The 248243-nt window shown below is 43.0% G+C and overlaps 28 protein-coding genes and 1 pseudogene across 42 annotated transcripts in view; 17 read left to right on the top strand and 12 right to left on the bottom strand.

Moving 5' to 3' along the window:
- Positions 1–6897: 6897 nt before the first annotated feature.
- LOC135235733 (mitochondrial uncoupling protein 2-like) lies at positions 6898–8398 on the bottom strand (annotated as a pseudogene).
- A 1508-nt stretch (positions 8399–9906) lies between these two features.
- Positions 9907–17443, bottom strand: LOC135236474 (dicarboxylate carrier SLC25A8-like). Its single transcript, XM_064302899.1, has 7 exons — positions 17291–17443; positions 16542–17010; positions 15980–16187; positions 15083–15280; positions 14753–14854; positions 10608–10788; positions 9907–10394 (listed from the first exon to the last, which is right to left on the bottom strand). The coding sequence occupies exons 2-7, from the start codon at positions 16665–16667 to the stop codon at positions 10280–10282; spliced, it is 930 nt and encodes a 309-aa protein (XP_064158969.1). The 5' UTR covers positions 16668–17010; positions 17291–17443; the 3' UTR covers positions 9907–10279.
- Positions 17444–19868: 2425 nt separating this feature from the next.
- c2cd3 (C2 domain containing 3 centriole elongation regulator) lies at positions 19869–48485 on the bottom strand. The gene is made up of 32 exons (XM_064301517.1): positions 48250–48485; positions 47279–47548; positions 47008–47165; positions 46423–46637; positions 45272–45468; positions 44664–44799; positions 44293–44445; positions 43870–44011; positions 43243–43376; positions 42475–42684; positions 42209–42321; positions 41974–42092; positions 41228–41359; positions 40136–40681; positions 39549–39733; positions 38674–38917; positions 38111–38294; positions 37542–37726; positions 36289–36482; positions 35027–35301; positions 34276–34356; positions 33438–34055; positions 31925–32263; positions 31328–31469; positions 30609–30673; positions 30252–30457; positions 29100–29233; positions 28371–28526; positions 27693–27883; positions 26401–27247; positions 25483–25591; positions 19869–20260 (listed from the first exon to the last, which is right to left on the bottom strand). The coding sequence occupies exons 1-32, from the start codon at positions 48299–48301 to the stop codon at positions 20117–20119; spliced, it is 6876 nt and encodes a 2291-aa protein (XP_064157587.1). The 5' UTR covers positions 48302–48485; the 3' UTR covers positions 19869–20116.
- A 1222-nt stretch (positions 48486–49707) lies between these two features.
- On the top strand, positions 49708–59664 carry ppme1 (protein phosphatase methylesterase 1). Its single transcript, XM_064302898.1, has 14 exons — positions 49708–49976; positions 51021–51115; positions 52437–52528; positions 53493–53550; positions 54504–54555; positions 55022–55176; positions 55452–55542; positions 55814–55879; positions 55977–56106; positions 56310–56439; positions 56696–56740; positions 57326–57390; positions 57826–57893; positions 58794–59664. Exons 1-14 carry the CDS (start codon positions 49891–49893, stop codon positions 58810–58812), a joined length of 1152 nt encoding a protein of 383 aa, XP_064158968.1. The 5' UTR covers positions 49708–49890; the 3' UTR covers positions 58813–59664.
- Positions 59665–63785: 4121 nt separating this feature from the next.
- On the bottom strand, positions 63786–78723 carry p4ha3 (prolyl 4-hydroxylase, alpha polypeptide III). The gene is made up of 13 exons (XM_064302896.1): positions 78119–78723; positions 77176–77330; positions 76605–76828; positions 73737–73886; positions 73374–73425; positions 72791–72954; positions 71927–72103; positions 69161–69225; positions 68041–68200; positions 67555–67617; positions 67180–67248; positions 65867–65963; positions 63786–63951 (listed from the first exon to the last, which is right to left on the bottom strand). The coding sequence occupies exons 1-13, from the start codon at positions 78328–78330 to the stop codon at positions 63881–63883; spliced, it is 1659 nt and encodes a 552-aa protein (XP_064158966.1). The 5' UTR covers positions 78331–78723; the 3' UTR covers positions 63786–63880.
- Positions 78724–81770: 3047 nt separating this feature from the next.
- Positions 81771–83800, bottom strand: LOC135235731 (odorant receptor 131-2-like). Its single transcript, XM_064301516.1, has one exon. The coding sequence runs from the start codon at positions 83798–83800 to the stop codon at positions 82844–82846; it is 957 nt and encodes a 318-aa protein (XP_064157586.1). The 3' UTR covers positions 81771–82843.
- A 4150-nt stretch (positions 83801–87950) lies between these two features.
- On the bottom strand, positions 87951–92865 carry LOC135236898 (odorant receptor 131-2-like). Its single transcript, XM_064303486.1, has 2 exons — positions 92820–92865; positions 87951–89391 (listed from the first exon to the last, which is right to left on the bottom strand). Exons 1-2 carry the CDS (start codon positions 92827–92829, stop codon positions 88433–88435), a joined length of 969 nt encoding a protein of 322 aa, XP_064159556.1. The 5' UTR covers positions 92830–92865; the 3' UTR covers positions 87951–88432.
- A 1069-nt stretch (positions 92866–93934) lies between these two features.
- Positions 93935–95463, bottom strand: LOC135236377 (odorant receptor 131-2-like). Its single transcript, XM_064302691.1, has one exon. The coding sequence runs from the start codon at positions 95461–95463 to the stop codon at positions 94510–94512; it is 954 nt and encodes a 317-aa protein (XP_064158761.1). The 3' UTR covers positions 93935–94509.
- A 3318-nt stretch (positions 95464–98781) lies between these two features.
- On the bottom strand, positions 98782–100202 carry LOC135236136 (odorant receptor 131-2-like). Its single transcript, XM_064302339.1, has one exon. The coding sequence runs from the start codon at positions 100200–100202 to the stop codon at positions 99246–99248; it is 957 nt and encodes a 318-aa protein (XP_064158409.1). The 3' UTR covers positions 98782–99245.
- Positions 100203–104625: 4423 nt separating this feature from the next.
- Positions 104626–106289, bottom strand: LOC135236609 (odorant receptor 131-2-like). The gene has a single exon (XM_064303075.1). It carries the CDS (start codon positions 106287–106289, stop codon positions 105336–105338), a length of 954 nt encoding a protein of 317 aa, XP_064159145.1. The 3' UTR covers positions 104626–105335.
- Positions 106290–114468: 8179 nt separating this feature from the next.
- On the bottom strand, positions 114469–116125 carry LOC135236295 (odorant receptor 131-2-like). Its single transcript, XM_064302564.1, has one exon. The coding sequence runs from the start codon at positions 115585–115587 to the stop codon at positions 114634–114636; it is 954 nt and encodes a 317-aa protein (XP_064158634.1). The 5' UTR covers positions 115588–116125; the 3' UTR covers positions 114469–114633.
- A 7036-nt stretch (positions 116126–123161) lies between these two features.
- Positions 123162–129632, bottom strand: LOC135235730 (odorant receptor 131-2-like). The gene is made up of 2 exons (XM_064301515.1): positions 128868–129632; positions 123162–123269 (listed from the first exon to the last, which is right to left on the bottom strand). The coding sequence occupies exons 1-2, from the start codon at positions 129630–129632 to the stop codon at positions 123162–123164; spliced, it is 873 nt and encodes a 290-aa protein (XP_064157585.1).
- On the top strand, positions 124781–148389 carry LOC135236457 (odorant receptor 131-2-like). Of its 3 annotated transcripts, none has more exons than XM_064302858.1 (2): positions 124781–125068; positions 147160–148389. In XM_064302858.1, the coding sequence occupies exon 2, from the start codon at positions 147171–147173 to the stop codon at positions 148104–148106; it is 936 nt and encodes a 311-aa protein (XP_064158928.1). In that variant the 5' UTR covers positions 124781–125068; positions 147160–147170; the 3' UTR covers positions 148107–148389. The 3 variants fall into 3 exon arrangements, with proteins under 3 accessions (XP_064158928.1, XP_064158927.1, XP_064158929.1); XM_064302857.1 differs by having other exon boundaries at positions 124789–125011; XM_064302859.1 differs by lacking the exon at positions 124781–125068 and adding an exon at positions 146755–146774.
- On the bottom strand, positions 135661–137588 carry LOC135236185 (odorant receptor 131-2-like). The gene has a single exon (XM_064302416.1). It carries the CDS (start codon positions 137123–137125, stop codon positions 136139–136141), a length of 987 nt encoding a protein of 328 aa, XP_064158486.1. The 5' UTR covers positions 137126–137588; the 3' UTR covers positions 135661–136138.
- A 183-nt stretch (positions 148390–148572) lies between the features above and the next one.
- LOC135236458 (odorant receptor 131-2-like) lies at positions 148573–160038 on the top strand. Of its 2 annotated transcripts, none has more exons than XM_064302861.1 (2): positions 148573–148811; positions 156784–160038. In XM_064302861.1, exon 2 carries the CDS (start codon positions 156805–156807, stop codon positions 157738–157740), a length of 936 nt encoding a protein of 311 aa, XP_064158931.1. In that variant the 5' UTR covers positions 148573–148811; positions 156784–156804; the 3' UTR covers positions 157741–160038. The 2 variants fall into 2 exon arrangements, with proteins under 2 accessions (XP_064158931.1, XP_064158930.1); XM_064302860.1 differs by lacking the exon at positions 148573–148811 and adding an exon at positions 154789–156400.
- On the top strand, positions 149094–166422 carry LOC135236459 (odorant receptor 131-2-like). Of its 4 annotated transcripts, none has more exons than XM_064302865.1 (2): positions 149094–149182; positions 164652–166422. In XM_064302865.1, the coding sequence occupies exon 2, from the start codon at positions 164663–164665 to the stop codon at positions 165578–165580; it is 918 nt and encodes a 305-aa protein (XP_064158935.1). In that variant the 5' UTR covers positions 149094–149182; positions 164652–164662; the 3' UTR covers positions 165581–166422. The 4 variants fall into 4 exon arrangements, with proteins under 4 accessions (XP_064158935.1, XP_064158932.1, XP_064158933.1 ...); XM_064302862.1 differs by lacking the exon at positions 149094–149182 and adding an exon at positions 156813–156943; XM_064302863.1 differs by lacking the exon at positions 149094–149182 and adding an exon at positions 156856–156943 and having other exon boundaries at positions 164632–166422.
- A 4699-nt stretch (positions 166423–171121) lies between these two features.
- LOC135236374 (odorant receptor 131-2-like) lies at positions 171122–172807 on the top strand. Its single transcript, XM_064302688.1, has one exon. It carries the CDS (start codon positions 171224–171226, stop codon positions 172145–172147), a length of 924 nt encoding a protein of 307 aa, XP_064158758.1. The 5' UTR covers positions 171122–171223; the 3' UTR covers positions 172148–172807.
- A 7237-nt stretch (positions 172808–180044) lies between these two features.
- On the top strand, positions 180045–181661 carry LOC135236477 (odorant receptor 131-2-like). Its single transcript, XM_064302901.1, has one exon. It carries the CDS (start codon positions 180052–180054, stop codon positions 180964–180966), a length of 915 nt encoding a protein of 304 aa, XP_064158971.1. The 5' UTR covers positions 180045–180051; the 3' UTR covers positions 180967–181661.
- Positions 181662–185228: 3567 nt separating this feature from the next.
- On the top strand, positions 185229–186976 carry LOC135236560 (odorant receptor 131-2-like). Its single transcript, XM_064303013.1, has 2 exons — positions 185229–185257; positions 185747–186976. The coding sequence occupies exon 2, from the start codon at positions 185758–185760 to the stop codon at positions 186673–186675; it is 918 nt and encodes a 305-aa protein (XP_064159083.1). The 5' UTR covers positions 185229–185257; positions 185747–185757; the 3' UTR covers positions 186676–186976.
- Positions 186977–189542: 2566 nt separating this feature from the next.
- On the top strand, positions 189543–191333 carry LOC135236657 (odorant receptor 131-2-like). The gene has a single exon (XM_064303143.1). It carries the CDS (start codon positions 189591–189593, stop codon positions 190446–190448), a length of 858 nt encoding a protein of 285 aa, XP_064159213.1. The 5' UTR covers positions 189543–189590; the 3' UTR covers positions 190449–191333.
- Positions 191334–194962: 3629 nt separating this feature from the next.
- Positions 194963–195880, top strand: LOC135235728 (odorant receptor 131-2-like). The gene has a single exon (XM_064301514.1). The coding sequence runs from the start codon at positions 194963–194965 to the stop codon at positions 195878–195880; it is 918 nt and encodes a 305-aa protein (XP_064157584.1).
- Positions 195881–198958: 3078 nt separating this feature from the next.
- LOC135236479 (odorant receptor 131-2-like) lies at positions 198959–200701 on the top strand. The gene has a single exon (XM_064302902.1). It carries the CDS (start codon positions 198968–198970, stop codon positions 199883–199885), a length of 918 nt encoding a protein of 305 aa, XP_064158972.1. The 5' UTR covers positions 198959–198967; the 3' UTR covers positions 199886–200701.
- Positions 200702–204958: 4257 nt separating this feature from the next.
- Positions 204959–206967, top strand: LOC135236568 (odorant receptor 131-2-like). Its single transcript, XM_064303020.1, has one exon. It carries the CDS (start codon positions 204966–204968, stop codon positions 205881–205883), a length of 918 nt encoding a protein of 305 aa, XP_064159090.1. The 5' UTR covers positions 204959–204965; the 3' UTR covers positions 205884–206967.
- A 2186-nt stretch (positions 206968–209153) lies between these two features.
- On the top strand, positions 209154–211204 carry LOC135236593 (odorant receptor 131-2-like). Its single transcript, XM_064303060.1, has one exon. It carries the CDS (start codon positions 209211–209213, stop codon positions 210063–210065), a length of 855 nt encoding a protein of 284 aa, XP_064159130.1. The 5' UTR covers positions 209154–209210; the 3' UTR covers positions 210066–211204.
- Positions 211205–215457: 4253 nt separating this feature from the next.
- On the top strand, positions 215458–228313 carry LOC135236801 (odorant receptor 131-2-like). Its single transcript, XM_064303332.1, has 2 exons — positions 215458–216932; positions 228171–228313. The coding sequence occupies exon 1, from the start codon at positions 215465–215467 to the stop codon at positions 216413–216415; it is 951 nt and encodes a 316-aa protein (XP_064159402.1). The 5' UTR covers positions 215458–215464; the 3' UTR covers positions 216416–216932; positions 228171–228313.
- On the top strand, positions 218921–226037 carry LOC135235727 (uncharacterized). Its single transcript, XM_064301513.1, has 2 exons — positions 218921–220674; positions 224505–226037. The coding sequence occupies exons 1-2, from the start codon at positions 219741–219743 to the stop codon at positions 225440–225442; spliced, it is 1872 nt and encodes a 623-aa protein (XP_064157583.1). The 5' UTR covers positions 218921–219740; the 3' UTR covers positions 225443–226037.
- Positions 228314–230802: 2489 nt separating the features above from the next.
- Positions 230803–233453, top strand: LOC135236444 (odorant receptor 131-2-like). Of its 4 annotated transcripts, none has more exons than XM_064302836.1 (2): positions 230803–231081; positions 231974–233453. In XM_064302836.1, exon 2 carries the CDS (start codon positions 231985–231987, stop codon positions 232918–232920), a length of 936 nt encoding a protein of 311 aa, XP_064158906.1. In that variant the 5' UTR covers positions 230803–231081; positions 231974–231984; the 3' UTR covers positions 232921–233453. The 4 variants fall into 4 exon arrangements, with proteins under 4 accessions (XP_064158906.1, XP_064158907.1, XP_064158905.1 ...); XM_064302837.1 differs by having other exon boundaries at positions 230803–231087; XM_064302835.1 differs by having other exon boundaries at positions 230803–231587.
- On the top strand, positions 231989–240481 carry LOC135236443 (odorant receptor 131-2-like). Of its 2 annotated transcripts, none has more exons than XM_064302832.1 (2): positions 231989–232123; positions 239125–240481. In XM_064302832.1, exon 2 carries the CDS (start codon positions 239136–239138, stop codon positions 240084–240086), a length of 951 nt encoding a protein of 316 aa, XP_064158902.1. In that variant the 5' UTR covers positions 231989–232123; positions 239125–239135; the 3' UTR covers positions 240087–240481. The 2 variants fall into 2 exon arrangements, with proteins under 2 accessions (XP_064158902.1, XP_064158903.1); XM_064302833.1 differs by lacking the exon at positions 231989–232123 and adding an exon at positions 238053–238477.
- Positions 240482–243590: 3109 nt separating this feature from the next.
- Positions 243591–248243, top strand: part of diabloa (diablo, IAP-binding mitochondrial protein a) — a 6183-nt gene continuing 1530 nt past the window's right edge. The window contains exons 1-5 of one of the 5 annotated variants that reach the window (XM_064302838.1): positions 243594–243996; positions 244870–244999; positions 245571–245696; positions 246074–246184; positions 247249–247345. In XM_064302838.1, the coding sequence (XP_064158908.1) occupies positions 243872–243996; positions 244870–244999; positions 245571–245696; positions 246074–246184; positions 247249–247345 (589 nt within the window). In that variant the 5' untranslated portion in view covers positions 243594–243871. The other 4 variants (XM_064302839.1, XM_064302840.1, XM_064302843.1 and 1 more) reach the window with 4 other exon arrangements.

The raw sequence follows: 248243 nt of genomic DNA, 5'->3' as shown, positions 1-248243 counted from the left end.
TTTGTGTGTGTGTGTGTGTGTGTGTGGAGAGGGTACTGGCAGGTGAGAAACTGCATATCAGCCCTGTAACCATGACAATTGCTCGAAGATATAGCGGTAACCATGGAAAGTGCTTGAAGATACAGCACATAAGTGTGGCTATTGCTTGAAGATACAGCGTGTACCCATAGCGAGTGCTTGAAGATACAGCTTGTAACCTTGCAAGGTGCTGGATAATACAGTGCGTAACCATGGCAAGGGCTGGAAGAATCAGCATTCCTGTTGTGGGAAAATTAACAGATTAACAGATCATTCGCAGCTATCGCTGAGGAATCCCCGTGGGTAAACTTGAGGAACCCACATCAGATCCTGCCAGCTTGAGCAATCCACAAAGGGGAGAGGCGCAAGGACGCTCTCACCCCAATTTGGACTCGACCTGACTCCCACAGCAAAGCCCGGGGGTTGGTGGGGGGATGGGGGGGATGGGGGTGGCCAAGCGTTGGAGCTGACCGGGTCCACAGCACAGCTGGCAGGCAGGTGAGCCTGAACTTTTTACCGTCACTCGATAGCACAGATCCTTCTCCAGGTCCCTCTCTCTCTCTCTCTCTCTCTCTCTCTCTCTCACTCTGCCGAGACTCTCCCAGGGTTAGTCCAGGGGGGCGTGGCCTGACTGAGGGGGGCGTGGCCTGACCGAGGTCACAGAACAGAATCCGTCTCTGAGAACAATACTTCAGCTTAATTTTTGTTCAATTTTGCAGGCCTGGGTGCCACTACAGCCGCAGCCCGACCCAAGAAGGAACCCCCCGACTCCCCTCAAGCAACCCTGCAAGTCCCAGCGCAGTTTTGACCAATATAACGATGGTCCAGCTGCTAAGAACAACAAGGGCTGCTGATTCCACTCCTCTCACAGTTAAGTACCAGATAAGTACCTAAAGCGCAAGCACCTAGTGCACAAATGCTTCATAGACATGCTCTGTGCTGGTACACCTCTCAATGCCAAAGCGGATGCAGTTTCATTACCAACTCAATCTGTACTATAGGGAAAAAATACTAAAGGATGCTTGCCATTCTGTATAATATACAAGCAGTCTCCAAACTTTTTTATTTTTTATTTTCTAGGTTTTTAGCTTCTGTTTTCTGCGATTGGAATGATAAGAAGCAATCCTTTTAAGCACAGCATTTGTGCTGTTTTTTATTTTATTTTTTTTTACGGTTCAGATAAGACTGCATGGCTTGCTCATCATAGACAAGGTTTTATTTTTTGTGCTTACAGCACTGGAATTTGGAATGTTTCATCTGGGGGTTTCAAAGCTGGTGAAATTAAACTATTCTCTTTCAGCTTTACTTGATAAAGCACAACTTGCGAAAAAATAAAATAAAATAATAATGCTCACTCAAATATTCAAGGGTATTTAACACAATGCCAAGGCAGTCACATTTTATCTATGCTGCCACATTTTCTGTTGCCTCCAGGTTGAGCAAGGCTTTCTGAGTCCAAATCAAATGACACTGTAATCTCATTTGAAGGGAAGTGAATCAGACTCATAAAATGGTATGACATTGCATTGAATTATGGGAAATCGCACTGTGAGACCACACCAAGGACAGGACAGAAAACATTCAGAGTTCAGAGCTATCAGACCTGGTAATGGTGCGTTTTTCCCCAAAGCCACACATCATATGCATGAGCAAAGTTGTACATGATGAAGGCAGAACATTTCTTTCCTGTGGATTTACATCAAAGGCCCATCTTTAGGGTAATGGCAATTTGTACGGCTAACTGGGCAATGAATTAGACATGACCCAATCAAGCGCTGTCATGAAATGCCTTTGAGCGATCACGTGACAGATGCATTAAAATCTAAAAGTACACTAAAAAGATTTTTATCATGAAAGCCCATAGGCCTGAAGCCAAATGCATCCATTTAAAGCCAGACATGTAGGCAACAGAATGCATATCTCAGTGTAAACACTGGGGACGACACAGCGCTGCAATAAGCGAAACCAGGAGGCCACACAAAATGTGTCTCGCTTTCCCCTAGTCTGCACTGTGCATCTGGAAACATCCTATTTGTAAATGGTAAATGGACTGCATTTATATAGCGCTTTTATCCAAAGCGCTTTACAATTGATGCCTCTCATTCGCCAGAGCAGTTAGGGGTGAGGTGTCTTGCTCAAGGACACTTCGACACGCCCAGGGCGGGGTTTGAACCGGCAACCCTCCGACTGCCAGCCAGTCATTCTTACCTCCTGAGCTATGTCACCCCATCTATTTGTGCCAGGGGATCATGGATTGAGCTCTGGGTTTTTCTTGGACCCACCTGATATCGCGAGGGATTCAGTCCTTTGGGTCACCTGACCTATTCCGGTTGCCCCCCCACCCCCACCCCCACCCCCCCATTGGTCCTGAGACCCAAAGGCAGCAGCCAGCCTGAAGACGTGCGGAAATGTGGAGACGCAGGAGGCTTTGTCAGACGACAGGCCCGCTTGTCCGCGAATCAGACTTCTGTTACATCAACGTCGACGGTGGCCATTGTCCCCGGCAGCTCAAATTGGGCACTTTTCCCATCTGTCAGCACGTCCATTTAGTGCCTTTGAACTTCGCTTCTCCAGACCAGCTACGCAGTGGGGTCTAAAATGCTGCTCGTGTTCGGTAGAAGAGATGAAAACCACGTAGGGTTTTTAGATGTGAGCCGTTTGGAAGATGGTAAATTGAACAGGTCCTTGAGTTGATTTTGCACAATCAGTGTAAGATCCAACAGAAACATCTTTTGCGATTCCACATTCCATGCCAGGCTTATCCAAGCATTGAAACTGTTTTGGGTAATTTTACTCTTCTTGTTTATGAAAGATTTAATTAATGCACTTGCTTGCACTCTAGAATACTCTACATTTTATTCTGTTGACATTTTTCAACAAAATAGAACTACTTATTTCTGATTTTATTCTCAGTTCCAAAGGTGTGACGTGCTTGGAAAGCTAATTGTGAACATCCATTTGATATTGTAGTGCTACATGAAAGGAATTTCAAACGATATACTGTGTTGGACCCCAGAACCTTGTCTCCTCTAATTCTGTTCCATGCAGCTGTTCAATCAGCATTGCTATATTTAACTGATCAGGTGTGCGCAACAGTAATACTGTCTATGATGGGTTGTACATAATAATGACATAACACAATAATTCCTTTAATCACGTCAATACACACACATTATGTACAGTGCTATACTGTCCTGTGCCACCATCTTAAGATTGTGTACATTGTGGTATGGTTGATGTCATATCACACCCCCATCTTGGGCAGCAAGAATTCTTATGACTGTATTGCAGAAGAGCCTCCAATTTCAAATATTCTGTTGTTAAGTAGATGAAGGTCATCATCATCGATGCAAGAGTTTCCCCTTCAAAGCATCTATAGAAATCTTGAGTGGCGCTATGAATCTTTTTTATACTGCCAGTAACATTGCTATTACAGTTCAGCAGACTTTGGAGTTGTAAGATTATACAATTAAAAGATAAAGATCTCAGAAGTACGGTGACAAGAATACTCTCACAAAAGACTGTTCGTCTTCAGAAGAAAGCTTGGCAGTTTTGACAGATTAATTTCCCAGATAAAATTCACCACGAGACAATGGCCAGATAAGCAAAGCCCTTCAGCTGGCTTTGCAGTGCTGTGGCTAATTTGCGAGCCCCCTCAAGCTTTCAAAAACTCCTCAGGATGCAAAATGCAGAGGGAAAATAATGAGTCGCTCCCCAACAGCCCCTGTGTTTGTGCGACTGTGTTGATCCTATCATCCTTCTTTTTTTTTTTTTTAAAGTTACAGTTGCCCAACTGCTACATCCAATTAACATTACCTACCCCCTCCTTGACAAGGGGATTCAGTCACGCAACTCAGAGTCTGCAATTGTGATGTCACAGAGGGGGGGGGGGGGGGGGGGGGTTGGAGCCATGCAGGTGCATCCGGCTGTGTCAGGATGAGGTCATCACAGAAGTGTGCCGTGTAGAGGCCCAGTGACAAATGGCCCGAGTGTTGTGAGCAGAAGGATCCGGGGAGGGCAGGACTCCTCTGAGCCTTGTGTGTAAGGTCGCAGAGAGCAGTCACCGCCGTTCGACGAACTGTTGTGAAAGCTGTCGAGGTTCGTTAAGACACGCGGTTGCATTCACGTGGACAGGCTGTCGGTGTGCTCAGCTGGCATCAGCAGAACCCATGGGAGAACTCTTTACCCTTTCTTCCTCTCCTTTTCCTGTGCCATCTCTCTCACACACATGCGAGCCACACATGTCCACTGTGGCAGTAAAAGGGATGTGCAATTTTATATTGACTAAATTTATTAAAATAAATATAATTTTTTCGATTAAAAATGACAAATTGTTTCATGTTTAAAGTAGCTAATAATATTGACACGTTCAGTTTAATTAACAGAAAGCTCAATGCCAAGTCTTGTTATATGTGCTCTATTCACACAGGGCCCAATGTAAAAACAAACCCTACGGTTAGCATCCAGTCAAGAATGGCTAAGATCAGTGGTGTCAAACTCGTGCCATGGAGGGCCGTGTGTATGCAGGTTTTCATTCCAGCCTCAGATCTTGATTATATAATTGGTTAAATTATTTGCTGAATTAGGGATGCAGGTTTGTGCACAATGGTGACCCGACGTCTATGGTGACCCGCATTGTCTAAATAAAAATTTTCTTATATTCTGTGCTTCAATGCAGTTAAACGCATATGGCTGAATGAGTAATTGGACTCAATTAAGGCAGCATTAATTGGTTGGAATGAAAACCTGCATACACACGGCCCTCCATGGCACGAGTTTGACACCACTGGCTAAGATGATTGAGTATCTACAGCAGAGGTGTCCAATCTTATCCAAAAAGGGTGGTGTGTGGGTTCAGGTTTTTCTTTTAGCCCAGCTATAAGAGATCTGAGTCTACTAATCAAGGTCTTAAGACCATGATTAGTTAATTGGTTGAATCAGGTGCCATAGTGCTGGCTTAAAACAAAAAACCTGTACCCGAACCAGCCTTTTGTGGGATGAGATTGGACACCCTCTAAGTCAGTGGTTCTCATGGCCAGAAGGGCTGGTGGGTGCAGGCTTGTAGCATACCACTGATTCTACTAATCAAGGTCCTTAGAAAGACTCCAAGGTTGATTAGTAGAATCAGGTGTACGCTTGTTGGACAAGCCTGCACACCCAGCCTCTGCCAGAACCCTGCTTATTAGAGAGCTGGCAATGCCCTCTGCCTTCAACTGCTTGTGTGAAGCATAATAATGTATAGCCTCAATACTGAATATCATGTTGACACTTGATTTTCCCGAAGGATCGGAACTGATGGACAAAATTGAGTCGAAGACTACAATCGAATGGCTTTTTTTGCCTTAAGTTTACTGCCACAGTCGATCAACACCACCACCCGATATAAACACGTTGGCCTACTTCAAATTGAAAGAGCGGTAATTGCTTCGTGTTTAAAACGTTTGCGGTTCTTGTATTGCCAACTTTTTGCCAGCAGAGGGCGCTTTGCATTCACTTTCGGTTGCCATGCGAACCCTATTTACAGGTGGTGTTTTGTGTGATTCATGAAGCGTACCTTGTATAACAACTACAGTATTTACCTTTAATTTTTAAAAATCCACTCTAATCTTTGGTACGCAAAACACGAACCAAATGCAGATATGGACTTTGCTTCGTTTGTTTTAATGCGTGTTTAATTCTGCTGTTCGTAAAGTTTTCAAGCTTTTTCTAAAGATGACACTATAGGCTACTTAAAAACCTAAGATCCTCGCAGCAAGCTCAAATATAAAAGATAAAGGAAGATAATGAAGAAATCAAACACATGATAATGAGTCAAACGTGCATTGTGTTAAGTTAAGGAACAAATTATGAAACGAAACACGTGTTCAACAACCTAATTAGGAGCTTATTGATTTGCCGCTGTCTTTCGATTTTAAAAAAGTTGCTGCTTTTTATGTAGTTGTCTTCAATGTAGCACAATATGAACATGGGAATGTTAGCCATAATATGGTTTAAGAGGGTAAATAATCCCTCTAAACAGGAAAAAGCACTCGTGAGAAAAATCAGCATCTTGTTAAAATTACGGGATTGCTATTGCGGTTGGAACGAAATCGCATTTACACAGGGAGGCTTCAGGACAAAATTTGGAAACCCCATGTGTTAAACTAACTTTGGACAGTCCTGAGTCAGTGTGACTTTTGTACCTCCAGCACCATGCATTCTGCCATCTGGGTAACCTGGTTTCTTTTACATGGTAATGTTCCTGTACTGCACGCGGATAGAGGGGCCTGTGACCCTTCACCCCTGCTTATACTCTGAGTACACGGTGAAGCTTGCATTATGTAAGAAGATCAAAGGTGGGTAGTCTCAACCTTCCCTGGCATGCTATGTTATTTTGAAGCAAGGAGTGGGGCGTCCCAAGTTTAAACAAATGTAGTTTTTGCATTTTTGGACCTGGCCTTTCCCCTTTGTTTCCAATTCTGTTTTGAAACAGTTGTGGATATGGGTATATTGTTTGAAGTATTAAAATGCATGTGTTGTCTTAATGGGATTTCTTTTCCTTGCAAATTGTGGGGGGGGGGGTGTTCTCCACTTTATTTCTGTGTTAACTGTAGTTGAGTTGCCACTGAGTTGAGGTTTGTGCTTGCTTCATGTTTATCTATTTAGGGCGACTAAGTTTGGAAAACGACCAAGTAGTTATCATTCACATCTGGGATTTCAGGTTTTTTTTCTTGGATTTAGAAACTTGGATTTAGAAATTGTTGAGCAAAGAGAATGTTGGGGGGGGGTGTTTTTCCAACAATGACCATTTATAAAAAAAATTATATTTGACCTAGGAATCACTTTGACTGGTGATTTGTCTAACATAATATCAGAAACTCAACGGGGAAAAACCTTGACAAGATTGTATGTAGAATTACATGTATTTATTCAGTTATAATTCTGCAATGAGAATTTTAATAATTGATATAGCCTTCAAGTAATACAGCACACTGTGCTTTACAGACAATTAAAGGAGAGGTAAAAGTAAGAACATTAAGAGATGCAAATGGAAAACCTTAAGATCAGGTGTGAAAAAATACAGAAAATACAAACAAACAAAAAATACAAACAATTTGACATTACAAAAGGCAGGACAGGGCATATATAACACAGACAATAGCAAAAACAGAACAAAACAAACAAAAAAAGCGGTAAAACTTTTAAACCCAACAAAAAAAAAGCAAGCTTATAAAGTCCTCAAATGAGATTTGACCCTGAGTGGGTTAGAAAGGTTCCTCCAGCTCTCAGTTAAGAATGCTCTGCCTGACGGCAGGAAGTCCAGTTTGCAGTCCGGCTCTTCTCTGCCACAGACGCACCTGTGGTCTCTCCGTTTCGTCGTCACGGAGATGGAATATTGGGCCAGCAGCCCTGTGCGCTAGGCTAACATGTTGTCCAGTGCTGTGACATCTCACTGGCTGGCAGAGCAAGACAGCGCACATGCAACACAGGTACGAGCGTCTGCAAGGGGCTCAAACCCCGCCCTCAAATTAACGTCCACGGACATCCCAGTGCCCAAAAGGGGGGGGTTTAGGAGCTCAATTTGGGGATTCCCAGGACTGCTGTGTCCTCATCACGGCCCTCTTGATCTGCTCGTAAGAGACGAACATCACGATGTTCCACGAGCCCAGGCGCAGGAAAGACGGCATGAACCTAGAAGAGGAAGAGGGGGCAGTTACTAACTGTCCATTGTCCCTTTCAAATAAATAAATAAGATGGAGTATAAACTCATTAAAATGGAAGAACAGAATAAGAGCGCTTGTAATTAGTTGCCACCTCGCACCCCCCCCTCCCCTCCCCTCCCCTCCCCTCCCACTCCCACTCCCACTCCCACTCTACAGCCTCCCCCCTCCCCCCCGTTACCCACCCCTTGTAGAACGCCGTGGGGCCCTCCGTCTTCAGCATGGTGGCGGCGCAGCGCACGGCGCTGCCGTACTGCCCGGGGGGCGAGTTCATGAAGCGCGTCTTCACCACGTCCACCGGCGACGCCACGATGGTGGTGCAGAAGCGCCGCCGCGAACGCGGCGGTGAAGTGGCACGGCAGGCTGTCTGTGGGAAACCAACTCGTCAGAAGTGTAACCAACTCGTGTGCTTCGCGTCTGCTACCGGTTCCGTTGCGTGAGAAGTAGATTTTAAAGTTTTTACTTGTATTGCGTGCAGTAGGGTTTACGCGGTTGTCGAATATTTTAGAATATATAGAATTGCTTGTAATTGAGGTCACGTGCGTCGGTTAGGAATTTTAGGAATTCTATTGATTTATTGTTTTAATGGTGTCATTAGTTTCAGGTGCATTTGCACAATAATAGGGCTTTTAGAGCGCGCATAGCGTCGCTCCGTCACATTTTATGCGCTCCCTCCCCATCCCAGTATGCTCTCTCCCCTTCCGAACCCGCTTCCAGCGTCGCGGGCCCCCACGACAGAGAAACCCATCCAACCTCCGCGACCTGCAACCAGCTACCAGCCAGAATGCCACCCTCGCTGGGGACTCTGGAACTGCCAGTCGGCAACCCGAAAAGCCGACTTCATCTCCGCCTACGCTTCCCACCTGTCTCTCCAGTTCCTGGCCCTCACAGAGACCTGGATCAGCCCTGACAACTCTTCTACCCCAACCGCGCTATCCTCCTCATTCTCATTCTCCCACACACCCCGGCCATCAGGCCGTGGTGGTGGCACAGGTTACTTCTCTCCCGCTCCTGGAATTTCTCTGTTCTCCACTCTCACCTCTCTCTGTCCAGTTTTGAACACCACTCTGTACATGTGACTCACCCATCTAACCTGTTTATTTCTGTCATCTACCGCCCCCAGGTCCCCTGGGAAATTTTCTGGATGAGCTTGACATCCTGCTCAGCTCCTTCCCTGAGAATGGTGCCCCCCTCATCCTCCTCGGAGACTTCAATATTCACCTTGAAGCCTCCCAGTCTGCAGCCTTCCTTCCACTACTCCACTCCTTCGACCTCTCCCTCCAGCATTCTCCCCCAACCCACAAGGCTGGCAACCTCCTCGACCTCGTATTTTTGAGGAACACCACCTGCACTGGCCTAAACGTCACCCCTCTCCATACCTCTGATCATCATTTTGTTTCCTTCTCACTCCCCTTCCCTCCCACCCACACCCCTTCTCTCCACCCAGCCCTACCGTCTCTGTCCGCCGTAACCTGTGCGCCCTTTCTCCCTCCTCTCTTGCCCCTTGTGTCACTGCCTCCCTCCCCCTCTTGATGTCTTCTCTGCCCTTCCCTCTGACTCGGCCTCTGACACCCTGCTATCATCACTCTCCACTGCCATTAATACCCTCTGTCCTCTTGTCTCCAGGCCCACACGCCCATCTCCTCCATGCCCGTGGCTGACTGACGTTCTGCGATCTTCCAGGACTGCCCTGCGTGCAGCAGAGCGGAACTGGAAGAAGTCTAGAATGCCAACGGACCTCTCTGCCTACCAGTCCCTACTGAACTCCTTCTCCTCAGCAGTTGCCACTGCCAAGGCAACATACTACCACTCTAAAATACACAAATCTATTGCTAACCCCAGGCAACTGTTTTCAATTTTCTCCTCTCTCCTCAGTAAACCCTCACCTCCAACTCAGACCTCCCTTACTGCTGAAGAATTCGCAGCCTTCTTCGAAGCAAAGTGTTTATCTAAATTTTGGGGGACTAAGTTTGGGGGGGGAAAAAGCCCAAATGAAATACCTTCACATTGGATTTTGGTTTTTTTTTTTTGGATTTGGGGAAAATTTTTGGGTTTTTGAAATTGTTGAGCAAAAAAGGAAGAATTTTTTGGGGGGGGGGTTTTTCCAACAATGACCATTTTTTAAAAAAAAATTAATTTGACCTAGGGAAACACTTTTTACTGGTGATTAAAAAAGCGGTAAAACTTTTAAACCCAACAAAAAAAAAGCAAGCTTATAAAGTCCTCAAATGAGATTTGACCCTGAGTGGGTTAGAAAGGTTCCTCAGCTCTCAGTTAGAATGCTCTGTCTGACGGCAGGAAGTCCAGTTTGCAGTCCGGCTCTTCTCTGCCACAGACGCACCTGTGGTCTCTCCGTTTCGTCGTCACGGAGATGGAATATTGGGCCAGCAGCCCTGTGCGCTAGGCTAACATGTTGTCCAGTGCTGTGACATCTCACTGGCTGGCGGAGCAAGACAGCGCACATGCAACACAGGTACGAGCGTCCGCAAGGGGCTCAAACCCCGCCCTCAAATTAACGTCCACGGACATCCCAGTGCCCAAAAGGGGGGGGGTTTAGGAGCTCAATTTGGGGATTCCCAGGACTGCTGTGTCCTCATCACGGCTCTCTTGATCTGCTCGTAAGAGACGAACATCACGATGTTCCACGAGCCCAGGCGCAGGAAAGACGGCATGAACCTAGAAGAGGAAGAGGGGGCAGTTACTAACTGTCCATTGTCCCTTTCAAATAAATAAATAAGATGGAGTATAAACTCATTAAAATGGAAGAACAGAATGAGAGCGCTTGTAATTAGTTGCCACCTCGCACCCCCCCCCCCTCCCTCCCCTCCCCTCCCACTCCCACTCCCACTCCCACTCTACAGCCGCCCCCCTCTCCCCCCCGTTACCCACCCCTTGTAGAACGCCGTGGGGCCCTCCGTCTTCAGCATGGTGGCGGCGCAGCGCACGGCGCTGCCGTACTGCCCGGGGGGCGAGTTCATGAAGCGCGTCTTCACCACGTCCACCGGCGACGCCACGATGGTGGTGCAGAAGCCCGCGCCGAACGCGGCGGTGAAGTGGCACGGCAGGCTGTCTGTGGGGAAACCAACTCGTCAGAAGTGTAACCAACTCGTGTGCTTCGCGTCTGCTACCGGTTCCGTTGCGTGAGAAGTAGATTTTAAAGTTTTTTACTTGTATTGCGTGCAGTAGGGTTTTACGCGGTTGTCGAATATTTTAGAATATATAGAATTGCTTGTAATTGAGGTCACGTGCGTCGGTTAGGAATTTTAGGAATTCTATTGATTTATTGTTTTAATGGTGTCATTAGTTTCAGGTGCATTTGCACAATAATAGGGCTTTTAGAGCGACGCATAGCGTCGCTCCGTCACATTTTATGCGCTCCCTCCCCATCCCAGTATGCTCTCTCCCCTTCCGAACCCGCTTCCAGCGTCGCGGGCCCCCACGACAGAGAAACCCATCCAACCTCCGCGACCTGCAACCAGCTACCAGCCAGAATGCCACCCTCGCTGGGGGACTCTGGAACTGCCAGTCGGCAACCCGAAAAGCCGACTTCATCTCCGCCTACGCTTCCCACCTGTCTCTCCAGTTCCTGGCCCTCACAGAGACCTGGATCAGCCCTGACAACTCTTCTACCCCAACCGCGCTATCCTCCTCATTCTCATTCTCCCACACACCCCGGCCATCAGGCCGTGGTGGTGGCACAGGTTTACTTCTCTCCCGCTCCTGGAATTTCTCTGTTCTCCACTCTCACCTCTCTCTGTCCAGTTTTGAACACCACTCTGTACATGTGACTCACCCATCTAACCTGTTTATTTCTGTCATCTACCGCCCCCAGGTCCCCTGGGAAATTTTCTGGATGAGCTTGACATCCTGCTCAGCTCCTTCCCTGAGAATGGTGCCCCCTCATCCTCCTCGGAGACTTCAATATTCACCTTGAAGCCTCCCAGTCTGCAGCCTTCCTTCCACTACTCCACTCCTTCGACCTCTCCCTCCAGCATTCTCCCCCAACCCACAAGGCTGGCAACCTCCTCGACCTCGTATTTTTGAGGAACACCACCTGCACTGGCCTAAACGTCACCCCTCTCCATACCTCTGATCATCATTTTGTTTCCTTCTCACTCCCCCTTCCCTCCCACCCACACCCCTTCTCTCCACCCAGCCCTACCGTCTCTGTCCGCCGTAACCTGTGCGCCCTTTCTCCCTCCTCTCTTGCCCCTTGTGTCACTGCCTCCCTCCCCCTCTTGATGTCTTCTCTGCCCTTCCCTCTGACTCGGCCTCTGACACCCTGCTATCATCACTCTCCACTGCCATTAATACCCTCTGTCCTCTTGTCTCCAGGCCCACACGCCCATCTCCTCCATGCCCGTGGCTGACTGACGTTCTGCGATCTTCCAGGACTGCCCTGCGTGCAGCAGAGCGGAACTGGAAGAAGTCTAGAATGCCAACGGACCTCTCTGCCTACCAGTCCCTACTGAACTCCTTCTCCTCAGCAGTTGCCACTGCCAAGGCAACATACTACCACTCTAAAATACACAAATCTATTGCTAACCCCAGGCAACTGTTTTCAATTTTCTCCTCTCTCCTCAGTAAACCCTCACCTCCAACTCAGACCTCCCTTACTGCTGAAGAATTCGCAGCCTTCTTCGAAGCAAAGGTCACACTCATCCGCAGCTCCCTTGACCCTCCCGACTCCCCACCCTTCCCTCCCCCATCCCCTCTATGACCCTCCCCACATTCTCCACCTTCTCCCCACTCTCTCTCCCTGATGTCTCCCAACTCTTGCTCTCCCACCGTCCCACCACCTGTGCCCTTGATCCCCTCCCCTCTACCCTCCTCCAGCTGATCTCACCAGAGATCATCCCCTTCATCGCCCACCTGATTAACTCCTCCCTGACTTCTGGCACCTTCCCGTCATCTTTCAAAAGAGCCCACATCACCCCCATTCTGAAGAAACCAACACTGGACCCCTGCCTCACCCAAAACTACAGACCGGTATCCCTTCTTCCATTCCTATCTAAAACTCTCGAACGTGCTGCGTCTAACCAACTTTCCTCTTTTCTTTCTAAACATAACCTCCAAGACCCTCAGCAGTCTGGTTTCAGACCCGGTCACTCGACGGAGACTGCCCTGCTCTCCGTCACTGAGTCTCTCCACGCAGCACACGCAGCATCCCGTTCATCTGTCCTAATTCTTCTTGACCTCTCAGCTGCCTTCGACACCGTTGACCATCCTACACTTCTGTCTTCCCTGACAAAATTGGGAATTTGCGGACCAGCCCTCAACTGGATTGCGTCCTATCTCTCCGGCCGCTCCTTCCAGGTTGCCTGGGCCGGTGCAGTATCAGCTCCTCGTCCCCTCACAACTGGGGTCCCTCAGGGCTCTGTCCTTGGTCCCCTCCTCTTTTCCCTGTATACTAGGTCCCTTGGCCCTGTTATTGCCGCCCATGGCATGTCATATCATCTCTATGCAGATGATATTCAACTTTTCTACTCTTTCTCTCCCACAGACACTCAGGTCTCCGATCGCATATCCGCCTGCCTGAGTGACATCCAGAGCTGGATGACCAAACACCAGCTCAAGCTCAACACAAACAAAACGGAACTTCTCCATATTCCTTCTCTTACCTCTCCCACTTCTCATCTCCCCATTTCTTTAGGAGACACTCCCTACACCCTTCACAGAGTGCCCGAAATCTTGGAGTTGTGCTCGACAACAGGCTGTCACTCTCTGAGAATATCGCGGCAACCACCCGGTCGTGCAGGTTCATCCTGTACAATATCCGCAGAATAAGACCACTCCTCACCAATTATTCCACACAGCTCCTGGTCCAGGCCATGATACTGTCACGTCTGGACTACTGCAACTCCCTCCTGGCTGGCCTCCCAGCATCAGCCACCAGACCCCTTCAGCTCATCCAGAATGCAGCAGCACGTCTGGTTTACAACCTCCCTCGTGACTCCCACGTCACTCCCCTCCTCATCTCCCTCCACTGGCTACCAGTGCAAGCTCGCATCCGGTTTAAGACACTGGTGCTTGCTTTCCAAGCAGTCAAGGGGTCAGCTCCTGGTTATCTGCAGAAGATGATCAGACCCTACAAGCCGGCCAGATCGCTCCGATCGGCTACTACAGGGCGGCTGATTCCTCCCCCTACACGAGCAGCAACAAGGTCTCGACTCTTTGCAGTTCTGGCCCCACGATGGTGGAACGATCTTCCAGTGGAGGTCAGAACAGCAGAGTGTCTGAGCACCTTCAAACGGAAACTCAAGACGCACCTCTTCTCTGTGTACCTCTCTCCTCTTCCCTAAACCCCCTCCCATAACTATAAAAAAAAAAAAAATTTTGTTCAGACTATCTTGTTTCTCCTTATTGTATGCATCATAGTAAAGGCTTTTTATCTACATGTTGTTCAATGGACTTAAGCGGACTTGATCCTGAGTTTGGTTACTCTGTTGTAAGTCGCTCTGGATAAGAGCGTCAGCTAAATACCTATAATGTAATGTCTATAATGAAACGCACGGCGGCGCCGCCGTTAGCGCTGGGAGCCTCCTGAGATTACGTAACGTGGCAGCTGCGCTTCAGTCCGTGTATCTTTATAGCTTAAAGCTGGGGGGGCAGCGTACGTTCAGTGTAAAACGGGTAAGGAGCTAGTCTTGCAACTTAGAGGTCACAGGTTCGATTCCAAGGTAAGACTCTGCTGTTGCACCCTTGAGCAAGATACTTCACCTGCATTGCTCCAGTATACAATGGATGCAATGTAAGTGCTATGTAAAAAAAAAAAAAAAAAAAAGTTGGGTAAGTTGCTTTGGATAAGTGCCTTTAATGTAATGTAAAGCCCCTTTTGTTTTGTTATGCACATTGTATGTCAGTCAAAAATTTGACTTTGACCCCAGCAACATTGTCTGGCTAAACTTATTGCCAAATCATTTGCACATTGTGAATGACACTGAAAAGTACACGGAATCATACAGAATAATACACTGTACATATTTACAAATCTCTTAAGGAAGTTATTCTTGGGGTTCCATTAGAAGGCTTACCTGTCATGAGGTCGTACTTTAAGATGAGCTCTTTGATGATGTCATAGGTGACCAGTTCTGCACAGTTCACAATGGCATTGCGCGTTATGTTTGGCAGGCAACCTGAGACAGTGAGAATATGCACAAATGTAATTACATTTTGCGCTTGTCATTTTCTTTCTATTGGTTTAAAAAAGACTACATTTAATATTTTCAAAGCAAAAGCAATTTTTGTCCATCATTGTGTGGTAATCGGTTATAGTAAAACCAATAATGGCGGAAAGTGATCTTGAACGTCACATGACTTCACAGGTAAACCGAGTGAAGGTGAGGGGGGGGGGGGTCCAGTACCTTTCCAGAGGCCCCTGACCCCCTCGTCCCGCGCGATGGTCCTGTAGGCGTCCATGGTGCCGCTGTAGCGCTTCATCCCGTCGGCCGGGCGCACCTGGGCCTGGAAGCGCACCTTCACCACGTCGGTGGGCTGGGCGAAGGCCACCGCCATCGCCCCCGTGGTGCAGCCCGCCATCAGCCGACTGACGATGCCAGCGCCTGGAGGGAGGGGGAGGGGTAGGGGGACAGATGTGAGCGGCTTTTCCACGGCCCGATTCAGAGAAGCAGACATACGCACACAATAAAACACTTCCATGAAAGGCACTCCATAAAATAAATCCCCTATTATTATCACTACATTACACTACAGGCATTTAGCAGACGGTCTTATCCATAGCGACTTACACAACTTTTAAAAAAAAAAAATTTTTTAACATAGCATTTACATTGTATCCTGTTATACAGCCGGATATATACCGAAGCAATGCAGGTTAAGTGCCTTTGCTCAAGGGTACAGCGGCAGTGTCCTACTGGGGAGCTGAACCTGTGACATTCAGGTTACAAGCCCAACTCCTTAACAGACCTGGGTCAAATACGTATTTGTTTTGGATTCAAATACTTTTCTACTCTTTACTGACCTTGTCTGGTGTATTGGAACCAATTAAATACTCTCAAAAAGTGCAAAACCCTGCCTTCTGGTCATACTGGCAGGCTGAATTACACCAGGCAAAAATGAACTGAGCACAGAAAAGTATTTGAATCCAAAACAAGTACTGTACGTATTTGGCCCGGGTCTGCTCCTTACCCATTACACTACACTCCGCCCTTATCAGTGATGTGGCTGCAGCGCGGGCAGTGGTTGGTGGTTGACGGTGGTGGTGGTTGATGGTTGGTGGTTGACGGTGGTGGAAAGCTTACTCTCCGATCCTCTCGTGTAGAACTGCTTCATGGAGTCGTAGAGGCCGATGCGGACCGAGGCGAAGCTCATCTGCCTCTGCAGCCCGGCCACCAGCCCGCTGTACAGGCTCCTCGGGCCCTCCATCCTCACCATGGTGTTGATGGTGCCAAACACGCCCCTGTACCTCGTCCCTTTGGCCCCCTCTGCTGGCTGGGCCTCCCCCTGAATCTGGAACACACACACACACACATACATAAGGTAAGGGTCATGGGGTGCAGCTCCAAAAAACTGGGATTTATGGTGTACGTGTTCGATAAAAAGAGCTCCGAAAGGATTCTGAGATCCACCAAGAGTAGGATTGTAGAACGTGTTTGTCCAAAGTTATTTATACTAAACAAAATCTGTGTGGATAACACACTGACCTGTGTATCTGTCTGTAGGTAAACGGTGAGCACTAGGTACCGTTTGGTAGGAACATGGCAAGCATTGTTGGTCTGACTGGCTGGTCTTATTATGTTAGGTTATGTGTTGGTAGTCCTGGTCATGTTTTGCATGCTTTGAAAAACATCTGCCTTTCCTCACCTGAAGCCTGACTTTGGCCGTGTCTAACGGGAAGGTGACCAAATCGGCGATGCAGCCTGCCGTCCCTGCCCCAAAGAACTTGACGGTTGCCGTGGGGGCCAGGTCTGTGGGTCTCATTCCAACCATGACTAAACCGCTGTGTAGAAAATCCAAAAACAAAAAAGCTGTCGCACCGGCTCTTTTCAATGTGAACTGAACGCTCAGCTATGGTCCACTTGTGTTTGAGCAGGGCGTAAAAAGCAGTCTAGGGTTTCTGCATGTTGTGCATGACCGGAGAAAAGTAAGTCTTTATACTGATCTTCCTTTAATGAATCCTTTGGAGTTTTCGGTTACCAAACAGGTCAGAGCTGGTCCAGTCTCAGGTTTCAGGCAGTGGGAAGTTTCTCCGTTCAGAGTGCTGGCCAACTATACCGTTTTTGGCCATAAAACTGATTAAGGTACAGCGCGAAAGCAACATACCACTTCCTGCCTGTGAAACGACAAATAATGACAGAATGAATTAAAATCAGTCTGTTAATGGTTAGCTAATCTACTGTTTTACGGTATATTTCAAAATAGGCATACTAATCCAAGCAGTGTATTAACTGTGAACTGCAAACCTGTCTTAAAATTTAAACTGTACCGCAAAAGCAGTACAACACATTTTAACATGTGCGAAATACAATGTGTGGTCTACATTCAAAAAGCACAGTAACATAAAACAAATATTTCTGTTAAACTAAAATACACATTATTCGATGTGTTTTTACCTGATTGAATTTAATGTCATCCAATGTTTCGGATTCAAAATACGGTTGAAAAAGGATCCGGAAGCTTATTCCACTGAGCAATTTCTGCGTTTCTTGCTGTGTGAAGAAACCCTCTCAATTTATACACCTTGTCCTCTGACGTGCCAAGTGTACACCCTGTCATCCGTGCCCCCGGTATTGCTCCAAACGTGTTTACCAGTTTTCTCACGTGACGCAACAAACGACATGCATAAGGTGTCATGCGTATCGTTTATTTTTAAATAACGTAAGTGTATTTGTAGTTTGCTTAGTAGACAGAATTGGCAATAATTCGAAATGAATTCGGGTTCAGTTATTCCATAGTTTTAGTTAATAAAACTATAAATGTGCGGTACGACACTGGACACCCCAGAAATAGAGCGCAAAAATGATTTTGTGATGGACTGGTGTTTGCTTTGCGTCGTCGCTGATGCTTGATTTGTGCTCAGAGGTACCAGTGATGTTTACTAGCCTACCTGAACAATTATTCTGCAGTACAGTACAGAACAACAGTGATAGCAATCGTTTTATAGGGGCTGGCTTCATTTCACCTTTGGGGGAGACACACTGCTGGATCTCCGAGGCTCGCGGAGTCAAACGTCAAAGCTCACAAGCATACTCAAAAGTCGGGGACCAATTGTGAAAATATTGGGGTGACATGTCTCCATGTCTCCCCCCCAAACCTGCGTGTATCGTTTTACGTTTATGTTAGTGGTTTTGCAAAGCGACATTGAAATACTTGGAGTAAGATATATATTTATAACATTAATTTTCAAACAATTAAAAGTGTACATGAATGACTAAGAGTGTCTCTGTGACACTCGCCTTGCCATATCCTACGTGAAAGACTAAGATCTAAGACTAAGATATAAGATTGAACACCTATAAGATTCAGTGGCACGTGTTCTTTGAAGACTGTGACATTCGTTAAGGAACCTCCCTCTCGGATCCTCCTGTTTCTTTTTTTTTCCGCCGAAGTCGAGCTCAGCAGGTGTCTCCTGACTGAGGCGGGTAGTGAACTGCCAACCAATCAAACGCGAGGGCTCGTCCTGCCGGCTCAAGTTTTAAAAATGGCAATTAATTTCGGTAATAACCGGTTGTTACTGTGTGTCAGGGTCACAGCCGTTGAAACCTCTGTACGGGGCATCCCGCAATGCCACGTATGTACAGAAACGTCAAAGACAAAAAACGTTAAAAATGGATCAACTGGGCATAAAGTCAGAATATGACGCACCTATTTGGCATTATCTAGAATACAGGTTTAAGAATTACAGTACCAAGAATACTGCTTGTGTTGGAGATTGAAACATAATTCTGGAAGAGCTTGCCTAGAGCAGAATTTTCAATGATTATGACCTGTAAGGAAAAGTATTGCATGTTTTTTTTGTTAAACCTACACTGCCTTTGATTTGATATACTTCAAAATTATTCACATAGAAAATGAACGTAGAAAAAATGTACATTTACATTGTATAAATATTTCAAATATCTTGAAACAAACACTCCATTAATTTGTACCGGGAACATTGCATAGTGGAATCGTATTATCAAATAAATGTATTTATTTTTATTACATTTTTTGGCTTGCAGAGAACGGCATAACTATGCAACTGCTTTCTTCAAAGCTTTCTGTTCCATAATCTCCAATCCCTGTAGTCATAATTTCAAAAAAAAAAAAAAACTGCCATAGCCTCATGATGTGCAATGACCCGACATGCATTGCTTACACACACAACATTTTAACGAGGCGAGCCTTCTGAGTACGCTCATAACCTCCGTTGGTATGGTACATGACGTCTGCATAGCAGACCGAGACGCTGTAGCACGCGGAATACCGCTCTCTCTCTCACCTCCGCCAGCCATTAAATTTACGTAACGGCGCGGCTGTTGCAGGAGGGCACAGTATGGCTCGAGCCAATCCTGTGTGTAGCTGAAGGGGTGTATTAGCACCTGCATGGCATTAAAGCCCTTCAGACATGTGGGACAAGAAATAAATGGGGGGTAGGGGCCACGTATAAAGATCTGGACCTGTTCGCATAAATCAAGCCGTTGCTTGACAGAAGTGGGGGTGTGTACAGGCGGAGGGGGGACGCGGGACTTAGTTACAGCTTCTTAAAAAAGAAAAAAAAAAAAAAAAACTCGACTCATTTTCTGCTGAATAATGCCACAGTTCGTCCTCAGTCAACCCAGTGTTTGCTGCCAAAACAAAATGTTCCAACTTTTGTACAGTGTAACATTGGCAAGAAGAAATCATGTAAAATTAGGAAAGAAAATAATTCAAATCATACTAGCAATACATGGTTCAACTAAAAACCAGCACACAAATGTTATGCAGAACCAAAGCATTAAGCCTGTACAAAGACAAGGGCAGGCTAAGCTAGAGGTTAATTATTTAGAAGACCTCTGCTAGACACAGACTCACCTGCACCAATAACAGCTGTAGCTGCTGTCTCTATTTTGTCTGTTCCTGCAAATACTGATACTGGAATAAGGCCTACTTTTCACCAAGATTAATATGCATACCTCTCCCCCCTAAACTGTCCAAGCATCGCACACCAAACCTTTTTATTTTCATTTATTAAAAAATTACAGAAATACTGCATGAACAAAAAAATTTACACTCTTTACATTATTTTAAAATTACTGTACATATGGAATCTCAACATAATCCGACACCGAAATTAGCACAGGAGATTTCAGATCTGACAGACTCAGCAAATAATATACAAATGACATTATATACAGATACACTATACATTCAGAGAAACAAAGTTGAAAAGTTTTGTTTAAAAAAACAAGATAAAACTGCTATTTTTCCTGTGTAAAACGGGATGCAAAAATCTTGGCGATCCTCTTTGTTTCCTCTCTGTTCCGAGCAGACGCTGGCGGTATGCTGGGTCTTGGTCGTGGAGCTTTTTGCAACGAAGTTCCTGACTGACCCGACGACTTCTGCTGGCAAAAAAAAAAAAAAAACACATTTTCTGTCAACTTCATTTTTGTATCATTTGCTTCGCCAATTGCTAATAGTAAGCAGAGACGCGTTACAAGGATCTCTTGTTATGTGAATATTAACGGCACACCCAGCAACTACTGGTTTCGTACCAGTGGGAGTGTAACATTAGCAGATTTATTAAGCCCTTGAGATGGGATACACCTTAGCTCTATTCAAAACAACAATAGTCAGCGTGAGTGCGGGCCAAAAAACACAATGCAACACTGCGATAATGCGAACAGGTCATTCTGCATTTCACAGCTCCGGCTCAAGAGCTTTCCCATGCACCGGACAGACATGCGTCACAGGTGTGGCTCCTGTGGACGCCGTTCCTTCGTTCTTCTCGAAATGAAGTAAGTTTGTCCCTGGCTGCCTAATAAATGACCCAGTCGGTGTCGGTGCCAGTGGCTGTGGGCTCTGCATCTTCATCCATGAAACCCAGGAGACCCCCCCCCCCCCCGCCCGCCACAGCAGGGCAAACGTTCTAGAGCTTTCTGAGAGCTGGATAATCTCTGTACTGTTCACTGCTGATAATGAAGGATGCACCCACATGCACATGCAATCTGTGGCTTGTTGTAATGGGGCTGGAGGAGGGAACGGGCTTCCTGGGGTCAGCACTCGAAACCCAAGCCTGGGTAAGAAGTGGCACATGGCGAGGAGGTCTCCTGAAGGAGGCCTAATGTGCATCCTCTCCTCCAGCCTGTCGAAGGAGCCTGATGACACCCCCCCCCCGTGCGTTTCTGCCTCCCTCACGAGGTGCAGTGCCACACCGGCCAGAACCAGTTTTCGGGAGGCTCTCTGACCTTTGTGCACACATTTCCCCAATAAACAACCCACCCCCCCCACCCCCAAACATGAAACTGGAGAGGTACGACAGGCTGACGCAGACGTGTCTACCCATCCCCACAAAAGGCCGAGTTCATTCAGGTTAAAAAAAAAAAAAAAAAGCAATAGGAAAAAATGGCGTCAGTGGAATCCAGAGATTCTGTTGACAGAGTAAAGCAGTCATCTCCAAAAATATACAATCCCTTCATAAACTGCACTCAAAAAGAGAATATACTTTAATAAAAATTTGAAATGGTAGGAGCCGTTTTGTTAGTAAATAAATGCGAACCTTAAATACTATACAGGATTATGGACTCAGTGAGTGTTCTGAGACATGTAACCAACGAGTAGGGATGAGAGTGGAAGACTGAAGTCAGTTCAAGGAAAAATGAAATCTACAAATATTAACAGGGTTGCAAACAAACCCTTAAATTTAAGAGACACGATCAGATTTGGAGATGGGTAAACAGACACAAGTTGAGCTGTCCCCTCCAGGACGAACGGAGCTCGTTTCTTGGTGCTGGACTTTCCGTTCCCACGAAAGCGACGCACGCTGCCAACCAGCAATGCCGCTGGGGCCCGAAGACGCGCGGCCAAATTCCCGGAGCGACGCCCTCTGCGACCCGGCTATTTAAGCCCGTGCCCTCAGGACTATGTCCGAGATCGGATATTTCCATGAGGCGGTGTTATGGAACTGCTGACTGCCCTTCTCCCCCCCCCACCACGGGACGTCCGATGTGACGGTCTCCCGGCCAAACGGGGGCCACTCGTGTTGCGACACTGTACCGCCACTCCTTTTAACGCCAACGCCCCGCCGTTCTCCTGACCCCTGACACACCCAGCAGAGTTGGCAGGAGAGACAGATGTACGCAAGCACCTAGTGCCAGGCCAAGCCCCCAGCCCCCCAGCCCCCCAGTCCCCCAGCCCCCCAGCCCCCAGCCCCCCAGCCCCCAGCCCCCAGCCAGCCTGTGACAGAAATAGACCGGCCGGACGGATTCTCGCCTTGCCCAGTTAAGAGTGACATTACTACACCGACTCATCTCTTACACAACGTTCACGGACGCCATGCGCAACTGGGGTGCTGCTCAGACTGCATGGCTGTGCTGCAAACCTTCGACCGAGCCCCACTATTTCACCCCTGCGGCTAGACTGCCACATCCGCCTTGCTCTACGGCACGTGTGCCTTCTCATAGCTTTGGTTTATACAGTGACGTTGGTTTTATATTTTTAGTTCTGCATCTGCACTCCAGTTCATTAAGCTTTATCACACATAAAATTTTTAAAAAAATAAAGCAGACAATTCTCTGTATTGGTGCCATGTCTGGCTGGCAGACAGACAGCATTAGCAAATGCAACCACGAGGTGATGTAACCTTGAAATCTTACAAAGATTTAGTTTTGCATGCTTCAATGTGCAAAATGAGAAGCAACAGAAGTACAGTATAGGCACCTGGATCCCATCAGGATTCATCTTGGGGCATATAATGATAAAATCAGACTATGCCACTGTGAAAGTGTGCAAAAATAATAAAAAATAAAAATAACTGATACCTATTCTGATTTCATTGTTTTGTCGATTCTTAATTACAGATGCATTGTTGTAAGTACAGCATTTCTGTGAAGCCTCTTTTCAGGGTCTCACTTTCAGTCGATGTGAGACCAGCTCACTAACTCATCCCACTGGATGCACTGTCACCTTCTACCCGTTCACTGCGAAGCCTTCACACTTCCTTTTTGGACCGGCAGATTTCATCTGAAGAGCATCCTGCGCGGTTGCCAGCGGTGTCTCCAGTAACCGCTCGGAGAGAAAACGAGCACCCGGGGGACCGCCCCTTCCACCCCTGACCTTCAGAGCTCTGCCCAAAACCGGGCGTCCCCCCCCACTACGAGTCCCCAGCGCCGTCCCAAACCAGCTCTGTCCCAAATCAGCGCCGTCCCAAATCAGCGCAGTCCCAAACCAGCTCTGTCTCAAATCAGCGCCGTCCCAAACCAGCGCCGTCCCAAATCAGCGCCGTCCCAAACCAGCTCTGTCCCAAACCAGCGCTGTCCCAAACCAGCGCTGTCCCAAACCAGCGCTGTCCCAAATCAGCGCTGTCCCAAATCAGCGCCGTCCCAAATCAGCGCCGTCCCAAACCAGCGCCGTCCCGAACCAGCGCCGTCCCAAATCAGCGCCGTCCCAAACCAGCGCCGTCCCAAACCAGCGCCGTCCCAAATCAGCGCCGTCCCAAACCAGCGCCGTCCCAAACCAGCTCTGTCCCAAACCAGCCCTGTCCCAAACCAGCGCTGTCCCAAATCAGCTCTGTCCCAAACCAGCTCTGTCCCAAACCAGCACTGTCCCAAACCAGCTCTGTCCCAAACCAGCCCTGTCCCAAACCAGCTCTGTCCCAAACCAGCCCTGTCCCAAATCAGCTCTGTCCCAAATCAGCTCTGTCCCAAATCAGCGCCATCCCAAACCAGCCCTGTCCCAAATCAGCGCCGTCCCAAATCAGCTCTGTCCCAAATCAGCACCGTCCCAAACCAGCTCTGTCCCAAATCAGCTCTGTCCCAAATCAGCGCTGTCCCAAACCAGCGCCGTCCCAAATCAGCGCCATCCCAAACCAGCCCTGTCCCAAATCAGCGCCGTCCCAAATCAGCTCTGTCCCAAATCAGCACCGTCCCAAACCAGCTCTGTCCCAAATCAGCTCTGTCCCAAATCAGCGCCGTCCCAAACCAGCGCCGTCCCAAATCAGCTCTACTGGGGTCTTCACGCGACTCACAGCCTCAGAAGCGCCGCTCTGCACAGCACAGCACAGCACAGCACAGCAGTCACTGTGCTGCACAGAGCACACATCACGGCCTGTGCAGCAGCAAGGGGTTTTAAAAATAGAGCTGCAGAAAGAGACGGGCAACACTGCAATGCTGGCTTTTCTTAGGAAGATGAAACGCAGACACGCATCAGGACTGAACGTGTGTTTAATGTTGAGGAACGCAGGGTTGTGAAGAAGAGGGGAGAGCAGGGAGGTTTATTATGCTGTACAACCCGACGTACATAGAAACTGTGGCCTGAGCTACGGGCTCCTAACACGCGAATACAAGAGGACGGCCGTTTACAAGAAACCTCTTCTGTTTCTACCGGTCTGTCTGAACCGTCGGCACGCACATCTATTCTGGAACATTCTCTAACTAGTATTCTACACACGGAAGCTGCTATTAAATCAACCAGACCCAGTAGGATTAAGACCATTCCTGTACCAGATTAACATTTAAAAATTACTTAATGCTTGCTTCCTTTAACGTCTGAATAGCAGACAAAAGGTACATGCAGCAAATTATTCAAATAATTCATTTGCCTCAGTACACTGACCTGTACAGACCTCAGGCGATGATGGAATTATGTTACATGAAGTTAAAAATACCTCAGGAACACCAAAAGGAGGTTATGGTTTGGGGAAGGGGGAAGGGGGTTGGGGGGTGAGGTGGTGTTGATGGTGTTAGTTTTCTTACTGTCATAGCACTTTTTGAAGCCAAACCATTCATCCTTCTTGGAAAAAAAAAAAAATTTGACCCTGGCAACCTAATAAATAAAACCAAATCGGTGTCGGTAGCTTTGGGACTACCATGTGATATGTACTCTTACCTGGGTTTATTTTAAGTACTCAGTACATCAGACAGCGTGCTGCCTCTTCCCGCTCCATTACAACAAGCCACAGACTGCATGTGCATGTGGGTGCATCCTCCATTATCAGCAGTGAACAGTACAGAGAGTGTCCAGCTCTCAGGAAGCTCTAGAACGTTTGCCCTGCTGTGGCGGGGGGTGGGGGGGGGGGTCTCCTGGGTTTCATGGATGAAGATGCAGAGCCCACAGCCACTGGCACCGACACCGACTGGGTCATTTATTAGGCAGCCAGGGACAAACTAACTTCATTTCGAGAAGAACGAAGGAACGGCGTCCACAGGAGACACACCTGTAACGCATGCCTGTCCGGTGCATGGGAAAGCTCTTGAGTGTTGAGCTACCGTCACAACCAAGCCATTCTTCTTTCTGACATTAAAGCCCATCTAAGACTAAGGCCAGACACACAAATACATCTGAAATAAAATAAGTACCAGCATTATCTGTTGGTAGTAGTCATGTAAGTATGGCAGACAACTACATAAGTAGACAGACCGCTATTTTAGAGTTATTGCTGGCCAGAGAATCACACCCTCCACAAAAACATTCACAAAATTACTCGTACAAGAACATTATACATATCTCCTCCTCCTACCCTTCCAGTTGTTTTCGTTCAGCCATTTTATTATTGGAACTGGAAATGCTGGGGAAGCAGCTTTCCCAGCAGTGTGGGTGGTGTTTTTTTTTGGGGGGGGGGTGTAGTTACCGTGTCTGTGAGAGGCCTTGGGAACACGGGGGCCATGCGCATGGCTCGCATCGACGCCTCCAGATGGACCGTTGAGAGGAAGAAATTTGGGATATCAACAGGATCAGGACTGAGGAAGTCACATTAAGGAAGAATATGGCAACGTACCCTGTATGACCAAAAGTATCTGGACACCCCTTGGTCTTGGGCTGTTTCTCATGGTTTGGGCTAGGCCTCTTAGTTCCAGTGAAGGGAAATCTTACTGCGACAGCATACGATCACACTCTAGACGATTCTGTGCTTCCCCAACAGTTTGGGGAAGGCCCTTGTCTGTTTTAGCGTGACAGTGCCCCCAGGTATAGAGCGAGGTCCATACAGAAATTGTTTTTTCAAGAACGATGCGGAAAAACTGGACTGGCCTGCACAGAACCCTGACCCCAACCCCATCCAACACCTCTGGGCATAAGCTGGAAAGCCAACTGCGAGCCAGGCCTAATCGCCCAATCATTGCACAACCTCACTAATGCTCTTCTGGCTGAATGGAAGCAAGTCCCTGCAGCAATGCTCCAGCATCTAGTATGAAGCCTTCCCAGAACAGTGGAGGTTGTTACAGCAGCAAAGGATCGACCAGCTACATATTAACGCCCAGAATTCTGTATGAAGGATGTCAGGTGCCCACATACTTTTTGCCATGTACTATATCAAAGTACCTTGGAAGAAAGGAGAAAGCCACCTTTCATCACAGATGCTGTAAACTGTGTATAAAACACTGAAGATCGGTCTCACAGGATCAAAGACAGCTCGGCAGGCGTGGCAGTAAACGGTAAAACGTGACATGCTTGTGTGTTAGCTAGTTATCAGAATTCAAGGTGAATCTGGAATGAAGTGTCACCATCGAACCCCTGGCCTTCCAGAGGGCAGCGGGTGGTTTAAGGATACCGTTTGCTCTCCTTGTCTTCTGCTCCGGAGTCTTCCTTGTCTGACGGACAGCTGTCCCCCACTTCCAAAATATTCTGTGGGATGGGTGAGGCAGTGCGCCTCTCCTCCTCCTCTGAATCTTCGCCCCTGTCGGGGGTCTCCTCGTCGCCTGGCGACAGTTCCTGGGGAGGGGCGGTGGTGGGCTCCGCCCTCTCCTCAGGCCCCGGGCCCCGGTGTCCCTCTCCGGCGCCGTTTGAGTCCGACCCGTACGAGAGGTTGGGGTCCGCGTGCGGGGCCTCCTCCGGGGAGGAGCAGCTGAGGAGCTCCGCAGAACTCCTGCCACACCCTCTCCCGCTCTCCTCCTCCTCCTCGGCTGGACCGCGCTGCTCCTCCGGGTCCTCCAGGCTCTGCAGGGAGCCCAGGTCCGGCTCGGACAGCAGGCTCGTCCACGGGCTGGTCCTGTCCGTCGCCACGGTGACCTCGTTCAGCGTTCGGGGCTCGATCACCGTCTCCTCGTAGTCCTGCTCCTCCTCGTCCTCCTCCTCGTCTTCCTCCTCGCTTCCGTGCCGACGCTCGTCCTCGTCCTCGCCCTCGTCGGGGGAAAGGCCGTCGTCTCCGTGGCGGATCTGCTCAGTGTTCGCCAGCGTTTCGCCGGGTCCGTCCCTCCCCTGCGGGACGGGGGAGCTACAGAGGGACCCTCCGTCCTGAGGAGTCCCCGCCTCTTCACTTGGGCCACGCTGGGGCTCAGTGCGCTCGCCTGGCAAAAAGCAGTTCCCGTTAGACAGGAAGTGGTCCTCGGAGGGCGTGGCCAGACCGGAGGTGCACTGGGTAATGTCTCGGGGGCCACTGAGACGGTGTCCATGGAGATCTGGAGTGAGGCGACAGGGAATCATAAATGCTCAGTCATAACAGCTGTCATATGACACACAGTGTCCTGGCCCAATTTGTGCTGTTTCTGTAGCATGCTTGTCCTGTACAGGCATCTGCTTTTGTTTTCCCCTAAGCACTCTCCATGGTCATAAAGCTCCATACACATTCAGCATGCATCTTTAAGCACACCGTATCCCAGCCAGTGCATCAGGGGCTTCCTGAAGAACAGCCTTTCCAACACATGGCAACCAAATGCTACGTGCATTATCTGCAAGAACTTGTCAATGCATGAGCCTGAGTTTTGAGTTTTGTTTTAACACAGAACAGCACAGAAAGCTCTAAAAGGTGACCTGTTCAGTTATAGTGAAGCCGTAGGTACACATGCGTGTGCGTGTGTGCGTGTGTGTATGCACAGGGATGCGCAGACGCAGTCAGTGGGCTACCGCTGATCAGGCTGTTCACCGCCCCCACCAGCCGATTGGACCGAAGCAGCAGCTCAGCGCTGTCCGTCTCGGAGTCTCTGCGCTCGTCCAGCCTGGGAGGCGGGGCCTGGTCCGAGAGGCTGGGGAACGTGGGCGTGGTCAGCTTGCGGCTGAAGTACCGCTGAATATCGTCCAGCTCACTCAGGTTTTTCCTGCTCACAGAATGCACAGAACGCAGACACCATTTTGGACGGATGAGCAAGGAGTACTGGGGGTCACTGCCAGCCTGAAGGGACCAGGCAACGATCACATGTCCTACCTTGAGGTCACTTATCAGTATTTGATGGTTGCTTATCAAGAAAAGACCTCAGAAAAATCTTGAGCTACAGTTTCATCTGAGTATTTCAGAAGAGACTGACAGTCCTGCATCAAATGAGTTATTGATTTGTTGTTATTACTGCCTGAAAGTGCAAGAGAATAGTCATCATTTGCAGAGCAACAGTCTGACGCTGCTCTTTTAACGGAATCTCATTATTTTTATTTTTACAGTCTTTCAGAACAGAATATCGGAATGGGTCAATTAAAAAAAAAGATCATTTGAGATGCCAGTCCCTTCCCCCAACACATCACCATTGGGACGCAAAACCGGTGAAACTGCGTTCTTTGGGGTGTGATGTCACTTCCTGTCATGTGCAGTACCTCAGCGCTGAGAAGCGTGTGGATCTGGAGGAAGGGAGGTCGGCGGGGGCGGAGCCCTGAGCGGGACGCTCTCCCCCCTGCAGGCTCTGGTGGAAGGCCCGCACGTTGTGGACGTGTTCCTCGTGGCGTTCGCGGTCGCGGTCGCTGGCGCTGGACCTGCCGGACCAGCCGCGGGGAGACACACAAAGCACTTAAAATGCTCGCCATGACGCGGACCTCCCCCTCCCCCCTCTTCCTCCCCCCCCGCAGAAACTCATCAGACCAGAATCCGGCACATTTCTCAAATACTTCAAGCGCTTCAGATACTGGTCAAATCGGAGAAAAACATTCATGCGGTTCTTTCATAATTTTAGTATAATTATGTGAAATTATTAATTTGTGAAAACGTTTCTTTTGTAGTTAATAGTTTACCAGTGCCGTTTAACTAAACAGGCTAAAGCCTGTGAAAGTACCTGACGCAGGAATACATCAACGCAACTTTGCGTTGTTAGCCAAATACGACCAGGAGTTTGGGACGATGGGACAGACGTGGTCACGTCTCACCTGGGGTGTGGGAGTTGAAGCCGTTGAGAATTCGACAGGTTCATCTAAAACTTAATCTGTCCCAAAGACTCGCCAGGCAGCCCCAGTCTACCAGTGAGATGCACCTCTCCTCCCACAGGCGCAAGCACGCTCCTGTAGTACCCCCCCGCACTGTAGGGCGTGACGTAGCCACGGCAATCCCATTACCTTCCAGACAACAGCGCCCCCATCTGCTCAGGCGAGGCGTTGATCCTCTGCTCCGGGTAGCGGGTGAGGTGAGCCGGGAAGCTGGCGTACATGGCGGAGGTGTGGTAGCACAGGGGAAGGGTCTGGAACAGAGGCTGTAACACAGAGCACGGCCGTCCTCCGTAAACACAGGCATCACTTCTGCACGTGCAACTCGTGCATGCTTCTCTGGGTCTCTGTCTGACGTCACGTTTTTACGGACCACGAAGCAAAGCTTGAGTCAGAGAATCTTGAGAAAGCAAACGCGGTGTAACGCAACGCAAATGACTGACGTTTGATGACTTGTCTGTGTGCTAGTTGTTGTGTTTAATGTAGTGTTGATATCTGTCTGTGTTTGATGTCACTGACACCGTTGTATTGAGATCACCACCATGCTGTACTGAAAGCAATTTCCACCGACCTCGGTCGTGTGGTCATTAAAAGTGACCGATGAAAGGATTGGAAGAAATCCATGTGGTGTGTTAATGGCAGCAGGGAAGGTATGGTCCTGGCACAGGTAGTGAACACTGTTCCAGTATCTGTACAGTTGCTCGTGTGACTTGAATGAACAAGTTTGTCTGCATGCGACTGTGGAATGAGTGCATTCGGGAACATGTTTGGCTTTAGGTCTTTTGGCTGCAACGCAAGATCAGGTTTTTTTTTTTTTTTTTTGCTTTTTTGCTGCCCAGGATCTAAGATGTATGAGTGACATTTTGTCAAACTCAAAACCACAGCTGGCTTTGACTGGAATATTTTAATCGCTTTATGGGTTAGGCTGTGCAGTTCCCAGCTGCTGTCTATTCAGGAAAAGAGAGCTTCAAGAATCGGTGGACTTGAGAAATGTTGGATAATGCCACAAAATGCCAGCTTCAGCTGTGTTTCAACAGGTGCTGCTTTACTACTTGGGCTGTTTAAAAACTCATCATACAGAGTCACACACACACACACACACACACACAGACATAGAAACACACAAAGGGACACACACACCTTGTGCATCTATGCACAGGCCAGTGACCAACAGCACCCCTGGGGTCTGGCACTGACGTTTCGTGAACAAGCCTTCTTGAGCACGGACCATCCCGGACGCTAGGCTAACGCGGAAAGGCGCGTGAAGCGCGGCAGGGTTCTCACCGCGGGGTCCTTGGCGTCGTTCTCCTGCGCCGCCTGCCTCTGTCCCCGGAGGTCGCGCACCCCTTTCAGGGGGGAAACGGCCACTTTTAGCTGCCCCTGGCACTGCCCGTTAAAATCGGTGATGTTGTACCAGCCGCACACCGACTGGAACCCCGCCAGCAGCGGGGAGAGGTCAACGGACACGAACCCAACCACCCGCTCCATGTCTGCAAAGAGAAACGGAGTGCGGGAGTTGGGGGGGTGGGAATATGATTTCGTTAGGAGCCATTATACAACAAGCATTATGTTTCTTCACAACATGTTTGCCCAAAACCGGCTATTAGCTACAAGGAAGAGAGTCTGCACATATTGCATTACCTCCTTTGTGCCAAACTTTGAACACCATTGTCTGCTGTGGATCCAACAGAACCTCCTTAGATAGCCTGCCATAGGGAGGGGGGGGGGTGAGAAGGAGTTAGCACAACATGGCAGGGTGCAAAACATGGTTTTAACAAAGGGTTGTTTGAAATAATAATAATATTATACGTGAATGAATTTTAATGCACAGCAGTCGTGAATTCCTAGAAAAAGCAGTAAGACTCAAAACAGGCTAAGCAAGACCAGCGAATCGGAACAGCACGCACAGGGGTAGGGCGTGTGTGTGTTTGAGTGAGACAGGTCGCATGCTGGGCGTAGGGTGTGTGTGTGTGTGTGTGTGTGTCTGTGTGTGAGAGACAGGTCGCAGGCTGACGGTAGTGTGTGTGTGTGTGTGTGTGAGACAGGTCGCATGCTGGGCGTAGGGTGTGTGTGTGTGTGTGTGTGTGTGTGAGAGACAGGTCGCAGGCCAAGGGTAGGGGGTGTGTGTGTGTGTGTGTGTGGTGTGTGGTGTTGTGTGAGACAGGTCGCAGCCTGGGCATAGGGTGTGTGTGTGTGTTTGACCGCTTGCTGGCCGGGGCAGGTTGAGGTGTAGGGTGTGTGTGACTGCTCGAGGCCTGGGGGGTGTAGGGTGTGTGTGTGACTGCTCGCAGGCCTGGGGTGCGGGTGTAGGGTGTGTGTGACTGCTCGCAGGCCGGGGGGGGGGGTTTGGGACCAGGTACCTGCCCGCCCACTGGTGGTCCCACACCGGGCAGCTGTTCTCCGGCACCACGGGCGTGGTGGTGATGGGGCTCTCAGCTTCGGCCGTGGCAAAGGACACACAGCAGCTGGGCGTCCCGCCGCTGCGCTCCGCCAGCGGGCTACCTGCAGGGGGCGCACAACACCAGCATCCATCAGCACTGACGCAAGGGCAGATCGCTGAATATAACCACGCTGAGACAGTCGCTAGTTTGCTTTTTATTAAACTCTTGGTTACCATAACAGCAAATAATTAACTGCAATTGCTACATACCTAGTTTGATTGTGAAAGCAAATAGGTGATTATTTGGGGATTTAAAAACAATAAATGACATCGCTTTGTTTGGCACCCAAACGCCACCTCCACGCCCGGGGTAAAATTTCCGCCTAACACCTATTCATTTGAGTCACGCAAAACTGCCTAATATTCATGCAAATTCCTGGCCTCTCCATTATTATGACAGCGAACAGAAAACTCACCGGGGTTCACCTTCAGAATACTTTTCATATTTTTTAAATGATTTAAACCGTTTCTTTTGTGTTTGTGCAGGTGCGTGTGTCGCCGTGAACCTCGCGCTCACCTCTCAGGCTCAGGTGCATGGCCCGGTCCACCGTCACGGTCACGGCGAACGTGTCGTCCGCGCCGGCGTCCCGAGGGGCCAGGACCTCGGGGCGTCGGCTGTGGGCGCCGGATTGGCGGGAGGCGGCTGTGACCGGGGGCGCGGGCCCTTCCTCCTCCTCCTCCTCCTCTTCCTCGGCAGAGCAGAGCGCCCCCTGTCTCCCGAGCTCGTCCTCGCTGTCGCTGGAGAGGCGGGGCTGCTCAGGGAGGGGCGTGTCCCGCGCGGGAGTCATGGTGATGTGCACCCGCAGGGCCGCGCCCTCCAGGTCAGGAGCCGAGCGTCTGAAAATGGGGTACACACCTGCAACGCCCGCACACGCACACACACACGCACACACACACGCACGCACGCACACGCACACACACCATTCTCATGAGAAGGATTTTTCACAAAGTTTCTCTGAATGATGACCTGTGTCCCATCAAATAGCAAATGGAGCATCAAAAAACAGCAGATAGATTACATAGTGCCAAACATTCACACTGATATTACAAGTAAACAGTCACAGTGTTCTGAGACTAGCCACCTTAGCCCTTAGCAACAAGTCCTGTTCTGAGCCACTTTAAGACAGCTAACAGAACAAGCCCCTCTCCCAGGATGCAGGCTGTTACTAACGTGCTGTATAATAACGCGCTGTATAATAACGCGCTGTTACTAACGCGCTGTATAATAACACGCTGTATAATAACGCGCTGTGTAATAACGCGCTGTGTAATAACGCGCTGTGTAATAACGCGCTGTATAATAACACGCTGTATAATAACGCGCTGTGTAATAACGCGCTGTATAATAACGCGCTGTATAATAACGCGCTGTATAATAACGCGCTGTGTAATAACGCGCTGTGTAATAACGCGCTGTATAATAACGCGCTGTGTAATAACGCGCTGTGTAATAACGCGCTGTGTAATAACGCGCTGTATAATAACGCGCTGTATAATAACGCGCTGTATAATAACGCGCTGTGTAATAACGCGCTGTGTAATAACGCGCTGTATAATAACGTGCTGTATAATAAGGCGCTGTATAACAAGGCGCTGTATAATAACGCGCTGTATAATAACGCGCTGTATAATAAGGCGCTGTATAATAACGCGCTGTATAATAACGCGCTGTATAATAACGCGCTGTATAATAACGCACTGTATAATAAGGCGCTGTATAATAACGCGCTGTATAATAACGCGCTGTATAATAACGCGCTGTATAACAACGCACTGTATAATAACGTGCTGTATAATAACGCGCTGTATAATAACGCGCTGTATAATAACGCGCTGCATAATAACATGCTGTATAATAACGTGCTGTATAACAACGCGCTGTATAATAAGGCGCTGTATAATAACGCGCTGTATAATAACGCGCTGTATAATAACGTGCTTTATAATAAGGCGCTGTATAATAACGCGCTGTATAATAAGGCGCTGTATAATAACGCGCTGTATAATAACGCGCCTGAGGGCCCACCCACCGCTGACGGTCAGCCTGCTCCCGGTTCTCCGGGCCAGGGCGGCCAGGTCCACGTAGGCGGAGCCCACCAGCCGGTCGGTGTTGTGCGGCCGGGCCCTCCTCTCCTTCCCGAAGGCCACCCAGACCTGGACCTCCAGCCGCTCCTCGCGCAGGTACCAGCGCAGCGGGAGGGTGCGCCTGAGCTCCACCGCCCGCCCGCCGCCGCCGAACGCCGCCGTGGCCACGCCCCCGTCCCCCCCATCCCCGCCGGCGCGGGGGTGGCGCAGGGGCGAGCAGTAGGCCGGCTCCTCGTACAGACGGTAGCGCAGGTAGCAGTAGGTGGAGCGCTCCAGAGCCCCGTGTCCCGGCAACAGCAGGCAGTGCAGGGGCAGCCACAGCCTGGGCGTGGCCACCGAGAGCGTGACCGTCCCCCCGCCCCCCTCCTCCTCCTCTTCCTCGTCTTCCTCCGCCCCCGCCTCGCCCGCCTCCCAGCCCAGCCCGCGGGCGGCGCTGATCACCCTCTCTCTGTCCGCGTGGTGCGCAAAGCTCACCGACACCTCCAGACCCCCCGCCAGGACGGGGGGGGCCCCGGGGGACCCCGGGTCCTGGGGCAGACAGACGGGGAACCAGCCGGAGATCCCTTCAACACAAAAACCCGGCAACAAACGCTAAAACAGACAGTGTAACACAAATGCTAAAACAGACAGTGTGACACACCTGCTGCATTTCAGGACCAGTTTTACTTCCGTAAAAAGCCTCTCCTAACAGGCATTCCTACACATTTAATACAGAGCTGCAACAACTGCTAAAGTAGGCACTGAAATGAACGTTTTAAAATGCAAGCTCGCTGCTCCTCATACCTGTTCTCCTATGAATGAGGTCTCCCAGCTGTACTGTGACGGTGCCCAATACAGTGTCCTTTGATGCTGGGAAATCCGTGCCTGCAACATCAAAGACAGACACAGAAGATGCGGGCCAGCTGTTTGACCAGGGGAGACGGGCTGGACAGGGCGGTGTGTCAGTCTTTTGAAGTGTCTGTGTGCCGTCTGGATCTCGTTTATCCATTTTGCGCATCGTAAGTCTCTACGCTGGGAGTTGCATCACAAGTACATTTTACCGGGTGTGGATCAGTAACGTGTACGCCTGTACTCAGTGACAAACGTGATACATTTCCTAGAATATCAACAACACTACGAAGTAACTACAATACATGAATGAGATCAGTTCGGTGACCTGCAGCAAAGCACACCAAAATATGCATTCGTATGAAAAAAGAATGCTTCTGTTTACACAGTCATTAATCTGCTTCTTCCGCCTCAAAGCAGGGGAGTCAGACTCCAGTCCTGGAGGGCCGCGGTGTCTGCTGCCTCTCAGAGCATTACAGGACGAGTGACTCATTTAAGTCTCTGATTGGCTGAAGAGTCCACGGCAGCTTGTTCTGAAGGCCTTAACTGGCTGCTGAGTGAAAGGAAACTGCAAAGACCAGCAGACACTGCGGCTCTCCAGGCCTGTGTGTGGCGCAGTGTGCGGCAGCCCTGGGTTAAAGCGATGTGCCGGTATTTCAGTGGGTGCAGGCGGGTGAGGGCGGGTGCGGGCGGGCGCGGGCAGTACCCTCGGCCCTCCGGCTGTCCCGGTGGCACAGGGTGAAGACGGCGCGGGCGGCGTCCAGCAGCTCGGCCAGGCTGCGGGCCTCCCCGGTCGGGCTCTGCACCAGCAGGTTGCAGGGGTACTCCGTGTGGTGGTCGAACTCGGGGCAGAAGGAGCGGGCCACCACGCGGGTGCTCCTCCTCTCCCTCTCCGGGAGGAAGGACAGGCGCGCGCTCACGTAGGCGTTCACCCCCACGTCGGCGTAGTAACGGAGCGCCTCGTCCCGCCCGGCCGCCGCCCTGAGGGGGAGAGACGCAGCCAATCAGCATGCAGCACATCAGGGGCGTCCAATCTGTATCCAGAAAGAGCCGGCGCGGGCGCAGGCTCTAGCCTGCCACAGGGAGTTTTTCCTTGCCACTGTTGCCTTAGGCTTGCTCCTGTGGGGGTTTAGGCTAGGGTTGTCTGTAAAGCGTATTGTGACAACTGCTGTAAAATACGCTATACAAATAAAATTTGATTGATTGATTGATAGCCCAGCACTACGATGATTTATTCAACTAATTAACCGATCGCGCTCGTCAATCAAGACAATGACAGGGAGAATCAGGTGTCCAACAGCTGGGCTAAAACAAAAAAACCTGCACCCACACTGGCCCTCTGGGGCGGGGGGCGGAAATAGACAAAACACCAGTGTCTCTGCAAAGCTTTCAGAGAACACACACAACGTTATAATTACACACGTAGCGACACGCCCTGCTCGCTGTGTCGTTACCAGTGCACCTTATCACATTTTACCGGTCTGGCAAACTTCCCTTTACCCGTGGCCAAGAAGCGCAGAGTTATCGTTAGCCGCTGCTAACTGGAGAAGCCGTCTCCGCGGTTCGTACCCTACCGCTGTGATCTGAGGAGTCAGCGACTCTCCTAACCAGCAGAACCGGGCAGTAAAACAACCGGGAGACACTCTGCTAATTTGCGCTCTCCTCCCCCCCCCCTCCGCTCCCCGACAGAAATGCCGTGAGCAAAGAATGGGGAACAGGTGCAGGCGAGGAGGTGACCGCTGGCGCAGTGCGGCTGTTTGGTCTGCAGGGTGTTGGGACAGGGACGGGTCGACGAGATCCCCACCCCCCAACCCTAACACCCCCCCGTCCTTGGCAGACTGTACAGCGTCCGTAGGCATGGTGTTTTACCGGCTTTACTGTACAAATATTACAAGGGCACTGCTGAGGTGTATTTAAACTTGCTGGGGGGGTATGGGAGTATGGTGGGGGTATGGGAGGGGGGCGTACCGTGCTGCTGCCTGCAGGCCTGCTGCTCTGTGTATCTGAACTGCCAGGGCTATGACACGGGAGGCCACAGCCCCATCTTTCAAACCGTGGGCTCTCATTGGCCGAGGCTTGTAACGAACACACACATCCAGCAGTCCTGGGAGGGAACAGGGAGACAGAAACCAGACGCGTCCAGTTACATAATAACCATAGCGTTACAAGCGAAGCAAAAAAAGCTCCATGTGTGCTGTGACAAGACAGCCTTAACAACTGGGGATGTGTGCCTGCCTGTCTGTGTGTGTGTGTGTGTGTGTGTGTGTCTGAGAGATGAAAACCTGAAAAAAGACTAAGAACTGTTTGATTTTTCTTTTTCAGTTTGTCATGTCTTCTGTTTGTTTTGCTCTTGCCCTATTTGGAAGTGTATTGCTTTCATTACTTGCGTGCTTTAGCGATACAACGCCCAGTGAGTTTCACACGATAAAGGTAATCATACGCGTTTGAATTGCAAAGGAGGGAGGGAGAGAGAGAGTGAGAGAGGGAGAGAGGGAGAGACAGAGAGGGGAAAGGGAGAGAGGGAGAGAGAGAGGGAGATAGAGGATTATGAGAGGAAGGGAGAGGAGGGAGGAGGAGATAGAGGAGGGAGAGAGAGAGGAGGAGAGAGAGTGGGGATAGAGAGATCGAGAGAGAGAGAGAGAGAGAGAGAAGAGGAGAGAGAGAGTGGGGTAGAGAGAGAGAGGAGGAGAGAGAGAGTGGGGAGAGAGAGAGAGTGAGGGAGAGAGAGAAAGGGGGAGAGGGAGGGGGATAGAGAGATAGAGAGAGGAGAGGAGAGAGAGAGGAGGGAAGGAGATCCTAAAGGCTGAGGGGTGTTGCAGTGCCTCGGTCTGCAGGGGGGAGGCTACCATGGGGCCTCGGTCGGTCGTGAGTCTGCATGGTCACCATGGCGCACAGTTTGGACAGAGGAAGCATTGACCTTTGGGGTAGAACCTGCCGAGTTCTCGACACGAGGATACTAGCCTTTCTCAACCAACGGTACTTATGTAGTTTAATAACCAAAAGTTTCACAAACACCAAACACACAGATTGCTATGTCTCTTATCAGGCAAACCAAATAGTTTATGTTCTCTAAAAAGCAAAAACAGAGCTTATGCTGTCTCACTGATCACTATGACCACAAAGATGCTGTGTTGCAACCAGAATGAAAAACAGGTCAGCATACTGCTCTGTATCTGGTTCTCTACTGCCACCTGCTGGTTGAGTGAAGACCCGCGCGCTCACCTGCACCACACCTGGAAGGGGATGCCCCCCCGGGCCGCGGGGCCCTGGCTGGAGCAGGAGCTGAGCAGGAGCCTCTGCACGGGGACGCCCGCGGGGGCCAGCAGGGCGTGGCTCTCGCTGTGCCCGAAAACCGGGTCGGGCACGCACAGCACCGTGCCCGTGCGGAACGGCCTCAGACACACGCCTGCGGGAGGAGGGGAGTCAGAGAGCACCTCGAACCCCTGGCCACGCCCACCCTGGGTACACGCCACGCAGCCTCAGAACAAGTGATTTATCCGACTCTGACCCTGACTGAATTTCTGATGATTTTAGAGAGATGTTCAGCAAAGCAACTTCGAACAGCTTAAGTCAAGGGATGGTAATTTACTAAGTGCACACACTACCCATTTCTTTCATCTACATGCTCTCTCAGCCCGATTGCTGATGGAAGTATTTTATATTTGTAAATTACATCTAACTGCATTCTTCACTCGTCTCCTCTCTCCAGATGACACCCTTTGAAAGGGGCTTCTGGGAAATGGAAGATGAAGCAGCGATAAGGAAGCAGAGTAAAGGGGGAATGGCCTACTGCTCTCTATGGTGTGCGAGTCCAGGGCTCCGGCGGGGTCCTCCTCCTGCGTGGGAAAGGAGTACTGCACGTAGCAGTCGGCCTCCCCCCACACGGTGGACTGCAGCGGCGCCAGACCCTTCACCCTCTCCACCGTCACCTCGAACACGTGCTCCAGCGTCGTCTCCTCCTGCTGCACGTTCACCTGGGGGAGGGGGGGCCACACAGCTTTACCGTCACCCGCGTCACACCCCGGCACCTCCAGCAGAGGGCGCACTGAGGGCCACGTACAGATAACCCCACTGAGCACTGTGCTTCTTCTGATTGTGACATCACAAGGAAAATTATCAGGAAATGAGGTCTCAAACTGGGAGTGTCTGTAATATTGCGGTAATTAGAAAGCTCTGTTCTACACATGCTCGATACTTTATATTACAGCACACCGTGAACGTGCATTGACAATGATGTTTACTATAAATTTGGTCCTGTTGTGAGCACAAGTACCACAATTCACTATATCTGGTGTAGCATAGTAGTCATGCCTGGCCTGTATAAACCTGCTACGTGTTCTGAGTGTAATTAACCTTTGGCTCTATGTGCTGCCTCTGATCCAGGGAGTGGGCTGGCCGTGGAGGGCGGGGCACTGAGCCGAGGTCTTCGTCCCTCATTCGCTGCAAGGACGCGATTTGCTCCGCCAGCCCCATGGCCAGCAGGACCCGAAGGCTGCCCCGGGCGCTGCCCGAGAACACGTCGACCACAGGCATGTAGCTGTCCACCGCCACCACGGGGAACTGCACCTGCAGCAGCAGCCGGGAGATCCTCGGGTCTCTGGAAAAGAGACGCAGGGGAAGAAGGAGAACAAACTATTTTAATCCCCCAGGTACTTAAAATAACAACTGCTGCCAGCTTTCTGAAGGCTCTTATGATTACTTCTTCAAAGACTGAAGTGTTCTTCAAATGCAGTCTTTTGAAGTCAGCACTGAAACGCTGTAGATGCACTCACATTGTAATATGAGCAACAGCGCCACCTCCTGGACCAGGGTAGAGACAACTGGTTCCCAAACCATCACTAAGTGTGAATGAGGGCATTTTACATTATGTCTGTTTAGTTAACAACAGGGCTGCACAACCCTGTTCTAATTTGGCACACCTGATTCAACGAGATCTCTAGCTGTTGAATGAGATGCTCTGTTTTGGTTGGAGTGGACGCCTACACTTGATTAACTTCTTGTCCACCAGGGTTAATGTTTTCATGCTCGTGCGACGTCTAGATTTCTACTAATGCTGTCCAGATGCAGTTCTAATTTTTACGAATAAAACAATACAGCGGAGAGGTGCTTCAGTCAGGAGTACAATAGGGGTGTCCCAGCCAGCAGCCGGGAGTCAGAGCCACCTGTTAACCAGCGCCCACGTGTTCGTGATACCTGGCCCTGCTGCAGGACCGCAGCGGCACCCTCACCTGAAGGACATGTAGAACTGCTGCAGGGGCATTTTGACCAGGCCGAGGAGCCGGTCCTGCCCCGAACTGCCCTTCTGCCCCGAAAGGCCTTTCTGCCCCGAACTGCCCTTCTGCCACACCTCAATCACCATCACGTTGTTCCTCATCCTCTCCAGCAGTCTGGGGGACAGGACGACCGGAGCCACCTGCATAACACCCACACACACGTTAAACCTGCTGAACACACACACACACACACACAAAACCTACAGAACACACAAACACACATAAACCTACAAACACACACACACACACACACAAAACCTACAGAACACACACACACACACATTAAACCTACAGAACACACACACACACACACACACACACAGACACACATTAAACCTGCAGAACACACACACACACACATTAAACCCATCTCTCACTGAGATAAAGAGTTGGCAGAACGAATGACTAATATCTCTCTCTCTCAGGTTGCTGTCACATATCCAGAGTGGAGTGAAATTACTCAATTTTACGGTTACAGACTTAACGTTGACAGACAGACATTCAGTGCTGGCTACTGGGATGTGGCCCCTTGGCTCTGTTACCTGGGTGAAGTTAAACGCGGGATCGGCTTGGCCCCAGCAGACCGCTGATCTCGTGGTCTCGTCGGAGCCGAACATCTTGCAGTTGAGGTAGACGTTAGGGGGCGTGGGGCCGCAGTTAAAATCCTTCCCATCAGGCACCAGGAGCAGGGCGTGCAGCAGAACCCCTCCCTCCCCCTCAGCCTGCTGCTGCTGCTGCTGATGAGGATGATGATGATGCTGCATCCTGACTGGAGAGCTCAGGGGTACAGGCGTATGGGCGGGGACAGGGTGCCTCACCACCTGACTGTCCTGGACACCCCAAACACCAGAAACGGGGGCCCCTCCCTCCCTCTCTATTCCTCCCGTAGGTACGGAAGGGGTCTCTTCCCTGTCCCTGTCCCTGTCCCTGTCCGACCTCTGCGGCGGTGTGCTGATGATGTCATCCGTGGGCGTGGCCTTCCTCGGGGGGTTAGGGGCCGTGTTCGAGGGCTCAGCACAGCCCTGATCGCTGCCTTTCACTTTGGCCGGTGAGAAATCTTTGCTGACGGCCCCCAGCTCCACAGACACCTTTGAAGGGAGGAGAATGGCTTCCTCAGATGAATGCTGAAGCAGCACACAGCTCATGACATTCAGCCACGCCAAGAGCTGCTGGAGACTGCAAAAAGGCCTGCTGGTATAGCCCCTTTTTTTTTTAACTTATACAGATTCAGATCCCAAAATTCACACACTGGAATTATTTAGATTTTTATACATGGTATTGATACGTTTTTAGACATTATATACAGGGCTTGATGTGTAACTCTTACCAGCCATTTTGGCAGGTCACCTACCGGTAGCATTTTCAATTAAAAAATCATTGTAGTATACAAAAGGCATCTGAAATAATTAAGTCAATTTACAAATGCTAAGTGGCTAGTGAATTTGGAAAACCACTAACAACAGTGGCTGCTAAGTCAAAAAGTTAATGTCAAGCCCTGATTATATAGCTACACACACACTGGGGATATAACCCCAGTGCAGTTCAAGTCAGGTACTATTCAGTAGGACACAGCAGAAATGTCAGCAGGATTATACAGGGCTAGAACTGCGCCACACAGGTGCCCTGGACCTCACCTTGAGCTTCCCCACTTCCTGTCCCTCTGTGGCCCCCTCCAGGCCCAGGACAGGCAGGGCCTTGGCCTGCTTCAGCTGCTCGCTGCTCAGGAGGGAGCGCAGGGGGAAGACGGCTCTGCCGAAGGCTACAGGCTGGAACAGGACAGAGGATAACCACTCAGCACAGAGGATAACCACTCAGAGGTCAAACTGGGACAGTGGATAACCACTCAGCACAGAGGATAACCACTCAGAGGTCAAACTGGGACAGTGGATAACCACTCAGAGGTCAAACTGGGACAGTGGATAACCACTCAGAGGTCAAACTGGGACAGTGGATAACCACTCAGAGGTCAAACTGGGACAGTGGATAACCACTCAGAGGTCAAACTGGGAAAGTGGATAACCACTCAGAGGTCAAACTGGGACAGTGGATAACCACTCAGAGGTCAAACTGGGACAGTGGATAACCACTCAGAGGTCAAACTGGGACAGTGGATAACCACTCAGAGGTCAAACTGGGACAATGGATAATCACTCAGAGGTCAAACTGGGTCAGTGGATAACCACTCAGAGGTTTGTGAGGTGCACTTTACATTTTACTTCCTCCCCATAGATTTTTTATAAAGGCTCTCACGAGGCCACTCAGGTCACTCTGGACTGTACATACACATGAGTTTTGAAAATAGCTTATTTTTGGTTTCAGAACCGCACTTTTTAGATCAGATGAACTGTGTTTATTTACACACAACCCCCACCCCGCATACTTTCTTCTGGAACCGTTCTCTGGAGTAGATCTTGAAGGTGAGGTCTGTGCCCCACCAGTGCTTGATAGTGGCCTCGCTAAACTGAACTGGGAACACAGTCTGCTGCTGGAACTTCACCACTGCAATGAACAAGAGCGGAAATTAACGTACGCGTGGGCTAACCTTTAAAAAAAAAAAAAAAAAAATTTATAAATTAGTTAATTGTATGCATGTGACAGGATGAGCAGAGGCCTACCTCCTCCTGCAACTTTACAGGAGGCAACTCGAGTCACTTCCGTTGCCATGGCTCCCTGTTTGGCATCACGTCTAGAAGGCGCCACAGGAAATAAATACTCCACAAAGTATGAGCTGAGGAAGAGAGGAAAAAAAACAGCAGGACAGCAGAGACGTTTTTTTGTTAGAAACGTCTAGCAGCTAGGCTGGACGCTAGGAAAAGCTGTTAAGGCGGTAAACAGAATAACCTACAGCGAAGGAAAACACAGAGAGCGGAATGGACCGTACCATCTCCTGGGGGGGTGGGGGCGCGGTGGTTTGCCCCTGCCCGGGGTCTTGTGAGGCGTGGCGGGGGCGCTGTCAGCGGGGACCGTAAGGGAGCGGATGAGCACCCTGGCCAGATGCGTTCGGCGCAGTGCAGCGATGAGGGCCGAGCTCGGGTCAGGAAGTGCCCCCCCGCCCTCCTCTGGGATCTGACTGGGGTCCCGCAAGCTCAACCTGATCACAAGCAAAGCGAAACGCGCACGTATGACAAACGCTTCCGTGTCTCGGACCAGCGTCGTAGTGCTCGAGTCCAGGAAGTGCAGTTCAGCTCAACTCCAGGCATGATTTGCATGACTTGTGACTGGACGTGGGCTTGCCCACTTCTGACCTGGACTTGAGTAATGAGTATTTCTCCAGCATTCTATCAACAATAACATTAAATCTTTGAAGATACTGAAAATGAACAGCTGTCCAAGTTTTCGAAATGTAGAGTACTGCAATTTACTGATTTTATGAATTTTCATGGTCATTTCTGGCAGAAGACCCACCACACATGAGAATACAGTTGAGTTGTAACTGCATACTTGACACGGTTGACCTTGTTTGCCCCGTGGTTGACACAGAGGCTCATGAAATTTTTTCAATATAAAAAAAATTTAAAAATGTAATCAATTTTAGTTATCTATTACAGAGGACTGCCATAGACACTTTACTGAGTAATAAGAACCAGGCCTGAACCCCCAAAAAGCAAGCAGTGAGGTAAAACACACACCGGTAGGAAAGACAGCTCACCTGCCACTCTTCATCATGCCAGGTTCCTCCTCTTTCTCATTTTTTCCTGCACTCTGCCCCTTCTTCTGTTTCTTCTTCATGGGCAGACCATCATCTTCATCAGCAGTGAACTCACTCATGTTGCCATCAGACTTCTAAAAAAATCAAAACAGATAAGCCAGTTTCTTTTAGCAGATCCTAAACTATCTGAAAACGTGCGCCAACTCTTTAAGCTCGACGTCTACATAAACCAATAAGCCATGTTAGTATTGAATCCGGATCATGCAGACTACCAACTTCATACTCAATATGAAATAAAAACATTATTTCTGAAACCTAAGTTTTATTACGAAAATCTGGATACTCTTTAGTCTGGATTGTTGGTGAATGAGCAGCCTGCTCAGGCTATAATGGGTAAGGAGCTGGTCTTGTAACCTAAAGGTCACAGGTTCAATTTCCGGGCTGGACACTGCCGATGTACCCTTGAGCAAGCTACTAACCAGCATTGCTTCAGGACATATGCGGTAGTATAAATGGACGTAAATGCTATGTGAAAAAAGACGTGTAAGATAACAGCGTCTGCTAAATGGCTGTAATGTAATGTAATGCTGTAAAAGGGTATTATGGGACGTGTGTGGGAGTACTCACGGCTGATGGGTAGAAGAGGGTCTCCAGCAGGCTCTCGTCATACAGCGGGTCATTCAGCTCACTGTCCCCCAAAACACTGCTGCCCCCAGAGAGGAACTCCAGTGGGGAACTGTCCCGGTCCCATAAGGTCGACCCATCCACACTGAAAATTACAAGCACCGAACATACGAACAGATTATCACTTTAACATAACAACTGAAACGTTAACCTAGGCTCAACTGAAACGCTAACTCCAAACTAATCTTCTACATTACAATCATTAAATATCTTCAGGCCGAGCATGTTCGGTACCAGTTAAAAGTGCTCATATGCCTTGCAAAGACCTCTTCTTTAAACGTCAAAAATATGGACAAATTACCAATTAAATTCTGAAAGAAAATCCAAACATTTTTTGGAGGTTTTTAAAAACGTGGAGCGGCTCACCTGCCCAGGAGCAGCTCCACCGCCCTGTTCTCCGTGTCGGGGAAGCAGTCCGTGTCCGGGGGCTCCGGTGAGCGCAGACCGCGGGTGGGGAAGACACTGGGCTCACTGTGAAGGAGATTCTCCAGCAACCTCCCGGATGAGGGCCTGGGCAGCCTGCAGGGACAAGAGGCACAACATTAAGAGGCACACCTTTTTCAGGGATTAATTAATCCAGTGGATTCATTATTAATCGCCTGGCTGAGTAAGCAAATGCAGGCATTGATTTTTAACGATAACAAACATTGCTCAATGAAAGTAACTGGCGAGCTGGAGACCATGAAGGCCTGCAGAGTAAGAACACTACAAGGTGTTAGGGCTGACGGTGTACACACAGCGATGGGGTCGTGGCGATGTTGTCTCTTGACACAGGTAACGGGATGTCCTTCAGAGCCAGGTCAGAATCCAGGTTGGACTTCAGAGCCGAAACCACCATAGCATTCCTGAGCTTGCTACCGCGGTCTAAGAGAACTGAGGAAAAATGGAACACTCCTCAAGGATCGTATTTTTTGAAAAACATATTTTTCAGAAATCACATGCATGAAAAGAAACTCTTTTCCTTAGCAGAATTTGCTCAGTACTTCCCTGCCCTGTAACCCTCCTGTTCAGGGTCTATAGACTATTGATTTATGAACCCCAGATTGGGTGGAGTGAACATGCATTATCGGTGACTTAATTGTGCTCATCGTAGTGTGTTATTATGGCAAACAACTTCTTTTGATTGGTTTACACAAGGTTTACACAAGATTGATAATGCATTGTAGTTCCACCCATTATGAAGTTCATGAAGTATCACTTCTCCATGAATATGCTATATATAAACTGTGTAAAACAACTACTCCTGTTACATCAAGTTTTAATTACCACTAATATTATCTGTTTAAGCAACAGTATAGTGTTGTATAAATACAATCCATTATCGCTATGAACAATAGGGCCAAACCTGAAAGGATGTCCTTGGAGGTCTGACCGTTGGTGGACTCTTGCTTTGACACCTGAGCTCTGTTCCTCAGTTCATCATCTTCATACTGAGAGACTGAAGGGTGCCCATTGCCTTCGAAGGCCACGGTCCTCAGGGCTGCAGAACTGGGCCCCTCCTGGCCGTTACTTGTCTCTTGGAAGTACAAGTGATCTTTCCCTCTGAAAATGTTAGCCACATGGTATCAATCAGAGAGAGCAGTTAATAATATGCTCTCTAGGGGCTGCTGGGTAACTAATCCGGATAAGGCTCGGTTCTTGCTTTAGTAGCTTTAGCCAAATCGTGTCAGTGCAGACGGGCCGGATAGCTCTGCTGTGTGATGCATGTTAGGGTTAGAGAAGTATCAGTGGGCAGATATTTGCATCTCATTGCTATCTAGCGACCTCCTGTGGTCGACTGGACACCTGCAAGTCCACTAGTTAGCTGCACAGGAAGTGTCTTACTGCAACACATCTCTGTGTGAGCCTGACTTGTGAGCTGTGGTGTGGTTAGTGGCACGTGTCAGCTCAAGCTTTGGAAGACAGTGTGCTTGCCAGCACTCTCCCAAATCAACAGCAGACGGGCATTCAAAATCGGAGTGAAAAAAGGGAGGAGAAAGAAAAAAACCCAAACATGCTTTCTCTAATTTGCATGGCGTGCTCAGAAGCGTTAACAGGCACACATACACGTACAACATTTCCTGACAGAAGAAGGCCAGGTTTGCAATTTTTTGCTATTTGCTACATATATTACTAAAACACCTTCTGCTGTCACTAATTAAGTTAAACCGTAAACACCACACAATGGTCACCAAGAGAGAGACATTATTCCTACGTACTGGCTGTGCGCTGATATTTTTCCAAAGCCCTGCATATAACTGAAGCACTTCCAGTACACAGAGAGCCTTGAAAGAGCTCTAAGCTACGGCTCCTCTGGGACGCGGCTGGAGGTCGCCCCCGCTACGAGGTGAGCGACACGACACAATTCACCGCAATTTCACTTTATTATTCCCCGCAGGCCAATTCAAATCCCGCCTTATAAAAAGCAGATAGCGAAGCGGCGACACGAAACACTAAAACGGCGGTACGCTGGACAGGCTGATAAACGGTGAAACCGCGCGTAGGATCCCGCCGTACCTGGGTGTGTTGGCGGTGCTGCTGGCCGCCGAGTCTCGCCCGCTGTGGGCGGTCAGCGGGCGGGACAGAGACGGCACCACCAGCACGTCCTGGCGCGCGGCGGCGCTGGACAGGGGGCCCTGCGTGGGCATCGCTGTGTCCGCGCTGGCGTCCGCGGTGTGAACCGAACTGCAGCTGTCGTACGTTTCCATCAGGGGCTCCAGGGTGAGAGAGACCTGCGGCAGGAGGGCAACATTCCACCTCAGGACTGCAGAAAGATTACGTCCTTTCATATCTGGCATATCTCATCCTTTACAGACTTTAAACTAAGATTGCGTTTGTGTGACCCGGTGGACAGAGGTTACCCACCGTAAACGTACAAGTTGGAGGGAACCCAGAAGCTGAACGTTGTAATTATTATTATTATTACTTTTAATTGGGGGAATATATTAATGCATGCCAAATGGACATGGATATGAAGACAATATGGAAAATATGCAGCAAAAGCAATGACCAAAGCAGCTAGACCTGCATAACTGCGTGGGAGAAACAGTAGTGACATCTTATTTTCCTGTTTTGTGTTACAAATATGTATTTCAATCATACCTGTAACTCTCCCAGCTTTTCAGAGGTTGGGGACACCAATGTGAAGAATCCACTAATAGAGTGGGACAGAGAGAGTCGGGCAATTCCAGTAACCTGGACTCGACCAAATGGCAAATGGTCTGGGTTTGTCAAAACGTCCAACACCAAAACCCCCATATCTGTAAAAAGGCCAGATGAACACAAAACAAAAATCTCGATTTGACCTTATCACTACGATTCTACGCGAATCTGTCGGTATAAGGATGGAAAAAACTGCACGTGACAAAATTACCTGTCAGGTAAGAGGTGAACTGCTTCGGTCCGCAGCGGATGGCAAATCGGGCCGTTGTCTTGACTCCTCTCTGGTCCGCGGAAGACCCGTTCCGTGGACGGAAATGGGTTCCGCTGGACGACTCTCCCCACCATCGCAACCTGACCAGAGGCGCCGCCGGTGGTTTGGGAATGGTCCACAGAACCTTGCCAACTGTCACTCTGAGAAAGCATCGCACCTGCCCTTCCACCAGAGGAGGCAGACTCGTAGACGGCGAAATGTCACTGGGGACTGAAACACGATTCGTGAGTTAGTCATCCGATTAATACCATTGTCCTCTACCCTGTATTGCAGTCTTTCTTGTGACTATTAGAAGATAGTCAGCGGTTAACCGTAACAAGCAGTATTAATAAAGTTAAATGCACGGTAACTAGCCATATGTTAGAGGTAGTTAAATATGATGTCAGTTTAGTGGTCTTCGCAGGATTGCATAATTAACGTTAACGTCAGTTGAATAACGTTAACGTGTGTTTTCCAGGGGGGAAATCTATGATATTTTCAATGTAACAGAAGTCAGCTAACAAACAAATGCTTGCTTGCGTTAAAGGCTAGGTTGCTAGTAAGTTATATTAACTGCTTAAATGCTTTAAATTCTGAAACATCTTAAATCATCGTATATAGTCATTCAGCTACCTTGTCTAGCTAACTGAACTTAAAAGGGGGTAGGTACAGTCAAATACTAGTGAAGAAATTGTTTTCTGACTATTATTAACAAGTTAGCAACCTAGCTATTTGCTGTAATCGTGTAGCAATTCAACAGGTGGGTGTTGGAACTGGTTTGCAAGCTAGTGTTAACGTTAATTGTTAACGTTTGCAGGCAGCGATGGGTTAACTATTATTCCGTTTAATATCAACAACACCCACAGTAGCATATTGGCTAGCAAGAGTGCTAGCAGTGAATCGCCAAGAATATCTTGCTAGCTAATTGATACCTTTCTTTTTCTTGTTCCCCACTTTGGTAGCCTTTGGTTTTTTATTCTTCATTTCGTCCGTGCACCCCTGACCTCCAAAAATCTGAATTTTTCAGTTGCATTTTAACGAAACCATGACCTGACAAATTGACATTGATTTTCGCTAAAACGGAGTACACAACCTGTCTCTGAGCAACAACAACGTTCACGACACTTAATTCTGTCCCGCCGTCAACCTATAACTGCCGCTGCTACGCATGGCATTATGGGATAGAGGAGGAATACCAGTAGAATAGTCAAAATAGCAAGTAGACTAGTTTATAGTGCCTTTTCAGGCATCTGTGGTGACAGTCTGCGCCCAAAGAGCTACTCGATGAAATTATATTGTACATGAGTGCTTCATATGGAACAAAATGTATATATTTTCTGTGAGCGTAACGGAGAGGAAACAGAGAAGCTAGGTTTCTGAACAGATTTTTTGTCTCAATGCATTATACCATTTTTAATTAATGCAAATGCACTGTTTACTTTCAGCATTCTGTGGTCGTGCACACAATTTGTCTGCTTGTATTCTTTTTCTGTGTAAGTGTAAAATAATGGGGCATATGTAAGAACACAAATAGTGATCATTCTTTTGCATACACACACACGTTTCTCATTTACACACAATTTTAGAAATAGTTATTGGTATAAACTGTTTTGAAACGTTCGTACATAGTGCTGAACAACAAGCCTCGTGCAGTTCTGTGTCATACATATTCTTCAGGCTACCTCCCACCTGACAGTGAGTCGGGGGTGAGTTGGACACCTTTTCACGCAAGCCGAACGTGAATGACGTCATACCATACGACTGTGAAGGAGAACCCCCCCTCCCAGTGGATACCTGTGCTGATACCCCTGATCTATGGAATCAGGCGATTTAACAGATACACACGGACGCACCGAGCAATACAAAAAATAATCATTTGTGCTATAAATAATGGCACTGCCACAGTTATGCGTGTTAACATGCAGTAGTGAAAGCGGTGCATTAATAAGGGTCATTTTTCAGCTGCTACTTTTGAGCGACGATTTGTTTTTTCTGTACAAAATTACAGCACTCTGATAATGTTTATTTATTTATTTTTTTAATCATTTAACGAGAAAAGCAGGTTAAGAGGACCGTGCCGAGTCATGAGGACACCAAATTGCACCAACTGCATTCATACAATGTCCCAAACAGATACGGAGTAAAATACATTAAATCATATGTGATGTCATTGCCTACAAGTTGCACCAAGCTTCAGAGAAAGTGACCCCCCAAAGTGTTCTCCTCTCAGTAAAAGCATTACGTCACCTTTTTCAAGTCGTCCCCGTTAAACATAACTGTCTACAAAGCATTCTGGTAACTGTAGTATATATAAAATCCCAGCATCTTTGTTTCTCCTTGGGTGTGTTTGATTAATAAATACAGTCCCCAGAATGCATCGGTGCAATATTTTAGCGTCGTGCGATGAGACCGTCCCCTGTATACGGAACATTTAATCTCAGTTGCAACTCGAACTGCGGAAGGTTTGGCTCGTGAAGACAAGAAATTCAGTGTTATCTTAGGATAAGATATAGGACATTAAATACCACGAATACCGTGTCTGCACAGCCGTAGACCGTAATTTAGCACAGCTAATGGAGAAGCAATTGCATTTGAATTTGCTATCATCCAGACCTCCAATGCCAGGAGGTGTGCAGTCTGGTTCTAAAATGAGAATGGGGTGAGTTACTAATGCGAGACAACGTGAATATATATATTCTAGCTAGCTAGTTCTTAAAACAACGAACTTTCCGGTAACTAGCTGGGATAAGTCGGAGTAGTAGCGAGGTAGCTTGCTACCATTATCTTGAGTTGACGTAGATCGTGACAGTATTCAGTAGCAAACGAGCTTAGGTAAGGATAGCAAGCTAGTGAACATTTGAATTAAGAACCTATCGTGGGCGTTTATCTATTGTAACTTACTGCTACGGACTGATGAAATTGTCTTGTAGCCAGTTGTCCCATAGCCTTTAGCTAATGCTAGTTATTAGTACAAGTAAGTTACAGTCGTGCCTTGCACCATAACTTGTTAGCTGGCTAGCCAGATAAGCACTGTGTGTAGATAAGATGGTCTGCTACCACTTGCTAGTTAGCTAGACGTCTCATTATAACAAAACAGTACTATCCTGGCTAGTTTAGCATGGTAGCTATTGACTAGTCACCACCATGTACATTAACAATATTGAATGACAACTTAAACTTGTTTGTAGTTAGCTAGTTAACTAGGAAAGTTTGCTTTTTATGTGCTTGCATTCATAACGCACAGACTTTAACCCGCTCTGACCATTACTTTTCATCGGTGCATTATTTAAATGACCAATGAAGGAACTTTAAATTGATTCAGAGGATGTATATGATTACATTTTCGTAAACTCATTGACACATCGCACTTGGGAATCGCGTCTTGTCTTCTGCGACATCATTCGCAGCGAGGCATTAGGTTTGAGGCGCTGGCCCCCCTTTCATAACATGTTTACACAGCTGTGACGTATTTTATTTCCAAGATTCCATGATTACACACAAAAAAACATTGAATTCAACTTTGAAAACCTGCCGGTATTGTATCCAAAACATGAGATCAAGTCAGTCATTCATTGAAGTGCCACAGTCTTTGTAATAATAGTTTAATTTGCCTAATGATATATACCCCAGTACAGTATAAAATCGTCTCTTCCAGGTGTAGAATGTTCTCTCCACCTGATCATGGTTTTCACCTGTCTTGCAGACCTGGCAGAAAGCGGGACTTTTCACCCTTGCCATGGAGCCAGTACTTTGAAACGATGGAAGACGTTGAAGTGAAAAATGACAACAGCAAGGACATATCCTTTATCTTGTGAAACATAAGTGATTCCATTTCTTCCACCAGCCGCACTTCTGTTCAGGGTGTTGTGGTATCTGACCTGATGAAGCCCCCCTATCCCCCACTTTGCAGGACATATTGGTCCACACTTATTTACCTCCTAAAAAATTGTGGTTCAACAAACCATTTGGCAACTTGTTTTGTGGTAACTTGCTGTTATGGCAAAATGTCCAAAACGGGAAGGTAGATAATTTGGCAATAAGCTGCCATCTGTACCCAACACTTTAAGTACCCCATGGCTGCTCACTGTGGGCAAGTGGGAAATGGGAGCCCATTCGCATTGAAAGCTATGGCTCTCGAGGTTATGCCCATCCTTATACAGTGTGGTGATAGATTAATGAGACTCCATCAGAGAGAGAAATGTTGGATAGTTACCCTGGTTTAAATGATGAAATTGATTATCTGCCATTGCTTTGACTTACATGTTTATGGAGGGGTGGGTTTCCTCGTGTGTCTTTTGCTACATGTATGCATTTTTGATGCAGATACAATTTTTTCATGGTATATTTTTATAGCTTGTTTTTGGTCTGTGGGCCTGTGATATTCTCCTAATCTTGTATATTCTGTGGGTTCTCTATAGCTCCCTCTGTTGTATATTGTGTGCACTTACCAGTTAGATACGTGCTAGGTGTGGCTTGGCCTATTGTTTTTATGACCCTGATGAAAAGCTTGTGTCGATACGCCTTGGTGTTTTTTTATTTTTTTTGCCTTGTTCTAGCTTATTCAATAAAGGTTTTTTTTTTAAATGTATTTTTTCCCTCAGAGATAAAGTGCCTTTGCCTTTTTCCTTGGTGCACTTTTTTGAGCTTATTCGCTTGGTTTTTTCTCAAGGATTACTGTTTAATGTTGCCTACCTGTCTTTCCAACAAGCACCTGTCATTCCTAGATCCAAGCAATTCTTTTTTTTCTTCAGTTGTCTGAATACTGATGTATGTTCTCCCATCTTCAAATGGAGGTTGAACCTCCTCGTGGGGTTTTGCCTGTTCACTTTTGAACGGGGAAAATCGTGTTTAGGGTCTGGTCTGGCTTGTAATTGAGGCAGTAAGTGGAGAAGTAAATGTTTTAATTTTCCAAGGAAAACCTTTTTCACCCTGTCACTCAACCTAGTTGTTGTACAGTCCATGAGTTCCCTCGTGCCTGAATCCAATAAATGATGAATTGCTTTTTAGTGAATAAATAATGCAACTGAAAAGACCCCCCCCCCCCAAAAAAAAAAATTAAATAAATGAATAAATAAATAAATACATTCTGTTGTGTTTGCAACCTTGACTTTTTCACACACATTCAGAATTTACAGCAGTGGATCCGACGGACCTGTTCTTCTCCTCTTACATGGAGGTGGTCACTCTGCTCTGTCATGGGCAGTTTTCACTGTGAGTTACCACATTTTTAAAAAATCATTTTCATGGATATGGATAGAAATAAGATCCATTTTCCATCAGGTTCCACAAAAACGTGAGACCTGATGCCAGCCTTTTCCAGGTTGTCCGATAGTCCCAAGAATTTCAGCCAGTGAATTCCACCCCTGTAGTACCTCAGATGGAGTTAGTAGCTCCTTTTAATATTCATTTCTATAAGCGGCATCTCTGGATATGGGAATATCATGATTATATTGGTTTTTAGAGCTGTGCTCTTTGTGAAATGAGCAGGATGTTGTTGTGGGGTGTGTGCAGGTAGCGTGCAGTTGGAAAGGCTCGGGAGCCGCTCTGCTGTAACAGGCAGGGGGAGGCTATTTCTGGACAGACAGCATGGGCCCACTGGAAAATGTGTCAGTGTAAGCACTGCCTCTTTAGCTGTGACTCTGTTAGGCACTGCCAGCTTACTCTGTGTGCGCGCATGTGTGTGCGTGTGTGCCTGTGTGTGCATGTGTGTGCACGTGTGTGTGGATGTGTGTGTGTGTGTGCACGTGTGTGTGTGTGTGTGTGTGTGCGCGCGTGTATTTCTGCACGTTTGTACAAATAAACATTTGGTATCTCCAGACGTCATACCATTACTGCACCTTATTCATTGGTGGTACTGGATGCGATAAAAATAAAGAAAATTCTGAATTTGGCATATGCAGCATTTTAGAAATAGTCATTGGTGTAAACATTTTTTTGAAACGTTTGTACATGGTGCTGAACAACAAGCCTCGCGCAGTTCCGTTTCATACATATTCTCTAATGCTGTACGATACTGTAATGGAGAAAGTGCATCGGTATGTGGTGCTCTTGTGAAACGGCTCACTGTCAGTGTGATTGACAGGCTCTTTGGAAAGTTTGCACTGTGTGAGCCGGTGTAGCGAGCCCAGAAGGATACAAAGACAGTGTTTCACACCTCAGTGTTGTGTCTTCACAGGCAGTGATATGCAGCCGGATAAACTGCAGGGTGGTGGCGCTGGACCTCAGGGGACATGGTGAGAGACTTCCTCTTCCTTACCCCTACCTTCAGCGTTGACCCAGAGATGACCCCTGGGAGCTGTGTGCTGATTGGACAGCGCCTCTTACACTGCGGCCAGATGTGTGGTGTTGGGGTTTCTCAACCCCAGCTGGAATGGCAGTATCAGTACAGGGCACTATTGGGATAGATTAAATTAATACAGTACATCTATAACTTCTTCTCTCATCCAATGTGTTATTTCTCTTGGGGCTTTCTCAGCTTCATTTATAATAATAGTGTCAGCATAAGGAGCTATAGGGTGAGATTTGTATATATAACGTTTTCTAACCTAATAATGTACTTGCTTGTATGCAAAAACATTTGTAATGGTGCAGCACAGTTCATTTTGAGATACCAAAACCTTTTTTGTGCATTTGTTGTAGCATATGCTGTATTTGGAGTTTATTGCAATGTCAAGGTTTAACTTAGAGTTTTGTGGATTGATTGAATTTGCCGCCGCAGAATAACTGAAATTGGTGACCTGGTGAAATCAAAATAATTTTGTATGTCATACATAAAAAAAACCGAAGAAACTTTTAATTATCATATTAAATAATTATGATATTAAGGCTATTTTAAGCAGTTGAGTTTTAAATGAGTTTATATTCTGAAAGAAACATAGTTTTCATACTTCCCTCTACAGGAAATATTTAGCGACCATGGTCTTTACATAATTAGCATGGTATTTAGATTTTAACCAATCAGCAATGCAGCCCATTTAGTATGCTACCAATCAGAACAAACCCATTGTCAGACATCCAGCACTCCTGTTTAGAAATGACAAATTTGATTTAAAAAGACCATTTTTAAAATTTCCCTATTTATTAATTTTTGACAAAGTCAGTGTATGCAATTATCTTGTAACTTAATGAACACTTAAAATGCAAGGGAAACAATGACTGCATCTATTGATTACAAATTGTTTTTTAGGTGACACAAAAGTTAAGAATTGTGAAGACCTTTCAGCAGAAACAATGGCCACGTAAGTTGAAAATGTATTTTTTTTGTTTTGGGACAATTACTTTGTATTGGACAGGGAGAGTAGGAAAACAGACAGCTAAATCGAGTGTTGGCGTCAGCTGTTATTTTAACATTTAGCATATTTCTGTTAAAACTGCGGCTTTGACTGAGAAATTTATGGTGTTCTCAGTGACTTGCTCGCACACTGTAAGCTGCGAAGCTGCCAGCAGAGCCATCTGCTAGCTGTGCGCCATGGTGGCGAAATGATCCTGTTCCTGATTGGTTATAAACACCGAGTCATGCAACCAAAAATAGCCTTGTTTACACCCAAAACCCAGAAGTATGGCAACAGGGCAACACTGCAGTCGAGCAAAGCGGTGGCAACTGTTTCGTAGTCCGTGTTTTTTCTTTGATCGGATCATTTGTGGCAGTTATTTGATTAACTGCCTCACTGTTGTAACAGCACTGGTGTGGATTTACTCTTCTAGGGATGTTGGGAAGGTGGTTGAAGCTCTTTACGGTGAAAATGCTCCGCCAATTGTGATGATTGGCCACAGCATGGGCGGGGCAATAGCAGTCCACGCTGCCGCAGCCAATCACGTGCCATCTTTGCTGGGACTTGGTGTGATTGATGTGGTGGAAGGTAATATCAATTTCTGAACTACGAGTGGAAGAACTTGTATTGGGGTTCATGTATTTGTCAGAATTTTTTTTTTTTTTACTCTTCAAACATGTACCAAACATTGTTTTGTCATCAGTCAACATTATGGCATTTTAAAGCATTGTTTGTAATCTCTGAAACATAAATTGTCATGAAATAGCATAAAAGCAGTCCTTGCCATGTACACTCTTGTCCCCCCTGTAGATTAATTTGTTTAGTCAAACTGATGTCAAGGCACTTTTGAATTTATTTTCCAGGGACTGCAATGGACGCTTTGAACAGCATGCAGAATTTCTTGCGGAGTCGACCGAAAACCTTCAAGTCAGTGGAGAATGCTATAGAGTGGAGGTGAGACGGGAGCAGATTCTATTTTTTCTCAAAGCTGATTGGCTTGTGCCCTTTCATGCAGCAAAGGCATGTCTCTATCGCTGACATCAGAGTGTATTTTGGCAGTACGCAGGCCTGGACCTGCTTTTTAAACTAGGGAGACGCCCATGGTAACATGTGCGCTGCCTGCTCCATGTACATGTTCTTTCAAAACTATTCAGCTTACGACTGTGTTAGAAGACAGTTTCCAAGATGTCTGTCATGACCGTTGTTATGTGTTTTTTTCTGGTAGTGTCAAAAGTGGACAGATCAGAAACGTTGAGTCCGCGCGTGTCTCCATGGTTGGCCAGGTGAAAAAGTAAGTCTGCGATTCCGACAGGCGTGAGCACCATTTGGCCAGTGACTCAGCTTCCCAAACACTCTGTGACTCAAACCCCTGCCCCCTCTCTGTACAGGTGTGAGGAACCTTTGAGCAGCCCTGGAATATCAAAGTGCATTGGGGAAGGGATCATTGAGGAAGAGGAGGAGGAGGAGGAAGAAGAGGGGGAGTCCAATCACAAAAGGAAAAAAGAGGATGATGTCGAGGTAGCGACTGCGTCTATACAGCACATGTATAATTATTTATAGTTTTTTTAAACTCCAGGCTAAAGAAAGGAAATGCTAACTGGAAGCAGAGTCTGAGATTTCTGAACCGCTCGTCTGTTCCACAAGCCTTTCTGGTCAGGTGATTTGGGATGTCTGGTCATGTGATTCAGGACAGGGCTGGTGACTCCTCCTCTGTCCCTCAGGTTAAAAAGGAGAGCCTGTTCACCTGGAGGATCGAGCTGGCCAAGACGGAGAAGTACTGGGACGGCTGGTTCAGGGGGCTCTCGGCCATGTTCCTCAGCTGCTCCGTCCCCAAACTGCTCCTGCTGGCAGGTGAGAGAGGGAGAGGGCGGAATCAGGGTGTGGAGGGGTGGTGTGGTTAGGGCGCCATCTACAAGCAGAAATGGAGCGGTTTAGCTGGTTTGCTCAGCTGTTGACAATGTTCATGATTGCTAACCGGCTAATCATGAACATTGTATCGCTATTAATTATTGTATTGGTGAAATGGAAAGGACAGATAAATTATTAGAAGTTAATCTTTGATAGTGGATTGAAATGAGCTAGGCTTTAACTCACCTTTTTGTTGCAGGTGTTGACAGACTGGATAAAGAGCTCACAATTGGACAGATGCAAGGTAAGCAAGAAATCAGAGATCCCTTTCCCCTCTGTGTTTCTTTGATCGGCAGCGTCAGCGCACAATGGCCGTTTCGTTGGTTTTCAGGGTAGTGACGTGTTTGTGTGATGTCATATCCTGAACTTGCCCGTCGTGATTGTGTCCAGAAGCACCGCCGGGCCACGCATCATTGGCCGTAGTGTTGCCTAGAGAGTGATGGGCGGGGCAGTCTGACCCCATCTGACCCCGTCGTCATTTTCGTCTGTTGTGTCAATTGCAGTTAGTCGGCGTCAGTTGCTTATGAGATGCTCTCCTCCAGCATGGCCGCTCAGCTGATCCACTGTGAAGTGAAACAAAATGGCGGCTGACGGAAAGTGCTTCACACAATGAGTGCCCTTCCGCACTGTTCCTAATGAACTGAGGCTGCTGTAGCAATGAGATGAGGCTATTAACGTAACTGGACGTTCCAAAGTTTGGGAGGAAAGGGATAAAAATCAGAGCATGAAAACTGGTTGAAATAAATTATGAAACAGATTCAGAATGTCATTGGCAGGTGTGTGTGGCATATCTGCAGTAGCGCCATGTTTACACTGTTGTTCCTTGCAGGGAAGTTCCAGATGCAGGTCCTCCCGCAGTGTGGCCACGCCGTACACGAAGACGCGCCGGAAAAAGTGAGTGTGAGCGTGTGTGTGAGTGTGTGTGTGACCGCGTGTGTGTGAGCACGAGTGTGTGAGTGTGTGTGTGTGTGACCGCGTGTGTGTGAGCATGTGTGTGTGAGTGCGTGTGTGACCGCGTGTGTGTGACCGCGTGTGTGTGAGTGCGTGTGACGGGCCGTCTTTGTGCAGGAAGTAGTCGTGTCTGAGTCCAGGGTGGCAGTGTGTAGTGTAATGGGTTCAATCCCACAGTAGGGCACTGCCGTTGTACCCTTGAGCAAGGTACTTAACCTGCATTGCTTCAGTATATATCCAGCTGTATAACTGGATACAGTGTAAATGCTGTGTAAAAAACAAAAAGTTGTGGAAGTCGTCCTGGATAAGACCGTCGGCCAAATGCCTGTAATGTAACGTAATGTAATGAGCTCAGCATCTTGTTCCTGCTCTCCACAGGTAGCAGAGGCCATCGCCACCTTCATGGTCCGTCACAAGTTCACAGAAGCGAAAGAGGGCTTCCAGTGGTGAGAGCCGCCGTCTTCCCGCCTCTGTCTGTTTGAACGCTCCGGGTCCGGCTGAATCAGGCTAAAAGCCGACCGCCGCGTTTTAAACGCGACGCTCGTCTTCTGTGCTCCACCTGCTGAGGGATAAAAACACATGTCGCTGTTTATATAGCGCTTTTTACAGAGACACTGTAGCACAGGTGCTTTACCCAGGATGCAGAACGGAAAAGTGGGCAAAAACCAGGCCTGAAACCCCAAAAAGCGAGCAATCGAGGTAAAAAAAAAAATTTAAAAGACTCCCCAGTAGGGTGTAAAACACTGAAATGGTGGTGAGGGAAATAACTCTCTGATGGGGAGAAATCTGTGGAGGAATCTGGCTGCAGACGGGGAGCCCATCCTCCAGAGCTGGCCGGCCTGGTGTGATAGTAAAAATAGAATGAGATGAGTGAGTGACTCAGAGAAATAGGACAGTTTATGCATTCATAATGACATGGCAGATTTTTTCTTTTGACAGTGTCCTTGTTTTTAGGTTCCATTTTAATCATACCTGCCAACCGGTGCAGCATTGTAAAGTAGATGAAGGAACTTGCACTGCACGGACTGCATGAATGATGCAGCGAATGATAGTGGTAATACAGGTCTGCATTTACAGTATATAGCGCCTAAAACAATGTTAGAGTGAAGGTGAGAAACTCACCTCTACCGGCACCAATGTGTATAGCACCCACCTGGGTAGTGCACGGCGGCCATTTTGCACTGGAACATTCGCCACACGTCAGCCGAGTCAGAGGTGGATGGAATTATTTAGCCGGTTGAGTTTGAGGGGGGGATGATGATGATGATGATTAGATTGGTGGAATGACCGTGAGTTTGAGTTGGGAATTTGGCCAGACCAGCTTTGTTCGTGTTTGTCTGTTGCAGCGTCTTCCCAGCTTGCTAATAGGCCCCCGAGCTCTCTGTGTGTAAATAAGCAGTACCAGACGCCACTGTGACGTCCCGTCGCCTTGTCTCCATCTCGCGGAAGAGCTCGGACTCTGGGGCTGCCGTCGCACGCCTCTTTGCCTGACGGATGGACATTGCTGACAACTCGGTTACAAGACATGCTTTGCTCTTCAATTCTTCAACTTAGAGGATTTTGGTTTTTCTTTTCTTTTTTTTGTTATTGTTGTTATTATTATGCATAATAACATTATTGTTGGTGTTGTGACGAGAGACCTTTGCGATGCCGTTACCTTGCGGAAGGTTTTGCCTTTTTGAGTTTTTCTTTTTTTTTCCCAGCTTTTTTCCCCACAGCTCTCCTTTTTCACAGTTTTCATTTTGCGGTTTTTCTTGTGACGCCTTGCCCGTTTCCGATTGGTTCTGAGCGACAGCAGTGTGCCGTGCCCGACGTGTCTCTCGTGGTTGGCTTTTAAGAATGACGATGAAAAATAAACATGAAATTAGCCGTGTAAAAATGCAGTCATCCGCTTACAGCCTGCCTCTGAGCCACCGGTGTCTTCAGTGTTTGTTGCTGTAGTATTATGGGTAGTGAAGTCTTTTGCAGTTGCAGACGTGTCACCAGCAGAGGGCAGCAGTGCTCTTTACTGACGGTTTTCCTTTGATTATGGGTTACTGCGCGAGAAATTTCATAAAGTGCGGTGAATTTTATTTCACTGTATAAGTTTTTTTAAATTTTATTTCTTCATGTTGATTATGAGAGTTTATTGATTTATTGGCCAATGACCATCCCCTTGATGCTTTTGAATGACAAATATAATTATGGTTATTAAAAATAATTTAACCCTGAACGAAACCCTTCACAGTCTCATTTTCGTTCACATTTAATTTTAATCGTATGACATGAGTTTGAATTGCATCTCTCACCCTATGAACGAAGTGCATTCAGTCCACCGTGTGGCCACAATGTTCTCCTTTAATCATGTATTTTGGTGATATTATTTTTCTTTGTTATGAGCTGGGTATAGGTGTGGCTGAAATATCATATTATATGATGTTTTTCATGTTATTGACAGTTTGGCTGTATTTGGCAGTATTTGGTTTGTCCAAAAATTACATGAGAAGAAAAGTGAAATGTAATGTACCTTTTGAAAAAAAGATCAATCAAAATGCCGCAATAATCAATTTCACTTTTTATTTTTTTGGAACATGAAAACTGAACAGTGTGAAATATTGAACATTCAAAAAATTGGATAGCCTTGTAAACATAAAAAAAGCCCTAATGTGCAATCTGGGTGTGACATTGATGAGACGATTTCTAAAACTCTGGCAAGACATTTAAAAAAACGGGCCGTTATCCAGGTTCACTGTCGCGTCGTGTCACGTGGCGCTGCACACTCCACATTTTTAGGGCCCGGGCTGATCTTGATGAGCCGCTGTTTGCTTCAACGTGGCAACCGTGCGTTTGGAAAATCTCCAGCGCGCATCTCCACACGGTTCTGCTATTTTTACGAGCGTGAATGAAAGCCCGCTGGTCAGAATGTGCCCACCGCGTGCGGTGAACTCTGACCTCAATGAGCGAACGGGTGTGGGAACTCGCCCGCGCTTAGCAACAAGGCCTTCTGTGGTTAAGTTTGTTGTGGTGATCGGAATCGAACGCGGAGCGCCCTCGGGGAAGCCTGTGGAATCCCTGCGGCACGAAGCAAAGAGGAGTGACCTTTGACCTCCTGGCAATTACAAGTTCCTGTGTCACTCGGCAGTCTGGTGCTAAAGCTAGGCCCCCCTGTCCTCAGCAGGTTGTCCGGTGTGCCATCTCGCTCTTTGTTGCTTTTGTGAACCCAGGAATCGGTGTGCAAATTAATAACTACTTTCATTTCTTTTGTTGATGCCTTCTCCCCAACCAGTGCAGTGGAATAGCTTCAGTTTATGAGAATGAATGTGGAGAAAAAAGGCGTGACCTTTGCAGAGACGGATGTCGGATATGGTAACTGGCTTAATGTAAACTGTATGTGCAGTGCTACATCACAGCCTTCTAACAGTCTGCAAGCTGACTAGTTTTCCCACCTGTGGACTTGTACAGCGAGTTCATAAAGGAAATGATCGCCCCTTCCAGAGAACTGACTCCAGCATCAATCTGCACGTTTGCCCACATAACAGATATTTCAGTTATGAGGTCACTAATGTGCACTCATTGAACTTCCCTGTTTCCATAGAAACGCGCGCACGGTTCATGAGGCTGCCTTTTTCCGTGGCCTGGGTTTTTTATTCGATCTCTGCCAGTCCCGGCCAGCTTGTGTGTAATCACATTGCTCTGCATGGATGCAATCGGGCAACTGCTAATACTGTAACGATGAAATGTGCAGCAGGGACTGCCTCTGGAACTCCGGAACTGTATGATGGATATGGGGAACACTTCAGTGGCAGTGCTAGTTCTCCAGTGCAGCTATGAAACTAGGTGGTCAGTAACAGATGATGAATCATCCTGTTTTAGAGTCCAGGGGTGGGCTCGAGTATGGAGGCAGTAGAAACACGCACGTCAGCAGGTTTTACAAATGGCTTCTGACGATAGCACAACGTTCAACATCAGTGCTGCGGATTGGATTTAAGTGAGCCTGCAGACGTTCTCAGTTTTCATTGTGCTTTATGGCGGTTGGTAGAAAACTGTGTTAAACCCTCCTCGTGTGTTAAAATCAGGGCTCTTTCCCTGGGCGAGATCTGGGGAGGGACGCGGGGACGAATCGGAGCGTGGAAGCAGACGGGTGGCGGATCTCTGGGGCGGGCAGGAACTTCCCCTGCTCTGCGTCGCACGTGTTCACCGTCCGTCCGCCCGCCCGCCCGCCCGCCCGCCCGCGTGCGTGCGAGATCTCTTGACATGAACGAGGGGAACAGAAACATCATTGACCCCCTCTGTGGAGGCGGGGAGACCCTCGGAACACAGTGTACACTAACGACCGGCCTCGGACATCCTTTCAAACATCCACTCAGAGGTTCCCGCTTCACGCGCGCGCATACACACGAAGCGGACACGACATACGTTTTCTTTCAAAATGCAGTTTATTAGTATCGTTCAAGTTTCCCACGAGTTTCGATGTTTCAGACGGGGTGTCTCGCAGTTTCACATGTACAAAGGGACGGCATTAAAAGCCAAAGACCCTGCTGTTGTTTGAATAATGCTAATCTCTCTCTGTGACACTGTCATCGCGTGCTTTGGTTCTTTGGCATCAGTGTGCCTTTATTGTACATTCTAGGAGAGGTAGATACAGACACGTACCGCAAGGGTTAACCCCCTCCAGTACGAAGAAGGGATTTCAGAGCTTGAGGAAAAAGCTTTCATATTTTCATGGGGGGGGGAACCACTCTTACCCCCCCTAGGTAGAAATATGTCAAGCAGGGGCCTCCTATGCCAGATATTTGAGGGAACAATCAGGGACTGCTGTTTAGGAATGCAGCTGGGAGAGGGGCGCATTCCTGCAGCTCTGGGGCGCATGCGTTTCTGCATGTCTACACGTATGTGTGCGTGTTTCTGCATGTGTGCATGTATGCATGAGTGCACGTACGTGTGCGTGTATTTCTGTATGTATGTATGCGTGTGTGTGTGTGTGTGTGTGTGTGTGTTTCTGCATGTGCATAATATGTGTGCGTGTTTCTGCATATGTGCATGTATGTGTATGTGTGTGAGTGTGTGTGTATTTCTGAATGTGTGGGTGTGCACGTGTGTGTGTATGTGTGTGTTTGTGTGTATTTCTGTGTGTTCTGCTTGTATGTATGTGTGTCTGCATGTGCGCGCGTGTCTGCAGAACTGAAGCGAGTCCTCAGTCTCTGTAAAGCTGATATGCTCCCTGCTCCCTCCCCCCCGAGTCTTCCACCACTGACTGGCCCACAAAACCATCCTGCACATGAGCCCCTTGGAGCCTCCAGCCCCAAAATATTGAGGGAGCGACGTGTGTGTGTGTGTGTGTGTGTGTGTGTGTGTGTCTGCATGCGTGCGTGTGTCCTCAAGCACAACATGGGAAGGTAGTCTCTCTCTGTCTCCCTCTCTTTCCCCTCCCCCCCCCCCCCTTCCACAGCTAAAACTCTCATAATATTCAGCAATAGAGTAAAATAACATTCTGATTCGTGCTGACAGACAACAAAATGTGCATGTGTACAGTGTGAGGTAAAGGAAAGCACTAGCACCACGTTTTCCCCGTTGTCTTGGTTACGGAGCATGACACGTGGTCCCGGTGAGCTGTGACGGGAGGATGTGCTGTAGCTCGTAAATATCCTGCCCGTGACGGGGCAGTGGGTCGCAAGCTCCCAGCACCCACGCAGACAGCGGCGTGTGACGTGACCCAAAATCCATCCGTGCATCCTGAAGTACAAGAGCGGGGGTTTTGCAGAGCAGTCCACATGCAGTTTACCATATTCCAGTTTTTCGAAGTCAGCGCTGTCATCCAAGAGTACATCTGAGCCTCCAGGTTGTTAATCTCGACCGCAAGTCATTTAAAAATGAAAAACAAAACCATGGTGCAATGGTTCATCACAACCAGTCCGTGTGCAGAGTTTTATCTGCAGCTTAAGCTTTCAAAGACTGCCACTGTGTCCTCCCCACTTTAAAAAAAAAAAAAAAACTGATACTTGGGGCAAACAGTCTTCCAGAGTGGTGTGGACTGAAGCCAGCTTAGTATGCGAAGGTAGAGGCCTCTCCAGGTCCACACTGATTTGGGAGTCGGACGCCTGAAAAGAGGCCAGCTCACAAGTGCGGCTGCTTGCCAGATCACACACCCCCCTCCCCTCCCATCCCCTCCCCTCCCCTCCAACCCCCCACCCTTACCCCCATCCCTCCAACGCTCCTCCAAAATGATTCAGACAACCCCCCACCGTCCCCAAAACTTCCAAGTGGAATCTCTGACCACGGGTGCTGCACCCAGGTTCCTTGCCCCGCCCCCTTGCCTCCTCCCACCCCGGTGCTGGCTCCTCCCACCCCGGTGCTGGCTCCTCCTCCTCCCTCCCCCTCTCGCGCTGTGCTGCTCCATTGTAGAGGCTGGCTCTTGTACTCCAAACGGGCCCAGCTGCCCCTCTCCCCTCCCCTCTCACTCTTCAGGGTTGGGGCTGCAGCGACGCTGGAACTCCTGCCCGTGCTCGTGCACCCATTTGTTGGCCACTGGAACAGAGGGGCAGAATACAGTTGGTCAGGTGACTTGACAGTTTAAACCTGCCGGACAGACAGCTAGAGCAGAGGGGAAGGGACAGAGAGAAAGCTAAAGAGATGTGGGAAACAAAATTAGGCAAAGGAAGAGGTAGCCCATACAGAACTGCTGACCAGAGTGTTTTTTTTCTCTCTTTGGAACACTTCTGTAGTTTGTCATTTACATTATGAAATGGTTTGTTTGCTTCATAAGTTTCATGAAGGTAATATAACTCCCACAGTCTAAATAGAACCGTCTTTCATAATTAGAATTATCTAGTTGCACAGTTATTGAGATGAACAGATTTATCCGGGTAGTGGTTGGTGAGAATGGCTTTCAAGTTCGCTTCTGCTAGCTTCTGTCTGGCAGACCATTTAAGGGATGTTTACACATCTGTTTGAGTCTTTTACCTGCCAGATCTAAGACACTTGCATGGGTAATGCGAAAAGAATCGGGGTATGCCAGCACAGTAAAGGCTTAATTATATGGCATAGATGCTCTTCACCCACTAATAGGCAAGCTTGGAATTTAATTATTATTTTTAAAATATAGTGTTATGCTCGTTTCAGAGTTCAGTTGGACAAAGCGCTCACCACAAATACAGACCAGGCCTTTTCGGCCTAAATAAACATCCTAGGTTTGAGTCTGGGCTATGTCATGAGCCAAATATGACCGATTGGACACAACTGGCTTCATCCAGTGTGGGTTTAATTGTACAGGGTTGCTCTGGTTACTGCGTTAGCTCCTCCCACCAACACACCAGACACTTGAAAGTTTAGCCGTTGTCGTCAGTGAGATAGCGCCTCTCCTGTAGTGCTGTGTGGAAAACAGTCATTGTCTTGTGGGCAAGTACCATCAGCTGCAATGCTTATTTTACAGGTGCAGGTGGCATGGTAGGGATTTATGAGGTACAACTTCCCCTTTTAAATGGGAGACAAATGGGACAGAGAACGCACAACGCCATACGTATGTTGTCCTCTAAAATACACTGCTTAGCGTTGGCCTGCAAAGTAATTTCCAGTGGACAAAAAAACTTGGGGTTTTCCCTTTAAAGCAATCCTAAAAAAACCAAACTATAGTAAATTTGGAACCTGCTTTTTTCCCCCTCTGCTCCAATTCTACACCATCTTGCTCTCAAACGCGGGAAATAAGCGTGGCTCACTTTGAGCCGTGAAGCCGGTTGTTTCCACCGTTTGTCATTGCTTCCCATGTGGAGTGAAGGGGCACGGAATGGAGGCCGCATTTTGCTTCACGTCTCAGGATACAGCTGGGTGTCTCGCACCTGTTCCGTATCTCATCCTCGCTGTCCAGTGTAACGGTGCACAGATGTGAGCTAACAAGAATTCTGCCCCGAGAGCCAGCGACTGGATGAGTTACAGATGAAGCGGAAAACAGCCGTGATGGCGGGCATCAGGATCCTCTCTCTCTGCCATTCATTTTCACTGTCAGTACTGGGCTGTGATTGATAGCGTGGCACACCAGCAGAGTATATCCCCGGTCAGCTTGGCTCAGAAGCACAGAATCAAGACTCAGCTGATCAAAGGATACATGTCATTTCCTTTGAGAAGCTGAGTCTTGATTCTGAGGATTTCTGAGGAAGATTTTGTTTTTAAATTAAGATTTTTTTTTTTGCCTCCAAAAACTTATATCATTGATGCTTAGTTGTACTGGTGCCACTATCTCTTCCCAACACAACAAAGGTGTGCCTGTCTCGATGTGGAGATGCAGACGTGAAATAATTCTGGGTTTTTAATTGGTCTCTCCTTATCTTTGGCGGACAAGTTTTACTTTCGATTCCGCGGTAGGGAACCTTGTGTGAGCGGCGCTTCCCTCCTCTACGCGGTCACCGTGGATACGCGCGGCTTCAGCATTGAGAGCTCGGCCTCTTACCCCATTTGTCCCCAACCAGGACGGGGCAGCCCGCATGCAGCGTGTCCCCGTTGCCCTGCCCATTCCTGTGCAGGTTCCACCAGAAGAGGGCAGCGTTCTGGAGCCACCCCCGGCAAGCCACCGCAGCAAGAGGGAGAGCATAAACATCACGTTAGAGAAGAGCGATTTTTCCCCCAACGGACTGAGGAAACGCGCATGGCTGCGGTTGGCCAAGCTTCTAGACCTGCGCCCGTATTTATGCTGGGCAATCAATGCAGATTCAACACAAACCACTGCCACAGAATGCAGAACTTTCCTAATTATTTTAGACTCATTCATTCTTACCTTTTGAAACTAGCCCTAAAATGGTAAATATAAATAACATTTTCTTTGGTCCACATTACCATGTAATTTAGTTTGAGCAATACTGCACTATTTCACATTTTTCTGATTCTTTCTGATAACATATTTTCTGTTCAACAGTCAAAGACTTAGTATGAATTCACATTTGGAAACACAGTCAAGGTGCCTGCAGCAAGTCAATTCCACACAGGCGTGTGAGTTCAAGCAGCTTAATTAATTTAATTAATTAAATGAACAGCTTAATTTAATTTAAAACTGTTTAATTTATCCAAGGTTTTAAACAAATAACTTACACCTAAAAAAAGCAGTAGACAATGGATGGTAACTGATAGCTTAACTGTCAGTTACCATCCATTGTCTATAAATAAACATAAAACTTGTACAGGTACAGTACAGGCCAGAAGTATTAAGCCACATGTAGTTAAAAAAATTAAGTTGAGTGACATCTTACCTACCCTAAAAACATTTTTAAACCCCAGGTAGCCTAATACCTTTAGCCTGTAGTGCAAGTAAAATTTGCTGGTCAGGTAAAATTAAGTGCAGTTTTTGGTACAGTATTGACTGACTGAGAAGAAATTTAATTGCTGTTGTGGTTGGGGGGCAAGAGCGCGACATTTTAGCACACAGTCACTATGAGGTCGCAGGGTGCATTCCCCAGGCAAGGTTCTGCACAATTTCATCAGTAACTCATTTCTAAAAGCAAACACGCTCTCGACCTCACACATAAAATCCACAATGGCAAGTGGAACACGGAAAACCACAGAAAGCAAAAAAAAAAAAAGGAAAAAGGAAAAAGAGAGAGATAATATTGTCTTTGGAAACAAGAGGGCCTCCTTCGAAACTCTTCCCCTTCCAGCTCTAAAACTTTTCAAATGGAAATCACGGGCATGCTCTGTCTTGAAGCGAGTTCAAGAGTAACAAACAAGTCCAAAAGAATACGCAGAGGGAAGGATGTGGCACGGAGCGTTTACCTCCACGACGGGGATGCTGAAATTGGCGTAGATGAAGGCTGTGGATCCACCTGCCTCCACAGAGCTGAGCTGTGGACAGTGACGTCAGCATTCTCACGGAATACCACAGGAACTCTGCCAGCACTCTCAAGCCAACATTCTTTTTCAGTTAAGCTCTGGCTGGAATACTATCCTTGGGCTAAAGGAATTGATTTAAAGCATGCATATTTTTTTTTTGCTTGCGCAGGCGTGAGGTCATCTAGAAAAAAGGAGCTCAGATTCACGTAGATAAGGCGACCATGCATAACTGAGCCATGCTTTTGAAATCTGTGAAACAGATATGACCCCATCAAGATAAATTGCAAGTGACAGGCGAGAATTAAACCGAGTACTCACGTATATCATGAACGTCGCCACACGGTTCCCGGTTTTCAGTCTATAAAGAGGGCTCGAAGCAGACTGGAGACAGATAAGCATACGGAGTAAATGCTAATGAGCACTTAAAAACTTGAGGAGTGTCTAGTTTAACCCTAACCCTAACCATAATGTCACCATGTGGTTCCTGGTCTTCAGTTTATAGAGAGGGCTCGAAGCAGCCTGGAGACAGATAAGCATGTGGAGTAAATGTTAATGAGCACTTGTGAAGAGTGTCTACTGTAGGTGTCCATTTCAGCACAGTAAAGCTGACTGGATGGAGAAGTGTCCCTCAGCTCTTGTCCTGAGAGAGCCAACACTGTGCAGTCTTCTGCAGTTACAAACGTGAGGATTTGAAGGATCTACAATGAGTCCCAACAACTCAGAAATGAAATATTCACAGCTTCATACACAGTGAAACCTGCACTTCCTCCAGAGTCCAAAGCATTGACGATCATAGTTTCTCACCGTGGCGTGGTCAAAGTGAGGCTCGTAGTGGCCCCCTATCCCATAATTCACCACCTGCAGGTATTCCGCGTACGGCTGTTGCAGGTTCAGCCCCGTCAGCGCGGCGATTCGCTGGTCCACCCTCTCGACAACAGGGTGCGCTGTCTCCTTCAACCAGGCGCTAGGCAACAGAGCGTATGCAGAGACACAGAGAAAAGGAAATTGCTTTCATGCTAACTGAGCAAGGTCCAAAACATGGGAAATAATGAGAAACTCTGGATTTTGCAACAAATGTGACCATAACCAAACAGACACACCACAAAAAACAAAAAGTCTTGTGATAAAAGCCTTGTGATAAAATCCGTTGTGTCGGTGCACACTATTTGTGTTTACAGATTCCCACTTTTTGAACCTATGTAAAAACAAGGATTGGTAATTGCTAATTGGTAGGCTGTATTTACAGTGTGTAAAAAACCCACTTCTATAAACCGAGATTTACAACTGCCGTTTTGTGTTTCCGAGTTGCCATAGTACCCTGCTGGGTTTACAGGGAGTCTATTACAGCAACAGCATTTGATTTAACCACAATTACAACATACTTTTAAAAATAATCCTTGTCCCGAGGGAGTACCAATGGAATTAAATGATTATTATTTAAACCAATAAAATTAAATGCAGTTTATAACACCGCAAAAATCAGTCGAGGCATTTTATTGCGCTCACTCGCTGAGAGGCAGCCATGCCTGGCCTCGAGGAGGTCTCGCTCCGCTGTCGATGTGCGTTCATTGATGTCATCATTCTCAGTTTGATTTTGAAATAAGACCAGGAAACACCCATAAAACCAGATGTTTGGAGAAAAGGAGAAAAGGCCAGCTGCAGCGGGCGGGCCGGGGGGGGGGGGAGAGGTTTGTGAGCCGTGAGCTCGCGCGAAAAGCTACGCGCAAAGTTTGCACTCGGGCATTCACCAAACGAGAGGGCACATTTCAGAACGGTAAAATCAGTGACCACATGGACCCCCCCCCCTCCCCCCCCCATCCTACTAAAGAAAGGAGGGGGGGGGGAGTGCAGGAGGACTTTGACAATGGCCTTTCTCCCTGTCATAATCTGATTTTGGGTAAATTAGGTCTCTTCCACATCGTACCTCTTGCTGATGCGATACTCTGCGGTGGCCTGCTTCTCTCCTGATGCCACAACAGATCTTCTCAGCTGAGGGAGGGAGAGGAACAGTTACTGTGCACTCAACATTCAGCTAAAATGTGAATTATCAAGAAAAACAAATAGCAAAATGTATTCACCTGACATGAAGAGAAACAAATTACTCATGAAGAAAAGAAATAAATACAAATATATTGTCAATACATTTCAGCTGTTCCCCACAGACAAGCACTAACTTTTAGAGTTATATAGGCTTACAATAACATTCATAGCTTATATGTGAATGATACTATTCACATGAAAGAACATTGTGTGAAGACTTTAACAATTGGCAAGGAAACTTGTTTTTAAAGGAAGCCATTTTCTTGCCATTTCTCTCTGTCACATTTCAACTGCCTTGAGACCAGCCAGTTAATACCGGACTCTACTGGCGCCAGGAGGGAACAGATTTAAACTGTAAGTTTTCAGTAGAGAGGACAGCCTCAGCTGAATAATTTCCCAGGTCTGTTTTCAATCAACTCTCCATAAAGCCTTCACGCGCTGACTCGATGCTTAAATAAATGGGAATGGGGTTTTCCCCCAATTCTGACGAAGAAATGGAAAATGTACTGTATCTCATCACACTTTTTTTTTACACCCCAGAGGGCATCTTTTGTGGTACCCCTCCAACACTGCCAATTCAGTACAAGCAGAGTGAGAACAACGGACTTCTGTTCCTTATGTGCTGCCCTCACACGCAGCACGTGCATATTTTCCAACAGCCATTTTGATGAGGGGCCATCTGCCAACTCTTGTCTGTCTTTTTTCCCAGGGCGTAGCAAATAATCTGGTGTGCGTGGAGGGGTGGGGAGGCTTGGGAGCAATACACTGCGTGTCAGTCCATGCTGTAAATTTTCCCAAACGTTTGGCACCAGGCCAAACAATCCTCCGAAGGGGGATTCGGAGTTGTATAACTGGGACATCGGTTAACCTTTTTCAGGTTACTACAGGCAGACTGCATAGACGTCGTGGGTAATTTAAGTGCTTCCCCGGGTACGACGGATCCCCTGGGTATCAGTTCCACAACCCCCCCCCCCCCTCCCGGCCTCCTCGTGTCACATGCACGGCTGACCCCTTTTCGTTCTTCCTGACAGAAACGGACAGAACCGTCCGCACACGGTACATCACACCGCCAGGCGAACCGACTCATCGCCAGAAAAAGAGCGCAATGTGCGGTCGCTGGATAGACGAAGGCCTCTTCGCTATACGATTCTTTTACGTTTGAAATGTTTTAATGTTATACGGGAAACATGCCTAAAATGTCTTTTTAACACATTTTGTTATAATTTACAAGTGTGCCTTGAACTGCTGGTAGTCTCGACGTGCGAATGAGTAAGGCCAGTCGCACACCTGCCTGCTGGTGACTGTGATTAACAAACTGCCTCGGTCTTAAAAGCAGGTGTGCGCGGAGATGAAAGGCGGCCATTTTGCAAGCAGACTTGAGGTTTCATCTGTGAAGAACAGGTAGTTTCCCTTTAGTTTTTTTTTTAAAATTTATTTTATAAATAGCCTAAATACTTTTTGCAGTTGCATCTATGTCAGGTGCTTTAAATAATTCTGTCCTGTAGTTCAGGGCAGCAATGGGCAGTTTTGTTGCACATTGATGGAAAACGTTTTCCGTGTCTGTGAAGTGGATGGACAGGAATGTCTGATATCGTAGCATAAAACTGAGAAATGCACCAAGAGCATACAGTGTCTCATTGACTGTATATGCAGTGCTTAAATATTTTGACAGTGACACAATATTAGTTGTTTTGTTACTGTACTGCTACACATCGTATGTGGATGTAGGCATTTACATCCATATTGGACGATCTGTGTAGGAATTACAGCCCTTTGGGGAGCAAAAGTAATCAGACAGTTGGCTGCTGCACTGTTTCTTTGGCCGGCTGTGGGTCTACGCATCATTAGTTCACAAGTACGCAAAACAAAAAGGTCTAGTGTTGATTCTATGTGTGGAATCTGGAGTCTTTTGCTGTCTGTCTGCTGCAGGCCAGAGCCAAAACAACAAAAATAGTGTCACTGCCCAAATACTTACGCACTGCACTGTATCTGTGATAGACATGGCATGAATGCGTGAAGGAAAACTGCAAAACTGATTTTTTTTAAAACAAGCGAACAAAAAGGCTTCACCGCTGAGGTCATAAGAGCGGCCATTTTTCACTTATGAATTCCAGTGGGTGGCCTCTGTATAACAGACCCTCTGCAGGGCCTTTTATTTTCTCTTTTTATTTTTTTAAAAAACCCCCAGTATCCGGTGATACAACACGATCCTTCTGCACCCCATTCTGCACCCCTTCCGCACCCCATCCCCCTCAAACATCTAAAAACAGCCATAAAACCTTTATTCGTTTAATGTTTGCAATGAAAGTGACTGCCGAGCCAACAGCACTCATCCTGTAGGTGTTCTTTAACTGGCCACAGACTTCAGAGTAAACTGACACTCTCCAAACCCTAGAACACACAGTGCAGTTTTATCCCCCAAAATTCAGTATTCAACCCGTCCACCGTGATTATTGTTGAGACTTTTGCACGCGTGCGCTGAAATCGTACGCTGTTTTAACGTAGCATAGCTCCTGCCGCGTCTCTGCCGTCAATTCAATTTCGAGTCCAAATATTTTCAGAAGAACTGCAGTCCTGTTTGTCAATTTCAACAAGAGCGTGCAGGAAGTGATGGCAGTTCGGTTTTGGAACGACAGGACCGGACACTCACCCCCGGCTGGGCGAGGTGTCTGATGCTCTCGGCCTCGCCGCTGGTGACGAAGCTGTGGTACAGGACCACGTACGGCCGGACGCTCACCACCTCCCTTCTCATTGGCTTCAGGAGGAGGCTCGGGCTGCCATTGGTGAAGGAGTCACAGAAGAGCCCGGGGTTCTCGTAGTGCTTTGGCTGGAGAAGACAGAGCCGCATCTGAAGTTCATTACCAAAGCAGAAACAAAAAAAAAACAAAAAAAGAAGGCAAAAGGCCAAAACTGTTCCTCTCTCTCTCTCTCTCTCTCTCTCTCGGTCTTCATCTCTCTCCCCTCTTTCTCTCCTTCCCCCTCCCTCCCCCCTCTCTCCCTCCTCTGTTTCACTCTCCTCTCCTGTCCTCTGCCCTTCTTTCAAAACTTGCATTCTACTTTTTTTCTCTCTATTACAGACCACAGCCAATGGTGTGCGAATGTTCATCTGCCCCATCAAAAACTGGCAACACATCAGAAATTCAACCAGATCTTTTTTTACAGTCGGATGGCTTAGGGGATATTACTTCAATAAAGTTTTCAGATGATGAAAACCAACTCAAATAGCAAGCTGATTCATATTTAACATTATTACAGTTTCTTCTAAGACAGGGGCTAGGGATATTAAGGCTCCAAGAGAGAACATAATCCTACTGGCCTGGGTGTTGAACATAGCCTGGAAATACATGATAATTATCTTCTCATGTAAATAAAAACCACCGTACAAAAATGCCCATTATAAAATGGCATTTAATCTTAGCACTGGTGCTAAAAAGTGCTACTACTGACTTCTTAACTACTACAGGTGTAATTATATGACCAGTAGTTACCTGTGATATGACCAGTACGTAGTTACCTGTGAGCCGAGCGTCTGACACAGCCACTCGTACGTGTTTCTTGTGCTCAGGTAGGTGGTGTTGGGTCTCCGCAGCGCGATTTCGGGGCTGTCCAGGGCTGGAGACGCGACCAGGAGCTTCTCGTACTTCTCCACGTTGCGCAGAACCCGTCCGTTCGAGGGGTCTTGGAGAAAAAGAGAGTCACGCAGAGGGGGTGGCGACATTTCCTTGACAAGCCACATGCCACATCTCAGGCCATATCTGCGCATCAGTAAATCAAACGGGTGTGCAGGCTTATATTTATAGAGAAAGATTTTTTTTTAAAAACACACAATTTGTCTGTGCTTATATTTTATGGGAACACATTGTCCTTAAACAATAATTCACAAATTTGCCTGTTTTAAATCAATACCACCCCCTGGGAAACAAATCTTTGTTTCCTTATCCAGGATGTGAGAATGGAGGAATAGAGTGATATAGTACAATGTAAGTAAAATTGTCCTTCATATGAAAAACAGCTGTTGAGAGGGTTTTTCCCGCTCTCTCTCTCGCTACGTCCCGGTTAGGCGCTTTTTCAGATGCGCTGAATGGAAAAAAACGTACCGTGGCGCAGGAGCTCCCGAGAAAGGCTCAATGCATAGGAGACGTTTCCTGTCTGAGAACAAAACACAAAGAAAGAGAGAAAATAGCTGAACAAAAACTGTTTACTGAATTTACATTCAGTCCATATTAGATGGGTCTAACAATTGTCAACGTCATGCTGAGAAAGACTGTGACTTGGCTCCAACGACTTTCCAGCCTGCCCAGCTTCAAAAACAGCTGGGGGGAGGAATTCGACTCCTGAAAATATATAATCCGATAAACACAGCTGAGAACAAGCGGTGTGTTTTTGAAACTCGATTAGAGCCACGTCGTCCGGTCGTTGCAAAGTCGCAGATGAAACAACAAATCAAGCCGTGTCGTCACCTTGAAGTGGGAGAAGGCGAGGTGGTCCAGGGTGTCTTCTAGGGTCCCCTCGTTTTCGGGGACCCAGTCCCCGCCCTCCTCGCGGAAAAGACGCACCGCTTCCTCCAGCCACTGCACGGAGTGGTAGTAGTCCTCCTGCTCGTAGGCCACCTGCAGGAACAGGAACGCAGCCGATGAGCGTGGAATTTGGAATGGCAGCCTCAGCCTGAAACTCTCACCAATGCTCGGTAACGTGGAGTAGAGTTCATCAGTGGTAACGTGGAGTAGAGTTCATCAGTGGTAACATGGAGTAGAGTTCATCAGTGGTAACGTGGAGTTGAGTTAATCAGTGGTAATGTGGAGTAGAGTTCATCAGTGGTAACGTGGAGTAGAGTTCATCAGTGGTAACGTGGAGTAGAGTTCATCAGTGGTAACGTGGAGTAGAGTTCATCATGGTAGCCTGAAGAGTCAATCAGTGGTAAGTGGAGTAGAGTTCATCAGTGGTAACATGGAGTAGAGTTCATCAGTGGTAACGTGGAGTAGAGTTCATCAGTGGTAACGTGGAGTAGAGTTCATCAGTGGTAACGTGGAGTAGAGTCAATCAGTGGTAATGTGGAGTAGAGTTCATCAGTGGTAATGTGGAGTAGAGTCAATCAGTGGTAATGTGGAGTAGAGTTCATCAGTGGTAATGTGGAGTAGAGTTCATCAGTGGTAATGTTGAGTAGAGTTCATCAGTGGTAACATGGAGTAGAGTTCATCAGTGGTAACCTGGAGTAGAGTTCATCAGTGGTAATGTGGAGTAGAGTCAATCAGTGGTAATGTGGAGTAGAGTCAATCAGTGGTAATGTGGAGTAGAGTCAATCAGTGGTAACGTGGAGTAGAGTTCATCAGTGGTATCGTGGAGTAGAGTTCATCAGTGGTAATGTGGAGTAGAGTCAATCAGTGGTAATGTGGAGTAGAGTCAATCAGTTGTAACGTCGAGTAGAGTCAATCAGTGGTAATGTGGAGTAGAGTTCATCAGTGGTAATGTGGAGTAGAGTTCATCAGTGGTAATGTGGAGTAGAGTCAATCAGTGGTAATGTGGAGTAGAGTCAATCAGTGGTAATGTGGAGTAGAGTTCATCAGTGGGAAATGCACAGGCAACAGCCAAAGGATATAAAAAAAACCTTCTCAGTACTAAAAGATTATATTTATCAGGAAGGTTGATGTTGGTTCCCCATACTATACTGAGATCAGTGATCAGTGGTCATAGGTCATATCAGGTAAAAGTTCACATGCCCTTTTGCTATGGATCCCCAGGTGTTTTAATTAATACAATGAATTAATTTTGATCTTCACATAGTCTTCACTGGGCATGTAATAACTTCCTGCTTCATGCTAAAATCACATCTGGGGAGCTAGTAAAAAAATGTGCGTTCACACTTTCCTCTTAATTGTAATGCATTGACACCAGAAACTGGGAAAAGTGGGTGAGTCCGAAAAACATTCTTTACTTTTCCTAATTATTTGACAGGTTTTAAATGCCTCTATTTATGGGTCAGGGTCATAAAACTGGCGTTCAGACCAGTGGCATGCAAGATAAGGTATCATTATCCAGGGTGTTGCTCCTGTTTTCACAACAAGGGCCACAAAAGCCTAAAGGCGTCTCCACACCCAGACTAGCCAAGAGGGGCCATTCTTCAGAACTAATTACCATTTTTTAGTTTTTGGACAGTGAAAGGTACGTGCGCTGCCTATACCTTTTTTCACCGCTGACTTCGTGCTCAAGCAGTAATTATGCTCATGTTGCACTCTGTGGCTCTCTGATTGGCTGGATGTTTCGAGACATTTCAGTGTATTCCAAACCAAACTAGCATGGCAAGCTTGGTGGAATTTACTGAGCCAAATGTCCAACTACATTTGCAGTAACTTTAGTCTACATTAATTGCCTTTTGTTTTCACTCCTTGACTGGCGTAAAACACGCCATTTCTAACACGCCCATCACAGAAGGAAGCCCTTTCCACAGTGTAGCTGGTCTCTGATTTATGATGCATTGCTTGTTCTGCTCACCTCCATGCAGTGCTAAAACTGTACAATGACAGCACAGTTCATTCTCCATTACTTAAGAGGGCAGCCTACTTTAAAACCCAAGAGTGAGAATATCCTGAACTTCCCAGCATGAATCTTAAGAGCGCACATCAAGGAAGGCATTTGTTCCCCAGCCTTCCTCTCTAAATGATGTTGTTATGGTTGTCTCGGTCAGAGTGGCTAAGAACAGAATGTCTCTCTGTCGTCTTCATTGTATGGAATCTCAATCAGTCAGGCCAGAGGTTTCTCAATGTGAAATCAGGACACTTCTCATTTGCCAAGTCACCTCCTCCCCTTCCCCTCCTCCCCATTCACCTCCTCGAGTCCCGCCACCCACAGCCCTCCTGCTGGGGGAGGTTCAGAGGGCAGAGGTGTAGGATTACACTTAATTACCTCCTCAAGTCTGGAGAATCCACTCGTCATGGCAAAGGGCATGTTTACATGCAGTTTTCTTTCCTGACAACACTGCATTGAGATTCACCAAAGGGTCACATTCAATCCAACCCCCTCCCCCCCCGCCACCCCCTCCTCAAAAAATAAATAAATAAATTCAATACTTATATGGATTTTTTTTCTGGTCATAAATTAATGTTCATGGATTTGTTGGAATTATCAGCATTCCATACTGTAAAAGCTGAAATAAATTATTTTGAAATGACCCGTTTTATAAATAAAGTAGATACCCTAATTATCCTTAAAACAGGAAATGTATGGTAGCATGAAATGTGTGGAGTGTGTGAATAATTGAGTTTGGATGTCTTCAGCCGAGGTGTATGTAAACTTTTTTTGGGCTAAGCTGCATGCACAGCACAGAGGCTCACCTTCCCCACCAGAAAGCAGTCGTCCCCAGAGAGGGGGACGGACACGGCTGGCCTGTAGATGTCCACGGTGTCCCCGCCGGAGCCCGTCTGGAAGTGACCGCTGGCCAGCCCGTCCACGCGCAGCGCGTACACGTCCTGGAGCCTCATCAACCCCCTGGCCGCGCCCTGAAGGTCCTCAGATTTGGGCAGGCCGCTCTCCTCCTTCTCGTAGCCAGCCCTGAAGGCTGAAACAGAAGAGGCCAAGGAATGGAGAGGAATGAGGGGGGAAAGTTTAGCAAAGAGGAGAACTGGGGGAGGTTCAGGGGGCAGGGTGCTGCACCTCTTAAAGGGTCTGTCTCTGGCAGTGCAGCAGTGGTTTAACAGGGTGTGAAAAGGTTGGGGGGGGGGGTCAGGGGGCAGGGTGCTGCACCTCTTAAAGGGTCTGTCTCCGGCAGTGCAGCAGTGGTTTAACAGGGTGTGAAAGGGTTGTGGGGGGGGGAGGGGGTTGGGGGAGCAGGGTGCTGCACTTCTCACAGGGTCTGTCTCTGGCAGTGCAGCTGCAGTTTAACAGGGTGTGGAAAGGACAGCTCACCCTCTGCATTCTCTTTGGCCTCGTTGCTGTAGACGATGTTCATCCACTCAGACTGCAGTCGCTTGATCAGCGTAAATGCCACCAAGGGGTTTGCCATCGCGGTCTCCGGACCGTTATACACCTCACTGTGCAAAGCGGATACCTTTGCATAGAATCTGGAAAAATAAATAAATAAATACCTGGAGAACTGAGGGCATAGTTCACAAAATGATACTTTCCCTGTCACCTCCTCTCACTCCGCGCTCTTCCTCTTGCAACAAAATTAATTTAAAATTTTCATGTGCTATGCTAATCTTGTGGGAAAGCTCACAGCACAGGGGAAATTGTTTTTTTTTCGCGATTAATAGCTTTGTAAATGGCCTCTGCCTCTGGACCAAGCTGGGAACTGATGCAAAATGGAGAACCTCCCTTCCCCCGGGGAAACCTCTGACTCCCAATGAAAAAATGATCCACGGTAACGCAGTGACCAAACTAAGCATGACGCGTGAATTTCACCAATGAGTCATTGTGGAATTATGCAGCCAGCAACAATGGCAGTCGAGGGCGGGGGGTATAACATACAGAAGTTATTTTTTTATCTTTATTTTTTCCTCAGGGGGCTTAAGCAAATGCAAGGGGCCAGGGCTGATAGGTATGTAACATGCATTACGTTGGCTAATTAGCGTAGTGCTTGAGCCACGGATACAAGTTGCACATTTGCATACCTAAGGATGGGGGGCGACTAGGCAAGAGGAGGAAGTCAGTTCAACGTAACACCATGTGCCCCCGACTTCCCACTCTCTCTCTCCCCCGTAGCCCCATTTACAGAAAATAATAGGAACTAATTAAGACCGTAAAGATTTGCTAATATATGCAGAATCATGTAGTAAAATATTCTTGCTGGTAAAAATATTGTCAGACTCGAATAACCAACATTACTCCACGATTAAATATTGTTACTAACCTCTTTATGTCGTTCAGCCGTAGTGTTTCATCCTCGATGTATGTCCTTAGATGGTTTAGAAGCTCTTTTTCGACAGAAATAACTTGCTGCATGTTCTTCACAGAGGTGTACATTTCACCAGATAACGGTGGCACAAAAATTAAATTGATCACGGACCAAACTGGGATGATTTTCCAATCAATCGATATTTTCCCCGATGCAATCCACGTCATTTTAAAGCAAGAAATATGATGCTTGGATCAGAGTTTAATGTAAACTTGTAAATGTGTCGATTTGTCTTACCACCGTTTATGGCCAGCCGAGGAACATTCTAAAATCGAGAAGACTTGTTGATGTCATGTTTCCTGGCGCATTATTCCAAATTTTGGGCATTACACGTACCGCGCAGCGCAGCAACTTTAACTGTAGTGCTGTCTGAGCAGACATGCAGATAGAAATACGAGAGCGTCCTCCCGAGAGGTGAGAGAGCTGACTGTCGGCTACAAGCTGAAGATTTCACAGTTGGGTAGATATACTGCGCGCAGAGTGAACTGCTATATAAAAATAATATATATATAAAAAAAACGAACAACAATAAAAACCAACCATTTGTAAATACAACGTGAAAGTCCCCCGGATTCCTAAAATCAATATTGGACAAGGCGCCGTTCTTGACAATATCAAGGGACATAATTTTTTTTTAACAAAAATGAGGAATAGCAAGATTTACAAAAAAGTTTTCGTTAAAGAGAACTAAAGGGACTTGCAACTTAATGTCTTCATATTAAACGGATCTTCTGAGAATCAATCTCTTTCTTTCTCTCTCTCTCTCTGTGCGCGCAAACTAATGTATTTTATTTATTCAAGAATATACTTGACGAATGAAACTGTTGTTTGTAATCAGGACTGACATACGTTTTCCAAACAATCCTTTATAAAATTATTTATGTTCTATTCGTTGCATTAGGCTCCATCCATTTAGTAGATGCTCTTATCCAGATGACTTATAATGTAGGGAAAACATAAGTGCATTTAGAACAATTGATGGAATGGACGCATATAACGCACTGATATGGCAAACTGAGCAACGTCCATACATATTGATGTAACGCGTGTTTTATTATTATTATTATTATTATTATTATTATGCAACGCTTCATCTTTCTTCATTTATAATTTAAAAATATTAACACAGTAATGAATTAATTATTTTTTTGAAGTCATTTGGCGTGATGAGGGTTATTAGCCTATGTAAAGGGACACCAGTTTATCTCCCATTGTTTTCTTGCGTGGTAGTTCAGTCCTCTGCCGCTAGAGGTCACAAAAGCCTCTTTTGTAAGCACTTCTCTAACAATTATGGCATTTGCACCATCTCATCTCTCAATTCGAATACTTACGCTGCAGTATTTTTAAGTGTTGTACAGGGGCATGATGAGTTTTGTTAGAACCAGTGGGAAATGCCCACATTAAAAATGAAAGCAGTTATAGAACATTTAACTAACACAAATAGTTAAATAAAAAAAATAAAAAAAATTCAGTTAATTAACTAGTCATGGTCTTCAGTCAAGACTTTAAGTAGAATCAGGTGTCTTAGTGCTGGACTAAAACAAAAACCTGCACCACACCAGTCTTTTCAGATAACATTGGACACCCCTGCTTTATAAGTTGCATTTTTCTTTTTACTGCGTTGATATTCCTGTTTCTGGAGAGCCACATCATCTGCTGGGGGGTTCCCCCCCCCCTAAAGATCCACAACCAGTTCAGCTCCAAGAAACCAGGTAACCTGAGTTAACTGTGTAATCAACTGCTTTAACTGATCAATCACTGTGCTACTCAAGAGCTGAGTAACAGTGAAAATCAGCAGATCCTGCAGCTCCCCAGGACCAGGACTGGGGACCATTGGCTCAAAGGCATGCGTTTGTGGCATTTAAACTTTCATTTATGTTCACTTTCCTTCCTGACTCTGCCCATATCAGATCATCTAATTGTTTCTAAAAAAATATCTCAGTTAGAAACTTAATTGTACGAGTAGCCACTTGACTGTGTCACTGGGGTGACTATGGAGACCCCTGGAGGATAACCATTGAAATACAAGTTTAAATCCATGCAGGTCACATGGTGGAGACAGACTGGTGGACCTAGTTCTATAGCATGTTTATATCCATAGTTTGACAGGTGTAAGTAATTGCAGAACCAATTGTTGTATAAACTTTTTTTTTGTCAGTCATTTTTTGACATCATAAAATGTCAATTTGCATGTTAGCAAATGTATAGCAAAAGGTATATAAAATATAGAATGTAGTATATAGAAAAGTTTAATTAGAACATAAACTAAAACCTATGAATAGAATGAATATGAATAAATAGAAGCAAAGAGTGAAGCATTGTGGGAGTTTCAGACAAATAAGCCCAAGTCTCATAGTTGCAGTTAAGAACAGCATGCAAATGACAAAGATCTCAAGCACTCAGGACCAAGAAAATCATTACATTAACTACATGTGAATTGTTTGATTACAAATCTAAACTTATGGAGTACAGAGCCACACACACACACACACACACACACACACACACACATATATATATTTATATATATATACGAACACACAGATGGGTGACAAATTCAAGGAAGAACCAGCTGAAAGTGTCTTAGTAAGGTGTTGGGCCACTACGAGCCACCAGAACAGCTTCAATGCACCTTGGCGTAGATTCTTTAAGTCTTTTGGAAGGAACACCATCCTTCCAAAAGATATTCCCTATTTGCAATTCCAATTTGCAAACTTATTTTATAAAAAAAATATTATTTGAGCTGAATGTCAATGAAACATGATCATTAATGAAGTAAGTGTGACACAACACACAGTAGTTTCTGCAGGTTCTGGTGAATCCACTAGAGGGCAATATTAGACAAAAAACGAGTCATTTCTGTTTTGCCCTTCTTTTACATGGTGTGTTGGAAATGAGAGGCATGAAAATCTCATGTAGTCGTAGGCTTCAGTGGGCTTTTACTTTTTGTCTTGCCTTTTCAGAGTATACATGCCTAGACAAATATAAACAGAATGTACACATTGAGAAGTATTTTTTAAAATTATTTTGGTAACAATTTATCATATTTTGTGTATATATACAGTATATATATATATATATATATATAGTGTATTGGCTGGTGGTAAAGTAGAAAAAATCTGAAATAATATACAGTACTGTGAAAAAACAGAACATTTTCATGACAAGAACTTTAGTGCAGTTAATGTTTAGATGCACCCTCTAGAATTTTGATCATTTTAATTTCAATATATTTATAAATGCTACTGTATTGTTTGTTACAGCATAACTCTTGCTTTCCTTACTGTATTACAAAGCTTTTTTTGTTGTATGTGCTTCATTTGTTTGCATTTTTTATAACTGATCTTGTTTATCATATTTTTATTCTACATTATTCTTTGGGGTGCTGCAGTGTAATCAGAAGCGCTAGATGTATATAATGCAATACTACAATCAACACATTTCATGTAATGATGAAATTCAAAGAATGATTGCAAATGTTGTCTGCAAATTAGGTACCAGGCCTGCAAATCATGCTTGTGGGGAGTGGGGTGGGTTACTGCCAGAAAGCTCTAGAGTACAGTTAGAGAGAGTTTTAGCTGTTTTTATTTCCATTTCAATGACAAACTTTCATTAATTATTAACAGTCGACCCCAGACACAAGAGTCCAATTACACTGTCTTGTTTGCTCTTTTGTTGAACAAACAAGGTTACTCAGTGGAGATGTGCGACTTTTGCAGCTGGTTGGCTCTCCTCACCAATAGCCTTCCACCTCTCTGATTGGCTGTCTCCCTTTCTGTCCACATCTGCACGACTCCTCTACCCTCCATCCTTTGCAAACCCTAACGTCTGCATGTGATACAAGCAAAGAATGGTCAGACTCAGTTAGGAGTTTTCTTTCCTTAATTCTTCACAGCAAAAAAAAAAAAAAAAACCCTGCAGTTTTTGAACAATATTCTCTAAAATTTGTATTATTTTTCCCCCCATTTCGATTTACTTTGAACTTGATTGTCTCGTTTTAAGATCAGTGGAAGGCCGGAAGGTTATGCCCTCCATAGAATTAGATTCTGCAAGGTCTCAATACACCACATACTGCAGTTTAATCTCACTAGGGTTCCCAATATTAGTTTTTCTGTAGTAGTCCTGTACTGCATGTACTTCCTTATGCTCACTGGACACCAAAGTCAAACAAAAGTTATCATTGCAACTGAACAGCCCCTGCAAATAAGAGTTATGATCAATTGATCTCTTATTAGTCACACTCTTAATTTTCTATGACAAATCTTCCCATCATTTGTTACAACGAATGAATGAAGACAAACTACCCAGTAATGTTATCAGCTCCTGATTCTACTGGAATTTAATGAAAAGACGACAGGGCAGTAAACAACACTCTCTAGTTAAGGATTTTAACAAACGAGCTGAAACTACTGTCATTACATTACATTACATTACAGGCATTTGGCAGACGCTCTTATCCAGAGCGACGTACAGCAAAGTGTATAACCATAACCAGGAACAAGTATGATGAAAACCCTAGAGAGTCAGTGCCTTCGGGTTAATTTCAACGTTCACTGTTTCAAATATTTTCATTTGCCTTTTTGCTTTGAAAACATACACTGCTGTGTCACCATGATGTCATTGCAGTTACTTCCAAAAACGGGGAATTCCCTGGTAAGCAAGGATACATGTGTGTGTTCTCTAAGACTTTTCTGAAATTGAAAATATTTTGGTGGGGGGAAATGTCTTGCAGCATCGTAAAAGAGCGTAGCTCTTCAAAACCTGGAAAAATTTTTCATCCCTCAAACCGTACACCAGGGGGCTGAGGCAACGGGGGGCAAGAATGAAGGCGACATAGTCAAAATATCTCAGCTGCAGGAACACCGTGAAGTCTACTGCGAGAACCGCCGTCTCGATAAACGGCAGCCACAGCATGATAAGGCAGAGGAGCAGCTGGAAGGCGTGGAGGAGCACGGTCCTGAGACCCTTGGCGCTGGACTTCCTGTCGTCCGCGGAGGCCGCCCTGGCGGCCGCCATGATTCTGAAATAGGTGAAGGCTATGGTGATAGACATGAGCAGGAAGTAGAGCTGAGACAGGGCCGACCGGAGATCCTGCTGCCACCGTACCGCCACCAGCTGCTCCACGCTGCAGTCCAGCGGCGCGGCGTAGAAGCCGGCGGGGGCGGAGGAGACCACCATGGAGAAGATGACGACCTGCATGACGGAGCTCAGGGCGTGGATGACGAAGATGCAGCCCGTCGCTCGGCGCGGGGTGGCGATTTCGGCGTGCCGCAGGGGCATGCAGATGGCCACGTAGCGCTCCACGCACATGGCGGTGAGAGTCAGGGGCGTGGCGAAGTTGAGGACGCCGGCGAAGCCGTAGACGATCATGCAGACCCCGGCGGGCATCGGGATCCTGGTGAAGCTCACGACGAGAAGGGCGTCGGATATCGCCAGGAACAGCGTGTCGCAGAAGAGGGTGTGCGCGAAGAAGATGTAGCGCACGTTGCTACGGAAGGCCTCTTTCTTGAAAAAGGTGAAGATCATGAGGAAGTTGACGCAGAGAAAGATCCCCACTAACCCCTGCACTACCAGCAGCCTCGGATTCAGAACTCGCGACAGCACACTGAGGGCAGCTTGTGTGACGTTTTTAGACATGTCTACAGAAAAGAAAAAGAAAAAAGTTGCTTTAGAAAATACGGAATCATTGTTCGTACATTGATCCTCACTTAAGTTTTGAAACAAAATTGTTTCTAGTCAAATTCAAATTTTTGGATTTCAGCTGCTATTGCAAAGTTAAAGGTACGGACACTATGTGAGAACCTGGAAAAAAGAGTGCTGAAATATTTAAATAAGTATGAAATGCAAAATGAGCTGATCCTATACTGAAATAACTAGGTGGTTAGGTTTCATTACAGATAAGTCTCGCAATATCAGCAGTGACTGTAATCGGAACATCTTTAAGTATTACCTTTAACAAGCCTCTTCAGAGCAACTGTGACAACTGCAACGGCATGCTGAGTTTTATACCCTGTCTCAAGCTCACTGGTGAACCAGGTGCTTTGTGAGATGCAGATTTTTTTTTTTCTTTTCTTTTTTTGCAAGCACTTGTTAAGATAGCAGCCATGGAGACTGCTATGGCCAATTATTTCTGAGTGTGAAAATATGCTGCAGCAATCATTGGTTGGAAGATTTATCAGGGGACAAAAACCCCTTGGTCTCCAACCCTGGTCCTGAAGAGTCACGGGGCCTGCTGGTTTATGTGTTATGTCACTGATTTCATTGATCAGGGAAGGCAGTTGGGTTCAGAATTGGTAGCTGCTATTTAACATCTAAAACCCCAGGGTTGGCGACATGCCTGAAATTATTTTACCATGAAACAGTAGAAAATTATAGAAAATAATAAATACAGTAGAAAAGCAACCATTGGGATATAATATGGGTGGAAGGATTGAATGTAGAACAAAGTTCAAAATGTATTACATTTAAAAATGACAAATTTAATGCTAATCCTTGAATGTACTGGAATAAAAATTTCCATGTGTAATACTCAAGAGACAGACGTGGGTGGATTTCTGCTGGAACAGAAGGTGTTGGCCATATCAGTATCAAACTGTACATTTCATCGAGGTTTCCACTGGGTGTGTTAGATGATGTCCTCTCTGGGACATGGACGTGTCTGTCACACCAGGGGGGGTGGGGCGGGAATGATGTGTACACATTTATCTGCTACGTAGGGGGGGTGGGGGGGGGGAGTTGATGTGTACACATTTATCTGCTACGTACGGGGTGTGGGGGGGGGGGATTGATGTGTGGGGGGGGGGGATTGATGTGTACACATTTTTCTGCTACGACTGGTCTAATCTCGCTTGAGTATGCTCTATTTGAAGGGTAGTGTTATCCGCAAGGCGCTAGGAAAACAAATATTTGACTGAGGGACTAGTGAGTGCCAAATTCATTACATTTTTTTTCCTTTACTACTGTAATTATATTTACTGATCCTTTAGCCTGACAGCATTTTCTCCTCTATTTACTAGATAGATTTTTTGTTGTTCACATTTGCAAGCCATTTTTGTGGTATTGCATAAAAGCATATTCAGTTGGCACATATATGATCCCCAAACCTTTTTTTATGTTTTAGAAAAATAATGCCACGGAATCAGTGATGTCATGAGGAACATGGTTTACTGAATACAAAAATGTGGTGACATGAATGGATATGATAAACAATTGAAATAATAATAATATAATAATAATAATAATAATAATAATAATAATAAGGATACACATAGAAATGACAACATAATAAAATCACAAGAATACATACAGATGTAGTTTTTTATTCTCCAGCTTTGTTTCTCTACTTTTAATTAGAACAAACTGGCATTTGGACATAGTAAATATTCCCTGTATAAAGAACATTTATTCTCTTCTGAATACGCTCCATTGCAAGATAAACATAACCAATTCTCTGAAGCCTAATTTTTGTCATTTCCAACACTGGAATTGGTAGAATATTTTCAAGACAGCTGTTTATAATGATATTCCTGTATGTACATTGTTCACTGCTTCGTGCAGCTCTACCTCTTCCTCTGCTATTGCAGTAAATTTAAACCAAAAAATGTATTTGCTACAAATACACCACCAGCAGGGTGTCGCTGGTCAGCATGTAGCCGAAGAGGATGTACCGCGGGTTCTCCCAGAACTGTCTTTGCGACCCACAAGCCACCAGAACAGCTTATATGTGCCTTGGCGTAGATTCTACAAGTCTCTGGAACTCTTTTAGAAGGAACACCATTATTCCAAAAGATATTCCTTACTTGCAATTCCAATTTGCAAACTTATTTTATAAAAAAATATTAAAAAATCAACTGAATGTCAATGAAACATGATCATTAATAAAAATATATTTTTATGATTATAAAAAGTGATACAACACACAGTAGTTTCTGCAGTTTCTGGTGAATCCACTAGAGGGCAATATTAGACACAAAATTAATCATTACTGTTTTGCATTTCTTTTACACGGTATGTTGGAAATGAGAGGCACTCATGGAAATCTTTCGGTGTCAGTATGCTTTCGCTTTTTGCCTTGCCTTTTCAGAGTATACATGCCTAGACAAATATAAACAGAATACACACATTGAGAATAATTTTGTATTATTTAATTGTTATTATTATTGATAATGATAATAATGATAATAATGATTATTATTATACATATATATAGACCATTGGTAAAGTTGACAAATTGGGAAAATAATATACAGTATTGTGAGATGCAACAACCCAAGAAATTGTGAGCACAAGAGATTTAGCCTAATGATCAGAATTGTGTATGGAAAATGATTGGAAAAGAGTAAGAGAAAAATAATAACACCTATGACATTTGCATCCATCTGCTTCTTGTAATGTTGTCATGCTTAGGATCATTTGAAAACGGATTACTTTGGACTAGTCAGGGCAATGGAGATTAAAGGAAAATTAAAGCATGGCATGCCAAGTTTAGGCACCAGTGTCCTCAACTGCTGCTGTGTCTGATTTTACAAAAAAAAAAAAAAAGTGTGCAAGAACACATTCTTACTTTTAAAACCACATGCCAACAGTGAATATAATTTTCACGATTTGATTCAAACCGATACTTGAAAAAATATCTTCCATCTTAGTTTAAAAAAAAAATCCAAAACCTACAATGTGCAATTGTCTTCTTCTTTTTTTTTTTTTTACAATTCTAAACGAGACATCATTTTATGGGAATACGTGTAATAAAGAAAACGAAGTATTTTAAATTTAGTGCCTCAGATAAAAGTTCTTTGTTGCCTGTAATTTCTCTGACTACCCCAGTTTCATGACAAGAACTTTAGTGCAGTTAATTTTTAGATGCACCCTTTAGAACTTTGATCATTTTAATTACAATATATTTATAAATGCTACTGTATTGTTTATTATCACTCTTGCTTTCCTTGCTGTCTTACAAAGCTTTTTTTGTTGTATGTGCATCATTTGTTTGCATTTTTGATGACTGATCTTGTTTTTCATATTTTTATTCTACGTTATTCTCTGGGGTGCTGCAGTGTAATCAGAAGTGCTGGATGAATGCAGCACTACAATCCACACACTTTATGTGATTATGAAATCCAGACGATGATTGCAAATGCTGTTTGCAAGTTTGGTACCAGTTCTGCAAATCATGCTTATGGGGAGTGGGGTGGGTTACTGCCAGGAAGCTCTAGAGTACAGTTAGAGAGAGTTTTGGCTGTTTTTATTTCCATTTCAATGATAAACGTTCATTGACAGCCGACCCCAGACACAAGAGTTCAATTACACTGTCTTATTTGCAGCTTTGTTGAACAAGCAAGGTTACTCAGTGGTGATGTGCGACTCATTCAGCTACCTGCTGGTTGGCTCTCCTCACCAATAGCCTTCCGCCTCTCTGATTGGCTGTCTCCCTTTCCATCCACGTCTGCATGACTCCTCCAGTTTTGCTCTACCCACCATCCTTTGCAAACCCTAAAGTCTCCATGTGACACAAGCAAAGAATGGTCAGACTCAGTTAGGAGTTTTCTTTCCTTAATTCTTCACAGCAAAAAAAAAAAAAACACCCTGCAGCTTTTGAACAATATTCTAAAATTTTAAAAATGTTTTCCCCCATTTCGATTTATTTTGAACTTGATTGTTTCCTTTTAACATCAGTGGAAGGCTGGAAGGTTATGCCCTCCATAGAATTAGATTCTGCAAGGTCTCAATACACCACATACTGCAGTTTAATCTCACTAGGATTCCCCACATTTGTTTTTCTGTACGAGTCCTGTACTGCATGTACTTCCTTTTGCACACAAAAGTAAAATAAAAGTTACGATTGCAATTGAAAAGCAATGGCCAGCCCCTGCAAATAAGAGTGAACTTGAAGTTATGATCAATTGATCTCTTATTAGTCACACTGTTAATTTTCTATGACAAATCTTCCTATCATTCATTACTACAAAAGAATGAAGACAAACTACCCAGTAATGTTAACAGCTCCTGATTCTACTGGAATTTAATGAAAAGACAACAGTGCAGTAAACAACACTCTGTAGTTAAGGATTTTAACAAACGAGCTGACAGGACTGTCAGTGCCTTCGGGTTAATTTCAACGTTCACTGTTTCAAATATTTTTATTTGCCTTTTTGCTTTGAAAACATACACTGCTGTGTCACCATGGAATCAACCGGGAAAATCCCTGTTAAGCAAGTATATATATATATATATATATATATATATATATATATATATGTGTGTGTGTGTTCTCTAAGATTTTTCTGAAATGGAAAATATTTTAGTCGGGGGCAATGTCTTGTAACATTGAAAAAGAGCATAGCTCTTCAAAACCTGGAAAAATTTTTCATCCCTCAAACCGTACACCAGGGGGCTGAGGCAACGGGGGGCAAGAATGAAGGCGACATAGTCAATATATCTCAGCTGCAGGAACACCGTGAAGTTTACTTCGCGAACCGCCGTCTCGATCAACGGCACCCACAGCACGAGCAGGCAAAGGAAAAGCTGGAAAGCGTGGAGGAGCACGGTCCTGAGACCCTTGGCGCTGGACTTCCTGTCGTCTGCGGAGGCCGCCCTGGCGGCCGCCATGATTCTGAAATAGGTGAAGGCTATGGTGATAGACATGAGCAGGAAGTAGAGCTGAGACAGGGCCGACCGGAGATCCTGCTGCCACCGTACCGCCACCAGCTGCTCCACGCTGCAGTCCAGCGGCGCGGCGTAGAAGCCGGCGGGGGCAGAGGAGACCACCATGGAGAAGATGGCGACCTGCATGACGGAGCTCAGGGCGTGGATGACGAAGACGCAGCCCGTCGCTCGGCGCGGGGTGGCGATTTCGGCGTGCCGCAGGGGCATGCAGATGGCCACGTAGCGCTCCACGCACATGGCGGTGAGAGTCAGGGGCGTGGCGAAGTTGAGCATGCTGCTGAAACCGTAGACGACCATGCAGACCCCGGCGGGCATCGGGGTCCTGCTGAAGACGATGACGAGAAGGGCGTCGGATATCGCCAGGAACAGCGTGTCGCAGAAGAGGGTGTGCGCGAAGAAGATGTAGCGCATGTTGCTACGGAAGGCCTCTTTCTTGAAAAAGGTGAAGATCATGAGGAAGTTGACGCAGAGAAAGATCCCCACTAACCCCTGCACTACCAGCAGCCTCGGATTCAGAACTAGCGACAGCACACTGAGGGCAGCTTGTGTGATGTTTTTAGACATGTCTACAGTAAAGAAAAAAGAAAGAAAAGAAAAGTTGCTTTAGGAAATACAGAATCATTGTTTATACATTGATCCTCACTTAAGTTTTGGCACAAAATAGTTTCTAGTCAAATTCTAAATTTTGGATTTCAGCTTCTTTTGCCATTTGTCATTGCAAAGCCAAAAGTACTGACATTATATGAAAACCTGAAGATAGTGCTGAAATATTTAAATAAGTATGAAATGCAAAATAAGTCGATCCTATACTGAAATAATTGTTAGGTTTCATTACAGATAAGCCCCGCAATATCAACAGTGACCGTAATCGGAACATCTTTAAGTATTACCTTTAACAAGTCTCTTCAGAGCGACTGTGACAACTGCAACGACACGCTGAGTTTTATACCCTGTCTCAAGCTCACTGATCAGCCAGGTGCATTGTGGGTGCAGATTTTTTTCTTTTCTCGCAAGCAACTGTTAACATAGCAGCCATGGTGACTGCTGTGGCTTCAGCAGTCACTGGTTAGAAGATTTTTCAGGGGACAAAATCCCCTTGGTCTCCTGATCCTGAAGAGTCACAGGGCCTGGCCTGCTGGTTTATGGTGTAGGTTGGTTTCAGAATTGGGAGCTGATATTTAAAATTTAAAACACCAAGTTTGGGGGGGGCATGTCCATGAAATTATTTCACCATGAAACAGCAGAAAATAATAGAAAATAATAAATACAGTAGAAAAGCAACCATTGGGTTATAATTTTACTTTTTTTTTGGGGGGGGGGGGTTGAATGTAGAACAAATTTCAAAATTACAAATTTAATGCTAACCCTTGAATGTACTGACATACAGATTCCTGCGTGATATACTCAAGAGACAGCGAAGTAGGTTGATTTCAGCTGGAACGAGTGTATAAGGTGTTGGCCATATCAGTATCAAACTCTACATTTCATCAAGGTTTCCACTGGGTGTGTTAGCTGTCTGTCGCCTCCGACACTTTCCTCCCACGCTGTAGCTGGTTCACCGCAACCAGCAGAGACAGTAACGCTAGAAGTTGTGCGGTGGGTGCACAACAGGCTGACGGTGAAGCCACACTATACGCGGCGACGGCCGCCTGTGGCCGCGCCGCGTCCCCACAGTTTGTGGGCGTCACCTATTTTTGACAGACAGTTGTGTTCGTTAAATGTTGACCGGGTTTAATATCGTGTTTCATATTCATTGTCCCGTCTGAATAAAAATCATTTTTTCAGTAACCTAGATCTGAATTTTTAGTCAGCTGCTTCACCGGAATGCTGAAACCACACTATACGCGGCCCGGCGAGGCCGCAGTGGAGATGGCAAAAATTCAACTTTGACCCCCTCGCCGCGGCGCGGTAACCAATCTGATGTGATATAATGATCCGTCAAGTAAATTGTCCCTATTTTTTTCTAATTTTAGTTCCACATTCTATCGTTCCACAACGGAGGACCTAACTCGTAATTTCCACATCGGGTTTCCCGACTTAATAAAATCTCCTACAGAGACACTGATAAGTGATAAGTAAATAGTGTGGAGAAAAGTCTCTGAAATTGTCGGTGGCTCTGCAATGTAGTTATCGCCGTTAGCTACTATCACTGTCCAGTCTGAATAAAAATCATTTTTGCAGTAATCTAGCTCTGAAAATGTTAATAAGCTGCCTAGCTAGGCTAACTAATGTCAGGCTAGAGTGAGTAATAACAAACAATAACAAACAAAAAAATCTTCCTAATGTATTAGTTGCTAGTTGTTCGTTTCTACCAGCCACCTAGCTAGCTAACCAGGTACAACTTTGAAGGAATTATCTGGCTAATTAGTCAGACAATGTTTTTGTTGTTGGTTGTAGACATTAAACAGCCTAGCTAGGCAGCTGACTAACATCTTTCAGATCTAGGTTACTGCAAAATGATTTTTATTCCGACAGGACAATGAATATGAAACACGATATTAAACCCGGTCAACATTTAACGAACACAACTGTCTGTCAAAAATAGGTGACACGCCCACAAACAGCCGACTGTGGGGACGCGGCGCGGCGACAAGCGGCCGTTGCCGCGTATAGTGTGGTTTCAGCATAAGGCTGCTAACGTTAGCTAGCTCAGCTTCTTCAACTAACGTTACAGCTGTATAGGGAGAGCATCTATTATCAACCAACTTCGTTCTACAGACAGGAAAACATAAACTGATTTGCAACTATAGCCTATATGAAAAAATAGACGAAATATTGGTAACAACCTGTACCTAGTTATGTAGGGGAAATGTCCTCGTTATCCTCCAGTGGTTATTTTTTAAAAGTACTTTCGCGATTTTTATGAGCCGGCATAAAAATAGGCCGGAAAATAACTCAGAGGTGGTCCAGCGCTAGCTTTTGGTTGCTAAGGGGACGTGTATCTACCACCCCATATAAATGAAAGTAACTTAAATTTGCTAGCATGTATAAGTGTCCTGTCCTGCGTATTTGAGGTTAATATGAGAAAGAGTGCTCGCTATCAGCATGTCTAGGAATCCGTACATATTCACTTTTGTAACTGTCGCAGGACGCAAAATAGCCGTTAGGAATGCAGTTTGAAATTATGAAGCAACGTCAGCGCCTTTTGAATTTTAATGGGTCACGATGAGATAATTCCGAGCATTGCTTGTCTTAAAGTAGATATTGTAAATAAGGCTGTACTAATATAACTAAATGTATATGTATGAAGTTGTTTTTTTTTTTTTTTAAACATTTAGACAATTTATTATGTGTACTTTTACAGGACTTACATTTAAATAGGTAACAATGTCCAGTGCTCTCAAATAAATACGAACTAAATACACTAGCGGTTAGGGTGGTCGATGCTCTCACTCTACTTGTTGCCCCTCCGTCGTGGAGTCTCTGGCTGCTTTATTAAAGAATTTTGTCAGCGTAGGCAAACTTTCATAAAACTGGGCATCTTCTTTCTTCCTCTTTCTCTTCTCAAATCCACTTTGAAAACGCTTTATGGTTACAAAGATAGTGACTTTGCCTCAGATGGCAACTCGAATTTCTACGTCACTGATTAGGGGCAAATGCAGGAAGGTCAAGGTGGAATAGTCCATTGAATGTGAAACGTGGATGATAATAAATATTGGCAAATATAGAGATTTAATTGTATAGGCCCACATTTATATGTAGATAGATTTATTTTTATCTATTACAGATTATCATTTGTTTAGAGTGACAAGAAAGGAAAAATGTTTTATACATTTTTACAAAAAGGAAACACAAATTCACGAGGCCCCTTTGGCAGATGAGGCCCCAAGCAATTGCCTATGACCTATGGTAAAACCGCCTATGCAAACAAAATAAATAGAAGTGTCTCTTCAACTGATATGAAAAGCAACTGTTGACCAGGTAGCTTCTCTCCTCTCTTGCTACAGTACATCCCATTTCTGCGTTTTCAGATGTTTTGAATGAGAAAATGTACCGTAGCGCATGCAGGAGCTCCCTAGAAAGGCTCCGTGTATAGGAGACGTTTCCTCTGTGTGTGTGTGTGTGTTCATCCCTCAATATTTGGTTTGATTGAGAACAGTTTTATTTTTTAGCACCCCTTAATGATTGAATAATGAACAATGTAGGCACTGCCTATGGTTTCCCATAATGCACTGCATCTGTGCAGAGCCAAAGGGCGATATCGCACATGACAGATTTTCTGAGCTGGTGGCTGTAGTGGCTTTAGGTTAAACAAATATTGAACTAAATGTCTCTCTGTCTGACTGCCATAAAACCTGCCTCGGGGGGGGGGGGGGGGGTGGTTCATGTGTACACATTTGTCTGCTAAGGCTGGTCTAATCTCGCTAGAGGCTGCTCTATTTGATGAGTAGTGTCCTCGTGCAAGGTGAAAATAATGCCACGGAATCAGTGATGTCATGTGGAACATGGTTTACTGAATAAAAAATGTGGTGACATGAATGGATATGAAAATAATATAAAAAAAAAAAATAAACATAAAAATAAGGATACACATAGAAATTACAACATAATCAAATCATTAGCATACATACAGAGATAGATTTTTATTCTCCTGCTTTATTTCTCCACCTTTAACTAGAACAAACTGGCATTTGAACATAACAAATATTCCCCCTATAAAAACCATTTGTTCTCTTTTGAAATGTTTCATTGCAAGATAAATGTAGCCAATTCTTGGGAGCCTAATTTTTGTCATTTCCAACAATGGAATTGGTGGAATATTTACAAGACAGCTGTTTATAATTATATGCTGTATGACCATTGTTCACTGCTACGTGAAGCTCTACCTCTTCCTCTATTATTGCAGTAAATTCAAACCAAAAACTTTATTTGCTACAAATGCTTTGTCATTTATGAACAAACAACAATGCAGACATTTATCTTCTTTTCCTGTTTACTAGCATTACGTTGAGACTACAGCATATTGACCAATTCCAGCTAAAAAAGATGTACATTTACACCTAGGGTACACCGTTACCAAGGGAATCCAGAAGTAGGGACAACAAAACAACATTTGGCCTAATATAAGAAAATGTTAAATGTTTGTTTTTCCAAGACATATTTCACATTTGACATATTTATTTTTATTAATTTAATACCACCAAACAATATTTTCTGGTTAGTCTGTAGATTATATTGCATTATCATGTACATTTCATGGAATTATTTTTTCCTCGTGTGAGTTGGGGTCGGAGGAGAAAAGTATAAAATAAATCAACAAAACAATTGGAGAAATTTGATTAATATTGACTTAATTGACTTGGAGTCTTTTGCTGCCTCTCTGTCATACATCTGCTATTTTTATCTGGTGCATTGATGTAGCATTTATGTAGATGCCAGGAATCTGTAGACATGTGCACATTAAGTATATTAAAATATTTATTAATCCTAAAGAACAGTATCCTGCACAGTAACCAAGCACATGTTAATCTCCTGCAGCAGTAAATTCTCAGTGATTTAAAAATTTTGGGGACCTTCAAGAAGGGGTAACTTACCCCTACCCCCTCACTGATTTTAACCCATTTAAGCCCGCAGGCAACTAAAGTTGCCAAAGTCTCTACCACTCTTTCTCCATCTTTTCTTATTTTTTGGATGACTATAGATGCTTGTGTAAGAAACGTCTGGGGAAAAAATAAATCTGGGCATTAATGGGTTGCAGGTTTGCCCATGTGCTGAGTGGTGATTGCGGGGGAGCAGCACAGGACGGCCCTCCTCATGTGGGTGCGGAGGCTCTCGTCCCGCAGCCCGTATATGAGTGGGCTGAGGACGCGGGGCAGCAGGGCGAAGCAGAGGTAGTTGAGGAAGGGGATCTGCTCGCGGAGCCAGCGCGCCCGCACCACGGACGCCTGCTCCGTCACGGGCTGCGTGAAGGTCATGACGCACAGCAGCAGCTGCAGGCCGTGCAGCAGCACCGTGTATAGCACCTTGCCCACCGCCGCCTGGTCCCGCCGCATGCGCCGCGCCTCCCGCAGGATGCGCACGTACGTGAAGAGGATGGCCAGGGCCACCGCCAGGAAGAAGACGCCGTACAGCGAGATCTTGACCAGCGTGAGGAGCGGCGAGCTGTTGAGCTCTTTGCTCCGGCAGAGCACCAGGGTGGTGAGGGCGCTGGTGCCCGGGGAGCGCCCGTCCAGGCACAGCTCGATGATGGGCACCACCAAGCTGACGAGCAGCGTGGGCAGGATGACGGCCCAAATGCGGTCGGCTCGCCAGGCGGCGGGGCGCCGCAGTGGGTAGAAGATGGCGACGTAGCGCTCCAGCGACATGGTCGCCAGGATGAACGGCGTGTTGAGGAAGGTGACGGTGGAGACGAAGATCAGGGTTATGCAGAGGACGTAGGATAACCGAATCTCGGCCAGGTAGAGGAGGAAGAGCAGGACGGAGCACAGCACCAGCAGGGTGTCGTTGATCAGCATGTAGCCGAAGAGGATGTAGCGCGGGTTCTCCCAGAACTGCCTCTGCGACGCCAGGGTGTGCAGCATCAGGACGATGAAGTAGAGGAAGACGAAGAAAAGGGGGAGGACAATAGAGATTTTTATTGCTATTATCAGGTCTGCGTTGGCTGTAGAGTTTTCTGGATACTCGGTCAGATTTTGCATCGTTCAGTAGGGGGCAGTGAGAAATTTCAAGGACCTGAAGTAACCTTGTTATAAAAAACAAAACAAAAAAATGTAAAATACAAACATATGCATGCACACAGTGAATTCAATTTGAATGTGCAATACATGACATATCTTTAATATTATAAAATAATTAGCAGTTACAAAGTATTATTTGTACATAAATTTAAATAAATTAATGGCCTTTGATTTAAAAGAAACTTTAATTTAAAAAGAGAGTAAAGTGTAAAAAGTATAGTGTGACAAAGCACAATTCATAGTGGAATACTAATAATCAGTCATTGAAAAAAATCTCACAATAATAAATATCCATGCAGTTTAAAAAAAAATCATATTGCATGTAAACTGTCCCACACTTACCTTGTCCGTGTCAGTTCACTGATGTTGTGTTTCAGGAGGAGTTACTGCGTTTATATAGTTTATTGCCAATAGATTTTCATTCATTAGTTCTCAAATGGGCGTTGTTTTGTTATTGTTCTGTACTTCCCAAGGGGCAAATTAGTTTCACGGCATTGTCACAGCGCATAGTTTTCACAATTAGTGCAACTGTGCCAGAGAGCATTTAGTTTAACAGCTGCTTGAACGTATGAATGAGATGCACTTTTTGCACTTAATTAGATATTTCTGCTAATTTTCACATCGTGAAAGTAGTAGGATTCCATATGTATTTATTTATTCCATGTTTGTGGATAATTAGTAAATAACCCCATTATGGATGATTTATTTTCCCTGAGAGGACATATGCTAATACATACCAAGATCTGCAGTATGCAGGCAGTGGTGATTTTAAGGGAAGTGTGTGGGTAGAGGAGGAAGTAGAGTGGCGGAGTTTGAATTCATTTGGCATGACTGGATTGGCATGCTAAAAAGGTGGTAGGGAGTGAGTAAAAGGCTGACACCAGGGCCAGCTGCTGCGTGGGGCACAAGTCTGTGCCTTATTCAGTATGGCTCTTTGGACGCTGGGAAGGTTAGAGAACAAGGTTAAGAGCCCAGATAGCCAAGAGTCACTCTGAGGCTATCTGGGGAGAGGCTGGCTCAGGTATGGACAGGTATATTAGGTTCATACGTGTCATATTCCTATGGATTCATTTGCGAGAGGAAAGAGCATGCTTCTTTCTGAATGGCCTACTACGTGGTTTTAGAAAAGTGAATTCTTTAACAGGCAAATTCACCATGGCCAGTTCTCGCAGGAATGTTTATCTTTGTTACATTGTCAGCCATCTAGCCAAACATGATCCCCTATTATTTAATAGAATCTTACTTACTTACTCATACAGTTTGAAGGGCCCATTTATGACTTGATATTTGGGTGTTATTATATTTGGTAGAAGGTCACCTATGACATTTTGCATTGCAAAGTAAGGAAATCTTACTTGGACTGCTAGATTGACATAAGCCTTGTGCCAAGCTAATAAATCAGGCACTACATTCCATGGGTAGGGGTAGTAATGTGGCAAACACAATATCATCAAAGGCAAATCGTAGATGTTTTTACTGCAGACAAAACTTACTTTAAGTTGTAGGTGGTAACTGCAGGCATCCCTGAAACTTATTTAAGCCCGATTACACGCAAAAACACACACACACACACACACACACACACACATTCCTTTTTTGTCAGTCATTGAATACCCCTCTGATAATATCCACTTCATAAGGCAGCAAATGTATATATGATAAAATATTGTATTTACATTGATGAGTTGATTTGACAATACTGGGGCAGTGGAACCATATAGGCAGAAATAAGGCATTAGGGCAGTTATAGGAAAAATATGCCTAATTGTCCTAGTTACAGGCAATACGATCAGGGACATGTTTCATTTTGATGGACATGTTTTATTTTTGAACATTTCCGAGGCACTGCCCAGACTGAAATCAGACTATGTTAAACATGTCTTATGGGGTGTAATAGAGAGAATACCTGGATTGCCATCTTATTCTCTTTTTGTTTTGCTTTTTTTGCTTATTCAACTTATTTTTAAAATGTAATATTTTGTTTTTAAATATGTATTACTAAGTTCGCATAGACACAAAATATCTCTGCAGTTATGTCATGTGGACACCAGAATGCATTATCTGCAAGAACCATCCAAAATGATGCCAATCTCATGAAAACATAAATATGTTATAGATTATGGGGATTGCCAAGGGTGAACCAGACATTTTTGTAAATCAGTTTTATTTGGTCTTAAAGTCTTAAACATGAAACTTGGAAACACAAACACTCTTAAAAGTGAAAATGTTTTTCACAGACCCCAGTATATAAACCCTGTATCTACTGCAAGTTTTGGGAAGTCTGACTGCGCATGCAGTGTCTTCTGCAGTTTGCAGTAGATCCACTAGAGGGTAATATGACACACAAAAAATGAAAGCGAATGCTTTCTAACAGCTGTGATATTTGTATCTATCTGTTACTCTAAATATCATGATTAGGATCTGACTGCCTGTTAATGAAGGGGTTAAGGGCAATTTACTCATTTTTAATGTGCACATTTTGTATTCCTTGCTGTGCTAAGGAAATAACACTTGTCTTGTTTGTAATATTTGCTTTCGGTAATTCATTATTTTTTAAAATTATTTTATAATAGCTGTACATTTTATGTATCTGACTGCTTCAGTGTAATGAAAAGCATTGGACAAATAGAAAGCTAAACACCAATTACGTGATGATGAAACTCAGAACGTGATTGCCAAAGTTGTTTGAAAATTTGACGTGAGCTGTCTAGACTTGCGCGTACCAAGCTTTCAAACAACATTGGCAATCACATTCTGAGTTTCATCATCACATAATTGGTGTTTGGCTTTCTGTTTGTCTAATGCTTGAGTGTAGTGGGGTGGGCTACAGGCAGAAATCTCGAGAGAGCAGTGGTGATGTGCGACTCATTCAGCTACCTGCCGGTTGGCTCTCCTCACCAATAGCCTTCCGCCTCTCTGATCGGCTATCTCCCTTTCCGTCCACGTCTGCACGACTCCACTACCCACCATCCTTTGCAAACCCTAACGTCTGCATGTGACACAAGCAAAGAATGGTCAGACTAAGGTATGAGTTTTCTTTCCTTAATTCTTCACAGCAAAAAAAAAAAAACACCCTGCAGCTTTTGAACAATATTCTAAAATTTTAAAAATGTTTTCCCCCATTTCGATTTATTTTGAACTTGATTGTTTCCTTTTAACATCAGTGGAAGGCTTGAAGGTTATGCCCTCCATAGAATTAGATTCTGCAAGGTCTCAATACACCACATACTGCAGTTTAATCTCACTAGGATTCCCCACATTTGTTTTTCTGTACGAGTCCTGTACTGCATGTACTTCCTTTTGCACACAAAAGTAAAATAAAAGTTATGATTGCAATTGAAAAGCAATGGCCAGCCCCTGTAAATAAGAGTGAACTTGAAGTTATGATCAATTGATCTCTTATTAGTCACACTGTTAATTTTCTATGACAAATCTTCCTATCATTCATTACTACAAAAGAATGAAGACAAACTACCCAGTAATGTTAACAGCTCCTGATTCTACTGGAATTTAATGAAAAGACAACAGTGCAGTAAACAACACTCTGTAGTTAAGGATTTTAACAAACAAGCTGACAGGACTGTCAGTGCCTTCGGGTAAATTTCAACATTCACTGTTTCAAATATTTTTATTTGCCTTTTTGCTTTGAAAACATACACTGCTGTGTCACCATGAAATCAACCGGGGAAATCCCTGTTAAGCAAGTATATATATATATATATATATATGTGTGTGTGTGTTCTCTAAGATTTTTCTGAAATGGAAAATATTTTAGTCGGGGGCAATGTCTTGTAACATCGTAAAAGAGCGTAGCTCTTCAAAACCTGGAAAAATTTTTCATCCCTCAAACCGTACACCAGGGGGCTGAGGCAACGGGGGGCAAGAATGAAGGCGATATAGTCAAAATATCTCAGCTCCAGGAACACCGTGAAGTTTACTTCGCGAACCGCCGTCTCGATCAACGGCACCCACAGCACGATCAGGCAGAGGAAAAGCTGGAAGGCGTGGAGGAGCACGGTCCTGAGACCCTTGGCGCTGGACTTCCTGTCGTCCGCGGAGGCCGCCCTGGCGGCCGCCATGATTCTGAAATAGGTGAAGGCTATGGTGACGGACATGAGCAGGAAGTAGAGCTGAGACAGGGCCGACCGGAGATCCTGCTGCCACCGTACCGCCACCAGCTGCTCCACGCTGCAGTACATCGGCGCGGCGTAGAAGCCGGCGGGGGCGGAGGAGACCACCATGGAGAAGATGACGACCTGCATGACGGAGCTCAGGGCGTGGATGACGAAGACGCAGCCCGTCGCTCGGCGCGGGGTGGCGATTTCGGCGTGCCGCAGGGGCATGCAGATGGCCACGTAGCGCTCCACGCACATGGCGGTGAGAGTCAGGGGCGTGGCGAAGTTGAGCATGCTGCTGAAACCGTAGACGACCATGCAGACCCCGGCGGGCATCGGGGTCCTGCTGAAGCTAATGACGAGAAGGGCGTCGGATATCGCCAGGAACAGCGTGTCGCAGAAGAGGGTGTGCGCGAAGAAGATGTAGCGCACGTTGCTACGGAAGGCCTCTTTCTTGAAAAAGGTGAAGATCATGAGGAAGTTGACGCAGAGAAAGATCCCCACTAACCCCTGCACTACCAGCAGCCTCGGATTCAGAACTAGCGACAGCACACTGAGGGCAGCTTGTGTGATGTTTTTAGACATGCCTACAGTAAAGAAAAAAGAAAAAAAAGAAAAGTTGCTTTAGGAAATACGGAATCATTGTTTATACATTGATCCTCACTTAGGTTTTGACACAAAATAGTTTCTAGTCAAATTCTAAATTTTGGATTTCAGCTTCTTTTGCCATTTGGCATTGCAAAGCCAAAAGTACTGACATTATATGAAAACCTGAAGAAACAAAAACAGTGCTGAAATATTTAAATAAGTATGAAATGCAAAATAAGTTGATCCTATACTGAAATAATTGTTAGGTTTCATTACAGATAAGCCCCGCAATATCAACAGTGACCGTAATCGGAACATCTTTAAGTATTACCTTTAACAAGTCTCTTCAGAGCAACTGTGACAACTGCAACGACACGCTGAGTTTTATACCCTGTCTCAAGCTCACTGATCAGCCAGGTGCATTGTGGGTGCAGATTTTTTTCTTTTCTCGCAAGCAACTGTTAACATAGCAGCCATGGTGACTGCTGTGGCTTCAGCAGTCACTGGTTAGAAGATTTTTCAGGGGACAAAATCCCCTTGGTCTCCTGATCCTGAAGAGTCACAGGGCCTGGCCTGCTGGTTTAGGTGTAGGTTGGTTTCAGAATTGGGAGCTGATATTTAAAATTTAAAACACCAAGTTTGGGGGGACATGCCCATGAAATTATTTCACCATGAAACAGCAGAAAATAATTGAAAATAATAAATACAGTAGAAAAGCAACCATTGGGTTATAATTTTTCTCTTTTTTTGGGGGGGGGGGGGGGGGGGTTGTAGGTTGCATGTAGAACAAAGTTCAAAATGAATTAAATTTCAAAATTACAAATTTAATGCTAACCATTGAATGTACTGACATACAGATTCCTGCGTGATATACTCAAGAGACAGGTAGGTTGATTTCACCTGGAACGAGTGTATAATGTGTTGGCCATATCAGTATCAAACTGTACATTTCATCAAGGTTTCCACTGGGTGTGTTAGATGAAATTTGTATTTATGGACAGTAAGGTTGATTCAGGATGTGAACTGATATTACGCATGCACATTTATTTTTATTTAATTTTTTAATCTCTTGTCCTCTCTGGGACATGAACATGTCTCTCACTCTGACATGGACACTGCAGGGGTATTGGAATTTGTAGTTCACTTAACTTTTCTGAAGGGTTAATAACCCTGAACTATGTGTTATGAGGGAATAGAAAAACAGTATCAAAGAAATGTAAAACATTGTTTTGTTTATATTAACAAAGAGGGCTGTGAAAAGGGAGATGATAAAATAGCCTACAAACAGCAAAAACAATTCAGCAAATGTGCTTTTATCATGATTTAGAGAATGTATCTGAACACTATTTGGGTCATTGAATACAAGAAAGAATTCAAAAAATTGAAAGTGTTTGTGTGTGTGTGTGTGTTGTGTGTGTGTGTATGCACGGGGGGCTGGGTGCCTGAGCACCAGCCCAATGTGCCCCATTCATTCGATAAAAAATATTAATATTTTTTAGAATATATCTGTTTGTATTTGGTCCAACGAACTTCGATATGTGCTTATTATCCTTTGTTTTGGATAAAATTGTTTGCCAAATGAAATGTAATGTAATGAAATAAAGAACGGAGAAAAATTATATTGTACATACAAACAGGGGCGGTTTTAGTGATTTGGAGGCCCCAGGCAAAGACCAATGTGAGGCCATTCTCCATTTTGATTCTGTCCACACAATCGGCTGTTTGTGGGCGTGTCACCTATTTTTGACAGACAGTTGTGTTCGTTAAATGTTGACCGGGTTTAATGTCGTGTTTCATATTCATTGTCCTGTCTGAATAAAAATCATTTTTGCAGTAATCTAGATCTGAAAGATGTTAATCAGCTGCCTAGTTAGGCTGTTTAATGTCTAGCTAGTGAGTAGCCTAACAACCAACTACAAAAACATTGTCTGGCTAATTTGCCAGATAATGACTTCAAAGTTACATCTGGTTAGCTAGCTAGGTGGCCGGTAGAAACGAACAACTAGCAACTAATACATTAGGAAGATTTTTTTGGTTTGTTATTGTTTGTTGTTACTCACTATCGCTAGTCATTAGACAGCCTAGCTAGGCAGCTTATTAACATTTTTCAGAGCTAGGTTACTGCAAAAATCGTAGCTAACGGCGATAACTAGAGCCACCGACAATTTCAGAGACTTTTCTCCACGCTGGGTTCCTCTTATCAATGTCTCTGTAGGAGATTGTATTAAGTTGGGAAACCCGATACGGCCATTACGAGTTAGGTCCTCCATTGTGGAACGATAGAATGTGGAACTAAAATTAGAAAAAATTTACTTGACGGATCATTAGATCAAATCAGATTGGTTACCGCGACGCGGCGAGGGGGTCAAAGTTGAATTTTTGCCATCTCCCCTATCCATCTCCCCCATAGACATATAGACGCTTTCATTGGACGCACGCGCGTTGCCAAGGTTATGCGCTTGGCCCTAAGTTAACTTCCGCTCTGTGTTTGTTTATTATTGGGTTTGTGTTTAATATGACACCGATGACAAACGGAGTGAAAGTTAAACTGATGAGCAGATTGATGTTGGGCTCAGGTTGTTGTGCTGTGGGGTGCAACCTCAGGAACTCTCAGGAACAAACTACATTTCGAAAATCTGTAAAAAAAAAAATAAAAAAATAAAAACATAATTTAACTTTGTAACCTCACGAGGGAATATTGTGAAACTAATTGTTTGAATCCCTGCTATTATTATAGCTGGTGCTTGCTCGTTGTTACTTCGTATTTTCGAGAACTGGACATCATTACCTATTAAAATGTAAGTCCAGTAAAAATACACATAATAAACTGTATTTTAAAAATCGCCTTCACACATTTAGTAATACTAATACAGCCTTATTTACTCTATCAACTTAAGACAAGCAACGCGCTCGTAATGATCTCACCCCATTAACCTCAAATACGCACGAAAGGATACTAGCAAATTTATGTCAAGTTCCATTCATTTATATGGAGTGGTCGATACACGTCCCCTTAGCAACCAAAAGCTAGCGCTGGACCACCTCTGACTTATTTGCCGGCACAGAAAAAAAACCATGAACGTACTGAAAAAATAACCACAGGAGGATAACAAGGACCTTTTCCCTACATAACTAGGTACAGGTTGTAACCGATATTTCGCCCATTTCATAGTTGCAAATCAATTTACACTTTCCTGTCTGTCGAACGAAGGTGGTCGAATAGGTGCTCTCACTCTAGCACTGACTTCGTTTCAGGTAACAAACTCATGATAAGCGATAGCTAGCTGACCAGTAATAAGCCTGCAATAGTTATAAATCAGCTAACTAAATTGATTGACTAGTAGTTGATACGCTTTACCTACGTTTTGAACTAACGTTATGATACCTGTTTCCAATGACTTCAGTGTTACATTGCCTGATCATTTTTTGCTGTGGTAACCTAGCAAGATGACCCAAACGATTAGGCTAAGAGAGCCACGATGTTTTTCCAGCAATGCATGCTATACAAATAAATGACCTACAGTAATTGCATTGGCTACACATGCTGCCCACCACTAGCTCCAGTTTGTGTCTCTAATCATCGTTTTTAAGAAATATCATAGAAAGAGTGCACTTTTTACACGGAATGGCATGAACCAGAACGTTATGGATTACGGAAGGAACGTATGATGCTCGAAGGTGCAATACTGTCAACAGTTATCTGTTTCCGTCACTTGTTTTTCTGGTAGTGTCACGTTATCGCATTTGATTTTGGCTAAGTAACGGTTCTTTTCTTCGAATGGTAACCTCAATACTGGCTAGACATAGATTTAACTAGCTAGCTAACGTAATTTACTTGTTATTTATTTTGCTTGTTATCAGAAATAGTCTAAGGACTCTGTGTTATTGATGTTGCGAAGTCTGCGAAGTTAGTTAGGGCAGAACACGCACATGCGCATAGTTGTTTATGTTGTCACTGTTTACGTAGTTTTTATATTCTCCTGCTTCGTTTCTCCACCTTTAATTAGAACAAACTGGCATTTGAACATAACAAATATTCCCCCTATAAAAACCATTTGTTCTCTTTTGAAATGTTTCATTGCAAGGTAAACGTAGACAATTCTTGGGAGCCTAATTTCTGTCATTTCCAACACTGGAATTGGTGGAATATTTACAAGACAACTGTTTATAATTATATGCCTGTATGTACATTGTTCACTGCTTTGTGAAGCTCTACGTCTTCCTCTATTATTGCAGTAAATCTGAACCAAAAATTTTATTTGCTAGAAAATGGTTTGTCATTTATGGACAAACATCAATGCAGACATTTATCTAACATTTATCTTCTTTTCCTGTTTACTGGCATTACGTTGAGACTACAGCATATTGACCAATTCCAGCTAAAATAGATGTACATTTACACCTAGGGTGCACTGTTACCAAGGGAATCCAGAAGTAGGGACAACAAAACAACATTTGGCCTGATTTAAGAAAATGTTAAATAATGATACCCAGTCTCGTCTGAGGTGGCTGTTTGTTTTTCTTTTCCAAGACATATTTCACATTTGACACATTTATCTTTATTAATTCAATACCACCAAACAATATTTTCTGGTTAGTCTGTAGATTATATTGCATCATCATGTACATTTCATGGAATTATTTTTTCCTCGTGTGAGTTGGGGTCGGAGGAGAAAAGTATAAAATAAATCAACCAAACAATTGGAGAAATTTGATTAATATTGACTTAAGTGACTTGGAGTCTTTCGCTGCCTCTCTGTCATACATCTGCTATTTTTATCTGGTGCATAGATGTAGCATTTATGTAGATGCCAGGCACATGTAGACATGTGCACATTAAGTATATTAAAATATTTATTAATCCTAAAGAACAGTATCCTGCACAGTAACCAAGCACATGTTAATCTCTCGCAGCAGCAAATTCTCAGTGATGAGGTCAAGATTTTAAAATGTTGGGGACCTTCAAGAAATGTAACTTACCCCTACCCCCTCACTGATTTTAACCCATTTAAGCCCGCAGGCAACTGAAGTTGCCGAAGTCTCTACCACTCTTTTTCCATCTTTTCTTATTTTTTGGATGACTATAGATGCTTGTGTAAGAAACCTCTGGGGGGAAAAAAAATCTGGGCATTAATGGGTTGCAGGTTTGCCCATGTGCTGAGTGGTGATTGCGGGGGAGCAGCACAGGACGGCCCTCCTCATGTGGGTGCGGAGGCTCTCGTCCCGCAGCCCGTATATGAGTGGGCTGAGGACGCGGGGCAGCAGGGCGAAGCAGAGGTAGTTGAGGAAGGGGATCTGCTCGCGGAGCCAACGCGCCCGGACCACGGACGCCTGCTCCGTCACGGGCTGCATGAAGGACATGACGCACAGCAGCAGCTGCAGGCCGTGCAGCAGCACCGTGTATAGCGCCTTGCCCACCGCCGCCTGGTCCCGCCACATGCGCCGCGCCTCCTGCAGGATGCGCACGTACGTGAAGAAAATGGCCAGGGCCACCGCCAGGAAAAAGACGCCGTACAGCGAGATCTTGACCAGCGTGAGGAGCGGCGAGTTGTTGAGCTCATTGCTCCGGCAGAGCACCAGGGTGGTGAGGGCGCTGGCCCCCGGGGAGCGCCCGCCCAGGCACAGCTCGATGATGGGCACCGCCAAGCTGACGAGCAGTGTGGGCAGGATGACGGCCCAAATGCGATCGGCTCGCCAGGCAGCGGGGCGCCGCAGTGGGTAGAAGATGGCGACGTAGCGCTCCAGCGACATGGTCGCCAGGATGAACGGCGTGTTGAGGAAGGTGATGGTGGAGACGAAGATCAGGGTCATGCAGAGGACGAAGGAAAACCGAAACTCAGCAAGGTAGAGGAGGAAGAGCAGGACGGTGCACACCACCAGCAGGGTGTCGTTGATCAGCATGTAGCCGAAGAGGATGTAGCGCGGGTTCTCCCAGAACTGCCTCTGTGACGCCAGGGTGTGCAGCATCAGGACGATGAAGTAGAGGAAGACGAAGAAAAGGGGGAGGACAATAGAGATTTTTATTGCTATTATCAGGTCTGCGTTGGCTGTTGAGTTTCCTGGATTCTCGGTCAGATTTTGCATCGTTCAGTAGGGGGCAGTGAGAAATTTCAAGGATCTGAAGTAACCTTGTTATAAAAAACAAAACAAAAAAATGTAAAATACAAACATATGCATGCACACAGTGAATTCAATTAAAATAATTAGCAGTTACAAAGTATTATTTGTACATAAATTTAAATAAATTAATGGCCTTTGATTTAAAAGAAACTTTAATTTAAAAAGAGAGTAAAGTGTAAACAGTATAGTGTGACAAAGCACAATTTATAGTGGAATATTAATAATCAGTCATTAAAAAAAAATCTCACAATAATAAATATCCATGCAGTTTAAAAAAAAATCATATTGCATGTAAACTGTCCCACACTTACCTTGTCCGTGTCAGTTCACTGATGTTGTGTTTCAGGAGGAGTTATTGTGGTTATATAGTTTATTGTCAATAGATTTTCATTCGTTCGTTCTCAGCGGGATTTTCTCTTTTGTCACTTAATTTAAAGGGCGTTGTTTTGTTATTGTTCTGTACTTCCCAAGGGGCAAATTAGTTTCACGGCATTGTCACAGCGCATAGTTTTCACAATTAGTGCAACTGTGCCAGAGAGCATTTAGTTTAACAGCTGCTTGAACGTATGAATGAGATGCACTTTTTTCTCTTAATTAGATATTTCTGCTAATTTTCACACCGTGAAAGTAGTGGGATTCCATATGTATTTATTTATTCCAAGTTTGTGGATAATTAGTAAATAACCCCATTATGAATGATTTATTTTCCCTGAGAGGACATATACTAATACATACCAAGATCTGCAGTAAGCAGGCAGTGATGATTTTAAGGGAAGTGTGTGGGTAGAGGAGGAAGTAGAGTGGCGGAGTTTGAATTCATTTGGCATGACTGGATTGGCATGCTAAAAAGGTGGTAGGGAGTGAGTAAAAGGCTGACACCAGGGCCAGCTGCTGCGTGGGGCACAAGTCTCTGCCTTATTCAGTATGGCTCTTTGGATGCTGGGAAGGTTAGAGAACAAGGTTAAGAGCCCAGATAGCCAAGAGTCACTCTGAGGCTATCTGGGGAGAGGCTGGCTCAGGTATGGACAGGTATATTAGGTTCATACGTGTCATATTCCTATGGATTCATTTTTGAGAGGAAAGAGCATGCTTCTTTCTGAATGGCCTGCTACGTGGTTTTAGAGAAGTGAATTCTTTAACAGGCAAATTCACCATGGCCAGTTCTCGCAGGAATTGTTTTATCTTTGTTTACATTGTCAGCCATCTAGCCAAACATGATCCCCTATTATTTAATATAATCTTTACTTACTTACTCATACAGTTATGGAAGGGCCCATTTTTACTTGATATGTTGGGGTGTTTATTATATTTGGTAGACGGTCACCCTATTGAAAATTTTGCATTGGCAAAGTAAGGAAATCCTTACTTGGATTGCTTAGATTGACATAAGCCTTGTGCCAAGCTAATTAAATCAAGGCATTACATTCCATGGGTAGGGGTAGTAATATGGGCAAAACACAATATCATCAAAGGCAACATCATGTAGATGTTTTTACTCGCAGACAAAAACTTACTTTTAAGTTGTTAGGTTGAGTTTTCCCCCTGAAACTTTATTTAAAGCCCCGATTACACGCACAAACACACACACACACACACATTCCTTTTTTGTCAGTCATTGAATACCCCTCTGATAATATCCACTTCATAAGGCAGCAAATGTATATATGATAAAATATTGTATTTACATTGATGAGTTGATTTGACAATACTGGGGCAGTGGAACCATATAGGCAGAAATAAGGCGTTAGGGCAGTTATAGGAAAAATATGCCTAATTGTCCTAGTTACAGGCAATAAGATCAGGGACATGTTTCATTTTGATGGACATGTTTTATTTTTGAACATTTCCGAGGCACTGCCCAGACTGAAATCAGACTATGTTAAACATGTCTTATGGGGTGTAATAGAGAGAATACATGGATTGCCATCTTATTCTCTTTTTGTTTTGCTTTTTTTGCTTATTCAACTTATTTTTAAAATGTAATATTTTGTTTTTAAATATGTATTACTAAGTTTGCATAGACACAAAATATCTCTGCAGTTATGTCATGTGGACACCAGAATGCATTATCTGCAAGAACCATCCAAAATGATGCCAATCTCATGAAAACATAAATATGTTATAGATTATGGGGATTGCCAAGGATGAACCAGACATTTTTGTAAATCAGTTTTATTTGGTCTTAAAGTCTTAAACATGAAACTTGGAAACACAAACACTCTTAAAAGTGAAAATGTTTTTCACAGACCCCAGTATAAAAACCCTGTATCTACTGTAAGTTTTGGGAAGTCTGACTGCGCATGCAGTGTCTTCTGCAGTTTGCAGTAGATCCACTGGAAAGTAATATGACACACAAAAAATGAAAGCGAATGCTTTCTAACAGCTGTGATATTGGTATCTATCTGTTACTCTAAATATCATGATTAGGATCAGACTGCCTGCTAATGAAGGGGTTAAGGGCAATTTACTCATTTTTAATGTGCACATTTTGTATTCCTTGCTGTGCTAAGGAAATAACACTTGTCTTGTTTGAAATATTTGCTTTCGGTAATTCATTATTTTTTTAAATTATTTTATAATAGCTGTACATCTTATGTATCTGACTGCTTCAGTGTAATGAAAAGCATTGGATAAATAAAAAGCTAAACACCAATTACGTGATGATGAAACTCAGAACGTGATTGCCAAAGTTTGAAAATTTGACGTGAGCTGTCTAGACTTGCGCGTACCAAGCTTTCAAACAACATTGGCAATCACATTCTGAGTTTCATCATCACATAATTGGTGTTTGGCTTTCTGTTTGTCTAATGCTTGAGTGTAGTGGGGTGGGCTACAGGCAGAAATCTCGAGAGAGCAGTTAAGAGTCGAGCCGCTTCTCCAGTTCAGTGCTGTGAACATTCATTAATTATTAACAGTTGACCCCGGAGACAAGTGTCTAATTACACCATCCTGTTTTTCCCTTTTGTTGAACAAACAAGGTAACTCTGTGGAGATGTGTGACTCTTGCAGCCACCTCCCGGGTGGATCTCCTCACTAATGCCAGTCCTCTCTGATTCGTCAAGCCACTCGGCGAGACGACGCCCTCTCCGTCTGCACTCCTCCTCCCATTTTGGTCTCAAGGCACATTCTGCAATTTAATCTAATCAGTAGATGCCGGCATTTGAGGGGAGGCCTTCGCTGCAGTTTAGACAATAACGGATGGGCCTACCTTTCCGTTTGCCCTGATTCGACAGAGGCACCAAAGCCAAAGTGAAGTCATGATTGCAGTTGGAGAGAAATCGATTGTCCCCACAGATAAGAATTAGCCTGAAGCTCTGACCCGCTACTCCTCACATTCATCACACTCGTGATGATATATAGCAAATAATCTATATCACTCTCTCTACATGTTAAAAATCTTTACTTGCTATACCCTGAAAAGGAGCTTCATAGATAACAGGCATATAAACGCTGTCATGGTAAACCAAGTAACAATTTATTGAGCTAGAATTTGTGACAACCATCATACAAGCAGATCAACTGCCTAGCCAATGCAGTGTGCTAATATCCAGATTAGCTTGGATTGAGCTGATACATTGTGGCAAACGCACACTCAGTATCACTCGTTGCTTGTATCTTCCTAGGTTGGTAACATTATCCATCTGATCTTAGGTAGAGAAAGAGATCTGTCGAGCAAAAAAGTCAGTATGTTCATTAATTCATATCCAAGTCTCTGTTCAATCCCAAAATTGAAACAAAGCGAATATAGTCAATTCAAATGTCAATCTCATGTAAATGAATAAGAACCACACTGCAGCAATACAAAATTATTTCACCATGAAACAGCAGAAAATTATAGAAAAAAATAAATACAGTAGAAAAGCAACCATTGGGTTATATATATATATATATATATATATTTTTTTTTTTTTTTTTTTTTGGGGGGGGGATTGAATGTAGAACAAAGTTCAAAATGAATTAAATTTAAAAATTACAAATTTAATTCTAACCCTTGAATGTACTGACATACAGATTTCTGCGTGATATACTGAAGAGACTGCGAAGTAGGTTGATTTCAGCTGGAACAAGTGTATAAGGTTTTGGCCATATCAGTATCAAACTGTACATTTCATCAAGGTTTCCACTGGGTGTGTTAGATGAAATTTGTATTTATGGACAGTAAGGTTGATTCAGTAAGGTTGAACTGATATTACGCTTGCACATTTATTTTATTTTATTTTTTAATCTCTTGTCCTCTCTGGGACATGAACATGTCTCTCACTCTGACATGGACACTGCAGGGGTATTGGAATTTGTAGATCACTTAACTTTTCTGAAGGGTTAATAACCCTGAACTATGTGTTATGCGGGAATAGAAAAACAGTATCAAAGAAATGTAAAACATTGTTTTGTTTATATTAACAAAGAGGGCTGTGAAAAAGGAGATGATAAAATAGCCTACAAACAGCGAAAACAATTCAGCAAATGTGCTTTTATCATGATTTAGAGAATGTATCTGAACACTATTTGGGTCTTTGAATACAAGAAAGAATTCAAAAAATTGAAAGTGTTTGTGTGTGTGTGTGTTGTGTGTGTGTGTATGCACGGGGGGCTGGGTGCCTGAGCACCAGCCCAATGTGCCCCATTCATTCGATAAAAAATATTAATATTTTTTAGAATATATCTGTTTGTATTTGGTCCAACGAACTTCGATATGTGCTTATTATCCTTTGTTTTGGATAAAAGCGTTTGCCAAATAAAATGTAATGTATATTATATTGTACATACAAACGGGCGGTTTTAGTGATTTGGAGGCCCGAGGCAAAGACCAATGTGAGGCCATTCTCCATTTTGCTTCTGTCGCGGCGCCGCGTCCACACAATCGGCTGTTTGTGGGCGTGTCACCTATTTTTGACAGACAGTTGTGTTCGTTAAATGTTGACCGGGTTTAATGTCGTGTTTTATATTCATTGTCCTGTCTGAATAAAAATCATTTTTGCACTAATCTAGATCTGAAAGATGTTAGTCAGCTGCCTAGTTAGGCTGTTTAATGTCTAGCTAGTGAGTAGCCTAACAACCAACAACAAAAACATTGTCTGGCTAATTTGCCAGATAATGACTTCAAAGTTACATCTGGTTAGCTAGCTAGGTGGCCGGTAGAAACGAACAACTAGCAACTAATACATTAGGAAGATTTTTGTTTGTTTGTTATTGTTTGTTGTTACTCACTATAGCTAGACATTAGACAGCCTAGCTAGGCAGCTTATTAACATTTGTCAGAGCTAGGTTACTGCAAAAATGATTTTTATTCAGACTGGAAAGTGATAGTAGCTAACGGCGATAACTAGAGCCACCGACAATTTCAGAGACTTTTCTCCACGCTGGGTTCCTCTTATCAATGTCTCTGTAGAAGATTGTATTAAGTTGGGAAACCCGATACGGCCATTTCGAGTTAGGTCCTCCATTGTGGAACGATAGAATGTGGAACTAAAATTAGAAAAAAATTACTTGACGGATCATTAGATCAAATCAGATTGGTTACCGCGACGCGGCGAGGGGGTCAAAGTTGAATTTTTGCCATCTCCCCTATCCATCTCCCCCATAGACATATAGACGCTTTCATTGGACGCACGCGAGTTGCCAAGGTTATGCGCTTGGCCCTAAGTTAACTTTCGCTCTGTGTTTGTTTATTATTGGGTTTGTGTTTAATATGACACCGATGACAAACGGAGTGAAAGTTAAACTGATGAGCAGATTGGTGTTGGGCTCAGGTTGTTGTGCTGTGGGGTGCAACCTCAGGAACTCTCAGGAACAAACTACATTTCGAAAATCTGTAAAAAAAATAAATACATAATTTAACTTTGTAACCTCACGAGGGAATATTGTGAAACTAATTGTTTGAATCCCTGCTATTATTATAGCTGGTGCTTGCTCGTTGTTACTTCATATTTTCGAGAACTGGACATCATTACCTATTAAAATGTAAGTCCAGTAAAAATACACATAATAAACTGTATTTTAAAAATCGCCTTCACACATTTAGTAATACTAATACAGCCTTATTTACTCTATCAACTTAAGACAAGCAACGCGCTCGTAATTATCTCATCACGACCTCATTAACCTCAAATACGCACGAAAGGATACTAGCAAATTTATGTCAAGTTCCATTCATTTATATGGAGTGGTCGATACACGTCCCCTTAGCAACCAAAAGCTAGCGCTGGACCACCTCTGACTTATTTGCCGGCACAGAAAAAAATCATGAACGTACTGAAAAAATAACCACAGGAGGATAACAAGGACCTTTTTCCTACATAACTAGGTACAGGTTGTAACCGATATTTCGCCCATTTCATAGTTGCAAATCAATTTACGCTTTCCTGTCTGTCGAACGAAGGTGGTCGAATAGGTGCTCTCACTCTAGCACTGACTTCGTTTCAGGTAACAAACTCATGATAAGCGATAGCTAGCTGACCAGTAATAAGCCCGCAACAGTTATGAATCAGCTAACCAAATTGATTGTAGCTAGCTAGCTAGCTAGCTAAACGTAGCTAACATTGTATAAATTATGCACAGTAACGTTAGATCAATGCTAGTAGTTGATACGCTTTACCTACGTTTTGAACTAACGTTATGATACCTGTTTCCAATGACTTCAGTGTTACATTGCCTGATCATTTTTTGCTGTGGTAACCTAGCAAGATGACCCAAACGATTAGGCTAAGAGCCACGATGTTTTTCCAGCAATGTATGCTATACAAATAAATGACCTACAGTAATTGCATTGGCTACACATGCTGCCCACCACTAGCCCCAGTTTGTGTCTCTAATCATCGTTTTTAAGAAATATCATAGAAAGAGTGCACTTTTTACACAGGAATGTGCATGAAACCCAGAACAGTTATGGATTACGGAAGGAACGTATGATGCTCAGCAAGGTGCAATACTGTCAACAGTTATCTGTTTCCGTCACTTGTTTTTCTGGTAGTGTCACGTTATCGCATTTGATTTTGGCTAAGTAACGGTTCTTTTCTTCGACTGGTAACCTCAATACTGGCTAGACATAGATTTAACTAGCTAGCTAACGTAATTTACTTGTTATATATTTTGCTTGTTATCAGAAATAACAAGTAACGCAGTAACGTTTGTTTATGTTGTCACTGTTTACGTAGTTTTTATATTCTCCTGCTTCGTTTCTCCACCTTTAATTAGAACAAACTGACATTTGAACATAACAAATATTCCCCCTATAAAAACCATTTGTTCTCTTTTGAAATGTTTCATTGCAAGGTAAACGTAGACAATTATTGGGAGCCTAATTTCTGTCATTTCCAACACTGGAATTGGTGGAATATTTACAAGACAGCTGTTTATAATTATATGCCTGTATGTACATTGTTCACTGCTTCGCGAAGCTCTACGTCTTCCTCTATTATTGCAGTAAATTTGAACCAAAAATTTTATTTGCTAGAAAATGGTTTGTCATTTATGGACAAACATCAATGCAGACATTTATCTAACATTTATCTTCTTTTCCTGTTTACTGGCATTACGTTGAGACTACAGCATATTGACCAATTCCAGCTAAAAAAGATGTACATTTACACCTAGGGTACACCGTTACCAAGGGAATCCAGAAGTAGGGACAACAAAACAACATTTGGCCTGATTTAAGAAAATGTTAAATAATGATACCCAGTCTCGTCTGAGGCAGCTGTTTGTTTTTCCAAGACATATTTCACATTTGACATATTTATTTTTATTAATTTAATACCACCAAACAATATTTTCTGGTTAGTCTGTAGATTATATTGCATTATCATGTACATTTCATGGAATTATTTTTTCCTCGTGTGAGTTGGGGTCGAAGGAGAAAAGTATAAAATAAATCAACAAAACAATTGTAGAAATTTGATTAATATTGACTTAATTGACTTGGAGTCTTTCGCTGCCTCTCTGTCATACATCTGCTATTTTTATCTGGTGCATTTATGTAGCATTTATGTAGATGCCAGACATATGTAGACATGTGCACATTAAGTATATTAAAATATTTATTAATCCTAAAGAACAGTATCCTGCACAGTAACCAAGCACAGGTTAATCTCCTGCAGCAGCAAATTCTCAGTGATGAGGTCAAGATTTTAAAATGTTGGGGACCTTCAAGAAATGTAACTTACCCCTACCCCTCACTGATTTTAACCCATTTAAGCCCGCAGGCAACTAAAGTTGCCGAAGTCTCTACCACTCTTTTTCCATCTTTTCTTATTTTTTGGATGACTATAGATGCTTGTGTAAGAAACCTCTGGGAAAAAAAATCTGGGCATTAATGGGTTGCGGGTTTGCCCATGTGCTGAGTGGTGATTGCGGGGGAGCAGCACAGGACGGCCCTCCTCATGTGGGTGCGGAGGCTCTCGTCCCGCAACCCGTATATGAGTGGGCTGAGGACGCGGGGCAGCAGGGCGAAGCAGAAGTAGTTGAGGAAGTGGATCTCCTCGCGGAGCCAGCGCGCCTGGACCTCCGAGGCCTGGTCCGTCACGGGCTGCATGAAGGTCATGACGCACAGCAGCAGCTGCAGGCCGTGCAGCAGCACCGTGTATAGCGCCTTGCCCACCGCCGCCTGGTCCCGCCGCATGCGCCGCGCCTCCCGCAGGATGCGCACGTACGTGAAGAGGATGGCCAGGGCCACCGCCAGGAAGAAGACGCCGTACAGCGAGATCTTGACCAGCGTGAGGAGCGGCGAGTTGTTGAGATCTTTGCTCCGGCAGAGCACTAGGGTGGTGAGGGCGCTGGCGCCCGGGGAGCGCCCGCCTATGCACAGCTCGATGATGGGCATCACCAAGCTGACGAGCAGTGTGGGCAGGATGACGGCCCAAATGCGGTCGGCTTGCCAGGCAGCGGGGCGCCGCAGTGGGTAGAAGATGGCGACGTAGCGCTCCAGCGACATGGTCGCCAGGATGAACGGCGTGTTCTGGAAGGTGACGGTGGAGATGAAGATCAGGGTCATGCAGAGGACGAAGGATAACCGAAACTCGGCCAGGAAGAGGAGGAAGAGCAGGACGGAGCACAGCACCAGCAGGGTGTCGTTGATCAGCATGTAGCCGAATAGGATGTAGCGCGGGTTCTCCCAGAACTGCCTTTGCGACGCCAGGGTGTGCAGCATCAGGACGATGAAGTAGAGGAAGACGAAGAAAAGGGGGAGGACAATAGAGATTTTTATTGCTATTAAGAGGTCTGCGTTGGGTGTTGAGTTTCCTGGATACTCAGTCAGATTTTGCATCGTTCAGAAGGGGGCAGTGAGAAATTGCAAGGACCCGAAGTAACCTTGTTATAAAAAACAAACAAGCAAACAAAAAAGTAAAATACAAACATATGCATACACAGTGAATTCAATCTGAATGTGCAAAACATGGCATATCTTTAATATCATAAAATAATTAGCAGTTTCAAAGTATTATTTGTATATACATTTAAATAAATGAATGGCCATTGATTTAAAAAAGACTTTAATTTAAAAAGAGATTAAAGTGTAAGGAGTATAGTGTGACAAAGCACAATTTATAGTGGAATATTAATAATCAGTCATTTAAAAAAATCTCACAATAATAAATATCCATGCAGTTTAAAAAAATCATATTGCATGTAAACTGCCTCACACTTACCTTACCCTGTCCGTGTCAGTTCACTGATGCTGTGTATCAAGAGGAGTTGTTGCATTTATATAATTTTCTGCCAATAGATTTTCATTCATTAGTTCTATTATTGTCCTGTACTTCCCAAGGGGCAAATTAGTTTCACGGCATTGTCACAACCCATAGTGCAACTGTGCCACAGAGAGCATTGTGTTTAACAGCTGCTTGAATGTATGAATGAGATGAATTTTTTGCACTTTATTACACATTTCTGCACAATAATGTAAGTTTTACATTGTGAAAGTAGTGGGAATCCATATGTATTTATTTATTCCGAGTTTGTGGATAATTAGTTAATAACCCCAGTATGGGTGATTTCATTTCCCTGAGAGGACATATGCTAATACATCCCAAGATCAGCTGTAAGCAGCCCGTGGTGATTTTAAGGGAAGTGTGTGGGTAGAGGTGGAAGTAGAGTGGCAGAGTTTTGATTCATTCTTTCATATCTTATCGCTCCAAACCAATATCCACTGTGATGCGATGTAATTTGCTTCTAGGAGGTCATACTCCGTCACAGGTGGACTTAAGGGACAATTATTTAGGATGTGGTCCATATCCTGGTTTTCTGCACCACATACACATCTCCCATGTTTGCTCAATCCCCATGTAACCATATTTGATCCTGTTTTTCCCGCTCCAGATCTTGCAGAGTTTTGATTGATTTGGCATGACTGGATTGGCTCTGGCATGCTAAGAAGCTGGTAAGGAGTGAGTAAAAGGCTAACACCAGGACCAGCTGCTGCATGGGGCACAAGTCCGTGCCTTATTCTGTCAGGATCTGGACTGTAATACATCCTTGTTGACTTTGGGTTTCCTTTTTTTCTGTCTTTGAGTGTGTCTTGGTAATATGTTCCACCTGTGTCTTAATTGTGCTGTGTAGTTAAGTTGCCCGTTTTGTAGCTGTCTTTGCTCAGTCTTTGTCCTGTCTGCCTTGAGTAAGTGCTACCTTGTGCTCTCTTTTGTTGGACTGTTGCTGTGCTTGCAAACTCTCTTGTGTTTAGTTTCATTTTCTATTAGTTTTTTGGATTTAGAAATTTTTTGGCCTTCTTTGTTTACAAGTTTTTTGGATTGTGTTCTTTGGAACTTAAAGACTGTTGTGTCTTAGTACTTTCTGGTGTATATTTTTTGGAATCCAGTTTTTTGTTCTTGGAAAATTAACGCTTTATCGTTTGACTTCCTGTGCCTGCCTCTACTTTTGGGTTCCTCAGTCTTTGAGTCTAGCCCAGTGGTAGAGCTCTAGACTCTGACCACAAGGACGGGGGTTCGAATCCCGACCCGGTCCTGACAGAAAGACTGAGCCTTAAAAATGAACCCAGCAGAGGATAACTATGCCACCGAGGTCCCTGTCCTGCAAAACCTGGTGGTGTCTTTGGCCAGTCACGATGTTTCGATGCAATGCCATGAAGATATTCTTGCACGCCAAGAGGCGGCCGTTTCAAGACATGACCAGGTATTGGGTGAAATACTTAAGACCATCCAGCATCTTTCATCACAAATCCATCTACTCTCCCTCTTCCTCCCTCTCCTACGCGCCCAGCCCCAGCTCCAGCACCAGCCCCAGCCCCAGGTCCCTCAGTTGAGCCACGCCTTTCAGCCCCAGAGCGTTACAATGGGAATCCAAGTGGCTGTCGAGACTTTCTAATCCAATGCTCATTGACCTTTCAGCGTCAGCCCTCCTCGTTTCCCACTGATCGTGCCCGGATTGCCTACATAATCATCCTGCGCACAGGTAAGGCCCTAGCTTGGGCCACAGCTGTTTGGGAGGAGCAGTCCCCGATCTGCGCAAACTATCAGTTATTCACTGCTGAGCTCAAGGCGGGTATTTGATCACCCAGCCTGTGATTGCGACGCCGCCAACCAGCTCCTTCTCCTACACAAGGCACTCGCACTCCCTCTCCTCTGACTGTCACTGCTCTGGATGGACGGCCACTGGGTAACGACAGTGCAGTTCTGGAGTGGGGTCCAACTTGTTCTGCCAAATGCCTCTTCCCGAGTTCCCCTGTAGTTTCTCTTGAGTCTCTAGACCAGGGGTGGGCAATTATTTTTTACATGGGGCCACATGAGAACAAGAAAATATTATGGAGGGCCGGACCAAAAGGCTGGACAAAAGTCTGCATAATATTAATTGTTTTGATTAGTTGGTAAGACTGGTAAGAGTATAAGTTAAAATTGAGCAATGAAAAAGAGAGGTTGTCTTAGGAAAAATGACATTTACTCAATAAAATTTCCTAAAATAATGGTTAACAAAATGTGAACATTTGAACAGTTTTTGATTCATTACATTAGTGACCATTTTCAGCCAAATTCAGTAAGATACATCATATTAGAAAAATAATGATGCCTACATTTGTAGTTAAAACATTTTCACTTGTCACTCATTCTGCGTTTTTCAGTTTTTTCTTGTTCAGTGAGAGAAATCTAGTCTCTGTTGGTCTTTAACAAGTGCATCAAAGTCAGGGTGAATGTTTGAGGTTGAGATGCGAAGCACAGCTGACAGATGATCATCAGTGAGAAAGGATCTGTATCTGGACTTATTAAACTTCATCACTGAGAATGTTTGTTCACATATGTAGGTAGATCCAAAGAGAACAAACATCTTCTGAGCATGTCTCCTCATGTTTGGAAACTTCTCTTGCTTAAGAGAAGAGTAGAATTGCAGCAGTGGTTGTGACTTAAAGTGCTCTGTGAGTACTGCATCAGACTGCAGGTCAATGAGTTCCAGCTGGACATCACTAGGCACATCATCCACATTGCAGGTAAATGGAGAGGAAATCAAGTGCATTTCACTCTCCATTGTTCTGAAATCTTTAAATCGCCTTGAAAACTCATCATGCAGTGCTCCTAACATGGATGAGTACCTGCGGAGGTTATCATCTGATGGTGTGACTTCTTTCAGGGTTTGCATGTGAGTAAGATTGTTGCTCTCCAGTTGCCTCGAAAGAAACTGTAACTTCGTCATGAAAGCCTTCACTAGGTTGTGCATTTCATGGATGAAAAGGCCCTTGCCTTGCAGTTTGGTGTTCAGTGCAGTCATCAGTGCGGTCACATCAACAGCAAATGCAAAATCTGCCATCCACTTCTCATCTGAGAGCTCTGGGATGTCTCTGCCTTTCTTTTCACAAAACTCTCGGATTTCTGCTTTCAGATCCCAGACTCTTTTTAGCACTTTACCCAGACTGAGCCATCTCACAGCTGTGTGATAGCTGATATCAACATGTTCTGTCTCGTGCTCCTCTAAAAGTGCAACAAACTGCCTGTGATTCAATGCTCGTGCCCTAATAAAGTTAACTATTTTAGTTACAACATCAATCACATTGTCAATTTTAAGCACTGACTTGCACAACACATGCTGATGTAAAATACAATGCAAAAATACTACTTTCTGATCTGCGTTGTTTTCAGTCACTTTATCTTGCAAACGTTTCAACAGCCCGACATTTTTCCCTGTTAAATTTGGACAACCGTCCGTTGTAACACCCGTCAGTCTGTCCCATTTCAGTCCCAGCGTGTCCATGCATGCATTTACCTCCGTGAACAAATCGCTCCCCGTCGTTGTCCCTTTCATTGAGCGCATTGCTGCCAGCTCCTCTGTAATCTTGAAGTCCGTTATCCCACGGACAAATACAAGTAGCTGGGCTGTGTCACGGACATCACAGCTCTCGTCCAAAGCCAAAGAGAAAAGTCAAAATTTGCCACATCACGTTGCAGCTGAAGTTCCAAATTTACTGCAATGTCCTCGATCCTTCTTGTCACGGTGCGCCTGGACAGCGGGACGTGCTCAAAAGCTTCTTTTTTTTCAGGACATAGTAGGGCTGCAGAGTCCACCAAGCACTCTTTTACGAACTCGCCCTCTGAGAATGGCTTACTGTTTTTAGCGATTTTGTGGGAAATTACAAAGCTGGTCCTGGTTGCTGCACCCCTGGATGTGTGAAGCTTTGTAAAAATCCTTGCTGTTTTGTAGCTTAACGACCAAATCTTCCGATATCCGCGCCATTTCAGCATTATTCAAGTTTTTATATGTCTCTGAATGTTTCGTCTCGTAATGCCGACTCAAATTGTAATCCTTTAACACTGCAATCTGGTTCCCGCAAACCAAACACACCGCTTTACCTCTGATTTCAGTAAACAAATACTTTGCAGTCCATGTCTTCTTGAAAACCCTGCATTCAGCGTCTACCTTTCTTTTTTTAGTTGACATTTTGGGGGTGAAAGTCGTCGAGACAGCTAACGTCCATTCAGTAACACACACAGAGCCGAAAAGTTTTTTTAGCAGTTTTTTCAGCTCTGTGGTAACACGCATCACGTACGTACCTTACGTCCCTATGCACTACGTAAAAAACACAGGGTGTATAACTTCAAAATAAAAGCCATGCACATTTAATCCACGTATGAGGTAATAAGAAAATACGAAAAAAAAAAAAAAAAGTTTATTTTGTAATTTCTTATGAACCTTACGCGGGCCGGTCAGAGTCAACCAAAGGGCCGCATCCGGCCCGCGGGCCGTAAAATGCCCAGGTCTGCTCTAGACCTATCCCGAGTCCCATCCCAGTACCTTGACCTTAAAGAGGTTTTTAGTAAGAAGAAGGCTAACTCTCTACCTCCCCATCACCCTTATGATTGTGCTATTGACCTACTCCCAGGCTCTTGTCCCCCCAGGGGGCGCATCTTTTCTTTGTCCTCCCCTGAGCGTACAGCTATGGATGACTACATCAGAGAGGCGCTGGCATCCGGTTTCATCTGCCCATCTGCCTCCCCAGCTGGTGCAGGGTTCTTCTTTGTGGGCAAGAAGGATGGAGGCCTTCGCCCGTGTATGGACTACTGGGGTCTGAACAAGATAACGGTAAGAAACCGATACCCACTTCCTCTGATGGCCACCGCCTTTGACCTTCTGCAGGGAGCCACCATCTTCACCAAGCTGGACTTACGTAATGCCTACCACTTAGTCCGCATCAGGGAGGGAGATGAGTGGAAGACAACCTTTAACACCCCTACTGGCTATTACGAGTACCAGGTCATGCCATTCGGACTCACTACTGCCCCCGCTGTTTTCCAGGCCCTGATTAATGATGTTTTTCGGGATCTGCTCAACAGATTTGTTTTTGTATACTTGGACGATATTTAAATTTTTTCCATATCTGTGCATGAACACGTGTCCCATGTCCGTCAGGTTCTCGAGTGCCTGCTTAAGAACCATATTTTTGTCAAGCCCGAGAAATGTGAATTTCATGTCTCAGACCAGTTTTCTAGGATTCAGCATCAATCAGGGGAGCATCCAGATGGATCCGAAAAAGACAAAAGTGGCCACAACCCAAATCCATCAAGGACGTCCAACGGTTTCTGGGGTTTGCTAACTACTGCAGGAAGTTTATTCGGAATTTCAGCTCCGTAGCCGCCAGACTCTCCGCCTTAACCAAGGTTAAGAACTCCCACTTTGCCTGGTCACCCGAGGCTGACAAAGCCTTCCAAGAGCTTAAGGGTGCATTCACCTCCGCTCCTGTTCTAACTCTGCCGGATTCTACTCGAGCTTTCATTGTGGAGGTGGACGCCTCAGACGTGGGCGTGGGGGCGGTATTGTCACAAAGAGGGCCTGACAACAGAATTCACCCATGTGCATTTTTCTCTCACCGCCTTACACCTTAAGAGAGGAATTACGATGTGGGGGACAGGGAACTGCTTGCGCTGAAACTGGCACTCGAGGTGTGGAGGCACTGGCTGGAGGGAGCTCAAGAGCCATTTGTGGTTTGGATGGATCACAAGAATCTACAATACATCCAGCAGGCCAAACGCCTCAACCCTCGCCAGGCCAGATGGGCTCTGTTTTTCCACCAGTACCCTCTCTTATCACCCTGGTTCCAAGAACCAGAAACCCGATGCACTCTCCCGAGTGTTCCAGAACAATGACTTGGACACTGTAGAAAGGTCTATCATACCCAGCTCCAAAATTGTGGCTCCAGTTCGGTGGGGGATTGAAACTGTCTAGAAGCAGGCTCTTCGGGGAGAACCTGATCCTAGGGGTTGTCCGATGGGTTGTCTGTTTGTCCCTGCCTCTGTCCGTTCCCAGGTTCTGCAGTGGGGCCACTCTTCCCTACTCACCTGTCACCCTGGAGTTACTCGGACCCTGGATTTCCTGCAGAGACGGTTCTGGTGGTCCACCATGAGGGAGGATGTCAAGGCCTTCGTCTCAGCCTGCCAGACCTGCTTGCGGAATAAAGACCCTGGCCTCCGTCCCCAAGGATTGCTCCATCCTATTCCACGGCGACCCTGGTCCCACATCTCCCTCGACTTCATCACTGGTTTGCCTGCCTCCCCAAGGTAACTCTGTCATCTTGGTTATTGTAGACTGTTTCTCCAAAGCCTGCCATTTTATTCCATTGGCTAAACTCCCTACCGCAAAAGAGACTGCTAAACCAATGTGCTCCCAAGTCTTCCGAGTGTATGGTCTACCACAGGACATCGTGTCGGACCGGGGTCCCCAGTTCACCTCACGCTTCTGGCGCGCCTTCTGTAAGCTAATCGGTGCCACGGCCAGCCTGTCTTCCAGTTTCCACCCCCAGTCAAATGGCCAGACGGAGAGACTCAACCAGGTCCTGGAGACAATCCTGCGGTGCCTCGTTGCCTCCAATCCGTCCTCCTGGTTGTCTCACCTCCTGTGGTCGGAGTATGCTCAAAACACCTAACGCTGCTGGTGCACAGGTTTGTCCTTGTTTGAGTGCCAGTTCAGCTACCAACCACCCCCGTTCCAGCATCAGGAAGCTGACGTGGGGGTTCCATCTGCCCAGCAGTTTGTTCGTCGGTGCCACCAGGTGTGGTGGAGAACCCGACGTAAACTGCAGACCTGCACCCACCTTTCGCCCTGGCCAGAGAGTTTGGCTCTCGGCTAGGGATCTGCCCCTGTGAGTGGAGTCTCACAAATTGGCTCCGCGCTTTGTGGGGCCCTTCAAAGTGGTAAGAAGGGTCAATCTGGTGACCTATCAGCTCCATTTACCCCCCTCCATGAGAATTAACCCTACCTTCCATGTGTCCCTGTTGAAGCCAGTGGTTTTCTGCCCTCTTGCCCCTGCCACTAAACCCCCTCCTCCACCTCAAATCATTGGGGGTCAGCCAGCCTATACTGTCCACTGCCTACTGGACTCCCGCCGAGTTCGGGGTGGGCTACAGTATCTCATGGACTGGGAGGGATACGGTCCAGAGGAGCGTTCCTGGGTTCCATCCCAGGATATTCTGGATCCAGGACTCCTCCAGGATTTCCATGCCCGGCATCCTGATCGTCCTGTGGGGAACGTCAGGAGACGTTCCTAAAGGGGGAGGTCCTGTCAGGATCTGGACTGTAATACATCCTTTTGGCCACCAGATGTTGACTTTGGGTTTTTTTCCTGTCTTTGAGTGTGTCTTGGTAATTCCACCTGTGTCTTAATTGTGTTGTGTATTTAAGTTGCCCGTTTTGTAGCTGTCTTTGCTCAGTCTGTGTCCTGTCTACCTTGAGTAAGTGCTACCTTTTGTTGGATTGAAAACTTGACTGTCTAGACTTGCGCGTACCAAGCTTTCAATCACATCACACAAGGCAATCACATTCTGAGTTTCATCATCACATAATTTGTGTTTGGCTTTCTGTTTGTCTAATGCTTGAGTGTAGTGGGGTGGGCTACAGGCAGAAATCTCGAGAGAGCAGTTAAGAGTCGAGCCGCTTCTCCAGTTCAGTGTTGTGAACGTTCATTAATTATTAACAGTTGACCCCGGAGACAAGTGTCTAATTACACCATCCTGTTTTTCCCTTTTGTTGAACAAACAAGGTAACTCTGTGGAGATGTGTGACTCTTGCAGCCACCTCCCGGGTAGATCTCCTCGCTAGTGCCAGTCCTCTCTGATTCGTCAAGCCACTCGGCGAGATGTCGCCCTCTCCGTCTGCACTCCTCCTCCCATTTTGGTCTCAAGGCACATTCTGCGGTTTAATCTAATCAGGAGATGCATTTGAGGGGAGGCCTCTACTGCAGTTTAGACAATAACGGATGGGCCTGCCTTTCCGTTTGCCCTGATTCGACAGAGGCACTAAAGCCAAAGTGAAGTCATGATTGCAGTTGGAGAGAAATCGATTGTCCCCACAGATAAGAATTAGCCTGAAGCTCTGACCCGCTACTCCTCACATTCATCACACTCGTGATGATATATAGCAAATTAATCTATATCACTCTCTCTACATGTTAAAAATCTTTACTCGCTATACCCTGAAAAGGAGCTTCATAGATAACAGGCATATAAACGGTGTCATGGTAAACCAAGTAACAATTTATTGAGCTAGAATTTGTGACAACCATCATACAAGCAGATCAACTGCCTAGCCAATGCAGTGTGCTAATATCCAGATTAGCTTGGATTGAGCTGATACATTGTGACATATTGTTACAGTGATTATCCAAATGCCAAGTCTAAAAGTGTTCCACAAAAGACGTTATGGAATATAAAATATATTAATGTTACTGAACATATATCTTATTTAAAGATATCTTCTGTATATATTATAGGCAAAGAAATGTGTAATTTATCAATTTGAAATGTGTTTTACTTTTTGCACGTGACTCGTGTAAATACATATGCTGTCTTTCGGTCAGCAATGGGGGCATTCTGGGCCTGCATTCATGCAACTAAAGGAAAAAGATAAGCAATGTGTTTGTATATTCCTTTCAGAGAAATTAACTTTTCAAGATAGGTTAACAGCCAAAGTGAAATAATATGAAAAAATTACGTAGTATTTTGTATTTCATGCATTTAAAGTGAAATTAAAGTGCTTATAATTACAGCTGGACAGCTTCAAACATCTTTAGCCAGCGCACAACTCAAATTGCACTGCACTGAAAAATTCTGGATATGACGTCAGAATCCCGGATATGACACAGCCAGACAGTTAAGAGCCTGCTGGGTAATCCGATGAGCCCAGTACAGTCCATGAGAACCGGGAATGTCACGAATTGCGAAGTTGTCTGAGGAGAATTTGTCGCTAGTTCAACAGATATTTTGGTGAGTGGTAGCTAACATCAGCGACACCATGTTAGTTGGCAAACATCACCAGTACAGGTAAGGGTACTTCACAAGCAGGAAAAATCGTTGTTTGTTGTAGAGAGTTAGGTTACCTCGCAGAATCTAGATGATTCATGGGAATTCCATTAAAAAACATGCATTTCAAACCTAAAATCACAGAAGTTTAATACTGGCTAGGTCATACTGCACAAAAAAATTCTTAAAACATTTTGGTTTTACTGATGTCAAAAGGTTTCAATAATGTCCCTTTATATTATCCAATTCACTCAACTGGTGGTGGATCCCTTTAGTATGTTTTACTTTAGACAGTGGGGGTTGAAGTTGATTCTCTGTTCGTTGGCTGATAGCTTAGAGGCTAATCAAACGCGGCGATTAGAGGCTAGAGTTCACCTACAAATTCAGGCCTGGTTTGCTTCCTTTTTGTTTTAAATCAGTCTTTATCAAACTAATAGCCAAGACTAATCAACCGCAAGCATTATACACTGCGTTCGGATTCGCGCCCTTGTACTGTTTGTGTAATGGCTACCCGATCTTTATATGGTTATCACGAACGCCTACAGAACGCACGGATTAGCCTAGCCCAGTTAAGTCTTTTTGTCTAGTATAGCTGACCTAGCGACTCCGGTTAGTGTAGCATAATTCATTAGGTAACAACTAGGCTACATTTCAGTTTTTTTCTTTATAGTATGTTATGTTTCTGTAGTTATGTTTAGGTTTTCAGATGTTTTTCTCTTTGCAGTAAATAAGCCTGAAGATTTTTGCAAGCGGATAGCCTAGCCTTCATCTTGTGTGTTTGATGCTGGATCTACAAAAATATGGCTAGATAGATAGATGTGGCCTACTTGTTGACGTGTTAGTTATTTTGGTTTCAGATATTTTGCACCTTATAGTTGGAACAATCTGCAAAAGAATATTAAACTTGACAAATTAATTTCAATTGTGGACTTTAAACATGCAATTCATGACTCTGTGACTGAAGTATTCACCTGCTTTCAACCTCTTCTGTACTTTTAATTATTGTTACACTCTGACTCATTCCCCAATGTTTGTACATTTTGTTAGGTGTAAGTCTTGTTGGGTAACTTTGTGTTTCATGTCAGGTCCCCCTTGCAAAAGATATTTCAATCTCAACGGGGGTTTCCTGGTTAAATAATGGTTAAATAAATAAAATTTTTGCAGTACTAACAGTGTTACGCTATAAATGGGCTGAATTTTGCACTTGCTCGATGGTGGGTTTTTCATTATAGATACTGTTCTCATACTCAACTGCACAAATTACTAATGCAGTACCTTTTTTAAATCGACATTCAGGCCGCTACTGTGCTGCACTTTGCATGCTTTGCATGTTCCTGCTCACAGAATTGCGCTCACCCTCTAACATCCCAGATTCCACCTGTTGTTTTGATCTGCTGGTAAATACTGGTAGTGAAAGGATGTTCAGTAAAAGCAAGGGACTATTAGTCTATAATAACATGTACAAGTACACTGACACTCGAGCAAACTCAACCTTACATCTCGAGACTCGAGCAGTATCACGGAGGGTTCCGCAATAAAATCATCTATGACCGAAGCCATGGTTAACCCTAAGCGGACAAGGACAGTGACAATGTTCGGAGACCGAAAACTGCACGATAGTAGCTATAGCTACTCCACAAGGCGGTACAATAAAGGATATCAATATACAAAAACGCTTTTTACTGAACACGAACTAGGATTACAAGCTCTCCGAAACAAGCCCCAAGCTCTCTCGTCCTAACGTCCTCCGCCTGAGCAAAATCTCAAGGGATACTAATAATCACTAATTACAACAACTGGGGTTATTGGGGCATTACTTTGACTGGTGTGGGCTGCCAGGGCTTCCCCCAGGTCCTAACTACATATAGCAACGGAAATCTAACTAAAAAAACTAACCTAGTCTTCAGTGTATTCACCGGGCTCGAGGCGGCTTTTAAACGCAAAACCCTTGAACGCTAATGAAAGACCAATTGAATAGTCCCCCACAGCGAACCGGAGCGTACCCCCACCCAGAATTAACACCAAAAACAAGAAAGGCAAAATAAAGTGACAAGCCCAAAGGACATGCCCGACGACTATACCTACCTGAGGGAAACTCAGCAGATCTATAACACAGTCAACTCTACCGCCGCACCCCACAAACGCGAAAAACTTCCATACTAACAAAACTGTGCTCAAGCGAGATAAAAGCTAGAGAATACCTACCGGATCAACAGATCCCGGACGAGCCCCCATTTATGTTACGGTTGCTCTCAAGCCCCCGCAAACATAACGAAGCCAAAACCAAGGCTTCCCAAAAACAACCAATAACTTTATTCAACTACCCATAAGAGATACTAAAATAGCTGCAAAACACAAGATAAAATTAAGACCCGGCCGTGGTCGAGAGGTGAGGAGAAAAAGCCCCCATCTCCTGAGAAGCCAACTCCAGGCTTCTTAAAAGGGCACCGCCACAGGTGCTCTCAATTAACTGTAACAAGACAAACGCGTATCCAAACAGCCAGCGCCCCCACCTGAGGCGGAGGGACGTAACATACTGTTTCTTGGGATTTTTGATATTTCTTTAGTAACAGAGATTTAGCGTGCTCACTGTTTGATAGGTTTGTGCTAACTAGAGTGTGGACCGCAGTACCTATACCTAAAGCAGACTCATTCAGCAGCAATCCAAAATAAATACATTGCATATTCATTAATATATTTAATCCAAATACGTGAATTTTCCTGGCTGTATTGTCTCTGTCCTTCTCATGAGGACAACTTGCCTGGAACAGTAGCCAATTGTCCCAACTGAATACAATCAAAACGATGTGTAAAACGTTTTCATTTAAAGCAGCGCATGTTTATTTTATGTTACACGTGGACATATTTTACAGGCCAGCAGATGTATAAGGTTATTTTGCTTCACATTATGTCATTCTGTACCGCGATGTCACATTTCCAAGGTGGTATTTTCCCACTGCTTCACAGTGTTGGATTTAACTTATTTAGCAGTGATAAATAAATGCTTCATGTGTGGGCACATGATATGGGCAACATATGACAGTATAACATCAGGTACCTCTGATAATGGGTGTGGTGGCAGGGAGTAATGTAGTAACTAGCACAATGCCTCCCCTGTGTCATTCTCTCATTTATCTTTCTCAGTCTCTAATGTGCATACACACATCTGAAAAACACCAGCAGATACGTATGAATCAGTGACAGTGTTTTGGTGCTGTGAGGCAAAGCAAATCCAAGTAAGGAACCAATGGGGGAAGGAGGTGTTGCTCCCTGGCTGGGCCACCAAGATATGCTGATCTTTGCATGTCACTAAAGAGGGACAGATTAGAGGATGCATTATCAGTCGTCCAATATCAGCCAGAACAATTTATGAAGCTTAAACAAGGTTATGTAAATTTCAAGTCAAATACATTATAGTTATTAATTAATTTAGCATTATTTATTCATTTATCAACAAAGAAGACTGAAAATGAGCACAAATAATGTGGCATACCTGCAGAATACATTCACATGTTTTAACCATGTCTTCACTGTAAAAACATGACCTTTTGCATACACTGACAGAAAAACTAAATTAATGCGTACTTTTATTTGTATTTGAAATTTTAAGACTGAAAAAATGTGGAAAAAAGATTGTCAGTCTCAAATGGAAAAGAATTGAAATGGAAGTATTTTTTTTATTCACAAGTGATTCAGAAATGTTGAATTACCTTTAATTATATTGTCATGAATAGAGTATTTGTCTTTTTCTTAGTGGGGGAGGATTATTACCCAGAAATTTTTTTTTGCAGAGTCCACAAAGAGCATAATATTTCAATACCAAGAAAAATTTATCATCCCTTAAACCATACACAAGTGGACTGAGACACCGTGGGACAAGAATGAAGGCAATGTAGTCAAAATATCTCACATTCATGAAAAGTTGCAAATCAATCTCCAGTATTGCCATCTCTATGAATGGGCTCCACAGCTGAATCAAACAAAGCATCAGCTGGATTGCATGAAGAGCGACTGTCCTAAGACCCTTGGAGGTGGACTTCTTGTTGTCCGTCGAAGCGAGTTTGGCAGCCCCCATGATTTTTACATACGTGAAGACAATGACACTGGACATGACCAGAAAGTACAGCTGAAAAATGGCTGATCTGAGGTGACCCTGCCATTTGTGCACTATTAGCATCTCCACACTGCATACCGTTTCAGCTGTGTAAAAACTCAACGGGACGGTGGACATGAAGATAGAGATGATGATGATGAGCTGTATGGAGCTGAGGTCATGGATGACGGGGATGCAGCGTACGGCTTTAGACGGGGTAGAGATTTCCGCGTGCCTCAGGGGCATGCAGATGGCCACGTATCGCTCCAAGCTCATGGCCATGAGCGTCAGCGGTGTAGAAAACGTGAGGAGGCTCATGACCATATTGAGGCAGAGACACAGCCCAACGAACATCTGGATGTGGAAATAGGTCAGGAGAAGCAGCACGTTCGTCGAAACGAGAAACAAGCTGTCACAGAAGAGCGTGTGCACAAAGAGGATGTAGCGCACATCGTTACGGAAGGCCTCCTTCTTGAAAAAGGTGAAGATCATGAGGCAGTTCACGTAGAGGAAGATCCCCACCAACACTTGTACTACCAGCACCTTGTCATTAATTCACTGTAATGTGGCGCTGCTGCCGAAGCTGCCGTTCTGTGCTGTGCTGATTTTAGCCATGCTGGCTCTCTGGTTTCTGCTGGAAGAAAATGCAGCGGCAAAATAATAAACACATGCATGTACACAATGTATCCAAACTAAGAATTTCCTTAAAATGCAATCAAATGTTTTCCTAGTTATAGGACCGACTTGCTCAGAACCATTCCACCAGTTGGCTGCAACCCTGTTTTTCCATTATTTTCTGAACACATTAAAAGAGAATCTGCATTCTTTAAGCATGACCAAATATCAGATCTCCCTGATGATTCTTCAAGTGCAGTACTGGAGAAGAGCTCCCCGCACCACATCTTTATGGGCTCTTCCAAACACAATGTATTCTCTAAGGGCCTTGTTTTGAGATGGCAGAAACTGTTGACAAATCAGATCCATGGCAACTATGATCACAGGACATGGAAATGGTGACTAGCTTTGAATTACCAAAATTTAACAATGCTGTTGGTACTGTTGCTGAAAAGCAAAAGCTGGCTGTACAGTTTCATGACTTTGGATCAGAGATTGCTGTAATGTTGACATACATTTTAACATATGCAACAATATTCAGTTACAACAATTAAGCTTCCAAATAATGCAACAACAGTAGGACACCCTCAGGATGATGGTTTTCTGTCCCGTTAACTTCGTACGAAAAAGTGGAAACCTGTAGTTTGCATAAAGATGAAACTGTCAAACTAAATGACCGCTAGGTATGAATGTGTCAGTCATTTTGTACAGTATATGAATTTGGAGTCTGTTGCTGTTGTTTCTGAACATCAGAACCAAATTTCTGTCAATGCCAGTTAAACAGGTTGTCATGAGGCTGAAAAAATCTAATTAATATATCAGACTAAAAAAAAGTATTGAGACAGTGACACAATTTTTTGGAGTCTGTTCTTGGCTCTGAACATGAGGCTGAAAAAACTGAATAAATCAATTGGAGACATGACCAAAGCATTGGATGTGTCAAAATGCCTCAAAATTGGATTGCACTTCACCCCTACAGCAGGACAATGACCCTAAATGTAGTGCTACTAAGGAGTTTCTCAGGGCCAAAAAGTGGAATGTTCAGTCACCCATCCTGATTTCAACTGAACATGCGTTTCCCTTGCTGAAGACAATACTGAAGGCAAAACACCCCAGAAACAAACGGGAACTGAAGATGGCTGCAGTACACACTTGGCAGGGCATTACCAGGAAAAAAAAGAACCCAGTGTCTGGTGATGTCTAGGTGGGTCACAGCCTTTGGGCAGTCATTGAGTGCAAAGAATTTGCAATGAAGTACTGTACTAAATATGACAACTTTATTTCAGATTATGTTATGTCCAATTTTGCTACCCTAAAATGGGGGTGCTATGTATAAAAAGGGATGTAATGCCTTCATGGATAACCCAATATGGATGTAAATATCTTCAAGCAGACAGTCTGAACTATAACCCCATCTTCATTGTTTTATTTAAAATCTAATGTGCTGGAGTATAGAGACAAAACAAAAATTGTGTCACAGTCCCAGTACTTTTCCTTTTAATTGTATCCCTCCCTACCTTCTGGCATTTTCTGCTTTCTATCATTTGTGACTACCCAGGGCCTAGGCAGGCAGCGGAGGTTGGGGGGACCCTCAAACCGCCCAGATTAAAAAGGCTAATGGGGCCCACAGAGACTGCATTTGCACGGGGCCCAGAAATTTGTGCTACACCCCTGGTTGTGTGTGATGGTTTGACACCTGACAAGTGCTTGTAGACCCACAGAACTGGTAGTTTGCCTAATCAGTCCCCTGGTTCCAGCTTGTGGAGTTTTTTGGAGGAACTGGAAATACTGGGGTCAAGGGGACTTTCAGGTTGTTGGGGCTCATCGGTAGGCCTTGGGCAACCCTTCCTACAGGATGTGGTTTCATTGTTCCTTGCGGCAGAAGGTGCTGGAGGTCCTGGCACTGCAGATTCCCCTTCCTACCCCAACCCATTAAATGCTTACCTGGTTTGACTTTATTATGTGGCTTATGAGCCACAGGAACATTACTGGTAGGGCCTTGGCCTCTGTCTCAAGTCTTTTATTCAGAAGGCCATACTTTGACCTTCTTCATCGCTTGGACCTGTGTCCAAGCATTGTTAAATTTTAATAAATATAAAATACCTGGGCTATGTGGGATTAGAGGAATATGGGAGTCCAGAGGAGTGACAGACTATGCCATTTGAAAATGGTGTAATTTGTTGTTCAGTTCCTTACAGAAAAAGACTGTTCATAATGAGGTGCTTTGTGCCTGTGTGTCTAATTAACTGTTTGCCATTATTTGAATGATAAAACTGGTCATTAATTATTTAATGCAATCTAGTGGCTAATGAGGAACTGTGCTGAGAATTAACAGCCTTGTTGAAAGGTGACATCAATGAATGACTTGAGAAATAAGCAAACAATGATGTATATTTATAAATAAATAAAAAAAAGTTCCCTGACATGTTTTACACAGATCACATACTGTAACAAATAACTATCAGGATTATAGCTTTCAATGTATATTCCTCACCAAATACTCTCATTTCTAAGTTTCTGAGCTTCCTGTCATGCATGGATATATCAATATTGAATCCAATGTGTTCTGATTTACTTCAGTACAGTTAGCACAATCCTTATGCTAAATATGTTAAATAACATTCAGCTTGTTATGTGGTAAGGCTAAATGTGCATGAGGGTCTACCAGCCAACTCTGCTACCAGCGTTTCACATGCTGAAGATAAAACTAAAGGCAACTAGCCCCTGAAACAATCCGGAGCAGAAGATGGCTGCAGTACAGGCCTGGCAGGGCATCAGCAGAGAATATACTCAGACTTTAAGCAGTCATTTACATGCAAAGGATATGCGACAAAGTATAAATATGACTCCTTTCATTTACATAACAATATGTCTTTATATTTCAGGCAGCTCATGTTACATGTTTTCTTGTATTACGTGAGGGTATCCTTTACAGGCTAACGGATATTAAAGAATGACTACACCCAAGACCACTTACCACTTCTTTTAAAGATGTGAACATGTTTGTGTGCCTACTTTATAATTAAACATTTAAATCCATGCCGTTATTTCAACATTTCTGAAATAATATCTGTAAAAAAAAAAAAAAAACAAACAAAAAAAAAAAACGTCTTTGTGCCAACATTTCAAAAACTCTGGCCCCGCCTCAGTCATGATAACTGAGTACCTCTTTGGAGATACTACAACGTCATGTAGATGTCAATCAACATACCCAGCCAGAAAATTGTTGTCCCCCACAATTTGTCCGTTTACTTTTTAAAGGGGTATTTCACTTTGGTATAACATATAAGTCATTTTGTGGAGCTTTTTCCATTGTATTTGCAATGTGGGAATACTTGCAACATCAGCTCTCGCTGTGAAATCACCAAAGTGAAATGATCTGACAGAACACTGCAGGTGTAATTACTAGGACTGTGGATGTGCAAGGCGTCACTCTGTCTCCGGTTCATGTGTCATGGTCAGGTGTTTCCTTATAGCTAGGAGAGTAGCTTCCTTGCTAACTAGCTTGATACCTACATTACATTACATTTATTTGGCAGACGCTTTTATCCAAAGCGACGTACAAAAAGTGCATTTCATGGTCATAGACAACTACTAAACACAGGTTTAATAAGATACAATGCTTATTTTGTACAGCTATTTCTAGCCAAGAACACAGTTTAGTTCACACAGTGAACACTATTCAGCTAGCTGAGTAGCTTCCTTGCTAACTAGCCTGATAGCTAGACAAGTAGATATCGAAATGGAGTAACAATTGCAATCTTAGGCTATCTTAACTATTACAGTCTTACCTATTGCAATCTTAGGCTATTCATCATGACTGTTGTAAGTAATGTTCACAGTAATTGTGGTTTCCCATGAAACGTTAGTTATAACCCCAGTGCACGGCTGCACTGCCACCTTTATCTTTGCACTGTCACAGTAATTGCTGTTTAAAAACTGCACCAGGCCTATCAAACAGACCTTTCTACACTTCACTTACTTTAGCTAACTACTTAGCTTGCAGTGGTATAGCCAGCAGGCTAACAATGGGTAATAATATCCAATGCAGGTCCTGCGTGAATAAGTACATAGTTATGCATGCTTAGCCTTGTATCCAATAAAGCGGTCAATATGTACAAATGACACCTGAACCAGAAACAGTGATGTCATTTTTGCACATCCATAATGGTATTTACACCAGCAGCTGATTGGCTGGATTGGTTTCGGCCAACGCTTTTCCAACCAGAAAAACATGGCAGCCTGTTGATAAAGTTTTTCACATTCCCCCTAAACATCCTTCCAACCATCTGTCCATTATCTATACATTATCTTATCCTCGGCTGGGTTGCGGAGGGGTGCTGGAGCCTATCCCAATGTGCATTGGGTGAGAGGCAGGAATACACCCTGTACAGGTCGCCAGTCTATCAAGGCACACACTCCATTCACTCACACACTCATACCTATGGACAATTTTTTTGAGTCGCCAACTTAGCCTTCCTGTATGTCTCTGAAAGGCCCCGGCTGGATTCTTTGTCCATATTCGATCTGCAATGCCTAGTTTGTTTGGCACCACTACGCTGTACAAATAATTAGCACATAAAATACTTTATGTATGTGAATGAGATGGACACACCTACTCCACCCAGCCCAGAATGCATTTTTATGCCCCCGCGAAGGCACAGCCGTGACCGGAGGCATTGTGTTTTCGGGTTGTCCATGTGTGCGTGCGTGTGTCCGTCTTTCCGTCCTGATTCTCGTGAACGTGATATCTCAGGAACGCCTAGAGGGAATTTCTTCAAATTTGGCACAAACGTCCACTTGGACTCAAGGATGAACTGATTAGATTTTGGTGGTCAAAGGTCAAGGTCACTGTGACCTCACAAAACACAATTTTGCCTTGAGGGAATACAAAACACATTTTTGCCTTGAGGGAATTTCTTCACGTTTGGCACAAACGTCCACTTGGACTCAAGGATGAACTGATTAGATTTTGGTGGTCAAAGGTCTAGGTCACTGTGACCTCACAAAACACGTTTTTGGCCATAACTCAAGAATTCATACGATAATTATGACAAAGTCAATTTAATTAATCACAAATGTCTAATAGGATAAAATGAAGTGATGACATTTTATATCCAAACGGTTAAACAGAGCACTGCCTACTGGTTGGCGGAGGCATACAACCGCAAGGCGGTATTTCTAGTTCAGAATTGTGTAGGACGCTGAAACAGTGAGTGCAGTCACTCTTTAAAGGTTATTTTTGCTTCAAATTAGGTCTTTGTCACGTTTCCAAGGTGCTACTTTCCCACTGCTTCACAGTGTTGGACTTGGCTCAATGCACTTGTCTGTGGGACATGATGTAGACAAAACATGACAGTATAACATCATATACTTGTGATAAGGGGTAATTAATTTGATTGTTAAAGTTCTATTAACAAAAAGTTTCTAAAAAAATGTATTTTAAGCTTTTACACAGACTTTACATGTTAACAGTTTTGTGGAAGCTGTTAAGATAATTTCAATTTTAATTTGACTGGTCGGGGAGGGATTGAGGGGAGCAGGGGCTAAGGCTACTACAGAAATAGTTTAAATGCATTTTCCAGTCAGTCTGGATGACATAACTAATATAGCATTGGCTCAGTGTTCTTCTGAGTATATGATTTTTCAGTTTGATTCTTTCTAGTTAGTGGCATGAACTTGATCATTGGTAACATTAAACCTATCGAAATGTATGGTTCAGAAAAGGCTGTGGGGCAAAATGTGCATGATTTTATTAATTAAGGCAAGATCAACCAGCACAACCAATTAAGCGGACAATTTCACTGCTTAGATGGCTGGTAAGGCATTCTCCATAAGTGAAACCACAGTCATTCGTTTCCCAGGGTAATCACTACAACACAGCTACTTGAAACGGTTTGTACACTTTCTCAGTGAAATGGAATTACAGGGCAACAGTTTTGGTGGTAGGCAGTAATGTAGTAACTAATATAATGTCTGCACCTGTCTCTTTCTTCTAATTAATCTTTCTCAGTCACTGAAGTAAATAAGCACATCTGAAAAACACCAGAAGATATGTTTGAATCAATGCCAATGTGTCGGTGCTTTGAGGCAAAGCAGAGCAAGCAACCAATTGTATTATGTATTATTTATTTATCAACAAATATACACAAATGTTTGCAGACAATGAACAAGAACATTTGCATGCACTGAACACAAATTTAAAAAGCAAATGGAGTGCTGACTCCTTTATTAAAATGAACAAATTTTAATACAGTGTGTCATTGAAAAAAAAACTTTTTTTTTTATTTTTTAATTGAATTTATAACAGTATGTTTTTGGAAATACATTCAGCAGCAGTTTAAAGTTATTGACTTGTGTCATTAAATTATACATTTATTGAATTATGTTTTTATGAATACAATATTTGTCCTTTTCTTGGAGAGAATTATAACTGGAGATATTTTCTTGCACATCCCACAAAGGGCATAATATTTCAAAACCAAGAAAAACTTATCATCCCTTAAACCATACACAAGTGGACTGAGACATCGTGGGACAAGAATGAAAACAATATAGTTAAAATATCTCACATTCATGAAAAGTTGCAAATCGATCTCCAGTATTACCATCTCTATGAATGGGCACCACAGCTGAATCAAACAAAGCATCAGCTGGATTGCATGAAGGGCAACTGTCCTAAGACCCTTGGAGGCGGACTTCTTCTTGTCCGTCGAAGCGAGTTTGGCAGCCCTCATGATTTTTACGTACGTGAAGACAATGACGCTGGACATGACCACGAAGTAGAGCTGCAAAATGGCTGACCTGATGTAACCCTGCCATTTGTGCACGGTGAAAATCTCCACATTGCACAATCTTTTTTCCATGTAAAAACTTGATGGAACGATGGAGATTAAGATGGAGGTGAAAATGATGAGCTGTATGGAGCTGAGCGCATGGATGACGGGGATGCAGCGTACGGCTTTAGACGCGGTAGAGATTTCTGCGTGCCTCAGGGGCATGCAGATGGCCACGTATCGCTCCAAGCTCATGGCCATGAGCGTCAGCGGTGTAGAAAACGTGAGGAGGCTCATGACCATATTGAGGCAGAGACACAGCCCAACAAGTATCGGGACGTTGGTACGGCTCAGGACGAGCTGAACGTTCGTCAGAACTAGAAACAAGCTGTCGCAGAAGAGCGTGTGCACGAAGAGGATGTAGCGCACATCGTTACGGAAGGCCTCCTTCTTGAAAAAGGTGAAGATCATGAGGCAGTTCACGTAGAGGAAGATCCCCACCAACACATGCAATATCAGCAGCTTCTCACTCATTTGTGATAACGTGGCACCGCTGCTTAAACTGCCGTTCTGTGCTGTGCTGTTTTCAGCCATGCTGACTCTCTGGTGTCTGCCGGAAGAAGTTGCACAACCAGCGGCAGAATAACAAACACATGCACGCACACATCACAATCTATCCAAACTGAGCATTTCCTTAAAACGCAGCACGATATTTTCTTAATTTTCGGACAGATTTCTTCACGATCATTCCACCAGTTTGCTGTAACATTGTTTTTCATTATTTTATGAACGAGTTAAAAAGAAAAGAACCTGCATTCTTCAAGCATGACCAAATATCAGATCTTCTTGATGAGTCTTCAGGTTCAGTACTGGAAAAGAGCTCCCTGCACCACACCTTTATAGGCTCTTCCAAACGCAATGTTTTCGCTAAGGGCCTTGGTTTGGGATTGACAAATCAGGTCCATGGCAACAATGATCACAAATTATGGAAATGGTAACTAGCTTCTGAATCACTGAATTTTAATATGGCTCTGTTGCTGTTGGTGTACTGTAAATTAAACTGAAAGCAATCTTGCTTTACACTTATTTTATTGGCAAAGCAAGCCAAACAAGCTAATTACCTTGGGCCAGAGATTACTGTTCATATACAGTTTAACAAGTACAATGATATAATATACTTTAGTTTCCAAATAATAGGACACCCTAAAAATGCAGTTTTTCTGTCAAGAAACTGAAATTCTTATCAGACCCTGAAAGAAAAACAGACTGTTTACTGTGCAGACAGGGAGTCAGCAAGTGTGATAACGAGACTGCTCAGTTGTAAAACATCTGACTGGATCAGCATTATGTATACCTTAGGTTCTCCATAATACAATGCAATGATGTTTTGTATTGCTGGAAAGCCGATGCCATGGGGAACAAGTTGGTATCTTTGACGGTGGGGTGCTGACTAAAGATCTCGATACCTATGGGTCAGAGCCCAGCCTGATACCAAGGTTAACCCAGTTTGATATGCTTGCAGGGATAGTGCCAGCAGGATCATTCTGTTTTGTCGTGATTGTGTCTTTGTTAGATGACTTGGTGTTTTGCTGTTATCTTGTGGCTATATGAGAGGAAATGGGGAATAGTTTGGGGAGACCCGTCAACACGGTCTCCTGCGTGCAAGTCATTTACACGTATAGCCATTTCAGCACTCACATTTTTCACCATTGCACATTGTCATTATTATCGAACACACTGAACAATAAACTGCATTGATGCGTCATTGATGGGGAAGCACCACTCTTGGTAAATGGTAAATGGACTGCATTTATATAGCGCTTTTATCCAAAGCGCTTTACAATTGATGCCTCTCATTCGCCAGAGCAGTTAGGGATTAGGGGTTAGGTGTCTTGCTCAAGGACACTTCGACACGCCCAGGGCGGGGTTTGAACCGGCAACCCTCCGACTGCCAGACAATCGGTCTTACCTCCTGAGCTATGTTGCCCCCTATTCATTTGTTTTATTATTAATGCCAATCAATTTATAAATGTGAAAAATGTAAAGAACATCCCCCCCCCCACCCCACCCTTATTTAGTTAAATAAGATGTACTGCTTGGTTTTATTGAATATGTATTTTACATTTATTAGACTCCAAAATTGCGCAAAACAGATGTTTTCATGAGATTCAGTCAAGACGTCCAAATACTCCATATAAGGATGGTTATGAAGAAAGAGAACACTGGATGTGGTTGGTAATAGCTAGGAGTGGCTGACCTTTGTTATGGACCAGTTTGACACCCGGAAAACCGTGAATTGGAGTGCGCAACTTTCTCTAGTTAACCTCTGGCTTGATTTTGTTTCTCAGGCCAAAAGTGAAGTAATAAACAAAGACCGGTCTGAACATTTTGTCCCTGAGCCCATATATCACGGGACTCAGGCACCTGGGGAGAATGATAAAAAGCATGAAAATGACATACATTACATCTCTACTTTTGTCAACCTCCAGGCGTGAAGCCAGTTCATTTAAAACACCGACCGCAAAGGAGGAGAGGCACAGGCCCAGCTGGATTAGGTGCAGCAGCACTGTATTTTGAGCTTTTGTGGCCTTGCTTTTGTCAGAGGACACAGATTTAGCTTCCACCATTATCGCAACGTACGTGTAGATGATGATGAGCCCCACTAAAGCGAAGTAAACTATTGCGAACACTTTATCTATGTCTGAGTGCAATTTAGAGTCAAACGAATTGCTCTTTCTGCAATAGGCTTGCACTTCAAAGAAAGGAGGCCCTATTGTTACAAACAGGAAAAACCGTATCACAGCATTCAAAGAGCCCAGTACCCACACCACACCAATGGCTACACCAGTCCACTTAGTGGTGGCAATCTCAGCGTGCCTGAGGGGGAAGCAGATGGCAGAGTACCTCTCCAGAGCCATTACAGCCAGGTTAAGTGGGGCAATGCGAGTGGTTAAACTTGCTAGTAACACCAGGATAACACATAATCCATTGGTCATGTACACCTTGACCACAGCAATTAAGTAGGAAACCATGCTACTTAGCAGCTGAAGGGAGTCAGCAAAGAGCATGTGGCCAAAGAGGATGTAGCGAGACACTCCTTGGAAGGCTGCCTTTCGATTCAGGGTGAACAGCATGATGCAGTTTACGTAGATGAAGAAGACAACAGGGATCACTGACAGACCAAACCTTAGTACGTAAAAATATGTATAATAATCATCAGCATTACTGGCAATGTTGGAGGCATTTTCCATGTCCTATGGGAGAAATAGAAATGAGAAAAAGATTGACATACATTTGCAATACTTTCAGGAATCAATCAATGACAGCAAAAATGGTGTAACTGTAGGACAGTTAATATTCATAGCAAAAACAAGGTTCCCTTATCAGTTATTATCAGAACACTTTCAGTTATTGGTTTATCAGCCATATTCTGTTCTCTCAACCAAACACATGATTTTTTAAAATCGGCATGTGTGTATCGGCATGCAAAGTATAGACAATGTACAGTGGCTTTCTGGTACTTGACCGGTTTGGACAGAATCAGTCAAAATGTATTTTATTAAACACAACCACTGATAACTACAGAAAATATAGCTGCACGCCGCACAACTAGAAATACACCAAGACTGGTTACAGGCAGTCATTCAACACCCTGTGACGATTTTCTGCCAGCAGTCAAAAACTAACTTCCTGTTAGTCCTTATTATGAGAATATATAACACCATACCGTATATCAGTGCACTCAACCCGTAAATCTATGCTTGATTAAGTTTCATGACTTTTACAAATATACTTGACTATACTTATACTTGACTACTTATGAACTTAAGCCTCGCAGTAGGCTTAACCAGTACAGAAAGTGCAATATGATGTTCCTTTTTGAAACAAATGACAAACCAATATGACAAACAAAAGAATCGTATGATGAAACTTTACTTGAAAGAACTTTACCTGGGTGTTGTCTTGTGACTCTGGTGACTGACTGCTTGGAAGAGGATGCCTGGCAGATGTCTTCTGCCACTCCTCATATCAGCAGAGAGCCTTGTGGCCTGTGACGTCACTCACTGTCATCACGACAGCCCACTCCTCCGTGGTCAGGGGCAACCTGACAGCTGCGCGTGACGGTTTGACAGGTGACAAATGAATGCAGACATGCTTCCAGTTTGCCTAATGAGCCCCCTGGTTACAGCTTGTCGATTTTTATGGGAGATCTGGGAATAGTAGAGTCAGGGGGACTTTCAGGTTGTCGGGGCTCATCAGTAGGCCTTGGGCAACCCTTTCTACACTACGTGGTTTCATTGTTCCTAGTGACAGAAGGTGCTGGAGGACTTGACACTGCAGATTCTCCTTCCCACCCTGCTCCTTATCTGCTTACCTGGCGTGCTGCTCAACCTAGCAACCAGAATGATTTGACTTTTTTGTTATGGAGCTTATGAGCCACATGAGCATTTCTGGTAGTGCCTTGGCCTCTATCACAAGTCAGTCACAAGACTTTTATTCAGAGGCCCACACTTATTCATCACTTGGGCCTGTTTGAAAGCATGATTAAATTTAAATACATATCAGAAATCTGGGCTACCTCTGATCAGAGGAGTCTGGGATTGCAGAGCAGTGACAGGCCATGCAATTGGATAGTGATGTAATTTGTTGTTCGGCCACCAACAATAAAAGACTGCTCATAATAAGGTGCATTGTGCTTGTGTGCCTAATTACCAGCTTGTCATTAACGTAATAATAGAACTGGTCATTAATTATTTATTGCAATCCAGTGCCTAATGAGGAACTGTGCAGAGAACAAACAGCCAACAAACATCACAGAATGATTGCGAAATTAAAATAAGCAAACGCTTAGGAATATTTCAAAAATCTTTTCCTGACTAGTTTTACACAAATCACATACTGTCACAAGTAGCTATATAACTATTGTTTTTTAAATGATTATACTCGTTCGAATATATTCTTCAAAAAATACTGTCATTTGTAAGCTTCTGAGCTTCCTCACATGCACAGACATATTAATATTGAATCCAATGTGTCTGATTTACTTTTAATATAGTTAGCACAATCCTCATAATAAAATATGTTGCAAATCATTCAGCTTATGTGGCTGGGCCATAGGTGCTTTAGTATTAACAAGCAGACTCTGCAGCCTGCTGTACAAACCTGCTGAGAGAGGCAGAATCCAATGGTCTTTAATGTTTAACTTTTCCCCCTTTAGTATGAATGTAACGGTATCCATACATTTGACTAAAGAAAGTAAAAATAATTTCTATCAGCTGTATTCATTTTATATGTTTTCAGTCTATTTTTTGTGCCCATGACAACAGAATGGCCACACTCTGAAACACAGAAAAATAAAGTTTGGGGGTAAGAAACCTTTGGATCACTGTCTTCTGAAAAACCCCATTGTTATATAAACGGCATTATATACATGGGCCAGGAATTGTGGTCTGGCAGACTTACACAAAAGTAGGGTAAGTCAGTCAGTCAGTCAGTACGTGCTAAACAGATAAAGATATTTTTCCTACATTTTTGCTTCCTGCATGAGTGAATTGTGGGGAACAAACCTCAAATAGGCTGTGCAGAAATGGAAAGATGGGGCAAATATGTGCTTTTCTGAGAATAGTATTATTATCATTATTATTATTGTTTTTTTATGACATATGTCATGTAATGTGAAAAATAGATGATAAAAGTCATCAAAAACGATAATAATCATAAATATAACCGCAAACGGTAATTAACGGGGTTCAAGCAGCATACGGTAATTACAGAATTCTAAGCTGTATGGACACATATTGGATGAATGGCAAAAAGCTTTTCAGTTTCCTTCCCACATTTTGATTAGGTATCCCCTAGCTTTGAGGTCAACATTCAAATAGGTTTCATGATAGTCAGCCATTGCTAAGCCTATCACATGCCCACCAACAACTGATTGGCTGATGGCGGCCATTTCCATTAGATATGACTTTATCATTGTACATTCAATGGCAGACTGACACAAACACACAGCAAACAAAGATTCATCTTGACTGCTCAAACAATTGAGGAGTTAAAGGTATTGTTATTTATTTTTCTCATACAGTGCCACCTATTGGCTAAGCACCAGCAAAATTAGCTAAATTGCCTCTGAGTCAAGCATTATACATGTATGCCCAGTTTCAGGATGATTTGACAAAGCACTCAAGTTACAGCTGTTTTAGAAAAGATAGTCTCATCCTCAACTGTTTATTTGCATATGGTGGCCGTATTGTTTTGAAAGTTCATTTTCTTTCAAACCTAATTTGGTGACACTCAACTTAATGCCTTAGGACTAGTTTTCAAAAGTTAGTTTTCTCAATACTTAAAAATGATGAAAAAACAAAATGGTTGCCAATGTTGTTTCTTGAGGCAAAGTTGTTCACTGATAGGGTTTTTATAGCGCAACCTGTTGGCAAACATGTGCCAAAACCTGCATGTTTCCTCAGAATCATGGACTGTACTTACGTACCAAATTTCCTGAGGATTGAACAGTGTTCATGAGTTACAGCTGTTTAAGTAAAAATGGCCATGCCCAAAATCGATTGCTGTGTGACAGCAATATTGTTTTGAAAAGTCAACATCTTTTGATAATTATTGAGGTTCAGACACCAGAGATTCTTTCTAGCCTAATTTGGTGGTGATAGGTCAAACGGCCCTAGACTAGTTGGCAAAAGTATCTTCGAAAATTAAATCAGGAATATACATTTTATTTGGCATGAGCCACAGAATCTGGCGGAAAAAGAATTTTCATTGTACACCACATGGTTCATGGAGTTATGGGCCAAAATGTAAATCCCTGGGTTACACCACCACCAGCTGGCTACTAGGCATCATTGCATTAACCTGAGTAGTGGGGAGGCAGTTGTCTGGGCTGAGTGCTGGTCATGGTTCTGGAGCCAACCTTGACCTGCTTTCCCAAAAGCCTAACTTGTACAACCTAACACGTTGTCCGCTGTAAAATATCTAGGCCTAGTGGGGCTGTGTGTGTACGTGTGTGTGCCTCTGAGGGTGAGAAGGGGGCCATAAAAAATCTTGCACAGGGGTCCGTCATAACTAGCTTCCAGCACTGAATGGGGGCGACATAGCTTAGGAGGTAAGAGCGCTTGTCTGGCAGTGGGAGGGTTGCCGGTTCGATCCCCTACCCTAGGCATGTCGAAGTGTCCCTGAGCAAGACTCCTAACCCCTAATTGCTCTGGTGAATGCGAGGCATCAATTGTAAAGCGCTTTGGATAAAAGCGCTATATAAATACAGTCCATTTACCATTTGAATGTAGGCCTTTTGTTCATGCACTGGTTGTAAGTCACTTTGGAAAAATGTGCATGTAAAATCTAACATTATATGCAGTTCAGTTTCTCATTTCAAATTGAATGAGTCTTCTTCATTTGTTGCATTATTAATACCAGTGAAAATATTTTGTGTATTAGAGAAGCCACCCATATACTTATGTAGGGTGTATTTTTTGGTTTTTATGAAATATGTATCTTCCAGATCAACACAATTTCAGGGAAAACAAACAACCAAACCCATGTAACACAAATGTTTTAATGACGTTCAATCAAGACTCACAAATACTTCATCACCCCTATATGAAAATATAGGGATGACCGTAAACAAAGAAAACATTAGATGTGCTTGGTTATAGGAGTTTAATTGTTTTCCTTTCTTATGAACCAGTTAGAGACCTGGAAAACCATAAATTGGAGTGCACTCCCTTCTCTAGTTAACCACTGGCTTGATTTTGCTTTTCAGGCCAAAAGTGAAATAGTAAACAAAGGCAGGTCTGAACATAGTAGAGTCAGGGGGACTTTCAGGTTGTTGGGGCTCATTAGTAGGCCTTGGGCAACCCTTCCAACAGGATGTGGTTTCATTGTTCCTTGTGACAGAAGGTGCTGGAGTACGTGACACAGATTCCCCTTCCTAGCCCGCTCCTTAACTTACCAGGTGTGCTGCTGACCCTAAACGTCAAAATGGTTTGACTTTATTATCAAGCTAATGAGCCACATGAACATCACTGGTAGTGCCCTGGCCTCTATCTCAAGTCAGTCACAAGACTTTTATTCAGAAGCCCACACTTTCATACCCTATTCATTGCTTGGGCTGGTTTCCAAACATGATTAAATTAAAATAAATATCAGAAATCTGGGCTGCCTGGAATCAGGGGCATCTGGTATTGCAGAGCAGTGACAGGCAATGCCGTTTGATAATGATGTAATTTGTTGTTCAGCTACCAACAGGAGAAGACTATTCATAATCAGGTGCTTTGAGCCTGTGTGCCTAATTAATTGCTTGTCATTATCTAAATAGCACTGGTCGTTAATTATTTAGAGCAACCCAGTGCCTAATTAAGAACCGTGCAGAGAACAAACAGCCTTGTTGAAAGGTGACATCATGGAATTACTGAGAAATTAAAAATAAGTATACATGGGTAGGTGGTGGGGGGGTTCGGGGGGTGTTGGTGTGTCACCTGTTGAAGGCCTGACAGAGGATGCATAAATAAGAAACTTATTCAGTGGTGATAGAAACATACAATATCAATGCTACGTATATTTAAAAATGAACATGTAACAGCAAAATCAGTGCGATTATACACCCACTGTGTTGAGTTATACCTGTGCCTGGACCAGTAGGATAGCACATAAATAAAATGAAAACACTTATTTCCAGTGGTCCTTGATAGAAACAAATACAATATCAATGCTGACAGTATATTTTTTTAAAAACTGAACATGTAAACAGCAAAATAAACTCAGTGGCCAGATTATTAGGTATGCCCACACTTTTCATTATCCGTTTATTTGTATTCATATCTGGATTGTTTGTTTTTGTTTTTTGTTATTTAGAGCCATGTCTGCATCTAAGGCCAATTCATGGCAAGAACATGGTAATGATAATATTTCAATATACAGACAATAGAAATCGATCAATAGAACATATCTGGATTCAGTAAATTATTTATTATTTTATTATTATTATTTACTATAAGGTCTTAATAAATACTTGCTATGATCTTACTAATTGGCTGCTAGGGTCTTATTTTGGGTGGCAAGGTCTAACTCTTAGACATGCATATTTAACTAGACATGAAAGAGTGCCCTCAGCCAACCTGAACCAAAACAACCACTGTTTCAGAAACTGCTGAAACACAAGAATATCAAGTCTTGTCTAACCAATCCGTCACCTCATTTAGAAAAACTAAGTCAAGGATGGAGCATTAATTTGGCCACTATGCCTATACCAATTGTCATTCCACATAGATACAGTTGGCTAAAATAAATAAAATATCAAAATTATTGATGTAAATTTGTTGCTTAGGCCTAGTTAGGTTTGAGTACCTCCAAAAACCGCTGCTATGAATCCTCATTTATTGATATTTGTTGATTATCCTATGTCAGGAGGCCTTTGAGCCAAACCTCTGTTACCCGACCTCTATAGACCAGCTTGACAACTTGTTGAATAGCCAATAGTAATTATAATACTCATGATAAACGTAAGAAGAATGGCTGAAAAATTTAACACACTGAAAAAATGTTTAATTGGAAAAACCTAAAACAAAACTATATTTTTTGGGTTTCTCAACTGAACATGTTTTGTTTATTCACATGAACCTAAACAATTTTCCGAAAGCTCATTTTTTTTGCGTGGTCTATTGAAATACTGCCATCTCCTGAGGCCAAGGTCAGGATAGGTGCCAAGTATTTTGTTCTTCTGTCCCAATGACCTTAATACAGTGTTAAGGTAATTTATGCATTTTATTTTATATATTTTTTGTCTCACTTTTGCCTCACTATGCTGGATATTTAGGCATACAGGCTTGCACTTGCCTATTTTTTTTTTTTTTCCAATTTCTAGTTTTTCTGTGATAGCAATTACCCATAGGGGATCTACAATAAACAAATAAATAGATAAATACAAAACTAAATAAATAAATAAACAGGATGTATTAAAACTTACTTAACTTGCCATATACAAAACAAATCATATTCCTGGACAGTAGTAAATGGAAAATATTCTGCAGTGGGATGATACACTGACATCATACAATTAGGCCTGAGTCTGGAACCTCAATAGGGCCTGGTTGTTGGGTGTGTCTGCAGCATGGAAATATTCAAAACAACTCCCTCTAAAGTCATTGGACAGAAAACATGCTCACTGCACTATAAAAACCACTGTCAGCTGTTGCAGTTTTACTGAGGGTTAGAATGCTAGATCAAAAGGGTCAAGGTAAATAGACCATGTACAATTTATACATATTTTGCTCAATTCATATCATGCTGTGAACAGAAGTAACATTTAGAAGTGGCAGTAACAGTGGATCAAAGGAATTATTCTCAATATTTTAATACAATTGGAGAAAAAAATGTATGTAATTTTAACGCTTCTTTGACGGCTGGATGTGGAATTTTTTTTTTTATGCCTTAAAAACAATTTGTTTTGCATTTTAATAATGGTTTCTAATGGTTGATTAGTATGCTACAAGTTGGGAAGATTCAACATGTGTGAATAGAATTTTGGGATTATGTACGTCATTAATATATACTACATAAAAGTACAGCTCAGTTTTAATTGTTTGTAACCCTCGTTTCCAATTTTCTCCTGTATCCTGCAGGTGTGTGACCCATGGATCAGAACAGCAGCAGTGAGGAGCTGCAAGTAATTAATAGCGACCCCGTGGTGGAGAGGATTAAGATGGCCATAGTGCAAGTGCTGGTTTGGTTCTTTATTTACATCGACATCTTCATGCTCTTCACCTTATTCAGTAAGCAGGCTTTCTGGGGCACCGCACGCTACATCCTGTTTGCTCACACCCTGCTGGTGGACTCAATCTACCTGCTGCTCACAGAACTGGTGGTGCTGCTTAGCTACAACTATCTGCTCTTTCCTGTGAGTTCCTGCATTCTGCTCTGCATTATCTTGGAGATCGTTAGCAACTGCACACCAGTGACCATCACTGCTATGTGCTTAGAGCGCTATGTGGCCATCTGCATGCCTCTGAGGCACGCTGACATCGCCACCACTGGCAGAATGTTGGTTGTCATCACCACTGTCTCAGCCTACAGCTCCCTCATCCCTTTTCTGGACCTCTTTATCCTGATCATCACGGCCCCGCCCGGCTACTTTGCCACGCCGACCTTGTGCCACTATGAGATCATGATTCTGACCGAGTGGCATCGCTTCATACGGGACGTCTGGTATCAAATTGACATAGTTTTGATTGTGCTTATCATTCTGTTTTGTTATGTTAAAATCACGCTGGCTGCTCGAACTGCCTCCGGAGAGAATAAGCAGTCTGCGTCAAAGGGGAGACACACGCTCCTGCTCCACGGCCTGCAGCTCATTCTCTGCATAGCTGACAATTTGAGCCCTTACACTGAGAAAATAGCGCTGGAGCACAGTCTGCAGCTATACTTGAGTATCCGATACTCCAATTATGTGGCCTTGGGTATCGTCTCCAGGGCTCTGAGTTCAATAATATATGGTCTCAGAGATAAAAAGTTTTCCCTTGTTCTAATGTATTACATCACCTGCAGGTTTAATCACAATATAGCAGCTTAAAGACTCTTCAGAGATGAATCGGTATATCTGAATATAAAGACAGCACTACATACGCCTGCAAGGTCTCTTTTGCTCTTGTGAATATGTCTGGGTCAAATATGCACTTGAAATACTTGAACTCCTTAGACACCAGTGAAATTTAAACACTTCTGAAGATCCCTGGCAATTTTACAATGAAACGTACGTATTACTAAGCATTGGCAAAAATGTTTCTTTCAAAACTGCAGCAGTTTTACTGGTTAAATAATTTCTTAGGACAAACATTAAAAAATAAATTAGGAAATGACGTGTGTCAGTGTGGTTTCTATTTTGAGAAGGAAAGAATAAAATGTGGTCTCAAAATCGTTTGATTTGTGCTGCAGTATTTAATTGTAACATGGAGTTCCTCATATATTTCACAAAATTAAATGACACTGATGAAGAATATTGTCAATACACAAGTCAGTCAACAAATCAGTGTATCCAGTTCTGAACTGAAAGAACTGATGACAATGTTCATGAATGACCCAGGAACAGAACTGAAAGAAATGAAGTCATGAATCAGTGACTCACCTGAAAAAACAGGTCTAGAAATGTTCTACCTCTCAGTAGCCTACCCTTCCTGTAGAACACGATCAATTGCTGATTGAGAACCTCTGTTACCTGATACTTCACCCTCCCCAACCCCCAACACAGGTACCTACCTGCCACAGAGCACTGGACCAGGTAACTAAGCGAATCGCAAGCTTTTTTCGTTATTTCATTATTTACGAAAAATAATAACACATATGCACATACTGATCCCCGGTTTTTATAATTAGGTGTGGCACTTGGTTAAAACCGTAAACAAAACACTTAGATAAAAATGTAAGCACAACTGTCAACAGAACGTTATTACGTTCGTACGTTATTAAAGGTAAAATATGGTTTACCTACGCCTGGCCAACAGAGGGCGCAATTAACCCAGTATTTCAGAAGCATCGCGTTTGTAGCTTCGTGATTCTAGAAACTTCGTCAGTGTATGATGCGTGTGATCAGATCATCTCAGGTGAAATGCACGCTCTGATAATATTTTCTATTGTGTATCTTTTACACAGGTAAGTTGATCATAAATAACAATCTAATGATGTAATGACATTGTACACTTGAGTGAATAGTAACGGTAATCATTAAGAAAGGAAATGCTGAGTTTCACCGTAGATTAGCATCACTACGTTTGGCTGGCAACGACAGTAAAATGGCGATCGCTGACGAAACGAGTCATGTTCACGTTACATTCACCAAAGACAAAATGCAGTAAGCCTAATATCACTGTGGAGCGAATGTGAAATAAACCTCTGCATGTACTGTTAGCACTAGCAGACTATGGCACTGATTAGCTTCATTAGCTGTAGATAATTTACTATTCATTTATTTGGTTCTAGCTTAGCTAACCGCTAGCTTGGTTTATTGGAGCACATCACAGCAGCTAGCCTAGCTTAGCTAACGGTCAACCTTAGGGGGACTCGCGTGCTATGTCCATTGCTGGATTTCGTAACATGCTCAACAGTGAGTAATTGACGCCATGAATGAATGGCTACGTATTCGGTTACATATCGGTTAGTGAATCAGCCTGTCCCGGTAGACTAATGGAGATTAATATTAATAACTGTGGATTAATGTGATAGCCTCAGTAAACTAATGCAGAATAATGTTAACAATAAGAGACTAATGTGATAGCCTTTATAATTCTATGAAATATTTTGCCCCTTAGAATTGTTTCGTTTTCATACAGAAAGAGTGCTAGGTGTCACGCAGTAAGAGTACAGAGTGTATCAGATTAATGTTTATCTGTTACTGAATATAGCCTATATGTTATGAACAATACATATATTTCACTATGGAATATTGCCTTTGTCTTGTCTGTAAGCTAAAGAGTAGTGAACTTGATGCTATGAATGTCTAATTGCAGGTTATTGTATAAGTTAATGAGTCATTATTTGATTGTTTTGTTTAAGAGAAGCAACATTAGGACAAAAATACAAATTACAATAAGTGCTGCATCATTTTGTGCCTGTAACATAGGCTTGACATCAATGCCTCTTTCGAGGGCCAATAATTGAAAAATTTTCCCAATGATTATGTGTATATATCAGAAAAATTCAAATGAAAATACTGACAGCCTGACAACTTGTTGAATTAATTAGTTTTCTTGTTGAGTGAATTGTATTGCTGCTGCTAATCTCGATTGTCTAGTTGTGTTTTACCATGCATCTAACTGCAATGTTCTCAGTTTCTGAAAACAACAAGTAGGCTATTAAAATAGCATAATTGTTATTTAGCACATATTGCTTAAAATTAACTTTAATTTAAAATGATACCAATGTTAACCACAAGAGGCACCCAACTGTCTACAAATAGGCAGAACATAGAGGTTGCCGTGATGAAATAGCTAAAAAAAAAAAAAATTTAATATGCTCATAAAACCTGTTTTTATCCGGCGAATATCATAGTTGCAACATATTATATAGCCAAGCATATTGTGTATTTGTATCAGTGTATTTATTGGGTTTGAAAATATTAACCTAATATGGTTGTGTAGGGTAGATTACAATGACACAGCCTCTGGTTTCCTCCCACAGTCCAAAGACATGCAGGTAGGCCGATTGGAGACTCCAAATTGCCCATAGGTATGAGTGTGTGAGTGAATGGTGTGTGTGCCCTGCGATGGATTCGCGGCCTGTCCAGGGTGTATTCCTGCCTCTCGCCCAATGCACGCTGGGATAGGCTTCAGCACCCCCGCTACCCTGCTCAGGATAAGCGGGTATAGATAATGGATGTATGGATGGATAGATGTGTATACTTCAGTTATTGCATGTCTTGCTGTTACTGGAACTTCGTAAACATAGCTAGCTGGGTTAAGTTTAGTTTGTTGTAACATTTGCTACAATGTTAGCTAATTAGTCCCAGTCATCACAAAGCTGTAAAATAACTTAAGTCCATGATACGACTCCTCGCATTAAATTGATACAGAATCATTCAGAATATGACACAAATGACTGAAAATTATAGCTAGGCTAGCAGCTGCTAGACTTATGCCTGTGATGACCAGATGACCACTTTCCCTCCTTGAAGATGATGCCTCCCTTTGAAATTACACCTCTCAATGTTTCAAACCACGTAGCTAGCTAACCATTTCTTTTAATGTGAGCGACCATATTGTCATGAAGGTGAGGATTAATTGAAATATGTTTAATTTCCCGAACCCAACAGTTTTAACCGTTAACACCCTCGTTTGACGTCCAGCACTCTGAACACCGAACAAAAGTGCATCAACTGTTAAAACACCTCACTTACCCAACATGTAAATATATTTATTAGATTTAATTTGCTTATTATTATCAAAGATATGAATTATCAATCAAATCACCGAATTCGTTGATAGGCAGAGTAAACTGTTTGGATCAACCTTTATTGAAAATGTACAACTCACAACCAGGTGAAAATTAAGAAATTTATTAAGATACAACAAGTATTTATGTCTAATCTAAAGACGAGGTTCAACTACTTTAAAACAATTAACAGAGGTTACAGACATTACAGTTACAGTCACACAAGAAATGGATGAGAGAAGATGACAAACCGCAGCTTTTGTCCCAAAGTAATCCGAAATGCAGAAAACAAAAGACAGCAGAATAGTCAAAAAGAACCAGAGATGAAATGTAGAACGGCAGGCTTAGATTCAGGACTCAGGTGCCCACTTCCAACTGTTACAAACTTCTTCCTTCTAAGTTTCCTAACTGCCCAACTAACTGACCTAACTCAAATAAAGCTGCATATTTTACGTAGTTAAAAAGAGGAGAGTGCAGGGGCATGGACACACCCCCTATGACGCACACACACATTCACACTTCAGATGGTTACCCCCAGTTCCTGCTCTGCCTTATCTCCAGGCTATGCTGTCTGAGCACTATGAAGCTTCCCATGGCCGAGAATGGGCAAATAGTGAATTACGTGTATGATATTCCTCTCTGTGAAGTGTTAATTACCACCCCTGTAGGTGATAAATCCTTCACACAAACATGTATCTAAGAGGAAGCTTACAGAAAAGTTAGAAAGACAAGGGAAGTGGATTACCAGACATGACACAGACAAGACATTGACATTTACAAAGTGCTTCAATTCTTCCAATCAATGTCCAACTTTGATTACTGTCCTGAAACCATCGTTCATCTTTTGGAACAGAGTCCAGCTGTATAGTTGAGACATCTCTCAACAGGCAGTCTTTTAGAGCCGGTCTCTCGCTTGGGGGAGCCACAAGCATGATGTGCATGTGCAGCATAGCATCTTTGCCACAGTCCCTTTCTAAAACTCCATTACCCTGTTGGATTCTTGACCGTCTAGCCTGTAATCCGGTTGGATCAACTGTGCAGTCGGTTCAACTGTGCAGTCTGGATCTGCTTCTCGGGGGGGATAGATGTGCTTCATCAGTGTCCCATCACCGAGCGTTCGGCTCACAAAAATGACCTTCGGACACTGTCATCACTCGTCAGAGGACGTAGACTCTAACGATCACCCATAAGCACACCCTCACAACAAGCACATAGCAGAGAACTTCCTAACGAACGTACTGTTCGACAACCTTTTTCAAACAGGAACAAAAGACAGAGTTACACCTTTAGACTGACACCTCGACACAACATCCAGGTGGAAATAAAACAACTTGATGGACGTAGTTCCTGTGGGTAATCCAAAGGTGGTGATTGGAAGTGCTGCCGGTTTTACCTCCATGAGAAACAGCTGAGGAAAGGTGGCCCTTAGCCCCTGGAAAGGGGGCACCTACTGTCAATAACTCCCAATTGACCATGATGAACATGGCAAGTGGGAGCTATTACACTTCCCACATCCACCTCCAGGGATTTTCCCTTTTTTAGTCTGGTACTGTGGGAGGCCCTTGAGTACATACTTCTTTTGCCCGGGTCCTTGTGTGCCACACAGTCTTCTGAGTTGGAGTCAGGGCTGAGAGTCTGTGGGAACTGGACTTTGGGCACATAGTTCAAGGAGAAGGGGACCAGAGGCTCCCTCTCTGCAGCGGTGTGAAGCTGCAGGGCATCTAAGATGGGCCAGACTTTTTTGCCTGCGCCTGGCCCTCAACATAAACCGCTGCAGGCAGGTTTCTCCTTTTTACTGTCTCCTAGAGTGGTGAGGGAACCCCATGGTTTTGCCCAAGGATCCCTCCATGCTGCGGGGTGACAGCAGGAGGGTTTTTACAACTTGGGGAAATGTGTGTGCACATTACATGTGTCACGGTTTCTGTGCAGGGTAGATCATTTTTCCGTGCCTGCACCGGCTCAGTGGTTAGCATTTCGATTAGCCACTCGGCTAATCGTTATTTTGGTGTGTGGGGACGATTAGTTTCGAGCTTGCAGATTAGCCACTCGGCTAATCGTTATTTTTGGTTCCTGTGGGATGATTGTTCCTGCTCTAACATTCCTTGCATTCCTGCAGGATTACCTCTGATCTGTTTCACCTGTTGGTTGCTCACATCTTCCGCTGATTACCAGCCACACCTGTGGCTGGGTATTTAAAGCGTCAGTAGGCAGTGGAACGGTGCTTGAGTGTAACGTGTTTTGCTCTAGCCAGTTCCCTGTCGCGTCTCTGAGCAAGGTGTAAGGATTTTAGGAACCAAGGAATGTAAAAGAATTCAGACTTCAGGTTTTTTTGTGGAAAAAGATATTAGGACAGTATTTGTCCACATTCTGAGGTTGGTGGTTTTAAGGAGTTATTGTGTCACCTTCGGGGCACAAACCTTTCTGCCTCTTACTAACCAGTTTTCCCCCTGGTTTTAGTTGGCCTCAGAACGTCTTCTGTTTGTTTTTGAAAAGACATTTTCTTTTTCTCAGCTTCGGTTCGAAGTCGTTTATTCTTCATTTCTCATTTCCCTGTTCCTTTATTTTCTTTATATACTTCTTCCTCAGTTACCCGTTTAGGGGTTTATTATTCATTATTTGGGATATGTCCTTTAGGAGTATAGCACCCCCTTCTTATTCCGTCTCTCACGAGACTCAGTGGTTACTGGAGTGCCCTTTGGTAACTTATAGATCCCCTGTTTGGTCGCGTCTGGTCTTCACACTTCCCCTCCCTCACAACATGTTACCATACATGTCATTTTAAAACAATCAATTAGAGACAGATTTGTTTCAGCTTTAATTCACTATATCAGATTTTCAGTGGGTCAAAAGTTTACGCTTTTTCAGTTCAGTCCACAAATTTTCTATGGGATTCAGGCCAGGGCTTTATGATGACCACTCCAATACTTTCACTTTGTTGATTTGAGGAAAGTAACATGGTGGGTTGGAGGCTGTTAAGTGGTGACTACCACATGGTTTTGAATGCAGGCTTATAGGCACAGTGTGTTTGGGTAGGATATTTCTCACACCTATGGTTCTATAGTCAATGCACTCAATGCACACATCTAGTGATGTGTTACAGAAAATATGGTTTAAACATTGGATGCACTACTATTTGATCTAACACTTTTATGGTGGTGCTGAATTTCATATGGTAATTTCCAATGACGTTTAAATGCATAAGAACACAAAGTATTAATTAAACCTCTTGGTGTAAAAACGAAGGAAATTAAAGGGGTACTGCACTTTATAACAGTTCTGCTTCTCATGACTGATATTGTCCTTCTAATGAATGTGTCGCCCTTCATTTTTTGATTCGTTATTTCATTTTAAATGTCTAACGTTAGAAACAAAGACCTATTTTAATTTTTTTTAGCGCAAGTCCACGTAGTAGTATGGTTTCTGTTTTTTTCTTCTTCATCGATTTCGTTTCACGACAAAATCGAAAAGAAGCGAAGCAAAACATTCCGTTAACGTTAGCGTTGAAATCGAACAAACTAACGTCTGCTAGCTTTTGTTTGATGCGATATCGGTGTAATAATGAGGTGCATTGTACCCGGTTGTTATAATGCCCCTGTTAAACTTGACTTGAAAGCACACTGTCATAGTTTTCCACGAGATACAACTTTGTGCCAGACATGGCTGGATTTAATCACCCCAGCATGACACCCCAGAATAACAGCCGAAGAAGTTCGCAAACAAGGACTAAGGGCATGCAGCAACCACTTTGAAGGCACCGACTAACAAGGCGACCGTCTGAAGCCTGGAGCTGTACCCACCATTTTCCCATCGTTGGTCGAACCGCTCGAGGTGGGTACTGTGCGGGCTGGCTAACACTATCGCGTCTGTCTGTGATACATAGGATGTCTACCACCAGTTGCCGTTTGTCCTGGGAATAGCCTATGGCTCCTCAATCTCGGCCCGCTCCTGACTCGCTCTCGCATAATCAGCCTGCAAATTAGCCAGCTCTGCTTCTGTGTATTCCGGCTCGAATCGATAGGGCACAACAATCCCATGATCAAAAACAAAATCTCCTTCATCCTCAGACATTTTCGGTGTCGCTAGCTAGTAGTCATACAACACTATTTCAACAACCAACCTAAAGTTGTTGTCTGCAGGTACGCCCACATCAGAAGTCGCGCAATGATATGCATCCTCGAGTTCGACACTAAACTGCCTGGGTCTACTTCCTGCATTTGTAAAGGAAAACAACAAAACAGCGTAAAATATTAACATAATGAAATAACTAATCGAAAAATGAAGGGCGACACATTCATTAGAAGGACAATATCAGTCATGAGAAGCAGAAGTGTTATAAAGTGCAATTCCCCTTTAAACCACAAAAAAGCTTTTTGTGATTAATAGTTTATAGTAATCTCACACACTGAAAAATTCTTCATTGGATTAACCTAAAATTTTACTTAAATTTGCTGCACCTATATTTTTAGGATTTCTCAATTGAATTTGTTCAGTCAAATGAACCTTTATTTGGCTTACTTGCTGGATATTTGTGGGTACAGGCTTATTGTTTGTTGTGATTGTACTTTCCCATATACAAACAATTAACAAAAGATTTAGCAAACAAACAGGGTGTATTACAACTTATGTCTCCTTGCACTGATAACACCTGCCAAATAGTTGCATTAAAGGAGCACTAATCCATTGCCATATACTGAACAAATTATATTACTGACAGTCGTAAATGGAAAATGTCCTGCAATGGGATGATATGTTGACATCATACAATTACACCTGAGTGTGGAACCTCAATAGAGCCTGGTTGTTGGGTGTGTCAGCAGCATGGCAATATTCAAAACAACTCCCTCTAAAGTCATTGGACAGAAAACGTGCTCACCACACTATAAAACCTGCTTTCAGCAGTTGCAATTTTACTGAGGGTAACAATGCTAGATTAAAAGGGTCAAGGTAAATAGACCATGCACGATTTATGTATATATTGCTTAATTCATATTGTACTGTGCACAGAAATAAAGTTTAGAAGGGGTAGTAAACTGTAATTAGACTCTTAATATTTTAATACTTTTAGAGAAAAAATGAATATTTTATAGCTCATTTGACAGCAATTCTGGATATGGATTTGATTGCCTTAAAAATATTTAGAATTTTAATAATGCTTTCTAATGGTTTATTAGTATGGTACAAGTTGTGAAAATTCAACAGGTGTTAACAGTATTTTGGGATTATGTATGGCATTAAAATATAGATTATCATGAAAATACTGTGAAAAGATATGCCACCTTTAATGTCATCCTTTGTAATATTTTTCTCCAGTATTCACTTTTCTCCAGTATCCTGCAGGTGTATGATCCATGGATCAGAACAGCAGCAGTGAGGAGCTGCAAGTAATTACCAACGACCCCGTGTTGGTGAGGACGAGGATGGCCATAGTGCAAGTGCTGGTGTGGTTCTTTATTTACATCGACATCTTCATGCTCTTCACCTTCTTCAGTAAGCAGGCTTTCCGGGGCAATGCACGCTACATCCTGTTTGCTCACACCCTGCTGGTGGACTCAGTCTACCTGCTGCTCTCAGTACTGATTGTGTTGCTTAACTATAACTATCTGCTATTTCCTGTGGGTTCCTGCGTTCTGCTCTGCGTTATCTTGGAGATCGTTAGCAGCTGCACACCAGTGACCATCACTGCTATGTGCTTAGAGCGCTATGTGGCCATCTGCATGCCTCTGAGGCACGCTGACATCGCCACCACTGGCAGGACACTGGCTGCCATCACCATCATCTCAGCCTACAGCTCCCTCACCCCTTTTCTGGACCTCTTTATCCTGATTGTCATATCTCCGCCAGGCTACTTTGCCACGCCGACCTTGTGCCACTATCAGATCATGATTCTGACTGAGTGGCATCGCTTCATGCGAACTGTTCGGTATCAAGTGGACTTAGTTCTGATTGTAATTATTGTTCTGTTTTGCTTTGTTAAAATCACGCTGGCTGCTCGAACTGCCTCTGGAGAAAATAAGCAGTCTGCGTCAAAGGGGAAACGCACGCTCCTGCTCCACGGCCTGCAGCTGTTTCTGTGCCTGGTTGATAGGTTGAGCCCCTACACTGAGAGCGTAGCGCTGGAGTGCAATTTAGAGCTGTACTTGATTATCCGATACTTCAATTATGTGGCCTTGGGTATTACGTCCAAGGCTCTGAGTTCAATAATATATGGTCTCAGGGATAAAAAGTTTTTCCTTGCTCTAATGTATTATACCACCTGCAGGTTTAATCATAATATTGCAACCTGAAGACTCTTCCGAGATGAATCAGTATAGCTGAATAATGAATGCTGAGAATCTCAACCTAACTGCAGCACTACTCAAGTCTGCAAGGTCTCTTTTGCACTTGTCTCTTTTGTAATTGTGAATCCATCTGGGTCAAATATGCACTTGAAATACTTCAACTCCTTAGACACCAGTGAAATTTAAACACTTCTGAAGATCCCCGACCATTTTTCAGTAAAACATATTACAGAGCACTGGTGAAAATCTTTATTTAAAAACTGCAAATAATCTGCAGCAAATGTACTGGTTAAATTATTTAAATTTAGTAACATTAAGAATAAAATAAATTCAAATTAAATTAACTTTATTACAGTTCTAATTAGTGCAATATTCCAGTGAAATAAGGAGCAAAAATGTGTAGGAAAATTAGCTTTGTCAGTGGGATTTTTATTCATGGAGGAAGAGAATAAAATGTCATCTCAAAATCTTTTGGTTTGTGCCATAGTATTCATTTGTAGTATGGAGTTCCACACATATTTAACAAAATTAAATTACACTGATGAGGAATATTATTCCCTAACTAGAATAACTATTTCAAAATGAAAAAGAGTGCTTTTTTTCTCTGAAATATGATAGAAGCAGCATTAAAACTACAAAGAATAAACATGTATACATTCAAAGAAACCTTTTTTGGCTGAATTATTAAATTCTTTGAAGAGCAGCTGAAACAAAAATCACTGGAAATGATGTGACTACATTTTAACGGGTGGAAACTTCCCATCCAGTGGGTGAGAAGTGCCTACCTTTATTTATATAAAGTAACTGCCCACCTGGGCTGTAATGACAGACGTCACCCCACATGCCCGGTCAATAAAATCGAACCGTTATATGATTGAGTGTTTTATCCTGCCCAAGGTGACCTGCCATCAGATTGTTATGAGCCGCCTGAAAAACCATGTTCTGGCGGATTTTTGGTACTAAAGGCTGTGCATTTTCCTCCAGAGTATACGGGTCCCGACATACCCAATATAATTTCTCTTTAATTACACAGAAATAGGGGTATGTCACTGCCCTCTGCTGGCCGAGAAGCCTACCATCAATTTTAATCACTTGGTCAACTACTCGACTCAGCGTTTCATCCTGAGATTGTTCGAGGGAGAAGTTAGTCACATGGGAGAGCAAGGGAGGTCCACTAGCAGCTGCCCCCGGCTCCATGTCAGACATTTCTGCCTCACCAAGCTCCAGGTTTTGCCCACCAGATGGCCCCTCCCTGAATCTCTGTCATTTGTGACCAGCTCCTCCCCAGCTGCAGCAAAAGGGCAATGAACACCCCCCCCCCCCTTGTTGGGCCCCTTCTGCCAATTTTACTCTTGCCATTTCTTTGAACCACGGCCAATCGTGTCCCAGAATGAGCTAGAGGGGGGTGCGGGGACTAACCCCAGCCACTATACCATGTTTTTCTCCCCAAATTGAAAACTCAATCTGAGCGGTCGGATAGTAATGTATATCCCTGTGCACACACCTTATGCCCACCTCCGTGAGTCTATCGATTGCCTCTGGTGGAACCAGACATTCGTGCACGAGGGTACGAGAAAAACCTGAGTCCAACAAAGCCTGGACTGTATCCCCTTTCATACTTACAGGTATGAGATACGTCTCTGCTGGGGCAGGGGAAGGCTGGGTGGCGTGCGGCGTCCGGTTCACGATGTTCACGTGCATTATGGGGAATCCTTTCAGACATGCCCCCTTACGCCTGCAGCGCCAACAGCCCTGCCTCGGCCTTTCTGGCGCACTCGTCTGACCCATGACCGGGGAAGGAAAATACTTTACGATTTGAGGTTGGGGAACGGGTGGACGGAGGTGGGGGTTTAAGGAAACGGGACCTTGGGGAGGAGAGGGTAACGGGAAGAGAAGAGAGAGGAACAATACAGGTAGCAAGGGGGAGGAGGAGAAAGAAGGGGAATGGAATGCAAGTTTATTCTGTGATTTTTGTCCCTGTGTCCTCTGCGACGGACAGATGGTTCCCCGCCAGTTCAACTGCTGCACCCAAGCGGGCAAGTAAGTGACACCGGAGCCAGTCCGAAGTCCGTTTTGGGAGTCCCCTGATAAAATGCTCCAGTGCCACCTGCTCCAAAATTCCCTCAGGTGTGCGACACTCTGGCTGCAGCCAGCGTCGGCAGGAGTCGAGGTGCTGCTGGGCGTAAGCAAAGGGCCGACCGGTCGAGGAAAATGCCAACTCTCGCATCTTTCTCCAGTGGCCCTCGGGCTTCAGTCCCACCCTTTCCCAGATGGTTGCCCGGAGGGTACAGTAATCGACCAGGGCACTGGCCGGGAGGTTGCGAGCCGCTAATTGCGCCTCCCCCGGAAGCAAGGGTAGGAGGGGCAGTGCCCGCTCCTCCACTGACCGGTTGCATGCCATGGATGTCCTTTCGAACAACTCAATAAACGCCTCCGGGTTGTCCTGCGGGACCATATTCTGTAACTTCACGTTGGCCAGGAGGGTGGGGGTTGGGGTGGAACGGGTTGTTCTTTCCCTCAGCAGCTCCGTCAGGATGGCTCGATCCGCAACCATATGATGCAGACCTAGCTTGTATAGCCTGCCGCTGTTGTTCCTGCAGACTGCGGAGGGCCTGGTGTTGGTTCTCCTGCATCTGGGCCAGCTGCTTCACCATTTGAACCAGCAGAGAGGTTTCCATTGTCGGAGGCTCTTCTGTCCCAGGTTTTGGCACCTAATGTCACACACCGCGACACACCCCTTTCTGAACAGACACAGGGAGAGACATGAATCTGGAAATATTCCGGTCTTTATTTACATACTTCAGAGAGAGAGAGAGAGAATCCAGTATAATACAAAACAACAAAACAGCTTCGCCCTTCACCCTCACGGGATCGGGGTAAAAATAATAAAAATATACAACTAAAATAACAAAGACAAAATAACGAAACTACGACACTTTCCAGCCTTTTCTCGTGCTGGCACGTTTGTCTCTCTCGGCTCGTGTTTTCCTCGGTCATAGACCCCTACTGGGAAGAAAGCACACTTTAAATACCTGGATTAATTACTGTCACACTCCAGGTGTGTGTGCGCACTTAACCAGTAGGCGTGATCCTCAGACTGCCTCAAACCTCTCCCACAAACCACGCCCTGCCACAATGATATTAAGAAAACATCATCAATGGCAGATAGTATGAGATGGCAGTTTGGGGGAACTGTGGAGGTCAAGATGAGATCTGGAAGACCAAGAAACCTCTCGGGAGAGAACTGCTAGTATGCTGGTCAGAAAGGCAAATCAAAACCCCCATTTGACTGCAAAAAATCTGCAGAAAGATTTAGCAGACTTAGGAGTGGTGTTGTACCGTTCCACTGTGCAGCGATGCTTGCACAAACAAGACCTTCATGGAAGAGTCAGTAGAAGAAAACCTTACCTGCGTCCTCATCATAAAATCCAACGTCAGAAGTATGCAACGGAACATCTACAGAAGCCTGATGTGTTTTGGAAACAAGTGCTGTGGACTGATGAAGTTAAAATAGAACTCTGGCCACAATCAGCAAAGGTATGTTTGGAGAAAAAAAGCAGCAGCATTTCATGAAAAGAACACCTTGCCAACTGTTAAGCATGGGGGTGGATCTATCATGTTTGGGGTTGTGTTGCAGCCAGTGGCACAGGAAACATTGCATGGGTGGAGGGAAGAATGGATTCCACTAAATGCCAGCAAATTCTGGAAGCAAACATCACACCATCTGTAAAAAAAAGCTGAAGCTGAAAAGAGGATGGCTTCTACAACAGGATAATGATCCTAAACATACCTCGAAGTCCACCATGGACTACCTCAAGAGACGCAAGCTGAAGGCTTTGGAATGGCCATCACAGTCCCCTGACTTAAACATAATTGAAAATCTGTGGGTAGATCTTAAAAAGAGCTGTGTATGCAAGACAGCCCAAGAATATTGCAGAACTAGAAGCCTTTTGCAAGGAAGAATGGGAGAACATTCCATATACAAGAATTGTAAGACTTTTAGCTGGCTACAAAAAGCGTTTACAAGCTGTGACTGTGAGGGAGTTGGAGTTTTGGGAGACCAACCGCGACTGAACAGGGAGGTTCTTTAAGCTATTAACCAGAGGTAAAATAGCCACAAAGTCTCAAGAGACACGGGAAAGGAAAACAATACTCCTTAGGGAGAGTATCCCAAAGAAAAGCTCTACACAACCCACGTACTGGGTAAAAAAAGAACTAAAGCTTAAGGAGTATGAAAATAAAACAAAACTGCCGGAGCAGAAAACGGGGCAACTCAAAGAAAACAGACCTCGAACCGAGGCTGAAAAAGTAAAACCCTAAAGAAAGAATACTGAGCTTAGATTGTGGCACTAACTTGTTGCCAACAATCTAAAAAAGCTAAAGACTGTTGTGCTAATTTTATAGCCACAACAATCCAATATCGCAACTCAATCCTATACCTTTACCTCGCTTGACAGAATACCGGCTTTCGTGCAACATAAGTGACACTGAAGCAAAGCTTATCGGCTTGCTCAGGGTTTAAATAGAACACCAACAGGTGCAAATAGTAAAAGGAAATTTGCACGTGTATAATTCAATCAACTCAATGGCCGTAATAACTGAAGAAAAGGTGCATAAAAAAACCAATGGCCGTAATAACTGAAGAAAAGGCGCAGGAAGGAAAAGAAATGGTGGCATCAGCCAAAACCATGACAGTGACATCCACCAGAGGGGGTATTACTAAGTACTGACTATGTAGGGTGCCCAAACTTTTGCACATGCCACAATGATTTTTTAATTTTTGTTCAATTTATGACATAAAAAGTAACTGCATTAAGTTTGCTGAAAATATAGTGTTTTTTCCATATCCTAGAGAGACTGTGTCTTTTCAATTAAAAAATCACCAAAATATGTTATTTGTCAAGGGGTGCCCAAACTTTTGCATACAACTGTAATACTGGGACAGGGGAAAACTGGATTTGGTCATATATCTGCAAAGAAAAAGTCAATATATCACGTCCACTTGTCTTTTGCTGGAAGCTTGTGAATTAAAAAGATTCCATGACTGGATGCCGGATTTTGACATGAAATGTACAAGTGAATATGGTGGCTGGTGCTTTGATAAGGGATAGATGTCAGGAAAGCAGATATAAATTCAATGCATTTTCAAACATTTATGAAGGAAAAAAATAACAACATAGAATTATATGTCATATTTAAGGAGCAAATGTTTCATGAATCTGGTCTATTGTAGAAATAACAGCTCCATATGAACTGTTCCTTAAGAGCTTAACATTGCCTATCCTAAGGCAACATTTGCCAAGTAAAGCAATCCTGATCCCTTAACATATATACAGATAATTGCACTCCGGGATGCCAGCATTACTGGAATTTGATGGCTGCTTGATTGGGTCCCATGCAACAAACATCCTCAATGGGCCCTGTTGTCTGACATTTGTAAACAATACAGTAATATTCAACAGTTCCTTCTGGAAGAGAATCAGGCCCCACCTCTATATATAACGAAAAGCTTTCGACTCATTTGTCATTTTGCTGAGGATCCGATGTCAAGAACTATTCAAGGTAATATGGAACTAGATTGACCTACTAGCGATTCATAATAGACCTACATTATTTTTGAATGCATTTTGCCCATTAGCAATGAATGTGCTGTTTTAAAGTCATGCAAGTATGAGATGAACTTACAACTAGTTAGGAAGTAATGCAATTCAATAACCATTGATATTAATTTAGGATGCTTTTCGTGAACCATTTTTGATACTTTCATGAAATTGCACTTCAACGAGTCAACTTGATTTATATCCTTTATGCATAAAATATACTATCTGAGCTGATCGAAAGCATTTGGTGGTTGCAAATACATGAATGACTATGAAATCTCATGGTGAGACCTTTAGATGCAGCATGGACTTTCATTTCCAATTTGGAAAAAAAAAAAAAAAACATAGGGAGTAGGCTGTAAGAAACCTATCAGATACACGAAACAGCAGAAGAATCTGAGTGGCGAAGGGATGCGAAGGGAGTCTTACCCGGTGCTACTGGAATGGGATTCATTTAATGTTATCTGGGTTATTTACTCTACATCGCTTTTTAACCTTTCCTCTGTGCTAAACGTTGTGCATAGAAGGAGACTGCAAGTGATCCTCCAGTAGTGTGGATCCATACGGATCGCTATCTGTCGTAGAAACAGATGTGCCTCCGGCGTGTGTAGCCTGCGTATGTACAGCTGAGTATCTTGCCCTGGCACTATTGTATAGGCGAGTGACTACGGGGTGCAGATGTTCTGATGTCTATATTTATGTTAGGACCCTGAAACTGTGTAGCAACTGAGCACTGTCTGTTTGTCACACCTGCTAACTCCCTGTCAGCAGAGAAAACAGGCTGTTTTCATTTTGGGGGTCTGATAAGAGGCAGACTTCTGTGAACTTCACTACAAGACTTTCTATAAAAGAGCTTATATAGATTTAAAAAGAAAATTTTTTTTTACTATAGTTCACTGAATTATTTTTTTTTGTAATGTGACCCATACTGTTACAGAGGCTATTAAAGAATGAATTTAGTGTTATAGTACAAGCACCTATTGGAAATTGGGACTTATTACTTAATGCTGTTTAATTCTTAATTGTGCATTATCATGGACTGAAGAGCAAATAAAATGTTTAAATATGTTCTGTTTTATCATTTATACAGATCTTTGCTTTAAATAATATTTCAGGGAGAACGGTCAACACAATTTAATTCTTTAAGTAAAAGAATTATGGATATTAATGTTCTGAATGTGATTATTTCCCTAAAATGGTTTCTCTTCTCTCTGTGTCAGAACATCAGTACTGAAGAGCAGTGTTTACTGTGAGAAGTGCTGCATTAGTCACAATTAAAATTTGCTTCGTTTCCCAGTTTTCTCCTGTTTCCTACAGGTGTATGAGCCATGGATCAGAACAGCAGCAGTGGGAACCTGATTATAATTGATAGCGACCCCAGGGTGTTGAGGGTGAGGACGGCCATAGTGCAAGTGCTGGTGTGGTTCTTTGTTTACATCGACATCTTCATGCTCTTCACCTTCTTCAGTAAGCAGGCTTTTCGGGGCACCGCACGCTACATCCTGTTTGCTCACACCCTGCTGGTGGACTCTGTACTCCTGCTGCTCACAGACCTGGTGGTGCTGTTCGGCTACTTCAATGTGCGCATACCTGTCAGTTACTGCATCGTGCTCTGCGTTCTCATGGGAATCGGCGTTAAAAACACGCCCTACACCATCACCGCTATGTGCCTGGAGCGCTACGTGGCCATCTGCATGCCGCTTAGACATGCCAGCATTTCCACCACCGGCAGGACCATGGCTGCCATCGCTATTATCTGGGCATTCAGCTCCGTCAGACTCATCATGGATCTCATTATCTTCACTGTCTTGGCCCCACCTGGGTACTTTGCCATGCCCACTTCATGCTATTATCAAGTCATGCTGGTGACTGAGTGGCACAACCTCATGTATGTCATATTTAATCAGATGGACTTTGTTATTATTATGGTGATCATACTGTTCTGCTACACCAAGATCATGCTGGCGGCTCAGGCTGCCTCTGGAGAGAATAAGCAGTCTGTGTCAAAGGGGCGACGCACGCTCCTGCTCCACGGCCTGCAGCTCATTCTGTGCATGGCTGACCTGTGGACCCCCTATATACTGGCTGCTGTTCAGAAGCAAAGTCCACACTTGTACCTGCCCATCCGATTCTTCAATTTTGTTGCTTTTACCATTATCTCAAGGGCCCTGAGTCCCCTTATCTATGGCCTGAGGGATAAAAAGTTTTGCCTTGCCCTAAAATATTACATGAGCTGCAAGGTCTAGCATGCGTCTGCAGAAAGCTAGCAGCTTAGGATGAATGGGAAACAGAGAAAGCCACAGGAAGAAACTTGTCTGTGTGCATTGGTATCCAAAAAAAGAAGGATTAAACAACAATTGGAAAATTTGATAGGTTTGCAGGTTTTAATGAAGAGGTGAAATAAATAAAATGTTTCCTATGTTGCAGTGTGTTATAGCCTTTGCATCTTCTATTTGCTATCATTTGATATTGTAGAAATTTCATCTGAACGGAAATTAGGCAGGATACAATTACTAAATACTAACTATTGTTTTTCAATGCCAAAGAGCAGACGTTTGAAGGATATTCAGTGCACAAGGTGCGATGTAGTGGCCCAAGCTTCATGTCAAGTGATCTCAATACATTAAAATAAAAACAATCACACATTTCTGAGAAAGAGGCATAATGTTGTATATATAAACACATATTACTTAACATTTTTCTATTTTGAATTTTAAAAAAAATATTTTACTCTAGCCATGTCAGGAATTACAGCCAATAAAATGGCATTGACCAAGTTCATTTTGTGTAGGGCACTTATTATTACCCATAAGAAATTGCTTTTTAGACAATCAGTTGACAGCACTAGACTGTAGGAAATAGTGCCATCTGCTGACAATAGCAAGGGGAAATGGTTCGATTCGCTCCAGTATTGAGATATAAGCATGTGTCTTTGCGAATATACGTCATTCTGACAACACATGCGTAAGCTGAGTATTTTAATATAATCACATGAAGAAATTGCCTGAATTTGAATATCCTGTATATTTTTTTGTTTTGTGTATAACATTTCACCCAATTAAATTATGAATTTATCCCAAAATGAAGTACTTTGTATCCAATTAGGTCTTCTGCTCACTGATTTCCCAAGATGATCAGGCACATCCCGGCCTGAGCCTTCTATGATGTGTGAGACCCAACACTGTGTCTGTGTTCTACACTTTACTAATGACCTCATGTGCATTAAATCTTGCAGGAGCTTGTCTTCCATCTCTGGGAGGTCATTCCCCCCCTCTGCTCTGTCATGGTTTCCAGGATCACTGCTAGCTTACTCATATAGACAACACTTGTCTGGTTCCTGAATGTTCAATTTAGATGATAGTGCTTGACCCGTGTTTATTTCCCCATCCCCCGTTTCAATGCAAACTCTTCGATTCAAGCATTGTCCTAATGAGGGAAAAGTTACATATATATATATATATATATATATATATATATATATATAAATTTGTTTACATAAAACTAAAGATGCACTCTGCCAAAGCTCACTAGATAAACAAGGCAACATGAAAAAAAAAAAAAATTTACAGAAGGTGAAGTTCATTTCAAAAGCAAAGTCTCAAAAAAAAGACTGCCCTGTAGAAGCCCATAGAAAATGTATATGGAAATCTACCCTCAGTAACTAAAGTAATTACAGTATGCCCAACATTAATATGACCCTACACATACATTACATTGGATCCAAACAGACAGAACTACTGTCAGCAAACTGTAAAAGTCACAATTGATATTGAATCAAAATCTTTTTCTCCTCCTCATTGAAGCTTGACATTGTCTGCAGGTGTACTCAGGCCCAGTGCAATGAAACACAACTCCACAGAGAATCCTTTCTCTGTTTTCTCAACAAAAGAACAAACACAACGGTGCAATTATGCACGTGTCTCAGGAGTTGTCTGTTAATATTTAATGTCTGTGTTTTCACTGCGGTGGGGAGTGGGGAGTGGGGGCTCTCCAGAGCTTTCTGGCAAGAACTCCCTCCCTGCATGGCACACAGAGCTGACGATGTGCTGTAGCGACACGTTGCTATGTTGCAATCTCCTCATTTGTGTTTCATCATGTGGAGGTTTATGTATTTGCAGCTTGCAAATATCAAGAGCGGGGCTACGAACAATGAGGTCAAGGCCTAAAATTTCAGAAAGAAATGAACAATGCACATGCAATTTGCAAAGCAAGTTCTGTCAGGAAAACTCTAATTACAGCGAGCCAACCAATCGGTGGGCCCCAGTAACCGCATACTCACACATTTCCTTAATCAACCAATTTCATACAGACGAGCACTCTTCTCTTACCCATCCAATCACAGGCACACATCACCAATGCAGCACCTTTTTAAACCAACAGTCAGGCCTCTCTCTCAGTGCTGCTGCTTGCCTGCACTGCTTCTCCATGCTTCACGGCTACTGCTCAGAATTGCGCTCACCCTCCACCACCTTGGCTTGGTTGTGCTTCTAGATACTTTTCTGGTATTCCTCCTGTTTAGTGGGGGAGATGTATAGTAGGCCTACTCCCTGTTAGATAGGGTATTCATGAAGCAGATCCATTCAGATCCAATAAAACCAAAAATGTATTTACACACTGTACAGAAATTATGAGTGAGTCCTCCATTGTGGAACTATAGAATGTGGAACTAAAATTTGAAAATTTGAAGACAATTAAGAATTTACTTGACGGATCTTTAGTTCAAATCTGATTGGTTACCCCGACGCGGAGTTATACCGCCGCCGCCGCCGCCGCCGCCGCCGCCGCCTAGCCCAGCCCCACGCTGCCTGCAATCCCAGCATGCCTTGCGGAGGTGTGCCACCACCTCTCGTTCAAAATGAATGGAGGCGGTGTCGCCGCCTGGTGGTGCCGTGTACGGAGTGGCTTCACCCTGAGTGCTGCAGTGAGGGACAGCTGCACCTCCTTCACTAAGGACCAGCTGCAGCCGGTTTTGTTGAACAGACAGTATGCATTCCTGGAGGAGGAGAGGCTGATGGTTCTCTCCAGTGTGGGCACGGTACCTCAGTGGCTGAATCCCGTTCTCTGGACTTGTGCACTTAAAGGCACATTCCCGTCAAGTCCATGAGGGCTTAGGGCTGTCCCATTGTCAAAACAGCTTTTTTCGCAAGGGCTCTTATCTCTATCTGCCCTCTTGTTAGGCCCAGCCTTATTCATGCTGTCATTTTCTGACACTGCATGAACAGGCAATAAACACAACTTATTTCATCTCTTCTCATTAACCCCCCTCTCATGTCATTTTCCTTTCAAAAATCATTAGAATTCACTTATTTAAGATGTTTTGTAAAAGTAATTCTTGGAAACACTTGTCAGCACACCCCCTGGAAATTTACGGTTCCTACATGCCTAGTTCAGGTCACAGAACTATATAAGAACTTATCAAAGTGCTTATACCTGTATAGTTCTGTGATTCCGGTGGTGGATGTATGGAGGACCAAAAATGCCAGTATTTATCAACCTAGTCATTAATTTATTAATTTATTTTGTTTTGGTCCTCCATAGAGCATGACTCGCCTCTTCCTCTCTTGACATATAAATTTGAGTAAGGCTGTGTCTCCGTCTCTCAGAAATGTGTCACATATTGGGGGTCCTATTTCACCCTCATGCCATTGTCCACTCGTGCACTAAACCGTCCGCGGAAATACGCCATTGCAGTCTGCGAGTCTGTAATCCGCGAGTCCAGAGGGCTCTGTCTGGGACTGGGCCAGTTTCACCAGCCAGAGGCCCGGAGGACCCAGCTGCAGAATTGCGGCCTACCGGATGGTTGTGCCTGAGCCCTGCAAGGAACTGAAACCAGTGGAGACTATTGGAAAGTGTAAATCCATTTCTCGATTTTAGTTTAGTTCAGATTTTTAGAATAACTTGGTTAATATTAATAATAATAATAATAATAATAATAATAATAATAATAATAATAATAATAATTAAACCTCCACTGAAAAGTAGGAGGAGTGGCTCTGCTGGAAATCGAGCCTGCTTTGAGCGGCACACTGGAAAGTGGTCGCTCTGTTTTACTTTCTTATGTCTTTGTTGTTTTAGTTTATTGTTTTTGCTCGGAACCTGTGAGAGAGAAATGGCGAAGATGTTCGTTTATTTTCTTTCGTGTTTGTGTGGGTGCGCTCTCTCTCTCTCTCTCTCTCCATGGAGCAACCAACGGTGTTTCAGGAACTGCCGCATCTCCCTACCAGGGGTGTCATGCTGGCGAGTGACATAATAATAATAATAATAATAATAATAATAATGATCTGCGTATTACGATATATCAAGAATTTCCCTGAATTCAAATTTGCTTTTTAATCCATCGTAATGCATTCTCTGTAAACATTGTTTATCACTAAACACACAGCATTTCTTCACATGCTGTCTCTGCATTCCATTATGTGTGAATCATGGATGTTTATAAATTCAGAGCAACAATGGTTGTCTGCTAGCTAGCTATAATACAGTGTTACCTTCAGAGTGCCCTGGACACAGATCAACCTGCAAGAGTACATTTCAAACCTGGTTCACAAAATTGAGCCATGGAGAGACCGGCATTGCCACCACAATTTATTAAATATGGTAACAGATTATTCAGTATGCGGCACAACAAAGTCTCGGCAGTTTGGGGATTGTAATAAAGTTGAACTTTAAGTCATCTGAGCCAATATCCGCACAAGTAGCTAAACCATTGCTAGAAAATGAATGCTGTCCAAAAAATACCCAGGAATATTTGAGTCACACATACTAAACCATGGAGGTAACCATAAAAATCAATGTAGCTAATGCTTGTGATCTAATGTTAGACAGACTGTCAGCAAGATTGCTAGCGAGCTAACCAACATGAATTCACTTGGATTTGATTTATGTGTGTGAGATCTGCATCCAAAGACTTCATACTTACGACATGGAAAAACTGGACTTGGTTACATATTTGCAAAGCATAACTGAAACTATCATTTCCATTGGCCCTTTGCTGTATGCTGTGGAATTCAAAAGATTCCATGACTGGACGCCAGACATTGACATGAAAGGTACCAGTGAACAAGGTCCGTGCTTTGATAATAGACACATTGCTGGAAAGAAGATATAAATTTAATATGTTTTCAAACATTTCTGAAAAGAATAATAATAATTGAAGTTTCACAATTAAGGACACATTGTTTATTGAAGTTAGATCATAGCAGCTCCATAGGAACTGTTCCTTCCTTCAAAAAACAAAACTGGAAGCTTTTAACAATACCCCTTCATGGGCATCATTTGCCAAGCATTTGCCTTACCATATATACAAATAATTCATCTCTGGGACACCAGCATAGCTGGAACTTCAAGACTTCTTGATTGGGTCCCGTGTAACAAACAACCTCAAGGGGCCTGTTGACGTTCGTAAACAATACAGTAATATTCAACAGTTCCTCATGGAAGAGAATCAGGTCCCAGCTCTATATATAACGAAAAGCCTCCGACTGATTTGTCATTTTGCCGAGGATCCGATGTCAAGAACTATTCAAGGTAATATGGAACAAGATTGACATGATAGCTGTTCCATGACGGCCTTTTTGAATGCATTTTGCTCATTAGAAATGATGCAGGCATAAGATGAAGTTTCAATTCATTTCAACCTTTAGATGCAGCATGGACTTTAATTTACAATTTGAAAATTTTTTTTAAAAAACTTAAAAAATGGAAAAGTAGGGAGTAGGTTTTCTATATAAGAGCTTATGTAGATTAGATTTTTTTTGACGACAGTTCACTGTGATCGGCTTTTGTTGTAACGTTACCGTAAGTTGTTGTAAATTGCAAGTGCTGTATTAGGCACAATTAATATTTGCTCCGTTTCCCATGTTCTCCTGTATACTGCAGGTGTATGAGCCATGGATCAGAACAGCAGTGGTGGACAATTGTTTCGACTTGATAGCGACCTCAATGCGAAAATGGTGAGGACGGTCATAGGGCAAACGCTGGTGTGGTTCTTCATCTGCATTGACATGCTCATGCTTTTTACCTTCTTCAGTAAGCATGCTTTCCGGAGCGATGCACGCTACATCCTGTTTGCTCACACCCTGCTGGGAGACTCCGTACTCCTGCTGCTCAATGACCTGGTGGTGCTCCTTATCCACTTCCAAGTGCTCGTACCTGTCGGTCGCTGCATCGTGGTCTGCATTCTCCTGGCGATTGCCTCCAAAAACACGCCCTACACCATCACAGCTATGTGCCTGGAGCGCTACGTGGCCATCTGCATGCCGCTTAGACACGCCAGCATATCCACCACCGGCAGGACCATGGCTGCCATCGCTGTCGTCTGGGCATGCAGCTCCGTCAGGGTCATGACAGATCTCACTATCTTCACTATAGTGGCCCCGCCAGGTTACTTTGCCACGCCCACGCTATGCTATTACCAGGTCATGCTGGTGACTGAGTGGCACCGCCTCATGCATGTCATATTTAATCAGGTGGACTTCGGTATTATTATGGTGATCTTGCTGTTCTGCTACACAAAGATCATGCTGGCGGCTCAGGCTGCCTCTGGAGAGAATAAGCAGTCTGTGTCGAAGGGGCGACGCACGCTCCTGTTCCACGGCCTGCAGCTCATTCTGTGCATGGCTGAACTGTGGGTCCCTTACATAGTGGATCTTATAGGGGTGCAAAATCAAAGCTTGTATGTGCACATCCGATTCTTCAATTTTATTTCTTTTACCATTATCTCAAGGGCCCTGAGTCCCATTATCTATGGCCTGAGGGATGAAAAGTTTTTCCTTGCCCTGAAATATTACATGAGCTGCAAGGCCCCTCTCTAGAGAAATATCGCAGCTTAGAACAAGCTTTTTGTATCTTCTAGTTCTAGTCAGTTCATATAGTATAAATTTAGTCTCACCAAAACTTTGGCCAGGATACTAACTGTAGTCATGTCAGGAATCACAGCTTTCATTGGCCCAAGCTCAATAAAATGGCATTGATCATGTACATTATTATGTTTCCTCACCAGCACGACATCATAAACCAGCACATTTGCGACATACTGAGTGACATCTCATGGCTGAGTTTATGGACCTTTTTCATTCCCGTTAGCAATGGCTTTCAAGACAATTAGTTTCCAGCAGCAGATTGTAGGTAATAGTGCCATCTGCTGATGACAGTAAGGTAAATGCTTTTGTTCAGCTCAGTGTTGAGGTATACAAGTGTATCTTCACACTTTTAACAACAAACTGTCATGTGTATGCTGGGTATTTTAAAGTATTCACTTGAAAGGACCTGAATTTTAATTTTTAAAATTTTAATCTTGTATATTTTTGTTTTGTGTGTACCTTTTCAATCAAAAAATTGAATACTTTTTAACATTAACAAATTATTTTAGTGTGCTTCTAGAGTGCACGCAGTGATATTGTGACAATACATGTATGCAGTGGCAACAGATGCGACCATTTTGTCAGCATGTTCCCATTAATAAATGCGATCCTATCCCAGTGAAGACTAATGTTTTATTTTATTTTAAGTTGTGGAAAAATGTGTCACTTATGGAGTAGTTTTGGTTAAATAGATTTCTAGTGAAAAAAAAAGTTATATAAGACATTCCATGTTATTGAAATGTACTTGTGTTCGGTTACCTTCCTCCTCTATTGGAGGTCTGAGCCCAAAAGCCCCTCCTCTCCCCTGGCTGCTGCCTCACTGGGTTCCCAGGCATCACAGGCCTCCCAGGCCCTGGGCCTTCCGATGTGGAGACCCAACACTGTGTCTGTGCCTCTACACTGACCTCTGACCTCTGCTACTACAAATTTAGATTAATGAGGCATTGAAATCCCCGGGAGGAATCTGCAGGGAGCTTGTCTTCATTCACAGCTCATTCCCCAGCTCTGCATGTCAGTGAGTTTCAGAGATACTAGATTACTTACTCATATAATACAAGCACCAGCAGCTCCAGAATGTTCAATAAGATATTTCAATTAGAGCCCGACTGATGCCAGATTTTTGGGTCCGATGCCGATCCCGATTTTGGAGAGTCCTAGCCCACCGATTGCCGATGTTTTGACCGATATTTTGTCAAAAAGTGCAACATTTTCAAATCAATTTGAAAAACTTATATTTTATTAAAGTTTCTATATTTAAAAACATTTAAATTATAAGCAAACAAATAAAAATATAAATAAACACACCTTTTAGATAAAAAAATGTAAAATATGATATTAAATTAAATATATATATTAACACCATCTTTAAGTGTGTGGAATCAAAATAACTCCACACCTTGCTTTTACTCCTTTCTTTTCCAGCCATCTACAAAAAATTAATTTAAAAAAATCAGTTTTCCAGTTTCAAACATATATTTTTATGAATATTATTTTTATTGTTGTTGTTATTAATTTGTTATTATTATTTCTTAGTATCTATTCTCAGTAAATTTATTATATTTTCTTATTTTATTCCTACTACATGATCTCAAAGAGTAAGGCTTTATCTAGCGAGCTTCCTTGTCCATAAGAATTCGGTGGTGAAAATAACTACAATGCGCTCTGAAACGTGACTAGATGACACACTCGCTCGCAATAACGCATTAGCTATTGACACAGCCTCATTATTTCTTATTATATATTCTCAGTAAGTTAAATGAATTATATTTTCTTATTTTATTTCTACTACATGATCTCAAAGAGTAAGACATTATCTAGCGGAGCTAATGAGTGAATCAAGTGTAACGTTAGATGGAATTAAATTGACTGGATGAAATACATGAGAAAAACTACAATGCGCTTTCGTGCAGGTTACCCACGCTAACTGTTGGTTGATTCAATTCTCCAACAGAAATCCTTCTCTCATGTTATCACAACAAAGCTAGATAACATGGCTTAAAATGATCCATGTTAGAAGTGTTTTATCGGCGTTTTTACTGTCTGGTTAGCTTCCTACGATGACGCCCGACTAGATGACACACTCGCTTGCAATAACACGTTGGCTATTGACACAGCATCATATAGTAGCTAATCATTATCTCGGATAAAAAAACAAATATGTGATGCATTCAATCACCATTTTATTTAGGCTGGTTATTTATTTGAGAATACAGCGATGTCCTCTGGAAATGTAGATCCTACGCTGCTTATGTGCTCACTGCCACTTCATAAAGGCTTGCTAGCCAGCTAGCTTGCTAAAGTGAACCAAATATGTTAGCTAGCTCGCTCGCTTGATAATGAGGATTGATAAACATAGTGGTCGTATAAACTCATTTAATTAAAAACTTTCACTAAATATACATATCTTTATTGCGGCAATCAAATCTGTGCAGACAAGTCTTGCAGTGGAGAATATTGGATGAGGCACGAGTGACAAACGTCTTATTACAGAAGTAGGGCGTCAGCTGCTGCAGTTCACACTTGTATTAGCGCTCTACTGGATAATTCTAGTAAATAGCAATTACAACGTTCGAACAGACAAGTACAGATAAATAACCAATGTTTTTTTTGTTTATTATACTTATTTAAAAATCGGGACACATCGGCGGCATAACTGCTGATCCCGATGTCGTCAAAAAAGTCAAATAATGGCCGATATATCGGTCGGGCTCTAATTTCAATCAATCAATCAATCAATCAAATTTTATTTTTACAGGCAACCCTGGCCTAAACCCCCACAGGAGCAAGCCTAAGGCAACAATGGCAAGGAAAAATTCCCTGTGGCAGATAGGAAGAAACCTTGGAAGGAACCATTCTCAAGGGGGAAACCCATCCTCCTCTGGTCGGCTCAGGGTGCCGACTGGTGACCAACATGTCAGTCAGTTTTATAAGGTTTATGATGTGGCTCAGATGATGGGTGGGGCCGGGTGGCGGTGATGGGGAACAGCAGGTGGCGACAGATGTGGGCAGGGTGGAGGCAATGACGAAAGAGGGGCTGGACAGCAGAGGTGGGGGAGACCAAACGACTCTCGAAGCACTCTCGAGGGTTACATTACATTACATTACATTACAGGCATTTGGCAGACGCTCTTATCCAGAGCGACGTACAACAAAGTGTATAACCATAACCAGGAACAAGTATGACGAAACCCCTAGAGAGAAGTACCGGTCCAAGTGCAGGGAACAACCACATAGTTCAACTTGGGCCCTGGAGGTTAAACTAGGAGGGTTGGGGCAAGAGCCCCGCCGGCAGCGTGGGGAAGAGGGTAGAAATGGCAATTAGAGAATTTTCAATATAGCAGACAGTGGGTAAAGTGGCAGTAGTATGTATTGGGGGGACCCCACCAGGAGTAATATATGGCTGCATAGCTACTAAGACAGGGATGGAGAGCCCATGCAGTCATGAGGAATAGAGCAGTGTAAGTATAGTGTAATAACTGGATGGAACTAACACCTGGAGTTATAATATTGCTTACATTTTTTTATATGCACAGATTTGTATACAAAAAATTTAATTTACACTATGGCAAACCTTGCTAGATAAGGAAGGCGAAATGAAAGAACATAAATTACAATATGTGAAACTCATGTCATGAGGAAAGTCTGAAATGAAAGACTGCCCTGTGGAAAATGTACACAGTAACTAAGGTAATGACAGTATGTCTGACACTAATATGACCTCACACATGTTGGATCCCAGCAGATGAAACTACTGTTTGGTCAGAAAACCATTAAAAAAAAATCATAGAAGTTACATTTGACATTGAAGATAATTCTTTTTCCCCTCCTCATTGAAGCTTGACAATGTCTGCAGATTTACTCAGACCCAGTATAATGTAGCACAACTCCACAGAGAAACCTCGTTTTCTGCACAAAAGAACAAGTGTAACCGCAATTAAGATGTCTCAGGAGTTGTTTTAATATTTTATGGCAGTGTCTTCTCTGCAGTTAGGGTAATGATGGTGGTGGTGGCTGGGGTGGGGGTGGGGGGTCTTAATTTGCTCTCTGAAGATTTATGGCAATAACTCCCTCCCTGCATTGCACATACACGTCTACAGAGCTGGAAGTGTGCTGTATGTTGCAATCTTCTCAGTCATGTTTCATCATGTGAAGGTTTACCAGCTTAACGAGGAGGGTGAAAAAACAATAATGTGAAGGCCTAAAATGTAAGCCACTGAGAAGCAATTATTTTTGTGCTCTCCCATGTAATTTCAGAATGAAAACAAACATAAAGACAACTCGGAACACTCTCCGACAACTCCTGAGACACATGCCTAATTGCGCTGTCATGCCTGTGTTTGCTCGGATAAAGTAATGTACTAATAAACAAGCAATGCCCTCAATCTGTCTCTCACCACATTCTGCCTCGTGTATAAAATTAGTCTCATTGCGGCAGCAAACACCCTTAATTCTTACGATTTCTTCTGATTCCACATCATCAATCAGGCCTCTGTCATGGATTCTGCCTTTAATGAAGGCAATGACGTAGCCAGGTCACCAAGCAACTCAGTAATACACTTTTTATTTGATCAAATAGGAGAAACCGTTCATGCACTCATCATGGAGTTAGACAGACCTTCTTCCAATCAGACAAGGTGCTTCGCATTGTATGACAGTCACCCCCGCCCACACCCATTTCTGTTTTTCTGAGAACTTTGTTGCTGCACTCAGAAACCTGATCAAGATGTGACATTCTGCATACAATGGTTATACATCCAATAAACCTTATACCGGCTGGTTATATGCTTATAGCAAATGTACTTTTAACCATGATTTTACTCCATCTACAAAGTATTCCCCTCAAGTCACATTTACACATTCACAACCTTCTTAAACACCTGTGGCAAACTTCCTGTTTTTCTCTTGTGCTGAAACTGCTGTGGTTGAAACTTTGGCAGTACGCGCAGAATTTTTGGTTTAGGCATTTCCTTCTTTATTTTCTTATCTAACTCCCTCAGCTTACCCACATTGTTATTAACACATTAAAAAACAACCAGTCGCAATCCCATAATTTTAAGAAGTAACAAAGTTTGTCTGCTAGCTAGCTATGGTGTCACCTTCACCTTCTAAGATTGCCCTCCAAGAGTAAATTTCTAATCTGGTTCAGAAATTTGAGCCTGCGTTGCCACCAAAATTTGTTCAATATGGGTACAGGGAATTCACTATGCAGCTCAACAAAGTCTTGGCATTGTAACTGAACATTGAACTTTAAGGCATCTGAGACAATCCACACAAGCGGCTAATCCTTAGCTAGCCAGCAAATGACTGAAATGCATAAAATACCTAGGAATATTTGAATCACACATACTAAACCATGGAGGTAAACATTGTTTAAAACAGTATAGTTCAGTTCCTGGAGATCTTTCATCCTGTGGGTTTTCACTCCAACCTTAACAAAACACACCTCATTCAACAGCTAGAGGTCCTGTTGAGCTGCTAATTAGGAGAGTCAGGCTTGCCAAATTTGGTTGAAATGAAAATTTACAGGATGACAGATCTCCAAGAACAGGGTTGGTTACCACTGGTGTTGCTGACTCTAGTAAGCTAGTGTTAGACTGAATGTCAGCAGGTTTACTAGCGAGCCAACGAAAATGCATTCACTTGGATTTGACTGATTTGTGTGAGATTTGCATCCAAGTACTTGAAACTTGGGACATGGGAAATCTGGACTTGGTTACATATCTGCAAAGCATAACTAAATCTACCACTTCCACTGGCCTTCTGCTGGCAGCTGGGTAATTCAAAAGATTCCATGATTGGATTCCAGATGTTAGCATGAAATGCAGGCCAACTCAAGAACAAGGCTGATGCTTTGATAACGCATTGTCACAGGCCAGTGTAACACCCCTGGGTTGAAGATGTGGCAATTCTGGGAAACACCGTTGGCTGCCGCATGGAGAGAGAGAGAGAGAGAGCGCACCCATATCAACACGAAATCAAACAAACAAGTTCCAGGCGAAAAAGCAATAAACTAAAACAAATTAAAATAACAAAGACAAAAAGAAAGTAAAACAAAGCGACCGCTTTTCAGCACGCTGCTCATAGCTAGCCAACTTTTCAGTTGACCAGTTTGTTTCTCTGTCTTTAGTGTGCAGAAAAACGAAAGACAAAAAAAAAAAAAAAACTCCAAAATAAAACTAAACTAAATTCAAACTCTCTGTGTGTGCTCCCTGTCTTGGCCCTGAACTGTGGAGAGCAACACACCTTTAAGTATCTGGGCTGATTAACCAACGCAACCCAGGCCCGTGTGCTCTCTCTACCAGCGGCCTGGACCAATCTGGGTTCATCACCGAACAGAATGCCAACATGCATAAATTGTGGGAAAATACAAATTAAGTAAGTTTTCAGGCATTTATGAAGAAGGAAAAAAAAGACTAAATTGAAGTATCACAATTAAGGACATAGTGTTTGTTGAATCAGACGGTACAGAAATGAACGTTTTCAAGGGCTGAGAGTCAGTGGTCATCGTGGTGATTTATTTAGGGAACCTTGAAAATAGGCAAGCTCTCTGTGCTGTATAGGTATGGGGCATGCCGCCCCGCGAAGGCATAACCTGGCGGGATGGCATACCTGCCATCCCAATTTAATCCATAGCAGCTCCATAGGAACTGTGCCTTCTAAAACAAACAGGAAGAGCTTAACAATACCTCTCCATTGGTAGCATTTGCCAAGCAATTTCCTCGCTCAGAGCAATCCTAATCCCTTATCATATGTACAAATAATTACTCTCTGGGACACCAGCATTACTAGAACTTGAAGACTTCTTGATTGGGTCCCATGTAACAAACATCCTCAATGGGCCTGTTGACGTTTGTAAACAATACAGTAATATTCAACAGTTCCTCCTGGAAGAGAATCAAGCCCCACCTCTATATATAACGAAAAGCTTTCGACTCATTTGTCATTTTGCTGAGGATCTGATGCCAAGAACTATTCAAGGTAAAATGGAACAAGACTGACAATAGCTGTCAGTATACTTCTGCCTTATATTCCTTTTTGAATCTGTTTTGGTCATTACGAATGAATGTGCCATTTAAAAAACCTGCAGGCATAAGACAAAGTTACAATTAATTTGGAAGAATGGAAGAATTTATAACCATTGATATTAATTTAAGGTTTTTTATGAACTGTTCCTTGGTACCTTATCATTCGGTACTGATATTGCTCTTCTATTATGAGAGTCAATGTAAATTGTTATTTACCCATAAAGTCGACTATCTGAGCTGATCGATGCCATTTGGTAGTTGTCAATATTGGTATGATTGTGAAATCTGATCATAAATCCTATAGGTGCAGCTTGAATTTTTCCATTTACAATTTATAGAAAATAGATAACTATTCCAACAATGGAAAATAAAGAAGTGAGCTTTCTTATCAGAGCTTTTTTTTTTTTTTTACTATACTGACTATGAATGGATCTTTGGTGTAACATATCTGCCATACTGTTACAGAAGCTATGACAAATTGGATGATGTGCGACAAACACCTATTACAAACTGGGAACTTGTATCATTTAATGTTGTATAATCCGTAATTGTGCATTATCTTTAACTGAAGAGCTAACAAATGGTTAAATATATTCTGTTTTATAATTCATATGTATCTTTACCTCGAATCATCTTTCAAAAGAAAATTGCAAACAATTTTATTCTTTGAGTGAGAGTTATGCATATAAATATTCTTTATGTGATAAAATATTTTTTATTCTCCATGAGTCAGACCAGCTGTAGTGAAGAGCTGTTTTAAGTGTTAGAAGTACTGCATTAGTGACAATTAATATTTTCTTCTTGTCGACTTTTCTTGCAGGTGTATGAGCCATGGATCGGAACAGAAGCAGTGACCTGATTCAAATTGATAGCGACCACAGAGGGGTGAGGATGAGGATGGCCATAGTGCAGGTGCTGGTGTGTTTCTTTATCTATATTGACATCTTCATGCTCTTCACCTTCTTCAGTAAGCAGGCTTTCCGGGGCAATGCACGCTACATCCTGTTTGCTCACACCCTGCTGGTGGACACTATACTTCTGATACTCACAGACCTGGTGGTGCTGCTTGGCTATTCCTATGTGGTGCTTCCGGTGGGTCGCTGCGTCGTGCTCTGCATTCTCATGGGGATTACCGCCAAAAACACGCCCTACACCATCACCGCCATGTGCCTGGAGCGCTACGTGGCCATCTGCATGCCGCTTAGACACGCCAGCATCTCCACCACCGGCAGGACCATGGCTGTCATCGCTGTCGTCTGGGCATTCAGCTCCGTCAGAGTCATCGTGGATCTCATTATTTTTGTTGTCTTGGCCCCAACGGAATACTTTGCCAAGCCCACTTCATGCTACTACCAGGTCATGCTGGTGACTGAGTGGCACAATCTCATGTATGTCATATTTAATCAGATGGACTTTGGTATTATTATGGTGATCATACTGTTCTGTTACACCAAGATCATGCTGGCAGCTCAGACTGCCTCTGGAGAGAATAAGCAGTCTGTGTCAAAGGGGCGACGCACGCTCCTGTTCCACGGCCTGCAGCTCATTCTGTGCATGGCTGAACTGTGGGGCCCCTACATATCAGCTGTTGTTTTGGAGCAAAGTCCACACTTGTACCTGCACATCCGATTCTTCAGTTTCGTTGCATTTACGATTGTCTCAAGGGCCCTGAGTCCCCTCATCTATGGCCTTAGGGATAAAAAGTTTTGCCTTGCCCTGAAATATTACATGAGCTGCAAGGTCTAGCCCCTCTCTGGAGAAATGTAGCAGCTTAGGAGTGTGTATGAATGTGTAACAGAGAAAGCCACACAAAAAAGACTTCTGTGTACATTGGTATCAGGAGACTGATCGCCTACATTTCAAAATTAGCTGTGTGCTGGTGTCCCAAGCTTGATATCAATTGATCTCAATTCCTTATAAAATTAAAAGGTCACATTTTTCTGGAAAGGAAGTAGGAGTGATGAAATTGTTTATATGAACACATATAACTAAACATTTTTCTGTTTTCATTTTTAATAAAAATGTAACTAGTGCATCAGGAATTACAGCTTTTATTGTCCTAAGCACATTTAGTTCAGCAATGAATGGTATTCACCATGTAAATTATGTGTTTCCCCACCTGAACAAAAATACAGACTGCCACATCTGTGACTTCCAGTGACATCTCATGGCTGGGTGTAGGGCTGTTCTTCATTCCCGTAAGAAATGGCTTTTTAGACAATCAGTTGCCAGCACCAGATTGTAGATAATAGTGCCATTTCCTGATCAGCTCAGTTATGAGGTACATGTGTGTGTCTTTACAATAATACCTCATTTTAACTCTCACATGAGAAAGCTGGTTATTTTGATAGGCTCACTTGAAGTGATTACCTGAATTTTAATATCTTGTTTGTGTGTGTGTGTGTGTGTGTTCTCTTTCGCCAAATAAAATTTTGAAATTATCCCAAAATTGAGTACTGTTTCATACTGACAAGTAATTTCATTGTACTTCTAGAGTGCACACAACGATATTGTGACAATACATGGATGCAGTGGCGATACATTTTACCATTTTGTCAGCACGTTTCCATTATTAATAATAATAATAATAATAATAATAATAATAATAATGATACGATTTCAGTGAAGACTAATGTATTTTATATTGTATGAAATATGTCACTTATGGAGTAGTTTTTGGTTTAATTGATCTCTAGAGAACAATACAAGTTGTATATGACGTTCTGTGTAACTGAAATATCCTTGTGCTCAGTTACCTTCCACCTCTATTGGAGGTCTGAGCCCAAAAGCCCCTCCTCTCCCCTGACTGCTGCTTCACTGGTTTCCCAGGCATCACAGGACTACGGGAAGCATTTTCTTCCTCATCTTTGTGAACGATTGCGTTTATAATAATTGCTGTTTTGAATATAATTCAATAGATAGATAGCTAGCCCGGATAACAAGCATGCTGTGAGACCATTTTGACCAAAAACCCAGCTATATTATAATAGTGGCTAGGTGACAAGTGACAGCGAACCTATCATAAACCTAGCCGGCATTTAAACCCGGTCTCAGAGGGTCAAAATGCCGCTGCCCGACTCGTCTTCAACCTTCCCAAGTTCTCTCACGTCACTCCTCTGCTGAGGTCACCCCACAGGTTCAAAGTCCTGACGCTCGCCTACACTGCAGCCAACAGGACGGCCCCATCTACTCGCAGGACACGATTCAATTCTATACGCCTGCTCAACCACTCCACGCTGTGGCAGCAGGGCGCCTTGCACCCCCTGCCGTGCCAAGGATTCTCGCTCATCCCTACCACGGAGCTTCTCCACCCTAGCTCCCCAGTGGTGGAACGAACTCCCTGTCCCTCTACAAACCACTCGCTTATTACCCATCTTCCACACCTCCTTTAAATCCAGCCATTGTTCAAATTTTGGAAATATACAAATTGAAAAGGGACCCATCTAGATTATGTGTGTCTCATTTTGTGAACCTACCACCCAAGGTGGCGCTGCAGCACCACTTGCAAAAGTGCAATATTTAATTCATGATTGCAGCTTTGCCTTTGCATCCAATAAACACCGAATTTGGTATTCATGATATTTGGATAAGGTTTGCAGTCAGTGACAAAGTTTAAGTTGCTACAATAAATTTTGGCCAAACAACAACTTTTCTACTAGACCTTAGTTCAAATACACTGCAACCACAAATGGAGCTGCAAGCAGGCCATAAACCCCCCCCTCCTCCTGCCATCCACCACACACACACAACTGACATGTCTAGTTCCTGAGCCTTGACAATATAGCTATATTCTGTTTTCCACAAGAATAATGGCCTCGCAAATTGTTTCGTCTTTCCTTAACAGAACTACATTGGACTTTTTGAGGTTAAAAACCCCTAACCCCTGGAATACATCAAGACAACAAGACTGACATTTCTATATTCGTTGGACTATGACATTTCAAAAAACACGTCTGTGTAAAGATGATCACCTTTTAAAAACACAGTAAATGATTTCCTAGGAGCTAAATGTAAGCTGACTAACTTGGAAAGTCACAAGAAAAGTCTCTAAAGTGTGACTTCATTATTACTTCAATCCCCAGCTTCAGTTCTGGTATCTGTTCATGAGAAATCAAAATTCTCCATCACAGCAGCAAGACAGTTCACAAGTATTCACTGCAGTATGTTTATCACATATTGGTCACCTAACCTAGATGGGTGCAGTATGCGCCCTGTACATGCTCTACCAGGCTCAGAGACAGAGAGAAAGACAGACAGAGGTGGTGGTTAAACTGGTTTAAGCTGCTAAGAATTTTTTCCAAATCACAGAAATCACAATTTTCAGTCTTCTGAATTATACTCACATTGGGTGGGGGGAAATTAAAACAAAACTAAAATGTACACTTGGGTGGTACGGTGGTCGCCTCACAGTAAGAAGGTTGTGGGTCGAATCTCGGCCTGAGGCCCTTCTGTGTGGAGTTTGCATGTTCTCTCCATGTCCGCGTGGGCTTAAGACCAGCATGGCCACCACAATTTATTAAATATGGCTACAGATAATTCAGTAAGCCTCATAACATAACAAAGTCTTGGCAGTTTGGAGATTGTAACAAAATAGAACTTTAAGGCATTCTGAGCATATCCACACAAATAGCTAACCCTTAGCTAGCCAGAAAATGTCTGCAATGCATACAATAAGTAAGGAATGAACCAAGATGGGGGTGTCCCGTTATTGGAAAATAATTCCGACATGACGGAGGTGGTGAGCCGAGATCGCTTACCCACCTCCAAAGTAGGCTATACATTATTTTTCAACAATGGGACAGTCCGGATGTTTTTATTCCACTTATACGACTGGTTGCCAACAATTGTTACTTTTATATTTATTGATTTTTATCGACTTAACTGAAATTGAAATTGAAAAGGTAAACTCTGGTTGGTAGCTCGGTTTGTACCGTTGTTATGCAAAAACCTCTGGTCGTTAATTCTACGAAATCAATGATCTATCAGGAAAAATAGGTCCTTCTCGTTTTACACCATACAATTAGCACCAATTTTGGTCATTTTTGTCATTACATAATTTAAGAAAATGGCATGAAACCATAACTCAAACAAATCCATCTCCCTAAAAATGGTTTCACGGCATGCTTGTTATCCCGGCTAGCTAGCTATCAAACTACTTACTTATATTCAAAACAGCGGTTACTACCGATGCAATTGTTCACAAAGATACGGAATAAAATACGTCCCATAGCCAATAGTAGTTAAATACGGAACGCCTATTCTACTGACCAAATAAGTGACGATACCGTATTTTGAGGGATGGCTGGCAACCTAAATGAAGCTAGCTACAGTAACTATAAGCGTGATTTAACGTTGCATTCAATTGTGAAATTGAACGTTGAAAAGGGGAGGGGATCTAACAATTATTCAAAAGAATAATGTTGCTGTTTAACGGCTTTAGAATGTTGGATTTTGTAGCGCATTGATTTTAGAACTGTTAAAAGTGAGGTGTGTCTCTTCACTGAGAATTAATGCACACCCTTGGACCGATCAGTATAACTATGAATATTTTACATGCAATGTACTAGTGAACAAGGCCAGTTCTTTGATAACGGACATTATTGCTGGAAAGTAGATGAAAATTTAATATGTGAAAATAAAAAAATAATAGAAGTGTCACAATTAAGGACACATTGTTTATTAAATATAGATCATAGCAACTCCATAGGAACTGTTCCTTCAAAAACAAAACAAAACAAACAAAAAAAAAACAAAAAAAAAAAAAAACAGGAGGGGTTCAGCAGTAGCATTTGCCAAGCAGTAACCTCACTCAGATATTCAAATAATTACTCTCTGGGACACCAGCATTAACTTGAAGATATCTTGATTGGGTCCCATGTAACAAACATCCTCAAGGGGACTGTTGACGTTCGTAAACAATACAATAATATTCAACAGTTCCATCCGAAAGAGAATCAGGCCCCACCTCTATATATAACGAAAAGCTTTCGACTCATTTGTCATTTTGCCGAGGATCCGATGTCAAGAACTATTCAAGGTAATATGGAACTAGATTGACATGATAGCTTTCCATAAGAGTTTCTATATAAGAGCTTATGTAGATGAGATTTGGGTTGTGAATGGCTCTTTTGTTGCAACATGTGCTGTATTGTTACAGAACCTATAATAGGAAGCATTTAATGTCACAAACACTTATTGTATATTGAGAGTTACTTAATGTTGCATAATTCTTAATTTTGCATTATTATTAACTGAAGAGCAAATAGTATGTGTAAATATATTTTGTTTTATCATTCATACATATATTTAATGCATATTTCAGGGGAAATTGTCAATACAATTTTATTTTATGAATAAAAGAATTATGAATATTACACATATTCTATATGTGATTATATCCCTAAAACAGTTTTTCTGCTCTCTGAGTCAGAACATCAGTACTGAAGTGCAGTGTTTACCGTGAGAAGTGCTGTATTAATCACGATTAATATTTGCTTAGTTTCCCATGTTCTCCTGTGTACAGCAGGTGTATGAGCCATGGATCAGAACAGCAGCAGTAAGGACCTAGTTCTACTTAATAGCTACCACAATCTGATGATGGTGAGGACAGTCATAGGGCAAATGCTGGTGTGGTTCTTCATCTGTGTTGACATGCTCATGCTCTTCACCTTCTTCAGTAAGCAGGCTTTCCGGACCAATGCCCGCTACATCCTGTTTGCTCACACCCTGATGGCTGACTGTCTACTCCTGCTGCTCACTGACCTGGTGGTGCTGCTTATCCACTTCGGTGTTCTTTTGCCTGTCAGTCACTGCATTGTGCTCTGCGTTCTCATGGGAATCGGCGTTAAAAACACGCCCTACACCATCACCGCTATGTGCCTGGAGCGCTACGTGGCCATCTGCATGCCGCTTAGACACGCCAGCATTTCCACCACCGGCAGGACCATGGCTGCCATCGCTGTCGTCTGGGCATGCAGCTCCGTCCGGGCCTTCATAGATCTCATTATCGTCTCTGTCAAGGCCCCGCCAGAATACTTTGCCAAGCCCACCTTCTGCTTTTACCAGGTCATGCTGGTGACTGAGTGGCACAATCTCATGTATGTCACATTTAATCAGGTGGACTTCGGTATTATTGTGGTGATCTTGCTGTTCTGCTACACCAAGATCATGCTGGCAGCTCAGGCTGCCTCTGGAGAGAATAAGCAGTCTGTTTCAAAGGGGAGACGCACGCTCCTGCTCCATGGCCTGCAGCTCATTCTGTGCATGGCCGACCTGTGGACCCCTTATATTTTGGCTGTTGTTCAGAAGCAAAGTCTATACTGGCATGAGACCATCCGATTCTTAAATTTCATTGCTTTTACCATTGTCTCCAGGGCCCTGAGTCCCCTTATCTATGGCCTTAGGGATAAAAAGTTTTGCCTTGCCCTGAAATATTACATGAGCTGCAAGGTCTAGCCCCTCTCTGGAGAAATGTAGCAGCTTAGGAGTGTGTATGAATGTGTAACAGAGAAAGCCACAGAAAAAAATACTTCTGTGTACATTGGTATCATGACTCAAAAAGGTTTGCATGAGTTTTAATGAAGAGGTGAGATTTGTATCATGTGACCTAATCTCCAGGCTGTTACAGCCTTTGCATCTTCTAGTTCTAGTAATTTCTAGTCAACTTTGTTTTAATACCGTTTTAAATACTGTGTTTTAAATACTACATTTCAAATTTGATCTCTTAGATTTTCTATTCAATTACATTTATTTTCCTTTCTTTCTTTCTTTCTTTAATGCATCTCTGTTCTGCATTATTTGTAAAGTGTATTGGGACCATGCTGCATGGTGATTCTACACTTTAAATAAAAATTGATTGATTGATTGATTGATTGATTTCATAGATTTCATCTAAACAATAATCAGCCAGGAGACTGATCGCCCTACATTTCAAAATTACAATTCAGCAAACGTGACTGCAGAAGGTTAGTCGGCCCAGGCCCAGAGACAGAGAGAAAGACAGACAGAGGTGGTGGTGAAACTGGCTTTAAGCTGCTAAGAATTTTTTCCAAATCACAGAAATCACAATTTTCAGTCTTCTGAATTATACTCACATTGGGTGGGGGGAATTAAAACGAAACTAAAATGCACACTTGGGTGGTACTACAACTTATTAAATATGGCTACAGATAATTCAGTATACCTCGATCATAACATAACAAAGTCTTGGCAGTTTGGAGATTGCCTTAAAGTTAAACTTTTTTACAATCTGAGCATGTCCGCACAAATAGCTAACCCTTAACCAGCCAGAAAATGTCTGCAATGCATACAATAAGTAAGGAATAAACCAAGACGGGGTGTCCCGTTATTGGAAAATAATTCCTACATGACGGAGGTGGTGAGCCGAGGTCACTTACCCACCCCTGAAGTAGGATAGATACGTTATTTTTCAACAACAGGACAGTCCGGATGCTTTTATTCCACTTATACGACAGATTGACAACAATGACTATACATAGTCACTTTTATATTTATTTATTTTTATCGACTTAACTGAAATTGAAATTGGAAAAGGTAAACACTGGTTGATAGTTCTGTTTGTACCGTTGTTATGCAAAAACCTCTGGTCGTTAATTCTACGAAAACAATGATCCTATCAGGAAAAATAGTTCCTTCTCATTTTACACCATACACTTAGCACCAATTTTGGTCATTTTTGTCATTACATTATTTAGAAAATAGCATGAAACCATAACTCAAACAAATACATCTCCCTAGCTCTGTCTTGCTTTTTAAAATGGTGTGGTCACGCAGTGTAGACATTAGCGTCTTTCTAAGATGCTCTGAAAACTGCCAGCTAGCTTTATGATAGCTTCGCCGCCATTCGTCACCTGGCCAAATTATAATTCAGCAGGGTTTTGGTTCAAAATGGTTTCACGGCATGCTTGTTATCCCGGCTAGCTAGCTATCAAACTACTTACTTATATTCAAAACAGCGGTTACTACTGATGCAATTGTTCACAAAGATACGGACTAAAATACGTCCCATAGCCAATAGTAGTTAAATACGGAACGCCTATTCTACTGACCACATAAGTGACGATACCGTATTTTGAGGGATGGCTGGCAACCTAAATGAAGCTAGCTAAAGTAACTAGAAGCGTGATTTAACGTTGCAGTCAGTTGTGAAATTGAACTTTGAAAAGGGGAGGGGATGTAACAATTATTCAAAATCGAAATAATAATGTTGCTGTTTAACGGCTTTAGAATGTTGGATTTTGTAGCGCATTGATTTTAGAACTGTTAAAAGTGAGGTGTGTCTCTTCACTGAGAATTAATGCACACCCTTGGACCAAGCTGTATAACTACGAATATTTTACCTGAATTGTACTAATGAACAAGACCAGCGCTTTGATAACGGACATCATTGTGGAAAGTAGATAAAAATTTAATACGTGAAAATAAATAAATATTTGAAGTGTCACAATTAAGGACAGATTGTTTATTCAATATAGATCATAGCAACTCCATAGGAACTGTTCTTTCCAAAACAAAACAAAACAAAAAAAAACAAAAAACAGGAGGTGTTCAGCAGTAGCATTCGCCAAGCAGTAGCCTCACTCAGATATTCAAATCATTACTCTCTGGGACACCAGCATAGCTGGAACTTGAAGACTTTTTGATTGGGTCCCATGTAACAAACATCCTCAAGGGGCCTGTTGACGTTCATTAACAATACAGTAATATTCAACAGTTCCATCCGAAAGAGAATCAGGCCCCACCTCTATATATAACGAAAAGCTTTTGACTCATTTGTCATTTTGCCGAGGATCTAATGTCAAGAACTATTCAAGGTAATATGGAACTAGATTGACATGATAGCTTTTCATAAGAGTTTCTATATAAGAGCTTATGCAGATGAGATTTGTTTTGACTACAGTTCACTGTGAATGGCTCTTTTGTTGCAACATGTGCTGTATTGTTACAGAAGCTATAATAGGAATCACAAACACTTATTATATATTTAGAGTTACTTAATGTTGCATAATTCTTAAAATAGTATGTGTAAATATATTTTGTTTTATCATTCATACATATCTTTAATGCATATTTCAGGGAAAATTGTCAATACAATTTTATTTTATGAATGAAAGAATTATGAATATTACACATATTCTGGATGTGATTATATCCCTAAAATTGTTTTTCTTCTCTCTGAGTCAGAACATCAGTACTGAAGAGTAGTGTTTACCGTGAGAAGTGCTGTATTAATCACAATTAATATTTGCTTAGTTTCCCATGTTCTCCTGTATACTGCAGGTGTATGAGCCATGGATCAGAACAGCAGCAGTAAGGACCTGGTTCTACTTGATAGCTACCACAATCTGGTGATGGTGAGAACGGTCATAGGGCAAATGCTGGTGTGGTTCTTCATCTGTGTTGACATGCTCATGCTCTTCACCTTCTTCAGTAAGCAGGCTTTCCGGACCAATGCCCGCTACATCCTGTTTGCTCACACTCTGATGGCTGACTGTCTACTCCTGCTGCTCACAGACCTGGTGGTGCTGCTTATTCACTTCCGTGTTCTTTTGCCTGTCGGTCACTGCATCGTGCTCTGCATTCTCATGGGGATTGTTGTCAAAAACACGCCCTACACCATCACCGCCATGTGCCTGGAGCGCTACGTGGCCATCTGCATGCCGCTTAGACACGCCAGCATCTCCACCACCGGCAGGACCATGGCTGCCATCGCTGTCGTCTGGGCGTTCAGCTCGGTCAGAGTCATCATAGATCTTATTATCGTCTCTGTCAAGGCCCCACCTGGGTATTTTGCCAAGACCACCTTCTGCCGTTATGACATCATGCTGGTGACTGAGTGGCACCGCCTCATGTATATCACATTTAATCAGGTGGACTTCGGTATTATTGTGGTGATCTTGCTGTTCTGCTACACCAAGATCATGCTGGCAGCTCAGACTGCCTCTGGAGAGAATAAGCAGTCTGTGTCAAAGGGGCGACGCACGCTCCTGCTCCACGGCCTGCAGCTCATTCTGTGCATGGCCGACCTGTGGACCCCCTATATTTTGGCTGTTGTTCAGAAGCAAAGTCTATACTGGCATGAGACCATCCGATTCTTAAATTTCATTGCTTTTACCATTGTCTCCAGGGCCCTGAGTCCCCTTATCTATGGCCTTAGGGATAAAAAGTTTTGCCTTGCCCTGAAATATTACATGAGCTGCAAGGTCTAGCCCCTCTCTGGAGAAATGTAGCAGCTTAGGAGTGTGTATGAATGCGTAACAGAGAAAGCCACAGAAAAAAGACTTCTGTGTACATTGGTATCATGACCCAAAGGGGTTTGCGTGAGTTTTAATGAAAAGGTGACATTTGTAAACTGTGACCTAATCTCCAGTGTGTTACTCCCTTTGCATCTTCTTGTTCTAGTCATTTTATATTTCATATATTTCATCCAAAAAATAATCAGCCAGGAAACTGATCGCCCTACATTTCAAAATTACAATTTGGCAAACGTGACTGAAGAAGGTTAGTCGGTGCACAAGCTGTGTGCTAGTGTCCCATGCTTGATATCAATTGATCTCAATTCCTTATAAAATTAAAAGGTCACACATTTTTCTGGAAAGGAAGTAGGAGTAATGAAATTGTTTATATGAACACATATAACTAAACATTTTTCTGTTTTAATCAGATTTTTTTTATAAAATTGTAACTAGTGCATCGGGAATTGCAGCTTTTATTGACCTAAGCACATTTAGTTCAGCAATTAATGGTATTCACTATGTAAATTTTGTGTTTCCCCACCTGTATAACAATACGAACTGCCACATCTATGACGTCCAGTGACATCTCATGGCTGGGTGTAGGGCTGTTCTTCATTCCTGCAAGAAATGGCTTTTTAGACAATCAGTTGCCACCAGATTGTAGATAATCGTGCCATTTCCAGATCAGCTCAGTCATGAGGTACACATGTGTGTCTTCACAATTATACCTCATTTTAACAACAGACTCTCACATGAGAAAGCTGGTTATTTTGATAGGCTCACTTGAATTTATTACCTGAATTTTAATATCTTGTATGCTTTTGTGTGTGTGTTCCCTTTCGCCCAATAAAATTTTGAAATTATCCCAAAATTGAGTACTGTTTCATATTGACAAGTAATTTCATTGTACTTCTAGAGTGCTCACAACGATATTGTCTCAATACATGTATGTAGTGGCGGTACATTTTACCATTTTGTCTGCATGTTTCCATTAATAATAATGATGCAATTTCAGTGAAGACTAATGTATTTTATATTGTATGAAATATGTCACTTATGGAGTAGTTTTTGGATTAATTGATCTCTAGAGAACAATACAAGTTGGAATTTTTTTCCAAATCACAGAAATCACAATTTTCAGTCTGCTGAATCATACTCACATTGGGTGGGGGGAATTAGAATGAAACTAAAATGTACACTTTCCATTGGTTTCCATTCAGTTTTTTGTAGGAGTCAGGCACAACCATCAGGGGGGTGCACTGAAGAGTGTCTCCGATTATTATTTAAGAATTTACTTAAAATACGTAAATTCTTATACCTTTTGAAAGGAAAATGACATAAGAGGGGGGTGAATGAGAAGAGATGAAATACGTTGTGTTTATTGCGTCAGAAAATGACAGCATGAATAAGGCTGGGCTTAACAAGAGGGCAGATAGAGATAAGAGCCCTCACAAAAAAAGCTGTTTTGACAATGGGACAGCCCTAAGCCCTCATGGACTTGGGAATGTGCCTTTAAGTGCACAAGTCCAGAGAACGGGATTCAGCCACTGAGGTACCGTGCCCACACTGGAGAGAACCATCAGCCTCTCCTCCTCCAGGAATGCATACTGTCTGTTCAACAAGACCGGCTGCAGCTGGTCCTTAGTGAAGGAGGTGCAGCTGTCCCTCACTGCAGCACTCAGGCAGCCCCCATCAGTGAGACTGGGGGCTGCGCAGTACCTGCATTTCGGCTGACTGCTTTGCCGATGCAGGCAGCCAGACAGAAGGTGCCACCTGCCACACATGGATGCACTGGAGCTCACAGATTCGGGATGTACGGTTTACTGATGATGTCATTGGGGGCGGAATATTTTACTATTATAAGACAACACTCGTACTAAGTGAAACGTTTAACAGCCAGATATTTGTTTGGGATTCGCCATTTTTGCTTGTGTGAGTGAATTTTCACACTGGACAAAAACCCAAAAAGAGGCCTTTCATACCTGCAGTCAGTGGAATTAAGAGTGTTGACTGCCACAATGAGACTAATTTTATACATGTGGTGAGAGAGACAAACTGAGGGCATTGTTTGATCACTGACACATTTTATTTGAGCAAACAGCAAACATGATGGTGCAATTTTACACGCCTCAGAATTTGCCTGAGAGTTGTCTGAGTTGTCTTTGTGTTTGTTTACCTTCTGAGATTACAGGGGAGAGCCCAACAATAATTATTTTGGATTTCCTTACATTTCAGGCCCTCGCCTCCTTGTTAGTGGCCCAGCTCCACATGATGAAACACGACCGAGGAGATTGCACCATAGCAGTGTGGCGCAGCAGCACACTTCCAGCTCTGTAGGCCTGTGTGTGCCATGCAGGGAGAGAGTTCTTGCCAGAAAGCTCCAGGGAGCCCCCCCCCCCCCCTTCCCACCACAGTGAAAACACAGACATTAAATATTAACAGACAACTCCTGAGACACGTGCCTCATTGCACCATCATGTTTGTTCTTTTGTCGAGAAAACAAGGATTCTCTGTGGAGTTGTTACGTTATTCTGGGCCTGAGTACACCTGCAGACAATGTCAAGTTTCAATGAGGAGGGGAATAAGATTTTGATTCAATGTCAATTGTGACTTTTACAGTTTGCTGCCAGTAGTTCTGTCTGTTTGGATCCAATGTACTGTATGTGTAGGGTCATATTAGTGTTGGGCATACTGTAATTACTTTACTTACTGAGGGTAGATTCCCTTGTACCATGGTCTTGAGACTTTGCTATTGGAATGAGCTTCACCTTTCATTTTGCCTTGCTTATCTATCAAGGTTTGGCATAGAGGGCACATTCAGTTTCATGTAAAGAAATCTGCACTTTTTTTTCTTCGAAAGTAAAAAAAAACTCAATTGTCTCAATTGAACTTCAATTGTTCATCCAGTTTTTTGAAAATATTACCTGTTTCTTGTTTCACTGTTCTGCTGGACAATGGTCCTGGATGGCTGTACGATGTGATAATGGCATAACACTATATTTAAATCCCTCTATACAAATATCTCATTGAACATTCTGGAACTGCTGATGATAGTATTGTAAGGAATAAACCACAACGCGCTGTCCAATAAACCAGGACGGGGTGTCCCGTTATTGGAAAATAATAGGCGACGAACGTGGTAAGCCAAGGTCCCTTAACCACCCCCGAAGTAGGCTATACGTTAATTTTCAACAACATGACAGGTCGGATGTGTTTATTCCAAATATGACGGGTAGCATTCTACTGACCAAATAAGGGACGATACCGTATTTTGCAGGATGGTTGGCAGCTTAAATGAAGCTAGCCACAGTAACTAGAAGTGTGATTTAACGTTGAAATTGGTGAAATTGAACATTGAAAAGTGGAGGGGATGTAACAATAATTCATAACGATAATAATAATGTTGCTGTTTAACAGCTTTAGAATGTTGGATTTTGTAGCGCATTGATTTTAGAAGTGTTAAAAGGCCGGGGTGTCCCTTTACTGAGAATTAATGCACACACTTGGACCAATCAGTATAACTACGAATATTTGACATGAAATGTACTAGTGAACAAGGTCAGTGCTTTGATAATGGACACATTGCTGGAAAGTAGATAAAAATGTAATACCTGAAAATAAAAAAATCATTTTTTTAAGTGTCACAGTTAAGGACACATTGTTTACTGAATATAGATCATAGCAACTCCATAGGAACTGTTCCTCCCAAAAAAAGAAGAAAAAAAAAAGAAATCCTAATCCCTTACCATATATTCAAATAATTCATCTCTGGGACACCAGCATAGCTGGATCTTGAAGACCTTTTGATTGGGTCCCATGTAACAAACATCCTCAAGGGGCCTGCTGACATTCGTAAACAATACAGTAATATTCAACAGTTCCATCCGAAAGAGAATCAGGCCCCACCTCTATATATAACGAAAAGCTTTCGACTCATTTGTCATTTTGCCGAGGATTTGATGTCAAGAACTATTCAAGGTAATATGGAACTAGATTGACATGATAGCTTTTCATAAGAGTTTCTATATAAGAACTTATGCAGATGAGATTTGTTTTGACTACAGTTCACTGTGAATGGCTCTTTTTTTGCAACATGTCCTGTATTGTTACAGAAGCTATAATAGGATGCATTTAATGTCACGAACACTTATTGTATATTGAGAGTTACTTAATGTTGCATAATTCTTATTCATTATCATTAACAGAAGAGCAAATAATATGCTTAAATATATTTTGTTTTATCATTCATACATATCTTTAATGCATATTTCAGGGAAAATTGTCAAGGCTATTTTATTTTATGAATAAAGAATTATGAATATTACACATATTCTATATGTGATTATATCCCTAAAACAGTTTTTCTGCTCTCTGAGTCAGAACATCAGTACTGAAGAGTAGTGTTTACCGTGAGAAGTGCTGTATTAATCACAATTAATATTTGCTTAGTTTCCCATGTTCTCCTGTATACTGCAGGTGTATGAGCCATGTATCAGAACAGCAGCAGTAAGGACCAAGTTCTAGCTGATAGCTACCACAATCTGGTGATGGTGAGGACAGTCATAGGGCAAATGCTGGTGTGGTTTTTCATCTGTGTTGACATGCTCATGCTCTTCACCTTCTTCAGTAAGCAGGCTTTCCGGACCAATGCACGCTACATCCTGTTTGCTCACACCCTGATGGCTGACTGTCTACTCCTGCTGCTCACTGACCTGGTGGTGCTGCTTATCCACTTCAGTGTGCTTGTACCTGTCAGTCACTGCATTGTGCTTTGCATTCTAATGGGGATTACCTCCAAAAACACGCCCTACACCATCACCGCTATGTGCCTGGAGCGCTACGTGGCCATCTGCATGCCGCTTAGACATGCCAGCATTTCCACCACCGGCAGGACCATGGCTGCCATCGCTGTTGTCTGGGCATGCAGCTCCGTCAGAGTCATCATGGATCTCATTATCGTCTCTGTCAAGGCCCCGCCAGAATACTTTGCCAAGCCCACCTTTTGCCATTACGAGATCATGCTGGTGACTGAGTGGCAACGCCTCATGTTTGTCACATTTAATCAGGTGGACTTCGGTATTATTGTGGTGATCTTGCTGTTCTGCTACACCAAGATCATGCTGGCAGCTCAGGCTGCCTCTGGAGAGAATAAGCAGTCTGTTTCAAAGGGGCGACGCACGCTCCTGCTCCACGGCCTGCAGCTCTTTCTGTGCATGGCCGACCTGTGGACCCCCTATATTTTGGTTGTTGTTCAGAAGCAAAGTCTATACTGGTATCAGACCCTCCGATTCTTAAATTTCATTGCTTTTACCGTTGTCTCCAGGGCCCTGAGTCCCCTTATCTATGGCCTTAGGGATAAAAAGTTTTGCCTTGCCCTGAAATATTACATGAGCTGCAAGGTCTAGCCCCTCTCTGGAGAAATGCAACAGCTTAGGAGTGTGTATGAATGTGTAACAGAGAAAGCCACAGAAAAAAATACTTCTGGGTACATTGGCATCATGACCCAAAAAGGTTTGCATGAGTTTTAAAGAAGAGGTGAGATTTGTAACATGTGACCTAATCTCCAGGCTGTTACAGCCTTTGCATCTTCTAGTTCTAGTCATTTCTAGTCAACTTTGTTTTAATACCGTTTTAAATACTGTGTTTTAAATACTACATTTCAAATTTGATCTCTTAGATTGTCTATTCAATTACATTTATTTTCCTTTCTTTCTTTCTTTCTTTCTTTAATGCATCTTTGTTCTGCATTATTTGTAAAGTGTATTGGGACCATGCTGCATGGTGATTCTACACTTTAAATAAAAATTGATTGATTGATTGATTTCATAGATTTAATCTAAACAATAATCAGCCAGGAGACTGATTGCCCTACATTTCAAAATTACAATTCAGCAAACGTGACTGAAGAAGGTTAGTCGGCCCAGGCCCAGAGACAGAGAGAAAGACAGACAGAGGTGGTGGTTAAACTGGCTTTAAGCTGCTAAGAATTTTTTCCAAATCACAGAAATCACAATTTTCAGTCTTCTGAATTATACTCACATTGGGTGGGGGGAATTAAAATGAAACTAAAATGCACACTCGGGTGGTACCACAACTTATTAAATATGGCTACAGATAATTCAGTATGCCTCGATCATAACATAACAAAGTCTTGGCAGTTTGGAGATTGCCTTATAGTTCAACTTTGTTACAATCTGAGCATGTCCGCACAAATAGCTAACCTTTAGCTAGCTAGCAAATGTCTGCAATGCATTCAATAAGTAAGGAATAAACCAGGACGGGGTGTCCCGTTATTGGAAAATAATTCCTACATGACGGAGGTGGTGAGTCGAGGTCGCTTACCCACCCCTGAAGTAGGATAGATACGTTATTTTTCAACAACAGGACAGTCCGGATGTTTTTATTCCACTTATACGACAGGCTACCAACAATGACTATACATAGTCCCTTTTATATTTATTGATTTTTATCGACTTAATACACTGAAATTTAAATTGAAAAGGTAAACTGGTTGATAGTTCTGTTTGTACCGTTGTTATGCAAAACTCCAGTTGGTAGTTCTATTTGCATGGTGGTGCACCGTTGTTAAGCAAAAACCTCTGGTCGTTAATTCTATGGTAACAATGATCCTATCAGGAAAAATAATTCATTCTCGTTTTACACCATACAATTAGCACCAATCTTGTTCATTTTTGTAATTACATTATTTAAGAAATTGGCATGAAACCATAACTCAAACAAATCCATCTCCCTAGCTCTGTCTTGCTTTTTAAAATGGTGTGGTCACACAGTGTAGACATAAGCGTCTTTCTAAGACCCTCTGAAACAGGGTTTGAACGCCAGCGAGCTTTATGATAGGTCAGCCGTCACTTGTAAGCAAGCTAATATTATAATTCAGCAGGGTTTTGGGTCAAAATGGTCTCACGGCATGCTCGTTATCCCGTCTAGCTAACTAGCTAACTACTGAGTTATATTCAAAACTGCGGTTACTGTTAACATAATCGTTCACAAAGATACAGAAGAAAATGTGTCCCGTAGCCAATAGTAGTTAAATACGGAACGCCTATTCTACTGATCAAATAAGGGACAATACCGTATTTTGCAGGATGGTTGGCAGCCTAAATGAAGCTAGCTAAAGTAACTAGAAGCGTGATTTAACGTTGCAATTGGTGAAATTGAACATTGAAAAGTGGAGGGGATGTAACAATAATTCAAAATCGATAATAATAATGTTGCTATTTAACAGCTTTAGAATGTTGGATTTTGTAGCGCATTGATTTTAGAAGTGTTAAAAGGCTGGGGTGTCCCTTTACTGAGAATTAATGCACACACTTGGACCAATCAGTATAACTACGAATATTTGGCATGAATTGTACTAGTGAACAAGGTCAGTGCTTTGATAACGTGCATTGCTGGAAAGTAGATAAAAATGTAATACCTGAAAATAAATAAATCATTTTTTAAGTGTCACAGTTAAGGACACATTGTTTACTGAATATAGATCATAGCAACTCCATAGGAACTGTTCCTTCCAAAAAAAAAAAAAAATTAAAATATCCTAATCCCTTACCATATATTCAAATAATTCATCTCTGGGACACCTGCATAGCTGGAACTTGAAGACTTCTTGATTGGGTCCCATGTAACAAACATCCTCAATGGGCCTGTTGACGTAAACAATACAGTAATATTCAACAGTTCCTTGTGGAAGATAATCAGGCCCCACCTCTATATATAAGAAAAAGCTTTCAGGTGATTTGTCATTTTGCTGAGGATCTGAGGTCAAGAATTATTCAAGGTAATATAGAACAAGATTGACATAATTGCTGTTCATAATGGCCTTTTTATTTCTTTTTTGAATACATTTTGCTCATTAGAAATGAATGTGCTTTTTAAAATTCATGCAGGCATAAGATGAAGTTACAATTCATTTCAAACTTTAGATGCAGCATGGACTTTCCTATTTTGTATTTGAAAAAAAAAACATCGAAAAATGGAAAAGAAGGGAGTAAGTAGGGTTTCTACATAAGAGCTTATGCAGATAAGATTTGTTTTGACTGCAGTTCACTGTGAATGGCTCTTTTGCTGCAACATGTGCTGTATTGTTAAAGAAGCTATAATAGGATGGATTTAATGTCACAAACATTTATTGTATATTGAGAGTTACTTAATGTTGCATAATTCTTAATTGTGCATTATCATTAACTGAAGAGCATATATGTTTAAATATATTTTGTTTTTATCATTCATACATATCTTTAATGCATATTTCAGGGAAAATTGTCAAGGCTATTTTATTCTATGAATGAAAGAATTATGAATATTACACATATTCTGTATGTGATTATATCCCTAAAACTGTTTTTCTTCTCTCTGAGTCAGAACACCAGTACTGAAGAGCAGTTTTTACCGTGAGAAGTGCTGTTGCATTAGTCACAATTAATATTTGCTTAGTTTCCCATGTTCTCCTGTATACCGCAGGTGTATGAGCCATGGATCAGAACAGTAGCAGTAAGGACCTGGTTCTACTTGATAGCGACCACAATCTGGTGATGGTGAGGACAGTCATAGGGCAGATGCTGATGTGGTTCTTCATCTATGTTGACATGCTCATGCTCTTCACCTTCTTCAGTAAGCAGGCTTTCCGGAGCGATGCACGCTACATCCTGTTTGCTCACACCCTGCTGACTGACTGTCTACTCCTGCTGCTCATTGACCTGGTGGTGCTGCTTACCCACTTTCAAGTGCTTGTACCTGTCGGTCGCTGCATCGTGCTCTGCATTCTCATGGGGATCGTTGTCAAAAACACGCCCTACACCATCACCGCTATGTGCCTGGAGCGCTACGTGGCCATCTGCATGCCGCTTAGACATGCCAGCATTTCCACCACCGGCAGGACCATGGCTGCCATCGCTATTATCTGGGCATTCAGCTCCATCAGGGTCATTATGGATCTCATTATCGTCACTGTCACGGCCCCACCAGAATTTTTTGCCGTGCCCACCTTTTGCCATTACGAGATCATGCTGGTGACTGAGTGGCAACGCCTCATGTTTGTCACACTTAATCAGATGGACTTCGGTATTATTTTGATAATCATACTGTTCTGCTACACCAAGATCATGCTGGCAGCTCAGGCTGCCTCTGGAGAGAATAAAGAGTCTGCGTCAAAGGGGCGACGCACGCTCCTGTTCCACAGCCTGCAGCTCATTCTGTGCATGGCCGACCTGTGGGTCCCCTATTTACTGTCTATTGTTTTGCAGCACAGTCCACACTTGTTCCTGCACATGCGATTCTTCAGTTTCATTGCTTTTACCATTGTCTCAAGGGCCCTGAGTCCCCTTATCTATGGCTTTAGGGATAAACAGTTTTGCCTTGCCCTGAAATATTACATGAGCTGCAAGGTCTAGCCCCTCTATGGGGAAGTATAGCAGCTTAGAACGAAAGCGAAATGGAGAAAGCCACAGAAAAAAAAATCCTTCCGTGTACATTGGTATCTTAACCCACAAAGATTAAACAATAATGGCAAAATTTGTCAAGTTTTCATTAGTTTTAATGGAGAGGTGAATTTTTTTTGCATCTTCTATTTCTAGTCATTTCGTTGTATAAATTTAATTTCCACAAAACTTTGGCCAGGTTACTTCTCAATCCCTTAAAATAAAAAAGACCATGTTTTTCAGAGAAAGAAGAAAACTGTAGTAATTACAGCTTTCATTAGACCAAGCCCAATAAAATGGCATTGACCATGTACATTTTATGTTTCCTCACCAGCACAACATCACAAACCAGCACATTTGCGACACACCGAGTGACATCTCATGGCTGTGTGTAGGGACCTTTTTCATTCCCGTAAGACATGGCTTTCAAGACAATTACTTGCCAGCACCAGGTTGTACGAAATAGTACCATCTGCTGATGACAGTGAGGGAAAATGTTTTGATTCAGCTCAGTGTTGAGGTATACATGTGTCTTTACACTTTTAAACAACAAACTGTCACATGTGTACGCTGGGTATTTTAAAGTAATCACTTGAAGGGATTTCCTGAATTTGAATATCTTGTTTATTTTTGTTTTGTGTGCACCCTTTTACCCAATAAAATTATTATCACAAAATGGAGTAGTTTTGAATAATAATAATTAAATAACAAATTATTTCAGTGTACTTAATCTAGAGTGTATGCAATCATATTGTGAAAATACATGTATGCAGTGGCAGCACCTTTCCATTAATAAATACGAAGCTATTCCAGTGATGACTGATGTATTTTACAATGTGGAAAATGTGTCACTTATGGAATAGTTTTTGGTTAAATAGATTTCTAGTGAAAAAAACACAAGTTATATATGACCTACGCCATTGCAATCTGTGAGGCAGTAATCTGCGGGTCCAGAGGGCTCTGTTTGGGACTGGGCCAGTTTCACCAGCCAGAGGCCTGGAGGACCCAGCTGCAGAACTGTGGCCTACCGGATGGTTGTGCCTGAGCCCTACAAAAAACTGAGAGTAATGGAAACCATTGGAAAGTGTACATTTTAGTTTTACACTAATTCCCCCCACCCAGTGTGAGTATAATTCAGCAGACTGAAAATTGTGATTTCTGTGATCTGAAAATGATTAATAGCAGCTTAAAGCCAGTTTAACCACCACCTCTGTCTGTCTTTCTCTCTGTCTCTGAGCCTGGTAGAGCATGTACAGGGCGCATACTGCACCCATTTGCACCCAGGTTAGGTGACCAATAGGTGATAAACATACTGCAGTGAATACTTGTGAACCATCTTGCTGCTGCAATGCATAATTTTGATTTCTCATGAACAGATACCAGAACTGAAGCTGGGGATTGAAGTAGAAATTAAGTCACACTTAAAGACCTTTCTTGTGACCTAAACTTTGTAAAAGAATAGCTTGGATAATAATGATGAATGCGGCCGCAAGCAGCAATGTGGGGGTCCAAGCACCAAGGGTAAACTGCAGAGCATTGAGATACCATGCACACATAAGGTCCACATAAAGTCCCCCTCATTGCCTGGTGTTGCTCATCCTTCCTTCCTGCCCATCCTGCTCTCACCCACAAGTGCTCATGTAATGTAAAAAGGAAAAGTAAAGCATGCAACTCCTAAACAAAAAAATCTAGATTATGGTTTGAAAGAATATCTTCCTGGGTTCAAGCACAGATGGTTATGCCACACGCACTGTTCAATGTGCTGTAGCTGTAGCCTACATGTAGCGTGACATATGGCGATGGTAATTTTTGGGAATAATTACCTTCCCCAAATTGGTTTAATATATAGAAATGAAATTATGATAGTGTTGCTCTGAGTGATGCATTTATTCAATAAAGCTTTGACCCTTTTACAGTCAGGACCATAATATGAACTGCTGCTCAACAGTGCTGTCCTGATGGGAGAAATTGTCGTATATAGCCCTTTTGGATGGTGCTATTTATCTGTTTATGTTTATAGACATTGACCTACATTGAAAGTGAAAGCATACACAGAGACAGTCGCTGCATGCACTTGACTACTATCATTGTGCATGCACTGCAGCTGTAGCCCGCATTTAGGCTAGTCCAATTTACAATGACGCTGATTTTTGAGAATAATTCCCTTCCACAGTTTGATTGAAGATGAGAGATGTGAAGTTCTGATAGTGATGCTATGAATAACTTCAATAAAGTTTTTACACATTTATAATCAGGACCATAGTATGAACTGCTGCCAAACAGTACTGTCCTGATGGGAGAATTTTTTTGATGACATAGTCTGTGAGGGTTTAAAGTTAGTGTCCTTATGAGTGGTATCACTTCATGTTTACAAAAGTTAACCTGCATAGAAAGTGAAAGCAAGTCATCTCACAGTTTTGCACTAATTTGTGCAGTTACAACATATGATGCATGCATGGAAATTAAATTGTTTCCAAGTTAACCAACTTACATTTAGCTGCTGGGAAATAATTTATTGTGTTTTTAAAAGGTGATCATTTACATGATCATCTTCACAAGTGTTTTATGAAATGTCATAGTCCAAATATGGAAATATTTTGCCTTGTTGTTTTGTTGTCTAGGTTAGGCATGTTTTTACATCAAAAAGTTTGTTTTTCAAAAAATGAGAAATGGCAGGAATTCAATATGGCTGACACTGGGATGCATGATATTATTTGTTCTGAATGAGGTGCTAGACATGTGGGAAAAAATTTGGCAGATGTACATTGAATGGCATGGCCATAATTTTTTCAGTTTCATGCATGTCATGCATAATAAATTGGCAGCCATACCGAACGTGACTGCCAAATTTTGTGAATTTTTGAGCGTGGGAAAGGGACGAAAGGGTAGCGAAAGGCAGAAGAAAAATAATAAGAATAACTAGAGAGGTTGAAATTCCTGAAGGAATTGTGTGGGCTTGCTTCAAATTCCAACTGGCACTGTCCTCAAGCCTCAATGCATTTCAATGAGGGCGCATAGCTCAGAAGAAGCACGAAACCGTCCAGACCCACGGCGCACCATTGTGTTACACATACAGACAGGGATCAGCAAGTAGCGATTAAGTTCCAGGGATTAGTCATATCCTAAAAGTGTCATGATTAAAACTTGGCTAACTATATAGCTAGCTAGCTATGGCATGTCCTCACCTCTGTAATGTCGTTTGTTGTCCTCTGTGTGTCCATACATCTGTGTCAGTGGTTGTAGCTGGGTGTCATTAGCTCCTACTCATGCATGCAGGATCACATCCGTACATGGGTTGTAGCTGTGTGTACATAGCTCCTACTCATGCGTGCAGAATAGCATCCGTACGCGCTAACTAGGTTAACTAAAGTAGGCGAAACGCTAACATGTTAGGGTTAGCTAAAGTAACGTCAGGCGATAAAGCTGTGATTAAAAATCTCATGCCGACCATCTCATGCTGCACATGCATCCGACTAAAGCGTTTCACTAAACATATAGTAACCATATGCCACGGCCTGTCGTAAGCTATTGCTTAATTATAAAATGGGTAGCTCAAATCAAGCAATCTGATTGGTTCATAACCATGGTATATTAACCATATACCACGGCTATAACGTCTAATTCCTTTGCGCAATGCAGTATCGTCTGAGAAAAATGTGTAAGTTGCATAGCAACCACCTCCCACTATGTGCAGGCAGCCAGGAGGGCCTATTTTATTTTGAACACTATTATGTATTACTAAAAACTATTTAAATTGGAGTGTGTCTATTACTTTCATATTGCCATAATTGGTGACCGTTTTATAAAACCAATAGCTCACTTCAGGCCGTGATATGTGGTTATTATATCACAGCTAAGGGGCGATGTTTGGCCCGATGCGAAGTGGAGGTATAACCATATACAAATATTTGCATAACGCAAATAAATATTTGCGTTATGCAAACTAAACCATGGAGGTAAACATAAAAAAACCTTTCAGATAAGTGTAGTTGATGATAGTAAACTAGAGGATAGATAACCAACATGAATTCACTTGGATTTGACTTATTGGCATGAAATCTGCATCCAAGGACTTGATACTTGGGACATGGAAATATTTGATGACCGGTGCCAGATATAGACATGAAATAATAGTGAACAAGGCCAGTGCTTTAATAACGGACACATTTAGATTTAATATGTTTTCAAAATTTCTGAAAATAAATAAATAATTGAAGTGTCACAATTAAGGACAAATTGTTTACTGAATTTAGATAATAGCAGCTCCACAGGAATGGTTTCTTCAAAAAACAAAACAAAACAAAAAACAGACCAGGAAGCGTTTAACAGTACCTCTTCATTGGTAGCATTCGCCAAGCAGTAGCCTCACTCAGATATTCAAATAATTACTCTCTGGGACACCAGCATAGCTGGAACTTGAAGACTTTTTGATTGGGTCCCATGTAACAAACATCCTCAAGTGGCCTGCTGACGTTCGTAAACAATACAGTAATATTCAACAGTTCCATCCGAAAGAGAATCAGGCCCCACCTCTATATATAACGAAAAGCTTTCGACTCATTTGTCATTTTGCCGAGGATCTAATGTCAAGAACTATTCAAGGTAATATGGAACTAGATCGACATGATAGTTATCCATGAGAATTTCTATATAAGAGCTTATTCAGATGAGATTTGTTTTGACTACAGTTCACTGTGAATGACTCTTTTGTTGCAACATGTGCTGTATTGTTACAGAAGCTATAATAGGAAGCACAAACACTTATTATATATTTAGAGTTACTTAATGTTGCATAATTCTTAATTGTGCATTATCATTAACTGAAGAGCATATATGTTTAAATACATTTTGTTTTATCATTCATATATATCTTTAATGCATATTTCAGGGAAAATTGTCAAGGCTATTTTATTTTATGAATGAAAGAATTATGAATATTACACATATTCTGTATGTGATTATATCCCTATAAATGAGAAGTGCTGTTGCATTAGTCACAATTAATATTTGCTTAGTTTCCCATGTTCTCCTGTATACTGCAGGTGTATGAGCCATGGATCAGAACAGTAGCAGTAAGGACCTGGTTCTACTTGATAGAGACCACAATCTGGTGATGGTGAGGACAGTCATAGGGCAGATGCTGATGTGGTTCTTCATCTATGTTGACATGCTCATGCTCTTCACCTTCTTCAGTAAGCAGGCTTTCCGGAGCGATACACGCTACATCCTGTTTGCTCACACCCTGATGGCTGACTGTCTACTCCTGCTGCTCATGGACCTGGTGGTGCTGCTTACCCACTTCAGTGTGCTTGTACCTGTCGGTCGCTGCATCGTGCTCTGCATTCTCATGGGGATCGTTGTCAAAAACACGCCCTACACCATCACCGCTATGTGCCTGGAGCGCTACGTGGCCATCTGCATGCCGCTTAGACACGCCAGCATCTCCACCACCGGCAGGACCATGGCTGCCATCGCTATTATCTGGGCATTCAGCTCCATCAGGGTCATTATGGATCTCATTATCGTCACTGTCACGGCCCCACCAGAATTTTTTGCAGTGCCCACCTTTTGCCATTACGAGATCATGCTGGTGGCCGGGTGGCACAATCTCATGTACGCCATACTCAATCAGATGGAATTCGGTATTATCATGATTATCGTACTGTTCTGCTACACCAAGATCATGCTGGCGGCTCGGAGCGCCTCCTCAGAGAGCAAAGAGTCTGCGTCGAAGGGGCGACGCACGCTCCTGTTCCACAGCCTGCAGCTCATTCTGTGCATGGCCGACCTGTGGGTCCCTTTCATAGCAGCTGCTGTAAAGGAGCAAAATATAAGCTTGTTCCTGCACGTCCGATTCATCAATTTTATCATTATTACCATTATCTCAAGGGCCCTGAGTCCCCTCATCTATGGCCTTAGGGATAAAACGTTTTGCCTTGCCCTGAAATATTACCTGAGCTGCAAGGCCTAGCCCCTCTCTGGAGAAATGTAGCAGCTTAGAATGAATGTGACACAGAGAAAGCCACAGTTGAAAATACTTCCATGTAAATGCGCATGTATCTTGACCCAAAAAGATTCAACAAAAATGTGGAAATTTGTTAAGTATGCATGAGTTTTAATGAAGAGGTGAAATTAATAAAATGTGACCCTAATTTGCAGTATGTTATAGCCTTTGCATCTTGAAGTTCTAGTCATTTCATATTTCATAAATTAAATCTAAACCAAAATTAGCCAGGATACTGATCCCAGTACATTTCAAAAATTGCAATTCAGCAAACCTGTAACCAAAGTTTAGTCACAAGCGCAGAAGCTGTGTGCGCATGTCCTGAGCTTGATATCAATTAATATCAATCCCTCAGAAAATAAAAAAGGTCGCACAATTTTCTGGAAAAGAGTTATGAAGATGTTCATATGAACGCCAATTACTCAGCATTTTTCTAATGTCTGTTAGTTTTTAATCTAATTCTTTAAAATGAAAATGTAACTAGTGTATCAGGAATCATAGCTTTTTTTTTTGCCTTAGCACATTTAGTTGTTCAGTGTTTAATGGTATTGAACATGAACATTTTGTGGTTCTCCAGCAGCACAAAATCACAAACCGGCACATCCGTGACTTTGAGTGGCATCTCATGGCTGACTGTAGGTCACTTTTTCATTCTTGTAGGAAATGGCTTTTAAGACAAACAGTTGCCAGCACCAGATTGTAGGAAATATTGCCATCTGCTGATGACTGTAAGGGAAAATACTTTGATTCATCTCAGTGTTGAGGTATACGTGTGTCTTTACAATTATACCTCATTTTAACAACAGACTGTCACATGTGAAAACTTGTTATTTTAATATACTCACTTGAAAGGATGATCACCTGAATTTGAATATCTTCGTTTTATTGTGTGTACACTTTCGCCCAAAATTTTTTTGATATTATGCCTAAATTGAGTGCTGTTTCATAATGACGAGTAATTTTAGTGTTCTTCCAGAGTGCACACAGCAATATTGTGACAATACACATATGCAGTGGCAACCGATTTTACCATTTTGTCAGCACGTTTCGATTAATAATAATTATGCTAATTCAGTGAAGTGAATGTATTTTGTATTGAATAAAATGTGTCACTTATGGAGTGGATTTTGATTGAACTGAGCTCAACATACAAGTTGAAAATACAAGTTATATATGATGTACTATGTAACTGAAATATCCTTGTGTTCAGTTACCTTCCTCCTCTATTGGGGGTCTGATCCCAAAAGCCCCTGCTCTCCCCTGGCTGCTGCCTCACTGGGTTCCCAGGCATCACAGGCCTCCCAGGCCCTGGGCCTTCTGATGTGGAGACCCAACACTGTGTCTGTGCTTCTACACTGACCTCTGACCTCTGCTGCTACAAATTTAGATGAATGAGGCATTGAAAACTCAGGGAGGAATCTGCAAGGAGCTTGTCTTTATTCACAGCTCATTCCCCAGCTCTGCATGTCACTGAGTTTCAGAGATACTGCATTACTTATTCATATAATACAAGCACCAGCAGCTTCAGAATGTTCAATAAGCTAATTGTATAGGGGAATTTAAATATAGTGCTATGCCCTTATCATTGTTACATCTGTGATAAAAAAATAAAAAATTATACATGGAAGGCTAGTCCTGGAAGACTGTAGAATACATACATGCATACAATATATATATATATATATATATATATATATGTAGCCTTCCAACAGAACAGTGAAACAAGAAACAGGTAGTAGTTTAATAAAACTAGATGAACAATTGTAAATGTCTGGAGTTATATTATTGTTTTCAAAAAATGTTTTAAAAATGCACAAATTTTTTAATATAAAACTGAGTGTGCCCTGTATGCTAAACCTCGCTACATAAGCAAGGCAAAATGAAAAAACATAATTTACAAAGACTGCCCTGTGGAAGCCTATGGAAAATGTATATGGACATCTACTAGTGACTAAAGTAATTACAGTATGCCCAACACTAATATCACCCTACACATACAGTACATTGGATCCAAACAGACAGAACTACTGTCAGCAAACCAAACAAGTCACAACTGACATTGAATCAAAATCTTTTTCCCCTTCTCGTTGAAGCTTGACATTGTCTGCAGGTGTACTCAGGCCCGGTACAATGTAACACAACTCCACAGAGAATCCTTTGTTTTCTCAACAAAAGAACAAACACGACTATTTAAAAACTATTTAAATTGGAGTGTGTCTATTACTTTCATATTGCCATAATTGGTGACCGTTTTATAAAACCAATAGCTCACTTCAGGTCGTGATATGTGGTTATTATATCAGAGCTAAGGGGCGATGTTTGGCCCGATGCGAAGTGGAGGTATAACCATATACAAATATTTGCATAACGCAAATAAATATTTGCGTTATGCAAACTAAACCATGGAGGTAAACAAAAAAACCTTTCAGATCAGTGTAGTTGATGATAGTAAGCTAATGTTAGACTGACTGTCAGCAAGCTTGCTAGGGATAGATAACCAACATGAATTCACTTGGATTTGACTTATTGGCATGAAATCTGCATCCAAGGACTTGATACTTGGGACATGGAAATATTTGATGACCGGTGCCAGATATAGACATGAAATAATAGTGAACAAGGCCAGTGCTTCAATAACGGACACATTAAGATTTAATATGTTTTCAAAATTTCTGAAAATAAATAAATAATTGAAGTGTCACAATTAAGGACAAATTGTTTACTGAATTTAGATAATAGCAGCTCCACAGGAATGGTTTCTTCAAAAATCCTAATTCAGATCCTAATCCCTTACCATATATTCAAATAATTACTCTCTGGGACACCAGCATAGCTGGAACTTGAAGACTTCTTGATTGGGTCCCATGTAACAAACATCCTCAATGGGCCTGTTGACATTCGTAAACAATACAGTAATATTCAACAGTTCCTTCTGGAGGAGAATCAGGACCCACCTCTATATATAAGAACAAGCTTACGACTCATTTGTCATTTTGCTGAGGATCCAAAGTCAAGAATTATTCAAGGTAATATAGAGAAAAGGTTGACGAAATTGCTGTTCGTAACGACCTTTTATTTCTTTTTGAATGCATTTTTCTCATTAGCAATGAATGTGCTGTTTTAAAATCATGCAGACGTAAGAATAAGTTAGAATTGATTTGAAAGAAATGCGTTCAATGACGATTGATATTATTTTAGGATGTTTTTCATTTTCTCCTGTGTACTGCAGGTATGGATCAGAACAGCAGCAGTAAGGACCTGATTCTTATTGATAGCGACCACAATGCGAAGAGTATGAGGATGACAATAGTGCAGGTGTTTGTGTGGTTCTTCATCTGTGTTGACATGCTCATGCTCTTCACCTTCTTCAGTAAGCAGGCTTTCCGGAGCGATGCGCGCTACATCCTGTTTGCTCACACCCTGATGGCTGACTGTCTACTCCTGCTGCTCACTGACCTGGTGGTGCTGCTTGGCTACTTCACTGTGCTTTTGCCTGTGGGTCGCTGCATCGTGCTCTGCATTCTAATGGGGATCGTTGTCAAAAACACGCCCTACACCATCACCGCCATGTGCCTGGAGCGCTACGTGGCCATCTGCATGCCGCTTAGACATGCCAGCATCTCCACCACCGGCAGGACCATGGCTGCCATCGCTGTCGTCTGGGCGTGCAGCTCCGTCCGGGCCTTCATGGATCTCATCATCGTCACCGTCACGGCCCCGCCAGAATACTTCGACAGGCCTGCCTCTTGCCATTACGAGATAGTGCTGGTGGCCGGGTGGCACAATCTCATGTACGCCATACTCAATCAGATGGAATTCGGTATTATCGTGATTATCATACTGTTCTGCTACACCAAGATCATGCTGGCGGCTCGGAGCGCCTCCTCAGAGAGCAAAGAGTCTGCGTCGAAGGGGCGACGCACGCTCCTGTTCCACAGCCTGCAGCTCATTCTGTGCATGGCCGACCTGTGGGTCCCTTTCATAGCGGCTGCTGTCAAGGAGCAAAGTATAAGCTTGTTCCTGCACGTCCGATTCATCAATTTTATCATTATTACCATTATCTCAAGGGCCCTGAGTCCCCTCATCTATGGCCTCAGGGATAAAACGTTTTGCCTTGCCCTGAAATATTACCTGAGCTGCAAGGCCTAGCCCCTCTCTGGAGAAATGTAGCAGCTTAGAATGAATGTGACACAGAGAAAGCCACAGTTGAAAATACTTCCATGTAAATGCGCATGTATCTTGACCCAAAAAGATTCAACAAAAATGTGGAAATTTGTTAAGTATGCATGAGTTTTAATGAAGAGGTGAAATTAATAAAATGTGACCCTAATTTGCAGTATGTTATAGCCTTTGCATCTTGAAGTTCTAGTCATTTCATATTTCATAAATTAAATCTAAACCAAAATTAGCCAGGATACTGATCCCAGTACATTTCAAAAATTGCAATTCAGCAAACCTGTAACCAAAGTTTAGTCACAAGCGCAGAAGCTCTGTGCGCATGTCCTGAGCTTGATATCAATTGATATCAATCCCTCAGAAAATAATAAAGGTCGCACAATTCTCTGGAAAAGAGTCATGAAATTGTTCATATGAACGCCCATTACTCAACATTTTTCTAATGTCTGTTAGTTTTTAATCTAATTCTTTAAAATGAAAATGTAACTAGTGTATCAGGAATCATAGCTTTTTTTTGCCTTAGCACATTTAGTTGTTCAGTGTTTAATGGTATTGAACATGAACATTTTGTGGTTCTCCAGCAGCACAAAATCACAAACCAGCACATCCGTGACTTTGAGTGGCATCTCATGGCTGACTGTAGGTCACTTTTTCATTCTTGTAGGAAATGGCTTTTAAGACAAACAGTTGCCAGCACCAGATTGTATGAAATATTGCCATCTGCTGATGACTGTAAGGGAAAATACTTTGATTCATCTCAGTGTTGAGGTATACGTGTGTCTTTACACTTCATTTATACCTCATTTTAACAACAGACTGTCACATGTGAAAACTTGTTATTTTAATATACTCACTTGAAAGGATGATTACCTGAATTTGAATATCTTCGTTTTATTGTGTGTACACTTTCGCCCAAAATTTTTTTGATATTATGCCTAAATTGAGTGCTGTTTCATAATGACAAGTAATTTTAGTGTACTTCCAGAGTGCACACAGCGATATTGTGACAATACACATATGCAGTGGCAACCGATTTTACCATTTTGTGAGCACGTTTCGATTAATAATAATAATGCTAATTCAGTGAAGTGAATGTATTTTGTATTGAATAAAATGTGTCACTTATGGAGTGGATTTTGATTAAACTGAGCTCAACATACAAGTTGAAAATACAAGTTATATATGATGTACTATGTAACTGAAATATCCTTGTGTTCAGTTACCTTCCTCCTCTGTTGGGGGTCTGAGCCCAAAAGCCCCTGCTCTCCCCTGGCTGCTGCCTCACTGGGTTCCCAGGCATCACAGGCCTCCCAGGCCCTGGGCCTTCTGATGTGGAGACTCAACACTGTGTCTGTGCTTCTACACTGACCTCTGACCTCTGCTGCTACAAATTTAGATGAATGAGGCATTGAAAACTCAGGGAGGAATCTGCAAGGAGCTTGTCTTTATTCACAGCTCATTCCCCAGCTCTGCATGTCACTGAGTTTCAGAGATACTGCATTACTTATTCATATAATACAAGCACCAGCAGCTTCAGAATGTTCAATAAGCTAATTGTATAGAGGAATTTAAATATAGTGCTATGCCCTTATCATTGTTACATCTGTGATAAAAAAATAAAAAATTATATATGGAAGGCTAGTCCTGGAAGACTGTAGAATACATACATGCATACATATATATATATATATATATATATATATATATATATGTAGCCTTCCAACAGAACAGTGAAACAAGAAACAGGTAGTAGTTTAATAAAACTAGATGAACAATTGTAAATGTCTGGAGTTATATTATTGTTTTCAAAAAATGTTTTAAAAATGCACACATTTTTTAATATAAAACTGAGTGTGCCCTGTATGCTAAACCTCGCTACATAAGCAAGGCAAAATGAAAAAACATAATTTACAAAGACTGCCCTGTGGAAGCCTATGGAAAATGTATATGGACATCTACTAGTGACTAAAGTAATTACAGTATGCCCAACACTAATATCACCCTACACATACAGTACATTGGATCCAAACAGACAGAACTACTGTCAGCAAACCAAACAAGTCACAACTGACATTGAATCAAAATCTTTTTCCCCTTCTCGTTGAAGCTTGACATTGTCTGCAGGTGTACTCAGGCCCGGTACAATGTAACACAACTCCACAGAGAATCCTTTGTTTTCTCAACAAAAGAACAAACACGACGGTGCAATTAGGCACGTGTCACAGGAGTTGTCTGTTAATATTTAATGTCTGTGTTTTCACTGCGGTGGGGTGTGGGGGCTCTCTGGAGCTTTCTGGCAAGAACTCTCTCCCTGCATGGCACACACAAGCCTACAGAGCTGGAAGTGTGCTGCTGCGCCACACTGCTATGTTGCAGTCTCCTCGGTCGTGTTTCATCATGTGGAGCTGGGCCACTAACAACGAGGTCTGAAATGTAAGGAGAACAGTAAGAATTATTTTTGGCAGATTCCCGTCAAGTCCATGAGGGCTTAGGGCTGTCCCATTGTCAAAACAGCTTCTTTTTTTTGCATGGGCTCCTATCTCTATCTACCCTCTTGTTAAGTCCAGCCTTATTCATGCTGTCATTTTCTGACAGTGCATGAACACGCAATAAACACAACTTATTTCATCTCTTCTCATTCACCCCCCTCTCATGTCATTTTCCTTTCAGATATAAGAATTTACGTATTTGGAGTTTTTCTGAAAAAAAAAGGTGCACCCCCTGGCAATTCACAGTTCCTACATGCCTGGGTCAGGTCATAGGTCCATAAGGCATGACTCGCCTCTTCCTCTCTTGTCATACAAATTTGAGTAAGGCTGTGTCTCCGTCTCTCAGAAATGTGTCACGTATTGGGGGTCCTATTTCACCCTTTTAACATAAAATAACATAACATAACATAACATAACATAGCATAACGTAAGACGAGAACTGGCCATTCAGCCCAACACTGCTCATCTATTCCTACCACTAAACTGTACTTAATGCTTAGTTTACCTAAAAGCTAGATAGTATCTAACACTGTATCAAGCCGGGCCTTGAATACCCCCAGTGTTTCTGCATCCACTACATGTCCAGGCAAGCTATTCCACACATTGACCACTCTCTGTGTGAAAAAATATTTCCTAATGTCTGTGTGAAATTTACCCTTTGCCAGTTTCCATTTATGCCCCCTTGTTTTGCTAACCGAACTCAACTTGAATAATTTCTTGTAGTTCACTTTGTTAATCCCTTTAATGAATTTAAAAGCCTCAGTGAAATCTCCCCTAACTCTCCTTTTACTAAGTTTGAAAAGTGGAAGCATCTCAAGCCTTTCCTCATGGCACATCTTTTATACTCAGAATCAATCTGGTTGCCCGTCTTTGCACCTTTTCCAGTGCCTCTATATCTTTCTTGTAGTACGGTCCCCAGAACTGCACACAATACTCTAAGTGTGGTCTGACAAGGGTATTGTATAGGGTGAGTATGACCCCTCATGCCATTTCGAGGAATTTAGCCATGCCGAACATGCCTGCCGAATTTTGTGAGTTTTTGAGCATGGGAAAGGGGTGAAAATGTAGTGAAAGTCAGAAGAAAAATAATAATAAGAATAATAATCTTAGCAAAAACTATAGGGGTCCTATGCACCATTGGTACTTGGCCCTGCAAACATCTGCCATGTCTGAATTTAAAGTTGCTATTTTATCCACCATAATGCATTTTCCGTAAACACTGTTTTTCACTAAACAGTCACTGTGTTTCTTCACGTGCTGTCTCTGCCTTCCATTATGTGTGAATCATGGATGTTTATAAATTCAGAGCAACAATGGTTGTCTGCTAGCTAGCTATAATACAATACCTGCAAGAGTACATTTCAAACCTGGTTCACATTTGAGCCATGGAGAGACCGGCATTGCCACCACAATTAATTAAATATGGCTAACGATAATTCAGTCTGTCAGCAAGATTGCTAGCGAGCTAACCAACATGAATTCACTTGGATGTGATTTATTTGTGTGAGATATGCATCCAAGGACTTGATACTTGTGACATGGAAATACTGGACTTGGTTACATATCTGCAAAGCATTATTGAAACTATCATTTGTATTGGCCCTCTGCTGTATGCTGGGGAATTCAAAAGATTCCATGACTGGACACCAGACATTAACATGAAATGTACTGGTGCTTTGATAATGGACTCCTTGCTGGAAAAAAAGATACAAATGTAATACATTTTCAAACATTAATGAAAGAAAAAATATTAATTGAAGTGTCACAATAAAGGACACTTTGTTTATTGAATTTAGACCATAGCAGCTCCATAGGAACTGTTCCTTCAAAAAAATAAAAATAAATAAATAAATAAAATTTTAATCCTTTACCATGTACACAAATAATTAATCTCTGGGACACCAGCATTGCTGAAACTCGAAGACTTCTTGATTGGGTCCCATGTAACAAACATCCTCAATGGGCCTGTTGACGTTCGTAAACAATACAGTAATATTCAACAGTTCCTTCTGGAAGAGAATCAGGCTCCACCTCTATATATAACGAAAAGCTTTCAACTAATTTTTCATTATGCTGAGGATCTAATGTCAGGAATAAGGTAATATATAACAAGATTGACATAATAGCTGTTCATAACTGCCTTTTATTTCTTTTTGAATGCATTTGTCTCATTAGGAATGAATGTGCTGTTTTAAAATCATGCAGACATAAAATGGACTTACAGTTAATTTGGAAGTCATGCATTTAATAACCATTGATATTAATTCAGGATGTTTTTCATGAACAATTTTTTATACTTTTCGAAGATTGTGCTTCTAAAAGAACCTTTACCCAGTATCTGTGCATTATGATTAACTGAAGAGCAAATAAAATGTTTAAATATATTTTGTTTTATCATTCATACACTTTACTTCAAAGCATATTCCAGGGAAAATTGTTGGCACAGTTTTATTTTATGAATGAAAGAATTATGGATATTGCACATATTCTGTATGTGATTTTTGTTTTACTGTTTTTCTTCTCTTTGAGTCAGACCATCAGTACTAAACTATAGGGGCGAAATAGCTCAGGAGGTAAGAGCAGTTGCCTGGCAGTCGGAGGGTTGCCGGTTCAATCCCCCGCCCTGGGTGTGTCAAAGTGTCCCTGAGCAAGACACCTAACCCCTAACTGCTCCCCAACGAGCTGATTGGTACTTTGCATGGCAGCCTTTCACCGTTGGTGTGTGTATGAATGGGTGAATGAGAGGCATCAAAGTGCTATATAGATGCAGTCCATTTACCGTGTACTGAAGAGCAGTGTTTACTGTGAGAAGTGCTGCATTAGTCACCATTAATATTTGCTCCGTTTCCCATTTTTCTCCTGTATACTGCAGGTGTATGAGCCATGGATCAGAACAGCAGCAGTAAGGACCTGGTTCTAGTTGGTAGTGACCACTATCTGGTGATGGTGAGGACAACAATAGTGCAGGTGTTTGTGTGGTTCTTCATCTATGTTGACATGCTCATGCTCTTCACCTTCTTCAGTAAGCAGGCTTTCTGGAGCGATGCACGCTACATCCTGTTTGCTCACACCCTGCTGGTGGACTCTGTACTCCTGCTGCTCACAGACCTGGTGGTGCTGTTCAGCTACTTCAACGTGCTTATACCTGTCAGTTACTGCATCGTGCTCTGCGTTCTCATGGCGATTATCTCCAAAAACACGCCCTACACCATCACCGCTATGTGCCTGGAGCGCTATGTGGCCATCTGCATGCCGCTTAGACATGCCAGCATTTCCACCATCGGCAGGACCATGGCTGCCATCGCTATTATCTGGGCATGCAGCTCCGTCAGGGTCATTATGGACCTCGCCATCCTCGTTGTTACGGCCCCACCGGGCTACTTTGCCAAACCCACTTCATGCCATTATCAAGTCATGCTGGTGACTGAGTGGCACAACCTCATGTATGTCATCTTAAATGAGATGATCTTTGGCATTATTATGGTGATCATACTGTTCTGCTACACCAAGATCATGCTGGCAGCTCAGGCTGCCTCTGGAGAGAATAAGCAGTCTGTGTCAAAGGGGCGACGCACGCTCCTGTTCCACGGCCTGCAGCTCATTCTGTGCATGGCCGACCTGTGGTCCCCCTATATACTGGCTGCTGCTCAGAAGCAAAGTCAACACTTGTACCTGACCATCCGATTCTTCATTTTCATTGCTTTTACCATTATCTCAAGGGCCCTGAGTCCCCTTATCTATGGCCTTAGGGATAAAAAGTTTTTCCTTGCCCTGAAATATTACATGAGCTGCGAGGTGTACCGCTCTCTGGAGAAACGTAGCAGCTTAGAATGAATGTGCAACAGAGAAAGCCACAGAAAATATACTTCCATGCTCATTGGACTCCCAAAAAAGGATTCAGCTAAATTTGATAAGTTTGCATGACTTTTAAGGAAGAAGTGAAATAAAATATCACCCTAAATTCCAGTGTGTTATAACCTTTGCATCTTCTAGTTCCTATCATTTTATATTGTATGAATTTAATTAAAACAAAAAATCTTCCAGGATACTGCCCCACCCTACATTTCAGACTTGTAGTTCAGCAAACCTGTGACATCTTGCTTGTGTTTTTCAAGTTTAAAGAGCATTGTAACAAAATAGAACCTTTAAGGCAGTTTTCAAAAAAGGTTAGTCAATGCACAAGCTGTGTGCTGGTGCCCCAAGCTTGATATGAAGTGATCTCAATCCCTTAAAATAAAAAGTGCAGCACGTTTTTCAGAGAAAGAGAACAAGTAATCAAACTGTATTTATAAACACATATTACTCAATGTTTGTCTATTTTTAATAAAAAGAAAAACTGTAGCCATGTCAGGTACATTTTATGTTTCCTCACCATCACGACATCATAAACCAGCGCATTTGCGACATACTGAGTGACATCTCATGGCTGAGTTTAGGGACCTTTTTCTTTTCCGTTAGAAATGGCTTTCAAGACAATTAGTTGCCAGCACCAGATTGTAGGAAATAGTGCCATCTGCTGATGACAATAAGAGAAAATGTTTTGATTGAGCTCAGTGTTGAGGTATACAAGTGTATCTTTACACTTTTAACAACAAACTGTCGCGTGTACGCTGGGTATTTTAAAGTACTCACTTGAAGGCATTACCTGAATTTGAATATCTTGTATATTTTTTGTGTCTAGCCTTTCACCCAATATGAAATTATCCCAAATTGGAGTACTTTTTAATGATGACAAATAATTTCAGTGTACATCTACAGTGAACACAGTGATATTGTGACAATACATGTATGCAGTGGCAAAACATTTGAACGTTTTGTCAGCTTGTTTCCCTTAATAAATACGATGCTATTCCAGTGAAGACTAATGTATTTTATATTGTGGAAAATATGTCACTTATGGACTGGTTTTTGGTTGAATAGATGTCCAGTAAAAAATACATTATATAAAATTATAGTTATATATGATGTTCTACGTAACTGAAATCTGAAGAAAAATATGTTTTCAACGTACAGAAATGCCAAGTTACTCACATCGCATAAAAAATGGAATACGTAACATTTAAATGAATGTTTTAAACAGCTGACAAACACTTACACACCAGAGAGGATATCTTTATACTTGCTTGTGAAGTTAATTTTACAAAACAAGCATTTACAAACATTTGTGATGGTAAAATACTGTAAATACTGTACATACATACATACATACATACATGGAATACTTCATTATCTCCATGACGACATTTTCCTAGCATCATATACTATTAACATTTACAAACAAACATTTATACGACAACATTTTCAAATATTCACATGACAGAAGGGGAGGGGGATGAAGAAATAGATTAAATATTTGAAATATAAAAACATTGGAAAGATAAAAATTAGAAATATTTAGGCCTATGAAATAAATATTGAATCTATCCAGACATACGTTTTCCCCATTAATGTACTGTAAGCTTTTTGGTCAAATTAAGTTTTGCCAAATAAGTACAATAGTATAATTTCTTCTACAGTGTAAACGAATAAAATATCTCATTTGTGAACACAATTTTTTTTTAATCCCCATTTTATTCATGTATTTTATCCATGATGTGCTTCTCATACACCCAAAACACTGGATGCAGACAGTTATTCAAACATATAGTGTAGTCATTAAAAAACAAAACATTTTTTTTTCAAGTGTAACAGCTGAATTGCTGTATTTCCACTATAAATGACTCCTATTTGACACTCTGATACGACAGCTATGCTTTGAATGACCACATTCTCTTCAGATGGTAAGATAAATAATTTGTCTAACAAAGCTGACGGCAAACAGAGTGAGCTGTGCGTACACAGGGTGGGAGGGCATAAGGCCACAATTTATCACATAATTTAGTGATGAATAGCTCAGTGGACCTGGGTCTAAAAATACAAACTATCCCTTCAAGAAACACGTGGATTACGGTTATCCTAATCTGGAATTTTACAGGATGATCAAGATTTACTTTTTAGCATTGTCGTTTTGCTATACACAAAAAAAAAAAAAAAAAAAACAATTGCTGAGACAAATGGAAATGTCACAACCACAGTAGCCTACACCCCTCATGAAAAGTTAACGATTATTTTTGCAATGTTAGGAAACTGAAGTCAGGGTGGGGGTTCGCAATTGAAAAATTTAGATTCATTCAAATGAGGGCACGTTCAGGACATGTGCCAGGCTTTTTGTTCTTCTGTATTAACCTTAATATAGAGTATAATACCCTTATTTTCTCACTAGAGAGTTAATTTTTTCATTTGTTTTGCTCACTTGCTGGATTTTTTGGGTTACTGGCCTGCTCTTGTCTAATTTTTCACATTTCTGGTTTCTTTCTGATAGCACTTCCTCCATCTACAAACAAACAGGATCTAATAAAACTTATTACTTCCAGCACTGATTACAGCGGCCAAGCAGCTACATTATAGGACAGTAGACAGCAGCAGTAAAGTTCATGGAAAACATTCTGCAATGGGATGATATGCTGACATCACGCAATTAGGCCTGGGTTTGGAACCTCAATAGGGCCTGGTTGTTGGGTGTGTCTGCAGCATGGCAATATTCAAAACAAATCCCTCTATAGTCATTGGACAGAAAACATGCTCACCACACTATAAAAACCACTGTCAGCTGTTACAGTTTTACTGAGGGTTAGAATGCTAGATTAAAAGGGTCAAGGTAAATTGACCATGTACAATTTATGTATCTATTACTCAATTCATATTGTACTGTGCACAGACATAATGCTTAGAAGTTGTAGTAGACTGGAATTGTGTAATAAGTTTCTTAATATTTTAATGCTTTTGGAGAAATAGCTCCTTTGACAGCAGTTCTGGTTGTGTATTTATTTGATTGCTACCTTTAAAAAATTTATTTCGGATTTTAATAATGCTTTCTAATGGCTTATTAGGGCGTTCCTGCAAAAGAGCATCCATGCTCAGCGAACCTACCCTGGGTAAACAAAGGTTAAACAAAAAATAGAATTAGTACACTACCACTTAGGAAGATTGAACAAGTGTGAATAGAATTTTTGGATCATGTATGACATAAAAATAGACTGAAAGTACTCTGAAAGTATATGTTACCCTTAATGTTATCCTTCGTAATACTTTACTCCAGCATCCTGCAGGTGTGTGACCCATGGATCAGAACAGCAGCAGTGAGGAGCTGCAAGTAATTAGTAACGACCCCGTGGTGGTGAGGACGAGGATGGCCATAGTGCAAGTGCTGGTGTGGTTCTTTATTTACATCGACATCTTCATGCTCTTCACCTTCTTCAGTAAGCAGGCTTTCCGGGGCAACGCACGCTACATCCTGTTTGCTCACACCCTGCTGATGGACTCAATCTACCTGCTGCTCACAGTACTGATTGTGCTGCTTAACTATAGCTATCTGCTCTTTCCTGTAAGTGCCTGCATTCTGCTCTGCATTGTCATGGAGATCGTTAGCAACTGCACACCACTGACCATCACTGCTATGAGCTTAGAGCGATATGTGGCCATCTGCATGCCTCTGAGGCACGCTGACATCACCACCACTGGCAGGACGCTGGCTGCCCTCGTCATCATCTCAGCCTACAGCTCCCTCGCCCCTTTTCTGCACCTCTTTATCCTGATAGTCACGGCCCCTCCAGGCTACTTTGCAAAGCCGACCTTGTGCCACTATGAGATCATGATTCTGACCGAGTGGCATCGCTTCATACGGATTGTCTGGTATCAAGTTGACATAGTTTTGATTGTGCTCATCATTCTGTTTTGTTATGTTAAAATCATGCTGGCAGCTCGGACTGCCTCTGGAGAGAATAAGCAGTCTGCGTCAAAGGGGCGACGCACACTCCTGCTCCACGGCCTACAGCTCATTCTGTGTATAGCTGACAGTTTGAGCCCCTACACTGAGAAAATGGCACTGGAGCACAATTTAGAGCTCTATTTGACTATCCGATATTTCAATTTTGTGGCCTTGGGTATCGTCTCCAGGGCTTCGAGTTCAATAATATATGGTCTCAGAGATAAAAAGTTTTTCCTTGCTCTAATGTGTTATATTACCTGCAAATATAATCACAATCCAGCAGTATGATAAAGACTCTTCAGTGATAAATGAGTATATGTGAATGTCCGTCACAAATATGCACTGGAAATACTTGAAGACTTTAGATGACAGTGAAATTTCAAACATTGCTGAAGATTTTCAAACAAGATCCCTGAGATTTTCCCAGGAAACATGTTAAGCTTTGGTGGAAATAAATGTTGGTGAATATACATATTCATTTTAATGATTGACCCAGATCTGATTAGTTTAATAGTCCAGTACAATATTTAACTAAAATTATTAGGAAAATTAGTGTGATTTATATTCATAGGTGCAGAGCATTTGTAATCTGAAAACTTGTCAATCCATGCTGTAGTTTGCATTTGTAGCATAAACTGTCAAGTGAAATGTATCTGTATAGCACTGTATAGTATAGTACACTGTCAAATGTATTGCTTACATTCGACTTAAAAAAATAAAAACCTTTTGCAAACTACTTGTTGAAGGACAGCTTTGAGTTTTGCCAAGGGATTTAAATAAAATAATAAATAATCAAACAAAATTTAGCAGGCACAACTATTTCATTTAAAATCAAAGTTTCACAACTAACAAGCTACATGCTGTAGCTGTATAAATAAGTCATTTGTGTAGCCATTATGGAATGAATGTCTGGATCAAAAGCCTTTGTTTGTGGACCTAAAAAAAGGCAACTGGAGAATAATGATGTTTGTGTGTGCCTGTATAATTTCAGAAAGAATGACCATAGTACAACCATTTATTGTGTTGTGTACCTCTGTATCAATGCAATAATTTGTTAATTTATCATCAAAAGTACTACCTACAATGTTTGATTCTAGCGAGTTTTTTAAGTTTCCATTTGACATTGAATCTGAATCTTTTCCCCCTCTTGATTGAAGCTTGACATTGTCTGCAAATGTACTCAGGCCCAGTATAATACAGAACTCCACTGAGAATCCTTGTTTTCTCAACAAAAGAACAAACAAGACGGTGCAATTAGGCACGTATCACAGGAGTTGTCTGTTAATATTTAATGTTGGTGTTTTCACTGTGGTGGGGAGTGGAGAGGGGGGCGGGGGGCTCTCTGGAGCTTTCTGGCAAGAACTCCCTCCTTGCATGGCACACACAGGTCTACAGAGCTGGAAGTGTGCTGTAGCTACACATACCTACCTGTGTTTCAATCTCATGTCAAGGCCTAAAATGGAAGGAATTCAGAAACAATACTTTTTGTGCTATCTAATGTTATTTCAGAATGAATACAGACAAAGGTGCTCAGAAAAAAATGTATCAATAAACACACAATGCCCTCAATCTGTCTCTCACACATTCTGCCTTGTGTATAAAATCAGTCTCATTGTGGCAGTCAGCACCCTTAATTGCACTGACTGCGGGTATAAAAGGCCTCTTTCTGGGTTTTTCTTCATTGTGAGGCCTCATACACCAATTCAGCAAACATCTGGCTGTAAATTGTGTGGCTTTGTACCGACACATGTCTGAGAATCCTGCCACTAAGCACACCATCAAAAGACCATCCATCCCAAAATTTGTGGGCTCCAGTATTTCTCTGTGTGGCGGGTTGGCGGCAGGGTGTCCCCACAGATTCCATCTGGCTGCCTGCATCTGCAAACAGGTCCGCAGGAATGCAGGTACTGCGCAGCCCCCAGTCTCACTGATGGGGACTGCCTGAGTGCTGCAGTGAGGGACAGCTGCATTTCGTTCACTGAGGACCAGCTGCAGCTGGTTTTAGTGAACAGTCACATAGGCTAAGGGTGTGGGAAGTGCACACTCCTGGAGGAGAGTGGTTGTTAACACTTTTTAGTGCTTGAACCACTGGCCCTCAGATTTGCAAGGCAGTGGCTTACAGGAGCCAGGGCACATCTGTGGACCTGCCTTTACTATACGCGGCTACGGCCGCCTGGCGCCGTGCCAGGTCCCCACAATCGGCTGTTTGTGGGCGTGTCATCTATTTTTGACAGACAGTTGTGTTCGTTAAATGTTGACCGAGTTTAATGTCGTGTTTCATATTCATTGTCCTGTCTGAATAAAAATCATTTTTACAGTAACCTAGATCTGAAAGATGTTAGTCAGCTGCCTAGCTGGGCTGTCTAATGTCTAGCTAGTGAGTAACAACCAACAACAAAAACAAAAAATGTCTGGCTAATTAGCCAGCTAATGCCTTCGAAGTTATATCTGGTTAGCTAGCTAGGTAGAAACGAACAACTAGCAACATTAGGATGAATTTTTTGTTGTTGTTATTGTTGGTTGTTACTCACTAGCTAGACATTAGACAACCTAGCTAGGCAGCTTATTAACATTTTTTCAGAGCTAGGTTACAAAAATGATTTTTATTCAGACAGGACAGTGATAACTAATAGTAACGGAGATAACTACATAGCAGAGCCACCGACAATTTCAGAGACTTTTCTCCACGCTGCGTTCCTCTTATCAGTGTCTCTGTAAGTGATTTTATTAAGTTGGGAAACCCGATACGGAAATTACGAGTTAGGTCCTCCATTGTGGAACGATAGAATGTGGAACTAAAATTAGAAAAAAATAGGGAAAATTTACTTGACGGATCATTACCGCGACGCGGCGATGGGGTCAAAGTTGAATTTTTGCCATCTCCCCCGCGGCCTCCCCGCCTCTCGCCCAGAGGCTGTAAATGACTGTAAAACGCCGCGCCGCCGGCAATCTCAACATGCCTTGCGGGGTCTGGCCGCCACCTCTCATTCAAAATGAATGGAGGCAGAAATACCAGCAACTGGGCAACCGAGCAACCAAAGTTGCCCGAAAAATATTGCCCACAGTTTAACTTATCGCAGGCAACGCCCGTAAACAGCCAATCAAAGTTTCGGGCTTCCTATTTCTCCAACCGATATGATACCATTTCGCGAATTATTGTTCCGCTCTGTGAGGAAAAATGGACTAACAAAAGAGAGAATTCCACACAGAATGGTCTAAGTATTTGTTCCTATCTCTATGACTATCTTAACTTAACTGGCTTAAAGATTTAAAAGAAAACTTTTCACATAGCCCGATAACTTGGCCAACACTGCACGGTTTCAATATTTGCTGTATAGACGGTAAACAAAGTTAACGTATATTATTTATTTATTTATTTATTTATTTTTAAACTTGGCACTTGATTTGCAAATTTAACAAATTCCCTTTGCCTAAATCTATTTTCTCTAAAAACCTTGGCTTGCAATGCAGTGCTGTGTAATCAGATTTACGATTTAAATTCCTGGACAGTAGTAAATGGAAAATTGGGATGCAATGGGATGGTATACTGACATCATGGAATGAGTTTGGCCTGGTTGTTGGGTGTGTCTGCAGCATGGCAATATTCAAAACAACTCCCTCTAAAGTCATTGGACAGAAACCATGCTCACCACACTATAAAAACCACTGTCAGCTGTTGCAATTTTACTGAGGGTTAGAATGCTTCATTAAAAGAGTCAAGGTACACAGACCATGTACAATTTATATATATTTTGCTTAATTCTTATTGTACTGTGCACAGAAATAACATTTAGAAGTGGTAGTAAACTGTGGAGTTGTGAAATTAGTCTCAATATTTTAATACTTTTGGAGAAAACAAATGTATATCATTTTATCGCTTCTTTGACAGCACATCTGGATGTGGATTTATTTGATTGCTTCCTAAAAAAAGATTTATTTTGCATTTTAATTAGGCTTTTTTATTGGTTTATTAGAATGCTAAGTTCGGAAGATTCAACAGGTGTGAATAGCATTTTGGGATTTGCATGAAAATGCTCTCAACAGATATGTTATCCTTAATGTTATCCTTTGTAACCCCCGTTTCCAATTTTCTCCTGTATCCTGCAGGTGTGTGACCCATGGATCAGAACAGCAGCAGTGAAGAGCTGCAAGTAATTAGTAACGACCCCGTGGTGGTGAGGACGAGGATGGCCATAGTGCAAGTGCTGGTTTGGTTCTTTATTTACATCGACATCTTCATGCTCTTCACCTTCTTCAGTAAGCAGGCTTTCCGGGGCAACGCACGCTACATCCTGTTTGCTCACACCCTGCTGATGGACTCAATCTACCTGCTGCTCACAGTACTGATTGTGCTGCTTAACTATAGCTATCTGCTCTGTCCTGTAAGTGCCTGCATTCTGCTCTGCATTGTCATGGAGATCGTTACCAGCTGCACACCACTGACCATCGCTGCTATGTGCTTAGAGCGCTATGTGGCCATCTGCATGCCGCTAAGGCACGCTGACATCGCCACTCCTAGAAGGACGCTGGCTGCCCTCGTCATCATCTCAGCCTACAGCTCCCTCATCCCTTTTCTGTACCTCTTTATCCTGATCGTCACGGCCCCTCCAGGCTACTTTGCAAAGCCGACCTTGTGCCACTATGAGATCATGATTCTGACCGAGTGGCATCGCTTCATACGGATTGTCTGGTATCAAGTGGACTTAGCTGTGATTGTGATCATCATTCTGTTTTGTTATGTTAAAATCATGCTGGCGGCTGTGGCTGCCTCTGGAGAGAATAAGCAGTCTGCGTCAAAGGGGAGACGCACACTCCTGCTCCACGGCCTACAGCTCATTCTGTGCATAGTTGAAAGGTTGGGCCCCTACACTGAGAAAATGGCACTGGAGCACAATTTAGAGCTCTATTTGACTATACGATATTTCAATTTTGTGGCCTTGGGTATCGTCTCCAGGGCTTTGAGTTCAATAATATATGGTCTCAGAGATAAAAAGTTTTTCCTTGCTCTAATGTATTACACCACCTGCAGGTTTAAACACAATATGGCAGCTTAAAGTCTCTTCAGAGATGACTCAGTATATGTGAACACCATGATAACACTAATTCGTTATCGCAAGGCCTTTTTGGCATGTGTAACTGTGAATACGTCTGTCTCAAATATGCGCTTGAAATAACTGAAGTCTTTAGATGACATTGAAATTTCAAACACTGCTGAAGATCCCTGAGTTATCCCCATGAAACATGTTAAGTGTTGGTGAATATAAATGTGTACTTTAAAACTGTAAGTCATTTTCTGAAATTTTACTGACGTATAAAAGCTTTAATTATTTAAAATAGTTTCTGACCCAGATCCAATTAGTGTAATAGTTTAGTGCAATATGTAACTAAAATTATTATGAAAATTAGTGTTATTTATATTCAGCGGTGAAGAGAATCTGACATGAAAATTCATGCTGTAGTTTTCATTTGTACCATAAAGTGTCAAGTGAAATGTACAACTGTATAGTACAGTGAACTGTCAAATGTATAGCTTACATTAGACTTTTTAAATAAACCTTTTGTGAACTACTAAAATTTTGAAGGACAGCTTTTTGTTTTGCCAAGGGATTTAAATAAAAAAATTTTAAAACATGATTTTGCAGGCAGGCTGCGCCGGCTGGTGGAGAGAGCACTCGCACCTGGGTCGCGTTAGCTAATCAGCCCAGGTGCTTACAGGTGTGTTCCTCTCCGCAGCTGGGGGGCCGAGACCAGGAGTGGGCGAGTTTCAGTTTTGTTTGTCGGAGCGCATGATTGGAGAAAGTGAACCGCAGCTGAAAAGCTGCTGCTCAGTTTGACTTCCTTTGTTTTAGTTCGTGGTTTTACTTCACTGTTTTTACTTTGGCTGTAAGGGTGAAGAAGTTCGTTTATTTGATTTCATGTTGGAAAATTACAGGAAACACAGAAAATCCAAAAGTCCAAAAGCACGTGGAAAACAGAACCTGGGCAGGAACACATGGGGCAGGAACATGATCGGAGGCATACACAAACAAACAACCAAGGATCCAGCACCTGAGTCAAGGAAGAAGGGAACTTAAATAGACACGACACTGACGAGACACAGGAGGGCACAATGAACAATCAGGCCACAGAGAGGGAAGGGAAAACGAGATAAGCAAAAAACAATAATTGAACAATTGAAAACAATAATACAATCAAACGGGGAGCAGGACACAAAACAGAAGTACCGCCATCTGGCGGCCCAACAAGGAAGGACAGACGGGAACACAGAACCATGACACTTTGTGTGAAATAAAACTTTAATGTGCAGGAAAATCCAGAAATTGACCAGTTCATGCCTAGTGAGGGTATCTGGATTAAGTTCATAGGGGAACCTGACAAGGTCCTTACGGTAGGCGTGTGTTACCCGCTGCCCACTTCAGACAGTACTGTGAATTCAATTCTCTTTGGAAACATAAAACAGCTTGTCATAATCACAGCTTGTGATTATGGGTGAGTTCCATTATCCTGCTATTATTTGGTAATTGATGACAGGACAAAAAAAAGTGAGGAAATTTTTTTTAGATGTTATAAATAACCTTTTTTGGCGCAGTATGTCAGTCAGCCTGCAAGAGGGAAATCAATTCTGGATCTGGTGCTAAGTAATGATCACGAGCATAGAAGTAATTGAGCCACTTGGGACTAGTAATCATACTGCAGTTAGTATTGATATATTTTGGCAAATTAACAAGGCCTCCTCTATGGTCAGACTTTTTAGTTTAAGACAAGCCAATATTATATACTTTGATTTCCAAAAAGCATTTGATATTGTAAGACGTGAGAGACTTGTTAGCAAAATGAAGATAGTAGGAATTAGAGGAGGTATTTTAGAGTGGATTCGGAAGTAGCTACAGGGTAGAACACAAAGCGTAGTAGGAGGGATATCATCTGAGCAGGGAACTGTTGGAAGTGGAGTCCCACAAGGATCGGTGCTGAGACCACTGCTCTTCCTCATTTATATCAGTGACCTTGACCAGGGACATAGAAAGTACATTAGTCAAATTTGCTGATGAAACAAAACTGGGAGGCCCAGCTGATAGTTTGGAATGTACTACAGTATTTGTAGAGTGAGAGGCAGTCGCTGTAGGGAGGTTTTGTGAGGAATGAACAGCAGCTCCGGCTTGTTGAGATTGAGCTTCAGGTGATGCCTGGCCATCCATGTCCAGATGTCAGCCAGGCAGGCAGATATTCTCTCACTTGGATTTGATTTATTTCTGTGAGTTTTGATCCGAAGACTTGACTTGGGACATGGAAAAATTGGGCTCGGTTACATATCTGCAAAGTATAACTGAAACTATGATTTCCCTTGGCCTCAGCTGTATGCTGGGTAATTAAAAAGATTCCATGACTGGATGCCAGATATTGACATGAAATGTGCTCGTGACCAAGGCCGGTGCTTTGATAACGAAAAAGAACATATAAATTTAATACATTTTCGAACATTTCTGAAGAAACAAAATATTAATTGGAGTGTCACAACTAAGGACACATTGTTTATTGCATTTAGAAGAACATAGCAGCTCCATAGGAACTGTCTCTTCAAAAAAAATAAAAAAAAATAAATAAAATTAAAAAAACAGAAAGCTTTTAACAATGCCTCTTCATTGGTAGAATTTGCCGAGCAACTTCAAGATTTCTTGATTGGGTCCCATGTAACAAACATCCGCAAGGGGCCTGTTGACGTTTGTAAACAATACAGTAATATTAAAAGAAAATTAATAAAAAGAAAAACTGTAGCCATGTCAGGAACTGTACGCTTTAATTGGCCCAAGCACAATAAAATGGCATTGATCATGTACATTTTATGTTTCCTCACCATCACGACATCATAAACCAGCGCATTTGCGACATACTGAGTGACATCTCATGGCTGAGTTTAGGGACCTTTTTCTTTTTATTTTACACAATTTATCACATAATTTAGTGATGAATAGCTCAGTGGACCTGGGTCTAAAAATACAAACTATCCCTTCAAGAAACACGTGGATTACGGTTATCCTAATCTGGAATTTTACAGGATGATCAAGATTTACTTTTTAGCATTGTCGTTTTGCTATACACAAAAAAAAAAAAAAAAAAAAAACAATTGCTGAGACAAATGGAAATGTCACAACCACAGTAGCCTACACCCCTCATGAAAGGTTAACGATTATTTTTGCAATGCTAGGAAACTGAAGTCAGGGTGGGGGTTCTCAATTGAAAAATTTAGATTCATTCAAATGAGGGCACGTTCAGGACATGTGCCAGGTTTTTTGTTCTTCTGTATTAACCTTAATATAGAGTATAATACCTTTATTTTCACACTAGAGAGTTTTTTTTAATTTGTTTTGCTCACTTGCTGGATGTTTTGGTTTACTGGCCTGCTCTTGTCTAATTTTTCACATTTCTGGTTTCTTTCTGATAGCACTTCCTCCATCTACAAACAAACAGGATCTATTAAAACTTATTACTCCCAGCACAGATTCCAGCGGCCAAGCAGCTACATTATAGGACAGTAGACAGCAGCAGTAAGGTTCATGGAAAACATTCTGCAATGGGATGATATGCTGACATCACGCAATTAGGCCTGGGTGTTGGGTGTGTCTGCAGCATGGCAATATTCAAAACAAATCCCTCTATAGTCATTGGACAGAAAACATGCTCCAACTCCACAGAGAATCCTTGTTTTCTCAACAAAAGAACAAACAAGACGGTGCAATTAGGCACGTATCACAGGAGTTGTCTGTTAATATTTAATGTCTGTGTTTTCACTGTGGTGGGGAGTGGGGAGGGGGGCTGGGGGTGGGGGCTCTCTGGAGCTTTCTGGCAAGAACTCCCTCCTTGCATGGCACACACAGGTCTACAGAGCTGGAAGTGTGCTGTAGCTACACATACCTACCTGTGTTTCAATCTCATGTCAAGGCCTAAAATGGAAGGAATTCAGAAACAATACTTTTTGTGCTATCTAATGTTATTTCAGAATGAATACAGACAAAGGTGCTCAGAAAAAAATGTATCAATAAACACACAATGCCCTCAATCTGTCTCTCACACATTCTGCCTTGTGTATAAAATCAGTCTCATTGTGGCAGTCGGCACCCTTAATTGCACTGACTGCGGGTATAAAAGGCCTCTTTCTGGGTTTTTCTTCATTGTGAGGCCTCATACACCAATTCAGCAAACATCTGGCTGTAAATTGCGTGGCTTTGTACCGACACGTCTGAGAATCCTGCCACTAAGCACACCATCAAAAGACCATCCATCCCAAAATTTGTGGGCTCCAGTATTTCTCTGTGTGGCGGGTTGGCGGCAGGGTGTCCCCACAGATTCCATCTGGCTGCCTGCATCTGCAAACAGGTCCGCAGGAATGCAGGTACTGCACAGCCCCCAGTCTCACTGATGGGGACTGCCTGAGTGCTGCAGTGAGGGACAGCTGCATTTCGTTCACTGAGGACCAGCTGCAGCTGGTTTTAGTGAACAGTCACATAGGCTAAGGGTGTGGGAAGTGCACACTCCTGGAGGAGAGCGGTTTTTAACACTTTTTAACGCTTGAACCACTGGCCCTCAGATTTGCAAGGCAGTGGCTTACAGGAGCCAGGGCACATCTGTGGACCTGCCTTTACTATACGCGGCTACGGCCGCCTGGCGCCGTGCCGCCTCCCCACAATCGGCTGTTTGTGGGCGTGTCATCTATTTTTGACAGACAGTTGTGTTCGTTAAATGTTGACCGAGTTTAATGTCGTGTTTCATATTCATTGTCCTGTCTGAATAAAAATCATTTTTACAGTAACCTAGATCTGAAAGATGTTAGTCAGCTGCCTAGCTGGGCTATCTAATGTCTAGCTAGTGAGTAACAAACAACAACAAAAACATTGTCTGGCTAATTAGCCAGCTAATGCCTTCGAAGTTATATCTGGTTAGCTAGCTAGGTAGAAACGAACAACTAGCAACAAATACATTAGGATTAATTTTTTGTTGTTGTTATTATTGGTTGTTACTCACTAGCTAGACATTAGACAACCTAGCTAGGCTAACATTTTTCAGAGCTAGGTTACAAAAATGATTTTTATTCAGACAGGACAGTGATAACTAATAGTAACGGAGATAACTACATAGCAGAGCCACCGACAATTTCAGAGACTTTTCTCCACGCTGCGTGGAGACACTTATCAGTGTCTCTGTAAGTGATTTTATTAAGTTGGGAAACCCGATACGGAAATTACGAGTTAGGTCCTCCATTGTGGAACGATAGAATGTGGAACTAAAATTAGAAAAAAATAGGAAAAATTTACTTGACGGATCATTACCGCGACGCGGCGATGGGGTCAAAGTTGAATTTTTGCCATCTCCCCCGCGGCCTCCCCGCCTCTCGCCAAGAGGCTGTAAATGACTGTAAAACGCCGCGCCGCCGGCAATCCCAACATGCCTTGCGGGTCTGGCCGCCACCTCTCATTCAAAATGAATGGAGGCAGAAATACCAGCAACTGGGCAACCGAGCAACCAAAGTTGCCCGAAAAATATTGCCCACAGTTTAACTTATCGCAGGCAACGCCCGTAAACAGCCAATCAAAGTTTCGGGCTTCCTATTTCTCCAACCGATATGATACCATTTCGCGAATTATTGTTCCGCTCTGTGAGGAAAAATGGACTAACAAAAGAGAGAATTCCACACAGAATGGTCTAAGTATTTTTGTTCCTATCTCTATGACTATCTTAACTTAACTGGCTTAAAGATTTAAAAGAAAACTTTTCACATAGCCCGATAACTTGGCCAACACTGCACGGTTTCAATCTTTGCTGTATAGACGGTAAACAAAGTTAACGTATATTATTTATTTATTTATTTATTTTTAAACTTGGCACTTGATTTGCAAATTTAACACATTCCCTTTGCCTAAATCTATTTTCTCTAAAAACCTTCGCTTGCAATGCAGTGCTGTGTAATCAGATTTACGATTTAAATTCCTGGACAGTAGTAAATGGAAAATTGGGATGCAATGGGATGGTATACTGACATCATGGAATGAGTTTGGCCTGGTTGTTGGGTGTGTCTGCAGCATGGCAATATTCAAAACAACTCCCTCTAAAGTCATTGGACAGAAACCATGCTCACCACACTATAAAAACCACTGTGAGCTGTTGCAATTTTACTGAGGGTTAGAATGCTTCATTAAAAGAGTCAAGGTACACAGACCATGTACAATTTATATATATATTGCTTAATTCTTATTGTACTGTGCACAGAAATAACATTTAGAAGTGGTAGTAAACTGTGGAGTTGTGAAATTAGTCTCAATATTTTAATACTTTTGGAGAAAACAAATGTATATCATTTTATCGCTTCTTTGACAGCACATCTGGATGTGGATTTATTTTATTGCTTCCTAAAAAAAGATTTATTTTGCATTTTAATTAGGCTTTTTTATTGGTTTATTAGAATGCTAAGTTTGGAAGATTCAACAGGTGTGAATAGCATTTTGGGATTTGCATGAAAATGCTCTCAACAGATATGTTATCCTTAATGTTATCCTTTGTAACCCCCGTTTCCAATTTTCTCCTGTATCCTGCAGGTGTATGACCCATGGATCAGAACAGCAGCAGTGAGGAGCTGCAACTTATTACTAGTGACCCCGTGGTGCTGAGGATTAAGATGGCCATAGCTCAAGTGCTGGTTTGGTTCTTTATTTACATCGACATCTTCATGCTCTTCACCTTCTTCAGTAAGCAGGCTTTCCGGGGCAATGCACGCTACATCCTGTTTGCTCACACCCTGCTGGTGGACTCAATCTACCTGCTGCTCACAGAACTGACTATGCTGTTTAAGTATAACTATCTGCTCTGTCCTGTGGGTTCCTGCATCCTGCTCTGCATTGTCATGGAGACTGTTAGCAGATGCACGCCACTGACCATCGCTGCTATGTGCTTAGAGCGCTATGTGGCCATCTGCATGCCGCTAAGGCACGCTGACATCGCCACTCCTAGAAGGACGCTGGCTGTCATCATCGTCATCTCAGCCTACAGCTCCCTCACCCCTGTTCTGGACGTCTTTATCCTGATAGTCACGGCCCCGCCAGGCTACTTTGCCAAGCTGACCGTGTGCCAGTATGAGATCATGATTCTGACTCAGTGGCATCGCTTCATGCGGTCTGTCTGGTATCAAGTGGACTTAGCTGTGATTGCGATCATCATTCTGTTTTGTTTTTTTAAAATCATGCTGGCGGCTCTGGCTGCCTCTGGAGAAAATAAGCAGTCTGCGTCAAAGGGGAGACGCACACTCCTGCTCCACGGCCTGCAGCTCATTCTGTGCATAGCTGACATGCTGGGCCCCTACACTGAGAAAATGGCACTGGAGCACAATTTAGAGCTCTATTTGACTATACGATACTTCAATTTTGTGGCCTTGGGTATCGTCTCCAGGGCTTTGAGTTCAATAATATATGGTCTCAGAGATAAAAAGTTTTTCCTTGCTCTAATGTATTACACCACCTGCAGGTTTAATCACAATATAGCAGCTTAAAGTCTCTTCAGAGATGACTCAGTATATGTGAACACCATGATAACACTAATTCGTTATGCAAGGCCTTTTTGGCATGTGTAACTGTGAATACATCTGTCTCAAATATGCGCTTGAAATAACAAGTCTTTAGATGACATTGAAATTTCAAGCACTGCTGAAGATCCCTGAGTTATCCCCATGAAACATGTTAAGTGTTGGTGAAAATAAATGTTGGTGAATATAAATGTGTACTTTAAAACTGTAAGTCATTTTCTGAAATTTTACTGACGTATAAAAGCTTTAATTATTTAAAATAGTTTCTGACCCAGATCCAATTAGTGTAATAGTTTAGTGCAATATGTAACTAAAATTATTATGAAAATTAGTGTTATTTATATTCAGCGGTGAAGAGAATGTGACATGAAAATTCATGCTGTAGTTTTCATTTGTACCGTAAACTGTCAAGTGAAATGTACAACTGTATAGTACAGTGAACTGTCAAATGTATAGCTTACATTAGACTTTTTAAATAAACCTTTTGTGAACTACTAAAATTTTGAAGGACAGCTTTTTGTTTTGCCAAGGGATTTAAATAAAAAAATTTTAAAACATGATTTTGCAGGCAGGCTGCGCCAGCTGGTGGAGAGAGCACTCGCACCTGGGTCGCGTTAGCTAATCAGCCCAGGTGCTTACAGGTGTGTTCCTCTCCACAGTTGGGGGGCCGAGACCAGGAGCGGGCGAGTTTCAGTTTTGTTTGTCGGAGCGCATGATTGGAGAAAGTGAACCGCAGCTGAAAAGCTGCCGCTCAGTTTTACTTCGTTTGTTTTAGTTCGTGGTTTTACTTCACTGTTTTTACTTTGGCCGTAAGGGTGAAGAAGTTCGTTTATTTGATTTCATGTTGGTGTGGGTGTGCTCTCTCTCTCTCCCTCTCCATGGGGCAACCAACGGTGCACACCCAGAACTACCACATCTCCCAGGGGGGTTATCACACCACCATGTGACAGTTATTGTGTGTAATACTTTAGGCAGTGAACCATGCATCACATCAGTGCAATAAACTAAATGACGTTGAAGTACACAATCAACAGTCAGGAGCATGGAAGCGGTGCTGCTGGGGGGTGCATCATACCAGCACACTCGGCCACAGTTGTTCTCCAGTTTAAAAATAAAAGCACCCAGTCAAGCAACCCTGGTTATGGACAACACCTGCCTCTGTAAGAGGTCTGAGCTCAAAAGACCCTCCTCTCCCCTGGCTGCTAGCTCACTGGATTCCCAGGCATTCCCTGGGTTTGCCCTTGTAGTCATGTGCTAACATTAGCTGTAGTGTAATCTAATTTCGCATAAATTTTCATCGTATTTTGTTCTGAGATATAAATAAAAAATTTTCCTAGTCCAGGGGTTCCTTTAGTCATGGCTATTTAGTAAAATTCTAAAGTTAGTTGGTTATATCCCAAGTGATTCTGCACTGGGTAGTTCTTTTTTGTCTTATTTATTCAATACTTAATGTTAGATAGTTAAACATGCCTTATTTTTTCCTCTCCGATTTCTGCTGCTGGTCTCCCAGAGCGTCCATGTGTTTCTAAGTTGCGATCCTGGTGCCTCCGTCTCGGCATGGTTACGTGCTAATATTATCTGTAGAGTATTATAATTTGATTCCAGGTAAATTTTGGTTGGATTTTGTTTTGAGATATAAATTCCTAGTACAAGGGTTCTTTCAGTCATTGCTATTTAGAAAAGCTACCTAACTTAGTTGATTATAACCTGAGTGAATCCACATCGGGTAGTTATTTTTCGTGCTATTTATTCAACGCTTAACGTTAGACAGTTAAAAATGGACGGTTATTTATTTATTTTCCTCTCTCCGGTTTCTACTGCTAGTTGTCCGGAGCCACCCGTGCATTTTTAAATTGTGGTCTTGGTGCCTCCATGGCGGCAGTAACTGACTCTAGGCATAGGGTGATAGTTAGGGGGTAAAAAATGTGGCCAAATCTGTGTGAGGGTTTCAGGATGATCGGAAAGAGATGCCACTGTTGGCAACTGGTTGAGCACCTTGAGAACAAGATTGTTGATCTTGAGCTCGCTGGACTCCACAGTTTGCCATTGGTACAGTTCCAGCAACTTGAGTAGCTTGCCCTTTAAGGAATTGGTGTTCATGCCACAACCGGGAATGGAGGAGAATTCAGAGCAGGCAGGGAGAGACAGTCGATTGACAGTAGGGCGCACGTGCAGAAAAGGGCGTGCACAGCACACAGGGGTGACATCTCCAGAGGCTGTTCTGTCCAACCGGTTCCCGGACCTTGCAGAAATTGGATCTGGCTCTTGACCCTGAGAGTGGGAGGACTAACGAGCCACTGGGCAGATGGGCACGTCATCCCAGAAAAGGGAGTTTGTGATGGTGGGGGACTCATTTATTAGGGGGGCTGACGGCATAGTCTGTTCGCATGCAAATGAATCTCATACGGTGTGTTGTCTGCCTGGTGCCCAGGTAGGAGATATCCTGGAGCGTACGGACAAGCTACTGGCCAGAGCAGGGAGGGATCCAGTGGTCATGGTTCACGTAGGAACCTACGACATTGGTAAGGGTGGGTTTGAGGTTCTGCAGGACAAATTTGTGGAGCTAGCAGAAAAGATTAGGAGCAGAACCTCCATGGTAGTTTTTTTCTGGAGTACTATCAATACCACATGCAAGCAGAGGGAAGAAAAGTTGTATTTGGAGGTTTAACGTATGGTAACAAACCTGGTGTAGAAAAGAGGGTTACAAGTTTATGGAGCACTGGGGCTACTTTTGGGACAGGGGTGACCTGTAGAAGTGTGCACCTGAACCAGAGGGGTACTGCTGCACTGGGCCAGCATATGCTTAGTTTGGGTAGCACCGGATTATTTAACCTAGGGACTTGGGCCAGGGAGTTTAGAGAGTGAAAGGGGTAGGGAGGTGCAGACTGCCTGGATGGAAGCTGTCAAGGCTTCTTATAATAGTGTGAGCATCAATTAAATCTTTTTAAAGCAAAATTGTAGTAAGGGTGGCTTGGGATGGCGGGGGGTGAGGGAACGGGAGAGGATGTATAGAAGTAATAATCTGAAATGTCTTTGTTTAAATGCTAGAAGTATAAAACATTCATTTTTGGAACTTGAGGCTGCTATGAATAGTGAGGGCTGTAATATAGTTGGGATTACAGAGACATGGCTTGGGGAGGAGGATGGGGATGAATATAGTACGGAGGGGTACAAATTAGGGAGGATAGATCCAATAAGAGTGGTGGGGGTGTAGCTCTGTGTCAGGGTACGTGGGGGGTTAGGACCCAAACGCAGAGTGAGGGGAAAAAAAAAAACTCCAAAATGGGATGAACAAGACTTTACTAAACAAAACAGGAACTAAGGCAGGGAACAAAAAGCCTCGCAGGGCAACTCTCAAACAACACAAAGAAAAACTTCAAAATTACAGGAAACACAGAAAATCCAAAAGTCCAAAAGCACGTGGAAAACAGAACCTGGGCAGGAACACATGGGGCAGGAACATGATCGGAGGCATACACAAACAAACAACCAAGGATCCAGCACCTGAGTCAAGGAAGAAGGGAACTTAAATAGACACGACACTGACGAGACACAGGAGGGCACAATGAACAATCAGGCCACAGAGAGGGAAGGGAAAACGAGATAACCAAAAAACAATAATTGAACAATTGAAAACAATAATACAATCAAACAGGGGGAGCAGGACACAAAACAGAAGTACCGCCATCTGGCGGCCCAACAAGGAAGGACAGACGGGAACACAGAACCATGACACTTTGTGTGAAATAAAACTTTAATGTGCAGGAAAATCCAGAAATTGACCAGTTCATGCCTAGTGAGGGTATTTGGATTAAGTTCATAGGGGAACCTGACAAGGTCCTTACGGTAGGCGTGTGTTACCCGCTGCCCACTTCAGACAGTACTGTGAATTCAATTCTCTTTGGAAACATAAAACAGGCTTGTCAAGAAGGTGATTATGGGTGAGTTCCATTATCCTGCTATTATTTGGTAATTGATGACAGGACAAGAAAAAAGTGAGGAAATTTTTTTTAGATGTTATAAATAACCTTTTTTGGCGCAGTATGTCAGTCAGCCTGCAAGAGGGAAATCAATTCTGGATCTGGTGCTAAGTAATGATCACGAGCATAGAAGTAATTGAGCCACTTGTGACTAGTAATCATACTGCAGTTAGTATTGATATATTTTGGCAAATTAACAAGGCCTCCTCTATGGTCAGACTTTTTAGTTTAAGACAAGCCAATATTATATACTTTGATTTCCAAAAAGCATTTGATATTGTAAGACGTGAGAGACTTGTTAGCAAAATGAAGATAGTAGGAATTAGAGGAGGTATTTTAGAGTGGATTCGGAAGTAGCTACAGGGTAGAACACAAAGCGTAGTAGGAGGGATATCATCTGAGCAGGGAACTGTTGGAAGTGGAGTCCCACATGGATCGGTGCTGAGACCACTGCTCTTCCTCATTTATATCAGTGACCTTGACAGGGACATAGAAAGTACATTAGTCAAATTTGCTGATGAAACAAAACTGGGAGGCCCAGCTGATAGTTTGGAATCTACTACAGTATTTGTAGAGTGAGAGGCAGTCGCTGTAGGGAGGTTTTGTGAGGAATGAACAGCAGCTCCGGCTTGTTGAGATTGAGCTCCAGGTGATGCCTGGCCATCCATGTCCAGATGTCAGCCAGGCAGGCAGATATTCTCTCACTTGGATTTGATTTATTTCTGTGAGTTTTGATCCGAAGACTTGACTTGGGACATGGAAAAATTGGGCTCGGTTACATATCTGCAAAGTATAACTGAAACTATGATTTCCCTTGGCCTCAGCTGTATGCTGGGTAATTAAAAAGATTCCATGATTGGATGCCAGATATTGACATGAAATGTGCTCGTGACCAAGGCCGGTGCTTTGATAACGAAAAAGAACATATAAATTTAATACATTTTCAAACATTTCTGAAGAAACAAAAAATTCATTGGAGTGTCACAATTAAGGACACATTGTTTATTGCATTTAGAAGAACATAGCAGCTCCATAGGAACTGTCTCTTCAAAAAAATAAATAAATAAATAAATAAAATTTAAAAAACAGAAAGCGTTTAACAATGCCTCATTGGTATAATTTGCCGAGCAACTTCAAGATTTCTTGATTGGGTCCCATGTAACAAACATCCGCAAGGGGCCTGTTGACGTTTGTAAACAATACAGTAATATTCAACAGTTCCTTCTGGAAGAGAATCAGGCCCCACCTCTATATATAAGAAAAAGCTTTCGACTCATCTGTCATTTTGCTGAGGATCTGATGTCCAGAATTATTCAAGGTCATTTTGAACTAGCTGGCATTATAGCTGTTCATTACAACCTTTATTTCTCTTTGAATCCATTTTGCTCATTTCCAATGAATGTGCTGTTGAAAAGTTATGCAGGCATAAGACGAAGCTGCAGTTCATTTGGAAGCAATGCATTTAATATCAATTGATATTAATTTTGGGATGTTTTTCATCAACTATTTTGGTACTTTTCTGATATTGCACTTCTAATAAGAGAGTAAGTTTGAATTATTTACCCATAAAGTTGAACATGTGAGCTGATCGAGGCCATTTGGTAGTTGTGAATATAGGTATGACTGTGAAATCTGAGCATAAAACTTTTTGGTGCAGCATGAATTTTCCATTTACATTTAAAAGATAATAAATCACTATTCAAAAATGGAAAATAAAGGAGTGAACTTTCTTTTTCAGAGCTTTATATACCAAATTATTATTTTTTTACTACATTGACTATGATTCGTGTCTTTTTTGGTAACATGCCATACTGTAACAGAAGCTATAACAAAGTGAATGCTGTTTGACAAATGCTTATTATAAACTGGGAGCTTGTATTACTTAATTCTTTGCAGTTCGCAATTATACAAGATCTTTAACCTAAGATCTAATAAAATGTAAAAATATATTCTGTTATATAGACAATTCATAGACATCTTTACTTTGAAACATCTTTCACAGGAAAATTGCCAATAACATTTCATTCTTTGGATGAAAGAATTATGGATATTAATATTATTTATGTGATAAAATATTTTTCATTTCCATGAGTCAGACAGCAGCAATGAGGAGCTGATTTCAGTGTGAGAAGTGCTGCGTTAGTCACAATTAATATTTGCTCCTTTCGGACTTCTCTCCTGTTTCCTACAGGTGTATGAGCCATGGATCAGAACAGCAGCAGTGGGAACCTGATTCTAATTGATAGCGACCCCAGGGTGTTGAGGGTGAAGACGGCCATAGTGCAAATGCTGGTGTGGTTCTTTATTTACATCGACATCTTCATGCTCTTCACCTTCTTCAGTAAGCAGGCTTTCCGGGGCACCGCACGCTACATCCTGTTTGCTCACACCCTGCTGGTGGACTCTGTACTCCTGCTGGTCACTGACCTGGTGGTGCTGCTTGGCTACTTCAACGTGCTTATACCTGTCAGTTACTGCATCGTGTTCTGCGTTCTCATAGGGATCACCATTAGAAACACGCCTTACACCATCACTGCTATGTGCCTGGAGCGCTACGTGGCCATCTGCATGCCGCTTAGACATGCCAGCATCTCCACCACTGGCAAGACTATGGCTGCCATCGCTGTCGTCTGGGCATGCAGCTCGGTCAAAGTCATGATGGACCTCGCCATCCTCGTTGTTATGGCCCCACCGGGCTACTTTGCCAAGCCCACTTCATGCCAGTACCACATCTTGCTGTTGACTGAGTGGCACAATGCCATGCATGTCATCTTAAATGAGGTGATCTTTGGTATTATTATGGTGATCTTGCTGTTCTGCTACACCAAGATCATGCTGGCAGCTCAGACTGCCTCTGGAGAGAATAAGCAGTCTGTGTCGAAGGGGCGACGCACGCTCCTGTTTCACGGCCTGCAGCTCATTCTGTGCATGGCTGAAATGTGGTCCCCCTTTATACTGGCTGCTGCTCAGAAGCAAAGTCAACAATTGTACCTGACCATCAGATTCTTCGTTTTCATTGCTTTAACCATTATCTCAAGGGCCCTGAGTCCCCTTATCTATGGCCTTCGGGATAAAAAGTTTTGCCTTGCCCTGAAATATTACATGAGCTGCAAGGTGTACCGCTCTCTGGAGAAACGTAGCAGCTTAGAATGAATGTGTACTCCCAAAAAAGGATTAAACAAAAATGCAGAAATTTGATAAGTTTGCATGAGTTTTAATGAAGAGGTGATATAAAATGTCAACCCTAAATTACTGTGTATTACAAGATTTGCATATTCTAGTTCCAATCATTTTCTATTGTATAAATTTCATTTAAACAAAAATGAGCCAGGATCCCCTTCTACATTTCAAAATTGCAGTTCATAAAACCTGTACCTTCCAACCAGCATTTTTCAAGTCCAAAGAGTTTCGTTTTTGAAGTAAGCTAGTCTGTGCACCAGCTGTGTGCTAGTATCCTAAGCTTCAGACAGGCACAGTTGGGGTGGCTGCAGGTGCCCAAGAACCTGCCCCTTTTGCCCCAAGTGCCTGAACTGCCCCTTTTATTAGATTTTTTTAAAAAAAATGGTATTATTATTGTTGCCGTCATTAATTGTCATTAATTCATTTTGAAATACATTCTGTACAATAACTGGGTGTAGTAAAACAGTTTTTTTTAGGTTGTGGTGCCCTTTTCTTACTCTGAGCGCCTGCCCCTCAAAAAGGTCTCTGCACAGCCCTGCCAAGCTTGATATCAAGATCTCAGTCTCTTACAATAAAATGGTCACACATTGTTTATCAGAGAAAGAGAAATGAAACGGTATATATAAACACACATTACTCAATGGCTATTTCGATTTTTTTTCAACTAAATAAAAACTGGAACTGTAGCCTTCATTGGCCCAATTGACCATGAACATTTTGTGGTTCTCCAGCAGCACAAAATCCGAAACCAGCACTTCTGTGACTTCGAGCGGCATCTCATGTCTGGGTGCAGGGCACTTCTTCTTTCCCTTAAGAAACGGCTTTTCAGACGATCAGTTGCCAGCACCAGACTGTAGGAAATAGTGCCATCTGCTGATGACAGTAATGGAAAATACTTTGATTCAGCTCAGTGTTGATGTATAAGTGTGCGTCCTTACAGCTATGCCTCATTTTAACAACAAACTGTAACATCTGAAAGCTGGGCATTGTAATATAATCACTTGAAGGGATTGCCAGAATTTGAATATCTTGTATATATTTGTTTTACTCTGTGTACCCTTTCACTCAATAAAATTATGAAAATATGATACTGTATTGGTTACTCATATAATACAATCATCAGCATATGCTGAAGCTGTTCAGAAAGCTACTCACTGGAACAGTTTAGGCAATGTGCCTTTACTACTACTCTGCCTTACATAAAAAATAAGACTCAAATAAACAGTAACAATCTTGCAAAAATGCAGTAGAAGATGAACAAATGAGAAAATATTTATAAATCTACCCTTAAAAAATCAGACATTGTTTTATATTTAGACATACACTACACACACACGCGCACATGTCTCATTGAAATTGTATTTTTTCTTCAAGCATATTATAGAATGAACACTTGACTTTGAAGAGGAACTTGATCTAATTAGCCCTACACATTCAATATTATTAGTGTAAACTACCTGTTAAATCAGAGGCCATCTGACAAGACTTTAATCCAAGTGAAAGGCTAAAATTGCAGTTTTACATGCAGTCTCCAACTCTTAAGGCCTGAATTACAATTTTGAGAGTTGCCTTTCCTAGGATAGTGAGTGCCACCCTGTGGTTTAACTGAGTTAGTAATAATGACACTAAACATACTGTTAGACAAATGCAGTAGCAGCAATAATAATAATAATAATAATTATTATTATTATTATTATAAAAAGATTGTAATAATAATAATAATAATAATAAGAAGAAGAAGAAGAAGAAAAATCAATAAACAGTTACTTTGTGGAGCAGTGGATTTTGAACCTCATACAGTTTGTACAGTCAAGTCATGTGAGGTACAATTGATAAATATGCAGATAAATAATAGATACAACAAATGTCTTGCAAATGTTTTCACCACATCATGTTTTCAAAGTCACACACTTCCAGTGTAACAGTTGGCAGTTAATGTCTTAGAAAATGACGTCACTTCATAAAGATCTAGGCCTTATTTTCATAGGGAAGAGACCTGCTATATTAGAATGCTTGCATTTTGAACAAGAGGGAAGCCGTTTCTCACAAAACTTTAGTCCACGAGTAAGCATTTCATGCAACTATAGAACCAGCGCAATAGTGGTGATGCATTCCTGAACAATGCTGCAAGGCTACAATATTTCAATTGAAGTTACTCCATCTATCTTCCACTACATTTCAGTTATGCCCAGCAAGAAATTCACTAAAATGTTATTGGGAACACAATTTATTGTCGCCATCTTATGCGGCTGGAACGTTCTCCCGGTTCAGTGTGCCTTTAACTTTGCCATGGTCTGCCGCCTCTTTGGCACTAAGAAAACGCGCACCACCCAAAGCGATGGGGTGGTCGAGGGGCTCAGCCTCAGGCTAGCCATCCAGTTGGCTCAGTCCTCGCCAGCACGACCATAAGCACGACTGCGCGTCAGTGGCATTGCTGTTCGGGCGGAAGCTGCCGACACCAGCTGACCTGGAGTTCGGCAGGCCCCATGATGCTGACCTGTCCGTCGTGCCAGCCCCTGAGTATGTCCACAAGCTACAGGATGGCCTGGACCGTCTTCACCAGCTGGCCAGAGTGCACCTGAGCAGTGCAGGTGTGCGCCAGAAGCGCAACTATGATTTGCACTGCACTGCACTGGTAGGGTGTTCCAGCCAGGGGGCGTGGTCAGGGTGTACAACCCTCGCCGTTGGAAGGGCCGGTCGCTAAATCTTGACAGCGACTGGGAAGGACCCTGCACCATCCTCCAGAAGCTGTCTGACGTGGTGTATAGTATCCGCCTGCAGCTTTGTCGATGGGAGGTGGTTGTGCATGTGGATCGCTTGGCGCCGTATTTGGGGGGCCCTGCTTCCTGACCTGCAGTCACCGCCCCCAGAGCAGCCATGAGCTGCCAGTGCACCCCATCAGCTCAAAACTGCCAGCCTGGCTGAGACTTTGTGAGGATGGGGATTGCAGTGTCACGGACTTGCAACGGGGTCGTTGCCAGTTTTTTAAGGAGTGGATGAGGTGGGGTGGCTAACTGTAATGGTGGCTGGCAGCTAGTCATAAATGATTTTCTAGTGTTGAGTGTTGAGATACTTAGCCCAGGACTGGACTGGGAAATAACGAGAGGGATTATGTGCGATTTTGTTCTGTCACATATTTGCCTTATAGGTCGCAATTTGGGTATAAAAGAAGCGTGCGGTCAACGCGCGCGGGCGTCGGACGCGCCAATTTCTGTTTTTCCCGTACTTGAACCTGAGCTGTTTGTCTCTTGGTGAACTCACTGCAGTAGGTCAGCATAGCACTACTGCCTATCCCAACAAAGAATCGATAACACAGAACTCCGTTATCAGTACATTCACCCTGTACGTGCGTGCGCTGTTATTTTGCCAAGAACCTGTAGCCTACGTAAATCCGGTTGTTACAGTGACGTCCCTCCAACTCTGTGTGTTCCATTTGTGTATGATTGAACATAAGAGGTGAACCAACCCGAAAAGAATGTCAATGCCAAAAGCTGTTAATGGATCAATACTGTGGGCAGTTGAGTCGAATAAATACCCTGTCCTCACCTCCATGTTCACATCGGAAAATAGCTCAAGAGATACAGAGAGTCGTCTGGTCGTCATTTATATATTTTTTAATGTACATTTATTTAACCTCGTGACAGGAAACATTAAATGCATGCTACTCCAAGGAAATAGGCGTTTAAGATTTTTATGTGTAGGTGAAAAATACAAATATCTCAACTTTTCACACTAATTTAGAAAGTTGATTTGAAGATATGCAAGCTATTCGCCACTGCGGGGTGTGTTTGGCTGGGGGACGTTCACAAAGTCGGACAAACTTCCTGCAACCCGGCACCAACATGGCGGCACTCAGGAGCGTAGCATGTGTTGGTTTTCTCAGGTAAATACATTTGGATTTAACAGTGATTAGATGATTAACTAATCTAATACGAATGATCTCGTTAGTTATATTTTGCATATGAAAATGCAACGTTTTATTGATAAATAGCGTGCGAATTTGGACACTGTCTTTGTAAATGGAATTTGCTGGCTGGCTGCGTCCTGACGTTTTAACAACTGGGTAGGCTAACGTACACACTGCTTTTTATTATCGATACGTGAATATTCTCTGTTTTATTTGACATTACATTGCCAACAACAAATCGTACAGTTAACCAGCGTTAATATATTTTATACGAATCTGCATTATTTAGCAGCTAGCTCACTAACGTTAACCCTGTCCTCGAAAAACCCAGAAATGACTCGATAATAGGTGCATGTTACACGGTATCTAAACAGAACCGAGCAAAGCTAACGTTACGCCTGTCCTCGAGACAAAACAGTTGGCGTTAGCTTGTTTCGAGTGTGCTTGATTCTGTATAGATACCGAGTAGCGTGTAAAGGCCAGTTCAGATCAATGATTCGCAACGAAACGAAACGGTTTTAGAATGTTATAGAGAAAATTGCAGTTGCCCGGGGTCTCAAAAGACCCACATTGTCAAATCGCCAAGTGCAGTTTAGAACGTTTACAATCAGACGTCTTGGAATTTTGCAAGTTGCATCCAGTCTCGTTGCGAATCATTGGTCTGAACTCATCTGTGATCTGAACCTTAACATTGACCCAGTGTGTATTTTCATTTCTGTGTGTCTCTGTATCAAAACGATATCACTGAGCATCTGTGTATGCAGATGCATCCCTCGGGGTGCATGCTGAACGCTCGCGTGATCACTGTAACGTTACAACGAGCGTATTTTCGATGTGTCTTGAAACCAGGAACGCTGCCAGGGTGGTGGGTGGTAGCCGGTCCACGCGCCAGGGCGTGGCACAGCTCCCCGTGATGGTTCGGAAAAACTGGATATCATTCAGTGTAGGTGGCGGCCTGTGTTCCGTCCCTTTTTCACAGGTACAAATCGCCGTGCTTGTCCTCTTTTTCCCTCAGTACATCTGCAGGTCTTGAACGTTCAGTTAAACACTACACTGCCAACCGCTCTCAACCGAAAGCATCGAATTTGAATTTTATGAATGTTAGAACATCTCAAAACAAGTTATTTTAAGTGTTTTTGCTTTCTGTACAGCATAACAGTTTCAACTAATTTGTCACCTTTGGCATCATCACTGTGTCTTTTGGAAGTTGTGGGAAAGCGTACCTGTTTATCTTCCAGTTGCATGCTTATTGATCTAGATTAGCTCTTTGACACGTGCCAGGAACAAGCAGATGTTGCACAAGATATTCCAGTTTGAACAGGAAATGCCTTTTTTGTTTTTTAGTTTGGGTGACATTGTGAATGTTGTCATTTGAGTAAATGATGTTGAGTTTTGTGCAACGAATGGATGTATGCAGTGAATAGGTTCATTTTCAGCACACCTGTGCAGACCTTTATCAATCCGCTTATTATGAGACCAGTTATAGTAGAAATGAGGTCACAAGTGGGTTTTAGACTGAAATAACAATTGCAGTCCTCTTTCCCCTTCAGCAAGTGGAAAGCCTTTCCCACGAATCCCTGATCCGTAGGGCATCTTCTCTGGTGGCCGACAGCGCCAACACCTACCTCTCCCAGACCACGCTCGCTCTTGTGGACTCACTTACACAGTACTCAAAGGTAAGGCAGCAGTGATGCGTCCTTCGAAGCCCTGTGTTCAGGCAGTATGCCGTTATGTTGTGTTCATATGTGATCAGTACAGATATATCCTCGCTAGTTTCTGTTATTACTCAATAATAAGTAATAATAATATTTGCGAGGTTTTCTTTTTGGTGACTCTATGGTGGATTTGAACTCATTAGCCAGAATTTGTTTTTTGGGGAGAGGGTTCATTTCTGGTCTTATCATGCTCTGGATGTGTTTGGCCAATTTGTGATAAGCCTTGAAGTTTCACAATAAGGCACTGAGGGTAATGCCACATAGCAGGCTTTTTTGTTGACTGTTTATTTTGGGGTGGGTTGGGCGGGGGGGGTGAACCTTTTTTCTTGGGACTTTAGGCTCTGCACACGCTTATCGCTCTGCAGAAGCGATACATGAACTCAATGGGAAAGATCACTCCCGCGGAGGAGGACTCTATTTGGCAAGTGATCATTGGCCAGCGCGTGGAGGTAGGCGTCTGTGTATGCCGTGCTGAGGGAGGGAGTGTGCGCGTTGCATTGTGGGAAAATGGAACAGTAACCTGTCGTTGTCCTACTGAGATGTTTTTCTGTCCTTGTACGTGAACTTGTGCGTGTCTGTTGGGTGTAATACGTGTATGGGAGTGTAAGAGTTTGTATGGATTTCTGTCCAGTTGGGGGGGGGGAAATGCATTTTGGTCTTCCAGAGCAGATCTCAGTAATCTGTAGTGCTACTTGGCAAATGAACAGACCTGCAATCGGGTTAACTCAACTCTCAAATCAGTGTATTGGAGTTATTTCATTTCATTACATGATAATGTGTCTTTCTTCATCATCTGTTATGTTTTGAAATGTAATTTGGAGTGTTCCTTCCCCACTCAGTTAGTGCCCCTTCCCCCGCCCCCTTCATGGTGTCACTAAATGGTGTAAAGGCACCGATTAGGTGACCCGTCAAAGTAGCTGCAGCCCCTGAATAGTGCTTCTTTAACTTTCATTTATGAATAACTCGTATTATTGCTTCCACAGACTGTAAGTCCTGTTGTAAAAGGTAGATTTCTTTAGAGGGAAAATGATTCAGTTTCAATTAGCAGTTTTTTCCCCTCTTCAATATATCTTTATATATTTTAACATAGTATTTCTCATTCAGATCCCTACATATGTTTTGCAAAATAAAATAACACACAATTATTAGAGAATATGGGAAAAGAGATACACGGTAGAATCTTGCATTGAATGAGAAAATGTGTGCACCAAGCGCAACACGCCACTGCGTGCATACACACAGCATACTGCTCCAGGAAGAGGTACATCTGTGTTTGATTGACAAGGCTGCTGCCTGATGAAGCTGAAGCTTTCCTACAGGCCCAAAGATGCACATACAGTAACATGCAGGATGCAGCAGATCTTTGCTTTCCAGTCACGCAGCTGACAGATCCTTAAGAGTTTTTAAGCTTATGAACATTCAGCAATCAGAAGTCATCCTCAGTTGTGTGTCCTTGCAGGTCACGTCAGAAGACTAAACTCTCGTTCTTTCCCTCTTCCCCTCTTCTTGCTAGGTGGGCGACAGGCTAGACGAGTGCAAACGATTCGAGGGAAACTGGATGAACGCCATCCACCTCTGTGAGCTGGCGGCCGAGGCAGCCTACAGTGCTGGTGTGTATGCGGTTTATTCTTTTATACACTTCCTGTTTCTAGTTAAGCGTGCCGCAGTTTAACAGGTCCTGAGGGATACTGCGTCTGTAATATGTTTGGTCCTGTCCGTAACATGGGCTTCAATAATGATCAATATAATTTGAGGCCGTTGTCCTGGACACGTTGCCATCTGTTCTGGGCTCGTTGAAGAGAAAAGAATTAAAGAAATGAATACATCAGAAACTGCATGCTAATGCGGAAAATAAATACTGCTGACTCAGCTCGGAAGCACTTTTTCATCACGCCACAGTTTCCCCGACACAGGTCTTCAGTCGTGGCTTTTAGTGTCTCCTCTCACGCACGGATCTGTCAGAGCGACCACAGACACGGCCCTCGCCACTTTGGAAAGTGAGAAGGCCACCGTTCCATTTAAGGCACGGGAGCCCCTTGTCCCGAATGGGGGAGACGGGGCTCCAGCCCCCTGTTTAGGGTATCATGTTCTCACCGCCTTAGCGGGCGAGCGGTTTGGAGTTCCCCCCCCCCCCGTTGCCGTGAGGATGGCGTTACCCTTCTTTGACTGGCTGTCAGTACCACATTTGTTCCCGCGGATGAGGTGTTGACTCTGTGGCTGGTGGAGGGTGACCCTTGTGAGAAATCTGAAGCTCCTGGTACACAATAGTACCCAGTCCTGTTTTAAAAAAAAATAAATAAATAAATAAAAAAATAAACCTCACCTGCGTTGTGTCTGGGCCCGGCCTAAACGTGGGTGGTTTGAACCGGCACTGTGTCGCTAGTTGACGATTAGCGGCAATCTGCGGTGGTGGGATGTGTTTGGCTTCATTCTGCTGACGGACGGTGTGGTTGTCACAGCCAAGGTTACTGTGGTTGACACCTGTATGGGTATTCACCAAGCAGCTAC

The sequence above is a fragment of the Anguilla rostrata genome, chromosome 12, assembly GCF_018555375.3.
Source record: "Anguilla rostrata isolate EN2019 chromosome 12, ASM1855537v3, whole genome shotgun sequence".
In the NCBI taxonomy this organism is placed as follows: domain Eukaryota; kingdom Metazoa; phylum Chordata; class Actinopteri; order Anguilliformes; family Anguillidae; genus Anguilla; species Anguilla rostrata.
This window is presented reverse-complemented; position numbering and strand designations above follow the sequence as displayed.

Excerpts from the sequence above, each read along its gene's own strand:
- LOC135236374 (XM_064302688.1), top strand. The coding sequence starts at position 171,224 with ATGGATCAGAACAGCAGTGGTGGACAATTGTTTCGACTTGATAGCGAC.
- LOC135236185 (XM_064302416.1), bottom strand. The coding sequence starts at position 137,125 with ATGGCTGAAAACAGCACAGCACAGAACGGCAGTTTAAGCAGCGGTGCC.
- LOC135236136 (XM_064302339.1), bottom strand. The coding sequence starts at position 100,202 with ATGTCTAAAAACATCACACAAGCTGCCCTCAGTGTGCTGTCGCTAGTT.
- LOC135236593 (XM_064303060.1), top strand. The coding sequence starts at position 209,211 with ATGAGGATGACAATAGTGCAGGTGTTTGTGTGGTTCTTCATCTGTGTT.
- LOC135236568 (XM_064303020.1), top strand. The coding sequence starts at position 204,966 with ATGGATCAGAACAGTAGCAGTAAGGACCTGGTTCTACTTGATAGAGAC.
- LOC135236479 (XM_064302902.1), top strand. The coding sequence starts at position 198,968 with ATGGATCAGAACAGTAGCAGTAAGGACCTGGTTCTACTTGATAGCGAC.
- LOC135236657 (XM_064303143.1), top strand. The coding sequence starts at position 189,591 with ATGGTGAGAACGGTCATAGGGCAAATGCTGGTGTGGTTCTTCATCTGT.
- LOC135235730 (XM_064301515.1), bottom strand. The coding sequence starts at position 129,632 with ATGATCTTCACCTTTTTCAAGAAGGAGGCCTTCCGTAACGATGTGCGC. Across the intron at positions 123,270-128,867 it reads GGGATGATAAATTTTTCTTG|GACGATCAGGATGCCGGGCA; the intron begins GTATTGAAATAT and ends CGTTCCCCACAG.
- LOC135236459 (XM_064302865.1), top strand. The coding sequence starts at position 164,663 with ATGGATCAGAACAGCAGCAGTGGGAACCTGATTATAATTGATAGCGAC.
- LOC135236444 (XM_064302836.1), top strand. The coding sequence starts at position 231,985 with ATGGATCAGAACAGCAGCAGTGAGGAGCTGCAACTTATTACTAGTGAC.
- LOC135236477 (XM_064302901.1), top strand. The coding sequence starts at position 180,052 with ATGGATCGGAACAGAAGCAGTGACCTGATTCAAATTGATAGCGACCAC.
- LOC135236801 (XM_064303332.1), top strand. The coding sequence starts at position 215,465 with ATGGATCAGAACAGCAGCAGTAAGGACCTGGTTCTAGTTGGTAGTGAC.
- LOC135236377 (XM_064302691.1), bottom strand. The coding sequence starts at position 95,463 with ATGCAAAATCTGACCGAGTATCCAGAAAACTCTACAGCCAACGCAGAC.
- LOC135236295 (XM_064302564.1), bottom strand. The coding sequence starts at position 115,587 with ATGCAAAATCTGACTGAGTATCCAGGAAACTCAACACCCAACGCAGAC.
- c2cd3 (XM_064301517.1), bottom strand. The coding sequence starts at position 48,301 with ATGAAGAATAAAAAACCAAAGGCTACCAAAGTGGGGAACAAGAAAAAG. Across the intron at positions 46,638-47,007 it reads AAAAGCTGGGAGAGTTACAG|GTCTCTCTCACCCTGGAGCC; the intron begins GTATGATTGAAA and ends CTCCTGCCGCAG. Across the intron at positions 29,234-30,251 it reads ACGACGCCAAGGACCCCGCG|CCTCTGTTCCAGACCCTTCC; the intron begins GTGAGAACCCTG and ends TCTGTGTTACAG.
- LOC135235727 (XM_064301513.1), top strand. The coding sequence starts at position 219,741 with ATGGATCAGAACAGCAGCAGTGAGGAGCTGCAAGTAATTAGTAACGAC. Across the intron at positions 220,675-224,504 it reads TAATCACAATCCAGCAGTAT|CCATGGATCAGAACAGCAGC; the intron begins GATAAAGACTCT and ends CAGGTGTGTGAC.
- ppme1 (XM_064302898.1), top strand. The coding sequence starts at position 49,891 with ATGGAGAAGCAATTGCATTTGAATTTGCTATCATCCAGACCTCCAATG. Across the intron at positions 54,556-55,021 it reads TCAGCAGAAACAATGGCCAC|GGATGTTGGGAAGGTGGTTG; the intron begins GTAAGTTGAAAA and ends TTACTCTTCTAG. Across the intron at positions 56,741-57,325 it reads CACAATTGGACAGATGCAAG|GGAAGTTCCAGATGCAGGTC; the intron begins GTAAGCAAGAAA and ends TGTTCCTTGCAG.
- LOC135236560 (XM_064303013.1), top strand. The coding sequence starts at position 185,758 with ATGGATCAGAACAGCAGCAGTAAGGACCTAGTTCTACTTAATAGCTAC.
- LOC135235731 (XM_064301516.1), bottom strand. The coding sequence starts at position 83,800 with ATGTCTAAAAACGTCACACAAGCTGCCCTCAGTGTGCTGTCGCGAGTT.
- LOC135236458 (XM_064302861.1), top strand. The coding sequence starts at position 156,805 with ATGGATCAGAACAGCAGCAGTGAGGAGCTGCAAGTAATTACCAACGAC.
- LOC135235728 (XM_064301514.1), top strand. The coding sequence starts at position 194,963 with ATGTATCAGAACAGCAGCAGTAAGGACCAAGTTCTAGCTGATAGCTAC.
- LOC135236457 (XM_064302858.1), top strand. The coding sequence starts at position 147,171 with ATGGATCAGAACAGCAGCAGTGAGGAGCTGCAAGTAATTAATAGCGAC.
- LOC135236474 (XM_064302899.1), bottom strand. The coding sequence starts at position 16,667 with ATGGTTGGAATGAGACCCACAGACCTGGCCCCCACGGCAACCGTCAAG. Across the intron at positions 16,188-16,541 it reads CGGCCAAAGTCAGGCTTCAG|ATTCAGGGGGAGGCCCAGCC; the intron begins GTGAGGAAAGGC and ends TGTGTGTTCCAG. Across the intron at positions 15,281-15,979 it reads CTACACGAGAGGATCGGAGA|GCGCTGGCATCGTCAGTCGG; the intron begins GTAAGCTTTCCA and ends CCCTCCCTCCAG.
- LOC135236443 (XM_064302832.1), top strand. The coding sequence starts at position 239,136 with ATGGATCAGAACAGCAGCAGTGGGAACCTGATTCTAATTGATAGCGAC.
- p4ha3 (XM_064302896.1), bottom strand. The coding sequence starts at position 78,330 with ATGACGTGGATTGCATCGGGGAAAATATCGATTGATTGGAAAATCATC. Across the intron at positions 69,226-71,926 it reads GACACCTCGCCCAGCCGGGG|CTGAGAAGATCTGTTGTGGC; the intron begins GTGAGTGTCCGG and ends TCCCTCCCTCAG. Across the intron at positions 65,964-67,179 it reads TCAGCATCCCCGTCGTGGAG|AACGCTGCCCTCTTCTGGTG; the intron begins GTAAACGCTCCG and ends GGGTGGCTCCAG.
- LOC135236609 (XM_064303075.1), bottom strand. The coding sequence starts at position 106,289 with ATGCAAAATCTGACCGAGAATCCAGGAAACTCAACAGCCAACGCAGAC.